The 257311-nt window shown below is 52.1% G+C and overlaps 12 protein-coding genes and 1 pseudogene across 13 annotated transcripts; 6 read left to right on the top strand and 7 right to left on the bottom strand.

Annotated features, from left to right (window-relative positions):
- Positions 1-19941: 19941 nt before the first annotated feature.
- LOC309684316 (olfactory receptor 14C36-like) lies at positions 19942-224493 on the bottom strand (the record flags this gene model as incomplete). The annotated part of the gene is made up of 2 exons (XM_082500251.1): positions 19942-19947; positions 223648-224493. The coding sequence occupies 2 exons, from the start codon at positions 224491-224493 to the stop codon at positions 19942-19944; spliced, it is 852 nt and encodes a 283-aa protein (XP_082356377.1).
- LOC309684326 (olfactory receptor 14A16-like) lies at positions 57434-58363 on the top strand (the record flags this gene model as incomplete). The annotated part of the gene is made up of 1 exon (XM_082500259.1): positions 57434-58363. One exon carries the CDS (start codon positions 57434-57436, stop codon positions 58361-58363), a length of 930 nt encoding a protein of 309 aa, XP_082356385.1.
- On the top strand, positions 96372-97307 carry LOC309684325 (olfactory receptor 14J1-like; the record flags this gene model as incomplete). Its single annotated transcript, XM_082500258.1, has 1 exon — positions 96372-97307. The coding sequence occupies one exon, from the start codon at positions 96372-96374 to the stop codon at positions 97305-97307; it is 936 nt and encodes a 311-aa protein (XP_082356384.1).
- LOC309684324 (olfactory receptor 14A16-like) lies at positions 107580-108509 on the bottom strand (the record flags this gene model as incomplete). Its single annotated transcript, XM_082500257.1, has 1 exon — positions 107580-108509. One exon carries the CDS (start codon positions 108507-108509, stop codon positions 107580-107582), a length of 930 nt encoding a protein of 309 aa, XP_082356383.1.
- LOC309684323 (olfactory receptor 14A16-like) lies at positions 133346-134275 on the top strand (the record flags this gene model as incomplete). The annotated part of the gene is made up of 1 exon (XM_082500256.1): positions 133346-134275. The coding sequence occupies one exon, from the start codon at positions 133346-133348 to the stop codon at positions 134273-134275; it is 930 nt and encodes a 309-aa protein (XP_082356382.1).
- On the top strand, positions 138513-146503 carry LOC309684322 (olfactory receptor 14J1-like; annotated as a pseudogene). The gene is made up of 2 exons: positions 138513-138543; positions 145509-146503. The product of its transcript is annotated as an olfactory receptor 14J1-like (transcript).
- LOC309684320 (olfactory receptor 14I1-like) lies at positions 155358-156293 on the bottom strand (the record flags this gene model as incomplete). Its single annotated transcript, XM_082500255.1, has 1 exon — positions 155358-156293. One exon carries the CDS (start codon positions 156291-156293, stop codon positions 155358-155360), a length of 936 nt encoding a protein of 311 aa, XP_082356381.1.
- On the bottom strand, positions 176244-177179 carry LOC309684319 (olfactory receptor 14A16-like; the record flags this gene model as incomplete). The annotated part of the gene is made up of 1 exon (XM_082500254.1): positions 176244-177179. One exon carries the CDS (start codon positions 177177-177179, stop codon positions 176244-176246), a length of 936 nt encoding a protein of 311 aa, XP_082356380.1.
- On the top strand, positions 198810-199745 carry LOC309684313 (olfactory receptor 14A16-like; the record flags this gene model as incomplete). Its single annotated transcript, XM_082500248.1, has 1 exon — positions 198810-199745. One exon carries the CDS (start codon positions 198810-198812, stop codon positions 199743-199745), a length of 936 nt encoding a protein of 311 aa, XP_082356374.1.
- Positions 210191-210883, bottom strand: LOC309684312 (olfactory receptor 14A16-like; the record flags this gene model as incomplete). Its single annotated transcript, XM_082500247.1, has 1 exon — positions 210191-210883. The coding sequence occupies one exon, from the start codon at positions 210881-210883 to the stop codon at positions 210191-210193; it is 693 nt and encodes a 230-aa protein (XP_082356373.1).
- A 5715-nt stretch (positions 224494-230208) lies between the features above and the next one.
- Positions 230209-231169, bottom strand: LOC309684330 (olfactory receptor 8A1-like; the record flags this gene model as incomplete). Its single annotated transcript, XM_082500263.1, is given in 2 exon segments — positions 230209-231099; positions 231101-231169. Coding segments are annotated over 2 exon segments (960 nt in total).
- A 6979-nt stretch (positions 231170-238148) lies between these two features.
- LOC309684314 (olfactory receptor 6E1-like) lies at positions 238149-239084 on the top strand (the record flags this gene model as incomplete). The annotated part of the gene is made up of 1 exon (XM_082500249.1): positions 238149-239084. One exon carries the CDS (start codon positions 238149-238151, stop codon positions 239082-239084), a length of 936 nt encoding a protein of 311 aa, XP_082356375.1.
- Positions 239085-255180: 16096 nt separating this feature from the next.
- LOC309684329 (olfactory receptor 14A16-like) lies at positions 255181-256170 on the bottom strand (the record flags this gene model as incomplete). Its single annotated transcript, XM_082500262.1, has 1 exon — positions 255181-256170. One exon carries the CDS (start codon positions 256168-256170, stop codon positions 255181-255183), a length of 990 nt encoding a protein of 329 aa, XP_082356388.1.
- Between the last annotated feature and the right edge of the window lie 1141 nt (positions 256171-257311).

Below are 257311 nucleotides of genomic sequence, written 5' to 3'. Positions count from 1 at the left end.
TGTACCTGCCACATTTCGGAGCGGTTTGGGATGGCTGAAATACCTGACATTTCTAATGCACTCCAGGTGAAGTCTTGTGGGTCCTGAGAGGCAAAGGGAGAGTCCCTTATTGCAGAGAGAGGAGAGCAGCTCTGCCCATCAGTCCCCTTTACCACTGCCCTGTGCTGGCAGCTTGCAGCTGGAGGAGGATCCCTCTCAGGTGTTGCCATCAAAAGAAGCAGGACACTGCGGAGAAGAGAGTAATGCAGGTTCAAAGGGCAGATATACAGGCTTATTGCCTTTTCTCATCTCTCCCCTCCCAGACTGGGACCAGGAGGGATCATTGCAGCTGCCCACGTACAGCTGCCCAGCAGCATTTCCATGGCCTGAGCACCGAGATGTCTTCTCCATGTGGATCCGAGGGAGCACAGAGATACTATGGGAGAACTGTGCCCTTCTGGAGAGCACCCTGCAGCCCCACAGGACTCCTCAGGGAAATAGTTAATGTCCTGAAGTTGCCTGGAGGAGACCTGGGCACATTGCTCCCACAGACACGAGTGCAGAGCAGGACCCAAAGGGTCGGCATCTGAACGGGAGCTGAATCTGCCACCCGCAACCCCCACCCCCCGCACTGACTCAGTTTATCCTCAGTTTATCCAACGGTGAGAATAAGGGCAGCTCAGGCAGGAGGGGACGGCAGTGAAATGCCACAACACTCCTGACAAGGGAGGAGGGACATGCAAAGCAGATGGCAATCCAGGGTTCGTCCTTTGCTGGGCTCTGGCTGCTGCAGGGTCAATGCGTGCCCGAGACCCCGTGGGCTGGAGGGCAGAGATGTGCCCCAGCTGGGAATGGAGACCAGGCAGGAGCTGCCCAGGGGAAGGTGTCTGTGCTGCAGGGACAGCACGGATGGGCCCACATCCCCCTCGCCAGTGTTTCAGGCAGCAGCTCCCTCTCACTCCCTGCCCGGGTCTCTGCTGCCAGCAGCTGTCCCCGGGTCCCCGGCTCAACTCCCGCTCAGTGCTCACAAACACCATCCCACTGCTGTGCGCCCACCTCTGCCAGCCAACACCTCCAGGGACGGGGCACTGCCCAGGGGCATCTCTGAGTGTGTGGGGGCTAAAGACCAGTTCACAGCGAACCTGATGTGGCTGCTAACGGGAAGATGTTGCTGAGTTGGTGTGCTGCTGAAGAGGTCCTCTGAAAAATATCATGAGGTAGAGCTCACCTGTGCTGCTGCACTCTCTAGAGAGCAGAAGCACCATGCCCTGACCTAATCATCCCTACCCTACCATGCTGCGGTCACTCCTTCCACCCACAGCTTCTCCCTACAGCGCCGTGGGAGCTCGCGAGGCGGGCGCAGAGCTGACCCTGGCAGAGTCCCTGCCCCAGCACACAGCCCCTGGGGTGCAGGGACCCTGCTGGCAAGGACAGCCCTGCCCACCCCTGCCTGCAAACCGATCTGCAAACCCCGGAGCCATCCCTGGGAGAAGGCAGCTGTCCGTCATTGTCCCTCTGAAGGTGCAGCAGGACATCCATGCTCTGAAGCACATCCTCCTGCTCCACACCAGACAAGCAAGGAGAGCCGTCCTGACACCTCCTATCAGCCATGGCGTGTGCCAGCTCTAGGAGACACTGCCAGGAACTCATCTGCATTGCCCCACAGCCAGAGACTTACCATGTGAAAGGCTGTGAAGGTTTCTCCCCGGTGAGCTCTCTCCTGTCCTCCCACCCCAGACTGCCTTTACCCCTCCTCTTCTCTTCTCTTCTCTTCTCTTCTCTTCTCTTCTCTTCTCTTCTCTTCTCTTCTCTTCTCTTCTCTTCTCTTCTCTTTCTTCTCTTCTCTTCTCTTCTCTTCTCTTCTCTTCTCTTCTCTTCTCTTCTCTTCTCTTCTCTTCTCTCTTCTCTTCTCTTCTCTTCTCTTCTCTTCTCTTCTCTCTCTTCTCCTCTCTCTCTTCTCCTCTCTTCTCCTCTCTTCTCTTCTCCTCTCTTCTCCTCTCTTCTCTTCTCTTCTCTTCTCTTCTCTTCTCTTCTCTTCTCTTCTCTTCTCTTCTCTTCTCTTCTTCTTCTCTTCTCTTCTCTTCTCTTCTCTTCCTCGCTGCCTGCAGGCACTGCCCCCAGCCCTGCTTCTGGGCAGAGCTGTCTCTCTGCAGCGCTCCCCGCTTGCCAGGAGCTCCCTCCGGCCCAGCAGCCCGGCCCAGCTCAGCAGCAGAGGACCAGCCCACGGTGGCACTCTCTCTGTCCCCTCTGGGCTCCCTCAGAGATGTCCCTGGGGCTCCAGGGGAACCACCTGGGAAACAAGCTGAAGTCATCACTGATCTTTTCTCCCTCTGCTGGGCAGAGAAACTTCTTCCCTGCAGTGCCATTTCCCCTTTCAGAGACAGAGTTATGTCCAAGAATCCCCTCTTCTTGCCCCACTAGGAGACAGCACACCCAGGCAGTGAAAGGCAGGAGTCTCCTGTACCTCCTGTACCCATGCAAAGCACAGGTGACACACGAGGTGCCAGAGGTGGTCTAAGACACGTGCTCGTAACTGATGGAAATATTAAGAGGGACAGGGCAGTGTCTGGAGTCATCATTTTGAGGCTGGTGGGGCATGGTGGTGACACTCTCCCTCCTCCACCAGCTGTCTTTACCCCATCTCCTTTGGCACCCATGGCCCGTTTCTCACAGACACCCCTACAGTGCCCAACCTCATTCAGGGCAGCTGCTCCATTGGAAGGTGACCTACACCCTGTGGCACTACGGGAGGTGCCAGGGCTCTCCTGCACAGCCGCATGCAGCCAGCAGGGACAGCACAAGACCTGCAGGAACACGATCGTCATTCAGAGCAGCCATTTAACACACCCCAAGAGAACCTCTGGGACATTCAGTGCTTTTTTTGATGCAGCTGCAGTGAGGCAAGTCCTGTCCCATCTCCATCCAGTAGATGTCGGCCCTGCTCCTCCCACAGCCTTTAGTCACCCTTTTTTGATGCAATCAAGGAATAGAGCAATGATTTTCCCAGTGTTCTTGGATCACGGGATGCCCATCGCCGAGGACATTTTCCAAAGCACCGTGTCCTTCCTGGAGATCAGCTTCCCCTTGCACCACAGGCTCTGCAGGGCTTCAGAGACGTCCCAGAGAGCAAAGCCCTCTCCTACCAGGGCTGCACAGCACAGCCCTGCTTCTCTCTGGTCCTGAGGGTTTGCTCTCCTTCGGATCACCTCATTTCCTCTTTCCATTGCCATCTGCCATCCACTCCTGCATGCTCTGAACAAAACTTTTTCCTTGCATGGGACCTTGGGCACTTGGTACTGCCTTTCTTTGTTACACATCTGAGCGTGGTTCTGGTGCTTAGCTGAGGTCCAGTGTATCTGCTCTGATTTATTAATTAGGCAGGACATGATAGGATGAGGGGGAATGGCTTCACACTGGAAGAAGGTAGATTTAGATTAGTTTTTAGGGAGAAATTTTTCACTTTGAGAGTGATAAGGCACTGGAACAGGTTGCCCAGAGAAATTGTGGGAGGTCTTGCCAGCACATCCAGCAGCTCCTTCAATACCCTGGGATGAACCCCATCAGGCCCCATGGACTTGTGAACATTCAGCTGATACAGCTGTTCTCTGACAATTTCCGTCCCACAAATGGAAAGTCTTTGTTTCCACACTCGTGGTCCTCCGATTCAGGGGACCGGGCAGCCCAAGCTCTAGATGCATGATTAACGAGTGAGGCAAAAAAAAGCATTGCACACTGCTGCTTTTTCTTCATCCCTATCAGTCAGTTGACCACCTTCAACAACTATCGGTCCAGCGTTTTCTTTAGACCTCCTCTTGCTATTAATGTACTTAAAAAAGCACTTCTTGGTTTACAGAATGCTTTAGGTTGGAAGGGGCCTTGAAGATCATCAACTTTCAACCCCCCTGCCATAGGCAGGGACACCTCCCACTAGACCAATTTGCTCAAAGCCCCATCCAGCCCGGCCTTAAACACCTCCAGGGATGGGACCTCAACAACTTCTCTGGGCAACCTCCGCCAGTGCCTTACCACCCTTAAAGTCAAAAATTTCTTCCTAATATTTAACCTAAATCCACCCACTTCCAGTTAAAAGCCATTCCCCCTCATCCTATCACTACATGCCCTAGTATAAAGTCCTTCGTCAGTTCCCCTGTAGGCACCCTTTAGGTACTGGAAGGGGCTATAAGGTCTCCCCGGAGCCTTCTCTTCTCCAGGCTGAACAACCCCAACTCTCTTAGCCTGTCCTCATAGGAGAGCTGCTCCAGACCGTTGATCATCTTCAGGGCCTCCTCTGAACCTGCTCTAACACATCCATGTTCTTCTTATGTTGAGGGTATCAGAGCTGGATGCAATATTGCAGGCTTGGTCTCACGAAAGCAGAGTAGAGGGGCAGAATCACCTCCCTTGACCTGCTGGCCATGCTGCTTTTTATGGACACCAGGATCTGGTTGGCCTTCTGGGCTGCAGTCTCACATTGCTGGCTCATGTTGAGCTTCTCGTCAATCAGCACACCCAGGTCCTTCTCCTCAGGGCTGCTCTCCAGCCATTCCCCGCTGAGCCTGTATTTGTGCTTGGGATTGCCCCGACCCAGATATAGGACCTTGCACCGGCCTCGTGGAACTGCATGAGGTTGGCTTGGGCCCACCTCTCCAGCCTGTCCAGGTCCCTCTGGATGGCATCCCTCCCCTCCAGCATGTCAACCTCGCCAAACAGCTTGGTTTCATCAGCAAACTTGCTGAGGGTGCACTCGATCTCCCTCTCCGTGTCGCTGACAAAGATGTTGTACAGCACTTGAGGAATGCCACTCATCACTGCTCTCCATTTGGACACGGAGCAATTGACCACAACACTTTGAGTGCGACCGTCCAGCCAATTCTTTATCTACTGAGTGGTCCATCTGTCGAATCCATGTGTCTCCAATTTAGAGACCAGGATATTGTGTGGAACAGTGTCAAACACTTTGCATAAGTCCAGGTAGATGACATCAGTTGCTCTTCCCTTGTCCACTGCCGCTGCAAGGCCTTTCGTAGAAGGCCTCCAAATTTGTCAGGCATGACTTGCCCTGGCTGAAGCCATCTTAGTTGCTACCAATCACCTCCTTATTTTCCATCTGCCTCAGCAGAGTTTCCAGGAGGATCTGCTCCATGATCTTGCCAGGCACAGAGGTGAGACTGACTGGCCTGTAGTTCCCTGGGGTTTCATTTCTTTCCTCTTTGAAAACAGGGGTTATTCTTCCAAATTTTCCAGTCAGTGGGAACCTCACCAGACTGCCACGACTTCTCAAATATGAGGGACAGTGGCTTAGCAACTTCATCTGCCAGTTCCCTCAAGACCCGCGGATGTGTCTGATCAGGTCCCATGGACTTGTGCACCTTCAGGTTCCTCAGGTGGTCTTCTACTTGATCTTCACCTACAGTGGGCAGTTCTTCATTTTCCAGCTCCTTGCCTTTGCCTTATGTATCATGGGTAGTGTGGCTGCAGTCTTTGCCAGTGAAGACTGAGGCAAGTAAGTCACTGAGGACCTCAGCTTTGTCTCTGTCCTGGGTGACCAGTTCTTGCATTTCCTTCCGGAGAGGGCCCACATCTTCCCTAGTCTTTCTTTTCTCGCTGACATACTTAAAGAAGGATTTTTTGTTTGTCTTGATGCTCCTGGCCAGATTTAGTTCAATCTGGGCATTAGCTTGCCAAACCCAATCGCTGGCTGCTTGAACAATTTCTCTGTATTCCTCCCAGGCTTCCCGCCCCTGTTTCCACCCCCTATAGGCCTCCTTTTCACTTGTGAGCATGTCCAGGAGCTCTTTGTTCATCCATGCAGGCCTCCTGGCTTTTCTGCCTGCCTTCTTCTTTGTAGGGATGCATGACTCCTGAGCTTGGAGGAGGTGAACCTTGAATATTAACTGGCTTACTTGGGCCCTTCTTCCCTCCAGTGCTTCATCCAAGCTTGGCACTATACCAAGCAGATTCTTCAAGGAGCCACAGTCAGCTCTGCTAAAGCCCAGGGTGGTCAGCTTGCTGCGCACCTTCCTCGCTGCCTTGGGCATCTCAAATTCGATCATTGCATGGTTATGGCAGCCCAGGCTGCCCTTGAGCTTGAGACAATGCCTACCAACCCTTCCTTGTTGTAAGGACAAGGTCCAGCAGAGCTCCTCTCCTCGTTGGCTCCTCTACCACTGGGAGAAAAAAGTTGTCGTCAATACAATCCAAGAACCTCCTGGACTGCATATGCCCTGCTGTGTTACCCTTCCAACAGATGTCATCAAACTTGCTGAGGATACACTCTGTGCCCTCATCCAGGACGTTGATTAACATGTTGAACAAGACTGGCCAGTACTGACCCCTGGGGAGCACTGCTACTTACAGGCCTCCAACTAGACTCTGCGCCGAACACTATGCTATCAGCCTCATTCCCCACAGTATTCTTGTGTCCAGTTAGGACATTGTGGTCTGATTGGGTAGATAAGTAGATGGGTAGTAACTGAGATGAGTACTCGGGCCTGGAAGAACATGGTGAATGCATAGTGTTCTGCCCATACGGATGTATCTAGTTGGGTTCCACCATGTTTCAAGGGCTTTTAATTACCCAAAGGAGATGAGAAAATGCTTTTTTCATAACATTTGTAGCTGACACCTCAATGAGGAGAGCAGACACTATATTAGAGGGCAGGGGTGCCATCCCAAGGGACCTAGACAGGCTTGAAGGACAGGCCACTAGTAACATCATGTTATCCAACAAGGACAGATCTAAAGTTCTTTCGCTGAGGTTGACTAAGGGCCTGAAGTGACAGAGGGCAGGGACTGCCTAGGTTGGTATCAGGACTGCAGGAAAGGCTCTGGTGGTCCTTTGGTTTCATTAGGCAAAATATGGAGCCGTCAGCAAAGGCCAAAAGCATCCTGGGTGGTAGGAACAGGAGCACAGCCAGTGGGAGTGATTACCGCCCTGGGCTCAGAACATTTGAGAACAGATCCAGAACACTCCCCCAGGTTCTGACCACCTGCAATGCCTGAGAGACACTGGTAAACTGGAGCCCGTTCAGTGGAGGGCCACCAAGGTTGTCAGGGTTGGAGCACTTGTGCTGTGAGAAGAAGCTGAAAAAGCTGGGCTTGTCCAGCTGGAAGAAAGGAAGATCTTGGGGGAACATGCAGCAGCATGTCCCAGTGGACAACAGGATGCCCATGAGCCAGCAATGTGCCTTGGTGGCCGAGAAGGCCAATGGCATCCCTGGGGTGCATCAAGCAGAGTGTGGCCAGCAGGTCGAGGGAGGCCATCCTCCCCCTCTACTCTGCCCTGGTGAGACCTCATCTGGAGTACTGTGTCCAGATCTGGTCTCCCCAGTTCAAGAAGGACAGGGAACTGCTGGAGAGGGTCCAGCAAAGGGCTACGAAGATGATGAGGGGATTGGAACATCTCTCTTATGAGGAAAGGCTGAGGGACTTGGGGCTTTTTAGTCTGGAGAAAAGGAGACTGAGGGGGGACCCTATCTATGCTTATAAATACTTAAAGGGAGGGTGCCAGGGGGATGGGAACAGTCTTTTGTCAGTGGTGCCCAGTGATAGGACTATAGGGAACAGGCACAAACTTGAATGTAGGAAGTTCCATCTTAACATGAGGAGGAAGTTCTTTCCTTTGAGGGTGGCAGAGCACTGGCACAGGCTGCCCAGAGAGGTGGGGGAATCTCCCACTCTGGAGACATTCCAAACTCGTCTGGATGCTATCCTGTGCAACCTGCTGTAGGTGACCCTGCTCTGGGAGGGGGCTTGGACTAGATGATCTCCAGAAGTCCCTTCCAACCCTGACCACTCTGTGATTCTGTGAAACTGGAGAGACGTGGATTTGAAGGGTGGATTGTTCGGTGGATGAGGAACTGGTTGGATGGTCCCATCCAGTAGTGGTCAACGGCCTCACATCCAGATGGAGATTGGTGCTGATGACACCACGCTGAGTATTGCGATTGACACTCCCAGGGAACAGGATGTCATCCAGAGGGACTGGGAAAGGCTCAAGAAGTGGGCCCGTATGAACAGCATGAGGTTCAACAAGGCCAAGTGAAGGGTCCTGCACCTGGGTCGGGGCAATCCCTGATATCAATACAGCCTGGGGGATGACAGGATGGAGAGCAGCCCTGCCGAGAAGGACTTGGGTATACTGGGGGATGAAAAGCTGGACATGAGCTGGCAATTTGTGCTTGCAGCCCAGAAAGCCAAAAGAAGCATCACCAGCAGATCGAGGGAGGGGATTCTGCCCCTCTGCTCTGCTTTGGTGAGACCCCACCTGCAGTGCTGCTCCAGCTCTGGAGCCCTCAGCACAGGAGAGACATGGACCTGTTGGAGTGGGTCCAGAGGAGGCCACAAAGATGCTCCGGGGGCTGGAGCACCTCTGCTGTGAGGAAAGGCTGAGAGAGTTGGGGTTGTTCAGCCTGGAGAAGAGAATGCTCTGGGGAGACCTTATTGTGGCCTTCCAGTACCTAAAGGGGGCCTACAGGAGAGCTGGGGACAGAGTTTTTAGCAGGGCCTGTTGCGATAGGACAAAGGGTGAGGGCTTTAAACTAAAAGGGGGGAAATTTACACTCGATATAAAGACCTGTTAACAATGAGGATGGTGAGACACTGGCCCAGGTTGCCCAGAGAGACAGGAGATGCCCCATCCCTGGAAACATTCCAGGCCAGGTTGGCCGGGGCTTGGAGACAGCTCATCCAGTTGAAGGTGTCCCTGCTCATGGCAGGGGGGTTGCACTAGATGGCCTTTAATGGTCCCTTCCAACCCAAACCATTCCATGATTCTAAACAGAGCCTGTTTTTACTGGGAGGGGACCAAGTCTGTACTGGAAGGGTTTAATGAAATCCAGTTTGAAATGGCAGTGCCCAGTCGTACTGGGAGGGGATGAGAGGATCCAGTTTATACTGGGAGCGTGCTCAGCCTGTACTTGGAGGGGTTAAAGAGGACTAGTTTGTAGTGGGAGGGGCCAAGTTTGTACTGGCAGGGGTTAAAGCAACCCAGTTTGTACTGTGACAGAGCCCAGACTGTAGTGGGAAGGGGCCACGGGCTCCAGTTTGGACTGGGAGGGTGGCCCAGTGTACCCTGGGAGGGTCTAAAGGCATAAAGTTTGTACTGGGACAGGACCCAGTCTGTTTGTACTGAGACGAGACCCAGACTCTGCTGGGATTGGCTCAGAGGATCCCGTTTCTACGTGGAGAGGGCCCAGTCTGTACTGGGAGGAAACTGGGGGATCCAGTCTGTACTGAGATGAGGCCCAGTCTGTACAGGGCAGTGTTAAAGCGATCCATTTTGTACTGGTACACAGAGTAGTCTGCACTGGGAGCTGGGCTGGGATCCACTTTGGACTAGGAAGAGGCTCTTTCTCCGCTGGGAGGAATTAAAGGGATTCTCTTCATACTGGGACAAGGCCCCTTCTGTACTGGGAGGGAATCAGGGGATGCAGTTTGGACTGGGACAGGGCCCAGTCTGTCCTGACATAAGTTAGAGGATCCAGATTGTATTAGAGGTGGCCAGTTGGTAGTGGGTGGGGACCGGGGAGTCCATTTTGGACTCGGCATTGGCCCAGTCTGTACTGGGAGGGGTTAAAGGGATCCAGTTTCTATTTGGATGGAGCCCAGTCTTTACTGTCAGGTGTTTAAGGGATCCAGTTTATAAAGGGACAGAACCCAGTCTGTACTTGGAGGGGTAAAATGGAGTAATCTCTATTTGTTGACAGTCAGTTCTGTATTGGGAGGGGAGCAAGGGGTCCAGTTTGTACCAGGAGGGGACCCAGTCTGTACTGGGAGGGGGCCACAGCATCTAGTTCGTACTGCCACGGGGACCAGTCGGTAGTGGGAGGGGTTAAGGGATTTGGAGTGTACTGGGAAGGGCGCAGTGTATACCAGGAGGGTTTAAAGGGATAAAATTTCTAGTGGAATGGGGCCCAGGGGTTACAGGGAGGGGGCCATGGGATCCAGTTTGTACTGGCACCTGACCCAGTTTCTGTGTGGAGGGGGTGAGGTGGTGGAGTTTGTACTGGGACAGGAACTAGTTTTTACTAAGAGGGGATCGAGTGATCCAGTTTGTACTAGGAGAGGGCCCCATCTGTACTGGCAGAGGTTGAGGGGATCCACTTCATACTGGGTCAGGGCCCAGTCTCTACTGGGAGGGGTTGAGGAGATCCACTTTCTAGTGGGACAGGGGCCCAGTCTGTCTTGGGAGGGGTTAAAGGGGTGCAGTTTATACTGTGAGAAGGCTCAGTCTGTACTGGGAGGGGTTAAAGGGATCCAGTTTGTACAGAGACGAGGCCCAGTCTTCTTGGGCTTGGTTCAAAGGGCCCCATTTTGGACTTGAAAGGGCCCAGTCTGTGCTGGGAGCTTACCAGGAGATGCAGTTTGTACTTGGATGGTGCCCAGGCTTCATTCCGAGGGGATCAGGGGATCCCACTGATACTGGGATGGGGCCCAGTCTATACTGGGACACGTTAAAATAATCTACTTTGTACTGGACAGGACCCAGTCTGTACTGGGAGGTGTTAAATAAAGGCCAACACGGCAGATATCATGGTGGGAGTCTGCTATAGACCACCCAACCAGGATGAAGAGACAGATGAAATATTCTAGAAGCAGCTGGGACAAGTGTCACGATAGCCAGCCCTTGTCCTCGTGGGGGACTTCAACTTACTGGATGTCTGCTGGAAATGCAATACAGTGGAGAGGAAACAGCCCAGGAGGTTCCTGGAGTGTTTTGAGGGTAACTTCCTGACACAGGTGGGGAGGGAGCAGAGGAGGGAAGCACCCCGCCGGACCTGTTGTTTGCCAACAGAGAAGGGCTTGTGGGGGGTGTGAGGATTGGAGGCCGTCTTGGGCATAGTGATCATGAAATGACAGAATTTTCAATTCTTGGAGAAGTCAGGAGGAGGGTCAGCAGAACTGCCACCTGGGACTTCCGGAGGGTGGGCTTTGGCCTGTTTAGGGGTCTGGTTAACAGAGTCCCTTGGGAGGAAGTCCTGAAGGGCAAAGGAGTCCAGGAAGGCTGGACATTCATCAAGAAGGAACTTTTAAAGGCACGGGAGGAGGCTGTCATCATGTGCCAAAAGACGAGCCATGAGGGAAGAAGACCTGGCTGAACAGAGAGCTTTGGCTGGAATTGAGGGGACAAAAGGAGTTTATGACAGTTGGAAGAAGTGGCAGGCAACTCGGTTGGACAGCAAGGATGTCATGAGGTTATGCAGGGAGAAAAGTAGAAGGGCTAAAACCCAACTAGAAATTAATCTGGCCATGCCATAAAAGACAATGAAAAATGTTTCATAAATACATCAACAACAGGAGGGCTAAGAAGAATCTCCATCCTTTATTGGATGTGGAGGGAAACACAGTGACCAGGGATGAGGAAGAGGCTGACGTACTTAATGCCTTCTTTGCCTCAGTCTTTAAGAGTAAGACCAGTTGCTCTCTGGGTACCCAGCCCCCTGAGCTGGAAGACAGGGTTGGGGAGCAGAATGAAGCCCCGCAATCCAAGGGGAAATGGTGAGGAACCTGCTACATCACTTAGAAATACACAAGTCTATGGCGCCGCTTGAGATCCACCCAAGGGTACTGAGGGAACTGGCGGGAGTGCTCACCAAGCCACTTTCAATCATCTATCAGCATTCCTGGCTAACTGGGGTGGTCCCAGTTGACTGGAAGATAACAAATGCGGGACCCATCTACAAGAAGAACCAGAAGGAGGACCTGGGGAATTACAGGCCTATCAGTCCGACCTCGGTGCTGGGGAAGGTTACGGAGGAGATCATCCTGAGTTCCATCATGCAGCACATACAGGACAACCAGGCGATCAGACCCAGCCAGCACGAGTTTATGAAAGGCAAGAGCTGCCTCAGAAACCTGACCTCCTTCTATGACAAGGTGACCAGCTTAGTGGATTAGGAAAAGGCTGTGGGTGTTGTTTACCTGCGCTTCATTAAAGCCTTTGACACCTTTTCCCACAGCATCCTCCTGGAGAAACTGGCTGCTCATGGCTTGGACAGGTGTACACTCTGCTGGGTAAAACACTGGCTGGACGGCCGGGACCAAAGAGTGGTGCTGAATGGAGTTCAATCCATTTGGCAGCCGGTCACAAGTGATGTTCCCCGGGGCTCAGTACTGGGACCGGTTGTCTTTAATATCTTTATCAACGATCTAGACAAAGGGGTGGAGTGCCCCCTCAGTAAGTTTGCAGATGACACCAATTAAGGTGGGAGTGTTGATCTGCCTGAGTGTCGGAAGGCCCTGCAGAGGGATCTGGACAAGCTGGATCCATGGGCCGAGGCAAATGGTATGGGGTTCAACAAGGCCAAGAGCCGGGTCCTGCCCTTGGGTCACAACAACCTCACGCAGCGCTACATGCTTGGGGCAGAGTGGCTTGAAAGATGCCCAGCAGAAAAGGACCTGGGGGTGTTGGTGGCTGAATATGAGCTGGCAGTGTGCTCAGGTGGCCATGAAGGCCCACAGCATCCGGGCTTGTACCAGTAAAAGTGTGGTGAGCAGGACTAGGAAAGTGATCGTCCCTCTGTACTCTGCACTGGTGAGGCCCCACCTCGAGTACTGTGTTCAGTTTTGGGCCCCATGACAAGAAGGACATTGAGGTGTTGGAGCGTGTCCAGAGAAAGGCAACGAAGCTGGTGAGGGGTCTGGAGGACAAGTCTTGTGGGGAGCAGCTGAGGGAACTGGGGTTGTTTAGCCTGGAGAAGAGGAGGCTGAGGGGAGACTTTCTCGCTCTCTACAGTTCCCTGAAAGGACGTTGTAGCAAGGTGGGGGTTGGTCTCTTCTCCCAAGTAATGAGAGAGAGGACTTGAGGAAATAGCCTCAAGTTTCTCCAGGGGAGATTTACATTGCGTATTAGGAAAAATTTCTTCAGCTAAAGGGCTTTCGAGCACTGGAACAGGCGGCCCAGGGAAGTGGTTGAGTCACCATCCCTGGAGGTATTTAATGGATGTGCAGATGTGGCACACAGGGACATGGTTTAGTGGTGGACTCGGCAGTGTTAGGTTTACAGTTGGACTCTATGATCTTAAAGGTCTTTTGCAATTCTCAATGATTCTATGATTCTTTTGGGACTCTGGATTTTGTTTTGTCGTTGCCCCTTTTTGGGAGGGCAGGAGGTGTCACAGAATTTTCCTACACTCGGCCTCGCTCACCCTCACACCCCACGGCCCCCAGGAAGAGCCCTGAGCCACCAGTGGGCAGGACTTGCCTTCCCAGGGCCTGGGGGTCAAGGTTTGGCCTTTCTGCTGCATCAACCAAGCCAAGGGGTTCCTCAGCATTACAGCCACCTGCACAGTGCCTTTGCCTACCTGCAGCCACAGCCTCCAGTTATCTCCTCTAACGAGTCCCTGGGGAGACTTTGGCAGTAACGACCCTCAATGGGGCCAATCAAGGCTTCAAGGTACTTTGCTTCTGACTTGGACTTCTGGAGCACTTTGTTCAATCTTCTCTCAGTGCCTGAGGCTCATGGACTCAGCACCAAATACACCGTGGGGCTCATTAAAAGACAGAAAGCCCTAACAAGGTGTTCATCGTTCTTGTAATTTTCTTCAAATCTTCAAGACTTGTACAGCCAATTAGAGAGGTTTCAGAGTGTAGTTAAGGAGGAGATTTCAAAGCGCACCTAAGAAAAAAGTCTTTTTCATTTTAAAGAATATATTACTCCTGATTATCACTTACGATTAGGATAGAAGCATTCTCTGATTGTTCTGGATACAGGGTGTCCCTTCAGGGGGTCTGGACAGGGAGGAGAAGCAGTCCCTGGAGGTCTGACACTGTAGGACAGCTTTGCTCCTCACCTCCCCACCCTCCCCATTTCTGACATTGGCCACCTGGGACTGACACCCCTGGTCCTTGCATCAGACTTCTCCACTGAAGTCTGCAGCTGGATGTCACAGCTCCATTGCCCCATCTCCCACCTGCGCTCCTCAGAGCCCTGGCTGCACCCAGGCGCAGGAGAACTTTTCCTGTTTGTAAGACAAGAAAAGTAAAGCATAATCAGATTTCCTAAACAATAACACACAGTCCGCAATCACACGCTCAGGACAAGCTACCTCTAATGAGGCTGCCTTTCTACAAGGGAGTTCTTATGAGAAAGAGTTTAGGAAGGTAGATAGACAAGACAGATATAAACACAATTAAGGAGTTGGCGGAGGAGACAATTAGATTGTTGAAAGACAGGCTAGCTTTGAACTCCTTGAAAGTCAAAGCAGCAGCACAGGTGAGAGGTATCTGAGTGAAGAAAGAGTAAGGGGAGGAGAAAACTGGCGAAGAATGGGAAGGGCCTTTGCCCAGAGAGTCTGCATCTGCAAAAATGACTTTAGAAATGAACATTGTCCCAGGAGAAGGGTAAGCATCTGAAAGATTAGAGAAAGTACACACAGCGTGTAACAGGGAGAAGAGTGGTAATGAGGTTACAGGGGAAGATCAATATTTCTTTGGAATATCCCTTTTGAAAGGTCATGGGATTGCAGAGGTCTCTGGTGAAAGAGGACAAGCAAGTGTAGCACCTGTCTTTGAAAGAGTCCAAATGTGCAACCCAGGGAGCCAGTGGCTGTACAAGCTCACTTTGGTGAGGAGTGTTGTGCCATCAGTCAGAGCCCTCCTTGGTGACATTTCTGGGCGCCGATAACAGAAGAACATGTCCAAGAAACATCAGCATGGATTTCATAGAATAGAATCATAGAATCATAGAATTGTTGAGGTTGGAAGGGACCTTTAAGATCATCAAGTCCAACCATTAACCTACCCTGGCAGAACCACTTCTAAACCATGTCCCCAAGTACTACATCTACCCTTTTTTTAAACACCTCCAGGCATGGCAAATCCACCACCTCCCTGGGCAGCCTATTCCAATGCTTGATAACCCTTTCAGTGAAACAAAAATTCCTAATATCCAATCTAAACCTGCCTGGCATAACTTGAACCCATTTCCTCTTGTCCTATCACTTGTCACCAGGGAGAAGAGGTCAGCCCCCACCTCTCTACAAGCTCCTTTCAGGGAACTGTAGAGAGCAATAAGGTCTCCCCTCAGCCTCCTCTTCTCCAGGCTAAACAACCCCAGTTCCCTCAGCCGCTCCTCATAAGATTTGTCCTCCAGACCCCTCACCAGCTTCGTTGCCTTTCTCTGGACATGCTCCAACACCTCAATGTCCTTCTTGTAGTGAGGGACCCAAACCTGAACACAGTACTCGAGGTGGGGCCTCACCAGTGCCCAGTACAGGGGTATGGCCAGTTCCCTAGTCCTTCTGGCCACACTATTCCTGATACAGGCCAGGATGCTGTTGGCCTTCTTGGCCACCTGGGCACACTGCCAGCTCATATTCAGGTGGCTGTCCACCAACATCCCCAGGTCCTTTTCAACCGGGCATCTTTCCAGCCCCTCTGCCCCAAGCCTGTAGTGTCCATGGGGCTGTCGTGACCCAAGGGCAGGACCTGGCACTTGGTCTTATTGAACCTGAAACCTTGTTGAACCTAAAGCCTTGTTGAACCTGTTCTTACGGAAATAAGAACAAATGAAGAGATGTCCTAAACCCAGAATTCAACAGACTACTGAAAGACAAATTTTAACTGCCTGAAGCTCAAAGCAGCAGTGGGATTGTTGAGAGGTGTTCCTAATGATGAAAGAGGAAGGGGAAGGGAAATGTAGAGAGCAATCACAAGTGCTTCTGTGCACGTGCACTGCTGGAAAGGTGCCTTCAGACATGGTCACTTCCTTTAGGATAGGTGGAAATACGTGAAAGGTGAGGGAGATTAAATTCAGAGGCTGAGAGAGAGAGTTCTGACAATGCAAAGAGACGGAAAGGTCAGTAGCTCTCGTCTTGCTGTCAATGGGCATCCTGAAAACTCCTCATCTACATCTCATGGGAGAACACCAAATGTTTATTAAAAGTATTCTCTTGTTTTAGCTGATGAGGTCATGCTCATACACATGTCAAAATGTCTCAGGCTTCCAGGCAGCGCTCCGCTGTCTGACCATCAGTACCCAGTGGTACCTCCAGAGGACCCCGTGTCTCTGAAGCACCTGCCTAGGCCTGGTCGCTGTCCCAGAGGAGCTGCTGGAGACCAGAGCCCCTGGGAAGCTGCAGCTGGAGCCTGGGCAGAGGGTCCCAGGCACCTACACTGGCACGTCGCTCCCGTGTCCCTGCCACTGCATCCCACCCCAATTTTATGATCACTTGCCTTTGCAAACAAAGGCAGCACACAAAATCACTGAGAAATCACTTATTAAAACAAGACAAAACCAAGCAAAGAGAATAACAACACCAAAAATGTTTGAAGTTTAGAGTTGCAAGAGGAAATCAACCAAAGCACAAATACAGGCTGGGTGCAGAATGGATAGAGAGAAGCCCTGAGGAGAAGGACTTGGAGGTGTTGGTGGATGAGAAGCTCAACATGAGCCAGAAATGTGTGCCTGCATCCCAGAAAGCCAAGCACATCCTGAGCTTCATTAAAAGCAGCATGGCCAGCAGGTCGAGGGAGGTGATTCTTCCCCTCTACTCTGCTCTTGTGAGACTCCACCTAGAGTACTGGATCCAGGTCTGGAGCCTCCAACAGAAAAAGGACATGGACCTGTTGGAGTGAGTCCAGAGGAGGGTCACAAAGATGATTAGAGGGCTGGAGCACCTCTCCTCTGAAGACAGGCTGAGAGAGTTGGGGTTGTTCAGCCTGCATAAGAAAAGGCTTCAAGGAGACGTTATAGACCCTTCCATTACCTAAAGGGGGCCTACAGGAGAGCTGGGGAGGCACTGTTTTCAGGGAGTGTAGCGATAGGATGAGGGGTAACGGTTTTAAACTGAAAGAGGGGAGATTGAGATTAGATATTAAGAACAAATTCATTACTCCAAGGGTGGTGAGACACTGGAACATGTTGCCCAGGGAAGTGGTGGATGCCCCGTCCCTGGAGGTGTTCAAGGCCAGGCTGGACGGGGCTTTCAGCAACCTGGTGTGGTGGGAGGTGTCCCTGACTATGGCAGTAGGGTTGGAAGTAGATGGTTTTTAAATTCCCCTCCAACCTAAACCATGCTATGATTCCATGAAATATGGAATAAGAAATATGAAATAAGAGATGACATAAGCTCTCTGAGAGATCTCCTCCAGTGCTTGACTATCTTGATGGGGAGAAAGATTTTCTTCATGTTTTTCAGCTGACGTCCATTGGCCTTCCTCCTCCCGTCATGCACAACAAGGAAGAGCCTGGCAGCCTTTTAATGCAAGAAGATACAGGGAACTCATGAAAGAGGATGAAGAGATTTGTCAAAGTCTTGGTGATGTTCCCCATTTGCAGGAGGGGAAACTGCATCAAGGAGGTTCGATTGTCCCCCTCCCCTTTCTTGGCCAGAAAGCCAAGGAGGGATAACATAGCAGACAGAGGAATTGGTAATGAGCCTGTCCAAGGCAGGTGAGATGAACCTCACTTGGATGGTGGGGGTTGTTCCTGGAGTCAGACACAAATGTCAGGGCTGTGAGGTGTCCCCACCTCATTTGGCCTCATGCACTCCTCATACATACAGGGGTGTTTGGAGACACGAGTCCTTCCCTTCCACAGGCAGAGGCAGAGCACTGCAGCAGTCGTAGTGTCTCCCTGGCCTCCTGTTGCCAGTGCCAGAAGCTGGCCGGCACCTCAGCCCTGTGGTGTGTCCTCCTGCTCTTCACTCATCATTCCAGTGCTGCATTATGGGGGTTTCCGAGAGGACCTTACTCTCCAGGTGGAGTGACCTCAGGACACCGTCTATCCCACAGTCCTTCATGGCACCCCTAAGAACAGGTGATGGCGTTTGTGCTCACTTGGGTTCATCTTACCACCCGCACGCAATGTGTATACTTCTGTCTCCTCTGTACAACGCAAACAGGGTCTTCACACCTCGTCTTTCAATGTCCCTCTGTGGAGGGAAGAACAACCTCTCTGAGCTGGGCGAGAGGGCAGTGATGGAAGCGGTGCTTGTTAGTGGCTGCCCTGTGACGATTGCCCCGGGGCAGCTTCCCTGGGGTGTCCCATGAACAAAGGCAGAGACATCACCCTGCTCTGCTGCTCCTGTGTGTCCCTCCCAGGAGCCCGGGCTGTGTGAGGACACTGCTGTGTGCCCCTACCCTGCACGCTCACACACTTTAGCTGTACATTGGTGTTTCTCCCTCCCCAGCGTTTCTGAGCCCAGCCGTCCCAGCCCCTTCCCAGCAATCCCCACTCCTCTACCTTCTCCCCAGCCGAGCAGAGCAGCCTGGTCTGGTTGGGCCCTGCAGCAAGGAGGAAACGGAGGTAAGTAGCAGTGTCTCTTCTGCTGTCTTGTCCTGGAGATCCCATCCCAGGAAGCGTGCAGCCCCCGTTACCAGCGGCGCTCCCCAGGAAATCACAGAGTCCTGGCCCCGGCGCTCCTCTAGCAGCTTCTGCTGTCCCAGCCGCAGGGCAGCCTGGCCCAAGCTGGCACTCACAGCCAAGTGTTTCTCTTTCCATGTCTCCCCTGCACACACACCGTTCCCTGCTCTTCTCCCAGGACATCCCACCTGCCCACAGAGCCTTTTCCCAAGGTCAGCACGTCTGTGCTGGCTCAGCCAGTCATTGCTGCGCCCTGTCCCCATGGTCCCCACAGCCCTCGAGCTGGTGATGCTGCTCTGCAGAGCAAGTGAGCTGTGGTGCCCAGGACCAATAGGGTGATTCTGCTGGGCTGTGCTGGTCAGGCTGGGAGGCAGACCCAGCTGATGGTGGTCACTGCCACTGAGCACCTCCCACACAGGCTCTTAGGTGGCCATGGAAGGTGCTCAGAGGTACCCTGCCTTACTCCAGTGCTGTGAGATGTGTTTGGGTGCTGAGCTGGATCCAGTCTGTGAAAGTTCACTGAGGGTAAAGTTAATCACTTGCCAGACTCCTTTCCCTGTGCCAGCTGTTTCCCTCGCGGCTGCAGAGCTCTCATTTGCAGGCTCATACACAGATTTGGTGTGTTGTCTGTGGGTGACACCACAATGGACAGGCTCGTGCTCACTCGGCACCATTAACTGCTGACTCCCTGGCACACGCTGTCCCTGCAGATCCCTTGTGCTCTTCTGGCAGCTCCCAAGTCCCTCCAGAAAAACGCTGCTCTGCCATCAGCCCTATGAACTGCTGCAGAGCCCCAGGCAGGTTCGTTGGAGACCATTCACTGTCTGCATGGGCCCTGGCCACCAACAAGCAACACCTGAACCAGCCCTAAGTCCCTAGAAGGCCATCCTGGGACCACAGTCTCATCGCACTGAGCCCACAGAGAACAAACAAAGCAACAAGGCTCTTTAGAGTCTATTCCTTGGGCATGTTCTTGAGAGCAACTTTGGAAGAAGACCGAAGCCTTCAAGCACTGTGCTGAGGACATCCCCTGTCATGATGGAGATGCCGTTATAGAGGTCAGCTGTGTCACAGAAGTGCTCATGGCCTGTCCCTGCCTGCAGTCACAGGACTACCACACAGCAGGACTGTGACCCCTGAGGCTTACACCTACACAAGGGCTCCAAAGGAGAGCGTGGGAGTGGCAAGAGAGCAGCTCTGGCAAGACCGAGGCTGGTGCGCCCTGGCAGTGGTGCTGTGCTGGGACTCGTTCCCCTCCACCTCTGCACACAGGCACTGCCCTGTGTCTTTACAGAGGTCTCAGAGGAAGGATCTAAGACAAACAAGTCACTGCAGGGTCCTTTCTTTTGTTTGAATACACAGAGAGCACTGCACCTGATTTACACAGTCTGTGGGTCAAATTCTACAGGTACACAATGAATTAGAAGTGGGAAGACTAATGAAATTTTGCTGAGCACAACATTATAACAAGAAAAACAAAGAAACACACACACACACAGCAAAAACCTGAGAAGACATTCTGGGCCTGTAAAGAGTTACACTCTGAATGCTGTGCAGAAGAAAACAGACACTCTATTGCTTCTGAAAAACATCCAACCATCATTTTTCTCAGAGCATCCTTGAGCTCCTGGTTCCTCATGCTGTAGATGAGGGGTTCACTGCTGGAGCCACCACAGAGTACAGCACTGACACCACCAGGTCAAGGGATAGGGAGGTGAGATAGACAGGGGCTTCAGTTGGGTAAACGCTGATGTGCTGACAAACAGAGGCCATGAGGAGGTGAGGGAGGAACATGGAAAAGACTTTGTGCTGCCCCTGCTCAGAGGGGATCCTCAGCACAGCCCTCAAGATCTGCACATAGGACACCACAACGAAAACAAAACCGCCAAATCCAAAAACGATACTAATCACAAGTACTGCATCTTCTCTGTGGTAGGTGTCTGAGCACGGGAGCTTGAGGATGTGGGGGATTTCACAGAAGAACTGGTGCAGGGCATTGCCCTGGCAGAGGGGAAGTGAAAATGTATTTGCCGTGTGCAGGAGGGAATAGAGAAACCCACTGCCCCAGGCAACTGCTGCCATACAGACACAAGCTCTGCTGCCCAGGAGGGTCCCGTAGTGCAGGGGACGGCAGATGGCAATGTAGTGTTTGTAAGCCATGACAGTGAGAAGAGAAAGCTCTGCTGCAACACAGAAAAAAAAAAAAAAAACAACAAACAACCAAACACCTGAACAGCACATCCTGAGTAAGAGATGGCCCTTGTGTCCCACAGAGAATTGGCCATGGCTTTGGGGAGAGTGGTGATGGAGCCCAGGTCAAGAACAGAGAGGTTGAGGAAGAAGAAGTACGTGGGGGTGTGGAGGCGGTGGTCGCAGGCAATGGCGGTGATGATGAGGACGTCTCCCAGGAGGGCAGCCAGGTAGATGGCCAGGAAGAGCCCGAAGGTCAAGAGCTGCAGCTCCCGAGTGTTTGCACATGCCAGAAGGAGGAACTGGGTATTGGAGCTGCTATTGAACAGCTACTCTGGGCATGGCGCACTGCTGAAAGAGAAGACATTGACAAGTTAAGGGAGACATCTTTGAGCCCATCCTGTGCTGTTTCCCAACAAATCCCCCGATAATGACTTCTTTTTTCTTTGGCATAATTTCCTCCATTTCTGGGAGGACATGTGTTGAAGGACATGTGTCTGAACAACGTGTGTTGGGCACAAGGACTGAAGGACAGCAGTAAAATGATGAGGCTTCTGGGTCAATACTTCCTTCAGTGAAAACCCTGACACAGGGTCCCAGCCTTCCTTTCCACAAAACCCTTCCGGAGGGGATGATGGCCACAGGGCCATGGTCTCATTGCAATTACAGAGACATGGTGGGATAGCTCTCAGGACTGGAATGCTGTCACGGACGGCTATGTACTGTTTCGGAAAGACAGGCCAGCAGGGTGAGGTGGTGGAGTTGCTTTCTACAAGACAGAGCAACTGGAATGTCTTGAGCTCTGCCTGCAGCTGGATGAAGAACGTGTTGAGAGCTTATCGTTAAGAATTAAGGGACAGGCGATGTGGGAGACACTGCTGTGGGTGTTTACTACAGACCACCAGATCAGGAAGAGGAAGTTGATGAGGCCTTCTACAGACAGCTGGAAATAGCCTCATCGTCACAGGCCCTGGTTCTCACGGGGGACCTCAGCCACCCCGATATTTGCTGGAAAAGGAACATAGCCAGGCACACAGAGTCCTGGAGGTTTCTGCAGAGCATTGATGAGAACTTTTTGACACAGTTGGTAGAGAAACCAACGAGGAGAGGTGCGCTGCTGGACGTATTACTGACAAATAAAGGAGGACTAGTTGGGGATGTGTAGGCTGGGGGTAGCCTTGGCTGCAGTGACCATGAGATGGTGGAGTTCCGGATCCTGCTTGGAAGAAGCAGGGCAAAAAGTAGAATTACAAGCCTGGATTTCAGGAGAGCTGACTTTGGCCTCTTCAAAGACATACTTGGAGGAATCCCATGGGCAAAGGCTTTGGCAGGAAGGGGGGTGGAGGAGAGCTGATTAATAGAAAAGCTCCACTTCCTCCAAGCTCAAGATGAGTGCATGCCTATGAGTAATAAATCAGGCAGAGGAGGCAGGAAATCTGCATGGACAAGCAAGGACCTTCTGGAAAAACTCAGGTGCGAGAGGGAAGTTTAGAGAATGTGGAAAAAGGGAGTGGCGACTTGGGAGGAGTATATAAACATTGCGAGAGTATGTAGGGATGCAACGAGGAAGGCTGAAGCGCATGTGGAAATAAACCTGGCCAGGGATGTCAAGGACAATAAGAAGGGCTTCTCCAAGTACATCAGTAGTAAAAGGCAGACCAGGGAAAATGTGGGCCTGCTACTGAATGAGGTGGGTGCCCTGGTGATGGAAGATGCAAAGAAGTTGCAGTTACTGAATGCCTTCTTTGCTTCAGGCTTTACTGCTAAGGCCGGCCCTCAGCAATCCCAGACCCAGGAGCGAAGAGAAAGAGTCTGGAAAAAGGAGGACTTTCCCTTGGTTGAGGAGGATCGGGTTAGAGATCATTTAGGCAAACTTGACACCCACCGCCCTGATGGGATGAACCCAGGGGTGTTGAGGGACCTGGCAGATGTTATTGCAAAGGTGCTCTCCATCATCTTTGAATGGTCACGAGGGACAGGAGAGGTGCCTGAGGACTGGAGGAGAGCCAAAGTCATGCCATTCTTCAAAAAGGGCAGGAAGGAGGACCGAGGAAACGGCAGGCCAATCAGCGAGACCTGGAAAGGCTGGAGAGCTGGGTGGAGAGGAACATCATGAAATTCAACGAGGGCAAATGTAGAGTCCTGCACTCTGGGAGGAAAAATGCCATGCACCAGTAAAGGTTGGGTGTTCACCTGCTGCAAAGCAGCTTTGCTAAGAGGGACCTGGGAGGCCTAGTGGACAATAAGTTGACCATAAGCCAGCAATGTGCCCTGGTGGCGAAGAAGGCCTATGGTCTCCTGGGGTGCATTATAAAAGAGTGTGGCCAGCAGGTGGAGGGAGGCTATCCTTCCCCTCTGCTCTGCCCTGGTGAAAACACATCTGGAGTACTGTGTCCAGTTCAAGAAACACAGGGAACCACTGGAAAGAGTCCAGTAGAGGGCTACAAAGATGTTCAGGGGACTGGAGAACTTCTCTTATGAGAAACAGCTGAGAGAGCTGCGTCTGTTGAGCCTGGAGAAGAGAAGGCTGAGAGGGGATCTCCTCAATGCTTATCAATATCTAAAGGACGGGTGTCAAGAGGATGGGGCCAGACTCTTTTCTGTGCTGCCCAGCAACAGGACAAGGGGAAACGGGCACAAACTGGAACACAGGAAATTCCATTTGAACACAAGGAAAAATGCATTTACTTTGAAGGCACCAAAGCACTGGAAAAGGCTGTCCAGAGAGGCTGTGGAGTCTCCTTCCGTGGAGATATTCAAAAGCAGCCCGGCTGCATTCCTGTCCAACCTGCTGTAGGTGACCCTACTTTGGCACGGGGGTTGCACTAGACGATCTACGAGGGTTCCTTCCAACCCCTACCATTCTGTGATCCTGTGATTCTGTGATCTTCTATGTTTTCTGTTGGCCAAAGGGATTCCCCACCAGTGCCCACGGATGCTGCCCTGTCTCTCAAAATTGCTCCATTAGAGCTTGCAGTTCCCTGCACGTGTCCTGAACCACCTCTGGCACCTCAAATGTCACCTGGTGTTTGCATCGGAAAAGCTCCCTCCTGGCCTCTGTCTCCATTGCTCACAGGGCAGCTCAGAGAAGGAGCTCACTCCGATTTTGGGCAGCTGAGCTGAGGCAAGAGGAATCCTCCCTCTGGTGGGTCTGTGGGGTGCACTAGAGAAGATGAATGTCCCTCCGGCCTCAGAAACACTGCTGAGAGCTGAGGTGCCTCATTGACTTGGCTCAATCCCTGCCCTGCACCGGTGGGAATGATCCCTGGCCTGTCACTCCCTCTGTGCCATGCCTGCATTTCCCCTCTGGAAACTCCCACTACTGCACTTTGCTCAGTTTCATCAAAGTTCATTCTTCATTAATTTAGGTCACTTTCACTGCAATGCCATAGATAGAGCATATAGTGGTAATTTAGCAATAAATATCATATCATTTGATTCATTTGCCATTCTCACCAAAATCAAATCCCCTTGAGGAACACATTGGTCATCCCCATCGTCCCGCATCACCCACCAAGTGCACTCAGGGCCTTAAAATAAAGAAATCCAACAGATAATTTTGCCTTTGCCTGTGTCAGGAATATCCCAGACTGTCTTCCTGAACATATTCAGATCCTCAAATGTTCCCTAACCAGGTGGCCTTTGCCAAATGTGTATCCCGACTTTTGAAGGTCCCACCACCCATGGCTCTCAGTGTAGTTTATAGCAGTCCGTTGTATTGTTTCATTTTCCCAGAGGCTCGTGCATGGTAGGGGATGTGATACACCCGCCCAATGCCATGCTCTTTGGCCCAGGTGTCTATGAGGCTGTTTGGAAATGAGTCCCACTGTCTGACTCAATTCTCTCTGGGGTGCCATGTTGCCATCAGACTTGCTTTTCAAGGCTCAGGATAGTTGTTCTGGGCGGTGGCATGGGTCACAGGGTGTGTTTCCAGCCGTCCGGTGCTTGCTTCCACCGTTGTGAGCACGTGGCGCTTGTCTTGGCGGGTTTGATGGAATGTGATAGAACCAATCTGCCAGGCCTCCCCGTATTGATATTTCAGCCAACGTCCTCCATATCAAAGAAGCTTTAACGGCTTGGCTTGCTTAAATGCAGCACACGTTTCACATTCGTGGATAACCTGTGAAATAGTGAACGTGATCAAGTCCACCCCCTGGTCACGAGCCCATCTATATGTCTCATCTCTTCCTTGATGGCTTGAGGCGTCATGGGCCCACCAAGCTATGAATAGTTCACCCTTACGTTGCCAGTCCATGTCCACCTGAGCCACTTCAATCTTAGCAGCCTGATCCACCTGCTGGTTGTTTTGATGTTCCTCAGTGGCCTGACCCTTGGGTACGTGGTCATCTACATGATGTACTTTCACAACCAGATTCTCTATCTGGGCAGCAATGTCTTGCCACAGTTCAGCCGCCCAGATGGGTCTACCTCTGCACTGCCAGTTGCTCTGCTCCCACTGCTGTAACCACCCCCACAGAGCATTTTCCACCACCCATGAATCAATATAGAGGTAAAGCACCAGCTGCGAGGGGGCTCACAGCCGGTCCCGGGTCACCCCTGCGCCTGTGATTTCACTTTGGGGCACATTCCAGAGCCACCAGACAGGCAGGGGTTGGGAGACGGTGTTGGAGTGAGGGCACGGACAAAGCGCTGTAGCACCTCCAGGAGAAGCACTTTCCACTGCCACAGGCTGTGATGTGGGCGATAGCTTGGCTCCCAGCGACACTCATCCTCACCCAGGGAGAGGAAGATGAGTGCTGTGCTTTGCACCATCTTTAGTGAGCTTTGCCTGGAGGAGAGACTCTGTGATGTGGTTATCAGTGTGGGTGGCATTGAGTTCAGTGGTCACAAGAACATCCTCTGTAGCTGCAGTCAATAGTTCAGGTCAGTGCTTGGAACAAGAGGGGATGGGGACACACAGCATTTCCCAGGCTGTGTCACGCTGCCTTAGTGTCCCTCCAGTGCTTCCCTCGGCATGAAAACTCTCCTCCAGCACTTCCCCACAGTCCTGGTGCCTCCCTGGACACTGGAATTCATCCCCAACCCAAGATCTCACAGCAGCACTGGAAGCGGTGTCTGACGAACCCCCCGATGCGGTGCAGGGCTGGAGCGTGGCCAGCCGGGCTTGTCTGCCGTGGGGCGGGAGGTGTTCCTTCCCCACACAGCGCCATTCTCTGGTGGTCTCGTTGAAGCAACGGGGGCACTGGCCCTGTGGCTCTCTGTGCACAGCCGGAGGCGGTGACTCCTTGTTAAAACAACCGGCTCGTAACACATGAATTAATAAGCCCCACGGCCTCCCAGCGTGGCTACTGCTCGTGACCAAATTGGTGCCCCAGGTAGGAGGCACAGGGGATAACGGGGTCCGGGTTTAATGCAGAAAGATGCTTTTCCCCCAGCACTGCTTTGCTTTGAAAAAAGCCCTGAAAAGGGCTTTGTTTTCCACCCGCTGGAGCAATGCCGGGAAGGTCGTCTATAAAATCCCCGGCACTTCACCTGAAATGATGCGGCTCATTATCGACTACGCCTACACCGGCACAGTACCGGTCACGGCCGACAACATTGAACGTTTGCTGATAGCGGCCGACCAGTTCAACGTCATGGGCATCGTCAGACTGTGCTGCGAGTTCTTAAAGTCCCAGCTGTGCTTGGAGAACTGCGTCGGCATCTGGAGATTCACCGAGTATTACTACTGCCTTTATTATTGACTTTATTATTGACCTGCGAGAAGACGCCCATGCTTTCATCCTCCATCACTTGGAGGGGGTGACCAGGGTGTCGAGAGAGTTTCTGCAGCATTCCGTCAAAGACCTCCTGTGTGTCCTGCAGAAGGAGGAGCTCAGTGGGAAAGAAGAGGCCGTGTTCAAGGCTGTTCTGCAATGGATGGCTCACGACCTGCAGAACAGGAGGCAGCAGGTTGCAGTCTTGCTGGGCAAGGAAGAGTGGAGTGGGGGACAGAGGGCATTTATTTAAAACAAAAAAAGTCTAGGTTATTCTTAGCTTAGAAAAAATAAACTCAGCATTTTCGACAGTAAGGACTTTGCTTGAAACTTTTGAAATCCTGCCTTCACAAGGGTATAAATTTGAAGTTCATATTCACTGTACATACACGCCACTCACCCAAATCCCATTGCTTGTTAGCACGTGCATGGTTTCCGAAGGCACACACACTGACACTGACACTATGGAAATGATCAGGTATGTGTTGTCTATGAGTGCCCAGGCCACAGTTGTGTGAGGCATTGCACAAGCATCGGAAATCCTTGCCCAAAAGAGTTTGCAAACCACCCGTTCCTTTCGACTGGGCTCGAAAGGGGGACCATCTTGCATAGGGGAGGATGGCACATCGCTCTCATGTTCTTGAGGCAGTCCTATTCGAGTCATGGTTTCAGTCAGAGTCCTTCCTGAATGATCATTGCCTGGGAGGACAATTTGATTTCTTCCTCTAAGGCTGTCATACTGCCTGCCCTCATTAATGGCTTTTTCTAATTCTCTTGGCACATTTGCAGTATCCCTGATCATTGCCTGGGAGGACAGCACCATAAAGGCAGTCAAGTGCCTTCTGGGCCACCCCTGGGGACAATTCTCGGCCTTCGAGGATAACATCATGAAAACTGCAAATGGGATTGGGTCAAGGGCAGCTTTGGCTGCAGTGACCTTGAGGTGGCAGAGTCTGGGATCTTTAAGGTGGCTAGGAGAGCGCACAGTAAGCTCGCTATCCTGGACTTCAGGAGATAGACATTGGCCTCTTCAGGGATCTGCTTGGTGAACTACATTGGGACAAAGCCCTGGAAAGAAGAGGGGGCCATGAAAGTTGGCTAATATCCAAGCGCTACCTCTGCCAAGCTCAGGAGCAACACATCCCGGCAAAGAGGAAGTCAGGCAAAGACAGCAGGAGGCCTGCGTGGATGACCAAGGAGGTCCTGGTCAATCTCAAAAAGGAAAAGGAAGCCTACAGAGGGTGGAAGCAAGGACAGGTAGCCTGGGAGGAATTGTCCGAGCAGCGAGAGATCAGGTTAGGAAAGCTAAAGCCCAGGTAGAGGTAAATCTGGCCAGGGACATGAGGGGCAACAAGAAAGCCTTCTATAGGTATGTGGGTGACAAAAGGAAGACTAGGGAACACGTGGGCCCACTCGGGAAGGAACCAGGAGACATGGTAACCCAGGACATGGAGAAGGCTGAGATACTCAGTGACTTCTTTGCCTCAGTCTTCCCTGGAAAGGGCTCTAGTACTGGAATAGTCCTCTCCCAGTCACTTCCCAGCACTCCCCAGCCCCTGCACAGCTCTGCCCACCTCCCCTGCTCTCTCCCCAGGACAACCCAGCCCAGCAGCCCAGTCTGGACTGGCCCCACAGCACTGCCCACCGCAGGCTGATGCAGAGCTCTGGGCACTCACCGCACAGCCCCAGCTCCTCCCAAGGGCACAGCAGCTCCTGGGGGCAGACAAGGAGGTCAGCCTGCCCATCAGCACCGGGGCTCGTGCTGGTGCTGAGGGAATGAGAAAAAAGAGGCTGGTCACTCTCTGCTTCTCTGGAATTCATATTGTGCCTCATTCCAAGCCCTGACTGAATTTGCCCCCTTCTCTCCCCAGTCAGCCCCATGCCCCAGGACAGCACAGCAGACCTGGCCCTGGGGTTCCCTCAGGCACCTCCTGCGTCTCCCCACTCTCCCCTCCCTGTGCCTGATGAGTCCCTGCTGACTCCCTCGGCACTGCAGCGTCCTTGTGCGTGGACACATTGATTCAGTGCTTTATATTGGTGGACTTCACCTTGGAGGGTGTTTCACCTTCGGAGTCTCCATCCATTCTCGTCCAAGGGCAAGTGTTGAGTCCCTAATCCTGCACCTCCTCCCCCCTAAAAGATTCATTTCCAGAATGTCCTTTATATGCCATCAGTCCTGTCATACATGAAGAAGACTGAGGAGAGAATGGGAGCTCATGGACCGTCTCCCCTGCCATTGGGCACCAAGAAGAGCGCTTTTAAATCCAGAATATTTGGTGCAGTGGAACCCAATAGTACCATCAGCTTAGCTCCAGAAACATTGAAAAGACAAGAAGAGACTCATTAAAATATTGATTCCTTGAACGTGTTCTTGGAAGGAACTTTGGAGGAACACCCCATCCTTCAGGCACTGCACTTGGGAGATGCCCTTTTATTGAAGAGCTGTTATCTCTCAGGCCACACCTGACTCTGTGTTGTGCAAGGGTCAGACACAGTAGGATCAAGCCTAAAGACAAGCAGTGTAAACTCAGAAAAATATCTATAATCAGGATTATCACAAGAGAAAAAAGCAGACTCACAGCCTAAGATAAGCCTTGGGCAATGTGCGTGGAAGGGGCAGCAGGTTATTGTCAGTGAAACAGCGTCCATTGGGCCTGTTTCCGCAGGGCATCCTTGAGCTCCTGGTTCCTCATGCTGTAGATGAAGGGGTTCATTGCTGGAGGCACCACCGAGTACAGAAATGACACAACCAGGTCCAGAGATGGGGAGGAAATGGAGGGGGGCTTCAGGTGGGCAAACACTCCAGTACTGATAAAGAGGGAGACCACGGCCAGGTGAGGGAGGCACGTGGAAAAGGCTTTGTGCCGTCCCTGCTCAGAGGGGATCCTCAGCACCGCCTTCAAGATCTGCACATAGGACACCACAATTAAAACAAAACACCCAAAGGCTAAACAGGCACTAACCACAATCAGCCCAACTTCCCTGTCGTAGGAGTGTGAGCAGGCGAGCTTGAGGATGTGGGGGATTTCACAGAAGAACTGGTGCAGGGCATTGCCCTGGCAGAGGGGAAGTGAAAATGTATTGGCCGTGTGCAGGAGAGAATTGAGAAACCCACTGCCCCAGGCAGCTGCTGCCATGCGGACACAAGCTCTGCTGCCCAGGAGGGTCCCGTAGTGCAGGGGATGGCAGATGGCAATGTAGCGGTCATAGGCCATGACGGTGAGAAGAGAATATTCTGTTGACATAAAAAGGAGTACAAAAAAGAGCTGGACAGCACAGCCAGAGTAAGAGATATCCTGGGTGTTCCAGAGGGAATTGGCCATGGCTTTGGGGAGAGTGGTGGAGATGCAGCCCAGGTCTATGAGGGAGAGGTTGAGGAGGAAGAAGTACATGGGGGTGTGGAGGCGGTGGTCACAAGCGATGGCAGTGATGATGAGTCCGTTTCCCAGGACGGCAGCCAGGTAGATGCCCAGAAAGAGCCCAAAGGTCAAGAGCTGCAGCTCCCGTGTGTCTGCAAACTCTGTGAGGAGGAAGTGGGTGATGGAGCTGCTGTTGGACATTTTCTGCCTCTGGGCAGGGGCACCTCTCCAAGGAGGAAAACAGAGTAAGTCAATGCAGACTTCTGTAAGAAAAATGAAAGCCATTTCCCGTAGGCTCTGTCTCTGTTGCATACACTCCCTTTTCCTTTTCCAGGAGACCTTCCTCACGTCCATGGCTGGAGCTCTGGTTGGCGTTGGCTGCCTGTGCCGTGAGGAGCAGGGTGCTGCCCAGTGGCTGCCGAGGAGTCAGCCCTGCTCTGCAGCAGGGAGTTCATAGGGAGGGTGGTGGCAGGAGCCAGTCCTGGTGTTCTGCTTTGGCTGAGGAACCCACACCTAATGCAGATGGGCTTTTCAACATCTGAACACTCACTGCTATGGAACAGGGATGGCCGAAGGCAGTTGGAGAGGTTTGGGGTATTTTACAGCTCCCCCACCTCCCCTGGGCACTGTTCTTGGATGTCAGAAACCCTCAGCATTTGTGCTGCACTCCAGGAGAACAGAGTGAGTGCTGTGAGACATGAGGATTGCCTGGGGCAGAGAGCAGAGTCAGGGGAGATGGTTTGTCCCTCCATCTTGCACCGTCATGAGATGGAGGGGGATTACCCTCTTCTATTATGCAATCAGACACTGCTGAGAGCAGAAGGATCAATCTCAGACCATGAAATGTCTCACCCTTTCTCAAGGTCTCAGCAGCCCACCTCTAGCCAAGGACACCCACAGCTCATTTCACCCACCCAACAGCATTTCCTCAGTCACAGAGTCTCTGTGTTTCTCTGTGGGGCTTTCCGATAACACAAAGGTGCTATGGGACAGGTTGGCATCCTGGAGGGCAGCTCAGAGCTTCCATGGACACCCAAAGGACTTACCCAATTTTGGGGATCTCAGTGAGAGATTTAGCAGGGGCTAAAGAGCAGGTGCCACAGATCCCGCTGAGACTGGAACAGGGATGCTGATGCTGTCTGTAGCCCCCAGAGCTGGAAACCAAAGACACAGACTCAGGAAAGCTCCTTATCTCTACAGGGTCCCTCCTTTGATCTTTCATTTGAAAGTCCTCTTGGTCATGTGCCACTGCCCACCCAGCAACCAAGAGAAGAAACAGCAAAAGAAATTTACCTTCACATTAAGGGAACTCATTAAGGGAACATCTTGAAAAGTCCCTCCAGGAATGACCAGAGGTCATCTGGAGGTGTAAAGAGCCCTGACCCACACAGCACCCTCTTCAAAGCAGAAGGACATTGCCCAGCCTGCCCGGCACACGGCCCCCAGGCTGCAGGGACCCTGCTGGCAAGGACAGCCCTGCCCACCCCTGCCTGCACACCCACCTTCACAGCCCTTCGACCGTTCCTGGGAGAAGGCAGCCGTCATGCCCTGTGCCTCTGATGGTGAAGCAGGGAAGCCCCAATGTAGAGAATGTCCTCTTCTTCCACAGTAGAGAAGTTGTGAGCGTCCTCCTGAAAGATCCCACGGGCTGTGGGAGGTGCCAGCTTTTGGAGATCTCTCCAGCTACTGCAGCTGCTCTGCTTTGGGAAGAGTTCTCCCCCCACTCACCCTCAGCATCCTCCCTCTCCAGACTGCCTTCAACCTCTCTCTGCCTCCCTGCTCTGCCCTCGCTGCCTGCAGGCAGTGCCCTCAGCCCTGCTGCGCTGTGCAGAGGAGCTGCTCCTGGGCAGAGCTGTCTCTCTGCAGCGCTGCCCGCTTGCCAGGAGCTCCCTCCGTCCCAGCAGCCCGGCCCAGCTCAGCAGCAGAGGACCAGCTGTGGCTTTCTCTGCCTCCTCCCCGCACTGCCCCAATCCCTCGAGGTGTCCCTGCGCCTCCAGGGCTGACAGCTCCTCCAACGCAGCGGGGTCTCTCCTGGGGAGCAGAGTTTGAAGCACAATGAAGTCATCACTGACTGTCTCTTTCTGAACCCTGAATGGACTGATTCCTGCAGGTGGAATTGTCTGCCAGGTTGTGCGGACCTACAGGAGGTGTCCATGTTCCCCTCTGGAAACCCCCATTCCTGCCCCATTGCCAGGCAGGGCACTGAGGCAGTGATGGGCCAGGGATCATTCCCACCGGTGCAGGGCAGGGATTGAGCCAAGTCCATGAGGCATCTCAGCTCTCAGCAGTGTTCCTGAGGCCGGAGGGACATTCATCTTCCCCGGTGCACCCCACAGACCCACCAGAGGGGGAATTCCTCTTGCCTCAGCTCAGCTGCCCTAAATCGGAGTGAGCTCCTTCTCTGAGCTGCCCTGTGAGCAATGGAGACATAGGCCAGGAGGGAGCTTTTCCAATGCAAACACCAGGTTACATTTGAGGTGCCAGAGGTGGTTCAGGACATGTACAGAGAACTGCAAGCTCTAATGGAGCACTTTTGAGAGACAGGGCAGCATGTGTGTGCACTGGTGGGGAATCCCTTTGGCCAACAGAAAACATAGAAGATCACAGAATCACAGGATCACAGAATCACAGAATTGTAGGTGTTGGAAGGAACCCTCGGAGATCATTTAGTGCAACCCCCCCGCCAAAGTAGGGTCACCTAAAGCAGGTTGGACAGGAATGCAGCTGGGCGGCTTTTGAATATCTCCACAGAAGGAGAATCCACAGCCTCTCTGGACAGCCTGTTCCAGTGCTTTGGTGCCCTCAAAGTAAAGACATTTTTCCTTGTGTTCAGATTGAATTTCCTGTGTTCAGATGGAATTTCCCGTGTTCCAGTTTGTGCCCGTTTCCCCTTGTTCTGTCACTGGGCAGCACAGTCTGGCCCCATCCTCTTGACACCCGTCCTTTAGAAACTGATAAGCATTGAGGAGATCCCCTCTCAGCCTTCTCTTCTCCAGGCTCAACAGACGCAGCTCTCTCAGCTGTTTCTCATAAGATAGGTGCTCCAGACCCCTGAACATCTTTGTAGCCCTCTACTGGACTCTCTCCAGTAGTTCCCTGTGTTTCTTTCACTGGGGTACCTAGAACTGGCCACACTACTCCAGATTCGGCCTCAGCAGGGCAGAGCAGAGGGGAAGGATGAGTTCCCTTCACCTGCTGCCCACACTCTTTTGTAATGCACCCCAGGAGACCATAGGCCTTCTGGCCCACCAGGGCACATTGCTGGCTTATGGTCAACTTATTGTCTACCAGGACTCCCAGGTCCCTCTCAGCAAAGCTGCTTTGCAGCAAGTGAACCCCCAACCTTTACTGGTGCATGGGGTTTTTCCTCACCAGGTGCAGGACCCTAAACTTGCCCTCGTTGAACTTCATGATGTTCCTCTCCACCCAACTCTCCAGCCTTTCCAGGTCTCACTGACCAGCCTACCGTTTCCTCGGTCATCCTTCTTGCCCTTTTTGAAGACTCGCGTGACGTTGGATTTCCTCCAGTCCTCAGGCACCTCTCCTGTCCCCCTGTGACCTTTCAAAGATGGTGGAGAGCGCTATCGTAATAACATCTGTCAGGTCCCTCAACACTCCTGGGAGTGACCCATCAGGGCGGTGGGTGTCAAGTTTGCCTAAATGATCTCTAACCCGATCCTCCTCAACCAAGGGAATGTCCTCCTTTTTCCAGACTGTTTCTCTTCGCTCCTGGGTCTGGGATTGCTGAGGGCCGGCCTTAGCAGTAAAGACTGAAGCAAAGAAGGCATTCAGTAACTGCACCTTCTCTGCATCCTCCGTCACCAGGGCACCCACCTCATTCAGTAGCAGGCCCACATTTTCCCTGCTCTGCCTTTTACTACTGATGCACTTGGAGAAGCCCTTCTTATTGTCTTTGACATCCCTTGCCAGGTTTAATTCCAAGTGGGCTTCAGCCTTCCTCGTTGCATCCCTACGTACTCTCGCAATGTTTATATACTCCTCCCAAGTCGCCACTCCCTTTTTCCACATTCTCTAAACTTCCCTCTCACACCTGAGTTTCTCCAGAACGTCCTTGCTTGTCCATGAAGATTTCCCGCCTCCTCTGCCTGATTTATTACTCATAGGCATGCATCCATCTTGAGCTTGGAGGAAGTGGAGCTTTTCTATTAATCAGCTCTCCTGCACCCCCCTTCCTGTAACAGCCTTTTCCCGTGGGATTCCTCCAAGTATGTCTTTGAAGAGGTCAAAGTCAGCTCTCCTGAAGTCCGGGCTTGTAATTCTACTTTTTGCCCTGCTTCTTCCACTCAGGATCCGGAACTCCACCATCTCATGGTCACTGCAGCCAAGGCTACCCCCAGCCTTCACATCCCCAACTAGTCCTCCTTTATTTGTCAGTAATACGTCCAGCAGTGCACCTCTCCTTGTTGGTTTCCCCACCAACTGTGTCAGAAAGTTCTCATCAATGCTCTGCAGAAACCTCCGGGACTGTGTGTGCCTGGCTGTGTTGTTTCCAGCAAATATCGGGGTGGCTGAGGTCCCCCGAGAGAACCAGGGCCTGTGACCATGAGGCTATTTCCAGCTGTCTGTAGAAGGCCTCATCAACTTCCTCTTCCTGATCTGGTGGTCTGTAGTAAACACCCACAGCAGTGTCTCCCACATAGCCTGTCCCTTAATTCTTAACGATAAGCTCCCAACACGTTCTTCATCCAGCTGCAGGCAGAGCTCAAGACATTCCAGTTGCTCTGTCTTGTAGAAAGAAACTCCACCACCTCACCCTGCTGGCCTGTCTTTCCGAAACAGTACATAGCCGTCCGTGACAGCATTCCAGTCCTGCGAGCTATCCCACCATGTCTCTGTAATTGCAATGAGACCATGGCCCTGTGGCCATCATCCCCTCTGGAAGGGTTTTGTGGAAAGGAAGGCTGGGACACTGTGTCAGGGTTTTCACTGAAGGAAGTATTGACCCAGAAGCCTCATCATTTTACTGCTGTCCTTCAGTCCTTGTGCCCAACACATATTGTTCAGACACATGTCCTTCAACACATCTCCTCCCAGAAATGGAGGAAAGTATGCCAAAGAAAAAATTATCAGGGGATTTGTTGGGAAAGAGCACAGGATGGGCTCAAAGATGTCTCCCTTAACTTGTCAATGTCTTCTCTTTCAGCAGTGCGCCATGCCCAGAGTAGCTGTTCAATAGCAGCTCCAATACCCAGTTCCTCTTTCTGGCATGTGCAGACACTCGGGAGCTGCAGCTCTTGAGCTTCTGTGGATCTTCCTGGGCATCTACCTGGCTGCCCTCCTGGGAGACGTCCTCATCATCACCGCCATTGCCTGCGACCACCACCTCCACACCCCCATGTACTTCTTCTTCCTCAACCTCTCTGTTCTTGACCTGGGCTCCATCACCACTCTCCCTAAAGCCATGGCCAATTCTCTGTGGGACACAAGGGCCATCTCTTACTCAGGATGTGCTCTTCAGGTGTTTGGTTGTTTGTTGTTTTTTTTTTTTTTTTTTTTTTCTGTGTTGCAGCAGAGCTTTCTCTTCTCACTGTCATGGCTTACAAACACTACATTGCCATCTGCCATCCCCTGCACTACGGGACCCTCCTGGGCAGCAGAGCTTGTGTCCACATGGCAGCAGTTGCCTGGGGCAGTGGGTTTCTCTATTCCCTCCTGCACACCGCCAATACATTTTCACTGCCCCTCTGCCAGGGCAATGCCCTGCACCAGTTCTTCTGTGAAATCCCCCACATCCTCAAGCTCCCGTGCTCAGACACCTACCACAGAGAAGATGCAGTACTTGTGATTAGTATCGTTTTTGGATTCGGCGATTTTGTTTTCGTTGTGGTGTCCTATGTGCAGATCTTGAGGGCTGTGCTGAGGATCCCCTCGGAGCAGGGGCAGCATAAAGTCTTTCCCATGTTCCTCTCTCACCTCCTCATGGCCTCTGTTTGTCAGCACATCAGCGTTTACCCAACTGAAGCCCCTGTCTATCTCACCTCCCTATCCCTTGACCTGGTGGTGTCCTTTCTGTACTCGGTGGTGCCTCCAGCAGTGAACCCCTCATCTACAGCATGACGAACCAGGAGCTCAAGGATGCTCTGAGAAAAATGATGATTGGATGTTTTTCAGAAGCAACAGAGTGCCTGTTTTCTTCTGCACAGCATTCAGAGTGTAACTCTTTACAGGCCCAGCCTGTCTTCTCAGGTTTTTGCTGTGTGTGTGTGTTTCTTTGTTTTTCTTGTTATAATGTTTTGCTCAGCAAAATTTTATTATTCTTCCCACTTCTAATTCATTGTGTACCTGTAGAATTTGACCCACAGACTGTGTAAATCAGGTGCAGTGCTCTCTGTGTATTCAAACAAAAGAAAGGACCCTGCAGCGACTTGTTTGTCTTAGATCCTTCCTCTGAGACCTCTGTAAAGACACAGGGCAGTGCCTGTGTGCAGAGGTGGAGGGGAATGAGTCCCAGCACAGCAGCACTGCCAGGGCGCACCAGCCTCGGTCTTGCCAGAGCTGCTCTCTTGCCACTGCCACGCTCTCATTTGGAGCCCTTGTGTAGGTGTAAGGCCTCAGGGGTCACAGTGCTGCTGTGTGGTAGTCCTGTGACTGCAGGCAGGGACAGGCCATGAGCACTTCTGTGACACAGCTGACCTCTATAACGGCATCTCCATTATGACAGGGGATGTCCTCAACACAGTGCTTGAAAGCTTCGGTCTTCTTCCAAAGTTGCTCTCAAGAACATGCCCAAGGAATAGACTCTAAAGAGCCTTGTTGCTTTGTTTGTTCTCTGTGGGCTCAGTGCGATGAGATTGTGGTCCCAGGATGGCCTTCTAGGGACTTAGGGCTGGTTCATGTGTTGCTTGTTGGTGGCCAGGGCCCATGCAGACAGTGAATGGTCTCCAACGAACCTGCCTGGGGCTCTGCAGCAGTTCATAGGGCTGATGGCAGAGCAGCGTTTTTTCTGGTGGGACTTGGGAGCTGCCAGAAGAGCACAAGGGATCTGCAGGGACAGCGTGTGCCAGGGAGTCAGCAGTGAATGGTCCCAACTGAGCACGAGCCTGTCCATTGTGGTGTCACCCACAGACAACACACCAAATCTGTGTATGAGCCTGCAAATGAGAGCTCTGCAGCCGCGAGGGAGACAGCTGGCACAGGGAAAGGAGTCTGGCAAGTGATTCATTTTACCCTCAGTGAACTTTCACAGACTGGATCCAGCGCAGCACCCAAACACATCTCACCGCACTGGAGTAAGGCAGGGTACCTCTCAGCACATTCCATGGCCACATAAGAGCTTGTGTGGGAGGTGCTCAGTGGCAGTGACCACCATCAGCTGGGTCTGCCTCCCAGCCTGACCAGCACAGCCCAGCAGAATCACCCCATTGGTCCTGGGCACCACAGCCCACTTGCTCTGCAGAGCAGCATCACCAGCTCGAGGGCTGTGGGGACCATGGGGACAGGGCGCAGCAATGACTGGCTGAGCCAGCACAGACGTGCTGACCTTGGGAAAAGGCTCTGTGGGCAGGTGGGATGTCCTGGGAGAAGAGCAGGGAACGGTGTGTGTGCAGGGGAGACATGGAAAGAGAAACACTTGGCTGTGAGTGCCAGCTTGGGCCAGGTTGCCCTGCGGCTGGGACAGCAGAAGCTGCCAGAGGAGCGCCGGGGCCAGGACTCTGTGCTTTCCTGGGGAGCGCCGCTGGTAACGGGGGCTGCACGCTTCCTGGGATGGGATCTCCAGGACAAGACAGCAGAAGAGACACTGCTACTTACTTCCGTTTCCTCCTTGCTGCAGGGCCCAACCAGACCGGGCTGCTCTGCTCGGCTGGGGAGAAGGTAGAGGAGTGGGGATTGCTGGGAAGGGGCTGGGACGGCTGGGCTCAGAAATGCTGGGGAAGGAGAAACACCAATGTACAGCTAAAGTGTGTGAGCGTGCAGGGTAGGGGCATACAGCAGTGTCCTCACACAGCCCGGGCTCCTGGGAGAGACACACAGGAGCAGCAGAGCAGGGTGATGTCTCTGCCTTTGTTCATGGGACACCCCAGGGAAGCTGCCCCGGGGCAATCGTCACAGGGCAGCCACTAACAAGCACCGCTTCCATCACTGCCCTCTCGCCCAGCTCAGAGAGGTTGTTCTTCCCTCCACAGAGGGACATTGAAAGACGAGGTGTGAAGACCGTGTTTGCGTTGTACAGAGGAGACAGAAGTATACACATTGCGTGCGGGTGGTAAGATGAACCCAAGTGAGCACAAACGCCATCAGCTGTTCTTAGGGGTGCCATGAAGGACTGTGGGACAGACGGTGTTTTTAGGTTTTTAGGTCAATTCACCTGGAGAGTAAGGTCCCCTGGGAAACCCTCTTAATGAAGCACTGGAACTGAGGTCCCCCTGTTCATTCTTCACGATTTGGGGCATCTCAGATGACTGAAGAGCAGGGGGACACACCACAGGGCTGAGGTGCCGGCCAGCCTCTGGCACTTGCAACAGGAGGCCAGGGAGACACTATGACTGCTGCAGTGCTCTGCCTCTGCCTATGGAAGGGAAGGACTCGTGTCTCCAAACACCCCTGTGTGTATGAGGAGTGCATGAGGCCAAATGAGGTGGGGACACCTCACAGCCCTGACATTTGTGTGACTGACTCCAGGAACAACCCACACTGTCCCAGTGAGGTTCATCTCACCTGCCTTGGACAGGCTCAGTACCAATTCCTCTGTCTGCTATGTTATCCCTCCTTGGCTTTCTGGCCAAGAAAGGGGAGGGGGACAATCAAACCTCCTTGATTCAGTTTCCCCTCCTGCAAATGGGGAACATCACCAACACTTTGACAAATCTCTTCATCCTCTCTTGTGACTTGCCCCGTATCTTCTTGCCTTAAAAGGCTGCCAGGCTCTTCCTTGTTGTGCATGATGGGAGGAGGAAGGCCAATGGGCATCAGCTGAAAAACATGAAGAAAATCTTTCTCCCCATCAAGATAGTCAAGCACTGGAGGAGATCTCTCAGAGAGCTTATGTCATCTCTATATTTCATGGAATCATAGAATGGTTTAGGTTGGAGGGGAATTTAAAAACCATCTACTTCCAACCCTACTGCCATAGGCAGGGACACCTCCCACTAGACCAGCTTGCTCAAAGCCCTTGAACACCTCCAGGGACGGGGCATCCACCACTTCCCTGGGCAACATGTTCCAGTGTCTCACCACCCTTGGAGTAATGAATTTGTTCTTAATATCTAATCTCTATCTCCCCTCTTTCAGTTTAAAACCATTACCCCTCATCCTATTGCTACACTCCCTGAAAACAGTGCCTCCCCAGCTCTCCTGTAGGCCCCCTTTAGGTACTGGAAGGGTCTATAACGTCTCCTTGAAGCCTTTTCTTATGCAGGCTGAACAACCCCAACTCTCTCAGCCTGTCTTCAGAGGAGAGGTGCTCCAGCCCTCTAATCATCTTTGTGAGCCTCCTCTGGACTCACGCCAACAGGTCCATGTCCTTTTTCTGTTGGAGGCTCCAGAGCTGGATGCAGTACTCCAGGTGGAGTCTCACAAGAGTAGAGTAGAGGGAAAGAATCACCTCCCTCGACCTGCTGGCCATGCTGCTTTTAATGAAGCTCAGGATGTGCTTGGCTTTCTGGGATGCAGGCACACATTTCTGGCTCATGTTGAGCTTCTCATCCACCAACACCTCCAAGTCCTTCTCCTCAGGGCTTCTCTCTATCCATTCTGCACTCAGCCTATATTTGTGCTTTGGTTGATTTCCTCTTGCAACTCTAAACTTCAAACATTTTTGGTGTTGTTATTCTCTTTGCTTGGTTTTGTCTTGTTTTAATAAGTGATTTCTCAGTGATTTTGTGCGCTGCCTTTGTTTGCAAAGGCAAGTGATCATAAAATTGGGGTGGGATGCAGTGGCAGGGACACGGGAGCGAGGTGCGAGTGTAGGTGCCTGGGACCCTCTGCCCAGGCTCCAGCTGCAGCTTCCCAGGGGCTCTGGTCTCCAGCAGCTCCTCTGGGACAGCGGCCAGGCCCAGGCAGGTGCTTCGGAGACACAGGGCCCTCTGGAGGTACCACTGGGTACTGATGGTCAGACAGCGGAGCGCTGCCTGGAAGCCTGAGACATTTTGACATGTGTATAAGCCCAACCTCATCAGCTAAAACAAGAGAATACTTTTAATAAACATTTGGTGTTCTCCCATGAGATGTAGATGAGGAGTTTTCAGGATGTCCATTGACAGAAAGACGAGAGCTACTGACCTTTCCCTTTCTTTGCATTGTCAGGACTCTCTCTCAGCCTCTGAATTTAATCTCCCTCACCTTTCACGTATTTCCACCTATCCTAAAGGAAGTGACCATGTCTGAAGGCACCTTTCCAGCAGTGCACGTGCACAGAAGCACTTGTGATTGCTCTCTACAATTCCCTTCCCCTTCCTCTTTCATCATTCAGACACCTCTCAACAATCCCACTGCTGCTTTGAGCTTCAGGCAGTTAAAATTTGACTGTCAGTAGTCTGTTGAATTCTGGGTTTAGGACATCTCTTCATTTGTTCTTATTTCCATAAGAACAGGCTCAAGAAGACTTTAGGTTCAACAAGGTTTCAGGTTCAACAAGGCCAAGTGCCAGGTCCTGCCCTTGGGTCACGACAACCCCATGGACACTACAGGCTTGGGGCAGAGGGGTTGAAAAGATGCCCGGCAGAAAAGGACCTGGGGGTGTTGGTGGACAGCCGCCTGAATATGAGCTGGCAGTGTGCCCAGGTGGCCAAGAAGGCCAACAGCATCCTGGCCTGTATCAGGAATAGTGTGGCCAGCAGGACTAGGGAACTGACCATACCCCTGTACTGGGCACTGGTGAGGCCCCACCACGAGTACTGTGTTCAGGTTTGGGCCCCTCACTACAAGAAGGACATTGAGGTGTTGGAGCGTGTCCAGAGAAAGGCAACGAAGCTGGTGAGGGGTCTGGAGGACAAATCTTATGAGGAGCGGCTGAGGGAACTGGGGTTGTTTAGCCTGGAGAAGAGGAGGCTGAGGGGAGACCTTATTGCTCTCTATAGTTCCCTGAAAGGAGCTTGTAGAGAGGTGGGGGCTGACCTCTTCTCCCTGGTGACAAGTGATAGGACAAGAGGAAATGGGTTCAAGTTATGCCAGGCAAGGTTTAGATTGGATATTAGGAATTTTTGTTTCACTGAAAGGGTTATCAAGCATTGGAATAGGCTGCCCAGGGAGGTGGTGGATTCGCCATGCCTGGAGGTGTTTAAAAGGGGGTAGATGTGGTACTTGGGGACATGGTTTAGAAGTGGTTCTGCCAGGGGAGGTTAATGGTTGGATTTGATGATCTTAAAGGTCCCTTCCAACCTCAACAATTCTATGATTCTATGATTCTATTCTATGAAATCCATGCTGATGTTTCTTGGACGTGTTCTTCTGTTATCGGTGCCCAGAAATATCACCAAGAAGGGCTCTGACTGATGGCACAACACTCCTCACCAAAGTGAGCTTGGACAGCCACTGGCTCCCTGGGTCGCACATTTGGACTCTTTCAAAGACAGGTGCTACACTTGCTTGTCCTCTCTCACCAGAGACCTCTGCCAATCCCATGACCTTTCAAAAGGGATATTCCAAAGAAATATTGATCTTCCCCTGTAACCTCATTACCACTCTTCTCCCTGTTACACACTGTGTGTACTTTCTCTAATCTTTCAGATTCTTACCCTTCTCCTGAGACAATGCTCATTTCTAAAGTCATCTTTGCAGATGCAGACTCTCTGGGCAAAGGCCCTTTCCATTCTTCGCCAGTTTTCTCCTCCCCTTACTCTTTCTTCACTCAGATACCTCTCACCTGTGCTGCTGCTTTGACTTTCAAGGAGTTCAAAGCTTGCCTGTCTTTCAACAATCTAATTGTCTCCTCAGCCAACTCCTTAATTGTGTTTATATGTCTTGTCTATCTACCTTCCTAAACTCTTTCTCATAAGAACTCCCTTGTAGAAAGGCAGCCTCATTAGAGGTAGCTTGTCCTGAGCGTGTGATTGCGGACTGTGTGTTATTGTTTAGGAAATCTGATTATGCTTTACTTTTCTTGTCTTACAAACAGGAAAAGTTCTCCTGCGCCTGGGTGCAGCCAGGGCTCTGAGGAGCGCAGGTGGGAGATGGGGCAATGGAGCTGTGACATCCAGCTGCAGACTTCAGTGGAGAAGTCTGATGCAAGGACCAGGGGTGTCAGTCCCAGGTGGCCAATGTCAGAAATGGGGAGGGTGGGGAGGTGAGGAGCAAAGTTGTCCTACAGTGTCAGACCTCCAGGGACTGCTTCTCCTCCCTGTCCAGACCCCCTGAAGGGACACCCTGTATCCAGAACAATCAGAGAATGCTTCTATCCTAATCGTAAGTGATAATCAGGAGTAATACATTATACCCTTAAAAATAAAAAAAAAGACATTTTTCTTCGGTGCGCTTTGAAATCTCCTCCTTAACTACACTCTGAAACCTCTCTAATTGGCTGTACAAGTCTTGAAGATTTGAAGAAAATTACAAGAACGATGAACACCTTGTTAGGGCTTTCTGTCTTTTAATGAGCCCCACGGTGTATTTGGTGCTGAGTCCATGAGCCTCAGGCACTGAGAGAAGATTGAACAAAGTGCTCCAGAAGTCCAAGTCAGAAGCAAAGTACCTTGAAGCCTTGATTGGCCCCACGGAGGGTCGTTACTGCCAAAGCCTCCCCAGGGACTCGTTAGAGGAGATAACTGGAGGCTGTGGCTGCAGGTAGGCAAAGACACTGTGCAGGTGGCTGTAATGCTGAGGAACCCCTTGGCTTGGTTGATGCAGCAGAAAGGCCAAACCTTGACCCTCAGGCCCTGGGAAGGCAAGTCCTGCCCCTCACTGGTGGCTCAGGGCTCTTCCTGGTGGCCGTGGGGTGTGAGGGTGAGCGAGGCTGAGTGTAGGAAAATTCTGTGACACCTCCTGCCCTCCCAAAAAGGGGCAACGACAAAACAAAATCCAGAGTCCCAAAAGAATCACAGAATCATTGAGAATTGCAAAAGACCTTTAAGATCATAGAGTCCAACTGTAAACCTAACACTGCCGAGTCCACCACTAAACCATGTCCCTGTGTGCCACATCTGCACATCCATTAAATACCCCCAGTGATAGTGACTCAACCACTTCCCTGGGCCGCCTGTTCCAGTGCTCGAAAGCCCTTTAGCGGAAGAAATTTTTCCTAATACGCAATGTAAATCTCCCCTGGAGAAACTTGAGGCTATTTCCTCAAGTCCTCTCTCTCATTACTTGGGAGAAGAGACCAACCCCCACCTTGCTACAACGTCCTTTCAGGGAACTGTAGAGAGCGAGAAAGTCTCCCCTCAGCCTCCTCTTCTCCAGTCTGAACAACCCCAGTTCCCTCAGCTGCTCCCCACAAGACTTGTCCTCCAGACCCCTCACCAGCTTCGTTGCCTTTCTCTGGACACGCTCCAACACCTCAATGTCCTTCTTGTCATGGGGCCCAAAACTGAACACAGTACTCGAGGTGGGGCCTCACCAGTGCAGAGTACAGAGGGACGATCACTTTCCTAGTCCTGCTCACCACACTTTTACTGGTACAAGCCCGGATGCTGTGGGCCTTCATGGCCACCTGAGCACACTGCCAGCTCATATTCAGCCACCAACACCCCCAGGTACTTTTCTGCTGGGCATCTTTCCAGCCACTCTGCCCCAAGCATGTAGCGCTGCGTGAGGTTGTTGTGACCCAAGGGCAGGACCCGGCTCTTGGCCTTGTTGAACCCCACACCATTTGCCTCGGCCCATGGATCCAGCTTGTCCAGATTCCTCTGTAGAGCCTTCCAACACTCAGGCAGATCAACACTCCCACCTTAATTGGTGTCATCTGCGAACTTACTGAGGGGGCACTCCACCCCCTTGTCTAGATCGTTGATAAAGATATTAAAGAGAACCCGTCCCAGTACTGAGCCCCGGGGAACATCACTTGTGACTGGCCGCCAAATGGATTGAATTCCATTCAGCACCACTCTTTGGTCCCGGCCGTCCAGCCAGTGTTTTACCCAGCAGAGTGTACACCTGTCCAAGCCATGAGCAGCCAGTTTCTCCAGGAGAATGCCGTGGGAAAAAGTGTCAAAGGCTTTAATGAAGTGCAGGTAAACAACATCCACAGCCTTTTCCTCATCCACTAAGCTGGTCACCTTGTCATAGAAGGAGGTCAGGTTTCTCAGGCAGGACTTGCCTTTCATAAACCCATGCTGGCTGGGTCTGATCGCCTGATTGTCCTGTATGTGCTGCATGATGGAACACAGGATGATCTCCTCCGTAACCTTCCCCAGCACCGAGGTCAGACTGATAGGCCTGTAATTCCCCAGGTCCTCCTTCTGGTCCTTCTTGTAGATGAGCGCAACGTTTGTTATCTTCCAGTCAACTGGGACCACCCCAGTTAGCCAGGAATGCTGATAGATGATGGAAAGTGGCTTGCTGAGCGCTCCCGCCAGTTCCCTCAGTACCCTTGGGTGGATCTCAAGCGGCGCCATAGACTTGTGTATTTCTAAGTGATGTAGCAGGTTCCTCACCATTTCCCCTTGGATTGTGGGGGCTCCATTCTGCTCCCCAACCCTGTCTTCCAGCTCAGGGGGCTGGGTACCCAGAGAGCAACTGGTCTTACTCTTAAAGACTGAGGCAAAGAAGGCATTAAGTACGTCAGCCTTTTCCTCATCCCTGGTCACTGTGTTTCCCTCCACATCCAATAAAGGATAGAGATTCTTCTTAACCCTCCTTTTCTTGATGATGTATTTACAGAAACATTTTTCATTGTCTTTTATGGCATGGCCAGATTAATTTCTAGTTGGGTTTTAGCCCTTCTACTTTTCTCCCTGCATAACCTCATGACATCCTTGCAGTCCAACTGAGTTGCCTGCCACTTCTTCCAACTGTCATAAACCCCTTTTTTCCCCTCAGTTCCAGCCAAAGCTCTCTGTTCAGCCAGGTCTTCTTCCCTGATGGCTCGTCTTTCGGCACATGGTGACAGCCTGCTCCCGTGCCTTTACAAGTTCCTTCTTGATGAATGTCCAGCCTTCCTGGACTCCTTTGCCCTTCAGGACTTCCTCCCAAGGGACTCTGTTAACCACACCCCTAAACAGGCCAAAGCCCACCCTCCGGAAGTCCCAGGTGGCAGTTCTGCTGACCCCCCTCCTGACTTCTCCAAGAATTGAAAATTCTGTCATTTCATGATCGCTATGCCCAAGACGGCTTCCAATCCTCACATCCCCCACAAGCCCTTCTCTGTTGGCAAACAACAGGTCCAGCAGGGTGCTTCCCTCCTCTGCTCCCTCCCCAGCTGTGTCAGGAACTTATCCTCAACACACTCCAGGAACCTCCTGGGCTGTTTCCTCTCCACTGTATTGCATTTCCAGCAGACATCCAGTAAGCTGAAGTCCCCCACGAGGACAAGAGCTGGCTATCGTGACACTTGTCCCAGCTGCTTCTAGAATATTTCATCTGTCTCTTCATCCTGGTTGGGTGGTCTATAACAGACTCCCACCATGATATCTGCCTTGTCGGCCTTTATTTAACACCTCCCAGCACAGACTGGGTCCTGTATAGTACAAAGTGGGTTATTTTAACGTGTCCCAGTATAGACTGGGCCCCATCCCAGTAGCAGTGGGATCCCCTGATCCCCTCAGAATGCAGACTGGGCACCACCCAAGTACAAACTGCATCTCCTGGCAACCTCCCAGCACAGACTGGGCCCTTTCAAGTCCAAAATGGGGCCCTTTGAACCAAGCCCAAGAAGACTGGGCCCCGTCCCTGTACAAACTGGATCCCCAATCCCTTCCCAGTACAGACTGAGCCTTCTCCCAGTATAAACTGCATCCCTTTAACCCCTCCCATGACAGACTGGGCCCCTGTCCCACTAGAAAGTGGATCTCCTCAACCCCTCCCAGCAGAGACTGGGCCCTGACCCAGTATGAAGTGGATCCCCTCAACCTCTGCCAGTACAGATGGGGCCCTCTCCTAGTACAAACTGGATCACTCGATCCCCTCTTAGTAAAAACTAGTTCCTGTCCCAGTACAAACTCCACCACCTCATCCCCTCCACACAGAAACTGGGTCAGGTGCCAGTACAAACAGGATCCCATGGCCCCCTCCCTGTAACCACTGGGCCCCATTCCATTAGAAACTTTATCTCTTTAAACCCTCCCGGTATACACTGCGCCCTTCCCAGTACACACGAAATCCCTTAACCCCTCCCACTACAGACTGGTCCCCGTGGCAGTACAAACTAGATGCTGTGGCCCCCTCCCAGTACAGACTGGGTCCCCTCCTGGTACAAACTGGATCCCGTGCTCCCCTCCCAGTACAGAACTGACTGTCAACAAATAGAGATTACTCCATTTTACCCCTCCAAGTACAGACTGGGTTCTGTCCCTTTATAAACTGGATCCCTTAAACACCTGACAGTAAAGACTGGGCTCCATCCAAATAGAAACTGGATCCCTTTAACCCCTCCCAGTACAGACTGGGCCAATGCCGAGTCCAAAATGGACTCCCCGGTCCCCACCCAGTACCAACTGTCCACCTCCAATACAATCTGGATCCTCTAACTTATGCCAGGACAGACTGGGCCCTGTCCCAGTCCAAACTGCATCCCCTGATTCCCTCCCAGTACAGAAGGGGCCTTGTCCCAGTATGAAGAGAATCCCTTTAATTCCTCCCAGCGGAAAAAGAGCCTCTTCCTAGTCCAAAGTGGATCCCAGCCCAGCTCCCAGTGCAGACTGCTCTGTGTACCAGTACAAAATGGACCGCTTTAACACTGCCCTGTACAGACTGGGCCTCATCTCAGTACAGACTGGATCCCCCAATTTCCTCCCAGTACACTCTGAGCCCTCTCCACGTAGAAACGGGATCCTCCGAGCCAATCCCAGCAGAGTCTGGGCCTCGTCTCAGTACAAACAGACTGGGCCCTGTCCCAGTATAAACTTTATGCCTTTAGACCCTCCCAGGGTACACTGGGCCACCCTCCCAGTCCACACTGGAGCCCCTGGCCCCTTCCCACTACAGTCTGGGCTCTGTCACAGTACAAACTGGGTTGCTTTAACCCCTGCCAGTACAAACTTGGCCCCTCCCACTACAAACTAGTCCTCTTTAACTCCTCCAAGTACAGGCTGAGCACGCGCCCAGTATAAACTGCATCCTCTCATCCCCTCCCAGTACGACTGGGCACAGTGCCATTTGAAACTGGGTTTCATTAAACCCTTCCAGTACAGACTTGGTCCCCTCCCAGTAAAAACGGGCTCTGTTTAGAATCATGGTATGGTCTGGGTTGGAAGGGACCATTAAAGGCCATCTAGTGCAACCCCCCTGCCATGAGCAGGGACACCTTCAACTGGACGAGCTGTCTCCAAGCCCCGGCCAACCTGGCCTGGAATGTTTCCAGGGATGGGGCATCTCCTGTCTCTCTGGGCAACCTGGGCCAGTGTCTCACCATCCTCATTGTTAAAAGGTTCTTTATATCGAGTGTAAATTTCCCCCCTTTTAGTTTAAAGCCCTCACCCTCTGTCCTATCGCAACAGGTCCTGCTAAAAACTCTGTCCCCATCTCTCCTGTAGGCCCCCTTTAGGTACTGGAAGGCCACAATAAGGTCTCCCCAGAGCCTTCTCTTCTCCAGGCTGAACAACCCCAACTCTATCAGCCTTTCCTCACAGCAGAGGTGCTCCAGCCCTCGGAGCATCTTTGTGGCCTCCTCTGGACCCACTCCAACAGGTCCATGTCTCTCCTGTGCTGAGGGCTCCAGAGCTGGAGCAGCACTCCAGGTAGGGTCTCACCAAAGCAGAGCAGAAGGGCAGAATGCCCTCCCTCGACCTGTGGTGATGCTTCTTTTGATGCAGCCCAGGATACCGTTGGCTTTCTGGGCTGCGAGCACACATTGCCAGCTCATGTCCAGCTTTTCCCCTTCCCCAGTATACCCAAGTCCTTCTCGGCAGGGCTGCTCTCCATCCCTTCATCCCCCAGGCTGTATTGATATCAGAGATTGCCCTGACCCAGGTGCAGGACCCTTCACTTGGCCTAGTTGAACCTCATGCTGTTCATACGGGCCCACTTCTTGAGCCTGTCCAGGTCCCTCTGGATGACATCCTGTCCCCTGGGAGTGTCAATCACAATACTCAGCATGGTGTCATCAGCACCAGTCTCCATCTGGACATGAGGCCCTTGACCACTACTGGATGGGACCATCCAACCAGTTCCTCATCCACCGAACAATACACCCTTCAAATCCACGTCTCTCCAGTTTCACAGAATCAAAGAGTGGTCAGGGTTGGAAGGGACTTCTGGAGATCAGCTAGTCCAAGCCCACTCCAAGAGCAGGGTCACCTACAGCAGGTTGCACAGGATGGCAACCAGGCGGGTTTGGAATGTCTCCAGAGTGGGAGATTCCCCCACCTCTCTGGGCAGCCTGTGCCAGTGCTCTGCCACCCTCAAAGGAAAGAACTTCCTCCTCATGTTAAGATGGAACTTCCTACATTCAAGTTTGTGCCTGTCCCCTTGTCGTGGTTTGGCCTCAGCCAGCAACAGAGAACCACGCAGCCGCTCGCACGACTCCCACAGCCGTGGGAAAAATCAGCAGAAAAGGGCAAAACTCGTGGGTTGAAATATTATAATTTAGCAGAACAGACAAAGGGAAAAAGAAAGAAAAGAAAGAAAGAAAAACAATAACACCGGTAAAGGAATACAAGAACGCGATTACAGTACCGCCGCGAAGCGCACCGACCGGACCCGCACCGCCGCGACCCGCCCCCGAGTGGCGACTGACTCCCCCGCCCCGGCTAGCTCCTTTTATAGCGGGGCATGGGTCACGTGGTATGGAATACGTGCCTCCCCTGCCGGCTCCTTGGAAATTAACCCCATCCTTGCCGGAACCAGGACACCCCTATAGTCCTATCACTGGGCACCACTGACAAAAGACTGTTCCCATCCCCCTGGCACCCTCCCTTTAAGTATATATAAGCATAGATAGGGTCCCCCCTTAGTCTTCTATCCTCCAGACTAAAAAGGCCCAAGTCCCTCAGCCTTTCCTCATAAGACAGATGTTCCAATCCCCTCATCATCTTCGTAGCCCTTTGCTTGACCCTCTCCAGCAGCTCCCTGTCCTTCTTGAAGTGGGGAGCCAAGAACTGGACACAGTACTCCAGATGAGGCCTCACCAGGGCGGAGTAGAAGGGGAGGATGACCTCCCTCGACCTGCTGGCCACACTCTGCTTGATGCACCCCAGCATGCCATTGGCCTTCTCGGCCACCAAGACACATTGCTGGCTCATGGACATCCTGTTCTCCACTGAGACATGCTGCTGCATGTTCCCCCAAGATCTTCCTTTCTTCCAGCTGGACAAGCCCAGCTTTTTCAGCTTCTTCTCACAGCACAAGTGCTCCAACCATGACCACCTTGGTGGCCCTCCACTAAATGAGCTCCAGTTTACCAGTGTCTCTCACGCATTGAAGGGGGTCAGAACCTGGGGGAGTATTCTGGATCTGTTCTCAAATGTGCTGAGCCCAGGGCGGTAATCACTCCCACTGGCTGTGCTCCTGCTCATACCACCCAGGATGCTTTTGGCCTTTGCCGAAGGCTCCATGTTTTGCCTAATGAAACCAAAGGACCACCAGAGCCTTTCCTGCAGTGCTGATACCAACCTAGGCAGTCCCTGCCCTCTGTCACTTCAGACCCTTAGTCAAAGTCAGCAAAAGAACTTTAGATCTGTCTTTGTTGGATAACATGATGTTACTAGTGGCCTGTCCTTGTCTAGGTCCCTTGGGATGGCAACCCTGCCCTCTAATATAGTGTCTGCTCTCCTCAATGAGGTGTCAGCTACAAATGCTAGAAAAAAAGCATTTTCTCATCTCCTTTGGGTAATTAAAAGCCCTTGAAACATGGTGGAACCCGACTAGATACATCCCTCTGGGCAGAACACTTTGCGTTCACCACGTTCTTCCAAGCCCGACTACTGATCTCAGTTATTACCCATCTACTTATCCACCCAATCAGACCATAATGTCCTAACTGGACACAAGAATACTGTGGGGAATGAGGCTGATAGCATAGTGTTCGGCGCAAAGTCTAGTTGGAGGCCTGTAAGTAGCAGTGGTCCCCAGGGGTCAGTACTGGCCAGTCTTGTTCAACATGTTAATCAACGTCCTGGATGAGGGCACAGAGTGTACCCTCAGCAAGTTTGCTGACATCTGTTGGAAGGGTAACACAGCAGGGCATAGGCAGTCCAGGAGGTTCTTGGATTGTATTGACAACGTCTTTCTCCCAGTGGTAGAGGAGCAAACGAGGAGAGGAGCTCTGCTGGAACTTGTCCCTACCAACAAGGAGGGGCTGGTAGGCAGTGTCAAGCTCAAGGGCAGCCTGGACTGCCATGACCATGAAATGGTCGAGTTTGAGATCCTCAAGGCAGCGAGGAAGGTGCGCAGCAAGCTGATCACCCTGGGCTTTAGCAGAGCTGACTGTGGCTTCTTGAAGAAACTGCTTGGTATAGTGCCATGGGATGAAGCGCTGGAGGGAAGAAGGGCCCAAGTAAGCCAGTTAATATTCAAGGCTCACCTTCTCCAAGCTCAGGAGTGATGCATCCCTACAAAGAAGAAGGTAGGCAGAAAAGCCAGGAGGCCTGCATGGATGAACAAGGAGCTCCTGGACATGCTCACAAGTGAAAAGGAGGCCTATAGGGGGTGGAAACATGGGTGGGAAGCCTGGGAGGAATACAGAGAAATTGTTCAAGAAGCCCGGGATCAGGTTAGGAAAGCTAAAGCCCAGATAGAACTAAATCTGGCCAGGGGCATCAAGACAAACAAAAATCCTTCTTTAAGTATGTCAGCGAGAAAAGAAAGACTAGGGAAGATGTGGGCCCTCTCCAGTAGGAAATGCAAGAACTGGTCACTCGGGACAGAGACAAAGCTGAGGTCCTCAATGACTTTTTTGCCTCAGTCTTCACTGGCAAAGACTGCAGCCACACTGCCCATGATGCAGAGGGCAAAGGCAAGGAGTGGGAAAATGAAGAACTGCCCACTGTAGATGAAGATCAGGTATAAATCACCTGAGGAACCTGAAGGTGCACAAGTCCATGGGACCTGAAGAGACACATCTGCGGGTCCTGAGGGAACTGGCAGACGAAGTTGCTAAGCCACTGTCCCTCATATTTGAGAAGTCGTGGCACTCTGGTGAGCTTCCTGCTGACTGGCCAAGGGGAAACATAAACCCTGTTTTCAAAAAGGGAAATAAGGAAGACCTGGGGGACTACAGGCCAGTCAGTCTCACCCCTGTGCCTGGCCCGATCATGGAGCAGATCCTCCTGGAAACTCTGCTGAGGCACATAGAAAATAAGGAGGTGATAGGTAGCATCCAGCATGGCTTCACCAAGGGCAAGTCATGCCTGACAAAATTTGGTGCCCTTCTATGAACGCGATACAGTGGTACTGGACAAGGGAAAAGCAACTGATGTCACCTGCCTGGACTTGTGCAAAGCCTTTGACATTGTCCCACACGATATCCTGGTCTCTAAATTGAAGAGACATGGATTCAACAGATGGACCACTTGGTGGATAAAGAACTGGCTGGACGGTCACACACAAAGTGTTGTTGTCAACGGCTCGATGTCCAAGTGGCGAGCAGTGATGAGTTGCATTCCTCAGGGGTTGGTACTGGGACAATATCTTTGTTGGTGACATGGACAGTGTGATTGAGCGCACCCTCAGCAAGTTTGCTGATGATACCAAGCTGTGTGGTGAGGTAGACACACTGGAGGGAAGGGATACCATCCAGAGGGACCTGGACAGCCTGGAGAGGTGGGCCCATGCCAACCTCATGAAGTTCAACAAGGCCAAGTGCAAGGTCCTACATCTGGGTTGGGGCAATCCCAAGCACAAATCCACGCTGGCAGAGAATGGCTGGAAGCAGTCCTGAGGAGAAGGACCTGGGGGTGCTGATTGATGAGAAGATTGAAATGAGCTGGCAATGCGTGCTTGCAGCTCAGAAAAAGCCAACCGCATCCTGGGCTGCATCAGAAGCAGCGTGGCCAGCAGGTCAAGTAAACTGCTCTGGTGAGAGCGCACCTAGACTACTGCATCCAGCTCTGGAGCCCCCAACAGAGGAAAGACATGGACCTGTCAGAGCGGGTCCAGAGGAGGGACACAAAGTTGATCCAAGGGCTGGAGCACCTCTCCTCTGAGGACAGGCTGAAAGAGTTGGGGTTGTTCAGCCTGCAGAAGAGAAGGCTCCAGGGAGACCTCATTGTGACTTTGCAGTACTTAAAGGGGGTCTACAGGAAAGCAGGGGAGGGACTTTTTACAAGGGGGCACATAGTGATATGACCAGGAGGTATGGCTTTAAACTGGAAGAGGGGAAATTTAGATTAGATATTCAGAAGAAATTTTTCATTTCAATGGTGGTAAGGCACTGGCCCAGGTTCCCCGGAGAAGCTATGGTTACCGCATCCCTGGAGGTGTTTAAAGCCAGGCTGGATGGGACTTTGAGCAACCTGGTGTAGTGGGACATGTCCCTGCCAAGGGCAGGGGGGTTGGAACTGGATGATCTTCAAGGTCCCTTCCAGCCTAAGCCATTCTATGACTCTATGATTCGGCTTTCCAGGAGAGACAGGCAGGAAGGATCTGGGGTGGGGTTCACTGAAAGTGAAGAGGTTTACTGGATGTATGGAGCTACTCTGTGGACCAGGTGAAAAGTTTGACGAGCCCCTGTAAGGGAAGGTCAGAGGAGAGGCTAGCAGAAGTGGCCTCCCATAGTGGGAGTTCAGGAACCTGCAGGCAGGGTGAGGAAGTGGGCATAGCCTTTGCTCAGCATGCCAAGGAAGTCTCTGGCTGTAGAAGCCCGAGTCTCCCTGGGGACTGCAGTGCCCCGGGCATTTTCTGGAAGGGGAATACAGCAGCGTGCACACTGCAGGCAGTTTCTGGAATGTGTGAGGACAACACCTTAGCACAGCGACCAGATGGGTCAACAGGGGTAATACAAACCCGGATCTGATCCTTGCAAGCAAAGAAGAGCTGATGCGGGATGTGAAGATTGGCTGTCATGACCCCGAAACAGGGGGGTCCCAGGTCCCGAGGGGAGGGAGGGACAAGAATAGAAGACTGCAGATGCTGGGCATTAGAGAGCAGACTTGGGACTGTTCTGGGCAGTTTTAGTGGGGATCCAATCAGCAGCAGCACTGAAGGACAGCAGAGCTCACTACAGCTGGTCTTCAAGGACAGCATCTTCCAAGCATTTGTCTGTATCAAAACCCAGTTGAAACCTGAGGGCAAATTCAAGGGAATCATAATGATCTTTGCCTACCTCAGGAGCAATTAAAGAAGAAAACAAAGATATTGACTGGACACTGCTGAATTGAGTAGGAGCCAGCATAGATAGAACTGAGATACTCCCTGTGTGTCTTGCCTCTGATTTCACCAGCAAGGTCTCCCAGGCCTTGGTGCCTCAAGGCAAGACTCTGGAGGAGAAGAGCCAGGGCTGGATGGGAATCAAATCAAAGGTGATTTGGGCAAAGTCAACCAGTACCAGTATGTGGGAAAAGAGGTAGCATGCAAGGGTGCTGAGAAAGGAAGAGAATGTCACAGTGAGGCCACTCTCTATCATCTTGGAAAGGTCCTGGAGGCTGGGGGACTCCATGACAACTGCAAAAAGCAACGTGGCATGCATCTTTCCAAAAGATCCAGAGGATGAGCTGCGGAGCTGAGGCTGCTTAGCTTCACTTTAGATGAGGAACATGTCCCAGGTCATGTCCCCTTGGATTGCTTTTCTGTGTGCCTGGAAGACTGGATGAACTTGGGCAATATGTGGATCAGTCGCCATCTAGCACCGACTCTCTCAAAGAAAGGGATGTCAGGAGGGAAGCGCTAGCAGGTGGGGGCAATGTTGGATAGCAAAGAAATAAAAGCAGGATCTATCCAGTTTACCCAAACTTCATTGCTCCCGGCGCCATTTAGATGTGAAACGTCCTGATAGAAACATGTTCTCGGAACACACTTTCTACATTTAGTTTGTTGGAGGAAATGTGGTTTTGCAGATGGCTGCACAAATCTCTACGTACATAGGAGAAGAGAAAGTATCATCTTGCTGGTCTGTGTCTTATGAAAAATATAATGAGAATGTACAGACCAACATCAAAGTTCTCAAGAGGAGGACTTCTTACACACACCTTACACCAAGGCCTTTTCCGCACGTGTTTCCACTTCTCCATTTAGCTGTGAAATGGAGATGTAAATAAGAGAAGAGTTTGTGCCCTTCTTCTCCCTCATTATAGGTTCTATAGGTCAGAGCAGAGTTGTGCTGGACCTCAGCCAAGGTACGAGGACCACACTCAGATGTGTAACAAAGAAAGCCGGTGCCAAGTGCCCAAGGTCCCATGCAAGGCAAAGGTTTTGTTCAGAGCATGCAGGGGTGGATGGCAGATGGCAATGGAAAGAGGAAATGAGGTGACCCGAAGGAGAGCAAACCCTCAGGGCCAGAGAGAAGCAGGGCTGGGCTGTGCAGCCCTGGTAGGAGAGGGCTTTGCTCTCTGGGACGTCTCTGCAGGCCTGCAGGGCCTGTGGTGCAAGGGGAAGATGATCTCCAGGAAAGACAAGGTGCTTTGGAAAATGTCCTCAGCGATGGACATCCTGTGATCCAAGAACATGGGGTAAATCATTGCTCTGTTCCATGATTGCATCATCAAAGGGATGACTAAAGGCTGTGGGAGAAGCACTGCCTACATCTGCTGGATGGAGATGGGACAGGACTTGCCTCACTGCAGCTGCATGAACAAAGGCACTGAACGTCCCAGAGGTTCTCTTGGGGTGTGTTACACTGCTGCTCTGAATGGCAATCATGTTCCTGCAGGTCTTGTGTAGTCCCTGCTGGCTGCATGCGGCTGTGCAGGAGAGCCCTGGCACCTCCCGTAGCACCACAGGGTGTAGGTCACCTTCCAGTGGAGCAGCTGCCCTGAATGAGGTTGGGCACTGTAGGGGTGTCTGTGAGAAACGGGCCATGGGTGCCAAAGGAGATGAGGTAAAGACAGCTGGTGGAGGAGAGAGAGTGTCACCACCATGCCCCACCAGCCTCAAAATGATGACTCCAGACACTGCCCTGTCCCTCTTAATATTTCCATCAGTTACGAGCACATGTCTTAGACCACCTCTGGCACCTCATGTGTCACCTGTGCTTTGCATGGGTACAGGAGGTACAGGAGACTCCTGCCTTTCACTGCCTGGGTGTGCTGTCTCCTAGTGGGGCAAGAAGAGGGGATTCTTGGACATAACTCTGTCTCCGAAAGGGGAAATGGCACTGCAGGGAAGAAGTTTCTCTGCCCAGCAGAGGGAGAAAAGATCAGTGATGACTTCAGCTTGTTTCCCAGGTGGTTCCCCTGGAGCCCCAGGGACATCTCTGAGGGAGCCCAGAGGGGACAGAGAGAGTGCCACCATGGGCTGGTCCTCTGCTGCTGAGCTGGGCTGGGCTGCTGGGCCGGAGGGAGCTCCTGGCAAGTGGGCAGCACTGCAGAGAGACAGCTCTGCCCAGAAGCAGGACTGAGGGCAGTGCCTGCAGGCAGCGAGGGAAGAGAAGAGAAGAGAAGAGAAGAGAAGAGAAGAGAAGAGAAGAGAAGAGAAGAGAAGAGAAGAGAAGAGAAGAGAAGAGAAGAGAAGAGAAGAGAAGAGAAGAGAAGAGAAGAGAAGAGAAGAGAAGAGAAGAGAAGAGAAGAGAAGAGAAGAGAAGAGAAGAGAAGAGAAGAGAAGAGAAGGGAAGAGAAGAAGAGGAGAGAGAGGTAAAGGCAGTCTGGGGTGGGAGGACAGGAGAGAGCTCACCGGGGGACAAACCTTCACAGCCTTTCACATGGTAAGTCTCTGGCTGTGGGGCAATGCAGGTGAGTTCCTGGCAGTGTCTCCTAGAGCTGGCACATGCCATGGCTGATAGGAGCTGTCAGGATGGCTGTCCTGGCTTGTCTGGTGTGGAGCAGGAGGACGTGCTTCAGAGCATGGATGTCCTGCTGCACCTTCAGAGGGACAATGACGGACAGCTGCCTTCTCCCAGGGATGGCTCCGGGGTTTGCAGATCGGTGTGCAGGCAGGGGTGGGCAGGGCTGTCCTTGCCAGCAGGGTCCCCGCACCCCGGGGGCTGTGTGCTGGGGCAGGGACTCTGCCGCCTGCCAGGGTCAGCTCTGCGCCTGCCCGGGGAGCTCCCACGGCGCTGTAGGGAGAAGCTGTGGGTGGAAGGAGTGATCCCCAACATGGTAGGGTAGGGATGAGCAGGTCAGGGCATGGTGCTTCTGCTCTCAAGAGAGTGCAGCAGCACAGGTGAGCTCTACCTCATGATATTTTTCAGAGGACCTCTCGGGCAGCACACCAACTCAGCAGCATCTTCCTCTTAGCAGCCACATCAGGTTCGCTGTGAACTGGTCTTTAGCCCCCGCACACTCAGAGATGCCCTTGGGCGGCGCCCCGTCCCTGGAGGTGTTGGCAGGCAGAGGTGGGCGCACAGCAGTGGGACGGGATTTGTGAGCCCTGAGCAGGAGTTGAGCTGGGGACAGGGGGACGGCTGCTGGCAGCAGAGACACGGGCAGGGAATGAGAGGGAGCTGCTGCCTGAAACACTGGCGAGGGGGATGTGGGCCCGTCCGTGCTGTCCCTGAAGCACAGACACCTTCCCCTGGGCAGCTCCTGCCTGGTCTCCATTCCCAGCCAGGGCACATCTCTGCTCTCCAGCCCACGGGGTCTCGGGCACGCATTGACCCTGCAGCAGCCAGAGCCCAGCAAAGGACGAACCCCGGATTGCCATCTGCCTAGCATGTCCCTCCTCCCTTGTCAGGAGAGTTGTGGCAATTCACTGCCATCCCCTCCTGCCTGAGCTGCCCTTGTTCTCACCGTTGGATAAACTGAATCAGTGCGGGGGGTGGGGGTTGCGGGTGGCAGATTCAGCTCCCGTTCAGATGCCGACCCTTTGGGTCCTGCTCTGCAGTCGTGTCTCTGGGAGCAATGTGCCCAGGACTCCTCCAGGCAACTTCAGGACATCAACTATTTCCCTGAGGAGTCCTGCGGGACTTCAGGGTGCTCTCCAGAAGGGCACAGCTCTCCCATAGTATCTCTCTGCTCCCTCGGATCCACATGGAGAAGACATCTCGGTGCTCAGGCCATGGTAATGCTGCTGGGCAGCTGTACGTGGGCAGCTGCAAAGATCCCTCCTGGTCCCAGTCTGGGAGGGGAGAGATGAGAAAAGGCAATGAGCCTGTATATCTGCCCTTTGAACCTGGATTCCTTTCTTCTCCGCAGTGTCCTGCTTCTTTTGATGGCAACACCTCAGAGGGATACTCCTCCAGTTGCAAGCTGCCAGCACAGGGCAGCGGAGAAGAGGACTGATGGGCAGAGCTGCTCTCCTCTCTCTGCACTAAGGGACCATCCCTTTGCCTCTCAGGACCCACAAGACTTCACCTGGAGTGCATTAGAAATGTCAGGGATTTCAGCCATCCCAAACCGCTCCGAAATGTGGCAGGTACAACCAGAACAAAACAGAGAAAACAAAATCCCCTCTCCTCTGCTGTGCAGTTGGGCAAATTGCCGACAACAACGCTGAAAAGCTCTTTGATATAACACAATTACATTTAATTGGAGATAGCCCTGCCGTCCTAGTTCCCTCTTGCTGCACAGCAAGGAGGACTCCTCCGGAGCCCATTGCCCTGCTCCCAGTGGCAGCCTCAGCCAGCAAAAGCCGGAGCTCAAGTGAGGGAGCTGCAGAGAGGTGCTCCTGAAAAGAGGGTCTGAATGTGGGGCTGCAAAGACATATGCAATCCATTTTGCTGGGAGAAGTCTGCTCTGACTCAGTACTGTCTTTTCCTCCTTAACAGATAGTCACAGTTAAGAATAAGAGATAACCAGAGGCAGGAAATGTCCAACAGCAGCTCCATCACCCACTTCCTCCTCCTGGCATTCACAGACACACGAGAGCTGCAGCTCTTGACCTTCGGGCTCTTCCTGGGCGTCTACCTGGCTGCCCTCCTGGGAAACGGCCTCATCATCACCGCCATCGCCTGCGACCACCGCCTCCACACCCCCATGTACTTCTTCCTCCTCAACCTCTCTGTTCTTGATCTGGGCTCCATCTCCACCACGCTCCCCAAAGCCATGGCAAACTCCCTCTGGAACACCAGGGCCATCTCCTATGCAGGATGTGCTGTCCAGCTCTTTTTCTTTCTCATTTTTATTTCAGCTGAGTATTTTCTCCTCACCGTCATGGCCTATGACCGCTACATTGCCATCTGCCATCCCCTGCACTACGGGACCCTCCTGGGCAGCAGAGCTTGTGTCCGCATGGCAGCAGCTGCCTGGGGCAGTGGGTTTCTCTATTCTCTCCTGCACACGGCCAATACATTTTCACTGCCCCTCTGCCAGGGCAATTCCCTGCACCAGTTCTTCTGTGAAATCCCCCACATCCTCAAGCTCTCCTGCACACACTCCTACCTCAGGGAAGTTGGGCTGATTGTAGTTTGTGTCTGTTTAGTATTTTTGTGCTTTGTATTCATTGTGCTGTCCTATGTGCAAATCTTGAAGGCAGTGCTGAGGATCCCCTCTGAGCAGGGACGGCTCAAAGCCTTTTCCACATGCTTCCCTCACCTGGCCGTGGTCTCCCTCTTTATCAGTACTGGAGTGTTTGCCCACCTGAAGCCCCCCTCCATCTCCTCCCCATCTCTGGACCCGGTGGTGGCAGTGTTGTACTCAGTGGTGTCTCCAGCAGTGAACCCCCTCATCTACAGCATGAGGAACCAGGAGCTCAAGGATGCCGTACGGAAACAGGCCCAATGGACACTGTTTCGCTGACAATAACCTGCTGCCCCTTCCATGCACATTGCCCAAGGCTTATCTTAGGCTGTGAGTCTGCTTTTTTTCTCTCGTGATAATCCTGCTTATAGATAATTTTCTGAGTTTATGCTGCTTGTCTTAAGGCTTGATCCTACTGTGTCTGACCCTTGCACAACACTGAGTCAGGTGTGGCCTGACAGATAACAGCTCTTCAATAAAATGGCATCTCCCAAGTGCCGTGCCTGAAGGATGGGCTGTTCCTCCAAAGTTTCTTCCAAGAACATGTTCAAGGAATCAATATTTTAATGAATCTCTTCTCCTTGTGTTTTCAATGTTTCTGGAGCTAAGCTCATGGTACAATTGCTTTCCACTTCACCAAATATTCTGGATTTAAAAGCGCTCTTCTTAGTAGCCAATAGAAGGGGTGACGGTCCATGAGCTCCCATTATCTCCTCAGAATTCTTCATGTATGACAGGACTGATGGCATATACTGGACGTTCTGGAAATGTATCTCAGGCGGGAAGAGAGGCGGGATTAGGGACTCGACACTTGCCCTTGAGATGGAACGGATGGAGACTCTGAAGGTGAAACACCCTCAAAGTTGAAATCCACTAATATAAAGCACTGAATCAATGTGTCCATGCACAAGGACGCTGCAGTGCCGAGGGAGTCAGCAGGGACGCATCAGGCACAGGGAGGGGAGAGTGGGGAGACGCATGAGGTGCCTGAAGGGACCCCAGGGCCAGGTCTGCTGTGCTGTCCTGGGGCGTGGGGCTGACTGGGGAGAGAAGGGGGCAAATTCAGTCAGGGCTGGGGATGAGGCACAATATGAATTCCGGAGAGGCTGAGAGTGACTAGAGTCTTTCCTTGTTTCCTCGGTGCCAGCACGAGCCCCAGGGCTGATGGGCAGGCTGACCTCCTTGTCTGCCCCCCCGGAGCTGCTGTGCCCTTGGGAGGAGCTGGGGCTGTGCGGTGAGTGCCCAGAGCTCTGCATCAGCCTGCGGTGGGCAGTGCTGTGGGGCCAGCCCAGACTGGGCTGCTGGGCTGGGCTGTCCTGGGGAGAGGGCAGGGGAGGTGGGCAGAGCTGGGCAGGGGCTGGGGAGTGCTGGGAAGTGCCTGGGAGAGGACAATGGCAGTGTTAGAGCCCTTTCCAGGGAAGACTGAGGCAAAGAAGTCGTTGAGTACCTCAGCCTTCTCTATGTCCCAGGTGACCGTGTCTCACGGTTCCTTCCCGAGTGGGCCCATGTGTTCCCTAGTCTTCCTTTTGTCACCCACATACCTATAGAAGGCTTTCTTGTTGCCCCTCATGCCCCTGGGCAGATTCACCTCTACCTGGGCTTTAGCTTTCCTAACCTGATCCCTGGCTGCTCGGACAATTCCTCCCAGGCTACCTGTCCTTGTTTCCACCCTCTGTAGGCTTCCTTTTCCTTTTTGAGATTGACCAGGACCTCCTTGGTCATCCACGCAGGCCTCCTGCTGTCTTTGCCTGACTTCCTCTTTGCTGGGATGTGTTGCTCCTGAGCTTGGCAGAGGTAGCCCTTGGATATTAGCCAACTTTCATGGCCCCCTCTTCTTTCCAGGGCTCTGTCCCAATGTAGTTCACCAAGCAGATCCCTGAAGAGGCCAATGTCTATCTCCTGAAGTCCAGGATAGCGAGCTTACTGTGCGCTCTCCTAGCCACCTTAAAGATCCCAGACTCTGCCACCTCAAGGTCACTGCAGCCAAAACTGCCCTGGACCATGACATTCCCCATGGGCCCCTCTTTCTTGGTCAGGACAAAGTCCAGCATGGCACCTCTCCTCATTGGCTCTGCTGTCACCTGGAGAAGGATGTAATCGTTAATGTGTTCCAGAAACCTCCTGGATTGCCTATGCGCTGCTGTGCTTTCCTTCCAACAGCTATCAGGGTGGCTGAAGTTCCCTCTGAGGACCAGGGCTTGTGAACATGAGCCTACTCCAATCTGTCTATAGAGGACCTTATCCACTCGGTCTTCTTGGTACCCCCATGTACTTTTTCCTCATCAGCCTCTCTGTTTTTGACCTGGGCTCCATCTCCACCACTCTCCTCAAAGTCATGGCCAATTCCCTCTGGGACACGAGGGTCATCTCTTATGCAGGTTATGCTACACGGGCCTTGCTGTTTGTCTTTTTCATTTCAGCAGAGTATTCTCTCCTCACCGTCATGGCCTATGACCGCTACATTGCCATCTGCCAACCTCTGCACTATGGGACCCTCCTGGGCAGCAGAGCTTGTGTCCGCATGGCAGCAGCTGTCTGGGGCAGTGTTTTTCCCTATGCTGTGCTGCACACTGCCAATACATTTTCACTCCCCCTCTGCCAGGGCAATGCCCTGCACCAGTTCTTCTGTGAAATCCCCCACATCCTCAAGCTCTCCTGCTCACATTCAGACTACCTCAGGGAAGTTGGGCTTCTGGTGCTTAGTGTCTTACTAGCATTCGGGGCTTTTGCTTTCATTCTCTTTTCCTATGTGCAGATCTTGAGGGCTGTGCTGAGGATGCCCTCGGAGCAGGGACGGCACAAAGCCATTTCCACGGGCATCCATCACCTGGTTGTGATCTCCCTGTTTAACAGCACTGCCATGTTTGCCTACCTGAAGCCCCCCACCATTTCCTCCCCATCTCTGGACCTGTTGGTGTTATTTCTGTACTCGGTGGTGACTCCAGCAGTGAACCCTCTCATCTACAGCATGAGGAACCAGGAACTCAGGGATGCCCTGTGGAAACTGATGACTGGTATCTTGTCAGAAGCAGCAATGAACTGCCCATCTTCTACATATCATACATGATGTAACTCATTACAGGCCCAGATTGTCTTTAGTACTTTTTTTCCTTTCATTTGTTTGTTTTTTAGCTTTTCTGAGTTTTGTTAATGCTGTCAATAAAAGTGAAGAATCATCCTTTATCCTATTGCTATGTCAGGATCTGTGTTGTGGGAGCCACAGACTTTGTGTAAATAAGAAGCCCTTCTCTCTTTGTTTTTGAAAAACTGAAGGACCCTGCACTGACTTGTTTGTCTGACATCCTTTCTCCAAGAACTTCTCTGGAGCTACAGGGGCCACGTCTGTGTGCTGAGGTGAAGGGGGCAGGAGCCACCCGAGCTGGGTCTGCCTCCCAGCCTGACCAGCATGGCCCTGGGCACCACAGCCCCCGGCTCTGCAGAGCTGCACCACCAGCTCGGGGGCTGTGGGACGCCTGGGGAGGGGGTGCAGGAACGGCTGGCCAGGCCAGCACAGATGAGCTCTCTCAGGAAGAGGCTCTGAGGGGAGATGGGCTGTGGCGGGAGAAGAGCAGGGCACCACGTGTGTGCAGGGCAGACATGGCAAGAGGAACTCTTTGCTGCAGTGGGGCAGCTTGGGGCAGGCTGCCCTGTCCCTGGGGCCAAAGGACCTTCCTGAGGGTGCCCTGGGCCAATTCTCTCATGATATCCTGGGAAGTACATTTGGCAGGGGGGGCTCCAAGCTGCCTGGGGTGGATATCTCCTCAGCATGAAGGCTGGGTGGACCATTGCCGATGGGGCTGCTCTGCTGGTCTGTGCTGGGAGAGAGCAGGAGGTGTCCAGATTCAGGGAGGGTGTGGGCTGGCGGGGCTGGCAAGTGCCCCAGAGAGGAAAAACCTCAGGGAAGAGCTGAAGTGGGGGAGTGTGCAGGGTGGGGGCACATAGCAGTGTCCTGGCACAGCCGGGCTCCTGCGAGGGACATGAGGGACCAGCAGAGCAGGGTCTGGGCTGTGCCTGTGCTCACTGGACACCCCGGGGAAGTTGTCCCAGGGCCATCATCACAGAATCGCACTATCACAGAATTTCCTAGATTGGAGAAGACCTGTAAGATGACATAGTCCAATCATTAACCTAACACTGACAAGCCCACCACTAAACCATGTCCCTCAGCACTATAACTACACAACCCTTAAACACCTCCAGGGATGGGGACTCCACCACTGCCCTGGGTAACGCATTCCCAATGCCTGATGACCCTTTCAGTAAAGAAATTCTTCCTAATACCCAGTCAAAACTTCCCTTGGCTCAACTTGAACCATTTCTTCTTGTTCTAACACCTGTTACCTGACAGAACACGTCGACACCCACCTCTCTGCAACCTCATTTCAGATATGTTTAGAGAGCGATAAGGTCTCCAATCAGCCTCTTTTTCTCCAGGTTAAACCACCGCAGTTCCCTCAGCCACTCCTCATAAGACATGTGCTCCAGACCCCTCACCCGTTTCGTTGCCCTTCTCTGGACACGCTCCAGCGCCTCAACGTCCTTTTTGTGGTGAGGGGGCCGAAAGTGAACACAGTACTCAAGAAGCAGCCTCCCCAGTGCCCAGTACAGGGGGAAAATCACCTCCCTGGTCCTACTGGCTACACTAGTCCTGATACAGGCCAGGATGCCGGTGGGCTTCTTGGCCACCTGGGCACACTGCTGGCTCATGTTCAGCTGCTATCAACCAACAACAGAGGTCCCTCTCTGTGAGCAGCTTTCCAGACTCTCCTCCCCAAGCCTGTAGCATTGGCGGGGGTTGTTGTGGCCAAAGTGTGAGACGCAGCACTTGGCCTCATTGAAACTCCTACAGTCTGCCTTGGCCCAGGGGTCCAGTCTGTCCGAATCCCTCTGCAGAGCCTCCCTACCCTCAGGCAGATCAACACTCCCACCCAGCTTGGTGTCATCCGCAAACTGACTGAGGGAGCACTCCATCCCCTCATCCCGATCATTGATAAAGATGTTAAACAGGACTGGCCCCAGCACTGAGCCCTGGGGGACACCACTCCTGACCGCCCGCCAACTGCAATTAACTCCGTTTACCACCACTCTCTGGGCACGGCCTTCCAGACAGTTTTTTACCCAGCAAAGCGTGTGCCCATCCGAGCCATGAGCAGCCAGTTTCTCCAGGAGAATGCTGTGGGAAACAGTGTCAAAGGCATGGGCATGACCAATGTGTTCCTCAAGGGGATCTGATTTTGGTGAGAACAGCCGATGAATCAAACTATATACTTATTGCTAAATTACCACTATATGTCATCACTACTACAGTTGTCGTATGCTCTAGCCATGATATGACAATGAGAGTGACCTAAATTAATGAAGAATGAACTTTGATGAAACTGAGCAAAGTGCAGAAGTGATGGAACCAGAAGTGGCTGCAGCAACTGGCACTTGGGAATTGTCTTGAGATCGACATCTTCAACCCACAGATGATGGGTATGAGCCATGCCGGCTACACCAGCTGCGAGCTCCAGATGCAGCACGCAACAATTCAACATCACACACCACGTCTCCTGCCGGGAAAGACAGTTACAACAGATGGAACCCAAAGTCATGGACTAAATGAACTCAAGGGACATTTCAGTGGGATGGCCCATGGACTAAGGGAATGATATCTGTGTGCATATATACATATATGAAAGACAGGAAAATGGTGGTGATTTATGGAAAAGTGTAAGACCTGGGCATGAGGTAGATGGTATAGAATAAGGGGCGGACGCTGTCCTGGTTTTGCCTGGGATAGAGTTAATATCCTTCCTGGTAGCTGCTGTGTTTTGGATTGACTATGAGAATAACATTGCTAACACATATTGTTTTAGTTGTTGCTGAGTGATGCTTATATTAAGTCACAGACATTTTCAACGTCCCGTAGAAGGTGGGGGGCCACAGACAAGACAAGCAGGCCAAAGGAATGTTCCATCCCATAGATGTCATGCTCAGTATATAAATGGGAGTTAGCAGGGGGGGCAGGGATCGGTGATCACGTCTCCGGACAGGCTGGGGAGTCATTGGGAAGTGTCAGCAATTTGTGTTGCATCACTTTATTTTGTTTATTATTATTATTATTATTAGTAGTAGTAGTAGTAATAGCATCTTTTCTGTTACTGTTCTTTTAAACAATATTTATCTCAGCCCATGTCTTTTTTTTTCCCGTTTCTCCATTTTCTCACTATTCTACCTGGGACATCCCATTTCATTTAAGAGCTGTTATCTGACCAGCTACGTCTGACTCAGTGTTGTGCAAGGGTCAGACCCAGTAGGATCAAGCCTCAGAAAAAGTAGTATAAACCCAGAAAAATATCAATAAGCAGGATTATGACAAGAGAAAAATTCAGACTCATGGTCTAAGATAAACTCTGGGCAATGTGCGGAGAAGAGGCGGTAGGTTATTGTCGGTGAAACAGCGTCCATTGGGCCTGTTTCCACAGGGCATCCTTGAGCTCCTGGTTCCCCATGCTGTAGATGAGGGGGTTCACTGCTGGAGGCACCACCGAGTACAGAAATGACACCACCAGGTCCAGAGCTGCGGAGGAGATGGAGGGGGGCTTCAGGTGGGCAAACACTCCAGTGCTGAGAAAGAGGGAGACCACGGCCAGGTGAGGGAGGCACGTGGAAAAGGCTTTGTGCCGTCCGTGCTTTGAGGGCATGCTCAGCACCGCCCTCAGGATCTGCACATAGGACAGCAGAATGAAAACAAAACACACAAATGCTAAACAGGCACTAACCACAATCAGCCCAACTTCCCTGAGGTAAGAGTGTGAGCAGGAGAGCTTGAGGATGTGGGGGATTTCACAGAAGAACTGGTCCACGGCATTGCCCTGGCAGAGGGGTAGTGAGAATGTATTCGCCGTGTGCAGCACAGCATAAGGAAAAACACTGCCCCAGACGGCTGCTGCCATGCGGACACAAGCTCTGCTGCCCAGGAGGGTCCCGTAGTGCAGGGGTTGGCAGATGGCAACGTAGCGGTCATAGGCCATGATGGTTAGGAGAAAATATTCAGCTGAAATAAAAAAGAAAAAGAAAAAGAGCTGGACAGCACATCCTGCATAGGAGATGGCCCTGGTGTTCCAGAGGGAGTTGGCCATGGCTTTGGGGAGAGTGGTGGAGATGGAGCCCAGGTCTATGAGGGAGAGGTTGAGGAGGAAGAAGTACATGGGGGTGTGGAGGCGGTGGTTGCAGGTGATGGCAGTGATGATGAGGCCGTTTCCCAGGAGGGCAGCCAGGTAGATGCCCAGGAAGAGCCCGAAGGTCAAGAGCTTCAGCTCCCGAGTGTCTGAGAATGCCAAGAGGAGGAAGTGGGTAATGGAGCTGCTGTTGGACATTTGCTGCGTCTGGGCAGGGGGACCTGTCCAAGGAGGAAAAGGCAGTGACAAACTGGGAGAGACTTCTCTGAGGAAATCCCAATGCCATTCCTCACAGAAATCCCCCTCCCACAGCTGAATGAGGAATGACCCAGCTCATTCCCAACCCCACAAACTCAATGACACGTTCCCTTCAGGTAAAATACTACTTCGTCACCTACTTTCCATGAGGGCACCTCTGGGGCAGGACTCCCAGAGTCAGAGGCAGAAGAGAAGCTGACCCGCAACCCCTCCCAAACTCCTGAGATGCAGGGTTCAACAGAGGGGTGGGGAAACGAGGAGAAATGCCTCTGTGCTCTGAAAAAAGGAAGCGAGGAGAGGGAGTCAGACAGGCATGCAGTGAAGCCTTCTCCTCAGTGACAGTGTCTCCAGACAGAGACACTGCAGGGCACTTGTTTTTATGTTGTGCATCACTTGTAGGACACACTCACTTCTCCTGGACTGGAGGTGCAGCTGCCGAGAAGGCATCTCGGGCTCTGGACCCTGTGGCTGTGGGGCGGGCGGGAGAGGAGAGCAGAGGCTTGCTGCGGAGAAGTTGTCTGAAGTTCAGGGGGTGGGAGGAGGTGCCGGGATCAGGGCAGGGGGCCCGGGCATGTCTGGCAGCAGCTCCCTCTGTCCCTGCCTGTGTCTGGGCTGCCAGGAGCTGCCCCTGCCTGGAGCTGTTCTCTGCCCCCCGGGTCTCCTCCCTGCCAGTGCCCCAGAGCCCATCCCACCCGCTGTGTGCTCAGCTCTGCCCTGCAGACCCCTCCTGGCAGCACAGCGCTGCCCGGGGGCATCTCTGGGTGTGCGGGGGCTCAGGAGGGGTTCAGGGAAGTGCTATTGAGAACGGGGGTCTCTGTGCCTTCTCCACAAAGGAGAATTCCATTCCCACCTCCCACTGCCCACCCAGCAGATGAGAGGAGAAATCCCACAGTACAGACTTGTTCCCTTTCAGGGGAAAGGTGCCTCGATGTCCTTTTTCAAAAGGACTCTGTGCAAAAGTCCTGGGGGTGATGTGGATCTGGAGCAGCCCTGACCCACACAGGTCCATCTCAGCAACAGAAGGCATCTGCCTTGCTGGCAGTCACTCCTTCCACCCACTGCTTCTCCCCACAGAAGCTCCATGGGAGCTACCCGGGCAGGCGCAGAGCTGACCCTGGCAGAGTCCCTGCCCCGGCACACAGCCCCGGGGTGCAGGGACCCTGCTGGCAAGGACAGCCCTGCCCACCCCTGCCTGCACACCCCTATGCACACCTCCACAACCATCCCCGGCAGAAGGCAGCCCTTGGGCCCTGTCCCTCTCACAGGGCAGCAGGGAAGCCCTGCTCTGGAGCACATCCTCCTCCTCTACAGCACAGAAACTGAGAGAGTCCTCCTGACAGAGCCCAGCAGCTCTCAGATGGACCAGCTTGAGGAGATCCCTCCAGGAACTGGAGCTGCATTGCCCGGCACCCCGAGACTTACCACACAGTGGGCGGTGAAGATTTCTGCCCCAGTGAGCTCTCAGCACACCCCACTCCAGATTGCCTTTAAGCTCTCTCTGCCTCTCAGGTCTCCCCTCTCTGCTTGCAGGCAGTGCCCCCAGCCCTGCTCCTGGGCAGAGCTGTCTCTCTGCAGCGCTGCCCGCTTGTCAGGAGCTCCCTCCATCCCAGCAGCCCGGCCCAGCTCAGCAGCAGAGGACCAGCCCACGCTGGCACTGCCTCTGTCCCCTCTGGGCTCCCTGGAGGTGTCCCTGGGGCTCCAGGGGAACCGCTTGTGAAAAAGGCTGATGCAATCTCTCAGGTTCCCTCCCTCAGCTGCGCAGAGACACTTACTTCCAGCTGTGTCATTTCCCCAGCAGAAGAAGAGCTGGTCATGAGTAACCCCTCTTCTTGTCCCACCAGTAGCACACACGGGGTCTTGGACTCTTGGTACCAGGATTCCTTATGGCAAGTCACCGCTTGCCTGGTGCCACAGCTGGGGGGCTTCAGCCCAAACGTGCAGCAAGGATCTCAGACAGGGGCACAAAAAGGACAAGCTGGAGCTGTTCCTGTGGCAGACAGAGCTGTGACATGGTGGCAGAGCTCAGTCCAGCTGGTCTTCAAGGACAGCCTCCTCCAAGCTCTGCTATAGTCCAGATCGCAATTCAATCTAACCCCGAAAGGCAATTCAAGGGCACTAGAATGAGTGTTTACTCCTTCAGGAACAGTTTGAAGAGAAACAAAGCCACTGTGTGGCCACTGCTGAGTTTCAGAGAGCGGGTGGAGCTATATCTGAGATTCTCTACATCCTCTTTGCCTCATTCTGCCCCAGCAAGGTCTCCCAGGGCTCTGTGACTCGGGGCAGGAATCTGGAGGATTGCCACCAGCAGTGGATTGTTCCCAAGTCACCTTAACTAAGACAATCCTTACCAGTCTATGGGACAGGAGGGGTGGCAGCTGAGGGAGATGACAGGGTAAGGCAATGTCCCAGCATGTCCAATGACACTCCATAACCATTGAAAGGCCATGGAGGTTGAGGGAGGGAACGCTCTGATGACTGGCAGCATCCAAATATTGCATGGTCTTTTAAAAAAATGGCCAACGGATAAATAGGGGAAGTTGTGCCCCAGAGTGTGTCCGCTCAGAACCCATTTGTGGGTGTCTGAAACCCTGGATTTACCCAGGGCAGCTTGTGTCCCACCGTTCTCTGCTTCCTGTGATGGAAGAACAGGATTGCTCAGCGCAGGGAGAGCAGTGCTGGTCTTTTAAGTTGGAAGTCAGCAAAGTTTTCAGCATCTTCCCCCACAATATGCTTGTGCCCGAATTAGGATGTCATGGCTTGCATGGGTGCATAAGTAGATGGGTAACTAACCAGACGGCTGTTTGGGCTCAGAGGTGTGTGGTCAATGCGTGGTACTCTGCATTGAGGCATCTAGCTCTAAAGCTCCTGCGAGGGTCTGTCCTGCCACCTGCCCTGTTTATCATGTTTTTAAGGACCTGGAGAAGATTCAAGTGTTCTTTTTCATAGGATTTGTAGACACTACCCTGGCGGGAAGGGCTGCCATGCCAAAGGACATAGACGGGCCGGAGGGATGGGCCAAAAGGAATATCATGATGTCCGATAAAGAGAACTCTGAAGTCCTGCCCTTGAGGTGCACTAACCCCGTGCAATGACAGAGGGCAGGGGCAGTGTGGCTGGGTGGCAGCTTTGCAGGAAAGGCTCTGCTGGTCCTTCAGTTTCATTAGGCAAAACAGGAGCCAGGGGCAAAGAAGGCCAACAGCATCCTTTGCTTCTCTTTCCATTCCCTGAAATCCCGAGTGCTTCTCTTTTATTCTCCTAATACCCTCCCAAAAGAACAGCCCACCTGTGCTGGTTTGAGGTGAAACAGAACCCATTTTCTGTTCAGTAATTTGACTTTGCAGCCAAGCCTCCTCGAACTAACTGAACTCTCTGAAATTTAATGCATATTGTCCGTAAGTTGTTGGCTCTCAGAGTGACAAAACCTGATTATCTATAATTTATGCCAAGGCATGGTATGCAGAGAGGCTCTTGCTTAGACTTTTTGCTATAACAACCAAGGGCAGCTCACTTTGTTATATGCCCCGTTGGAGGGTCGGAAGCCGAAAAGTGTAGAGGGGTCGCACCTTTGGATAGGATCAGAGAGGAGAGGTGACCCAAAACTGACTAACTTATCTAAACTGACAAGTCCTTTCTCTCTCTCCCTCCTCTCTTTGGAAAGAGAGGTGAGGGAGAGCATCTGTCGTTTGTCGCAGTGGCCAGGCCGGCCCAAACCATGACAAGGGTGAAGGAACTGCACTGTTGGACTAAAGGCAGTCCTTGCTCCTGCACACAGAATTCCAGCCACAAATAGCTCTGTGCTCATTTAATATTTGGTTGGATGCCTTGAGGAATTGTCCCCGACACACCCTTGGCTGGGCTCAAACAGCATTTTGTCTGGGAAGCTCTCCTAACAAAGAGCCTCATCCCAACTTCATTGCGTGGTCTGTAAACGGAGAGGCAAGCTCTGCAGTCAAAGTGGAAGTTTTGTGGGTGATGGTGGTGACTGAAATCACCCACAATGCACCTTTGGTGTGGCTTTCTGGGTGCTCAAAACCAATGGACCTCTGAAGGAAAGTCAATCTGGAATTGGAGCTTACAGAAAACACATTTAAAACTCCTTTCTGCTGAGTCGCTTGGAGCAGCAAAATTCCTGTTAGTGTTTGCCTGTGTAGAGGCAGTATGGGAAGTGCACAGCATAAAACAGACCATGCAGCTTGAGCTAAAATATACGTTAAGGAGGAAAAGGATGTTACAAACTCAATAAGCAGGTGATTGAACCAGGGCAATGCCCTAGGAGATCCCACTGTCTTAAAGTAGCAGATCCCACTTCTCCAACCTGTCAAGTTTACATTAGTCATTGCAAAGTGAAAAAGGAAGCCGGTGCCATCGGAACCCTGTGGTGTGCCATGTATGATTCACAGGATCTCCTGAGAGAAATGGATGAGAAGGCAAAGAATTTCAAAAAAAACTATCTTTAAATTGAAGGAGGAGGAACTTCCCAAAATAAAGACAATCATCTTAATCAAAATTTGAGAGGAAGATCTCAGGGTAAACAGACATAGAACCTGGTTACAAATTAAACAGCTGGACTTAGAAGTTGGACAAGCGCACGATTTAGAAAGAGAACTAAAGGTTTTAGAAAATGAGCTACAGAAAGCTAGAACAGCAGCTCAGTTTCCAGCAGAGTAACATATAGCCACGAACAGAAGTCACAACCAATGCAGTGCACTCCCCTCAGTCTCGGAATTCAAGAGTATGTCTAGGACAAGATCCATAGGGTCTACTGGGAAGGCCCAGGTTCCTGTGGGCTGGCACCAGGGATCCTGGAGTGCTTGCCACCACATTCTTGGGGATAACCCACATCTGAAGTGGCCATTGGGAATAGGAGAAACTTGGCCCTATTATTAGAGGACGCATGAGCATGCACGGACCCTCTTCATGTATGGCAAACTCAGGCTGAATAACTCCAGAGTAGAGTCACTTTGTTATAGTCACTTGGAGTGGCTGTGAGAGAGCCCATCGTCTTGACCCAAGGTGGGAAAATGTCATTTTCTAACCAGGGCAATGAAAGGAATTAATGTGAAAAGACCCATCAGGTCAACCTGCATCGTAAGGGAAAGCAAATTTTCCTTTTCTAAAACAGACAGAAGCCCCCCCTTGCAAAACCAACATGGTTGGTCACCACTGCCAATCTGCTGCTTTAACTGCTCCACACCACAGAGTCTGATCTCAGTACTGACTTTATCACAATAATTATGCATGAGCACTGCAAAGCCTAAACGTAAGATGTACCGCCCTGTCTCTGGCAACCTGTGGGGCAGAGGAGAGGGAAAAGCCAGTAATGGGGTTTGGATGTTGAAGGTGGGGTCCAGCAGAGATGAGGAGTCAAGGGAGTGGATGGGGAGAGATAGGCAAAGGTGAGACAAGTTCTGATTTGATTGTGAGGCCACTACTGTTGTAGGAGCATGACTGTGCAGCAGCTGGCCCCAGCAGTTTGGGGACAAGAGGTTTATCACAAAACCGCTCTTCCCAGCAGAGCCAAGATAGGGGCAGAGGGAAAGGGGAGTGGCAGGCCAGGGGGAGATGGCTGGCATGGTGATGATTCTGAGGGCACTTCCACAGCAGCAGCCTGGTTGGCCCTCAGGAGACATGCTGGCCAGCAGGCATGCTGAGGTCATCCAGCGCATCAGAGACCCCACCCAAGAGGAATTCCGTCCTTGGGGAGGGGAGGGGGTGATGCAGGTGGAAGAGGCCCACCTGGCTTCTGATCCTGGGGGCACCTCTGTTACAGCAACCTGAAAAACCATGGCAGACAGAAGGGCAGGCGGGGCTCATGGCCACCTGGCTCAGGACAAGCCCTGACACTGGCAGAAAATCTTCTCCTTATCTCCAGGTTGAACATCCCCTCTTTCACCCAACACTTGTCTTTCATCCTCTTAATATGCAACAAATTGGAGAGCCTATCTCCGTATTTTTATGACCTCCTCCTAGGTTCTGACAGGCTGCAAGGAGGTCCCCGTAACCCTTCTTTCTGCTCTTGACCTTCCTTGCAACCACTGGCTCAAGGGGAGCTTTGCCTTCCTAGAAACAATGACGTCAATAGGGATAAGTTTCTTCCTTGTAATGTCCTTGCTGTCACCTCCGGGCAGCTGCTTCATGGCCCCTGTCAGAGCCAGCCTCGTCCCTCTACTCACCCAGCCTCCCTGCCCCCCCCCCAAATGCATTATCATCACTGGAGGACTTGTGGTACACAAAGAGGTTTCTAGGGCAATCAAAACCACGCCCAGTGGAGAGAGGGAAACAAGGGTGGGGTCTTTGTGTGCTGTATTATGTTAGTGTAAGATATCTACCCATATAGACACACAGCAAAAACGGATCCTTCCAAGAGCTGGTCTGACACTTTCCATCTATCCAGAACCTGTCCCCGGGATCCCCTCGTCCCCCTGATCCCCCCAGGCACAGACAAGCACATGCTCACACAAATGGCTCTCTCCAGCACAGAGTCAAAGAATCATTGAGGCCAGAAGCCAGTCAGCGTCCACCTTCTCTGGACTGCCCCTTCGTGCTTCATTTTAGTCAGGACCTCCTTTCTCACCCATGCCAGGCTCCTGCCAGCTTTGACAGATTTCCTGTATGATGGGGTGGACGGTTCTGGAGCTGCAAGAGTTGATTCTTGACTATCAAAGAGCTCTCTGCCCCCCTCTTCTCCGCAGGGCCCTATCCCATGGGATTCTTCTGATCAGGTCCCTCAGAAGGCCAAAGCCTGCTCTCCTGAAGTCCCCCTCTTGGCCTTGTTCCCTTCTTTCAGGAGCCTCAACTCTACCTTCTCACCCCTGACTGTGACATCCCTGTGACATCCCTGACAGTGGGAGATGGGAATTTTTTTTTCTCCACTCTGGAGCAGGCACGGAGACCCCAGTTCTTGTTAGCACTTGTCTGAGCCTCTTCTTAGCCCTTGGAACGCAGAGATGTCCCTGGGCAGTGCCCTGCTGCCAGGAGGGATCTGCAGGGCAGAGCTGAGCACACAGCGGGAGGGATGGGGTCAGTGAGCCCTGGCAGGGAGGAGATGTTGGGACAGAGAAACAGCTCCCGGCAGGGACAGCTCCAGGCAGCCCAGACGTGGGCAGGGAGTCGGAGGGACCTGCTCCCACAAACACCTTGGGAGAGGGCACTTGGGCACCCTCCCTGCCATCCCCTGCAGTGCAGACACCCACTCTGAAGGAACGCCCTGGTCTCCTCTTCCACCCAGCAGAGCCCAAAGTTACAGTTACTGCAGCGTACATATTATTCTCTTTAACTTTTAATACATGAAAAAGGAAGAGGAAAACACCCACGAGTACTCATTTTAAAGAAAAGATTGTTGTAAGAGTGTCACAGAACGACCGGCGGGAGGGGCGGGGATGGGGGGAATTTAATGTTTAAGGAATGAAAACACGTTACAGGCCTTTCTGTTTCTGAGAAGTCCCATCCCCAAGTCTTTAATCACATTCAAATTTATCAAGACGGCAGATTACCAAACTGAAATATCATACTGGGTAATACGAAACCATTATGATCACTGAGAAACAAGCACCTTTGACTAGATTTAAAAGAATTTAAGACTTCTCTAAGAACATTGCTTACATATATTCACCATAAATGTTCTACCATAAAACTTCAGTACTGCCCTGATATGGTTAACTCGTAGTACCAGGGAAAAAAATACAGTTAGAAATGAATGATGAAATGATGCTCAGTAGCACCTGAATGACAATTTCTTTGGTGTAGAAAAGAAGTCACGTTAAAAAGAGATTCCAAATTGTCATTTAGATAGGGAGAAAACTCGTGTGCAAGATGGCTTTCAAGGACCTGTGTAGATTATACCTCACAGATACACTCTTGATCCAAAATGTTGCTGGTGAGCAGTTTCTGCAACTGCCACAAAACCAGTTCTCCAATGCAGTGGAGTAAAACAAGTTGAAGGCAACATTAAGTCGCCCAAACCACTTTTTCCTCAAATTGCCCTTCCGTTCTGTTTCTGTCCCTTTCAGCGCTCTCCACCAGCTTTCAAAGACATCTGGCAAGTTTGCTCTTATAAGATATCCTCCCACATTTCCTCATCGTTTTACCTGGCTGAGCCCAGCGCGGCCTCTGCTCCCTCTCTGGCATGCAGCGCTGCCAGGCCTGACCGGTCACTATGGCCACGGGGACACGGCACGCCGCCCCCGCCCAGCCACGCCTCACATGCATTGTGACAAAAGGCCTGTCGCTGCCCCAGGCCGCTGCTGTCCCTGCTGTCCTGTGACCTGTCCCCGATGGGTCTCCTGTCCCCCCAAGTCTCTGGGTCCCTCCTGTCCCCCAGGGGCCTTCATCACCCGGAGTCACCTCCCGGCAGCCCCTGGGCCAGTGCTGGCTCTCCCCACAGCCCTGGGCCCATCCTGCCACCCCCTATGCCTCTCAGCACCTGCTGGCCCTCCTGTCACCCCCTGGACTGTCACCTCCCGGGCTGTCACCCCCGCTGTCCTCTCCTCTCTGCAGCCAGCCGGGGCAGATGCAGCGGGCTTTGCCCTGGGGCGCCCGACTGCCCACGCTGCAGGGCCAGCCAAGGCAGGGGACATCTCGGAACTCTGAGAGCACCTTGGGGCAGGGACGGAGAGTTCAGCCAAAGAGGCCAGCGACCACCTCTGTTTATTTCCATAAACCAATGCACGTCCCAACCGCGGCACACACACAGTAGCTGCTTGAACTCTGCGGAGGAGGACGAAGGAGTCAGGAATGAACCGTCAAAATCAGGATGTGCCCCAGGAGACCGTTTCTTGCTCTCTCAATCACCACAGCTGCTGCTGACACAGCCCTAGCGCATGGAATCCTGCCTTGAATGACGAGGTCTAGCTCTGCTGGTTGATACGCTGAAGCTTGCAGATGCTTCTGGGAACACTGCTGATTTCTCAGCCTTCCTTCCTAGGAAAGATGCTGCAGCCCCTTAAATCAGCTTTGGGGCCCTTTGCTGGAAGTCCTTTAGGAGGTCAAGAGCTTCCTTGCACTGGGGAGCCGAGCACTGGACACAGTACTGCGGATGTGACCTCACCAGTGCTGAGGAGAAGAGATAGGTCACATCCCTCCAGCTGAAGACAATGCTTTTCCTAACACAGCCCAGGAACCTCTTGGCCTTTGCTGCAGCAGTGCATTGATTTTGGATGCTTGTGCAATGCCTCACACAACTGTGGCCTGGGCACTCATAGACAACACATACCTCATCATTTCCATAGTGTCAGTGTCAGTGTGTGTGCCTTCTGAAACCATGCACGTGCTAACAAGCAATGGGATTTGGGTGAGTGACGTGTTTGTACAGTGAATATGAACTACAAATTCATAGAATCATAGAATGATAAAATCATAGAATTGTCTAGGTTGGAAGAGACCCTTGGGATCATCGAGTCCAACCATCTACCCTACTCTACAAAGTTCTCCCCTACACCATATTCCCCAACACCATATCTAAACATCCCTTAAACACACCCAGGGATGGTGACTCAACCACCTCCCTGGGCAGTCTATTCCAATGCCCGACCTTGTGACCTTCATACCCTTGGGAAGGCAGGATTTCAAAAGTTTCAAGCAAAGTCTTAACTGTCAACAATGTTGAGTTTATTTTTTTTTAACTAAGACAAAGCTAGACTTTCTTTTTTTTTAAATACATCCCCTGTGTCCCCCCTTCCACTCTTCCTCGCCCAGCAAGACTGCAACCTGCTGCCTCCTGTTCTGCGGGTCGTGAGCCATCCATTACAGAATGGCCTAGAACATGGCCCCTTCTTTCCCACTGAGATCCTCCTTCTGCAGGACGCGCTGGAGATGGTTGACAGAGAGCTCCAGAAACTCTCGATACCCTGGTCACCCTTTCCAAGTGATGGGGGATGAACGCGTGGGCTGCTTCTCGCAGGTCAGGACAGTAGTAATACTCGGTGAATCTCCAGTGGCCGACGCAGTTCTCCAAGCACAGCTGGGACTTTAAGAACTCGCAGCACAGTCTGACGATGCCCATGATGTTGAACTGCTCGGCCGCTATCAGCAAAAGTTCAACATTGTTGGCCGTGACCGGTACTGTGCCGGTGTAGGCGTACTAGATAATGAGCTGCATCATTTCAGGTGAAGTGCCGGGGATTTTATAGACGACCTTCCCGGCATTGCTCCAGCGGGTGGAAAACAAAGCACTGAAAAAAGAAAAGCAGCGCTGGGGGAAAAGCATCTTTGATGCGTTAAACCTAGACCCCGTTATCCCCTGTGCCTCCTTCCCGGGGCACCAATTTGGGCACACGCAGTAGCCATGCTGGGAGGCCGTGGGGTTTATTAATTCATGTGTTACGAGCCGGTTGTTTTAACAAGAAGTCACCGCCTCTGTTTTAGTTGTTGATGATTGATGCTTATACTAAGTCACGGACTTTTTCAACTTCCTGTAGAAGGTGGGGGGGCACAGACAAGACAAGCTGGCCAAAGGTATATTCCATCCCATAGATGTCATGCTCAGTATATAAATGGGAGTCAGCCTAGGGTCAGGGATCCATCATCGCTTCTCTGGACAGGCGGGGCAATTGATCATTGGGTGGTGACAGCAATTTGTGTTGCATCACTTTATTATCATCATCATCATCATCTTCATCATCTTTTCTGTTATTATTCTATTAAACAATATTTATCTCAGCCCATGTCTTTTTTTCCTTTTTCTTCCTTTTCTCCCTATTCTACCTGGGACATCCCTTTTTATTTAAGAGCTGTTATTTGTCAGGCCACATGTGGCATGGAGTTGTGCAAGGGTCACACAGTAGGATCAAGATTCAAGACAAGTAGTATAAACCCAAAAAATACAAATAAGCGGGATTATCACAAGATAAAAAAGCAGGCTCGTGGCCTAAAATAAACTCTGGGCAATGTGCGGAGAAGGGGCGGCAGGTTATTGTCGGTGAAACAGTGTCCATTGGGCCAATTTCCATAGGGCATCCTTGAGCTCCTGGTTCCTCATGCTGTAGATGAGGGGGTTCACTGCTGGAGGCACCACCGAGTACAACACTGCCACCACCAGGTCCAGAGGTGGGGAGGAGATGGAGTGGGGCTTCAGGTGTGCAAACACGGCAGTGCTGACAAACAGGGAGACCACGGCCAGGTGAGGGAGGCACGTGGAAAAGGCTTTGTGCCGTCCCCGCTGTGAGGGGATCCTCAGCACAGCCCTAAAGATCTGCATGTAGGACACCACAATGAAAACAAAACACGCAAATACTAAACAGACACTAACTACAATAAGCCCAACTTCCCTGAGGTAGGAGTGTGTGCAGGAGAGCTTGAGGATGTGGGGGATTTCACAGAAGAACTGGTGCAGGGCATTGCCCTGGCAGAGGGGCAGTGAGAATGTATTGGCCGTGTGCAGGAGAGAATTGAGAAACCCACTGCCCCAGGCAGCTGCTGCCATGCGGACACAAGCTCTGCTGCCCAGGAGGGTCCCGTAGTGCAGGGGATGGCAGATGGCAACGTAGCGGTCATAGGCCATGACTGTGAGGAGAGAACACTCTGTTGACATAAAAAAGAGTACAAAAAAGAGCTGGACAGCACAGCCAAAGTAAGAGATATCCAGGGTGTTCCAGAGGGAATTGGCCATGGCTTTGGGGAGAGTGGTGGAGATGCAGCCCAGGTCTATGAGGGAGAGGTTGAGGAGGAAGACGTACATGGGGGTGTGGAGGTGGTTGTTGCAGGTCATGGCAGTGATGATGAGGCTGTTTCCCAGGAGGGCAGCCAGGTAGATGCCCAGGAAGAGCCAGAAGGTCAAGAGCTGCAGCTCCCGTGTGTCTGCAAACTCCATGAGGAGGAAGTAGGTGATGGAGCTGCTGTTGGACATTTGCTGCCTCTGGGCAGGGGCACCTGTCCAAGGAGGGAAACAGAGTAAGTCAATGCAGACTTCTGTAAGAAAAATGAAAGCCATTTCCCGTAGGCTCTGTCTCTGTTGAATACACTCCCTTTTCATTTTCCAGGAGACCTTCCTCACGTCCATGGCTGGAGCTCTATTTGGCGTTGGCTGCCTGTGCCGTGAGGAGCAGGGCGCTGCCCAGTGGCTGGCGAGGGGTCAGCCCTGCTCTGCAGCAGGGAGTTCATAGGGAGGGTGGTGGCAGGAGCCAGTCCTGGTGTTCTGCTTTGGCTGAGGAACCCACACCTAATGCAGATGGGCTTTTCAACATCTGAACTCTCACTGCTATGGAACAGGAAAAGCAGAAGGCAGTTGGAGAGGTTTGGGGTATTTTAAAGCTCCCCCATCTCACCTGGGCAGTGTTCTTGGATGTCAGAAACCCTCAGCATTTGTGCTGCACTTCAGGAGAACAGAGTGAGTGCTGTGAGACATGAGGATTGCCTGGGGCAGAGAGCAGAGTCAGGGGAGATGGTTTTTCCCTCCATCTTGCACCGTCATGAGATGAAGGGGGATTCCCCTCTTCTATTACGCAATCAGACAGTGCTGAGAGCAGAAGGATCCATCTCAGACTATGAAATGTCTCACCCTTTCTCAAGGTCTCAGCACCCCACCTCTAGCCAAGGACACCCACGGCTCATTTCACCCACCCAACAGCATTTCCTCAGTCACAGAGTCTCTGTGTTTCTCTGTGGGGCTTTGCGATAACACAAAGATGCTATGGGACAGGTTGGCATCCTGGAGGGCAGCTCACAGCTTCCATGGACACCCAAAGGACTTACCCAATTTATGGGATCTCAGTGAGAAAAAATGGACTCCTTCCCCACTCCCACAGACTGCATTGCCCACAGCCCCACAGGTCAGAGGAAAGCTGGGACACTGGTTCCCATGGACACACTGGCAGGAGTGGAAGAAGATCAGTGTGGGACTCTGCAGCTGAAATTCCCATCCCCAAGTATGCTGACAGCAATAAAAAGGTAACTTTAAAGGAGACACATGAAGAAACCAGGAGACATCCCATGAGGGTCTGACTGGGCGAGGCACGGGGAGAGGCAGCCGGGCACTCAGGACAGCGTTACCCTCACCCTGCTGGGAACGCCACTGCCCAGAGACTGATCATGCAGGGCAGGTGCCCTCAGCCCCACCGCTGGGCAGCAGCAATGGGGCACGTGGCAGGAGGGATGCCCTTCGCCTCTCCTGCTGCTCTGCCGGGCACAGAGCTGACTCCCACCCCAGAGCCCATGGCCGTGAGGACTGAGGGCTGTGTTGGGTGGCTCAGGGAAGGCATCTGCACTGCAGGGGTGGCTGGAGGTGCCCCTATCTCCCCTGCAGCAGGGCTTCCAGGAGCAGCTCCCTCCTTCCCTGCCCATCTCCACTGCCTGCAGCTCTCCCTGCCAGCAGCTTTTTCCCTGCCCCCACGTCTCTTCTCTGCCAGTGCTCACAGACCCCATGGCAGCCCCCGTGTGCCCAGCTCTGCCCTGCAGCCTCTGCGTGTGTGCAGGGGCTAAAGAGCAGGTGCCACAGACCCTGGTGAGACTGGAAAGGGGATGCTGGTGCTGTCTGTAGCCCCCAGAGCTGGAAACCAAAGACAAAGCCTCAGGAAAGCTCCTTATCTCTACAGGGATCCCTCCTTTGAGCTTTCTTTTAAAGTCCCATTGTACATCTGCCACTGCCCACATAGCCAACCAAGATGGGAAACATCAAAAGACAGACCCTCTACTGTTCAGGGAATTCAAACATGAAATGTGCCCTCAGGAATGCCCAGAGGTGATCTGGAGGTGTAAACAGTCCTGACCCACACATGTCCCTCTAAAAAACAGAATGACCCCTCCCCACCAGCGGTTGCTACTCCCACCCACAGCTTCTCCCCACAGAACCTACGTGGGAGCTCCCCGGGCAGGCGGAGAGCTGACCCTGGCAGGCGGCAAAGTCCCTGCCCCAGCACATAGCCCCCAGACTGCAGGGACCCTGCTGGCAAGGACAGCCCTGCCCACCCCTGCCTGCACACCCACCTTCACAGCCCTTTGGCCATTCCTGGGAGAAGGCAGCTGTCATGCCCTGATCCTCTGATGGTGAAGCAGGGAAGCCCCAATCTAGAGAATGTCCTCTTCTTCCACAGCAGAGAAATTATGAGCGTCCTCCTGAAAGATCCCACGGGCTGTGGGAGGTGCCAGCTGTTGGAGATCTCTCCAGCTACTGCAGCTGCTCTGCTTTGGGAAGAGCTCTCCCCCCACTCACCCTCAGCATCCTCCCTCTCCAGACTGCCTTCAACCTCTCTCTGCCTCCCTGCTCTGCCCTCGCTGCCTGCAGGCAGTGCCCTCAGCCCTGCTGCGCTGTGCAGAGGAGCTGCTCCTGGGCAGAGCTGTCTCTCTCTCGCTGCGCTGCCCGCTTGCCAGGAGCTCCCTCTGGCCCAGCAGCCCGGCCCAGCTCAGCAGCAGAGGACCAGCTGTGGCTTTCTCTGCCTCCTCCCCGCACTGCCCCAATCCCTCAAGGTGTCCCTGCGCCTCCAGGGCTGACAGCTCCTCCAAGGCAGCGGGATCTCTCCTGGGGAGCAGAGTTTGAAACAGAATGAAGTCATCACTGACTGTCCCTCTCTGAACCCTGGACGGACTGATTCCTGCAGTGGGAAGGAATTTCTGCTCTGCCAGGGTGTGTGGACCTACAGGAGGCATCAATGTTCAGAGTTCCTCAGCAGTATTCTTGAGGCCGGAGGGACATTCAGCTTCTCCAGTGCACCCCACAGACCCACCAGAGGGGGGATTCCTCTTGCCTCAGCTCAGCTGCTCTAAATTGCTGTGAGCTCCTCCTCTGAGGTGCCCTGTGAGCAATGGAGACAGAGGCCAGGAGGGAGCTTTTCCAATGCAAACACCGGGTGACATCTGAGGTGCCAGAGGTGGTTCAGGACACCTGCAGGGAACTGCAAGCTCTAATGGAGCAATTGTGAGAGACAGGGCAGCATCTGCGGGCATTGTCCTGGATGCTGGTGGGGAATCCCTTTGGCCAACAGAAAACATAGAAGACCACGGAATGACAGGATCACAGAATGGTAGGGGTTGGAAGGAACCGTTGGAGATCATCTAGTGCAACCCCCCTGCCAAAGTAGGGTCACCTTCAGCAGGTTAGACAGGAATGAAGCCAGGTGGCTTTTGAATATCTCCACAGAAGGAGACTCCACAGCCTCTCTGGACAGCCTGTTCCAGTGCTTTGGTGCCTTCAAAGTAAATGCATTTTTCCTTGTGTTCAAATGGAATTTCCTGTGTTCCAGTTTGTGCCCATTTCCCCTGATTCTGTTGCTGGGCAGCAGAGAAAAGAGTCTGGCCCCATCTTCTTGACACCCTCCCTTTAGATATTGATAAGCATTGAGGACATCCCCTCTCAGCCTTCTCTTCTCCAGGCTCAACAGACGCAGCTCTCTCAGCTGTTTCTCATAAGAGAGGTGCTCCAGTCCCCTGAACATCTTTGTAGCCCTCTACTGGACTCTCTCCAGTAGTTCCCTGTGTTTCTTTCACTGGGGTACCTAGGACTGGCCACACTACTCCAGATTCGGCCTCAGCAGGGCAGAGCAGAGGGGAAGGATGACCTTCCTCCACCTGCTGGCCACGCTCTTTTGTAATCCACCCCAGGAGACCATAGGCCTTCTTGGCCACCAGGGCACATTGCTGGCTTATGGTCAACTTATTGTCTACCAGGACTCCCAGGTCCCTCTCAGCAAAGCTGCTTTGCAGCAAGTGAACCCCCAACCTTTACTGGTGCATGGGTTTTTTCCTCCACAGGTGTAGGACCCTACACTTGCCCTCGTTAAACTTCATTATGTTCCTCTCCACCCAACTCTCCAGCCTTTCCAGGTCTCACTGACCGGCCTGCTGTTTCCTCGGTCCACCTTCTTGCCCTTTTTGAAGACTCGCGTGACTTTGGCTTTCCTCCAGTCGTCAGGCACCTCTCCTGTCCCCCTGACCTTTCAAAGATGATGGAGAGCGCCTTTGTAATAACATCTGCCAGGTCCCTCAACACTCCTGGGAGTGACCCATCAGGGCGCTGGGTGTCAAGTTTGCCTAAATGATCTCTAACCCGATCTTCCTCAACCAAGGGAAAGTCTTCATTTTCTCAGATTCTTTCTCTTCGCTCCTGGGTCTGGGTTTGCTGAGGGCCGGCCTTAGCAGTAAAGACTGAAATAAAGAAGGTATCAGTAATTCTGCCTTCTCTGCATCCTCCGTCACCAGGGCACCCACCTCATTCAGTAGCAGGCCCACATTTTCCCTGGTCTGCCTTTTACTACTGATGCACTTGGAGAAGCCCTTCTTATTGTCCTTGACATCCCTGGCCAGGTTTAATTCCAAGTGGGCTTCAGCCTTCCTCGTTGCATCCCTACGTACTCTCGCAATGTTTATATACTCCTCCCAAGTCGCCACTCCCTTTTTCCACATTCTGTAAACTTCTCTCTCGCACCTGAGTTTTTCCAGAAGGTCCTTGCTTGTCCATGCAGATTTCCTGCCTCCTCTGCCTGATTTATTACTCATAGGCATGCACTGATGTTGAGCTTGGAGGAAGTGGACCTTTTCTATTAATCAACTCTCCTGCACCCCCCTTCCTGCCAAAGCCTTTGCCCATGGGATTCCTCCAAGTATGTCTTTGAAGAGGCCAAAGTCAGCTCTCCTGAAATCCAGGCTTGTAATTCTACTTTTTGCCCTGCTTCATCCACACAGGATCCAGAACTCCACCATCTCATGGTCACTGCAGCCAAGGCTACCCCCAGCCTTCACATCCCCAACTAGTCCTTCTTTATTTGTCAGTAAAATGCCCAGCAGTGCACCTCTCCTTGTTGGTTTCCCCACCAACTGTGTCAGAAAGTTCTCGTCAATGCTCTGCAGAAACCTCCAGGACTGTGTGTGCCTGGCTGTGTTGTTTCCAGCAAATATCGGGGTGGCTGAGGTCCCCCGTGAGAACCAGGGCCTGTGACCATGAGGCTATTTCCAGCTGTCTGTAGAAGGCCTCATCAACTTCCTCTTCCTGATCTGGTGGTCTGTAGTAAACACCCACAGCAGTGTCTCCCACATTTCCCTGTCCCTTAATTCTTAACGATAAGCTCTCAACACGTTCTTCATCCAGCTGCAGGCAGAGCTCAAGACATTCCAGTTGCTCTGTCCCGTAGAAAGAAACTCCACCACCTCACCCTGCTGGCCTGTCTTTCCGAAACAGTACATAGCCGTCCATGACAGCATTCCAGTCCTGCGAGCTATCCCACCATGTCTCTGTAATTGCAATGAGACCATGGCCCTGTGGCCATCATCCCCTCTGGAAGGGTTTTGTTGAAAGGAAGGCTGGGACACTGTGTCAGGGTTTTCACTGAAGGAAGTATTGACCCAGAAGCCTCATCATTTTACTGCTGTCCTTTAGTCCTTGTGCCCAACACCTGTCCTTCAGACACATGTCCTTCAACACATGTCCTGCCAGAAATGGAGGAAAGTATGCCAAAGAAAAAGAAGTCATTATCAGGGGATCTGTTGGGAAACAGCACAGGATGGGCTCAAAGATGTCTCCCTTAACTTGTCAATGTCTTCTCTTTCAGCAGTGCGCCATGCCCAGAGTAGCTGTTGAATAGCAGCTCCAATACCCAGTTCCTCCTTCTGGCATGTGCTGACACTCGGGAGCTGCAGCTCTTGACCTTCGGGCTCTTCCTGGGCATCTACCTGGCTGCCCTCCTGGGAAATGGCCTCATCATCACGGCCATCGCCTGCGACCACCTCCTCCACACCCCCATGTACTTCTTCCTCCTCAGCCAATCTGTTCTTGACCTGGGCTCCATCACCACTCTCCCCAAAGCCATGGCCAGTTCTCTCTGGGACACAAGGGCCATCTCTTACTCAGGATGTGCTCTTCAGGTGTTTGGTTGTTTTTTTTTTTTTTTTCTTTTTCTGTGTTGCAGCAGATTTTTCTCTTCTCACTGTCATGGCTTACAAACACTACATTGACATCTGCCATCCCCTGCACTACGGGACCCTCCTGGGCAGCAGAGCTTGTGTCCGCATGGCAGCAGCTGTCTGGGGCAGTGTTTTTCCCTATGCTGTGCTGCACACGGCCAATACATTTTCACTCCCCCTCTGCCAGGGCAATGCCCTGCACCAGTTCTTCTGTGAAATCCCCAACATCCTCAAGCTCCCGTGCTCAGACACCTACCACAGAGAAGATGCAGTACTTGTGATTAGTATTATTTTTGGATTTGGTGGTTTTGTTTTCATTGTGGTGTCCTATGTGCAGATCTTCAGGGCTGTGCTGAGGATCCCCTCTGAGCAGGGGCAGCACAAAGTCTTTTCCATGTTCCTCTCTCACCTCCTCATGGCCTCTGTTTGTCAGCACATCAGCGTTTACCCACCTGAAGCCCCTGTCTATCTCGCCTCCCTATCCCTTGACCTGGTGGTGTCAGTGCTGTACTCGGTGGTTCCTCCAGCAGAGAACCCCTCATCTTTTGTTTTTCAGAAGCAATAGAGCGTCTGTTTTCTTCTGCACAGCATTAAGAGTGTAACTCATTACAGGCCCAGAATGTCTTCTCAGGTTTTTGCTGTGTGTGTGTTTCTTTGTTTTTCTTGTTATAATGTTGTGCTCAGCAAAATTTTATTATTCTTCCCACTTCTAATTCATTTTGTACCTATAGAATTTGACCCACAGACTGTGTAAATCAGGTGCAGTGCTCTCTGTGTATTCAAACAAAAGAAAGGACCCTGCAGTGACTTGTTTGTCTTAGATCCTTCCTCTGAGACCTCTGTAAAGACACAGGGCAGTGCCTGTGTGCAGAGGTGGAGGGGAACGAGTCCCAGCACAGCAGCACTGCCAGGGCGCACCAGCCTCGGTCTTGCCAGAGCTGCTCTCTTGCCACTCCCACGCTCTCCTTTGGAGCCCTTGTGTAGGTGTAAGGCCTCAGGGGTCACAGTCCTGCTGTGTGGTAGTCCTGTGACTGCAGGCAGGGACAGGCCATGAGCACTTCTGTGACACAGCTGACCTTTATAACGGCATCTCCATCATGACAGGGGATGTCCTCAGCACAGTGCTTGAAGGCTTCGGTCTTCTTCCAAAGTTGCTCTCAAGAACATGCCCAAGGAATAGACTCTAAAGAGCCTTGTTGCTTTGTTTGTTCTCTGTGGGCTCAGTGCGATGAGACTGTGGTCCCAGGATGGCCTTCTAGGGACTTAGGGCTGGTTCAGGTGTTGCTTGTTGGTGGCCAGGGCCCATGCAGACAGTGAATGGTCTCCAACAAACCTGCCTGGGGCTCTGCAGCAGTTCATAGGGCTGATGGCAGAGCAGCGTTTTTCTGGAGGGACTTGGGAGCTGCCAGAAGAGCACAAGGGATCTGCAGGGACAGCGTGTGCCAGGGAGTCAGCAGTGAATGGTGCCGACTGAGCACGAGCCTGTCCATTGTGGTGTCACCCACAGACAACACACCAAATCTGTGTATGAGCCTGCAAATGAGAGCTCTGCAGCCGCGAGGGAGACAGATGGCACAGGGAAAGGAGTCTGGCAAGTGATTCATTTTACCCTCAGTGAACTTTCACAGACTGGATCCAGCGCAGCACCCAAACACATCTCACAGCACTGGAGTAAGGCAGGGTACCTCTGAGCACCTTCCATGGCCACATAAGAGCTTGTGTGGGAGGTGCTCAGTGGCAGTGACCACCATCAGCTGGGTCTGCCTCCCAGCCTGACCAGCACAGCCCAGCAGAATCAGCCCATTGGTCCTGGGCACCACAGCTCACTTGCTCTGCAGAGCAGCATCACCAGCTCGAGGGCTGTGGGGACCATGGGGACAGGGCGCAGCAATGACTGGCTGAGCCAGCACAGACGTGCTGACCTTGGGAAAAGGCTCTGTGGGCAGGTGGGATGTCCTGGGAGAAGAGCAGGGAACGGTGTGTGTGCAGGGGAGACATGGAAAGAGAAACACTTGGCTGTGAGTGCCAGCTTGGGCCAGGTTGCCCTGCGGCTGGGACAGCAGAAGCTGCCAGAGGAGCGCCGGGGCCAGGACTCTGTGCTTTCCTGGGGAGCGCCGCTGGTAACGGGGGCTGCACGCTTCCTGGGATGGGATCTCCAGGACATGACAGCAGAAGAGACACTGCTACTTACCTCCGTTTCCTCCTTGTTGCAGGGCCCAACCAGACCGGGCTGCTCTGCTCAGCTGGGGAGAAGGTAGAGGAGTGGGGATTGCTGGGAAGAGGCTGGGACGGCTGGGCTCAGAAATGCTGGGGAAGGAGAAACACCAATGTACAGCTAAAGTGTGTGAGCGTGCAGGGTAGGGGCACACAGCAGTGTCCTCACACAGCCTGGGCTCCTGGGAGAGACACACAGGAGCAGCAGAGCAGGGTGATATCTCTGCCTTTGTTCATGGGACACCCCAGGGAAGCTGCCCCGGGGCAATCGTCACAGGGAAGCCACTAACAAGCACCGTTTCCAGCACTGCCCTCTCACCCAGCTCAGAGAGGTTGTTCTTCCCTCCACAGAGGGACATTGAAAGACGAGGTGTGAAGACCATGTTTGCGTTGTACAGAGGAGACAGAAGCATACACATTGGTTGTGGGTGGTAAGATGAACCCAAGTGAGCACAAACGCCATCAGCTGTTCTTAGGGGTGCCATGAAGGACTGTGGGACAGATGGTGTCTTGAGGTCACTCGACCTGGAGAGTAAGGTCCCCTGGGAAACCCCCTTAATGAAGCACTGGAATGTGCTTCCTTGAACTGACGTCCCCCTGTTCATTCTTCACGATTTGGGGCTTCTCAGATGACTGAAGAGCAGGAGGACACACCACAGGGCTGAGGTGCCGGCCAGCCTCTGGCACTGGCAACAGGAGGCCAGGGAGACACTACGACTGCTGCAATGCTCTGCCTCTGCCTGTTGAAGGGAAGGACTCGTGTCTCCAAACACCCCTGTGTGTATGAGGAGTGCATGAGGCCAAATGAGGTGGGGACACCTCACAGCCCTGACATTTGTGTCTGACTCCAGGAACAACCCACACTATCCCAGTGAGGTTCATCTCACCTGCCTTGGACAGGCTCATTACCAATTCCTCTGTCTGCTATGTTATCCCTCCTTGGCTTTCTGGCCAAGAAAGGGGAGGGGGACAATCAAACCTCCTTAATGCAGTTTCCCCTCCTGCAAATGGGGAACATCACCAACACTTTGACAAATCTCTTCATCCTCTTTCATGAGTTCCCTGTATCTTCTTGCATTAAAAGGCTACCAAGCTCTTCCTTGTTGTGCATGATGGGAGGAGGAAGGCCAATGGACGTCAGCTGAAAAACATGAAGAAAATCTTTCTCCCCATCAAGATAGTCAAGCACTGGAGGAGATCTCTCAGAGAGCTTATGTCATCTCTTATTTCATATTTCTTATTCCATATTTCATGGAATCATAGAATGGTTTAGGTTGGAGGGGAATTTAAAAACCATCTACTTCCAACCCTACTGCCATAGGCAGGGACACCTCCCACTAGACCAGCTTGCTCAAAGCCCCATCCAGCCTTCCAGGGACGGGGCATCCACCACTTCCCTGGGCAACATGTTCCAGTGTCTCACCACCCTTGGAGTAATGAATTTGTTCTTAATATCTAATCTCAGTCTCCCCTCTTTCAGTTTCAAACCGTTATCCCTCATCCTATCGCTACACTCCCTGAAAACAGTGCCTCCCCAGATCTCCTGTAGGCCCCCTTTAGGTACTGGAAGGCTAAAATAAGGTCTCCCCAGAGCCTTTTCTTATACAGGCTGAACAACCCCAACTCTCTCAGCCTGTCTTCAGAGGAGAGGTGCTCCAGCCCTTTAATCATCTTTGTGAGCCTCCTCTTGACTCACTCCAACAGGTCCATGTCCTTTTTCTGTTGGAGGCTCCAGACCTGGATCCAGTACTCCAGGTGGAGTCTCACAAGAGTAGAGTAGAGGGGAAGAATCACCTCCCTCGACCTGCTGGCTATGCTGCTTTTAATGAAGCTCAGGATGTGCTTGGCTTTCTGGGATGCAGGCACACATTTCTGGCTCATGTTGAGCTTCTCATTCACCAACACCTCCAAGTCCTTCTCCTCAGGGCTTCTCTCTATCCATTCTGCACCCAGCCTGTATTTGTGCTTTGGTTGATTTCCTCTTGCAACTCTAAACTTCAAACATTTTTGGTGTTTTTATTGTCTTTGCTTGATTTTGTCTTGTTTTAATAAGTGATTTCTCAGCGATTTTGTGTGCTGCCTTTGTTTGCAAAGGCAAGTGATCATAAAATTGGGGTGGGATGCATTGGCAGGGACACGGGAGCGAGGTGCCAGTGTAGGTGCCTGGGACCCTCTGCCCAGGCTCCAGCTGCAGCTTCCCAGGGGCTCTGGTCTCCAGCAGCTCCTCTGGGACAGCAGCCAGGCCCAGGCAGGTGCTTCAGAGACACAGGGTCCTCTGGAGGTACCACTGGGTACTGATGGTCAGACAGCGGAGCGCTGCCTGGAAGCCTGAGACATTTTGACGTGTGTATGAGCACGACCTCATAAGCTAAAACAAGAGAATAATTTTAATAAACATTTGGTGTTCTCCCATGAGATGTAGATGAGGAGTTTTCAGGATGTCCATTGACAGAAAGACGAGAGCTACTGACCTTTCCCTCTCTTTGCATTCTCAGGACTCTCTCTCAGCCTCTGAATTTAATCCCCCTCATCTTTCACGTATTTCCACCTCTCCTAAACGAAGTGGCCATGTCTGAAGGCACCTTTCCAGCAATGCACGTGAACAGAAGCACTTGCGACTGCTCTCTACATTCCCCTTCCCCTTCCTCTTTCATCATTCAGACACCTCTCAACAATCCCACTGCTGCTTTGAGCTTCAGGCAGTTAAAATTTGACTGTCAGTAGTCTGTTGAATTCTGGTTTTAGGAAACTCTTCATTTGTGCTTATTTCCATAAGAACAGGTTCAACAAGCCTTTAGGTTCAACAAGGTTTCAGGTTCAACAAGGCCAAGTGCCAGGTCCTGCCCTTGGGTCACAACAACCCCATGGACACTACAAGCTTGGGGCAGAGGGGCTGGAAAGCTGCCCAGGGGAGAAGGACCTGGGGGTGTTGGTTGACAGCTGCCTGAATATGAGCCAGCAGTGTGCCCAGGTGGCCAAGAAGGCCAATGACATCCTGATTTGTATCAGAAATAGTGTGGTGAGCAGGACTGGGGCAGTGATCATCCCTCTGTACTCAGCACTGGTAAGGACCCACCTCGAGTACTGTGTTCCGTTTTGGGCACCTCACTACAAGAAGGACATTGAGGTGTTGGAGCGTGTCCAGAGAAAGGCAACGAAGCTGGTGAGGGGTATGGAGGACAAGCCTTATGAGGAGCGGCTGAGGGAACTGGAGTTGTTTAGCCTGGAGAAGAGGAGGCTGAGGGGAGACCTTATTGCTCTCTACAGTTTCCTGAAAGGAGCTTGTAGAGAGGTGGGGCTGATCTCTTCTCCCTGGTGACAAGTGATAGGACAAGAGAAAATGGGTTCAAGTTATGCCAGGCAAGGTTTAGATTGGATATTAGGATTTTTTTTTTTTTTTTTCACTGAAAGGGTTATCAAGCATTGGAATAGGCTGCCCAGGGAGGTGATGGATTTGCCATGCCTGGAGGTGTTTAAAAAAAGGGTAGATGTGGTACTTGGGGACATGGTTTAGAAGTGGTTCTGCCAGGGTAGGTTAATGGTTGGATTTGATGATCTTAAAGGTCCCTTCCAACCTCAACAATTCTATGATTCTGTGATTCTATTCTATGAAATCCATGCTGATGGTTCTTGGACACATTCTTCTGCTGCTGGTGCCCAGAAATGTCACCACGGAGGACTCTGACTGATGGCACAACACTCCTCACCAAAGTGAGCTTGTACAGCCAGTGGCTCCCCGGGTCGCACATTTGGACTCTTTCAAAGACAGGTGCTACACTTGCTTGTCCTCTCTCACCAGAGACCTCTGCCAATCCCATGACCTTTCAAAAGGGATATTCCAAAGAAATATTGATCTTCCCCTGTAACCTCATTACCACTCTTCTCCCTGGTACACACTGTGTGTACTTTCTCTAATCTTTCAGATGCTTACCCTTCTCCTGGGACAATGCTCATTTCTAAAGTCATCTTTGCAGATGCAGACTCTCTGGGCAAAGGCCCTTTCCATTCTTCGCCAGTTTTCTCCTCCCCTTACCCTTTCTTCACTCAGATACCTCTCACCTGTGCTGCTGCTTTGACTTTCAAGGAGTTCAAAGCTTGCCTGTCTTTCAACAATCTAATTGTCTCCTCAGCCAACTCCTTAATTGTGTTTATATGTCTTGTCTATCTACCTTCCTAAACTCTTTCTCATAAGAACTCCCTTGTAGAAAGGCAGCCTCATTAGAGGTAGCTCGTCCTGAGCGTGTGATTGCGGACTGTGTGTTATTGTTTAGGAAATCTGATTATGCTTTACTTTTCTTGTCTTACAAACAGGAAAAGTTCTCCTGCGCCTGGGTGCAGCCAGGGCTCTGAGGAGCGCAGGTGGGAGATGGGGCAATGGAGATGTGACATCCAGCTGCAGACTTCAGTGGAGAAGTCTGATGCAAGGACCAGTGGTGTCAGTCCCAGGTGGCCAATGTCAGAAATGGGGAGGGTGGGGAGGTGAGGAGCAAAGCTGTCCTACAGTGTCAGACCTCCAGGGACTGCTTCTCCTCCCTGTCCAGACCCCCTGAAGGGACACCCTGTATCCAGAACAATCAGAGAATTCTTCTATCCTAATCATAAGTGATAATCAGGAGTAATATAGTATATCCTTTAAAATGAAAAAGACATTTTTCTTAGGTGCGCTTTGAAATCTCCTCCTTAACTACACTCTGAAACCTCTCTAATTGGCTGTACAAGTCTTGAAGATTTGAAGAAAATTACAAGAACGAAGAACACATTGTTAGGGCTTTCTGTCTTTTAATGAGCCCCACGGTGTATTTGGTGCTGAGTCCATGAGCCTCAGGCACTGAGAGAAGATTGAACAAAGTGCTCCAGAAGTCCAAGTCAGAAGCAAAGTACCTTGAAGCCTTGATTGGCCCCACTGAGGGTCGTTACTGCCAAAGCCTCCCCATGGGCTCGTTAGAGGAGATAACTGGAGGCTGTGGCTGCAGGTAGGCAAAGGCACTGTGCAGGTGGCTGTAACGCTGAGGAACCCCTTGGCTTGGTTGATGCAGCAGAAAGGCCAACCCCTGACCCCCAGGCCCTGGGAAGGCAGGTCCTGCCCCTCACTGGTGGCTCAGGGCTCTTCCTGGGGGCCGTGGGGTGTGAGGGTGAGCGAGGCTGAGTGTAAGAAAATTCTGTGACACCTCCTGCCCTCCCAAAAAGGGGCAAGGACAAAACAAAATCCAGAGTCCCAAAAGAATCACAGAATCATTGAGAATTGCAAAAGACCTTTAGGATCATAGAGTCCAACTGTAAACCTAACACTGCCGAGTCCACCACTAAACCATGTCCCTATGTGCCACGTCTACACATCCGTTAAATACCTCCAGGGATGGTGACTCAACCACTTCCCTGGGCCGCCTGTTCCAGTGCTCGAAAGCCCTTTAGCTGAAGAAATTTTTCCTAATACGCAATGTAAATCTCCCCTGGAGAAACTTGAGGCTATTTCCTCAAGTCCTCTCTCTCATTACTTGGGAGAAGAGACCAACCCCCACCTCGCTACAACGTCCTTTCAGGGAACCGTAGAGAGCGAGAAAGTCTCCCCTCAGCCTCCTCTTCTCCAGTCTGAACAACCCCAGTTCCCTCAGCCGCTCCTCACAAGACTTGTCCTCCAGACCCCTCACCAGCTTCATTGCCTTTCTCTGGACACGCTCAAACACCTCAATGTCCTTCTTGTCATGAGGGGCCCAAAACTGAACACAGTACTCGAGGTGGGGCCTCACCAGTGCAGAGTACAGGGGGACGACCACTTTCCTAGTCCTGCTCACCACACTCTTACTGGTACAAGCCCGGATGCTGTGGGCCTTCATGGCCACCTGGGCACACTGCCAGCTCATATTCAGCCACCAACACCCCCAGGTCCTTTTCTTCTGCACAGCTTTCCAGCCACTCTGCCCCAAGCATGTAGCACTGCGTGAGGTTGTTGTGACCCAAGGGCAGGACCCGGCTCTTGGCCTTGTTAAACCCCACACCATTTGCCTCGGCCCATGGATCCAGCTTGTCCAGATCCCTCTGTAGAGCCTTCTGACACTCAGGGAGATCAACACTCCCACCTTAATTGGTGTCATCTGCAAACTTACTGAGGGGGCACTCCACCCCCTTGTCTAGATTGTTGATAAAGTTGATAAAATGTTATGAAAAAAGCATTTTCTCATCTCTTTTGGGTAATTAAAAGCCCTTTAAACATGGTGGAACCCGACTAGATACATCCCTCTGGGCAGAACACTATGCGTTCACCAAGTTCCTTCAAGCCCAACTACTCATCTCAGTTATTACCCATCTACTTATCCACCCAATCAGACCATAATGTCCTAACTGGACACAAGAATACTGTGGGGAATGAGGCTGATAGCATAGTGTTCGGCGCAGAGTCTAGTTGGAGGCCTGTAGTAGCAGTGCTCCCCAGGGGTCAGTACTGGCCAGTCTTGTTCAACATGTTAATCAACGTCCTGCATGAGGGCACAGAGTGTACCCTCAGCAAGTTTGCTGACATCTGTTGGAAGGGTAACACAGCAGGGCATAGGCAGTCCAGGAGGTTCTTGGATTGTATTGACAACGTCTTTCTCCCAGTGGTAGGGGAGCCAACGAGGAGAGGAGCTCTGCTGGACCTTGTCCTTACCAACAAGGAGGGGCTGGTAGGCAGTGTCAAGCTCAAGGGCAGCCTGGCCTGCCGTGACCATGAAATGGTTGAGTTTGAGATCCTCAAGGCAGTGAGGAAGGTGTGCAGCAAGCTGACCACCCTGGGCTTTAGCAGAGCTGACTGTGGCTCCTTGATGTAACTGCTCAGTATAGTGCCATGGGATGAAGCGCTGGAGCGAAGAAGGGCCCAAGTAAGCCAGTTAATATTCAAGGCTCACCTCCTCCAAACTCAGGAGTCATGCATCCCTACAAAGAAGAAGGCAGGCAGAAAAGCCAGGAGTCCTACATGGATGAACAAGTTGCTCCTGGACATGCTCACAAGTGAAAAGGAGGCCTATAGGGGGTGGAAACAGGGGCGGGAAGCCTGGGAGCAATACAGAGAAATTGTTCAAGCATCCCCGGATCAGGTGAGGCAAGCTAAAGCCCAGATTGAACTAAATCTGTCCAGGGGCATCAAGACAAACAAAAAATCCGTCTTTAAGTATGTCGGTGAGAAAAGAAAGACTAGGGAAGATGTGGGCCCTCTCCAGAAGGAAATGCAAGAACTGGTCACCCGGGATAGAGACAAAGCTGAGGTCCTCAATGACTTTCTTGCCTCAGTCTTCACTGGCAAAGACCGCAGCCGCACTGCCCATGATGCAGAGGGCAAAGGCAAGGAGTGGGAAAATGAAGAACCGCCCACTGTAGGTGAAGATCATGTATAAACCACCTGAGGAACCTGAAGGTGCACAAGTCCATGGGACCTGATGAGACACATCCACGGGTCCTGAGGGAACTGGCAGATGAAGTTGCTAAGCCACTGTCCCTCATATTTGAGAAGTCGTGGCAGTCTGGTGAGCTTCCTGCTGACTGGCCAAGGGGAAACATAAGCCCTGTTTTCAAAAAGGGAAATAAGGAAGACCTGGGGGACTACAGGACAGTCAGTCTCACCCCTGTGCCTGGCCCTATCATGGAGCGGATCCTCCTGGAAACTCTGCTGAGGCACATAGAAAATAAGGAGGTGATAGGTAGCATCCAGCATGGCTTCACCAAGGGCAAGTCATGTCTGACAAAATTTGATGCCCTTCTATGAACGGGTTACATAGTCTATGTTACATGTCTATGTCCTTTTGCATGCCAGCCTTTCCTACCAGGGTAGTGTTTTCAAAGCCTATGAAAAAGAACACTTGCATCTTCTCCAGGTCCTTAAAAACATGATAAACAGGGCAGGTGGCAGGACAAACCCTTGCAGGAGGTTCCAAGCTAGATGCCTCAAGGCAGAGTACCACGCATTGACCACAGACCTCTGAGCCCAATCAGCCATCTGGTTAGTTACCCATCTACTTATCCACCCATGCAAGCCATGACATCCTAATTCGGGCACAAGCATACTGTGGGGGAAGATGCTGAAAACTTTGCTAACTTCCAACTTAAAAGACCAGCACTGCTCTCCCTGCGCTGAGCAATCCTGTTCTTCCATCACAGGAAGTAGAGAACGGTGGGACACAAGCTGCCCTGGGTAAATCCAGGGTTTCAGACACCCACAAATGGGTTCTGAGCGGACACACTCTGGGGCACAGCCTTGACTTCCCCTGCTTATCCGTGGGCCATTTTTCTAAAAGAGCATGCAATATTTGGATGCTGCCAGTCATCAGGGAGTTCCCTCCCTCAACCTCCATGGCCTTTCAATGATTACGGAGTGTCATTGAATACGCTGGGACATTGGCTTACCCTGTCATCTCCCTCAGCTGCCACCCCTCCTGTCCCATAGACTGGTAAGGATTGTCTTAGTTAAGGTGACTTGGGAACAATCCACTGCTGGTGGCGTTCCTCCAGATTCCTGCCCTGAGTCTCAGAGCTCTGGGAGACCTTGCTGGGGCAGAATGAGGCAAAGAGGATGTAGAGAATCTCCGATATAGCTCCACCTGTTCTATGAAACTCAGCAGTGGCCACACAGTGGCTTTGTTTCTCCTTGAACTCTTCCTGAAGGAGTAAACACTCATTCTGGTGCCCTTGAATTGCCTTTCAGGGTTAGATTGAATTGCGATGTGGACTATAGCAGAGCTTGGAGGAGGCTGTCCTTGAAGACCAGCTGGACTGAGCTCTGCCACCATGTCACAGCCCTGTCTGCCACAGGAACGGCTCCAGCTTGTCCTGTCTGTGCCCCTGGCTGAGATCATTGCTGCACGTTTGGGCTGAAGCCCCCCAGCTGTGGCACAAGGCAAGCAGTGATTTGCCATAAGGAATCCTGGTACTAACAGTCCAACACCCTGTGTGTGCTACTGATGGGACAAGAAGAGGGGGTACTCATGCCCAGCTCTTCTTCTGCTGGGAGAAATAACACTGCTGCAAGTAAGTGTCTTTGCGCAGCTGAGGGAGGGAACATGAGAGATTGCATCAGTTTTTTTCACAGGCGGTTCCCCTGGAGCCCCAGGGACACCTCCAGGGACCCCAGAGGGGATAGAGAGAGTGCCACCATGGGCTGGTCCTCTGCTGCTGAGCTGGGCCGGGCTGCTGGGACGGAGGGAGCTCCTGGCAAGCGGGCAGCGCTGCAGAGAGACAGCTCTGCCCAGGAGCAGGGCTGGGGGCACTGCCTGCAGGCAGCGAGAGGAGACCTGTGAGGCAGAGAGACCTTAAAGGCAGTTGGGAGTGGGAGGTGCTGAGAGCTCACTGGGGCAGAAATCTTCACCGCCCTCTGCGTGGTAAGTCTCGGGGTGCCGGGCAATGCAGCTCCAGTTCCTGGAGGGATCTCCTCAAGCTGGTCTATCTGAGAGCTGCTGGGCTCTGTCAGGAGGACTCTCTCAGTTTCTGTGCTGTAGAGGAGGAGGATGTGCTCCAGAGCAGGGCTTCCCTGCTGCCCGGTGAGAGGGACAGGGCCCGAGGGCTGCCATCTGCCGGGGATGCTTGTGGAGGTGTGCGTAGGGGTGTGCAGGCAGGGGTGGCCAGGGCTGTCCTTGCCAGCAGGGTCCCTGCACCCCGGGGCTGTGTGCCGGGGCAGGGACTCTGCCAGGGTCAGCTCTCCACCTGCCCGGGGAGCTCCCACGGAGCTTCTGTGGGGAGAAGCAGTGGGTGGAAGGAGTGACTGCCAGCAAGGCAGATGCCTTCTGTTGCTGAGATGGACCTGTGTGGGTCAGGGCTGCTCCAGATCCCCATCACCCCCAGGACATTTGCAGAGGGCCCTTTTGAAGAAGGATATCGAGGCACCTTTCCCCTGAAAGAGAACAAGTCTGTGCTGTGGGATTTCTCCTCTTGGCTGCTGGGTGGGCAGTGGGTGGTGGGAATGGATTTCTCCTTTGTGGAGAAGGCACAAAGACCCCCGTTCTCGATAGCACTTCCCTGAACCCCTCCTGAGCCCCCACACACACAGAGATGCCCCCGGGCAGCGCTGTGCTGCCAGGAGGGGTCTGCAGGGCAGAGCTGAGCACACAGCAGGTGGGATGGGCTCTGGGGCACTGGCAGGGAGGAGATCCGGGGGCAGAGAAGCAGCTCCAGGCAGGGGCAGCTCCTGGCAGCCCAGACATAGGCAGGGACAGAGAGGGAGCTGCTGCAAGAAGTGCCCAGGCAGGATGATCCTGGCACCTCCGGCCACCCCCTGAACTTCAGACAACTTCTCGGCAGCAAGCCTCTGCTCTTCTCTCCCGCCTGCCCCACAGCCAAAGGGTCCAGAGCCCAAGATGCCTTCTCAGCAGCTGCACCTCCAGTAAAGGAGATGTGTTTGTGTCCTACAAGTGATGCACAACATAAAAGCAAGTGCCATGCAGTGTCTCTGTCTGGAGACAATGTCACTGAGGAGAAGGCTTCACTGCACGCCTGCCTGACTCCCTCTCCTCGCTTCATTTTTTCAGAGCACAGACGCATTTCTCCTCGTTTCCCCACCCCTCTGTTGAACTCTGCATCTAAGGAGTTTGGGAGTGGGTGCGGGTCAGCTTCTCTTCTGCCTCTGACTCTGCCTCTGACTCGTGCCCCACAGGTGCCCTCATGGAAAGTAGGTGATGAAGTAGTATTTTACCCGATAAGGGAGAGTGTCACTGAGTTTGTGGGGTTGGGAATGAGCTGGATCATTCCTCATTCAGCTGTGGGAGGGGGATTTCTGTGAGGAATGGCATTGGGATTTCCTCAGAGAAGTCTCTCCCAGTTTATGACTGCCTTTTCCTTCTTGGACAGGTCCCCCTGCCCAGAGGCAGCAAATGTCCAACAGCAGCTCCATCACCCACTTCCTTCTCCTGGCATTGGCAGACACACGGGAGCTCCAGGTCTTGACCTTCGGGCTCTTGCTGGGCATCTACCTGGCTGCCCTCCTGGGAAACGGCCTCATCATCACCGCCATCACCTGCGACCACCGCCTCCACACCCCCATGTACTTCTTCCTCCTCAACCTCTCTGTTCTTGACCTGGGCTCCATCTCTACCACTCTACCCAAAGCCATGGCAAACTCCCTCTGGAACACCAGGGCCATCTCCTATGCAGGATGTGCTGTCCAGCTCTTATTCTTTCTCATTTTTATTTCAGCTGAGTATTTTCTCCTCACCATCATGGCCTATGACCGCTACGTTGCCATCTGCCATCCCCTGCACTACGGGACCCTCTTGGGCAGCAGAGCTTGTGTCCGCATGGCAGCAGCTGCCTGGGGCAGTGGGTTTCTCAATTCTCTCCTGCACACGGCCAATACATTCTCACTGCCCCTCTGCCAGGGCAATGCCATGGACCAGTTTTTCTGTGAAGTCCCCCACATCCTCAAGCTCTCCTGCTCACACTCCTACCTCAGGGAAGTTGGGCTTCTTGTGGTTAGTGCCTGTTTAGCATTTGTGTGTTTTGTTTTCATTCTGCTGTCCTATGTGCAGATCCTGAGGGTGGTGCTGAGGATCCCCTCAGAGCAGGGACGGCACAAAGCCTTTTCCACGTGCCTCCCTCACCTGGCCGTGGTTTCCCTCTTTCTCAGCACTGGAGTGTTTGCCCACCTGAAGCCTCCCTCCATCTCCTCCCCATCTCTGGACCTGGTGGTGGCAGTGTTGTACTCGGTGGTGCCTCCAGCAGTGAACCCCTTCATCTACAGCATAAGGAACCAGGAGCTCAAGGATGCCCTGTGGAAACAGGCCCAATGGACATTGTTTCACCGACAATAACCTACCGCCTCTTCTCCGCACATTGCCCAGAATTTATCTTAGACCACGAGCCTGAATTTTTCTCTTGTGATAATCCTGCTTATTGATATTTTTCTGGGTTTATACTACTTTTTTTGAGGCTTGATCCTACTGTGTCTGACCCTTGCACAACACTGAGTCAGATGTAGCCAGTCAGATAACAGCTCTTAAATGAAATGGGATGTCCCAGGTAGAATAGGGAGAAAAGGGAGAAACAGAAAAAAAAAGATATGGGCTTAGATAAATATTGTTTTAAAGAACAGTAACAGAAAAGATATTAATATTAATATTAATAATAATAATAGTAATAATAATAATAATAATAATAATAATAATAATAATAATAATAATAATAATAATAATAACAATAATAATAATAATAATAATAAACAAAGTAAAGTGATGCAACACAAATTGCTGACACTTCCCAATGATTAACTCCCCAGCCTGTCCGGAGATGTGATCACCGATCCCTGCCCCCCTGCTAACTCCCATTTATATACTGAGCATGACATCTATGGGATGGAATATTCCTTTGGCCAGCTTGTCTTGTCTGTCGCCCCCCACCTTCCACAGGAAGTTGAAAAAGTCCGTGACAATATAAGCATCACTCAGCAACAACTAAAACAATATGAGTTAGCAATGTTATTCTCATAGTCAATCCAAAACAGAACAGCTACCAGGAAGGATATTAACTCTATCCCAGGCAAAACCAGGACAGCGTCCGCCCCTTATTCTATACCATCTACCTCATGCCCAGGTCTTACACTTTTCCATAAATCACCACCATTTTCCTGTCTTTGATATATGTGTATATGCACACAGATATCATTCCCTTAGTCCATGGCCCATCCCACTGAAATGTCCCTTGAGTTCATTTAGTCCATGACTTTGGGCTCCATCTGTTGTAACTGTCTTTCCCGGCAGGAGACGTGGTGTGTGGTGTTGAATTGTTGCGTGCTGCATCTGGAGCTCGCAGCTGGTGTAGCCGGCATGCCCCATGCCCATCATCTGTGGGTTGAAGATGTCGATCTCAAGACAATTCCCGGGTGCCAGTTGCTGCAGCCACTTCTGGTTCCATCACTTCTGCACTTTGCTCAGTTTCATCAAAGTTCATTCTTCATTAATTTAGGTCACTTTCACTGCAATGCCATAGATAGAGCATATAGCCACTGTAGTAGTGATGACATAGAGTGGTAATTAAGCAATAAATATCATATCATTTGATTCATTGGCCATTCTCACCAAAATCAAATCCCCTTGAGGAACAAATCGATCATCCCCATCCTCCAGCATTACCCAACAAGTGCACTCAGGGCCTTAAAATAAAGCAATCCCACGGATAGTTTTGCCTTTGCTTGTGTCAGGAATAACCCAGAATCTCTTCCCAAACATATTCAGATCCTCAAATGTTACCTAACCAGGTGGCCTTTGCCAAATGTGTACCCCAACTTTTGAAGGTCTCACCACCCATGGCTCTCAGTGTAGTTTATAGCAGTCCGTTGTATTGTTTCATTTTCCCAGAGGCTCGTGCATGGTAGGGGATGTGATACACCCGCCCAATGCCATGCTCTTTGGCCCAGGTGTCTATGAGGCTGTTTGGAAATGAGTCCCACTGTCTGACTCAATTCTCTCTGGGGTGCCATGTCGCCATCAGACTTGCTTTTCAAGGCCCAGGATAGTTGTTCAGGGCGGTGGCATGGGGCAGAGGGTGTGTTTCCAGCCGTCCGGTGTTTGCTTCCACCGTTGTGAGCACGTGGCGCTTGTCTTGGTGGGTTTGAGGGAGTGTGATAGAACCAATCTGCCAGGCCTCCCCATATTGATATTTCAGCCAACGTCCTCCATATCAAAGAAGCTTTAACAGCTTGGCTTGCTTAAATGCAGCACACGTTTCACATTCGTGGATAACCTGTGCAATAGTGAACGTGGCCAAGTCCACCCCCTGGTCACGAGCCCATCTATATGTCGCATCTCTTCCTTGATGGCTTGAGGCGTCATGGGCCCACCAAGCTATGAATAGTTCACCCTTACGTTGCCAGTCCATGTCCACCTGAGCCACTTCAACCTTAGCAGCCTGATCCACCTGCTGGTTGTTTTGATGTTCCTCAGTGGCCCGACCCTTGGGTACGTGGTCATCTACACGATGTACTTTCACAACCAGATTCTCTATCTGGGCAGCAATGTCTTGCCACAGTTCAGCAGCCCAGATGGGTCTACCTCTGCACTGCCAGTTGCTCTGCTCCCACTGCTGTAACCACCCCCACAGAGCATTTGCCACCACCCATGAATCAATATAGAGGTAAAGCACCAGCTGCTCACAGCCGGTCCCGGGTCACCCCTGCGCCTGTGATTTCACTTTGGGGCACATTCCAGAGCCACCAGACAGGCAGGGGTTGGGAGACGGTGTTGGAGGGAGGGCACGACAAAGCACTGTAACACCTCCGGGAGAAGCACCTTCCACTGCCACAGGCTGTGACGTGGGCGATAGCTTGGCTCCCAGCGACACTCATTCTCACCCAGGGAGAGGAAGAGGAGTGCTGTGCTTTGCACCGTCTTCAGTGAGCTTTGCCTGGAGGAGAGACTCATTGATGGGTGGCATTGAGTTCAGTGCTCACAAGAAAATCCTCTGTAGCTGCAGTCAATAGTTCAGGTCAGTGCTTGGAACAAGAGGGGATGGGGACACACAGCATTTCCCAGGCTGTGTCACGCTGCCTTAGTGTCTCTCCAGCGCTTCCCTTGGCACTGAACCTCTTTTCCAGCACTTCCCCACAGTCCTGGTGCCTCCCTGGACACTGGAATTCATCCCCAACCCAAGATCTCACAGCAGCGCTGGAAGCGGTGTCTGACGAACCCCCCGATGCGGTGCAGGGCTGGAGCATGGCCAGCCGGGCTTGTCTGCCGTGGGGCGGGAGGTGTTCCTTCCCCACACAGCGCCATTCTCTGGTGGTCTTGTTGAAGCAAGGAGGGCACTGGCCCTGTGGCTCTCTGTGCACAGCCGGAGGCGGTGACTCCTTGTTAAAACAACCGGCTCGTAACACATGAATTAATAAACCCCACGGCCTCCCAGCGTGGCTACTGCGTGTGCCCAAATTGGTGCCCCAGGTAGGAGGCACAGGGGATAACGGGGTCCGGGTTTAATGCAGAAAGATGCTTTTCCCCCAGCACTGCTTTACTTTGAAAAAAGCCCTGAAAAGGGCTTTGTTTTCCACCCACTGGAGCAATGCCGGGAACGATGTCTATAAAATCCTCGGCACTTCACCTGAAATGATGCGGCTCATTATCGAGTACGCCTACACCGGCACAGTACCGGTCACGGCCAACAACGTTGAACGTTTGCTGATAGCGGCCGACCAGTTCAACGACATGGGCATCGTCAGACTGTGCTGCGAGTTCTTAAAGTCCCAGCTGTGCTTGGAGAACTGCGTCGGCATCTGGAGATTCACCGAGTATTACTACTGCCTTTATTATTGACTTTATTATTGACCTGCGAGAAGACGCCCATGCTTTCATCCTCCATCACTTGGAGGGGGTGACCAGGGTGTCGAGAGAGTTTCTGGAGCTCTCCGTCAAAGAGCTCCAGCGCGTCCTGCAGAAGGAGCAGCTCTGTGGGAAAGAAGAGGACATGTTCAAGGCCGTTCTGCAATGGATGGCTCACGACCCGCAGAACAGGAGGCAGCAGGTTGCAGTCTTGCTGGGCAAGGCAGAGTGGAATGGGGGACAAAGGGCATTTATTTAAAACAAAGAAAGTCTAGGTTATTCTTAGCTTAGAAAAAATAAACTCAGCATTTTTGACAGTAAGGACTTTGTTTGGGACTTTTGAAATCCTGCCTTCACAAGGGTATAAATTTGAAGTTCATATTCACTGTACATACACGCCACTCACCCAAATCCCATTGCTTGTTGGCACGTGCATGGTTTCAGAAGGCACACACACTGACACTGACACTATGGAAATGATCAGGTGTCTGTTGTCTATGAGTGCCCAGGCCACAGTTGTGTGAGGCATTGCACAAGCATCGGAAATCCTTGCCCAAAAGAGTTTGCAAACCACCCGTTCCTTTCGACTGGGCTCGAAAGGGGGACCATCTTGCATAGGGGAGGATGGCACATCGCTCTCATGTTCTTGAGGCAGTCGTATTCGAGTCATGGTTTCAGTCAGAGTCCTTCCTGAACGATCATTGCCTGGGAGGACAGCACCATAAAGGCAGTCAAGTGCCTTCTGGGCCACCCCTGGGGACAATTCTCGGCCTTCGAGGATAACATCATGAAAACTTTCCAACTGCCCATGCTGTCCCAGGAGAGAGACTGGGACACAAAGTATGGAATTACACGAGTGATTCTCTGTTCACGAGCACGAGTGGTCCCAGTCAAATTGGGACACCCCAAATGCAGTTTCACACATGGTTCTTATACCTTTAGAGCATTCAGGTACAATACAATTTGAGTGATCGCTACTTAACACGCACACACAGGCTGCTGTTTGGCAAAGCAACTCTCATGCTGTGGCATCATCATCCACCTGCTGCTCTCCTAATGGAGACGTCCCTGGAGTCGGTCTTGCTGCAGTTCCTTATCTCTGATGCCAGATCAGGGGAGGGTTTCACAGGGGTGTCAGAGGGGCTGGGAGGCTGGCGTCATCCGGGCAGTGCTGGAGTATCCTTTCTTCTTCAGGCTGGGGGCTGTCTTCTCCTCCCGACAATGAGCTGGGTCCTGTAGTCATGCTGACTGAACCATGGCTATGCAGTACGCAATAGAAATGCTGTATATCTTAAGAAAGTTCATACAGTTTCGTACTCTAAAAAGTAATTGTTACAATAGTTCTGGAATGAGATTTTCCTAACAGTCCCTCCTTTTCCTTTCACCGTCAGGGTCACACTATACTCTTCATTATTTAAGTCGTAAGTCAAGTTCATAAGGTAATACTACACTGTAAACACACCCATCTAACTAGAAAGCAAAACAAGAGAGTGAATACAACCACCCAAATCCTTTCAGTTCACAGTCCTGTTCTTAAGTCTGGGTTCCAAGAGGTTAGCCACCCAAAGAGATTTAGGGGAGATCCCTACCTTATTTTGTGTAATATTTTTAAATGAGTCTTTCACTTGTTTCTCTCAGTTTTGTTTTTCTGGTCTTGACTGACATAAAAACCCCAGCAGCTGTTCTTCAAGAACGCACCTACTCTGTCCTGTACTTCTAAAAGGTGCTCTAGAGCTAAGCCATTCTATATTACCATTTTTGATAAAAATTTGATTTCTTCCTCTAAGGCTGTCATACTGCCTGCCCTCATTAATGGCTTTTTCTAATTCTCTTGGCACATTTGCAGTAGCCCTTTCTAGTTTTGCAGTCCCTCACTGTGGGATAAAATCTCATACAGACAAGTGGAACTCACTGCCACATTATCAAAGATATTTGTGAAAGGCAGGTCCTGCTTGACTAACCTGATCTCCTTCTACAACGTGGTCACGCGCTCAGTGGATGAGGGAAAAGCTGTGGATGTTGTCTATCTGGACTTTAGTAAAGCCTTTGACACTGTTTCCCACAGCATTCTCCTGGAGAAACTGGCTGCTCATGGCTCGGATGGGCACACGCTTTGCTGGGTAAAAAACTGTCTGGAAGGTCGTGCCCAGAGAGTGGTGGTGAATGGAGTTAATTACAGTTGGCGGGCGGTCAGGAGTGGTGTCCCCCAGGGCTCAGTGCTGGGGCCAGTCCTGTTTAACGTCTTTATCAATGATCGGGATGAGGGGATGGAGTGCTCCCTCAGTCAGTTTGCGGATGACACTAAGCTGGGGGGGAGTGTTGATCTGCCTGAGGGTAGGGAGGCTCTGCAGAGGGATTCGGACAGAATGGACCCATGGGCCAAAGCAGACTGTAGGAGTTTCAATGAGGCCAAGTGCTGCGTCTCACACTTTGGCCACAACAACCCCCGCCAATGCTACAGGCTTGGGAAGGAGTGTCTGGAAAGCTGCTCAGCAGAGAAGCACCTCTGTTGTTGGTTGATAGCAGGTGAACATGAGCCAGCAGTGTGCCCAGGTGGCCAAGAATCCCAGCGGCATCGTGGCCTGTATCAGGACTAGTGTAGCCAGTAGGACCACGGAGGTGATTTTCCCCCTGTACTGGGCACTGGGGAGGCTGCTTCTTGAGTACTGTGTTCACTTTCGGCCCCCTCACCACAAGAAGGACATTGAGGCACCAGAGCGTGTCCAGAGAAGGGCAACGAAATGGGTGAGCGGTCTGGAGCACATGTCTTATGAGGAGCGGCTGGGGAAACTGGGGTTGTTTAGCCTGGAGAAAAGGAGGCAGAGGGGAGACCTTATCGCTCTCTAAACATATCTGAAAGGAGGTTGCAGAGAGGTGGGGGTGCAGGTAACGGGTGTTAGAACAAGAGGAAATGGTTCAAGTTGCACCAAGGGAAGTTTCGACAGTGTATTAGGAAGAATTTCTTTACTGAAAGGGTCATCAGGCATTGGAATACGTTACCCAGGGCAGTGGTGGAGTCCCCATCCCTGGAGGTGTTCAAGGGTCATGTAGATATAGTGCTGAGGGACATGGTTTGGTGGTGGGCTTGTCAGTGTCAGGGTAATGATTGGACTATGTGATCTTACAGGTCTTCTCCAATCTAGGAAATTCTGTGATACTGTGATTCTGTGATGATGGCCCTGGGACAACTTCCCCGGGGTGTCCAGTGAGCACAGGCACAGCCCAGACCCTGCTCTGCTGGTCCATCATGTCCCTTGTAGGAGCCCGGCTGTGCCAGGACACTGCTGTGTGCCCCCACCCTGCACATTCCCACACTTCAGCTCTTCCCTGGGGTTCTCTTCTCTAGCGCACTTGCCAGCCCTGCCAGCCCAGACCCTCCCTGAATCTGGCCACCTCCTGCCCTCTCCCAGCACAGACCAGCAGAGCAGCCCCATTGGGACTGGTCCCACAGCAGGACACAGAGGCCAGTGAGAATTTCCACCCATCCGGCATGATGATGAGATCTCTGCCCCAGGCAGCTTGCAGCCCCACCTGCCAAACGTCCTTCCCAGGATGGCATGAGAGAATTGGCCCAGGGCACCCTCAGGAAGGTCCTTTGGCCCCACGGACAGGGCAGCCTGCCCCCAGCTGTCCCACCAGAGCAAAGGGTTCCTCTTGCCATGGCTGCCCTGCACACACACAGTGCCCTGCTCTTCTCCCGCCACAGCCCATCTCCCCTCAGAGCCTCTTCCCGAGAGAGCTCATCCGTGCTGGCCTGGCCAGCCGTTCCTGCACCCCCTCCCCAGGCGTCCCACAGCCCCCGAGCTGGTGGTGCAGCTCTGCAGAGCCGGGGGCTGTGGTGCCCAGGGCCATGCTGGTCAGGCTGGGAGGCAGACCCAGCTCGGGTGGTTCCTGCCCCCTCCAACTCAGCACACAGATGAGGCTCCTGCAGCTCCAGAGAAGTTCTCGGAGAAAGGATCTCAGACAAACAAGTCAGTGCAGGGCCCTTCAGTTTTTTAAAAACAAAGAGAGAACAGTTTCTTATTTACACAAAGTCTGTGGTTCCGACAACACAGACAGATCCTGACATAGCAATAGGATAAAGGATGATTCTTCACTTTTATTGACAGCATTAACAAAACCCAGAAAAGCTAAAAAACAAACAAATGAAAGGAAAAAAAGTACTAAAGACAATCTGGGCCTGTAATGAGTTACATCATGTGTGATATGCAGAAGATGGGCAGTTCATTGCTGCTTCTGACAAGATACCAGTCATCAGTTTCCACAGGGCATCCTTGAGTTCCTGGTTCCTCTTGCTGTAGATGAGGGGGTTCACTGCTGGAGTCACCACTGAGTACAGAAATGACACCAACAGGTCCAGAGATGGGGAGGAAATGGTGGGGGGGTTCAGGTAGGCCAACATGGCAGTGCTGATAAACAGGGAGATCACGACCACGTGAGGGAGGCCCGTGGAAAAGGCTTTGTGCCGTCCCTGCTCAGAGGGGATCCTCAACACAGCCCTCAAGATCTGCACATAGGAAAAAAGAATGAAAGCCAAAGTCCTGAATGCTAGTAAGACACTAAGCACCAGAAGCCCAACTTCCCTGAGGTAGTCTGAATGTGAGCAGGAGAGCTTGAGGATGTGGGGGATTTCACAGAAGAAGACAAACAGCAAGGCCCGTGTAGCATATCCTGCATAAGAGATGACCCTGGTGTCCCAGAGGGAATTGGCCATGACTTTGGGGAGAGTTGTGGAGATTGAACCCAGGTCAAGAACAGAGAGGTTGAGGAGGAAGAAGTACATGGGGGTACCAAGAAGACCGAGTGGATAAGGTCCTCTATAGACAGATTGGAGTAGGCTCACATTCACAAGCCCTGGTCCTCAGAGGGAACTTCAGCCACCTGAAGCATCTGTTGGAGGGAAAGCACAGCAGCGCATAGGCAATCCAGGAGGTTCCTGGAACACATTAACAATTACATCCTTCTCCAAGTGACAGCAGAGCCAATGAGGAGAGGTGCCATGCTGGACTTTGTCCTGACCAAGAAAGAGGGGCCCATGGGGAATGTCATGGTCCAGGGCAGCCTTGGCTTCAGTGACCTTGAGGTGGCAGAGTCTGGGATCTTTAAGGTGGCTAGGAGAGCGCACAGTAAGCTCTCTATCCTGGACTTCAGGAGAGAAGACTTTGGCCTCTTCAGGGATCTGCTTGGTGAATTACATTGGGACAAAGCCCTGGAAGGAAGAGGGGCCCATGAATGTTGGCTAATATCCAAGCGCTACCTCTGCCAAGCTCAGGAGCAACACATCCCGGCAAAGAGGAACTCAGGGAAAGACACCAGGAGGCCTGCGTGGATGACCAAGGAGCTCCTGGTCAATCTCAAAGAGACAAAGGAAGCCTAGAGAAGGTGGAAGCAAGGACAGGTAGCCTGGGAGGTATTTTCTGAGCAGCCAAGTATCAGGTTAGGAAAGCTAAAGCCCAGGTAGAGGTGAATCAGTCCAGGAGCATGAGGGGCAACAAGAAAGCCTTCTATAGGTATGTGGGTGACAAAAAGAAGACTAGGGAACACGTGGGCGCACCCAGGAAGGAACCGGGAGACATGGTCACCCGGGACATGGAGAAGGCTGAGATACTCAACGACTTCTTTGCCTCAGTCTTCCCTGGAAAGGGCTCTAACACTGCCGTTGTCCTCTCCAAGGCACTTCCCAGCACTCCCCAGCCCCTGCCCAGCTCTGCCCACCTCCCCTGCCCTCTCCCCAGGACAGCCCAGCCCAGCAGCCCAGTCTGGGCTGGCCCCACAGCACTGCCCGCCGCAGGCTGATGCAGAGCTCTGGGCACTCACCGCACAGCCCCAGATCCTCCCAAGGGCACAGCAGCTCCTGGGGGGCAGACAAGGAGGTCAGCCTGCCCATCAGCCCCAGGGCTCGTGCTGGTGCTGAGGGAACGAGGAAAAAGAGGCTGGTCACTCTCGGCCTCTCCGGAATTCAGATTGTGCGTGATCCCCAGCCCTGACTGAATTTGCCCCCTTCTCTCCCCAGTCAGCCCCACGCCCCAGGACAGCACAGCAGTCCTGGCCCTGGGGTTCCGTCAAGCACCTCCTGCATCTCCCCACTCTCCCCTCCCTGTGCCTGATGAGTCCCTGCTGACTCCCTCGGCACTGCAGCGTCCTTGTGCGTGGACACATTGATTCAGTGCTTTATATTAGTGGACTTCACCTTTGAGGGTGTTTCACCTTCGGAGTCTCCATCCGTTCCAGTCCAAGGGCAAGTGTTGAGTCCCTAATACCGCCTCTCTCCTCCCGCCTAAAAGATGCATTTCAGGAACGTCCAGTATATGCCATCAGTCCTGTCATACATGAAGAAGACTGAGGAGATAATGGGAGCTTATGGATCGTCTCCCCTTCTATTGGCTACTAAGAAGAGCGCTTTTAAATCCAGAATATTTGGTGAAGTGGAAACCAATTGTACCATGAGCTTAGCTCCAGAAACATTGAAAACACAAGGAGAAGAGACTCATTAAAATATTGATTCCTTGAACATGTTCTTGGAAGGAACTTTGGAGGAACAGCCCATCCTTCAGGCACGGCACTTGGGAGATGCCCTTTTATTGAAGAGCTGTTATCTGTCAGGCCACACCTGACTCTGTGTTGTGCAAGGGTCAGACACAGTAGGATCAAGCCTCAGGACAAGCAGCATAAACTCAGAAAATTATCTATAAGCAGGATTATCACGAGAGAAAAAAGCAGACTCACAGTCTAAGATAAGCCTTGGGCAATGTGCATGGAAGGGGCAGCAGGTTATTGTCAGCGAAACAGTGTCCATTGGGCCTGTTTCCGTACGGCATCCTTGAGCTCCTGGTTCCTCATGCTGTAGATGAAGGGGTTCATTGCTGGAGGCACCACCGAGTACAGAAATGACACAAGCAGGTCCAGAGATGGGGAGGAGATGGAGGGGGGCTTCAGGTGGGCAAACACTCCAGTGCTGATAAAGAGGGAGACCACGGCCAGGTGAGGGAAGCATGTGGAAAAGGCTTTGTGCCGTCCCTGCTCCGAGGGGATCCTCAGCACCGCCCTCAAAATCTGCACATAGGACAGCACAATGAAAACAAAACACCCCAATGCTAAACAGACACTAACTACAATCAGTCCAACTTCCCTGAGGTAGGAGTGTGAGCAGGAGAGCTTGAGGATGTGGGGGATTTCACAGAAGAACTGGTGCAGGGCATTGCCCTGGCAGAGGGGCAGTGAAAATGTATTGGCCGTGTGCAGCACAGCATTGAGGAACCCACTGGCCCAGGCAGCTGCTGCCATGCGGACACAAGCTCTGCGGCCCGGGAGGGTCCCGTAGTGCAGGGGTTGGCAGATGGCAACGTAGCGGTCATAGGCCATGACGGTGAGGAGAAAATACTCAGCTGAAATAAAAAAGAAAAAGAAAAATACCTGGACAGCACATTCTGCATAGGAGATGGCCCTGGTGTTCCAGAGGGAATTGCCCATGGTTTTGGGGAGAGTGGTGGAGATACAGCCCAGGTCCAGAACAGAGAGGTTGAGGAGGAAGAAGTACATGGGGGTGTGGAGGTGGTGGTCGCAGGCGATGGTGGTGATGATGAGGCCGTTTCCCAGGAGGGCAGCCAGGTAGATGCCCAGGAAGAGCCCAAAGGTCAAGAGCTGCAGCTCCCGTGTGTCTGCAAATGCCAGGAGGAGGAAGTGGGTGATGGAGCTGCCATTGGGCATTTTCTTCTTTTGGGCACAGGGACCTTTTCAAAATGTAAAGACAGTGACAAGTTAGGGTAGAATTCATAGAATCATAGAATGGTTTAGGTTACAAGGGACCTTGAAGATCACTGAGTTGCAACCCCCTTGCCATGGGCAGGGACACCTCCAACCACACCAGGTTGCTCAAAGCTCCATCCAGCCTGGCCTTGAACACCTCCAGGGTTGGAGCTTCCGCAACTTCTTTGGGACACCTATTCCAGTGCCTTAACACCATAAAAGTGAAAAATTTCTTCCTAATATAAATCTACCTTCTTCCAGTTGAAAGCCATTCCCCCTCAGCCTGTCACTACATGCCCCTGTAAAATGTCCTTCCCCAGCTCTCCTGTAGCCCCTTTAGTTACTGGAGGGCCGCAGTAAGTTCTCCATGGAACCGTCTCTTCTCCAGGCTGAGAAACTCTAACTGTCCCAGCCTGTCCTCATCGGAGAGGGCCTCCAGCCCTCTGATCATCTTTGTGGCCATCCTCTGGACCCACTCCAACAGGCCCATGCCCTTCTTTTGTTTGGGGCTCCAGAGCTGGAATTCTCTGAGTATAATCTATTCAATTTCTCATAAAACACCCCCAAACCACTTTTACCTTTCCAGGAAGACCTTTTGTGAGCTGAGATTGGTGCTGTCTGAGGGTGCCCCAGAGAACAGGAGGTTCTGCTGTTGGCTCTGCAGGACTCAGACCTGCCCTACAGCAAAAGGAAAATAGGAACTTGGGGTGATCTCAGATTAAATCCACTTTTGATAGCAAAGAGCTGTTCAGCATTGTGGCTCCCAATGCACCCGGCTGCAGAGCAGAGCTGTGGGGATGTTGTTGTGTTCGTACTGTTTTAGTTGCCCCAACACACCTTAGGAGTGTTTTTAAGACAGAAATCCTGCTGCGCCTTGTGGGTCCTGAGACACAAACGGGCTGTCATTGCAGGGGGTTGACTAGGTGACCCGTAAAGGCCTCTTCCAAACACACCATTCTAGGAGTCTACGATTCTGTGGCACTGGTGAGAGCAGAGGAATGCGCCTTCCAAGTGCATCTCTCTAAAGCCCTCAGCCCCTCTAATCATACCTGAGGAAGACCTCAGCTCTGCCCTCCCAGCCAGGGCCACAGAGGGCTCATTACAGCTGCCCACAGACAGCTGCCCAGCAGCGTTTCCATGGCTTTAGCACCACGATGTCTTCTCTGTGGGACTGCTAGATAACACAGAGATGCCATGGGAGAACTGTGTCCTTCTGGAGGGCAGCCTGCAGCCCAGCAGGACCCCTCAAAGAAGGAATCACGTATCTTAAATTTGCTCATCCTGAAGGCACGATCAGGTCATTTCCAGCCACATACACTGTGATTCCCAGAGCGCCAAAGGCAGACAGGATGGAAGTTGGCTGCTTTTCCTCCATGGACATACGTGCACGAAAGTACGTGCAGTGTTGGTGTCTCAGCTGCTCTTCAATCCTTAGCCCCTCCCACCAGGGAGTGTAACAGTAAGAACAAGGGCAGACGGGAGAAGAGGGGATGCCAAAGTACCTCTGCCAGGGCAGGCAGGAGAGGGAGACACAGTCGGACACTTGAGCATATATCTCCTCTGTGGTGGTCAGGTTGCTGGAAAGGCAACTCATGACCAAACCCGCATGACACGAAGGGCAGAGGCTCTGCTGTGTGAGCGAGGGGACCAGGGGTTGCTCCAGGGAAGGCATCTGCACTGTCGGGGAGGGCAGGGAGATGCCTGTATCCCCCTTCCCACAGCATTTCTGGGAGCCCGCCTCTCTTCCTCCCTGCCCATGACTCTCTTACCTGGAGCTTGTCTTGGCCAGGACCTGTTTCTCTGTCCCCATATCTCCTCCCTCTTCATGCTCACAGACCCCATTCCACCTGCTGCGTGCACAGCTCTGCCCTGCAGACCCCTCCTGGCATCAGGGCACTGCCCAGGGACATCTTCGTGTGCAGGGGTTAACGAGAACCTCAGACAAGTCCTATCAACAAATGGGGTCTCAGAGCCTTGTGCACGGTGGAGAAATCCATTCCCATCTCTCCCTGCCCATCCAGCCGACCAAGAGGAGAAAACTCACAGCATAGACTTGTTCCCTTGCAGGTGAATAGTTCCTTGACATTGTTTTTCAAAAGAACCCTCTGCAAATGTCCTTGGGGTGACCTGGAGCTGGGAGCAGTCCTCAACCCTGCAGTTCCCTTGCACAAGCAGAAGTAATCTGCCTCACTGGCGGTCACTCCTTCCACCCACAGCTTCTCCACACAGCGCCATGGGAGCTCCCCGGGCAGGCTGAGAGCATACCCTAGCAGGCGGCAGAGCCCCTGCCCCGGCACACAGCCCCCCGGGGTGCAGGGACCCTGCTGGCAAGGACAGCCCTGCCCACCCCTGCCTGCACACCCAGTGTCACCTCCTGCAGACGTCTCCAGGAGCAGGCAGCCATCGTGCCCTGTGCCTCTGATGGTGGGGCAGGGAAGCCCTGCTCTGGAGTACGTCCTTCTCCTTTGCCCCAGCCATGGAAGGTGCCAGCTGTAGATGGTGCCAGGAGCTGCAGCTGCACTGCCCCGCAGCCAGAGACTTACTGTGCCGAGGGCTGTGGAGATGCCTCCCCTGGTGAACACTCTGCTCTGCCCTCGCTGCCTGCAGGCAGTGCCCTCAGCCCTGCTGCGCTGTGCAGAGGAGCTGCTCCTGGGCAGAGCTGTCTCTCTGCAGCGCTGCCCGCTTGCCAGGAGCTCCCTCCGTCCCAGCAGACCGGCCCAGCTCAGCAGCAGAGGACCAGCCCACGCTGGCACTCTCTCTGTCCCCTCTGGGCTCCTCCTTGGAGGTGTCCCTGGGGCTCCAGGGGAACCGCCTGTGAAAAAGGCTGAGGCAATCTCTCATGTTCCCTCCCTCAGCTGCGCAGAGACACTTACTTCCAGCAGTGTTATTTCTCCCAGCAGAAGAAGAGCTGGCCATGAGTACCCCCTCTTCTTGTCCCATCAGTAGCACACACGGGGTCTTGGACTCTTGGTAACAGGATTCCTTATGGCAAGTCACCGCTTGCCTGGTGCCACAGCTGGGGGGCTGCAGCCCAAACGTGCAGCAATGACCTCAGCCAGGGGCACAGACAGGACGAGCTGGAGCCGTTCCTGTGGCAGACAGGGCTGTGACATGGTGGCAGAGCTCAGTCCAGCTGGTCTTCAAGGACAGCCTCCTCCAAGCTCTGCTATAGTCCAGATTGCAATTCAATCTAACCCCGAAAGGCAATTCAAGGGCACCAGAATGAGTGTTTACTCCTTCAGGAACAGTTTGAGGAGAAACAAAGCCACTGTGTGGCCACTGCTGAGTTTCAGAGAGTGGGTGGAGCTATATCGGAGATTCTCTACATCCTCTTTGCCTCAGTCTGCCCCAGCAAGGTCTCCCAGAGCTCTGAGACTCGGGGCAGGAATCTGGTGGAACACCACCACCAGTGGATTGTTCCCAAGTCACCTTAACTAAGACAATCCTTACCAGTCTATGGGACAGGAGGGGTGGCAGCTGAGGGAGATGACAGGGTAAGCCAATGTCCCAGCATGTCCAATGACACTCCATAATCATTGAAAGGCCATGGAGGTTGAGGGAGGGAACTCCCTGATGACTGGCAGCATCCAAATATTGCATGCTCTTTTAAAAAAATGGCCAACGGATAAGCAGGGGAACTCAAGGCTGTGCCCCAGAGTGTGTCCGCTCAGAACCCATTTGTGGGTGTCTGAAACCCTGGATTTACCCAGGGCAGTTTGTGTCTCACCGTTCTCTACTTTCGGTGATGGAGGAACACAATTGCTCAGCGCAGGGAGAGAAGCGCTCGTTTTTAAGTTGGAAGTCAGCAAAGTTTTCAACATCTTCCCCCACAATATGCTTGTGCCTGAATTAGGATGTCATGGCTTGCATGGGTGCATAAGTAGATGGGTAACTAACCAGACGGCTGATTGGGCTCAGAGGTCTGTGGTCAATGCGTGGTACTCTGCCTTGAGGCATCTAGCTTGAAAGCTCCTGCAAGGGTCTGTCCTGCCACCTGCCCTGTTTAACATGTTTTTAAGGACCTGGAGAAGATGCAAGTGTTCTTTTTCATAGGATTTGCAGACACTACCCTGGTAGGAAAGGCTGGCATGCCAAAGGACATAGACATGTAACATAGACTATGTAACCTGTTCATAGAAGGGTATCAAATTTTGTCAGGCATGACTTGCCCTTGGTGAAGCCATGCTGGATGCTACCTATCACCTCCTTATTTTCTATGTGCCTCAGCAGAGTTTCCAGGAGGATCCGCTCCATGATTGGGCCAGGCACAGGGGTAAGACTGGCTGGCCTGTAGTCCCCCAGGTCTTCCTTATTTCCCTTTTTGAAAACAGGGCTTATGTTTCCCCTTGGCCAGTCAGCAGGAAGCTCACCAGACTGCCACGACTTCTCAAATATGACGGACAGTGGCTTAGCAACTTCGTCTGCCAGTTCCCTCAGGACCCCTGGATGTGTCTCATCCGGTCTCATGGACTTGTGCACCTTCAGGTTCCTCAGGTGGTTTATACATGATCTTTGCCTACAGTTGGCAGTTCTTCATTTTCCAGCTCCTTGCCTTTGCCCTCTGCATCATGGGCAGTGCGGCTGCAGTCTTTGCCAGTGAAGACTGAGGCAAAATAGTCATTGAGGACCTCAGCTTTGTCTCTGTCCCGGGTGACCAGTTCTTGCATTTCCTTCTGGAGAGGGCCCACATCTTCCCTAGTCTTTCTTTTCTCGCTGACATACTTAAAGACGGATTTTTTGTTTGTCTTGATGCCCCTGGCCAGATTTAGTTCTATCTGGGCTTTAGCTTGCCTCACCTGATCCGGGGCTGCTTGAACAATTTCTCTGTATTCCTCCCAGGCTTCCCGCCCCTGTTTCCACCCCCTATAGGCCTCCTTTTCACTTGTGAGCATGTCCAGGAGCTCCTTGTTCATCCATGCAGGCCTCCTGGCTTTTCTGCCTGCCTTCTTCTTTGTAGGGATGCATGACTCCTGAGCTTGGAGGAGGTGAGCCTTGAATATTAACTGGCTTACTTGGGCCCTTCTTCCCTCCAGCGCTTCATCCCATGGCACTATACCAAACAGATTCTTCAAGGAGCCACAGCCAGCTCTGCTAAAGCCCAGGGTGGTCAGCTTGCTGCGCACCTTCCTCGCTGCCTTGAGGATCTCAAACTTGATCATTTCATGGTCACGGCAGCCCAGACTGCCCTTGAGCTTGACACCGCCTACCAGCCTCTCCTTGTTGGTAGGGACAAGGTTCAGCAGAGCTCCTCTCCTTGTTTGCTCCTCTACCACTGAGAGAAAGACGTTGGCAATACAATCCAAGAACCTCCTGGACTGCCTATGCCCTGCTGTGTTACCCTTCCAACAGATGTCAGCAAACTTGCTGAGGGTACACTCTGTGCCCTCATCCAGGACGTTGATTAACATGTTGAACAAGACTGGCCAGTACTGACCCCTGGGGAGCACTTCTATTTACAGGCCTCCAATTAGACTCTGCGTCGAACACTATGCTATCAGCCTCATTCCCCACAGTATTCTTGTGTCCAGTTAGGACATTATGGTCTGATTGGGTGGATAAGTAGATGGGTAATAACTGAGATGAATAGTCGGGCTTGGAGGAACTTGGTGAACGCATAGTGTTCTGCCCAGAGGGATGTATCTAGTCGGGTTCCACCATGTTTCAAGGGCTTTTAATTACCCAAAGGAGATGAGAAAATGCTTTTTTTATAGCATTTGTAGATGACACCTCATTGAGGAGAGCAGACACTATATTAGAGGGCAGGGTTGCCATCCCAAGGGACCTAGACAAGGACAGGCCACTAGTAACATCATGTTATCCAACAAAGACAGATCTAAAGTTCTTTTGCTGACTTTGACTAAGGGTCTGAAGTGACAGATGGCAGGGACTGCCTAGGTTGGTATCAGCACTGCAGGAAAGGCTCTGGTGGTCCTTTGGTTTCATTAGGCAAAACATGGAGCCGTCGGCAAAGGCCAAAAGCATCCTGGGTGGTATGAGCAGGAGCACAGCCAGTGGGAGTGATTATCGCCCTGGGCTCAGCACATTTGAGAACAGATCCAGAATACTCCCCCAGGTTCTGACCCCCTTCAATGCGTGAGAGACACTGGTAAACTGGAGCTCATTTAGTGGAGGGCCACCAAGGTGGTCATGGTTGGAGCACTTGTGCTGTGAGAAGAAGCTGAAAAAGCTGGGCTTGTCCAGCTGGAAGAAAGGAAGATCTTGGGGGAACATGCAGCAGCATGTCCCAGTGGAGAACAGGATGCCCATGAGCCAGCAATGTGTCTTGGTGGCCGAGAAGGCCAATGGCATGCTGGGGTGCATCAAGCAGAGTGTGGCCAGCAGGTCGAGGGAGGTCATCCTCCCCTCTACTCTGCCCTGGTGAGGCCTCATCTGGAGTACTGTGTCCAGATCTGGGCTCCCCAGTTCAAGAAGGACAGGGAACTGCTGGAGAGGTTCCAGCAAAGGGCTACGAAGATGATGAGGGGATTGGAACATCTCTCTTATGAGGAAAAGCTGAGGGACTTGGGGCTTTTTAGTCTGGAGAAAAAGAGACTAAGGGGGGACCCTATCTATGCTTATAAATACTTAAAGGGAGGGTGCCAGGGGGATGGGAATAGTCTTTTTTCAGTGGTGCCCAGTGATAGGACAAGAGATAACAGGCGCTAACTTGAACATAGGAAGTTTCATCTTAACATGAGGAGGAACTTCTTTCCTTTGAGGGTGGCAGAGCACTGGCACAGGCTGCCCAGAGAGGTGGGGGAGTCTCCCACTCTGGAGACATTCCAAACCCACCTGGACGTGTCCTGTGCAACTGCTGTAGGTGACCCTGCTCTGGGAGGGGGCTTGGACTAGATGATCTCCAGAAGTCCCTTCCAACCCTGACCACTCTGTGATTCTGTGAAACTGGAGAGACATGGATTTGAAGGGTGGATTGTTCGGTGGATGAGGAACTGGTTTGATGGTCCCATCCAGTAGTGGTCAACGGCCTCACATCCAGATGGAGACTGGTGACAAGTGGTGAACCTCAGCGGTCTGTACTGGGACCAGTACTGTTCAATATCTTCATCAATGACAAAGGCAGTGGGATCGAGTGCACCTTCATCAAGTATGCTGATGATACCATGCTGAGTGGTGCGGTTGACACTCCCAAGGGACAAGATGTCATCCAGAGGGACCGGGAAAGGCTCAAGAAGTGAGCCCATATGAACAGCATGAGGTTCAACAAAGCCAAGTGAAGGGTCCTGCACCTGGGCCGGGGCAATCTCTGATATCAATACAGCCTGGGGGATGAAGGGATGGAGAGCAGCCCTGCCGAGAAGGACTTGGGTATACTGGGGGATGAAAAGCTGGACATGAGCTGGCAATGTGCGCTCGCAGATCACAAAGCCAACGGTATCCTGGGCTGCATCAAAAGAAGCATTACCAGCAGGTTGAGGGAGGGGATTCTGTCCCTCTGCTCTGCTTTGGTGAGACCCCACCTGGAGTGCTGCTCCAGCTCTGGAGCCCTCAGCACAGGACAGACATGGACCTATTGGAGTGGGTCCAGAGGAGGCCACAAAGATGCTCTGAGGGCTGGAGCACCTCTGCTGTGAGGAAAGGTTGAGAGAGTTGGGGTTGTTCAGCCTGGAGAAGAGAAGGCTCTGGGGAGACCTTATTGTGGCGTTCCAGTACCTAAAGGGGGACTACAGGAGAGCTGGGGACAGAGTTTTTAGCAGGGCCTGTTGCGATAGGACAAAGGGTGAGGGCTTTAAAGTAAAAGGGGGGAAATTTACACTCGATATAAAGAACCTTTTAACAATGAGGATGGTGAGACACTGGCCCAGGTTGCCCAGAGAGACAGGAGATGCCCCATCCCTGGAAACATTCCAGGCCAGGTTGGCCGGGGCTTGGAGACAGCTCATCCAGTTGAAGGTGTCCCTGCTCATGGCAGGGGGTTTGCACTAGATGGCCTTTAATGGTCCCTTCCAACCCAGACCATTCCATGATTCTAAACAGAGCCCGTTTTTACTGGGAGGGGACCAAGTCTGTACTGGAAGGGTTTAATGAAATCCAGTTTCAAATGGCACAATGCTCAGTCTTACTGGGAGGGGATGAGAGGATGCAGTTTATACTGGGAGCGTGCTCAGCCTGTACTTGGAGGGGTTAAAGAGGACTAGTTTGTAGTGGGAGGGGCCAAGTTTGTACTGGCAGGGGTTAAAGCAACCCAGTTTGTATTGTGACAGAGCCCAGATTGTAGTGGGAAGGGGCCAAGTTTGTACTGGCAGGGGTTAAAGCAACCCAGTTTGTACTGTGACAGAGCCCAGACTGTAGTGGGAAGGGGCCACGGGCTCCAGTTTGGACTGGGAGGGTGGCCCAGTGTACCCTGGGAGGGTCTAAAGGGATAAAGTTTGTACTGGCACAGGGCCCAGTCTGTTTGTACTGAGACGAGGCCCAGACTCTGCTGGGATTGGCTCAGAGGATCCCGTTTCTATGTGGAGAGGGCCCAGTCTGTACTGGGAGGAAACTGGGAGATCCAGTCTGTACTGAGATGAGGCCCAGTCTGTACAGGGCAGTGTTAAAGCGATCCATTTTGTACTGGTACACAGAGCAGTCTGCACTGGGAGCTGGGCTGGGATCCACTTTGGACTAGGAAGAGGCTCTTTCTCCACTGGGAGGAATTAAAGGGATTCTCTTCATACTGGGACAAGGCCCCTTCTGTACTGGGAGGGAATCAGGGGATGCAGTTTGGACTGGGACAGGGCCCAGTCTGTCCTGGCATAAGTTAGAGGATCCAGATTGTATTGGAGGTGGCCAGTTGGTACTGGGTGGGGACCGGGGAGTCCATTTTGGACTCGGCATAGCCCAGTCTGTACTGGGAGGGGTTAAAGGGATCCAGTTTCTATTTGGACGGAGCCCAGTCTTTACTGTCAGGTGTTTAAGGGATCCAGTTTATAAAGGGACAGAACCCAGTCTGTACTTGGAGGGGTAAAATGGAGTAATCTCTATTTGTTGACAGTCAGTTCTGTACTGGGAGGGGACCACGGGATCCAGTTTGTACCAGGAGGGGACCCAGTCTGTACTGGGAGGGGGCCACGGCATCTAGTTTGTACTGCCACGGGGACCAGTCTGTAGTGGGAGGGGTTAAGGGATTTGGTGTGTACTGGGAAGGGCGCAGTGTATACCGGGAGGGTTTAAAGAGGTAAAGTTTCTCATGGAATGGGGCCCAGGGGTTACAGGGAGGGGGCCATGGGATCCAGTTTGTACTGGCACCTGACCCAGTTTCTGTGTGGAGGGGATGAGGTGGTGGAGTTTGTACTGGGACAGGAACTAGTTTTTACTAAGAGGGGATCGAGTGATCCAGTTTGTACTAGGAGAGGGCCCCATCTGTACTGGCAGAGGTTGAGGGGATCCACTTCATACTGGGTCAGGGCCCAGTCTCTACTGGGAGGGGTTGAGGAGATCCACTTTCTAGTGGGACAGGGGCCCAGTCTGTCATGGAAGGGGTTAAAGGGATGCAGTTTATACTGGGAGAAGGCTCAGTCTGTACTGGGAGGGGATTGGGGATCCAGTTTGTACAGGGACGGGGCCCAGTCTTCTTGGGCTTGGTTCAAAGGGCCCCATTTTGGACTTGAAAGGGCCCAGTCTGTGCTGGGAGGTTGCCAGGAGATGCAGTTTGTACTTGGATGGTGCCCAGTCTGCATTCCGAGGGGATCAGGGGATCCCACTGACACTGGGATTTGGCGCAGTCTATACTGGAACACGTTAAAATGATCCACTTTGTACTGGACAAGACCCAGTCTGTACTGGGAGGTGTTAAATAAAGTCCGACAAGGCAGATGTCATGGTGGGAGTCTGCTATAGACCACCCAACCAGGATGAAGAGACAGATGAAATATTCTAGAAGCAGCTGGGACAAGTGTCACGATAGCCAGCCCTTGTCCTCGTGGGGGACTTCAACTTACTGGATGTCTGCTGGAAATGCAATAGAGTGGAGAGGAAGCAGCCCAGGAGGTTCCTGGAGTGTGTTGAGGGTAACTTCCTGACACAGGTGGGGAGGGAGCAGAGGAGGGAAGCACCCCGCTGGACCTGTTGTTTGCCAACAGAGAAGGGCTTGTGGGGGGTGTGAGGATTGGAGGCCGTCTTGGGCATAGTGATCATGAAATGACAGAATTTTCAATTCTTGGTGAAGTCAGGAGCGGGGTCAGCAGAACTGCCACCTGGGACTTCCGGAGGGTGGGCTTTGGCCTGTTTAGGGGTGTGGTTAACAGAGTCCCTTGGGAGGAAGTCCTGAAGGGCAAAGGAGTCCAGGAAGGCTGGACATTCATCAAGAAGGAACTTTTAAAGGCACGGGAGCAGGCTGTCACCATGTGCCGAAAGACGAGCCATCAGGGAAGAAGACCTGGCTGAACAGAGAGCTTTGGCTGGAACTGAGGGGAAAAAGGGGTTTATGCCAGTTGGAAGAAGTGGCAGGCAACTCAGTTGGACTGCAAGGATGTCATGAGGTTATGCAGGGAGAAAAGTAGAAGGGCTAAAACCCAACTAGAAATTAATCTGGCCATGCCATAAAAGACAATGAAAAATGTTTCATAAATACATCATCAACAAAAGGAGGGTTAAGAAGAATCTCCATCCTTTATTGGATGTGGAGGGAAAGATGGTGACCAGGGATGAGGAAGAGGCTGACGTACTTATTGCCTTCTTTGCCTCAGTCTTTAAGAGTAAGACCAGTTGCTCTCTGGGTACCCAGCCCCCTGAGCTGGAAGACAGGGTTGGGGAGCATAATGAAGCCCCGCAATCCAAGGGGAAATGGTGAGGAACCTGCTACATCACTTAGAAATACACAAGTCTATGGCGCCGCTTGAGATCCACCCAAGGGTACTGAGGGAACTGGCGGGAGTACTCACCAAGCCACTTTCCATCATTTATCAGCATTCCTGGCTAACTGGGGTGGTCCCAGTTGACTGGAAGATAACAAACGTGGCGCCCATCTACAAGAAGGACCAGAAGGAGGACCTGGGGAATTACAGGCCTATCAGTCCGACCTCGGTGCTGGGAAAGGTTACGGAGGAGATCATCCTGAGTTCCATCATGCAGCACATACAGGACAACCAGGCGATCAGACCCAGCCAGCATGAGTTTATGAAAGGCAAGTCCTGCCTGAGAAACCCGACCTCCTTCTATGACAAGGTGACCAGCTTAGTGGATGAGGAAAAGGCTGTGGATGTTGTTTACCTGCGCTTCATTAAAGCCTTTGACACTTTTTCCCACAGCGTTCTCCTGGAGAAACTGGCTGCTCATGGCTTGGACAGGTGTACACTCTGCTGGGTAAAACACTGGCTGGACGGCCGGGACCAAAGAGTGGTGCTGAATGGAGTTCAATCCATTTGGCGGCCGGTCACAAGTGACGTTCCCCGGGGCTCAGTACTGAGACGGGTTGTCTTCAATATCTTTATCAACGATCTAGACAAGGGGGTGGAGTGCCCCCTCAGTAAGTTCGCAGATGACACCAATTAAGGTGGGAGTGTTGATCTGCCTGAGTGTCGGAAGGCTCTGCAGAGGGATCTGGACAAGCTGGATCCATGGGCTGAGGCAAATGGTATGGGGTTCAACAAGGCCAAGAGCCGGGTCCTGCCCTTGGGTCACAACAACCTCACGCAGCGCTACATGCTTGGGGCAGAGTGGCTGGAAAGATGCCCAGCAGAAAAGGACCTGGGGGTGTTGGTGGCTGAATATGAGCTGGCAGTGTGCCCAGGTGGCCATGAAGGCCCACAGCATCCTGGCTTGTACCAGTAAGAGTGTGGTGAGCAGGACTAGGAAAGTAATCGTCCCCCTGTACTCTGCATTGGTGAGGCCCCACCTCGAGTACTGTGTTCAGTTTTGGGCCCCTCAGTATAAGGAAGACATTGAGGTGTTGGAGCGTGTCCACATAAGGGCAACAAAGCTGGTGAGGGGTCTGGAGGACAAGTCTTGTGAGGAGCGGCTGAGGGAACTGGGGTTGTTCAGACTGGAGAAGAGGAGGCTGAGGGGAGACTTTCTCGCTCGCTACGGTTCCCTGAAAGGACGTTGTAGCGAGGTGGGGGTTGGTCTCTTCTCCCAAGTAATGAGAGAGAGGACTTGAGGAAATGGCCTCAAGTTTCTCCAGGGGAGATTTACATTGCGTATTAGGAAAAATTTCTTCAGCTAAAGGGCTTTTGAGCACTGGAACAGGCGGCCCAGGGAAGTGGTTGAGTCACCATCCCTGGGGGTATTTAATGGATGTGTAGATGTGGCACACAGGGACATGGTTTAGTGGTGGACTTGGCAGTGTTAGGTTTACAGTTGGACTCTATGATCTTAAAGGTCTTTTGCAATTCTCAATGATTCTATGATTCTTTTGGGACTCTGGATTTTGTTCTGTCCTTGACCCTTTTTGGGAGGGCAGGAGTTGTCACAGAATTTTCCTACACTCAGCCTCGCTCACCCTCACACCCCACTGCCCCCAGGAAGAGCCCTGAGTCACCAGTGAGGGGCAGGACCTGCCTTCCCAGGGCCTGGGGGTCAGGGGTTGGCCTTTCTGCTGCATCAACCAAGCCAAGGGGTTCCTCAGCATTACAGCCACCTGCACAGTGCCTTTGCCTACCTGCAGCCACAGCCTCCAGTTATCTTCTCTAACGAGTCCCTGGGGAGACTTTGGCAGTAACGACCCTCAGTGGGGCCAATCAAGGCTTCAAGGTACTTTGCTTCTGACTTGGACTTCTGGAGCACTTTGTTCAATCTTCTCTCAGTGCCTGAGGCTCATGGACTCAGCACCAAATACACCGTGGGGCTCATTAAAAGACAGAAAGCCCTAACAAGGTGTTCATCGTTCTTGTAATTTTCTTCAAATCTTCAAGACTTGTACAGCCAATTAGAGAGGTTTCAGAGTGTAGTTAAGGAGGAGATTTCAAAGTGCACCGAAGAAAAATGTCTTTTTTATTATAAAGGATATAATGTATTACTCCTGATTATCACTTACGATTAGGATAGAAGCATTCTCGGATTGTTCTGGATACAGGGTGTCCCTTCAGGGGGTCTGGACAAGGAGGAGAAGCAGTCCCTGGAGGTCTGACACTGTAGGACAGCTTTGCTCCTCACCTCCCCGCCCTCCCCATTTCTGACATTGGCCACCTGGGACTGACACCCCTGGTCCTTGCATCAGACTTCTCCACTGAAGTCTGCAGCTGGATGTCACAGCTCCATTGCCCCATCTCCCACCTGCGCTCCTCAGAGCCCTGGCTGCACCCAGGCGCAGGAGAACTTTTCCTGTTTGTAAGAAAAGAAAAGTAAAGCATAATCAGATTTCCTAAACAATAACACACAGTCCGCAATCACACGCTCAGGACAAGCTACCTCTAATGAGGCTGCCTTTCTACAAGGGAGTTCTTATGAGAAAGAGTTTAGGAAGGTAGATAGACAAGACAGATATAAACACAATTAAGGAGTTGGCTGAGGAGACAATTAGATTGTTGAAAGACAGGCAAGCTTTGAACTCCTTGAAAGTCAAAGCAGCAGCACAGGTGAGAGGTATCTGAGTGAAGAAAGAGTAAGGGGAGGAGAAAACTGGCGAAGAATGGAAAGGGCCTTTGCCCAGAGAGTCTGCATCTGCAAAGATGACTTTAGAAATGAGCATTGTCTCAGGAGAAGGGTAAGCATCTGAAAGATTAGAGAAAGTACACACAGTGTGTAACAGGGAGAAGAGTGGTAATGAGGTTACAGGGGAAGATCAATATTTCTTTGGAATATCCCTTTTGAAAGGTCATGGGATTGGCAGAGGTCTCTGGTGAGAGAGGACAAGCAAGTGTAGCACCTGTCTTTGAAAGAGTCCAAATGTGCGACCCAGGGAGCCACTGGCTGTCCAAGCTCACTTTGGTGAGGAGTGTTCTGCCATCAGTCAGAGCCCTCCTTGGTGATATTTCTGGGCACCGATAACAGAAGAACATGTCCAAGAAACATCAGCATGGATTTCATAGAATAGAATCATAGAATCATAGAATTGTTGAGGTTGGAAGGGACCTTTAAGATCGTCAAATCCAACCATTAACCTCCCCTGGCAGAACCACTTCTAAACCATGTCCCCAAGTACCACATCTACCCTTTCTTTAAACACCTCCAGGCATGGCGAATCCACCACCTCCCTGGGCAGCCTATTCCAATGCTTGATAACCCTTTCAGTGAAACAAAAATTCCTAATATACAATCTAAACCTTGCCTGGCATAACTTGAACCCATTTCCTCTTGTCCTATCACTTGTCACCAGGGAGAAGAGGTCAGCCCCCACCTCTCTACAACCTCCTTTCAGGTAGTTGTAGAGGGTGATAAGGTCTCCCCTCAGCCTCCTCTTCTCCAGGCTAAACAACCCCAGTTCCCTCAGCCGCTCCTCATAAGATTTGTCCTCCAGACCCCTCACCAGCTTCGTTGCCTTTCTCTGGACACGCTCCAACACCTCAATGTCCTTCTTGTAGTGAGGGGCCCAAACCTGAACACAGTACTCGTAGTGGGGCCTCACCAGTGCCCAGTACAGGGGTATGGTCAGTTCCCTAGTCCTGCTGGCCACACTATTCCTGATACAGGCCAGGATGCTGTTGGCCTTCTTGGCCACCTGGGCACACTGCCGGCTCATATCTGCCGGTCCTTTTCTGCCGGTCATCTTTTCAACCCCTCTACCCCAAGCTTGTAGTGTCCGTGGGGTTGTTGTGACCCAAGTGCAGGACCCGGCACTTGGCCTTGTTGAACCTGAAACCTTGTTGAACCTAAAGTCTTCTTGAGCCTGTTCTTATGGAAATAAGAACAAATGAAGAGATGTCCTAAACCCAGAATTCAACAGACTACTGAAAGACAAATTTTAACTGCCTGAAGCTCAAAGCAGCAGTGGGATTGTTGAGAGGTGTCTGAATGATGAAAGAGGAAGGGGAAGGGAATTGTAGAGAGCAATCACAAGTGCTTCTGTGCACATGCACTGCTGGAAAGGTGCCTTCAGACATGGTCACTTCCTTTAGGATAGGTGGAAATACGTGAAAGGTGAGGGAGATTAAATTCAGAGGCTGAGAGAGAGTCCTGACAATGCAAAGAGAGGGAAAGGTCAGTAGCTCTCATCTTTCTGTCAATGGGCATCCTGAAAACTCCTCATCTACATCTCATGGGAGAACACCAAATGTTTATTAAAAGTATTCTCTTGTTTTAGCTGATGAGGTCGTGCTCATACACATGTCAAAATGTCTCAGGCTTCCAGGCAGCGCTCCGCTGTCTGACCATCAGTACCCAGTGGTACCTCCAGAGGGCCCCGTGTCTCCGAAGCACCTGCCTGGGCCTGGCTGCTGTCCCAGAGGAGCTGCTGGAGACCAGAGCCCCTGGGAAGCTGCAGCTGGAGCCTGGGCAGAGGGTCCCAGGCACCTACACTCGCACCTCGCTCCCGTGTCCCTGCCACTGCATCCCACCCCAATTTTATGATCACTTGCCTTTGCAAACAAAGGCAGCACACAAAATCACTGAGAAATCACTTATTAAAACAAGACAAAACCAAGCAAAGAGAATAACAACACCAAAAATGTTTGAAGTTTAGAGTTGCAAGAGGGAGTCAACCAAAGCACAAATACAGGCTGAGTGCAGAATGGATAGAGAGAAGCCCTGAGGAGAAGGACTTGGAGGTGTTGGTGGATGAGAAGCTCAACATGAGCCAGAAATGTGTGCCTGCATCCCAGAGAGCCAACCACATCCTGAGGTTCATTAAAAGCAGCATGGCCAGCAGGTCGAGGGAGGTGATTCTTTCCCTCTACTCTACTCTTGTGAGACTCCACCTGGAGTACTGCATCCAGCTCTGGAGCCTCCAACAGATAAAGGACATGGACCTGTTGGCGTGAGTCCAGAGGAGGCTCACAAAGATGATTAGAGGGCTGGAGCACCTCTCCTCTGAAGACAGGCTGAGAGAGTTGGGGTTGTTCAGCCTGTATAAGAAAAGGCTCCAAGGAGACCTTACTGTGGCCTTCCATTACCTAAAGGGGGCCTACAGGAGAGCTGGGGAGGCACTGTTTTCAGGGAGTGTAGCGCTAGGATGAGGGTAACGGTTTGAAACGGAAAGAGGGGAGACTGAGATTAGATATTAAGAACAAATTCATTACTCCAAGGGTGGTGAGACACTGGAACATGTTGCCCAGGGAAGTGGTGGATGCCCCGTCCCTGGAGGTGTTCACGGCCAGGCTGGATGGGGCTTTGAGCAAGCTGGTCTAGTGGGAGGTGTCCCTGCCTATGGCAGTAGGGTTGGAAGTAGATGGTTTTTAAATTCCCCTCCAAACTAAACCATTCTATGATTCCATGAAATATAGAGATGACATAAGCTCTCTGAGAGATCTCCTCCAGTGCTTGACTATCTTGATGGGGAGAAAGATTTTCTTCATGTTTTTCAGCTGATGCCCATTGGCCTTCCTGCTCCCATCATGCACAACAAGGAAGAGCCTGGCAGCCTTTTAAGGCAAGAAGATACGGGGCAAGTCACAAGAGAGGATGAAGAGATTTGTCAAAGTGTTGGTGATGTTCCCCATTTGCAGGAGGGGAAACTGAATCAAGGAGGTTTGATTGTCCCCCTCCCCTTTCTTGGCCAGAAAGCCAAGGAGGGATAACATAGCAGACAGAGGAATTGGTAATGAGCCTGTCCAAGGCAGGTGAGATGAACCTCACTGGGACAGTGTGGGTTGTTCCTGGAGTCAGTCACACAAATGTCAGGGCTGTGAGGTGTCCCCACCTCATTTGGCCTCGTGCACTCCTCGTACACACAGGGGTGTTTGGAGACACGAGTCCTTCCCTTCCATAGGCAGAGGCAGAGCACTGCAGCAGTCGTAGTGTCTCCCTGGCCTCCTGTTGCCAGTCCCAGAGGCTGGCCGGCACCTCAGCCCTGTGGTGTGTCCTCCTGCTCTTCACTCATCTGAGATGCCCCAAATCATGAAGAATGAACAGGGGTACCTCAGTTCAAGGATGCACATTCCAGTGCTGCATTAAGGGGGTTTGCCAGGGGACCTTACTCTCCAGGTGAATTGACCTAAAAACACCGTCTGTCCCACAGTCCTTCATGGCACCCCTAAGAACAGCTGATGGCGTTTGTGCTCACTTGGGTTCATCTTACCACCCGCACGCAATGTGTATACTTCTGTCTCCTCTGTACAACGCAAACGTGGTCTTCACACCTCGTCTTTCAATGTGCCTCTGTGGAGCGAAGAAGAACCTCTCTGAGCTGGGCGAGAGGGCAGTGATGGAAGCGGTGCTTGTTAGTGGCTGCCCTGTGACGATTGCCCCGGGGCAGCTTCCCTGGGGTGTCCCATGAACAAAGGCAGAGACATCACCCTGCTCTGCTGCTCCTGTGTGTCTCTCCCAGGAGCCCGGGCTGTGTGAGGACACTGCTGTGTGCCCCTACCCTGCACGCTCACACACTTTAGCTGTACATTGGTGTTTCTCCTTCCCCAGCATTTCTGAGCCCAGCCGTCCCAGCCCCTTCCCAGCAATCCCCACTCCTCTACCTTCTCCCCAGCCGAGCAGAGCAGCCCGGTCTGGTTGGGCCCTGCAGCAAGGAGGAAACAGAGGTAAGTAGCAGTGTCTCTTCTGCTGTCATGTCCTGGAGATCCCATCCCAGGAAGCGTGCAGCCCCCGTTACCAGCGGCGCTCCCCAGGAAAGCACGGAGTCCTGGCCCCGGCGCTCCTCTGGCAGCTTCTGCTGTCCCAGCCTCAGGGCAACCTGGCCCAAGCTGGCACTCACAGCCAAGTGTTTCTCTTTCCATGTCTCCCCTGCACACACACCGTTCCCTGCTTTTCTCCCAGGACATCCCACCTGCCCACAGAGCCTTTTCCCAAGGTCAGCACGTCTGTGCTGGCTCAGCCAGTCATTGCTGTGCCCTGTCCCCATGGTCCCCACAGCCCCCGAGCTGGTGATGCTGTTCTGCAAAGCAAGTGGGCTGTGGTGCCCAGGACCAATGGGGTGATTCTGCTGGGCTGTGCTGGTCAGGCTGGGAGGCAGACCCAGCTGATGGTGGTCACTGCCACTGAGCACCTCCCACACAAGCTCTTATGTGGCCATGGAAGGTGCTCAGAGGTACCCTGCCTTACTCCAGTGCTGTGAGATGTGTTTGGGTGCTGTGCTGGATCCAGTCTGTGAAAGTTCACTGAGGGTAAAATGAATCACTTGCCAGACTCCTTTCCCTGTGCCAGCTGTCTCCCTCGCAACTGCAGAGCTCTCATTTGCAGGCTCATACACAGATTTGGTGTGTTGTCTGTGGGTGACACCACAGTGGACAGGCTCGTGCTCAGTTGGAACCATTCACTGCTGACTCCCTGGCACACGCTGTCCCTGCAGATCCCTTGTGCTCTTCTGGCAGCTCCCAAGTCCCTCCAGAAAAACGCTGCTCTGCCATCAGCCCTATGAACTGCTGCAGAGCCCCAGGCAGGTTTGTTGGAGACCATTCACTGTCTGCATGGGCCCTGGCCACCAACAAGCAACACATGAACCAGCCCTAAGTCCCTAGAAGGCCATCCTGGGACCACAATCTCATCGCACTGAGCCCACAGAGAACAAACAAAGCAACAAGGCTCTTTAGAGTCTATTCCTTGGGCATGTTCTTGAGAGCAACTTTGGAAGAAGACCGAAGCCTTCAAGCACTGTGCTGAGGACATCCCCTGTCATGATGGAGATGCCGTTATAGAGGTCAGCTGTGTCACAGAAGTGCTCATGGCCTGTCCCTGTCTGCAGTCACAGGACTACCACACAGCAGGACTGTGACCCCTGAGGCCTTACACCTACACAAGGGCTCCAAATGAGAGCGTGGAAGTGGCAAGAGAGCAGCTCTGGCAAGACCGAGGCTGGTGCGCCCTGGCAGTGCTGCTGTGCTGGGACTCGTTCCCCTCCACCTCTGCACACAGGCACTGCCCTGTGTCTTTACAGAGGTCTCAGAGGAAGGATCTAAGACAAACAAGTCACTGCAGGGTCCTTTCTTTTGTTTGAATACACAGAGAGCACTGCACCTGATTTACACATTCTGTGGGTCAAATTCTACAGGTACACAATGAATTAGAAGTGGGAAGAATAATACACTTTTGCTGAGCACAACATTAAAACAAGAAAAACAAAGAAACAAACACACACAGCAAAAACCTGAGAAGACAGGCTGGGCCTGTAAAGAGTTACACTCTGAATGCTGTGCAGAAGAAAACAGGCACTCTGTTGCTTCTGAAAAACATCCAATCATCATTTTTCTCAGAGCATCCTTGAGCTCCTGGTTCCTCATGCTGTAGATGAGGGGTTCACTGCTGGAGGCACCACCGAGTACAGAAAGGACACCACCAGGTCAAGGGATAGGGAGGTGAGATAGACAGGGGCTTCAGTTGGGTAAACGCTGATGTGCTGACAAACAGAGGCCATGAGGAGGTGAGAGAGGAACATGGGAAAGACTTTATGCTGCCCCTGCTCCGAGGGGATCCTCAGCACAGCCCTGAAGATCTGCACATAGGACACCACAACGAAAACAAAACCGCCAAATCCAAAAACGATACTAATCACAAGTACTGCATCTTCTCTGTGGTAGGTGTCTGAGCACGGGAGCTTGAGGATGTGGGGGATTTCACAGAAGAACTGGTGCAGGGCATTGCCCTGGCAGAGGGGCAGTGAAAATGTATTGGCCGTGTGCAGGAGGGAATAGAGAAACCCACTGCCCCAGGCAACTGCTGCCATGTGGACACAATCTCTGCTGCCCAGGAGGGTCCCGTAGTGCAGGGGTTGGCAGATGGCAATGTAGTGTTTGTAAGCCATGACAGTGAGAAGAGAAAGCTCTGCTGCAACACAGAAAAAGAAAACAAAAACAACCAAACACCTGAAGAGCACATCCTGAGTAAGAGATGGCCCTTGTGTCCCAGAGAGAATTGGCCATGGCTTTGGGGAGAGTGGTAGAGATGGAGCCCAGGTCAAGAACAGAGAGGTTGAGGAGGAAGAAGTACATGGGGGCGTGGAGGCGGTGGTCGCAGGTGATGGAGGTGATGATGAGGTCATCTCCCAGGAGGGCAGCCAGGTAGATGCCCAGGAAGAGCCAGAAGGTCAAGAGCTGCAGCTCCCGAGTGTCAGCACATGCCAGAAGGAGGAACTGGGTATTGGAGCTGCTATTCAACAGCTACTCTGGGCATGGCGCACTGCTGAAAGAGAAGAAGACATTTGCAAGTTAAGGGAGAGATCTTTGAGCCCATCCTGTGCTGTTTCCCAACAAATCCCCCGATACTGACTTCTTTTTCTTTGGCATACTTTCCTCCATTTCTGGCAGGACATGTTTTGAAGGACATGTGTCTGAAGGACATGTGTTGGGCACAAGGACTGAAGGACAGCAGTAAAATGATGAGGCTTCTGGGTCAATACTTCCTTCAGTGAAAACCCTGACACAGTGTCCCAGACTTCCTTTCCACAAAACCCTTCCAGAGGGGATGATGGCCACAGGGCCATGGTCTCATTGCAATTACAGAGACATGGTGGGATAGCTCGCAGGACTGGAATGCTGTCACAGACGGCTATGTACTGTTTCGGAAAGACAGGCCAGCGGGGTGAGGTGGTGGAGTTGCTTTCTATGGGACAGAGCAACTGGAATGTCTTGAGCTCTGCCTGCAGCTGGATGAAGAACGTGTTGAGAGCTTATCGTTAAGAATTAGGGGACAGGCTAATGTGGGAGACACTGCTGTGGGTGTTTACTACAGACCACCAGATCAGGAAGAGGAAGTTGATGAGGCCTTCTACAGACTGCTGGAAATAGCCTCATGGTCACAGGCCCTGGTTCTCACGGGGGACCTCAGCCACCCTGATATTTGCTGGAAACAACACAGCCAGGCACACACAGTCCTGGAGATTTCTGCAGAGCATTGATGAGAACTTTCTGACACAGTTGGTGGGGAAAACAATGAGGAGAGGTGCACTGCAGGACGTCTTACTCACAAATAAAGAAGGACTAGTTGGGGATGTGAAGGCTGGGGGTAGCCTTAGCTGCAGTGACCATGAGATGGTGGAGTTCTGGACCCTGTGTGGAAGAAGCAGGGCAAAAAGTAGAATTACAAGCCCGGACTTCAGGAGAGCTGACTTTGGCCTCTTCAAAGACATACTTGGAGGAATCCCATGGGCAAAGGCTTTGGCAGGAAGGGGGGTGCAGGAGAGCTGATTAATAGAAAAGGTCCACTTCCTCCAAGCTCAACATCAGTGCATGCCTATGAGTAATAAATCAGGCAGAGGAGGCAGGAAATCTGCATGGACAAGCAAGGACCTTCTGAAAAAACTCAGGTGCGAGAGGGAAGTTTAGAGAATGTGGAAAAAGGGAGTGGCGACTTGGGAGGAGTATATAAACATTGCGAGAGTAAGTAGGGATGTAACGAGGAAGGCTGAAGCACACGTGGAAATAAACCTGGCCAGGGATGTCAAGGACAATAAGAAGGGCTTCTCCAAGTACATCAGTAGTAAAAGGCAGACCGGGGAAAATGTGGGCCTGCTACTGAATGAGGTGGGTGCCCTGGTGACGGAAGATGCAAAGAAGGTGCAGTTACTGAATGCCTTCTTTGTTTCAGGCTTTACTGCTAAGGCCGGCCCTCAGCAATCCCAGGCCCAGGAGCGAAGAGAAAGAGTCTGGAAAAAGGAGGACATTCCCTTGGTTGAGGAGGATCGAGTTAGAGATCATTTAGGCAAACTTGACACCCACCGCCCTGATGGGATGAACCCAGGGGTGTTGAGGGACCAGGCAGATGTTATTGCAAAGGTGCTCTCCATCATCTTTGAATGGTCACGAGGGACAGGAGAGGTGCCTGAGGACTGGTGGAGAGCCAAAGTCATGACAGTCTTCAAAAATGGCAGGAAGGAGGACCCAGGAAACAGCAGGCCTGTCAGCGAGACCTGGAAAGGCTGGAGAGCTGGGTGGAGAGGAACATAACGAAATTCAACAAGGGCAAATGTAGAGTCCTGCACCCTGGAAGGAAAAATGCCATGCACCAGTAAAGGTTGGGGGTTCACCTGCTGCAAAGCAGCTTTGCTAAGAGGGACCTGGGAGTCCTTGTGGACAATAAGTTGACCATAAGCCAGCAATGTGCCCTGGTGGCCAAGAAGGCCTATGGTCTCCTGGGGTGCATTACAAAAGAGTGTGGCCAGCAGGTGGAGGGAGGCCATCCTTCCCCTCTGCTATTCCCTGGTGAAGCCACATCTGGAGTACTGTGTCCAGTTCAAGAAAGAGAGGGAACTACTGGAAAGAGTCCAGTAGAGCGCTACAAAGATGTTCAGGGGACTGGAGCACTTCTCTTATGAGAATCAGCTGAGAGAGGTGGGTACATATAGCCTGGAGAAGAGAAGGCTGAGAGGGGATCTCCTCAATGCTTATCAATATCTAAAGGGAGAGTGTCAAGAGGATGGGGCCAGACTGTGCTGCCCAGTGACAGGACAAGGGGAAACGGGCACAAACTGGAACACAGGAAATTCCATCTGAACACAAGGAAAACCGTCTTTACTTTGAGGGCACCAAAGCACTGGAAGAGGCTGTCCAGAGAGGCTGTGGAGTCTCCTTCTGTGGAGATATTCAAAAGCCGCCTGGCTGCATTGCTGTCCAGCCTGCTGTAGGGGACCCTGCTTTCGCAGGGGGGTTGCACTAGACAATCTCCAAGGGTTCCTTCCAACCCCTACCATTCTGTGATTCTGTGATCCTGTGATTCTGTGATCTTCTATGATTACCGTTTGCCAAAGGGATTCCCCACCAGTGCCCCCAGATGCTGCCCTGTCTCTCAAAAGTGCTCCATTAGAGCTTGCAGTTCTCTGTACATGTCCTGAACCACCTCTGGCACCTCAAATGCCACCAGGTGTTTGCATCAGAAAAGCTCCCTCCTGGCCTCTGTCTCCATTACTCACAGGGCAGCTCAGAGAAGGAGCTCACACTGATTTAGGGCAGCTGAGCTGAGGCAGGAGGAATCCTCCCTCCAGTGGTTCTGTGGGGTGCACCGGGGAAGATGAATGTCCCTCCAGCCTCAGGAACACTGCTGAGAGCAGAGATGCCTCATTGAATTGGCTCAATCCCTGCCCTGCACTGGTGGGAATGATGCCCAGCCTGTCACTGCCTCCGTGCCCTGCCTGGCAATGGGGCAGGAATGGGGGTTTCCAGAGGGGGACACAGAAACCTCCTGTAGGTCCGTACAACCTGGCAGAGCAATTCCCACCACAGGGATCAGTCTGTCCAGGGTTCAGAGAGGGACAGTCGGTGATGACTTCATTGTGCTTCAAACTCTGCTCCCCAGGAGAGACCCCGCTGCCTTGGAGGAGCTGTCAGCCCTGGAGGCGCAGGGACACCTCGAGGGATTGGGGCAGTGCGGGGAGGAGGCAGAGAAAGGCCCAGCGGGTCCTCTGCTGCTGAGCTGGGCCGGGCTGCTGGGACGGAGGGAGCTCCTGGCAAGCGGGCAGCGCTGCAGAGAGACAGCTCTGCCCAGGAGCAGCTCCTCTGCACAGCGCAGCAGGGCTGAGGGCACTGCCTGCAGGCAGCGAGGGCAGAGCAGGGAGGCAGAGAGAGGTTGAAGGCAGTCTGGAGAGGGAGGATGCTGAGGGCGAATGGGGGGAGAACTCTTCCCAAAGCAGAGCAGCTGCAGTAGCTGGAGAGATCTCCAACAGCTGGCACCTCCCACAGCCCGTGGGATCTTTCAGGAGGATGCTCACACTTCTCTGCTGTGGAAGAAGAGGACATTCTCTAGATTGGGGCTTCCCTGCTTCACCATCAGAGGCACAGGGCATGACGGCTGCCCTCTCCCAGGAACGGTCGAAAGGCTGTGAAGGTGGGTGTGCAGGCAGGGGTGGTCAGGGCTGTCCTTGCCAGCAGGGTCCCTGCACTCCGGGGGCTGTGTGCTGGGGCAGGGACTCTGCCACCTGCCAGGGTCAGCTCTCCACCTGCCCAGGGAGCTCCCACGGCGCTGTGGGGAGAAGCTGTGGGTGGAAGGAGTGACCCCAGCATGGTAGGGTAGGGATGAGCAGGTCAGGGCATGGTGCTTGTGCTCTCAAGAGAGCACAGCACGGGTGAGCTCTACCTCATGATATTTTTCAGAGAACCTCTCGGGCAGCACACCAACTCAGCAGCATCTTCCCCTTTGCAGCCACATCAGGTTTACTGTGAACTGGTCTTTAGCCCCCCCACACTCAGAGGTGCCCCTGGGCAGCGCCCCGTCCCTGGATGTGTTGGCAGGCAGAGGTGGGCGGGGGATCCTCCTCCAGCTGCAAGCTGCCAGCACAGGGCAGCGGAGAAGAGGACTCATGGGCAGAGCTGCTCTCCTCTCTCTGCACTAAGGGACTCTCCCTTTGCCTCTCAGGACCCACAAGACTTCACCTGGAGTGCATTAGAAATGTCAGGGATTTCGGCCATCCCAAACCGCTCCGAAATGCGGCAGGTACAACCAGAACAAAACAGAGAAAACAAAATCCCCTCTCCTCTGCTGTGCAGTTGGGCAAATTGCCGACAACAACACTGAAAAGCTCTTTGATATAACACAATTACATTTAATTGGAGACAGCCCTGCTGTCCTAGTTCCCTCTTGCTGCACAGCAAGGAGGACTCCTCGGGAGCCCATTGCAGAGTCCCTGCTCCCAGTGGCAGCCTCAGCCAGCAAAAGCCGGAGCTCAAGTGAGGGAGCTGCAGAGAGGTGCTCCTGAAAAGAGGGTCTGAATGTGGGGCTGCAAAGACATATGCAATCCATTTTGCCAGGAGAAGTCTGCTCTGACTCAGTACTGTCTTTTCCTCCTTTACAGATAACCACAAGTAACAATAACAGATACCCAGAGGCAAGAAATGTCCAACAGCAGCTCCATCACCCACTTCCTCCTCCTGGCATTCGCAGACACACAGGAGCTGCAGCTCTTGACCTTCGGGCTCTTCCTGGGCATCTACCTGGCTGCCCTCCTGGGAAACGGCCTCATCATCACCGCCATCGCCTGTGACCACCGCCTCCACACCCCCATGTACTTCTTCCTCCTCAACCTCTCTGTTCTTGATCTGGGCTGCATCTCCACCACCGTCCCCAAAGCTATGGCCAATTCCCTCTGGGACACCAGGGACATTTCCTATGCAGGATGTGCTGCACAGGTCTTTTTTTTTTTCTTCTTGTTTGGTGCAGATTTTTCTCTTCTCACCATCATGGCCTATGACCGCTACATTGCCATCTGCCAACCCCTGCACTACGGGACCCTCCTGGGCAGCACAGCTTGTGTCCACATGGCAGCAGCTGCCTGGGGCAGTGGGATTCTCAACGCTGTGCTGCACACAGCCAATACATTTTCACTGCCCCTCTGCCAGGGCAATGCCCTGCACCAGTTCTTCTGTGAAATCCCCCACATCCTCAGGCTCTCCTGCTCACAATCCTACCTCAGGGAAGTTGGGCTGATTGTGGTTAGTGCCTGTCTCTTCTTTGCATGTTTTGTTTTCATTGTGGTGTCCTACGTGCACATATTGAGGGCTGTGCTGAGGATCCCCTCGGAGCAGGGACGGCACAAAGCCTTTTCCACATGCCTCCCTCACCTGGCCGTGGTCTCCCTCTTTATCAGTACTGGAGTGTTTGCCCACCTGAAGCCCCCCAACATCTCCTCCCCATCTCTGGACCTGGTGGTGGCAGTGCTGTACTCGGTGGTGCCCCCAGCAGTGAACCCCCTCATCTACAGCATGAGGAACCAGGAGCTCAAAGAAGCATTGAAGAAAGGGATTCGATGGGTTCACCTTCAGTAGCAGTAAGCTGCCCATGTCTCCTCACAGGCTGTCCCTACTGTGCTGGATAATAGTGAGGCCTTCGGTAAATATGTCATCACAGCATCAGAACTGCCTTCCTGAGGAGCATCTCCGTAATAACAGGGCAGCTCTCTCTGTTGCAGGAAAATTGACATAAACTAGGAAAATGAAATATAAAATGTCATTGTAATTGAAGCAACCAAGGAAACTTGCTGCTGCTCAAGTCCTCTGTACTGCCCCAACTCTATTTAATAATTTACCTAATATGAAAATAGAGAAAGAGTAACTAGACATGATTTATCTATGATTCAATTAAGGAACTACCACCAGACAATGTAGCATTGTTGAGAAGCAGGGGATTCCTGTCAAGAGAGTGATGAACTGTAGGGCGGGTCAGCGAACCAGAAAACCTCTTGGAACTGCCAAGATCAGAGAAGTGGTAAAAGGTAATTCTGCCAGGGGGAGATCGCGACCACTGACTCACTGACCACCTACCTAAATGATACCACCTACTCAAAAGAGAACAATGGAAGAAGAAGACAGAGTCTGTGCAGTAATTTACATGGGAAGCAAAGAAATCTCAACCAATCCTTGAAGAGAATAACAATGAGTAACTGTGAATATATATATGAATTGTTTGAATATGTAAACATCAATGCATAGAAGTGGAGTCTTTTGAAGCTAAGTTGTGCTCCCGTTTTGGGCTGAGCACCCCATTTCCGCGCATTAATGGAATAAACTTGGAAATACCTCTGCTCTGTGTGTTATTGGCTTGCACACCGTGTAACAAACCCAGATTTGGGATATCAGGAGGGTGTCATACTGAAGTGAAATAGATCTAGTTTTGTCTTTGAGGCAGCAGCAGAAGGAGGATGTGCAGTTCCGTGTGGTGACATGAAGCTAAATAGAGGATTCAAATGAGTCTTTGGGCTGAGACATCTTTGGCATCTGAGGAGCATTAGGAGGGCTTTGGAAGAAGCTGCACAGGTTATGGGGAACTCACAGCCCTTAGGAAAACCTCAGAAAATGACAGCCTTGTGTTTGAAGAAATAGTGAAGACAGAGTCATCAGTAGAGCTTGGGACAGCATGGGGTCAGAGTGGGGTGGGGAAGCAGGGGTGGTGGTTGACATCTGCAGAGAAACAGCCACCAGCATAGGGAAGTGTCGAACAGCCTGTGGGGGGTATGACCCCTTTGTTGGGGCTGGGACCCCCCAACAGAACTGAAATCCTTGTCCTTTTGACTATGGTTGTGGTCTTTTCCACTGAGGCCCCTGAGAGCACTCCAGTTACTTACATCAACGGGGCCTTGTTGCCTCCACCCCACCCTCCAGAGGGCTTGAGAGGTGTCTTGCCCTTGGCATCACACACCCCTTCATCTCACTGCTCCCAGGAAGAGCCCTGAGCTTCCTGTGTGGGAAAGGATCCCCATTCCCAGGGTATGGGGGTCAGTGCTTGGACATCCCGCTTGATGAGACAGTTCAAGGGCTTTCACAACCACTTCCATGTTTGATTTTCAACCTGTAAGCAGTGCCTCTGACTTCCTGCTTCACCAGCCTCCAGGGACAGTCCCTTTTCTGGTCATTCCCTCCAAGGTCTTTTCAGGGGTGGCCCTCAGTGCAGCCCACTGACATGCTCAGAAACTTGAAGCTTTGTTGCTGCCTTTTACTTCTCAAGAGGCCAGTTCATTAACATGCAAAATGCCCTAACAAGCCAAGGCTCTGAGCATAACTTTCTTCACTTTACAATTCTTATTCGAGAGATTTCAGAAGTGAAATGATTTTAAAAATGAAAGAAAAGAAAAGAAAAAAAGATTCCTTTTTCTTCCACTTGTCTTTGTTTATCTGCTTACGCATTAAGTGATATCAGCAATTTCCAAATGATATTGAAACTGGACCTCTCCAAATGGAGGGTGAATGTGTAGGTATTGAGGTTTGGGCTGGACTGGCCACTCAGGCAGAACGGCAGATGCTCTCCCCTACCGAGGAGAGGCAGGAGAGAGAGAAAGGGACTTACGAGTTTAGAAGGACCTAATCTATGTTAATGAAATATTAAAAATAAAATAAAAAGTCCATAATGAAATATATACAAAACCATATCAAGCTCCCAGGATGATGATCACGTCACTGGCTGGCGCTGGGGCAGTCCCAGACTGGACTCAGTGATGGATGGGAACTGGATTCCAGATAAGGATTCAAGATCAGGATCAAAGGCAGACGAACATACAGAGTCCTCCTCAGACGTTGGCCATTGAAGAAAGAGAGCTGACCCTTTGATCCCTCAGCTTTTATACTGAGCATGAGGCAGAGGGGATGGAATACCCCATTGGTCACCTGTCCTGTCCACTCCTCCCCGCAGGTGGGACCCCACTATGCTTTTCCACTTCCAACCGTCCAAGGGGGAAACCACAAAGTCGGTTGGCCGTGGGTGTTATAGCAATAAGTATAAGCAAGAGCCTCTCTGCACACCGTGCCTGGGCATCCGCTGTGACCATAGGTCTGATCACTCTGAGAGAGTGAACACTGTCTGCACAATATACTGTTAATTTCAGTAGTTAGAAGAGGCCCGGCTAAGAAGCGAAGTTACTGAACAAAATTGGTTCTGTTTTACCTCACACCAGGACAGGTGTGTATTGTTTCTCTCAAACAGGTTTATTAGGAAAGCATTTTTCTTCAATTGCCGAAACGCTGGTCGGTACAGGTTGGGAGTCCACACTATTTACCAGCTGGGATATTTTGTTGAGCACTCTATGAAATGATTATCAGGTTATCAAGTTATCAGGTGCGTTTCGCACAGCTGAGACATCAGCCTGCAGAGAAACACTCCGCAGTTTCTGCAACATCTCATCAAGTTCCCACCTAGCTTTTTCAGACGATTTTTCCATGGCTGAGGTGTTGACCTGCCGAGGGACATCATCTAACCAGTTGTCCAATACACTGCCACATGCTACCGCAGATTTATGGTTTTTCCTCAGCTGAGACAGCGGCCTGGTCACGTGACCTGTCCAATGTTGAAACACTGTCCTGCGCGGCAGAAAAAGATTATGTGCATAATGCTGCATGTCAGTATCCACATGACCCACTGTCGGTGCCTCATCCTCTTTCCAGCAAAATAATACCAATCCATGAGCATGTGCCGCTGGTGCTCTCCGTACCCACATGCGCCAAGTGGGTCCGGTAATTTTGAGTGCATCTGGATCTAATGGTGTCTTCAGGTTGTCCAAATCAGTAAAAATCATCTGCCGCACAGCTATTTCCCTCAGATTCTGAACATCTCTCTCAATAGTTGTCCACTTGGATGGGTGGTATGGGATAGCGTCCCTATAGGGATACTTGTTCCTCACGCTTTACAGGAGTCATCTCCAGAGGCTAAGGGATTGTGGTGGTCTTCCAAAAACCCTGTCAATACCCAATTCTCTAGTCAATGGTCCCAACCGCTTGGCTTCTCTACCATCTAAGTCCAAACTATCGGCTCCAGTGTCCCAGCAATCGAGTAGCGGAGGAATCACTTGCTCGCCTTCCTGACAGCCGTAATGCTTACATATGTCTCGCAGCTCACTTAGGGATAACGATGGAGTGGTTTCCTCTGTTTCCTCATTGTGTGATGTCCCTGACTGACTGTTGCTATCTGGTCCTATTGCACGTCTCGTCTTATGCACAGGGTTGACTGATACCGGCACTGACTGGGTCTGTAGTTCAGCTGCATCATCCATCACCAAGGTCGGAGTAGGTGTAATACTCGTTGCAGCTGCGGGTCCTGTCATGGTAGCCAGCGGGGACTGGAGAGGTGCAATGTCCGTCATGGGGGCTGGCGGGTGCTGTGCAGGAGAAATACCGTGCAGTGCCTGACATAGGAGCCGGCGGGATCTAAGCCAGCGGAGTCTGGATCGGATGGATGCCTGCCATGGGGGCTGGCAGGGTCTGAGTGTCGCAGGGGACGGCAGGGTCTGTGCAGGCGCAATGTCTGTCACAGGGACAGGAGGGGGCTGTGCGGGTATGATGTCGGCTGTGGGGGCCGGGGAGTTGCCGCTGGACACTTCCCTATACTCCAGATCCACCAATGAAGAAGAAAGAGCCCGCAAAATTTAATAACCCAAGCACAATAACCAAAACATTCCAAGGGTACTCCAGACTTTCAAAAACTGTTGCTATTGATGCCACCGGCACATACAAAGACTCAAGAGACATCCCCCCTCTTGCTAAATGGCCCATAATATAACCCAAGGTGTAATTATGCACAATGTCCAACAGAGGCCTCCCGCCGTCCCAAGGTGAGTCTGACCGCGGCAATTCGCAAGGTGCCATTAGGTAAGGGACAGAAAACGGAAACATTAAAAAAGACCTGATAACATAGCAAAATACTGCCACCCAAAATAAAAAGGCAATGTTTTTAAGTCCCCATCTAGAAACGATAAGCTGCCCTAAACCAGCAGAAAGAGGAAATGTGGAGAAATGCCAGGAGTGTTGCTGTGAGGAGGCAAGAGAGGGACAGAGGGTTGGGCTCTGCTGGGTGGAAGAGGAGACCAGGGCGTTCCCTCAGAGTGGGTGTCTGCACTGCAGGGGATGGCAGGGAGGGTGCCCAAGTCCCCTCTCCCAAGGTGTTTGTGGGAGCAGGTCCCTCCGACTCCCTGCCCACGTCTGGGCTGCCTGGAGCTGTCCCTGCCGGGAGCTGTTTCTCTGTCCCAACATCTCCTCCCTGCCAGGGCTCACTGACCCCATCCCTCCCGCTGTGTGCTCAGCTCTGCCCTGCAGATCCCTCCTGGCAGCAGGGCACTGCCCAGGGACATCTCTGCATGCCAAGGGCTAAGAAGAGGCTCAGACAAATGCTAACAAGAACTGGGATATCCGTGGCTGCTCCAGAGTGGAGAAAAAAAATTTCCCATCTCCCACTGTCAGGGATGTCACAGTCGGGGTGAGAAGGTAGAGTTGAGGCTCCTGAAAAAAGGGAACAAGGCCAAGAGCAGGACTTCAGGAGAGCAGGCCTTGGCCTTCTGAGGGACCTGATCAGAAGAATCCCATGGGATAGGGCCCTGTGGAGAAGAGGGTGTCAGAAAGCTCTTTGCTAGTCAAGGATGGACTCTTGCAGCTCCAGAACAGTCCACCCCATCATACAGGAAGTCTGTCAAAGCTGGCCTGGCATGGGTGAGAAAGGAGGTCCTGAGTAAAATGAAGCATGAAGGGGGCAGCCCAGAGAAGGTGGACGCTGGCTGGCTCTCGGCCTCAATGATTCTTTGACTCTGTGGTGGAGAGAGCCATTTGTGTGAGCGTGTGCTTGTCTGTGCCTGGGGGGGATCAGGGGGACGAGGGGATCCTGGGGACAGGTTCTGGATAGATGGAAGGTGTCAGACCAGCTCTTGGAAGGATCCGTTTTTGCTGTGTGTCTATATGGGTAGATATCTTACACTAACATAATACAGCACACAAAGACCCCACCCTTGTTTCCCTCTCTCCACTGAGCATGGTTTTGATTGCCCTAGAAACCTCTTTGTGTACCACAAGTCTTCCCATGATGATAATGCATTTGGGGGCGGGGGGGGGGGGGGGGGGGGGTGTTGGGCAGGGAGGCTGGGTGAGTGTAGAGGGACGAGGCTGGCTCTGACAGGGGCCATGAAGCAGCTGCCCGGAGGTGACAGCAAGGACATGACAAGGAAGAAACTTATCTCTGTTGACGTCATTGTTTTTAGGAAGGCAAAGCTCCCCTTGAGCCAGTGGTTGCAAGGAAGGTCAAGAGCAGAAAGAAGGCTTAGGGGGACCTCCTTGCAGCCTGTCAGAACCTAGGAGGAGGTCATAAAAATACAGAGATAGGCTCTCCACCATGCTGCATAATAGGAGGATGAAAGACAAGTGTTGGGTGAAAGAGGGGATGTTCAACCTGGAGATAAGGAGAAGATTTTCCGCCAGTGTCAGGGCTCGCCCTGAGCCGGGTGGCCATGAGCCCCACCTGCCCTTCTGTCTGCCATGGTTGGTCAGGTTGCTGTAACAGAGGTGCCCCCAGGATCAGAACCCAGGTGGGCCTCTTCCACCTGCCTCACCCCCTCCCCTCCCCAAGGACAGAATTCCTCTTGGGTGGGGTCTCTGATGTGCTGGATGATCTCAGCATGCCTGCTGGCCAGCATGTCTCCTGAGGGCCAACCAGGCTGCTGCTGTGGAAGTGCCCTCAGAATCATCACCATGCCAGCCATCTCCCCTTGGCCTGCCACTCCCCTTTTCCTCTGCCCCTATCTTGGCTCTGCTGGGAAGAGCGGTTTTGTGATAAACCTCTTGTCCCCAAACTGCTGGGGCCATCTGCGGGCCAGTCATGCTCCTATAACAGTAGTGGCCTCACAATCAAATCAGAACTTGTCTCACCTTTGTCTATCTCTCCCCATCCACTCCCTTGACTCCTCATCTCTACTGGACCCCACCTTCAACATCCAAACCCCGTTACTGGCTTTTCCCTCTCCTCTGCCCCACGGGTTGCCAGAGACAGGGTGGCACATCTTACGTTTAAGCTTTGCAGTGCTCATGCATAATTCTTGTGATAAAGTCAGTGCTGAGATCAGACTCTATGGTGTGGAGCAGTTAAAACAGCAGATTGGCAGTGGTGGCCATCATGTTGGTTTCAAAAGGAGGGGGGCTTCTGTCCGTTTTCAAAAAGGAAAATTTGCTTTCTCTTACGATGCAGGTTGACCTGATGGGTCTTTTCACATTAATCCCTTTCATTGCCCAGGTTGGAAGATGACATTTTCCCACCTTGGGTCAAGACGATGGGCTCTCTCACAGCCACTCCAAGTGTCTTACTCTGGAGTTATTCAGCCTGAGTTTGCCATACATGAAGAGTGTTTGTGCATGCTCATGTGTCCGCTAATAAGAGGGCCAAGTTTCTCCTATTCCCAATGGCTACTTCCGATGTGTGAGAATCTGCTGGCAAGCATTCCAGGATCCCTGGTGCCAGCCCACAAGAACCTGGGCCTTCCCAGTAGACCCTATGGATCTTGTCCAAGACATACTCTTGAATTCCCAGACTGATGGGAGTGCGCTGCATTGATTGTGACTTCTGTTCATGACTATATGTTACTCTGCCGAAAGCTGAGCTGCTGTTCCAGCTTTCTGTAGCTCAGTTTCTAAAACCTTTAGTTCTGTTTCTAAATCTTGTGCTTGTCCAACTTCTAAGTCCAGATGTTTGATTTGTAACCAGGGTCTATGTCTGTTTACCCTGAGATCTTCCTATCAAACTTTGATTAAGATGATTGTCTTTATTTTGGGAAATTCCTCCTCCTTCAATTTATGGGTGTCTTTTTTTCACATTCTTTACCTCGTCATCCATTTCTCTCAGGAGATCCTGTGAATCATACATGGCACACCACAGGGTTCCAATGGCACCGGCTTCCTTTTTCACTTTGCAATGACTAACGTAAACTTCACAGGCTGGAGAAGTGGGATCTGCTACTTTAAGACAGTGGGATCTCGTAGGGCATTTCTCTAGTTCAATCACCTGCTTATTGAGTTTCTAACATCCTTTTCCTCCTTAACATATATTTTAGCTCAAGCTGCATGGTCTGTTTTATGCTGTGCACTTCCCATACAGCCTCTACACAGGCAAACACTAACAGGAATTTTGCTGCTCCAAGCGACTCAGTAGAAAAGAGTTTTAAATGTGTTTTCTGTAAGCTCCAATTCCAGACTGACTTTCCTTCAGAGGTCCATTGGTTCTGAGCATCCAGAAAGCCACACCAAAGATGCATTGTGGGTCATTTCAGTCACCACCATCACCCACAAACCTTCCACTTTGACTGCAGGGCTTGCCTCTCCGTTTACAGACCACGCAGTGAAGTTGGGATGAGGCTGTTTGTTAGGAGAGCTTCCCAGACAAAATGCTGTTTGAGCCCAGCCAAGGGTGTGTCGGGGACAATTCCTCGAGGCAGCCAACCAAATATTAAATGAGCACAGAGCTACTTGTGGCTGGAATTCTGTGTGCAGGAGCAAGGACTGCCTTCAGTCCAACAGTGCAGTTCCTTCACCCTTGTCGTGGTTTGGGCCGGCCTGGCCACTGCGACAAACGACAGATGGTCTCCCTCACCTCTCTTTCCAAGGAGAGGAGGGAGAGAAAGGACTTGTCAGTTTAGATAAGTTAGTCGGTTTTGGGTCACCTGTCCTCTCTGATCCTATCCAAAGGTGCAACCCCTCTACACTTTACCGCTTCCGACCCTCCAACGGGGCATATAACAAAGTGAGCTGCCCTTGGTTGTTATAGCAAAAAGTCTAAGCAAGAGCCTCTCTGCATACCATGCCTTGGCATCAATTATAGATAATCAGGTTTTGTCACTCTGAGAGCCAACAGCTTATGGACAATATGCATTAAATTTCAGAGAAGTCAGTTAGTTCGGGGAGGCTTGGCTGCAAAGTCAAATTACTGAACAGAAAATGGGTTCTCTTTCACCTCAAACCAGCACAGGTGGGCTGTTCTTTTGGGAGGGTATTAGTAGAATAAAAGAGAAGCACTCGAGATTTCAGGGAATGGAAAGAGAAGCAAAAGATGCTGTTGGCCTTCTTTGCCCCTGGCTCCTGTTTTGCCTAATGAAACTGAAGGACCAGCAGAGCCTTTCCCGCAAAGCTTCCACCCAGCCACACTGCCCCTGCCCTCTGTCATTGTATGGGGTTAGTGCACCTCAAGGGCAGGACTTCAGAATTCTCTTTATCGGACATCATGATATTCCTTTTGGCCCATCCCTCTGGCCTGTCTATGTACCTCTATGTTCCCTCCCTCAACCTCCATGGCCTTTCAATGATTACGGAGTATCATTGGACACGTTGGGACATTGGCTTACCCTGTCATCTCCCTCAGCTGCCACCCCTCCTGTCCCATAGACTGGTAAGGATTGTCTTAGTTAAGGTGACTTGGGAACAATCCACTGCTGGTGGTGTTCCTCCGGATTTCTGCCCCGAGTCTCAGAGCTCTGGGAGACCTTGCTGGGGCAGACTGAGGCAAAGAGGATGTAGAGAATCTCCGATATAGCTCCACCTGTTCTATGAAACTCAGCAGTGGCCACACAGTGGCTTTGTTTCTCCTTGAACTCTTCCTGAAGGAGTAAACACTCATTCTGGTGCCCTTGAATTGCCTTTCAGGGTTAGATTGAATTGCGATGTGGACTATAGCAGAGCTTGGAGGAGGCTGTCCTTGAAGACCAGCTGGACTGAGCTCTGCCACTGTGTCACAGCTCTGTCTGCCACAGGAACGGCTCCAGCACGTCCTGTCTGTGCCCCTGGCTGAGATCATTGCTGCACGTTTGGGCTGAAGCCCCCCAGCTGTGGCACCAGGCAAGCGGTGACTTGCCATAAGGAATCCTGGTACTAACAGTCCAACACCCTGTGTGTGCTACTGATGGGACAAGAAGAGCGGTTACTCATGGCCAGCTCTTCTTCTGCTGGGAGAAATACCACTGGTGGAAGTAAGTGTCTCTGCGCAGCTGAGGGAGGGAACATGAGAGATTGCATCAGCCTTTTTCACAGGCGGTTCCCCTGGAGCCCCAGGGACACCTCCAAGGAGCCCAGAGGGGACAGAGGCAGTGCCAGCGTGGGCTGGTCCTCTGCTGCTGAGCTGGGCCAGGGTTCTGGGCCGGAGGGAGCTCCTGGCAAGCGGGCAGCGCTGCAGAGAGACAGCTCTGCCCAGGAGCAGGGCTGGGGGCACTGCCTGCAGGCAGCGAGAGGAGACCTGCGAGGCAGAGTGAGCTTAAAGGCAGTTGGGAGTGGGGGGTGCTGAGAGCTCAATGGGGCAGAAATCTTCACCAGCCTCTGTGTGGTAAGTCTCAGGGTGCCGGGCAATGCAGCTCCAGTTCCTGGAGGGATCTCCTCAAGCTGGTCCATCTGAGAGCTGCTGGGCTCTGTCAGGAGGACTCTCTCAGTTTCAGTGCTGTAGAGGAGGAGGATGTGCTCCAGAGCAGGGCTTCCCTGCGGCCCGGTGAGAGGGACTGGGCCCGAGGGCTGCCTTCTGCTGGGGATGGTTGTGGAGGTGTGCGTAGGGGTGTGCAGGCAGGTGTGGCCAGGGCTGTCCTTGCCAGTAGGGTCCCTGCACCCTGGGGCTCTGTGCCGGGGCAGGGACTCTGCCAGGGTCAGCTCTCCGACTGCCCAGGGTGTTCCCACGGAGCTTCTGTGGGGAGAAACTGTGGGTGGAAAGAGTGATTGCCAGCAAGGCAGATGCCTTCTGTTGCTGAGATGGACCTGTGTGGGTCAGGGCTGCTCCCGGATCCCCATCACCCCCAGGACTTTTGCACAGAGTCCTTTTGAAAAAGGACATCGAGGCACCTTTCCCCTGAAAGGGAACAAGTCTGTGATGTGGGATTTCTCCTCTTGGCTGCTGGGTGGGCAGTGGGTGGTGGGAATGGATTTCTCCTTTATGGAGAAGGCACAGAAACCCCCGTTCTCGATAGCACTTCCCTGAAGCCCTCCTGAGCCCCCGCACACCCAGAGATGCCCCCGGACAGCGCTGTGCTGCCAGGAGGGGTCTGCAGGGCAGAGCTGAGCACACAGCGGGTGGGATGGGCTCTGGGGCACTGGCAGGGAGGAGACCCGGGGGCAGAGAAGCAGCTCCAGGCAGGGGCAGCTCCTGGCAGCCCAGACACAGGCAGGGACAGAGGGAGCTCCTGCCAGACATGCCCAGGCAGGGGGGATCCCGGCACCTCCCGCCATCCCCTGACCTTCAGACAACTTCTCCGCAGGAAGCCTCTGCTCTCCTCTCCCGCCCGCCCCACAGCCACAGGGTCCAGAGCTCGAGATGCCTTCTCGGCAGCTGCACCTCCAGTCCAGGAGAAGTGAGTGTGTCCTACAAGTGATGCACAACATAAAAGCAAGTGTCCTTCAGTGTCTCTGTCTGGAGACACTGTCACTGAGGAGAAGGCTTCACTGCACGCCTGTCTGACTCCCTCTCCTCGCTTCCTTTTTTCAGAGCACAGGCGCATTTCTCCTCGTTTCCCCACCCCTCTATTGAACTCTGCATCTCAGGAATTGGGGAGGGGGTGCGGGTCAGCTTCTCTTCTGACTCTGACTCTGGGAGTCCTGCCCCAGACGTGTCCTCATGGAAAGTAGGTGTCGAAGCAGTATTTTGCCTGATAAGGGAGGGTGTCTTTGAGTTTGTGGGGTTGGGAATGAGCTGGGTCATTCCTCATTCAGCTGTGGGAGGGGGATTTCTGTGAGGAATGGCATTGGGATTTCCTCAGAGAGGTCTCTCCCAGTTTGTCACTGCCTTTTCCTCCTTGGACAGGTCCCCCTGCCCAGACACAGCAAATATCCAACAGCAGCTCCATCACCCACTTCCTCCTCCTGGCATTGGCAGAAACACGGGAGCTGCAGCTCTTGACCTTCGGGCTCTTCCTGGGCATCTACCTGGCTGCCCTCCTGGGAAACGGCCTCATCATCACCACCATCCCCTGCGACCACCGCCTCCACACCCCCATGTACTTCTTCCTCCTCAACCTCTCTGTTCTGGACCTGGGCTCCATCTCTACCACTGTTCCCAAAGCCATGGCCAATTCCCTCTGGGGCACCAGGGTCATCTCCTATGCAGGATGTGCTGTCCAGCTCTTTTTCTTTGTCTTTTTCATTTCAGCAGAGTTTTATCTTCTCACCATCATGGCCTATGACCGCTACGTTGCCATCTGCCATCCCCTGCACTAGGGGACCCTCCTGGGCAGCAGAGCTTGTGTCCGCATGGCAGCAGCTGCCTGGGGCAGTGGGTTTCTCTATTCTCTCCTGCACACGGCCAATACATTTTCACTGCCCCTCTGCCAGGGCAATGCCCTGGCACAGTTCTTCTGTGAAATCCCCCACATCCTCAAGCTCTCCTGCTCTCATTCAGACTACCTCAGGGAAGCTGGGCTTCTGGTAGTTAGCATCTTACTAGGATTCATTTGTTTTGCTTTCATTCTTTTTTCGTATGTGAAGATCTTGAGGGCTGTGCTGAGGATGCCCTCTGAGCAGGGACGGCACAAAGCCTTTTCCACGTGCCTCCCTCACCTGGCTGTGGTCTCCCTCTTTGTCAGCACTGCCATATTTGCCTATCTGAAGCCCCCATCTGTCTCCTCCCCATCCCTGAACCTGTTGGTGTCAATTCTGTACTCAGTGGTGCCTCCAGTAGTGAACCCTCTCATCTACAGCATGAGGAACCAGGAGCTCAAGGATGCCCTAAGGAAATGGATGACTGGTTTCTTCTCAGAAGCAGCAATGAACTGCCCATCTTGTTCTGCATATCACTCATAATGTAACTCATTACAGGCCCAGACTCTCTTTGGTAGAGTTTTTCCTTTTGTGTCTTTGGTGTTTGGATTTCATGGTTGTATGAATGCTGTCAACAAAAGAACAGAGCCATCCTTTATCCTTTTTCGATGTCAGCATCTGCCTGTCTTGTGTGAGGCAGAGACTTTCTGTAAATAAGGAGCTGCTCTCTCTGTGTGTTTAAACAAAATAAAGGGCCCTGCACTGACTTGTTTGTCTGAGACCCATTCTCCAAGATGTTCTCTATAGCTGCAGGGGCCTCATCTGTGTGCTGAGGTGGAGGGGGCAGGAGCCATCTGAGCTGGGTCTGCCTCCCAGCCTGACCAGCATGGCCCTGGGCACCACAGCCCCCGGCTCTGCAGAGCCGCACCACCAGCTCAGGGGCTGTGGGACGCCTGGGGAGGGGGTGCAGGAACGGCTGGCCAGGCCAGCACGGATGAGCTCTCTCGGGAGAAGGCTCTGAGGGCAGATGGGCTGTGGCGGGAGAAGAGCAGGGCACCGAGTGTGTGCAGGGCAGCCATGGCAAGAGGAACCCTTATCTGCGGTGGGGCAGCTCGGGGCAGGCTGCCTGTCCCTGGGACCAAAGGACCTTCCTGAGGGTGCCCTGGGCCAATTCTCTCATGCCATCCTGGGAGGACATTTGGCAGCTGGGGCTGCAAGCTGCCTGGGGTGGAGATCTCCTCAGCATGCCGGCTGGGTGGACAGTCTCACTGGCCTGCACATCCTGCTGTTGGACCAGTCCCAATGGGGCTGCTTTGCTGGTCTGTGCTGGGGAGAGGGCAGGAGATAGCCAGGTTCAGGGAGTGTCTGGGCTGGTGGGGATGGGAAGTGCCCCAGAGAGGAAAACCCCAGGGAAGAGCTGAAGTGTGGGAGTGTGCAGGGTGGGGACACACAGCAGTGTCCTGGCACAGCCGGGCTCCTGCGAGAGACATGATGGACCAGCAGAGCAGGGTCTGGGCTGTGCCTGTGCCCACTGGACACCCAGGCGAGGTTGCCCCAGGGCCATCATCACAGAATCACAGTATCACAGAAACTCCTATATTGGAGAAGACCTGTAAGATCACATAGTCCAATCATTAAAACCTGTCAAACCTGATCTCCTTCTATGACAAGGTGACCCACTTAGTGGTGGAGGGAAAAGCTGTGGATGTTATCTACCTGGATTTTTGCAAGGCTTTTGACACCGTTTCCCATAGCATTCTCGTTGAGAAACTGGCTGCTCATGGCCTGGATAGGTGTACTCTTCGCTGGGTAAAAAACTGGCTGGATGGCCGTGTCCAGAGAGTGGTGGTAAATGGAATTAAATCCAGTTGCTGTCCAGTGACAAGTGGTGTCCCCCATGGATCGGTGCTGGGGCCTGTTCTCTTTAATATCTTTATCAATGATCTGGATGAGGGGATCGAATGCACCTTCAGTAAGTTCGCAGACGACACTAAGCTAGATGGGCGTGTTGATCTGCTTGAGGGTAGATTGGCTCTGCAGAGGGATCTGGACAGGCTGGACAGATGGGCAGAGGCCAATGGTATGAGGTTCAACAAGGCCAAGTGTCGGGTCCTGCACTTGGGTCACAACAGCCCCATGCAGCGCTACAGACTGGGGGCGGAGTGGCTCGAAAGCTGCCTGGCAGAAAAGGACCCGGGGGTGTTGGTGGACAACCGGCTGAGCATGAGCCAGCAGTGTGCCCAGGCAGCCAAGAAGGCCAACACCATCCTGGCCTGCATCAGGAATAGTGTGGTGAGCCGGACTAGGGAAGTCATCATCCCCCTGTACTCGGCACTGGTGAGGCCTCACCTCGAGTACTGTGTTCAGTTTTGGGCCCCTCACTACAAGAAGGACATTGAGGTGTTGGAGCGTGTCCAGAGAAGGGCTACAAAGCTGGTGAAGGGTCTGGAGGACAAACCTTATGAGGAACGACTGAGGGATCTGGGGTTGTTTAGCCTGGAGAAGAGGAGGCTGAGGGGAGACCTTATCACCCTCTACAACTACCTGAAAGGAGGTTTTAGAGAGATGGGAGCTGACCTCTTCTCCCTGGTGACAAGTGATAGGACAAGAGGAAATGGGTTCAAGTTATGTCAGAGCAGGTTTAGATTGGATATTAGGAAGCATTTTTTCCCTGAAAGGGTTATTAAAGATTGGAATAAGCTGCCCAGAGAGGTGGTGGATTCACCATCCCTGGAGGTGTTTATGAAAAGGGTAGATGAGGTGCTTAGGGACATGGTTTAGAAGTGGTGGTGTTTTTATCAGGGTAGGTTAACGTTTGGACTTGATGATCTTAAAGGTCCCTTCCAACCTCACTGATTCTATGATTCTATGATTACCCTAACACAGACAAGCCCATCACTAAACCATGTCCCTCAGCACCATATCTACACAACCCTTAAACACCTCCAGGGATGGGGAATCCACCACCGCCCTGAGTAACGCATTCCAATGCCTGATGACCCTTTCAATAAAGAAATTATTCCTAATATCCAGTTGAAACTTTCCTTGGTGCAAATTGAACCATTTCCTCTTGTTCTAACACCTGTTACCTGACAGAACAGGTGGACCCCCACCTCTCTGCAACCTCCTTTCAGATCGTTTTAGAGAGCGATAAGGTCTCCCCTCAACCACCTTTTCTCCAGGCTAAACAACCCCAGTTCCCTCAGCCGCTCCTCATAAGACATGTGCTCCAGACCCCTCACCGGTTTCGATGCCCTTCTCCGGACACGCTCCAGTGCCTCAATGTCCTTCTTGTGGTGAGGGCCCCAAAACTGAACACAGCACTCAAGATGCGCCCTCCCCAGTGCCCAGTACAGGGGGAAAATCAGGACTACACTAGTCCTGATACAGGCCAGGATGATGGTGGCCGCCTTGGCCACCTGGGCACACTGCTGGCTCACGTTCAGCTACTGTCAACCAACAGAGGTCCCTCTCTGTGAGCAGCTTTCCAGACACTCCTTCCCAAGCCTGTAGCATTGGCGGGGGTTGTTGTAGCCAAAGTGTGAGACGCAGCACTTGGCCTCATTGAAACTCCTACAGTCTGCCTTGGCCCATGGGTCCAGTCTGTCCGAATCCCTCTGCAGAGCCTCCCTACCCTCAGGCAGATCAACACTCCCCCCCAGCTTGGTGTCATCCGCAAACTGACTGAGGGTACACTCCATCCCCTCATCCCGATCATTGATAAAGACGTTAAACAGGACTGGCCCCAGCACTGAGCCCTGGGGGACACCACTCCTGACCGCCCGCCAACTGCAATTAACTCCGTTTACCACCACTCTCTGGGCACGGCCTTCCAGACATTTTTTTACCCAGCAAAGCGTGTGCCCATCCGAGCCATGAGCAGCCAGTTTCTCCAGGAGAATGCTGTGGGAAACAGTGTCAAAGGCTTTACTAAAGTCCAGATAGACAACATCCACAGTTTTTCCCTCATCCACTGAGCGGGTGACCACGTTGTAGAAGGAGATCAGGTTAGTCAAGCAGGACCTGCCTTTCACAAATATCTTTGATAATGTGGCACTGAGTTCCACCTGTCTATATCAGATTTTATCCCACAGCGAAGGACCGCAAAACTAGAAAGGGCTACTGCGAATGTGTCAAGAGAATTAGAAAAAGCCATTAATGAGGGCAGGCAGTATGACAGCCTTAGAGGAAGAAATCAAATTTTTATCAAAAATGGTAATATAGAATGGCTTAGCTCTAGAGCACCCTTTAGAAGTACAGAACAGAGTAGGTGCGTTCTTGAATAAGAGCTGCTGGGGTTTTTATGTCAGTCAAGATCAGAAAAACAAAACTGAGAGAAAAAAGAGAAAGACTCATTTAAAAATATTACACGAAATAGGGCAGGGATCTCCCCTAAATCTCTTTGGGTGGCTAACCTCTTGGCTCCCAGACTTAAGAACAGGACTGTGAACTGAAAGGATTTGGGTTGTTGTATTCACTCTCTTGTTTTGCTTTCTAATTAGATGGGTGTGTTTACAGTGTAATATTACCTTATGAACTTGACTTACGACTTAAATAATGAAGAGTATAGTGTGACCCTGACGGTGAAAGGAAAAGGAGGGACTGTTAGGAAAATCTCATTCCAGAACTATTGTAACAATTACTTTTTAGAGTACGAAACTGTATGAACTTTCTTAAGATATACAGCATTTCTATTGCGTACTGCATAGCCATGGTTCAGTCAGCATGACTACAGGACCCAGCTCATTGTCGGGAGGAGAAGAGAGCCCCCAGCCTGAAGAAGAAAGGATGCTCCAGCACTGCGCGGATGACGCCAGCCTCCCAGCCCCTCTGACACCCCTGTGAAACCCTCCCCTCATCTGGCATCAGAGATAAGGAACTGCAGCAAGACCGACTCCAGGGACGTCTCCATTAGGAGAGCAGCAGGTGGATGATGATGCCACAGCATGAGAGTTGCTTTGCCAAACAGCAGCCTGTGTGTGCGTGTTAAGTAGCGATCACTCAAATTGTGTTGTACCTGGATGCTCTAAAGGTATAAGAACCATGTGTGAAACAGCATTTGGGGTGTCCCAATTTGACTGGGACCACTCGTGCTCGTGAACAGAGAATCACTCGTGTAATTCCATACTTTGTGTCCCAGTCTCTCTCCTGGGACAGCATGGGCAGTTGGAAAGTTTTCATGATGTTATCCTCGAAGGCCGAGAATTGTCCCCAGAGGTGGCCCAGAAGGCACTTGAGTGCCTTTATGGTGCTGTCCTCCCAGGCAATGATCGTTCAGGAAGGACTCTGACTGAAACCATGACTCGAATAGGACTGCCTCAAGAACATGAGAGAGATGTGCCATCCTCCCCTGTGCAAGATGGTCCCCCTTTCGAGCCCAGTCGAAAGGAACAGGTGGTTTGCAAACTCTTTTGGGCAAGGATTTCAGATGCTTGTGCAATGCCTCACACAACTGTGGCCTGGGCACTCATAGACAACACATACCTGATCATTTCCATAGTGTCAGTGTCAGTGCGTGTGCCTTCGGAAACCATGCACGTGCTAACAAGCAATGGGATTTGGGTGAGTGGCGTGTATGTACAGTGAATATGAACTACAAATTTATACCCTTGTGAAGGCAGGATTTCAAAAGTTTCAAGCAAAGTCCTTACTGTCAAAAATGCTGAGTTTATTTTTTCTAAGGTAAGAATAACCTAGACTTTCTTTGTTTTAAATAAATGCCCTCTGTCCCCCCTTCCCCTCTTCCTTGCCCAGCAAGACTGCAACCTGCTGCCTCCTGTTCTGCGGGTCGTGAGCCATCCATTGCAGAACGGCCTTGAACACGGCGTCTTCTTTCCCACTGAGCTCCTCCTTCTGCAGGACACACAGGAGGTCTTTGACAGAATGCTGCAGAAACTCTCTCGACACCCTGGTCACCCCCTCCAAGTGATGGGGGATGAAAGCATGGGTGTCTTCTCGCAGGTCAATAATAAAGTCAATAATAAAGGCAGCAGTAATACTCGGTGAATCTCCAGATGCCGACGCAGTTCTCCAAGCACAGCTGGGACTGTAAGAACTCGCAGCACAGTCTGACGATGCCCATGACGTTGAACTGGTCGGCCGCTATCAGCAAACGTTCAACGTTGTCGGCCGTGACCGGTACTGTGCTGGTGTAGGCGTACTCGATAATGAGCCGCATCATTTCAGGTGAAGTGCCGAGGATTTTATAGACATCGTTCCCGGCATTGCTCCAGCGGGTGGAAAACAAAGCCCTGAAAAAAGCAAAGCAGTGCTGGGGGAAAAGCATCTTTGCTGCATTAAACCCAGACCCTCTTATCCTCTGTGCCTCCTTCCTGGGGCACCAATTTGGGCACACGCAGTAGCCATGCTGGGAGGCCGTGAGGTTTATTAATTCATGTGTTACGAGCCGGTTGTTTTAACAAGGAGTCACCGCCTCCGGCTTTGCACAGACAGCCACAGGGCCAGTGCCCCCGTTGCTTCAACAAGACCACCAGAGAATGGCGCTGTGTGGGGAAGGAACACCTCCCGCCCCACGGCAGACAAGCCCGGCTGGCCACGCTCCAGCCCTGCACCGCATCGGGGGGTTCGTCAGACACCGCTTCCAGTGCTGCTGTGAGATCTTGGGTTGGGGATGAATTCCAGTGTCCAGGGAGGCACCAGGACTGTGGGGAAGTGCTGGAGGAGAGTTTTCATGCCGAGGGAAGCACTGGAGGGACACTAAGGCAGCGTGACACAGCCTGGGAAATGCTGTGTGTCCCCATCCCCTCTTGTTCCAAGCACTGACCTGAACTATTGACTGCAGCTACAGAGGATGTTCTTGTGAGCACTGAACTCAATGCCACCCATCATAGAGTCTCTCCTCCAGGCAAAGCTCACTGAAGACGGTGCAAAGCACAGCACTCATCTTCCTCTCCCTGGGTGAGGATGAGTGTCGCTGGGAGCCAAGCTATCGCCCACGTCACAGCCTGTGGCAGTGGAAGGTGCTTCTCCTGGAGGTGCTACAGCGCTTTGTCTGTGCTCTCCCTCCAACACCGTCTCCCAATCCCTGCCTGTCTGGTGGCTCTGGAATGTGCCCCAAAGGGAAATCACAGGCACAGGGGTGACCCGGGACCGGCTGTGAGCCCCTGCGCAGCTGGTGCTTTACCTCCATATTGATTCATGGGTGGTGGCAAATGCTCTGTGGGGGTGGTTACAGCAGTGGGAGCAGAGCAACTGGCAGTGCAGAGGTAGACCCATCTGGGCTGCTGAACTGTGGCAAGACATTGCTGCCCAGATAGAGAATCTGGTTGTGAAAGTACATCATGTAGATGACCACGTACCCAAGGGTCAGGCCACTGAGGAACACCAAAACAACCAGCAGGTGGATCAGGCTGCTAAGATTGAAGTGGCTCAGGTGGACATGGACTGGCAACGTAAGGGTGAACTATTCATAGCTTGGTGGGCCCATGACGCCTCAAGCCATCAAGGAAGAGATGAGACATATAGATGGGCTCGTGACCAGGGGGTGGACTTGACCACGTTCACTATTGCACAGGTTATCCACGAATGTGAAACGTGTGCTGCATTTAAGCAAGCCAAGCGGTTAATGCTTCTTTGATATGGAGGACGTTGGCTGAAATATCAATACGGGGAGGCCTGGCAGATTGGTTCTATCACACACCCTCAAACCCGCCAAGACAAGCACCACATGCTCACAACGGTGGAAGCAAACACCTGATGGCTGGAAACACACCCTGTGACCCATGCCACCACCCTGAACAACTATCGTGGGCCTTGAACAGCAAGTCTGATGGCGACATGGCACCCCAGAGAGAATTGAGTCAGACAGTGGGACTCATTTCCAAACAGCCTCATAGACACCTGGGCCAAAGAGCATGGCATTGGGCGGGTGTATCACATCCCCTACCATGCACGAGCCTCTGGGAAAATGAAACAGTACACCGGACTGCTATAAACTACACTGAGAGCCATGGGTGGTGGGACCTTCTAAAGACAGGATACACATTTGGCAAAGGCCACCTGGTTAGGTAACATTTGAGGATCTGAATACGTTTGGGAAGAGAGTCTGGGTTATTCCTGACACAAGCAAAGGCAAAACTATCTGTGGGATTGCTTTATTTTAAGGCCCTGAGTGCACTTGGTGGGTGATGCGGGAGGATGGGGATGATCGATTTGTTCCTCAAGGGGATTTGATTTTGGTGAGAATGTCCAATGAATCAAATGATATGATATTTATTGTTAAATTACCACTATATGTCATCACTGATACAGTTGCTATATGCTCTATCTATGGCATTGCAGTGAAAGTGACCTAAATTAATGAAGAATGAACTTTGATGAAACTGAGCAAAGTGCAGAAGTGATGGAACCAGAAGTGGCTGCAGCAACTGGCACCCGGGAATTGTCTTGAGATCGACATCTTCAACCCACAGATGATGGGCATGGGGCATGCCGGCTACACCAGCTGTGAGCTCCAGATGCAGCACGCAACAATTCAACACCACACACCACGTCTCCTGCCGGGAAAGACAGTTAGAACAAATGGAGCCCAAAGTCATGGACTAAATGAACTCAATGGACATTTCAGTGGGATGGGCCATGGACTAAGGGAAAGTTATCTCTGTGCATATATACATATATGAAAGACAGGAAAATGGTGGTGATTTATGGAAAAGTGTAAGACCTGGGCATGAGGTAAATGGTATAGAATAAGGGGCGGATGCTGTCCTGGTTTTGCCTGGGATAGAGTTAATATCCTTCCTGGTAGCTGCTGTGTTTTGGATTGACTATGAGAATAACATTGCTAACATATATTGTTTTAGTTGTTGCTGAGTGATGCTTATATTAAGTCACGGACATTTTCAACTTCCCGTAGAAGGTGGGGGGGCACAGACAAGACAAGCTGGCCAAAGGAATGTTCCATCCCATAGACGTCATGCTCAGTAAGTAAATGTGAGTCAGCTTGGGGAAGGAATCGGTGATCACTTCTCCAGACAGGCGGGGCAAATGATCATTGGGTGGTGACAGTAATATATTTTGCATCACTTTATTCTATATATACTTATTATTATTGTTGTTGTTGTTACTGCTACTGCTACTGCTTTTATTTTCTGTTACTGTTCTATTAAAAAATATTTATCTCCGCCAATGTTTTGTTTTTACCTGTTTTTCCCTTTTCTTGCTATTCTACCTGAGACATCCTGTTTCATATAAGAGCTGTTACCTGACCGGCCACATCTGACTCAGTGTTGTGCAAGGGTCAGACCCAGTAGGATCAAGCCCAAACACAAGTAGTATAAACCCAGAAAAATATCAATCAGCAGGGTTATGACAAGAGAAAAATTAGGCTCATGATCTAAGATAAGCCCTGGGCAATGTGCAGCGAAGGGGTGGCAGGTTATTGTCGGTGAAACAGCGTCCATTGGGCCAGTTTCCATAGGGCATCCTTGAGCTCCTCGTTCCTCATGCTGTAGATGAGGGGGTTCACTGCTGGAGGCACCACCGAGTACAACAGTGCCACCACCAGGTCCAGAGATGGGGAGGAGATGGAGGGGGGCTTCAGGTGGGCAAACATGGCAGTGCTGATAAAGAGGGAGACCACAGCCAGGTGAGGGACACACGTGGAAAAGGCTTTGTGCCGTCCCTGCTCAGAGGGGATCCTCAGCACTGCCCTCAAGATCTGCACATAGGACAGTATAATGAAAACAAAACACCCTAAGACTAAACAGGCACTAACCACAATCAGCCCAACTTCCCTGAGGTAGGAGTGTGAGCAGGAGAGCTTGAGGATGTGGGGGACTTCACAGAAGAACTGGTGCAGGGCATTGCCCTGGCAGAGGGGGAGTGAAAATGTATTGGCCGTGTGCAGGAGAGAATTGAGGAACCCACTGCCCCAGGCAGCTGCTGCCATGCGGACACAAGCTCTGCTGCCCAGGAGGGTCCCGTAGTGCAGGGGTTGGCAGATGGCAATGTAGCGGTCATAGGCCATGACTGTGAGGAGAGAACACTCTGTTGACATAAAAAAGAGCATGAAAAAGAGCTGGACAGCACAGCCAAAGTAAGACATATCCTGGGTGTTCCAGAGGGAATTGGCCATGGCTTTGGGGAGAGTGGTGGAGATGGAGCCCATGTCTATGAGGGAGAGGTTGAGGAGGAAGAAGTACATGGGGGTGTGGAGGCAGTGGTCGCAGGCGATGGCGGTGATGATGAGGCCGTTTCCCAGGAGGGCAGCCAGGTAGATGCCCAGGAAGAGCCCGAAGGTCAAGAGCTGCAGCTCCCGAGTGTCTGAGAATGCCAGGAGGAGGAACTGTGTGATGGAGCTGCTGTTGGACATTTGCTGCTTCTGGGCAGGGGGACGTGGTCGAGGTCTGTTACCAGAGATTTCCCTAAGGAAAATGAAAGCCATTTCGCATAGACTTTGCCCCTCCTGTAATACGCCCTTTTCCTTTTCCAGGAGACATTCCTCAGCTTCCTGACTCGAGGTCTGGTTTACTCTTGCTGATTGTGCTGTGAGGAGGGAAGAGTCCCTGGGAAGAGTGAGGACCGGGGTCCGTGACGATGTTCTACCTGTTCTGATGGAACCACCTACAATGCAGAAGGGCTTGTCAGCATCTGCACATGCACTGCTAAGGAACCAGGATGGCAGAAGGCAGTTGGAGAGGTTTTGGGTATTTTACAGCTCCCCCACCTCCCCTGAGCATTGTTCTGGGATGTCAGAAACCCTCAGCATTTCTGCTGCCCTCCAGGGGAACAGAGTGAGTGCTGTGAGACATGAGGATTGCCTGGGGCAGAGAGCAGAGTCAGGGGAGATGGTTTGTCCCTCCATCTTGCACTGTCATGAGATGGAGGGGGATTCCCTCTTCTCTTATGCAATCAGACAGTGCTGAGAGCAGAAGGATCCATCTCAGACTATGAAATGTCTCACCCTTTCTCAAGTCTCAGCAGCCCACCTCTAGCCAAGGACACCCACGGCTCATTTCACCCACCCAACAGCATTTCCTCAGTCACAGAGTCTCTGTGTTTCTCTGTGGGGCTTTCCGATAACACAAAGGTGCTATGGGACAGGTTGGCATCCTGGAGGGCAGCTCACAGCTTCCGGACACCCAAAGGACTTACCCAATTTATGGGATCTCAGTGAGAGAAAATGGACTCCTTCCCCACCCCCACGGCCTGCATTGCCCACAGCCCCACAGGTCAGAGGAAAGCTGGGACACTGGTTCCCATGGACACACCGGCAGGAGTGGAAGAAGATCAGTGTGGGACTCTGCAGCTGAAATTCCCATCCCAGGGAGGCTGACAGCAATAAAAAGACAACTTTAAAGGAGACGTGGAGAAACCAGGAGAAATCCCATGAGAGTCTGGCTGGGAGAGGCACGGGGAGAGGCAGCCGGGCACTCAGGGCAGCATTACCCTCACCCTGCTGGGCACACCACCACCCAGACACTGATCATGCAGGGCAGGTGCCCTCAGCCCCACCGCTGGGCAGCAGCAATGGGGCAGGTGGCAGGAGGGATGCCCCTCGCCTCTCCTGCTGCTCTGCCGGGCACAGAGCTGACTCCCACCCCAGAGCCCATGGCCGTGAGGGCTGAGGGCTGTGATGGGTGACTCAGGGAAAGCATCTGCACTGCAGGGCTGGCTGGAGGTGCCCCTATCTCCCCTGCAGCAGGGCTTCCAGGAGCAGTCTCCCTCCTTCCCTGCCCATCTCCACTGCCTGGAGCTCGCCCTGCCAGCAGCTCTTTCCCTGCCCCCACGTCTCTTCCTTGCCAGTGCTCACAGACGCCATGGCAGCCCCCGTGTGCCCAGCTCTGCCCTGCAGCCTCTGTGTGTGTGCAGGGGCTAAAGAGCAGGTGCCACAGACCCTGGTGAGACTGGAAAGGGGATGCTGGTGCTGCCTGTAGCCCCCAGAGCTGGAAACCAAAGACACAGACTCAGGAAAGCTCCTTATCTCTACAGGGTCCCTCCTTTGATCTTTCATTTGAAAGTCCTCTTGGACATGTGCCACTGCCCACCCAGCCAACGTAGAGAAGAAACAGCAAAAGAAATTTACCTTCATATTAAGGGAACTCCATCTTGAAAAGTCCCTCCAGGAATGACCAGAGGTCATCTGGAGGTGTAAAGAGCCCTGACCCACACAGCGCCCTCTTCAAGGTGAAGGACATTGCCCAGCCAGGGGTCACTCCTTCCACCCACAGCTTCTCCCCACAGAAGCTACGTGGGAGCTCCCCGGGCAGGCGGAGAGCTGACCCTGGCAGGCGGCAGAGTCCCTGCCCTGGCACACAGCCCCTGAGGTGCAGGGACCCTGCTGGCAAGGACAGCCCTGCCCACCCTTGCCTGCACACCCACCTTCACAGCCTTTCGACCGTTCCTGGGAGAGGGCAGCCGTCATGCCCTGATCCTCTGATGGTGAAGCAGGGAAGCCCCAATCTAGAGAATGTCCTCTTCTTCCACAGCAGAGAAATTATGAGCGTCCTTCTGAAAGATCCCACGGGCTGTGGGAGGTGCCAGCTTTTGGAGATCTCTCCAGCTACTGCAGCTGCTCTGCTTTGGGAAGAGTTCTCCCCCCATTCGCCCTCAGCATCCTCCCTCTCCAGACTGCCTTCAACCTCTCTCTGCCTCCCTGCTCTGCCCTCGCTGCCTGCAGGCAGTGCCCTCAGCCCTGCTGCGCTGTGCAGAGGAGCTGCTCCTGGGCAGAGCTGTCTCTCTGCAGCGCTGCCCGCTTGCCAGGAGCTCCCTCCGTCCCAGCAGCCCGGCCCAGCTCAGCAGCAGAGGACCTGCTGTGGCTTTCTCTGCCTCCTCCCTTCACTGCCCCAATCCCTCGAGGTGTCCCTGCGCCTCCAGGGCTGACAGCTCCTCCAAGGCAGCGGGGTCTCTCCTGGGGAGCAGAGTTTGAAGCACAATGAAGTCATCACCGACTGTCCCTCTCTGAACCCTGGACGGATCGATCCCTGTGGTGGGAAGGAATCTCTGCTCTGCCAGGGTATGTGTACCTACAGGAGGCATCAATATTCAGTGTTCCTCAGCAGTATTCTTGAGGCCGGAGGGACATTCAGCTTCTCCAGTGCACCCCACAGACCCACCAGAGGGGGGATTCCTCTTGCCTCAGCTCAGCTGCCCTAAATCGGTGTGAGCTCCTCCTCTGAGGTGCCCTGTGAGTAACGGAGACAGAGGCCAGGAGGGAGCTTTTCCAATGCAAACACCGGGTGACATCTGAGGTGCCAGAGGTGGTTCAGGACATGTGCAGGGAACTGCAAGCTCTAATGGAGCAATTGTGAGAGGCAGGGCAGCATCTGGGGGCATTGTCCTGGATACTGGTGGGAAATCCCTTTGGCCAACAGAAAACATAGAAGATCACAGAATCACAGGATCACAGAATGGTAGGGGTTGGAAGGAACCCTCAGAGATCGTCTAGTGCAACCCCCCTGCCAAAGTAGGGTCACCTTCAGCAGGCTGGACAGGAATGAAGCCAGGCGGCTTTTGAATATCTCCACAGAAGGACATTCCTTAGCCTTTCTGAACAGCCTCTTCCAGTGCTTTGGTGCCTTCAAAGTAAATGCATTTTTCCTTGTGTTCAGATGGAATTTCCTGTGTTCCAGTTTGTGCCCATTTCCCCTTGTTCTGTTGTTGGGCAGCACAGAAAAGAGTCTGGCCCCATCTTCTTGACACCCGTCTTTTAGATATTGATAAGCATTGAGGAGATCCCCTCTCAGCCTTCTCTTCTCCAGGCTCAACAGACACAGCGCTCTCAGCTGTTTCTCATAAGAGAGGTGCTCCAGTCCCCTGAACATCTTTGTAGCCCTCTACTGGACTCTTTCCAGCAGATCCCTGTGTTTCTTGCACTGGTGTACCTAGAACTGGCCACACTACTCCAGATTCGGCCTCAGCAGGGCAGAGTAGAGGGGAAGGATGACCCCCCTTCACCTGCTGGCCATGCTCTTTTGTAATTCACCCCAGGAGACTATAGGCCTTCTTGGCCAACAGGGCACATTGCTGGCTTATGGTCAACTTATTGTCTACCAGGACTCCCAGGTCCCTCTCGGCAAAGCTGCTTTGCAGGAGGTGAACCCCCAACCTTTACTGGTGCATGGGGTTTTTCCTCCACAGGTGCAGGACCCTACACTTGCCCTGGTTGAACTTCATTATGTTCCTCTCCACCCAACTCTCCAGCCTTTCCAGGTCTCACTGATCGGCCTGCCATTTCCTGGGTCCTCCTTCTTGCCCTTTTTGAAGACTGGCGTGACTTTGGCTTTCCTCCAGTCCTCAGGCACCTCTCCTGTCCCCCTGACCTTTCAAAGATGATGGAGAGCGCCTTTGTAATAACATCTGCCAGGTCCCTCAACACCCCTGGGTTCATCCCATCAGGGCGCTGGGTGTCAAGTTTGCCTAAATGATCTCTAACCTGATCTTCCTCGACCAAGGGAAAGTCTTCATTTTCTCAGATTCTTTCTCTTCGCTCCTGGGTTTGGGATTGCTGAGGGCCGGCCTTACCAGTAAAGACTGAAGCAAAGAAGGTATCAGTAATTCTGCCTTCTCTGCATCTTCCGTCACCAGGGCACCCACCTCATTCAGTAGCAGGCCCACGGTTTCCCTGGTCTGCCTTTTACTACTGATGTACTTGGAGAAGCCTTTCTTATTGTCCTTGACATCCCTGGCCAGGTTTAATTCCAAGTGGGCTTCAGCCTTCCTCGTTGCATCCCTACGTACTCTCGCAATGTTTATATACTCCTCCTCTCCCTGAAAAAAGTGCCTCCCCAGCTCTCCTGTAGGCCCCCTTTAGGTAATGGAAGGGTCTATAACGTCTCCTTGAAGCCTTTTCTTGTGCAGGCTGAACAACCCCAACTCTCTCAGCCTGTCTTCAGAAGAGAGGCGCTCCAGCCCTCTAATCATCTTTGTGACCCTCCTCTGGACTCACTCCAACAGTTCCGTGTCCTTTTTCTGTTGGAGGCTCCAGAGCTGGATGCAGTACTCCAGGTGGAGTCTCACAAGAGTAGAGTAGAGGGGAAGAATCACCTCCCTCGACATGCTGGCCATGCTGCTTTTAATGAAGCTAAGGATGTGGTTGGCTTTCTGGGATGCAGGCACACATTTGTGGCTCATGTTGGGCTTATCCACCAACACCTCCAAGTCCTTCTCCTCAGGGCTTCTCTCTATCCATTCTGCACCCAGCCTGTATTTGTGCTTTGGTTGATTTCCTCTTGCAACTCTAAACTTCAAACATTTTTGGTGTTGTTATTCTCTTTGCTTGGTTTTGTCTTGTTTTAATAAGTGATTTCTCAGCGATTTTTTGTGCTCTGTTTGCAAAGGCAAGTGATCATAAAATTGGGGTGGGATGCAGTGAGAGGGACACAGGAGCGCGGTGCCAGTGTAGGTGCCTGGGGCCCTCTGCCCAGGCTCCAGCTGCAGCTTCCCAGGGGCTCTGGTCTCCAGCAGCTCCTCTGGGACAGCGGCCAGGCCCAGGCATGTGCTTCAGAGACACAGGGCCCTCTGGAGGCACCACTGGGTACTGATGGTCAGGCAGCAGAGCGCTGCCTGGAAGCCTGAGAAATATTAACATGCATATGAGCATGACCTCATCACCTTAACAAGTGAATATTTGTAATAAATATCAGTCTTTTCCCATAAGATCAAATGAGTTTATTTTATAGGAAGAGGAGAGCTATTGATCTTCCCCTGTACTTGCATTGTCAGGACTCCCTCTCTCAGGCTCCGCATTTAATCTTCCTCATCTTTCTCATATTTCCCAACTAAACTGACCATGTCTGAAGGCACCTTTCCAGCAGTGCATCTGCACAGAAGCACTTGCGATTGCTCTCTACATTTCCCTTCCCCTTCCTCTTTCACCATTCAGACACCTCTCAACAATCCAGTTGTGGCTTTGAGCTTCAGGCACTTAAAAGCTGGCCTATCTTTCAGTAGTCTAATTCTGTTATTACCAAACACTTTAATTGTGCTTATTTTGTAATTTCCCATCTGTCTGAAACATGTATTGCATTTCTTCATCTGTGGAAATATCCAAACCCACCTAGACAAGCCCTGAAAAAGCTGATCTAGCTGAGCCTGTCTCAGCTGGAAGGCTGGACTAGGTGATATCTAGAGGTCTCTTCCAAACTCCATATTTCTGTGATTTTGTGAGTATAAAGGAGAGAAGTAAGACTGAAGGAAATTAACAACACGTAGCCTGTACCAGAAATAGGGTGAGATCCTGTGGAGAGGACCCATGCCGGGAAGGGTAAAAGTGTAAAGAGGAAGGAGATGCAGAGGTTCTGTGCTGACCATAACCCCCCATTCACCACCCCCACCCCCCACATGTCTCAGAGTCAGGGTGGGTAGAAGAATGGGGAATGATGGAGTAATCTGAGCCTGGGAAAAAGGAGTGGGGAAGGAGAATGGTCTTTAATATTTTATTATATTATATTTTATCACTATCAAAATCTATTTTAATTGGCAATGAATTAAACTGATCACCCCCAAGTCAACTCTTCTTTGCCCCTGACAGTAATTCGTAAGTCATCTCCTTGTCTTTATCTTGACTCGTGAGCTATTGCATCTTATTTTCTCCTTTTCTCCTTTTGAGTCTGGGGTGTGAAGGAGCAGCTGGGTGGGTGTCTGGCAGCTGGTCAAGGCTGACCCACCACAGGACCACCACATCAGGACGGCTGTGTCCAATCTGGGGCTCCCCAGCACAAGACAGACCCTGACAGGCGGGAGCAAGTCCTGAAAGGCCAGAAAGATGGGCGAGGCCTGGAGCACATTATATACAAGGAAAGGCTGAGAGAAATGTTTTGTTTGTTGTTTTATCTTTCCAGAAATCTCTCAGAGCCATACACTGGAGCACAGACCCAGGCAACTTGGCGGAGTCTACAACAATGTAGATTTGCAATATCTCTCGAGACAAGGCCATGAGCACCTGATGGAGCCAGAGCTGTCTCACAACAGGCTTGGCTGAGGGACCAAGACTTGACTGTGGCAAGAGCTTCTGGGATTTGGTGTGTGATGAGTGTCAGTAGGAAACTGGTTTCCTTTTTATTAATAATTGCAGTGTATTTGGGTATCACGAAGCTGCAAAGGATGGGGATGACCATGAAGCAAAGGTCCCTCCTCAGAGCTGGGCTGTACGGCCAGAGATGGAAAGCCCGGTGTGTGGAGTGGTCAGAAAGAATGCCTCTTGTGCAGCTTTCCCGGGGTGTCCAGGGAACATGGCGTAGACCGGGCCCCTCTCTTCTGCACCTTTGCTGACTTGTTTGCCTCACCGTGTCACCTGGCTCTGCCCTGTGGGCACCCTGTTAGGTGCCCTCCCCCTGCACACCCAACCAGGTGAGCTCTACACGGGTGTTGTCCTCTCCCAGACACTTTCCTGCCCAGACCAGCCCAGGAGAGAAGTCCAGCCTGGGCCGGCCCTACAGAAATCCCCACCACAGGGTGCTGCAGAGCTCTGGGCGCTCACCCCGCAGCCACAGCCCCTCTGAAGAGCACAGCAGGTCCCGGGGAGCAGAGAGAGGTGGTCTCAGCCTTCCTCATCAGCCCCAGGGCTGAGGGCCAGCCATAGCATGAGGAGACAGAGGCCAGTGACTCCCACTGTGCCCTGCATTTGTCTCCAAGAGACCCTTATCACCAACTGCTGGCAGCCCCACTGAGCCAGCCCCTCTCCCCACCACAAGACTCCTGACCCAGGGGCTCCTCAGGCTTCTCCTGCGGCCCCAGCAACAGTGCAAAATGCCCTGAGCTGCTGTGTGCAGAAACGGGTCTCTTTTTCATTTACCTCCCCTGTGGAAGCATGGAGGTGCTCCTTTGCTCGTGTCCAGGGGTGTCCCTGTCCCCAGAGACCCTTTTCCTGGGGGACTGCGTCCGTGTTGGCCTGGCTGGCCACTCCAGCTCCATCCCCATGGTCCCCACAAGACCCTGAGCTGGCAGTGCTCTTCTGCAGGGTGAGTGGGCTGCGGTGCCCAAAAGCCACAAGGAGACAGTCCCAGGCAGGTCCCTGTTGGTCATTCACCATTACCATTGGAACTGGGCGCCCACATGTAAAGCCTCAGGACAGACTCATTCCCCAACACATCGCCCCGTGCCATCCACCCCTGAGGCCATGACGAACCCCAGCTCAGCAGCATGGTCTCATGGCTGCAGTCTCTTCAGCCTATTCCTGACCTCAGCTTTGGAAGAAGAGCTCAAACTCCAGACACTGGGACTGAAAAAATCTACTTTTATTAGAAAGCTGTGGCGTGGGAGAAAAACTCTACCATCATGAAAGACACACGTACAAGGCCTTTGAGTCAGACTGGTCAGGCTGGGTTCATGCCTCTGGAGAAGTGGAGTGGATGTAGACACTCCTGGGCAAACAGGACTATCACAGGTAAAATGCCCAAAGCACAGGAGGTTGCTGATAGGAATTCAAAATCACTTTTGAAGAGACATGGGCTGCTTATCACTGCTGAAAGACAAGTGATTGAAGAAGTTTCTTCAGTGCGTCATTGAGCTCCTGGTTCTTCATGCCATAGATGAGGGGGTTCACTGCTGGAGGCACCACCGAATAGAGGAATGCCACCACTAGGTGCAGGGATGGGGAAGAGATGGAGGGGGGCTTCAGGTAGGCAAATGTGGCAGTGCTGATAACCATGGAGACCACAGCCAGGTGTGGGAGCCACGTGGAAAAGGCTTTGTGCCGTCCCTGCTCTGAGGGCATCCTCAGCACAGCCCTGAAGATTTGCATGTAGGACAGCACAATGAAAACAAAACAGACTGAAGATAATGAAAAACCAAACACAAGCAGCCCAGCGTTCCGGAGGTAGGAGTGTGAGCAGGAGAGCTTGAGGATGTGGGGGATTTCACAGAAGAACTGGTCCACGGCATTGCCCTGGCAGAGGGGCAGTGAAAATGTATTGGCCGTGTGCAGGAGAGAATAGAGAAACCCACTGGCCCAGGCAGCTGCTGCCATGCGGACACAAGCTCTGCTGCCCAGGAGGGTCCCGTAGTGCAGGGGATGGCAGATGGCAATGTAGCGGTCATAGGCCATGACGGTGAGAAGGCAATACTCCCCTACAATCAAGAAGACAAAGAAAAAGAACTGGACAACACATCCCCAGTAGGAGATGGCCCTGGTGTCCCAGAGGGAATTGGCCATGGCTTTGGGGAGAGTGGTGGAGATGCAGCCCAGGTCCAGAAGAGAGAGGTTGAGGAGGAAGAAGTACATGGGGGTGTGGAGGTGGTGGTCGCAGGTGATGGCGGTGATGATGAGGCTGTTTCCCAGGAGGGCAGCCAGGTAGATGGCCAGGAAGAGACAGAAGGTCAAGAGCTGCAGCTCCCGTGTGTCTGCCAATGCCAGGAGGATGAAGTAGGTGATGGAGCTGCTGTTGGACATTTGCTGCCTCTGGGCATGTGGTCCTGTCCTTAGAGGAAGGGGCAATGAAGAGTTAGGGGAGATTTTTTTGATGAAAATCAAAGCCTTTTTCCTTAGACCCTTGACGGCTACACACAAACCCCATTCTTTTTCCAGGTGACCTTCCTTCATCACTGGTCCTGCAGCTCTGGTTGGTGCTGGTTGAGTGTGCTGTGAGGAGCAGGGCCTCTGCCTCTTGGCTGCTGAGGAGTCAGCCCTGCCTTGCAGCAGTGGGTGTGTGGGCATGGTGGGGGCAGGAGCCAGTCCTGGCTCTTGTCTTAGAGGAACCTACTTCTAACGCAGAAGGGCTTTTCAGTTTCTGCACTCCCAGTGCTAAGGAACCAGGATGGTAGAATGGATGTTGCAAGGTTTGGGTATTTTACTGCTTCCCTCATCCCACATGGGGAGTGTTATTGGACGGCAGAAAGCCCCAGCATTTTTGCTGTGCTCAGGGAGAACAGAGCGAGTCCTGTGAGGCAAGAGGATTGCCTCTGGCTCAGTGCAGGGTGAGAGGAGCGTGTCTGCCTCTCCATCTTGTTCCCAGAGCCTTGGGCTTCCACCTTTCTCACATGGAGGTTGATCACACTCCCACCTTACCCTGGAAGTCAACCAGACACTGGTGTCACCAGTGGTGACACTGGTCACTGCAGACCGCTAAATGTCTCACCCTTTCTCAAGGTCTAAGCCCCCCACTTCTAGCCAAGGACACACATGGATCATCTCACCAACCCAACAGCATTTCCTCCATCATAACATCTCAGTGCTTCTATCTGGGGCTTTCAGATAAAACAGAAGTGCTCTGAGGACAGGTTTGCATCCTGAGGGAAGGTCACAGCTTGGAAGGACACCTCAGGGAGGAAGCCTGTTGTCCTTATGATGATATTTCATTAAGTAAGACCCGGCTCATATCCCAGCCCTACAGACTGCGTTGAACACATCTCCACGTGTGCCAGGAAATCTGGGACACTTGTTCCCATGGACACAGCTGAGTTAAAGGACACACAAGATCAGTGTGTGTCCGCAGCGGAAACTCCACCTCCCCAGAGAGCCTGACAGCCAGAACAAGATAGCAATAGCAATAGCACAGACCCGTAGAGGAAGAAGGAAAACCACAGTGAGCTCAGAGAGGCCGTGGGAGAGGCAGCCGGGCACTCAGGATAGCCTTACCCTTACCCAGCCGGGCACGTCACCTCCCGGACACCAGCACTGCCTGGCAGTCGCTCTCAGCCCCTGTGCTCTGCAGAGGGCAGCGGGCACACGGCTGGAGAGCTGCACCGCGCTCTGCTGGAGCTCTGGCTGCAGAGGAGGTGTTTCACGCCTTGGACCCCACAGCTCTGAGGGCAGAGGCTTTGCTGGGTGGGAGAGGAGGCAAGGGGGCTTGCTCAGAGGAAGGGGTCTGCACTGGAGGGGATCACATGGAGATTTCTGAATTCTCCCTCCCACCACCTTTCTGGTTTTAGTTTCCTCTCATTCCCTGATCATATCCCTGCTGCCTGGAGATTTTCCTCCTGGAAGGTGTTTCCCTGTCCCATGTCTTTTCCCTGTGAGTGCTCACAAATCCCATCCCAACCTCTGTGCGCTCACCTGGGCTGGGCAGAAACCTGCCTGTTTGCATGTTCCTCTTTGCAGGTGGAAAAGGGCAGGTCAGGACAACCCTGACAGGTCCAGCAGAGGGGATGTTGGTGCTGTCGTTAGGCAGAGGAGTGGCTGAAGGCACCTTAGGAGGCTTGTGGCAGATCTACTGACCTCTCAGAGTTGAATTTCAGGAGTCTCAGTGACTTGTTAAAACTTGAAAGCTCCTTTTCCAGGTACACTTTTCTCTTCCCCCATGCCCTTCCCAGAATAGGAAACTGAAAAGACAGACTCAGGAAAGCTCCTTATCTTCATAGTGATTCCTGCTTTGATCTTCTTTTTGAGACAAACCCTTGGAAATATCCTGGGGGTGATTTGCATCTTTGAGCAGCCCTGACCTGTGAGCAGCAACCCTCAAAAGCAGGAGGACCCTACCCTGCTGGGGGATGCTCCTTCCACCCACAGCTTCTCCCCACAGAAGCGCCGTGGGGAGCTCCCCAGGAAGGTGGAGAGCTGACCCTGGCAGGCGGCAGAGTCCCTGCCCTGCACACAGCCCCTGGGGTGCAGGGACCCTGCTGGCAAGGACAGCCCTGGGATACCACACAAGCACATCCACCTTTACACTCCTGCAGACATTAGGAGAAGGCAGTCATCGTGTTCTTGTCCCTCTGACGGTGCAGTGGAATGTCCCTGACCTGCAGCACATCCTCCTCTACAACAGAGAAACTGTCAGAGTTGTCCTTACTGATGCCACAAGCTGCGGGATGTGCCAGTTTTAGGAGATCCTTGCAGGAACTGGAGCTGCATTGCCCTGCAGCCAGAGATGTACTGTGTCAAAGTCTGTGAAGATTTCTCCCTCAGTGATCTCTCAGCGTCCTCCTGCTCCCAGTTGCCTTTAAGTTCCCTCTGCCTTGCTCCTCTCCTCTCGCTGCCTGCAGGCAGTGCCCCCAGCCCTGCTCCGGGGCAGAGCTGTCTCTCTGCAGCGCTGCCCGCTTGCCAGGAGCTCCCTCCGTCCCAGCAGCCCGGCCCAGCTCAGCAGCAGAGGACCAGCCCATGGTGGCACTCTCTCTGTCCCCTCTGGGCTCCCTGGAGGTGTCCCTGGGGCTCCAGGGGAACCTGGTGGGAAACAGCCTGAAGGAGTCCCTGATGTCACCTCCCTCAGCTGGGCAGAAGTACTTCTTTCCTGCACTGTCATTTCTCCTATTAGGAAAAGATTTTTGCGTTTGAGAATCACCTTTCCTGGTCCCATCATTTGACAGGACACCCAGTCAGCTACTGGGAGGGATCTCCTTTACCCCTGCTGAGGGAAGGGATGCACATGAGTCTATAGGCGCATCTCATTTGTCCGTTTGTAGTCCTGGGGCCAGAAGGGCGCTCAGCTCCCTCCCACGCACAGCACAAACCCACAGGAGGTGGGATTCCTCTTGCCTCAGGTCTTCAGGTGTGCACAAAATCGACAGCTACACGTGAGCTCCTTGCCTCAGCTCCCTTGCCGGTTAATGGAGGTGGAGGGCAGGGTTGGGCTGTTCAGACACAACGCCTGGTGACATTTAAGGTGTCGGGGGTGGACGAAGATATGTGCAGGCAACTGCAAGCCCTACTGGAGCAGTTCATAGCGACAGGGCAACTTCTCTTAAAGGCTGCTGGGAATTTCCTTTGGCCAGCTGGAAGGAGAGCTGATGCCCAAATTGTGGCCACTGAACATGTCCCCACTCATTATTTTCAGGGCAGCTTTTAGAGTTATTCGTTTGAACAACTGGAGTCATGTGCCACAGGGAGAGCTCTGGCTCTCTGTCTCTCTCTCCATCAGTTGTGTTCACCAGGTCTCCACTCACTAGATTGGCAGTTGCTTCATGCTCATCTCCACGTTGCCTGTCAAAACTAAATGCTCAATTTAATTTTTAAATGGAGGCCCACAGAGATACTTGAGATGCCAACTCTGGCAGGGACAGCACAGAACCAAGAGGAGAGCAATTCCCATTCAGGGTGGGTGTGCGACAGACACCCCAGATGGCATTGCCAGGAATGCGATTTGGAGCCTGCGTGCCATTGACTGATACCTTCAGTCAGAGGCATCCTTGTCAGACGCCATCAGTGAGGCAAGGTCTGTCCCTTCTCTACCCAACAGCTGTGGGCATTGCATGGACACAAAGCACATCACACCGGGGTCTTTGCTCACACCAATGATGACAGAGCCGAGGAACAGACAAATCATTTTCATGGTGTGCCTGGAGGCATCTTGTTTTCAAAGAAAGTATCCTCCAAGCACGGGAATGGTTCATGCCAAAACTCAACTGAAACTGAAAGGAGACTCAAAGGCAAAAAGATGAGCTGTTTCTACTTCAGGAACAGCTAAAGAAGAATCAGAAATATTGTGGGACAACAGTTCAATTTAGTAAGCGTAGGTGCAGGTAGATCGAGATATTTGACATCCTCTTTGCCTCAGTTACCGCCAGCAAGGTCTCCCAGGCCTTTGTGCTTGGAGGCAGGTCTCTGGAGGAGAACAACCAGCGGTAGATGAGGATCAGACCAGGGGTTGCTTGAGCAAACTGCACCCTTACCAGTCCATGGGACCGGAGGGTTTGCATCCAAAAGTTCTGAGAGAGTGTGAGCCTTACAAGAAACCAACCCTGCTCGATGTACAATGGTTCTTCTGGTCAGGAGGAGGGCTTAGGCTTTCCTGTGAGGAGTCTGTGCTCCACCCTTGTGCCACAGCTGAGCTGCTGCAGCCAAAACGTGCCCAGCCAGGAGGAGGTGGATGGCAGGCAGGAGGAGCTGGAGCCCTGCGGCTTGTCATACCACTGTGATGGGTTCTGACTCAACGAGATGTGGTGGGACAGCTTGCTCACGTGGGGCTCTGCAGGGGAGGAATACAGGCCCTGCTGGAGAGACTGGCAGGGAGGATGAGTACAGGGGATGTCCCCTGTGTTGAGGGGATGCCCCCTGTGATCCCCTCCCATGGAGGAGGACAACCAGCAGTGGATGGGGATCAGCTCAGGGGTTACTTGAGCAAACTCAACCACCATTACAGAAATGGAGCTGGGTCATTTGACCAGATCCCTGACCACAAGTGTTCATACGCCATGACCCCAGAGATTCCATTTTTCGGTCCAGAAGAGTGTGATGCCCCTTGAGGTGTCCTGGAATATCTCCTGCCCCGTGTAGTGTTTTCGGCTGTGATGAGAATCAAAACACCACCTTTGAGTGGAATAATTTCACCTTCAATGCTGATACGAAGGGCAGATGGAGGGACTTCAGCCCTTCCAGGCGCTCTGCTGAAGGGACAGGTCTGCAGAGATCCAAAATGAATATAATGGTGGTGTACTGGGCTCCACCACATAAAAATTTGGCCTGCTTTGTGCTTTCCACCAGTTGGGGGTCTGTCCCTTGACATTGCTTGGTAAAACAATAAACTCCTCTCAAATTTGAAATATGGAGGAAAGAGAGACCGCCAAAATAAATTAGGGGCAACATCCGTGGAGAGGTCTTACCATGAAATGATAGGAAGGAGTTTGCAATGAGAGAAAAAGGCTGTTTTAAAAACTTCGTGCCTGAATCTAAATGCTCTTAAGTTACAGCTGTCTTATGAACTAAGAATGAAGGACAAGAATAAAATGAATGATATTTAATTTGTCGTCATCAAGATGGAAAAGAAATTTTAGCGCACAGAACTGTTACAGCACTGAGTGGAAAGGGAAACACGTCTGCTGAGCCCCGACCCGGCAGCTCGCTCACTCTCCTCTCCTGAGGGATGGGGAGAGAACTGGAAGGGTAAAGTGAGGACTATCAAGATATAACAAAGCTACGTAGGGGGAAAATGAGAAGGGCCAAAGCTCAATCAGAACTCAGCTTGGCCACTGCAGTTAAAGACAATAAGAAGAGATTCTTTCAGTATATCAATAGAAAAAGGAAGACTAGGGAAAATGTAGCCCCACTGGTGAATGAGACAGGAGCCCTAGCAGTGGAAGACACAGAGAAGGCAGAGTTACTGAATGCCTTCTTTTCTTCGGTCTTCACTGCTAAAGCTGTCCCTCACGAATCCCATACTCTGAAGGCAAAGGGGAAGGTCTGGAGAGAGGAAGATTTTCCCTCAGTTGAGGAGGACCCTGTCAGAGACCACTTGGCCAAGCTGGACATTCACAAGTCCATGGGCCCTGATGGCATGCATCCGCGAGTGCTGAGAGAGCTGGCAGATGTTATTGCTAGACCACTCTCCATCGTCTTTGAATGGTCATGGAGAACAGGAGAGGTGCCTGAGGACTGGAGGAAGGCCGACATCACTCCGATCTTCAAAAAAGGCAAGAAGGAGGACCCAGGGAACTACAGACCAGTTAGTCTCACCTCTGTCCCTGGGAAGGTAATGGAGCGACTCATTCTGGATGTCATCTCCAAACACGTTGAGGAATAGGAAGTTATTGGAAGTGGTCAACATGGATTTACCAAGGGTAAATCATGCTTGACCAATCTGATAGCTTTCTATGATGTTATAAATGGTTGGCTGGATGAGGGGAAAGTCGTGGATGTCATCTACCTTGACTTTAGCAAGGCTTTTGACACTGTCTCCCATGACATCCTCATTAAGAAGCTGAGGAAGTATGGGCTAGATGAGGTGACAGTGAGGTGGATTGAGAGTTGGCTGCGGGACAGAACTCAGAGGGTTGTGATCAGCAGCACAGAGTTTACTTGGAGGCCTGTAACCAGTGGTGTCCCCCAGGGGTCAATACTCGGTCCAATTTTGTTTAATATATTCATTAATGACCTGGATGAGGGGACAGAGTGTATCCTCAGCAAGTTTGCTGATGATACCAAACTGGGTGGGGTGGCTGACACCCCAGAGGGCCGTGCTGCCATCCAGCGTGACCTGGACAGGCTGGAGAGCTTGGGCAGAGAAGAACCTAATGAGGTTCAACAAAAGCAAGTGCAAGGTCCTGCACCTGGGGAGGAAGAATGCTGGGCACCAGTATAGGTTAGGGGCTGACCTGCTGGGAAGTAGCTCTGAGGAGAAGGATCTGGGGGTTGTGGTAGACAGTAAATTATCCATGGCCCAGCAATGTGCCCTTGTTGCCAAAAAGGCCAATGGAATCCTGGGCTGCATAGGGAAGAGTGTGGACAATAGGTCGAGGGAGGTCATTCTCCCCCTCTACTCTGCACTGGTGAGGCCACAACTGGAATACTGTGTCCAGTTTTGGGCTCCCCAGTTCAAGAGGGACAGGGAACTGCTGGAGAGGGTCCAGCGAAGGGCAACTAAGATGATTAAGGGCTTGGAGCATCTGCCTTATGAGGAAAGGCTGAGAGCGCTGGGAGTCTTTAGCCTGGAGAAGAGAAGGCTGAGGGGAGACCTTATTATGGCATACAAGTATCTAAAGGGTGGGTTGAAGGAGGATGGAGCCAGGCTCTTTCCAGGGGTCCCCAGTGACAGGATGAGGGGTAATGGGCACAAGTTAGAACATAGGAAATTCTGTTCAAATACACGGAAAAACTTCTTTACGGTGAGGGTGACAGAGCACTGGAACAGGCTGCCCAGGGAGGTTGTGGAGTCCCCTTCTCTGCAGATTTTCAAGACCCGCCTGGATGCAGACCTGAGTAATGCGCTCTGGGCAATCCTGCTTTAGCAGGGGAGTTGGACTAGATGATCTCTAGAGGTCCCTTCCAACTCTGAAAACTCCGTGATTCCGTGATTCCTGTTTCGTCACAGTTGGTGACATGGACAGTGGGATTGATTGCACCCTCAGCAAGTTGTCCAACACCACCAAGCTGTGTGGTGCGGTTGACATGCTGGAGGGGAGTGATGCCATCCAGAGCGACCTGGACAGTCTGGAGAGGTAGGCCCATGCCAACCTCATGAAGTTCAACAAGGCCAAGGGCAAGGTCCTGCACGTGGGTCACGGTGATCCCAAGCACAAATCCTGGCCAGGTGGAGAATGGATTGAGGACAGCCCTGAGGAGGACTTAGGGCTGTTGGTAGTTGAGAAGCTCAACAAGAGACAGCAATGTGCACTTGCAGCCCAGAAACCTAACCATATCCTGGGCTGTATCAAAAGAAGTATGGGCAGTAGGTCGAGGGAGGTGACTCTTCCCCTCTTCTCCCCTCTCGGGAGACCCCACCTGTCCATAAGAAGAAGCGGGTCCCGAGGAGGCTGACTAAGATGATCAGAGGATTAGAGCATCTCTGCTATGAAGATAGGCTGAGAGAGTTGGGGTCGTTCAGCCTGGAGAAGAGAAGGATCCAGGGAGAGCTTATAGCAGCTTTCCAGTACCTGAAAGGTACCTACAGGAAAGCTGGAGAGGGCTTTTTTACGGGGATATGTAGTGATCAGACGAGGGGTAAAGGCTTCAAACTCGAAGACAGGAGATTTAGATTAGATATTAGGAAGAAATTTTTGACTCTGAGGGTGGTGAGGCAATGGAGCAAGTGTCCCAGTGAAGTTGTGGAGGCTCCATCCCTGGAGGTGTTCAAGGCCAGGTTGGATGGGGCTTTGAGAGACCAGGTCCAGTGGAAGGTGTCCTTGCCCATGGCAGGGGGCTTGGAAGTAGATGATCTTTAAGGTCCCTTGAACCCAAACCATTCCGTGATTGTAAGAACAATGTTTGAATGGACTGTCCATGCCCCCTCTAACACTTGGCACAGAGTGAGTCGCACTCGGAGGTGTTGACCACTCTTGTGGTGTGTCTCCCCTGCTCTGCATGTGTCTGAGACGTCCCACAGCATGAGGAATGGACACCATCTCCTGGTTTGAGGTAAAACAGGACCAATTTTGTTCAGTACCTTTACTTCTTAGCCGGGCCTCTTCTAACTACTGAAATTAACTGCATATTGTGCAGACAGTGTTTGCTCTCTCAGAGTGATCAGACCTATGTTTACAGCTGATGCCCAGGCACGGTGTGCAGAGAGGCTCTTGCTTATACTTATTGCTATAACACCCACGGGCAGTGAACTTTGGTAATTGCCCCGTTGGAGGGTTGGAAGTGGAAAAGCACAGAGGGGTCACACCTGTGAGGCTGAGCGGACAGGACAGGTGACCCAAAACTGACCAATGGGGTATTCCATCCCATCTGCGTCATGCTCAGTATAAAAGCTGAGGGATCAAAGGGTCAGCTCGCTTCCTTCAATGACCGGTGTCTGAGGAGGACTCTGTCTGTTCGTCTGCCTGTGATCCCGATCCTGAATCCTTATCTGGAATCCAGTTCCCATCCATCACTGAGTCCAGTCTGGGACTGCCCCAGTGCCAGCCAGTGACGTGATCATCATCCTGGGAGCTTGATATGGTTTTGTATATATTTCATTATGGACTTTTTATTTTATTATTAATATTTCATTAACAGAGTTTAGGTCCTTCCAAACTCATAAGTCCCTTTCTCTCTCTCCTGCCTCTCCTCGGTAGGGGAGAGCATCTGCCGTTCTGCCTGAGTGGCCAGTCCAGCCCAAACCTCAATACCTACACATTCACCCTCCATTTGGAGAGGTCCAGTTTCAATATCATTTGGAAATTGCTGATATCACTTAATGCGTAAGCAGATAAACAAAGACAGGTGGAAGAAAAAGGAAACTTTTTTCTTTTCTTTTCTTTCATTTTTAAAATCATTTCACTTCTGAAATCTCTCAAATACGAATGGTAAAGTGAAGAAAATTATGCTCAGAGCCTTGGCTTGTTAGGGCATTTTGCATGTTAATGAACTGGCCTCTTGAGAAGTAAAAGGCAGCAGCAAAGCTCCAAGTTTCTGAGCATGTCAGTGGGCTGCACTGAGGGCCACCCCTGAAAAGACCTTGGAGGGAATGACCAGAAAAGGGACTGTCCCTGGAGGCTGGTGAAGCAGGAAGTCAGAGGCACTGCTTACAGGTTGAAAATCAAACATGGAAGTGGTTGTGAAAGCCCTTGACCTGTCTCATCAAGCGGGATGTCCAAGCACTGACCCCCACACCCTGGGAATGGGGATCCTTTCCCACACGGGAAGCTCAGGGCTCTTCCTGGGAGCACTGAGATGAAGGGGTGTGTGATGCCAAGGGCAAGACAGTGGTAGGACACCTCTCAGGCTCTCTGGAGGGTGGGGTGGAGGCAACAAGGCCCCGTTGATGTAAGGAACTGGAGTGGTCTCGGGGGCCTCAGTGGAAGAGACCGCAGCCATAGTCAAAAGGACAAGGATTTCAGTTCTGTTGGGGGGTCCAAGCCCCAACAAAGGGGCCATACCCCCCACAGGCTGTGGCTGTTTCTCTGCAGATGCCAACCACCACCCCTGCTTCCCCACCCCACTCTGACCCCATGCTGTCCCAAGCTCTACTGATGACTCTGTCTTCACTATTTCTTCAAACACAAGGCTGTCATTTTCTGAGGTTTTCCTAAGGGCTGTGAGTTCCCCATAACCTGTGCAGCTTCTTCCAAAGCCCTCCTAATGCTCCTCAGATGCCAAAGATGTCTCAGCCCATAAACTCATTTGAATCCTCTATTTAGCTCCATGTCACCGCACGGAACTGCACATCTTCCTTCTGCTGCTGCCTCAAAGAAAAAACTAGATCTATTTCACTTCAGTATGACACCCTCCTGATATCCCAAATCTGGGTTTGTTACACGGTGTGCAAGCCAATAACACACAGAGCAGAGGTATTTCCAAGTTTATTCCATTAATGCGCGGAAATGGGGTGCTCAGCCCAAAACGGGAGCACAACTTAGCTTCAAAAGACTCCACTTCTATGCATTGATGTTTACATATTCAAGCAATTCATATATATATTCACAGTTACTCATTGTTATTCTCTTCAAGGATTGGTTGAGATTTCTTTGCTTCCCATATAAATTAGTGCACAGACTCTGTCTTCTTCTTCCATTGTTCTCTTTTGAGTAGGTGGTATCATTTGGGTAGGTGGTCAGTGAGTCAGTGGTCGTGATCTCCCCCTGGCAGAATTACCTTTAACCACTTCTCTGATCTTGGCAGTTCCAAGAGGTTTTCTGGGTTCGCTGACCCGCCCTACGGTTCATCACTCTCTTGACAGGAATCCCCTGCTTCTCAACAATGCTACATTGTCTGGTGGTAGTTCCTTAACTGAGTCATAGATAAATCATGTCTAGTTACTCTTTCTCTATTTTCATATTAGGAAAATTATTAAATAGGGTTGGGGCAGTACAGGGGACTTGAAAAGCAGCAGGTGTCCTTGGTTGCTTCAATTACAATGACATTTTATATTTCGTTTTCTTAGTTTATGTCAATTTTCCTGCAACAGAGAGAGCTGCCCTGTTATTACAGAGATGCTCCTCAGGAAGGCAGTTCTGATGCTGTGATGACACATTTACCGAAGGCCTCACTATTATCCAGCACAGTAGGGACAGCCTGTGAGGAGACATGGGCAGCTTACTGCTGCTGAAGGTGAACCCATTGAACCCCTTTCTTCAATGCTTCTTTGAGCTCCTGGTTCCTCATGCTGTAGATGAGGGGGTTCACTGCTGGGGGCACCACCGAGTACAGCACTGCCACCACCAGGTCCAGGGATGATGAGGAGATGGAGGGGGGCTTCATGTAGGCAAACATGCCAGTGCTGATAAAGAGGGAGACAACCATCAGATGAGGGAGGCACGTGGAAAAGGCTTTGTGCCGTCCCTGCTCAGAGGGGATCCTCAGCACAGCCCTCAATATGTGCACGTAGGACATCACAATAAAAACAAAACATGCAAAGAAGAGACAGGCACTAACCACAATTAGCCCAACTTCCCTGAGGTACGAGTCTGAGCAAGAGAGCCTGAGGATGTGGGGGACTTCACAGAAGAACTGGTGCAGGGCATTGCCCTGGCAGAGGGGGAGTGAAAATGTATTGGCCGTGTGCAGGAGAGAATTGAGGAACCCACTGGCCCAGGCAGCTGCTGCCATGTGGACACAAACTCTGCTGCCCAGGAGGATCCCATAGTGCAGGGGTTGGCAGATGGCAACGTAGCGGTCATAGGCCATGACGGTGAGGAGAGAATACTCAGCTGAAATAAAAATGAGAAAGAAAAAGAGCTGGACAGCACATTCTGCATAGGAGATGGCCCTGGTGTTCCAGAGGGAATTGGCCATGGCTTTGGGGAGAGTGGTGGAGATGCAGCCCAGGTCCAGAACAGAGAGGTTGAGGAGGAAGAAGTACATGGGGGTGTGGAGGTGGTGGTCGCAGGCGATGGCGGTGATGATGAGGCCGTTTCCCAGGAGGGCAGCCAGGTAGATGCCCAGGAAGAGCCCGAAGGTCAAGAGCTGCAGCTCTCGTGTGTCTGCGAATGCCAGGAGGAGGAAGTGGGTGATGGAGCTGCTGTTGGACATTTCCTGCCTCTGGGTATCTCTTATTCTTATCTGTGACTATCTGTTAAGGAGGAAAAGACAGTACTGAGTCAGAGCAGACTTCTCCTGGCAAAATGGATTGCATATGTCTTTGCAGCCCCACATTCAGACCCTCTTTTCAGGAGCACCTCTCTGCAGCTCCCTCACTTGAGCTCCAGCTTTTGCTGACTGAGGCTGCCACTGGGAGCAGGGACTTCGCAATGGGCTCCCGAGGAGTCCTCCTTGCTGTGCAGCAAGGGGGAACTAGGACAGCAGGGCTGTCTCCAATTAAATGTAATCGTGTTATATCAAAGAGCTTTTCAGTGTTGTTGTCGGCAATTTGCCCAACTGCACAGCAGAGGAGAGGGGATTTTGTTTTCTCTGTTTTGTTCTGGTTGTACCTGCCACATTTCGGAGCGGTTTGGGATGGCTGAAATCCCTGACATTTCTAATGCACTCCAGGTGAAGTCTTGTGGGTCCTGAGAGGCAAAGGGAGAGTCCCTTAGTGCAGAGAGAGGAGAGCAGCTCTGCCCATCAGTCCTCTTCTCCACTGCCCTGTGCTGGCAGCTTGCAGCTGGAGGAGGATCCCTCTGAGGTGTTGCCATCAAAAGAAGCAGGACACTGCGGAGAAGAGAGGAATGCAGGTTCAAAGGGCAGATATACAGGCTCATTGCCTTTTCTCATCTCTCCCCTCCCGGACTGGGACTAGGAGGGATCATTGCAGCCACCCACGTACAGCTGCCCAGCAGCATTTCCATGGCCTGAGCACCGAGATGTCTTCTCCATGTGGATCCGAGGGAGCACAGAGATACTATGGGAGAGCTGTGCCCTTCTGGAGAGCACCCTGCAGCCCCACAGGACTCCTCAGGCAAATAGTTGATGTCCTGAAGTTGCCTGGAGGAGTCCTGGGCACATTGCTCCCACAGACACGACTGCAGAGCAGGACCCAAAGGGTCGGCATCTGAACGGGAGCTGAATCTGCCACCCGCAACCCCCACCCCCCGCACTGACTCAGTTTATCCTCAGTTTATCCAACGGTGAGAACAAGGGCAGCTCAGGCAGGAGGGGACGGCAGTGAAATGCCACAACTCTCCTGACAAGGGAGGAGGGACATGCTAGGCAGATGGCAATCCGGGGTTCGTCCTTTGCTGGGCTCTGGCTGCTGCAGGGTCAATGCGTGCCCGAGACCCCGTGGGCTGGAGGGCAGAGCTGTGCCCCGGCTGGGAACGGAGACCAGGCAGGAGCTGCCCAGGAGAAGGTGTCTGTGCTTCAGGGACAGCATGGACGGGCCCACATCCCCCTCGCCAGTGTTTCAGGCAGCAGCTCCCTCTCACTCCCTGCCCGTGTCTCTGCTGCCGGCAGCCATCTCCCTGTCCCCAGCTCAGCTCCCGTCAGTGCTCACAAACCCCATCGCACTGCTGTGCGCCCACCTCTGCCTGCCAACACCTCCAGGGATGGGGCGCTGCCCAGGGGCATCTCTGAGTGTGTGGGGGCTAAAGACCAGTTCACAACGAACCTGATGTGGCTGCAAAGGGGAAGATGCTGCTGAGTTGGTGTGCTGCCCGAGAGGTCCTCTAAAAAGTATCATGAGGCAGAGCTCAGCCGGGCTGCACTCTCTTGAGAGCACAAGCACCATGCCCTGACCTGCTCATCCCTATCCTACCATGCTGGGGTCACTCCTTCCACCCACAGCTTCTCCCCACAGAATCTCCGTGGGGAGCTCCCCGGGAAGGCGGAGAGCTGACCCTGGCAGGCGGCAGAGTCCCTGCCCCAGCACACAGCCCCCAGGGTGCAGGGACCCTGCTGGCAAGGACAGCCCTGCCCACCCCTGCCTGCACATCAATCTGCAAACCCCGGAGCCATCCCTGGGAGAAGGCAGCTGTCCGTCATTGTCCCTCTGAAGGTGCAGCAGGACATCCATGCTCTGAAGCACGTCCTCCTGCTCCACACCAGACAAGCCAGGACAGCCATCCTGACAGCTCCTGTCAGCCATGGCATGTGCCAGCTCTAGGAGACACTGCCAGGAACTCATCTGCATTGCCCCACAGCCAGAGACTTACCATGTGAACGGCTGTGAAGGTTTGTCCCCCGGTGAGCTCTCTCCTGTCCTCCCACCCCAGACTGCCTTTACGTCTCCTCTTCTCTTCTCTTCTCTTCTCTTCTCTTCTCTTCTCTTCTCTTCTCTTCTCTTCTCTTCTCTTCTCTTCTCTTCTCTTCTCTTCTCTTCTCTTCTCTTCTCTTCTCTTCTCTTCTCTTCTCTTCTCTTCTCTTCCCTTGCTGCCTGCAGGCACTGCCCTCAGTCCTGCTTCTGGGCAGACCTGTCTCTCTGCAGCGCTGCCCGCTTGCCAGGAGCTCCCTCCGGCCCAGCAGCCCGGCCCAGCTCGGCAGCAGAGGACCAGCCCACGGTGGCACTCTCTCTGTCCCCTCTGGGCTCCCTCAGAGATGTCCCTGGGGCTCCAGGGGAACCACCTGGGAAACAAGCTGAAGTCATCACTGATCTTTTCTCCCTCTGCTGGGCAGAGAAACTTCCTCCCTGCAGTGCCATTTCCCCTTTTGGAGACAGAGTTATGTCCAAGAATCCCCTCTTCTTGCCCCACTAGGAGACAGCACACCCAGGCAGTGAAAGGCAGGAGTCTCCTGTACCTCCTGTACCCATGCAAAGCACAGGTGACACATGAGGTGCCAGAGGTGGTCTAAGACACGTGCTCGTAACTGATGGAAATATTAAGAGGGACAGGGCAGTGTCTGGAGTCATCATTTTGAGGCTGGTGGGGCATGGTGGTGACACTCTCTCTCCTCCACCAGCTGTCTTTACCTCATCTCCTTTGGCACCCATGGCCCGTTTCTCACAGACACCCCTACAGTGCCCAACCTCATTCAGGGCAGCTGCTCCATTGGAAGGTGACCTACACCCTGTGGTGCCACGGGAGGTGCCAGGGCTCTCCTGCACAGCCGCATGCAGCCAGCAGGGACTACACAAGACCTGCAGCAACACGATCGCCATTCAGAGCAGCCGTGTAACACACCCCAAGAGAACCTCTGGGACGTTCAGTGCCTTTGTTCATGCAGCTGCAGTGAGGCAAGTCCTGTCCCATCTCCATCCAGCAGATGTAGGCAGTGCTTCTCCCACAGCCTTTAGTCATCCCTTTGATGATGCAATCATGGAACAGAGCAATGATTTACCCCATGTTCTTGGATCACAGGATGTCCATCGCCGAGGACATTTTCCAAAGCACCTTGTCTTTCCTGGAGATCAGCTTCCCCTTGCACCACAGGCCCTGCAGGCCTGCAGAGACGTCCCAGAGAGCAAAGCCCTCTCCTACCAGGGCTGCACAGCCCAGCCCTGCTTCTCTCTGGTCCTGAGGGTTTGCTCTCCTTCGGGTCACCTCATTTCCTCTTTCCATTGCCATCTGCCATCCACCCCTGCATGCTCTGAACAAAACCTTTGCCTTGCATGGGGCCTTGGGCACTTGGCACCGGCTTTCTTTGTTACACATCTGAGTGTGGTCCTCGTACCTTGGCTGAGGTCCAGCACAACTCTGCTCTGACCTAAAGAACCTATAATGAGGGAGAAGAAGGGGAGAAATTCTTATTTACATCTCCATTTCACAGCTAAATGGGGAAGTTGAAACACATGCGGAAAAGGCCTTGATCTAAGGTGTGTGTAAGAAGTCCTCCTCTTGAGAACTTTGATGTTGGTCTGTACATTCTCATTATATTTTTCATAAGACACAGACCAGCAAGATGATACTTTCTCTGCTCCTATATACGTGGAGGTTTGTGCAGCCATCTGCAAAACCACATTTCCTCCAACAAACGGAATGTAGAGTGTTCCGAGAACATGTTTCTATCAGGACGTTTCACATCTAAATGGCGCCGGGAGCAATGACGTTTGGGTAAACTGGATAGATCCTGCTTTTATTTCTTTGCTATCCAACATTGCCCCCACCTGCTAGCGCTTCCCTCCTGACATCCCTTTCTTTGAGAGGGTCAGTGCTAGATGGCAACTGATCCACATATTGCCCGAGTTCATCCAGTCACCTTCTCTTCCAGGCACACAGAAAAGCAATCCAAGGGGACATGACCTGGGACATGTTCCTCATCTAAAGTGAAGCTAAGCAGCCTCAGCTCCGCAGCTCATCCTCTGGATCTTTTGGAAAGATGCATGCCACGTTGCTTTTTGCAGTTGTCATGGAGTCCCCCAGCCTCCAGGACCTTTCCAAGATGATAGAGAGTGGCCTCACTGTGACATTCTCTTCCTTTCTCAGCACCCTTGCATACTACCTCTTTTCCCACATACTGGTACTGGTTGACTTTGCCCAAATCACCTTTGATTTGATTCCCATCCAGCCCTGGCTCTTCTCCTCCAGAGTCTTGCCTTGAGGCACCAAGGCCTGGGAGACCTTGCTGGTGAAATCTGAGGCAAGACACACATGGAGTATCTCAGTTCTATCTACGCTGGCTCCTACTCAATTCAGCAGTGTCCAGTCAGTATCTTTGTTTTCTTCTTTAATTGCTCCTGAGGTAGGCAAAGATCATTATGATTCCCTTGAATTTGCCCTCAGGTTTCAACTGGGTTTTGATACAGACAAATGCTTGGAAGATGCTGTCCTTGAAGACCAGCTGTAGTGAGCTCTGCTGTCCTTCAGTGCTGCTGCTGATTGGATCCCCACTAAAACTGCCCAGAACAGTCCCAAGTCTGCTCTCTAATGCCCAGCATCTGCAGTCTTCTATTCTTGTCCCTCCCTCCCCTCGGGACCTGGGACCCCCCTGTTTCGGGGTCATGACAGCCAATCTTCACATCCCGCACCAGCTCTTCTTTGCTTGCAAGGATGAGATCCGGGTTTGTATTACCCCTGTTGACCCATCTGGTCGCTGTGCTAAGGTGTTGTCCTCAGACATTCCAGAAACTGCCTGCAGTGTGCACGCTGCCGTATTCCCCTTGCAGAAAATGCCCGGGGCACTGCAGTCCCCAGGGAGACTCAGACTTCTACAGCCAGAGACTTCCTTGGCATGCTGAGCAAAGGCTATGCCCACTTCCTCACCCTGCCTGCAGGTTCCTGAACTCCCACTATGGGAGGCCACTTCTGCTAGCCTCTCCTCTGACCTTCCCTTACAGGGGCTCGTCAAACTTTTCACCTGGTCCACAGAGTAGCTCCATACATCCAGCAAACCTCTTCACTTTCAGTGAACCCCACCCCAGATCCTTCCTGCCTGTCTCTCCTGGAAAGCCGAATCATAGAGTCATAGAATGGCTTAGGCTGGAAGGGACCTTGAAGATCATCCAGTTCCAACCCCCCTGCCCTTGGCAGGGACATGTCCCACTACACCAGGTTGCTCAAAGTCCCATCCAGCCTGGCTTTAAACACCTCCAGGGATGGGGTAACCATAGCTTCTCCGGGGAACCTGGGCCAGTGCCTTACCACCATTGAAATGAAAAATTTCTTCTGAATATCTAATCTAAATTTCCCCTCTTCCAGTTTAAAGCCATACCTCCTGGTCATATCACTACATGCCCTTGTAAAAAGTCCCTCCCTGGCTTTCCCGTAGACCCCCTTTAAGTACTGCAAAGTCACAATGAGGTCTCCCTGGAGCCTTCTCTTCTGCAGGCTGAACAACCCCAACTCTTTCAGCCTGTCCTCAGAGGAGAGGTGCTCCAGCCCTTGGATCAACTTTGTGTCCCTCCTCTGGACCCGCTCTGACAGGTCCATGTCTTTCCTCTGTTGGGGGCTCCAGAGCTGGATGCAGTAGTCTAGGTGGGCTCTCACCAGAGCAGTTCCCTTGACCTGCTGGCCACGCTGCTTCTGATGCAGCCCAGGATGCGGTTGGTTTTCTGAGCTGCAAGCACGCATTGACAGCTCATTTCGATCTTCTCATCAATCAGCACCCCCAGGTCCTTCTCCTCAGGACTGCTTCCAGCCATTCTCTGCCCAGCTTGGATTTGTGCTTGGGATTGCCCCAACCCAGATGTAGGACCTTGCACTTGGCCTTGTTGAACTTCATGAGGTTGGCATGGGCCCACCTCTCCAGGCTGTCCAGGTCCCTCTGGATGGTATCCCTTCCCTCCAGTGTGTCTACCTCACCACACAGCTTGGTATCATGACGAAACTTGCTGAGGGTGCGCTCGATCACACTGTCCATGTCACCAACAAAGATATTGTCCCAGTACCAACCCCTGAGGAATGCAACTCATCACTGCTCGCCACTTGGACATCGAGCCGTTGACCACAACACTTTGCGTGTGACCGTCCAGCCAGTTCTTTATCCACCAAGTGGTCCATCTGTCGAATCCATGTCTCTTCAATTTAGAGACCAGGATATCGTGTGGGACAATGTCAAAGGCTTTGCACAAGTCCAGGCAGGTGACATCAGTTGCTTTTCCCTTGTCCAGTACCACTGTAACGCGTTCATAGAAGGGCACCAAATTTTGTCAGGCATGACTTGCCCTTGGTGAAGCCATGCTGGATGCTACCTATCACCTCCTTATTTTCTATGTGCCTCAGCAGAGTTTCCAGGAGGATCTGCTCCATGATCGGGCCAGGCACAGGGGTGAGACCGACTGGCCTGTAGTCCCCCAGGTCTTCCTTATTTCCCTTTTTGAAAACAGGGCTTATGTTTCCCCTTGGCCAGTCATCAGGAAGCTCACCAGACTGCCACGACTTCTCAAATATGAGGGTCAGTGGCTTAGCAACTTCATCTGCCAGTTCCCTCAGGACCCGCGGATGTGTCTCATCAGGTCCCATGGGCTTGTGCACCTTCAGGTTCCTCAGGTGGTTTATACATGATCTTCACCTACAGTGGGCGGTTCTTCATTTTCCCACTCCTTGCCTTTGCCCTCTGCATCATGGGCAGTGCGGCTGCAGTCTTTGCCAGTGAAGACTGAGGCAAAAAAGTCATTGAGGACCTCAGCTTTGTCTCTGTCCCGGGTGACCAGTTCTTGCATTTCCTTCCGGAGAGGGTCCACATCTTCCCTAGTCTTTCTTTTCTCGCTGACATACTTAAAGAAGGTTTTTTGTTTGTCTTGATGCCCCTGGCCAGATTTAGTTCTATCTGGGCTTTAGCTTGCCTAACCTGATCCGGGGCTGCTTGAACAATTTCTCTGTATTCCTCCCAGGCTTCCCGCCCCTGTTTCCACCCCCTATAGGCCTCCTTTTCACTTGTGAGCATGTCCAGGAGCATCTTGTTCATCCATGCAAGCCTCCCTGCTTTTCTGCCTGCCTTCTTCTTTGTAGGGATGCATGACTCCTGAGCTTGGAGAAGGTGAGCCTTGAATATTAACTGGCTTACTTGGGCCCCTCTTCCCTCCAGCGCTTCATCCCATGGCACTATATTGAGCAGTTTCATCAAGGAGCCACAGTCAGCTCTGCTAAAGCCCAGGGTGGTCAGCTTGCTGCGCACCTTCCTCGCTGCCTTGATGATCTCAAACTCAACCATTTCATGGTCATGGCAGCCCAGGCTGCCCTTGAGCTTGACACTGCCTACCAGCCCCTCCTTGTTGGTAAGGACAAGGTCCGGCAGAGCTCCTCTCCTCGTTTGCTCCTCTACCACTGGGAGAAAGACGTTGGCAATACAATCCAAGAACCTCCTGGACTGCCTATGCCCTGCTGTGTTACCCTTCCAACAGATGTCATCAAACTTGCTGAGGGTACACTCTGTGCCCTCATCCAGGACGTTGATTAACATGTTGAACAAGACTGGCCAGTACTGACCCCTGGGGAGCACTGCTGCTGACAGGCCTCCAACTAGACTCTGCGCCAAACACTATGCTATCAGCCTCATTCCCCACAGTATTCTTGTGTTCAGTTAGGACATTGTGGTCTGATTGGGTGGATAAGTAGATGGGTAATAACTGAGACCAGTACTCGGGCTTGGAAGAACGTGGTGAACGCATAGTGTTCTGCCCAGAGGGATGTATCTAGTCGGGTTCCACCATGTTTCAAGGGCTTTTAATTACACAAAGGAGATGACAAAATCCTTTTTTTATAGCATTTGTAGCTGACACCTCATTGAGGAGAGCAGACACTATATTAGAGGGCAGGGTTGCCATCCCAAGGGACCTAGACAGGCTTGAAGGACAGGCCAACAGTAATATCATGTTATCCAACAAGGACAGATCTAAAGTTCTTTCGCTGAGGTTGACTAAGGGCCTGAAATGACAGAGGGCAGGGACTGCCTAGGTTGGTATCAGCACTGCAGGAAAGGCTCTGGTGGTCCTTTGGTTTCATTAGGCAAAACATGGAGCCGTCAGCAAAGGCCAAAAGCATCCTGGGTGGTATGAGCAGGAGCACAGCCAGTGGGAGTGATTATCGCCCTGGGCTCCGCACATTTGAGAACAGATCCAGAATACTCCCCCAGGTTCTGACCCCCTGCAATGCGTGAGAGACACTGGTAAACTGGAGCCCGTTCAGTGGAGGGCCACCAAGGTGGTCAGGGTTGGAGCACTTGTGCTGTGAGAAGAAGCTGAAAAAGCTGGGCTTGTCCAGCTGGAAGACAGGAAGATCTTGGGGGAACATGCAGCAGCATGTCCCAGTGGACAACAGGATGACGATGAGCCAGCAATGTGCCTTGGTAGCCAAGAAGGCCAATGGCATCCTAGGGTGCATCAAGCAGAGCGTGGCCGGCAGGTCGAGGGAGGTCATCCTCCCCCTCTACTCTGCCCTGGTGAGACCTCATCTGGAGTACTGTGTCCAGATCTGGGCTCCCCAGTTCAAGAAGGACAGGGAACTGCTGGAGAGGTTCCAGCAAAGGGCTACGAAGATGATGAGGGGATTGGAACATCTCTCTTATGAGGAAAAGCTGAGGGACTTGGGGCTTTTTAGTCTGGAGAAAAAGAGACTAAGGGGGGACCCTATCTATGCTTATAAATACTTAAAGGGAGGGTGCCAGGGGGATGGGAACAGTCTTTTGTCAGTGGTGCCCAGTGATAGGACAAGAGATAACAGGCGCTAACTTGAACATAGGAAGTTCCATCTTAACATGAGGAGGAACTTCTTTCCTTTGAGGGTGGCAGAGCACTGGCACAGGCTGCCCAGAGAGGTGGGGGAGTCTCCCACTCTGGAGACATTCCAAACCCGCCTGGACGTGTCCTGTGCAACTGCTGTAGGTGACTGCCCAGAGAGACAGTAGATGCCCCATCCCTGGAAACATTCCAGGCCAGGTTGGCCGGGGCTTGGAGACAGCTCATCCAGTTGAAGGTGTCCCTGCTCATGGCAGGGGGGTTGCACTAGATGGCCTTTAATGGTCCCTTCCAACCCAGACCATTCCATGATGCTAAACAGAGCCCGTTTTTAGTGGGAGGGGACCAAGTCTGTACTGGAAGGGTTTAATGGAATCCAGTTTCAAATGGCACAATGCCCAGTCATACTGGGAGGGGATGAGAGGATCCAGTTTATACTGGAAGCATGCTCAGCCTGTACTTGGAGGGGTTGAAGAGGACTAGTTTGTAGTGGGAGGGGCCAAGTTTGTACTGGCAGGGGTTAAAGCAACCCAGTTTGTACTGTGACAGAGCCCAGACTGTAGTGGGAAGGGGCCACGGGCTCCAGTTTGGACTGGGAGGGTGGCCCATTGTACCCTGGGAGGGTCTAACGGGATAAAGTTTGTACTGGGACAGGGCCCAGTCTGTTTGTACTGAGACGAGGCCCAGACTCTGCTGGGATTGGCTCAGAGGATCCCGTTTCTACGTGGAGAGGGCCCAGTCTGTACTGGGAGGAAACTGGGAGATCCAGTCTGTACTGAGATGACGCCCAGTCTGTACAGGGCAGTGTTAAAGCGATCCATTTTGTACTGGTACACAGAGCAGTCTGCACTGGGAGCTGGGCTGGGATCCACTTTGGACTAGGAAGAGGGTCTTTCTCCACTGGGAGGAATTAAAGGGATTCTCTTCATATTGGGACAAGGCCGCTTCTGTACTGGGAGGGAATCAGGGGATGCAGTTTGGACTGGGACAGGGCCCAGTCTGTCCTGGCATAAGTTAGAGGATCCAGATTGTATTGGAGGTGGCCGGTTGGTAGTGGGTGGGGACCGGGGAGTCCATTTTGGACTTGGCATTGGCCCAGTCTGTACTGGGAGGGGTTAAAGGGATCCAGTTTCTATTTGGATGGAGCCCAGTCTTTACTGGCAGGTGTTTAAGGGATCCAGTTTATAAAGGGACAGAACCCAGTCTGTACTTGGAGGGGTTAAATGGAATAATCTCTATTTGTTGACAGTCAGTTCTGTACTGGGAGGAGAGCACGGGATCCAGTTTGTACCAGGAGGGGACCCAGTCTGTACTGGGAGGGGGCCACAGCATCTAGTTCGTACTGCCACAGGGACCATTCTGTAGTGGGAGGGGTTAAGGGATTTGGTGTGTACTGAGAAGGGCGCAGTGTATACCGGGAGGTTTTAAAGAGATAAAGTTTCTCATGGAATGGGGCCCAGTGGTTACAGGGAGGGGGCCATGGGATCCAGTTTGTACTGGCACCTGACCCAGTTTCTGTGAGGAGGGGATGAGGTGGTGGAATTTGTACTGGGACAGGAACTAGTTTTTACTAAGAGGGGATGAGTGATCCAGTTTGTACTAGGAGAGGGCCCCATCTGTACTGGCAGAGGTTGAGGGGATCCACTTCATACTGGGTCAGGGCCCAGTCTCTACTGGGAGGGGTTGAGGAGATCCACTTTCTAGTGGGACAGGGGCCCAGTCTGTCATGGGAGGGGTTAAAGGGATGCAGTTTATACTGGGAGAAGGCTCAGTCTGTACTGGGACAGAGTTGGGGGTCCAGTTTGTACAGGGACGGGGCCCAGTCTTCTTGGGCTTGGTTCAAAGGGATCCAATTTGTACTTGAAAGGGCCCAGTCTGTGCTGGGAGGTTGCCAGGAGATGCAGTTTGTACTTGGATGGTGCCCAGTCTGCATTCTGAGGGGATCAGGGGATCCCACTGCTACTGGGATGGGGCCCAGTCTATACTGGGACACGTTAAAATAATCTACTTTGTACTGGACAGGACCCAGTCTGTACTGGGAGGTGTTAAATAAAGGCCAACAAGGCAGATATCATGGTGGGAGTCTGCTACAGAACACCCAACCAGGATGAAGAGACAGATGAAATATTCTAGAAGCAGCTGGGACAAGTGTCAAGATAGTCAGCCCTTGTCCTCGTGGGGGACTTCAACTTACTGGATGTCTGCTGGAAATGCAATACAGTGGAGAGGAAGCAGCCCAGGAGGTTCCTGGAGTGTGTTGAGGATAACTTCCTGACACAGGTGGGGAGGGAGCAGAGGAGGGAAGCACCCCACTGGACCTGTTGTTTGCCAACAGAGAAGGGCTTGTGGGGGGTGTGAGGATTGGAGGCCGTCTTGGGCATAGTGATCATGAAATGACAGAATTTTCAATTCTTGGAGAAGTCAGGAGGGGGGTCAGCAGAACTGCCACCTGGGACTTCCGGAGGGTGGGCTTTGGCCTGTTTAGGGGTGTGGTTAACAGAGTCCCTTGGGAGGAAGTCCTGAAGGGCAAAGGAGTCCAGGAAGGCTGGACATTCATCAAGAAGGAACTTGTAAAGGCACGGGAGGAGGCTGTCACCATGTGCCGAAAGACGAGCCATCAGGGAAGAAGACCTGGCTGAACAGAGAGCTTTGGCTGGAACTGAGGGGAAAAAAGGGGTTTATGACAGTTGGAAGAAGTGGCAGGCAACTCAGTTGGACTGCAAGGATGTCATGAGGTTATGCAGGGAGAAAAGTAGAAGGGCTAAAACCTACTAGAAATTAATCTGGCCATGCCATAAAAGACAATGAAAAATGTTTCTGTAAATACATCATCAAGAAAAGGAGGGTTAAGAAGAATCTCCATCCTTTATTGGATGTGGAGGGAAACATAGTGACCAGGGATGAGGAAAAGGCTGACGTACTTAATGCCTTCTTTGCCTCAGTCTTTAAGAGTAAGAGCAGTTGCTCTCTGGGTACCCAGCCCCCTGAGCTGGAAGACAGGGTTGGGCAGCAGAATGAAGCCCCACAATCCAAGGGGAAATGGTGAGGAACCTGCTACATCACTTAGAAATACACAAGTCTATGGCGCCGCTTGAGATCCACCCAAGGGTACTGAGGGAACTGGCGGGAGTGCTCACCAAGCCACTTTCCATCATCTATCAGCATTCCTGGCTAACTGGGGTGGTCCCAGTTGACTGGAAGATAACAAACGTGGCGCCCATCTACAAGAAGGACCAGAAGGAGGACCTGGGGCATTACAGGCCTATCAGTCCGACCTCGGTGCTGGGGCAGGTTATGGAGGAGATCATCCTGAGTTCCATCATGCAGCACATACAGGACAACCAGGCGATCAGACCCAGCCAGCATGGGTTTATGAAAGGCAAGTCCTGCCTGAGAAACCTGACCTCCTATGACAAGGTGACCGGCTTAGTGGATGAGGAAAAAGATGTGGGTGTTGTTTACCTGCGCTTCATTAAAGCCTTTGACACTTTTTCCCACAGCGTTCTCCTGGAGAAACTGGCTGCTCATGGCCTGGACAGGTGTACGCTCTGCTGGGTAAAACACTGGCTGGACGGCCGGGACCAAAGAGTGGTGCTAAATGGAGTCCAATGCATTTGGCGGCCGGTCACAAGTGACATTCCCTGGGGCTCAGTACTGGGACCGGTTCTCTTTAATATCTTTATCAACGATCTAGACAAGGGGGTGGAGTGCCCCCTCAGTAAGTTTGCAGATGACACCAATTAAGGTGGGAGTGTTGATCTGCCTGAGTGTCGGAAGGCTCTACAGAGGGATCTGGACAAGCTGGATCCATGGGCCGAGGCAAATGGTGTGGGGTTCAACAAGGCCAAGTGCCGGGTCCTGCCCTTGGGTCACAACAACCTCACGCAGCGCTACATGCTTGGGGCAGAGTGGCTGGAAACCTGTGCAGAAGAAAAGGACCTGGGGGTGTTGGTGGCTGAATATGAGCTGGCAGTGTGCCCAGGTGGCCATGAAGGCCCACAGCATCCGGGCTTGTACCAGTAAAAGTGTGGTGAGCAGGACTAGGAAAGTGATCGTCCCCCTGTACTCGGCTCTGGTGAGGCCCCACCTCGAGTACTGTGTTCAGTTTTGGGCCCCTCATGACAAGAAGGACATTGAGGTGTTTGAGCGTGTCCAGAGAAAGGCAATGAAGCTGGTGAGGGGTCTGGAGGACAAGTCTTGTGGGGAGCGGCTGAGGGAACTGGGGTTGTTTAGCCTGGAGAAGAGGAGGCTGAGGGGAGACTTTCTCGCTCTCTACGGTTCCCTGAAAGGACGTTTTAGCAAGGAGAGGGTTGGTCTCTTCTCCCAAGTAATGAGAGAGAGGACTTGAGGGAAATGGCCTCAAGTTTCTCCAGGGGAGATTTACATTGCGTATTAGGAAAAATTTCTTCAGCTAAAGGGCTTTCGAGCACTGGAACAGGCGGCCCAGGGAAGTGGTTGAGTCACCATCCCTGGGGGTATTTAATGGATGTGCAGATGTGGCACACAGGGACATGGTTTAGTGGTGGACTCGGCAGTGTTAGGTTTACAGTTGGACTCTATGATCCTAAAGGTCTTTTGCAATTCTCAATGATTCTGTGATTCTTTTGGGACTCTGGATTTTGTTTAGTCCTTGCCCCTTTTTGGGAGGCCAGGAGGTGTCACAGAATTTTCCTACACTCAGCCTCGCTCACCCTCACACCCCACGGCCACCAGGAAGAGCCCTGAGCCACCAGTGGGCAGGACTTGCCTTCCCAGGGCCTGAGGGTCAAGGTTTGGCCTTTCTGCTGCATCAACCAAACCAAGGGGTTCCTCAGCATTACAGCCACCTGCCCAGTGCCTTTGCCTACCTGCAGCCACAGCCTCCAGTTATCTCCTCTAACGAGTCCATGGGGAGGCTTTGGCAGTAACGACCCTCAGTGGGGCCAATCAAGGCTTCAAGGTACTTTGCTTCTGACTTGGACTTCTGGAGCACTTTGTTCAATCTTCTCTCAGTGCCTGAGGCTCATGGACTCAGCACCAAATACACCGTGGGGCTCATTAAAAGACAGAAAGCCCTAACAAGATGTTCATCGTTCTTGTAATTTTCTTCAAATCTTCAAGACTTGTACAGCCAATTAGAGAGGTTTCAGAGTGTAGTTAAGGAGGAGATTTCAAAGTGCACCTAAGAAAAATGTCTTTTTCATTTTAAAGGATATACTATATTACTCCTGATTATCACTTATGATTAGGATAGAAGCATTCTCTGATTGTTCTGGATACAGGGTGTCCCTTCAGGGGGTCTGGACAGGGAGGAGAAGCAGTCCCTGGAGGTCTGACACTGTAGGACAGCTTTGCTCCTCACCTCCCCACCCTCCCCATTTCTGACATTGGCCACCTGGGACTGACACCCCTGGTCCTTGCATCAGACTTCTCCACTGAAGTCTGCAGCTGGATGTCACAGCTCCATTGCCCCATCTCCCACCTGCGCTCCTCAGAGCCCTGGCTGCACCCAGGCGCAGGAGAACTTTTCCTGTTTGTAAGAAAAGAAAAGTAAAGCATAATCAGATTTCCTAAACAATAACACACAGTCCGCAATCACGCGCTCAGGACAAGCTACCTCTAATGAGGCTGCCTTTCTACAAGGGAGTTCTTATGAGAAAGAGTTTAGGAAGGTAGATAGACAAGACATATAAACACAATTAAGGAGTTGGCTGAGGAGACAATTAGATTGTTGAAAGACAGGCAAGCTCTGAACTCCTTGAAAGTCAAAGCAGCAGCACAGGTGAGAGGTATCTGAGTGAAGAAAGAGTAAGGGGAGGAGAAAACTGGCGAAGAATGGAAAGGGCCTTTGCCCAGAGAGTCTGCATCTGCAAAGATGACTTTAGAAATGAACATTGTCTCAGGAGAAGGGTAAGAATCTGAAAGATTAGAGGAAGTACACACAGTGTGTAACAGGGAGAAGAGTGGTAATAAGGTTACAGGGGAAGATCAATATTTCTTTGGAATATCCCTTTTGAAAGGTCATAGGATTGGCAGAGGTCTGTGGTGAGAGAGGACAAGCAAATGTAGCACCCGTCTTTGAAAGAGTCCAAATGTGCAACCCAGGGAGCCACAGGCTGTACAAGCTCACTTTGGTGAGGAGTGTTGTGCCATCAGTCAGAGCCCTCCTTGGTGGCATTTCTGGGCACCGATAACAGAAGAACATGTCCAAGAACCATCAGCATGGATTTCATAGAATAGAATCACAGAATCATAGAATTGTTGAGGTTGGAAGGGACCTTTAAGATCATCAAATCCAACCATTAACCTACCCTGGCAGAACCACTTCTAAACCATGTCCCCAAGTACCACATCTACCCCCTTTTAAACACCTCCAGGCATGGCGAATCCACCACCTCCCTGGGCAGCCTATTCCAATGCTTGATAACCCTTTCAGTGAAACAAAAATTCCTAATATCCAATCTAAACCTTGCCTGGCATAACTTGAACCCATTTCCTCTTGTCCTATCACTTGTCACTAGGGAGAAGAGGTCAGCCCCCACCTCTCTACAAGCTCCTTTCAGGGAACTGTAGAGAGCAATAAGGTCTCCCCTCAGCCTCCTCTTCTCCAGGCTAAACAACCCCAGTTCCCTCAGCCGCTCCTCATAAGATTTGTCCTCCAGACCCCTCACCAGCTTCGTTGCCCTTCTCTGGACACTGTCCAACACCTCAAGGTCCTTCTTGTAGTGAGGGGCCCAAAACTGAACACAGTACTCGAGGTGGGGCCTCACCAGTGCCCAGTACAGGGGTATGGCCAGTTCCCTAGTCCTGCTGGCGACACTATTCCTGATACAGGCCAGGATGCTGTTGGCCTTCTTGGCCACCTGGGCACACTGCCGGCTCATATCTGCCGGTCCTTTTCTGCCGGGCATCTTTCCAACCCCTCTGCCCAAGGCCTGTATTGTCCATGGGGTTGTTGTGACCCAAGTGCAGGACCTGGCACTTGGCCTTGTTGAACCTGAAACCTTGTTGAACCTAAAGTCTTGTTGAACCTGTTATTACGGAAATAAGAACAAATGAAGCGATGTCCTAAACCCAGAATTCAACAGACTACTGAAAGACAAATTTTAACTGCCTGAAGCTCAAAGCAGCAGTGGGATTGTTGAGAGGTGTTCCTAATGATGAAAGAGGAAGGGGAAGGGAAATGTAGAGAGCAATCACAAGTTCTTCTGTGCACGTGCACTGCTGGAAAGGTGCCTTCAGACATGGCCACTTCGTTTAGGAGAGGTGGAAATACGTGAAAGATGAGGGAGATTAAATTCAGAGCCTGAGAGAGAGAGTCCTGACAATGCAAAGAGAGGGAAAGGTCAGTAGCTCTTGTCTTTCTGTCAATGGACATCCTGAAAACTCCTCATCTACATCTCATGGGAGAAGACCGAATGTTTATTAAAAGTATTCTCTTGTTTTAGCTGATGAGGTCATGCTCATACACATGTCAAAATGTCTCAGGCTTCCAGGCAGCGCTCCGCTGTCTGACCATCAGTACCCAGTGGTGCCTCCAGAGGACCCCGTGTCTCCGAAGCACCTGCCTGGGCCTGGCTGCTGTCCCAGAGGAGCTGCTGGAGACCAGAGCCCCTGGGAAGCTGCAGCTGGAGCCTGGGCAGAGGGTCCCAGGCACCTACACTGGCACCGCACTCCCGTGTCCCTCTCACTGCATTCCACCCCAATTTTATGATCACTTGCCTTTGCAAACAAAGGCAGCACACAAAATCGCTGAGAAATCACTTATTAAAACAAGACAAAACCAAGCAAAGAGAATAACAACACCAAAAATGTTTGAAGTTTAGAGTTGCAAGAGGAAGTCAACCAAAGCACAAATACAGGCTGGGTGCAGAATGGATAGAGAGAAGCCCTGAGGAGAAGGACTTGGAGGTGTTGGTGGATAAGCTCAACATGAACCAGAAATGTGTGCCTGCATCCCAGAAAGCCAAGCACATCCCGAGCTTCATTAAAAGCAGCATGGCCAGCAGGTCGAGGGAGGTGATTCTTCCCCTCTACTCTACTCTTGTGAGACTCCACCTGGAGTACTGCATCCAGCTCTGGAGCCTCCAACAGAAAAAGGACACGGAACTGTTGGAGTGAGTCCAGAGGAGGGTCACAAAGATGATTAGAGGGCTGGAGCGCCTCTCCTCTGAAGACAGGCTGAGAGAGTTGGGGTTGTTCAGCCTGCATAAGAAAAGGCTTCAAGGAGACGTTATAGACCCTTCCAGTACCTAAAGGGGGCCTACAGGGGAGCTGGGGAGGCATTTTTTTCAGGGAGAGGAGGAGTATATAAACATTGCGAGAGTACGTAGGGATGCAACGAGGAAGGCTGAAGCCCACTTGGAATTAAACCTGGCCAGGGATGTCAAGGACAATAAGAAGGGCTTCTCCAAGTACCTCAGTAGTAAAAGGTAGACCAGGGAAAATGTGGGCCTGCTACTGAATGAGGTGGGTGCCCGCCCTGGTGACGGAAGATGCAGAGAAGGCAGAATTACTGATACCTTCTTTGCTTCAGTCTTTACTGGTAAGGCCGGCCCTCAGCAATCCCAGACCCAGGAGCGAAGAGAAAGAATCTGAGAAAATGAAGACTTTCCCTTGGTCGAGGAAGATCAGGTTAGAGATCATTTAGGCAAACTTGACACCCACCGCCCTGATGGGTCACTCCCAGGAGTGTTGAGGGACCTGGCAGATGTTATTACAAAGGCGCTCTCCATCATCTTTGAAAGGTCAGGGGGACAGGAGAGGTGCCTGACGACTGGAGGAAAGCCAAAGTCACGCCAGTCTTCAAAAAGGGCAAGAAGGAGGACCCAGGAAATGGCAGGCCGATCAGTGAGACCTGGAAAGGCTGGAGAGTTGGGTGGAGAGGAACATAATGAAGTTCAGCCAGGGCAAGTGTAGGGTCCTGCACCTGGGGAGGAAAAACCCCATGCACCAGTAAAGGTTGGGGGTTCACCTGCTGCAAAGCAGTTTGCTGAGAGGGACCTGGGATTCCTGGTGGACAATAAGTTGACCATAAGCCAGCAATGTGCCCTGTTGGCCAAGAAGGCCTATAGTCTCCTGGGGTGCATTACAAAAGAGCATGACCAGCAGGTGAAGGGGGGTCATCCTTCCCCTCTGCTCTGCCCTTCTGAGGCCGAATCTAGAGTAGTGTGGCCAGTTCCAGGTACACCAGTGCAAGAAACACAGGGAACTGCTGGAGAGAGTCCAGTAGAGGGCTACAAAGATGTTCAGGGGACTGGAGCACCTCTCTTATGAGAAACAGCTGAGAGAGCTGCGTCTGTTGAGCCTGGAGAAGAGAAGGCTGAGAGGGGATCTCCTCAATGCTTATCAATATCTAAAAGACGGGTGTCAAGAGGATGGGGCCAGACTCTTTTCTGTGCTGCCCAGCAAAAGGACAAGGGGAAATGGGCACAAACTGGAACACAGGAAATTCCATCTGAACACAAGGAAAAATGTCTTTACTTTGAGGGCAACAAAGCACTGGAACAGGCTGTCCAGAGAGGCTGTGGAGTCTCCTTCTGTGGAGATATTCAAAAGCCGCCTGGCTTCATTCCTGTCCAACCTGCTGAAGGTGACCCTACATTGGCAGGGGTGTTGCACTAGACTATCTCTGAGGGTTCCTTCCAACCCCTACCGTTCTGTGATCCTGTGATTCTGTGGTCTTCTATGTTTTTGTTGGCCAAAGGGATTCCCCACCAGCATCCAGGACAATGCCCCCAGATGCTGCCCTGTCTCTCACAATTGCTCCATTAGAGCTTGCAGTTCCCTGCACGTGTCCTGAACCACCTCTGGCACCTCAGATGTCACCCGGTGTTTGCATTGGAAAAGCTCCCTCCTGGCCTCTGTCTCCATTACTCACAGGGCACCTCAGAGGAGGAGCTCACACTGATTTAGGGCAGCTGAGCTGAGGCAAGAGGAATCCCCCCTCTGGTGGGTCTGTGGGGTGCACTGGAGAAACTGAATGCCCCTCCGGCCTCAAGAATACTGCTGAGGAACACTGAACATTGATGCCTCCTGTAGGTCCACACACCCTGGCAGAGCAGAGATTCCTTCCCACCACAGGGATCGATCCGTCCAGGGTTCAGAGAGGGACAGTCAGTGATGACTTCATTGTCCTTCAAACTCTGCTCCCCAGGAGAGACCCCGCTGCCTTGGAGGAGCTGTCAGCCCTGGAGGCGCAGGGACACCTCGAGGGATTGGGGCAGCGCGGGGAGGAGGCAGAGAAAGTCCCAGCAGGTCCTCTGCTGCTGAGCTGGGCCGGGCTGCTGAGCCGGAGGGAGGTCCTGGCAAGCGGGCAGCGCTGCAGAGAGACAGCTCTGCCCAGGAGCAGCTCCTCTGCACAGCGCAGCAGGGCTGAGGGCACTGCCTGCAGGCAGCGAGGGCAGAGCAGGGAGGCAGAGAGAGGTTGAAGGCAGTCTGGAGAGGGAGGATGCTGAGGGCGAGTTGGGGGAGAACTCTTCCCAAAGCAGAGCAGCTGCAGTAGATGGAGAGATCTCCAACAGCTGGCACCTCCCACAGCCCGTGGGATCTTTCAGGAGGACGCTCAGAACTTCTCTGCTGTGGAATAAGAGGACATTCTCTAGATTGGGGCTTCCCTGCTTCACCAACAGAGGCACGAGCATGACGGCTGCCTTCTCCCAGGAATGGTCAAAGGGCTGTGAAGGTGGGTGTGCAGGCAGGGGTGGGCAGGGCTTTCCTTGCCAGCAGGGTCCCTGCACCCCGGGGGCGTTGTGCTGGGCAGGGACTCTGCTGCCTGCCAGGGTCAGCTCTCCGCCTGCCCAGAGAGGTCCCACGTAGCTTCTGTGGGGAGAAGCTGTGGGTGGAAGGAGCAACCCCTGGCAGGGCAGGGTCATTCTGCTTTGAAGAGGGTGCTGTGTGGGTCAGGGCTGTTTACACCTCCAGATGACCTCTGGTCATTCCTGGAGGGACTTTTCAAGATGGAGTTCCCTTAATATGAAGGTAAATTTCTTTTGCTGTTTCTTCTCTTGGTTGGCTGGGTGGGCAGTAGCACATGTCCAAGAGGACTTTCAAATGAAAGATCAAAGGAGGGCTCATGTAGAGATAGGGAGCTTTCCTGAGTCTGTGTCTTCGGTTTCCAGCTCTGGGGGCTACAGACAGCACCAGCATCCCCTTTCCAGTCTCACCAGGGTCTGTGGCACCTGCCCTTTAGCCCCTGCACACACGCAGAGGCTGCAGGGCAGAGCTGGGCACACGGGGGCTGCCATGGGGTCTGCGAGCACTGGCAGGGAAGAGATGTGGGGGCAGGGAAAAGGCTGCTGGCAGGGAGAGCTCCAGGCAGTGGAGATGGGCAGGGAAGGAGGGAGCTGCTCCTGGAAGCCCTGCTGCAGGGGAGATAGGGGCACCTCCAGCCACCCCTGCAGTGCAGGTGCCTTCCCTGAGCCACCCAGCACAGCCCTCAGCCCTCACGGCCATGGGCTCTGGGGTGGGAGTCAGCTCTGTGCCCGGCAGAGCAGCAGGAGAGGCGAGGGGCATCCCTCCTGCCACGTGCCCCATTGCTGCTGCCCAGCGGTGGGGCTGAGGGCACCTGCCCTGCATGATCAGTGTCTGGGTGGTGGCGTGCCCAGCAGGGTGAGGGTAATGCTGTCCTGAGTGCCCGGCTGCCTCTCCCCGTGCCTCGCCCAGTCAGACCCTCATGGGATGTCTCCTGGTTTCTTCATGTGTCTCCTTTAAAGTTATCTTTTTATTGCTGTCAGCGTACTTGGGGATGGGAATTTCAGCTGCAGAGTCCCACACTGATCTTCTTCCACTCCTGCCGGTGTGTCCATGGGAACCAGTGTCCCAGCTTTCCTCTGACCTGTGGGGCTGTGGGCAATGCAGGCTGTGGGGGTGGGGAAGGAGTCCATTTTCTCTCAGTGAGATCCCATAAATTGGGTATGTCCTTTGGGTGTCCATGGAAGCTGTGAGCTGCCCTCCAGGATGCCAACCTGTCCCATAGCATCTTTGTGTTATCGCAAAGCCCCACAGAGAAACACAGAGACTCTGTGACTGAGGAAATGCTGTTGGGTGGGTGAAATGAGCCGTGGGTGTCCTTGGCTAGAGGTGGGCTGCTGAGACCTTGAGAAAGGGTGAGACATTTCATAGTCTGAGATGGATCCTTCTGCTCTCAGCACTGTCTGATGGCATAATAGAAGAGGGAATCCCCCTCCATCTCATGAAGGTGCAAGATGGAGGGACAAACCATCTCCCTTGACTCTGCTCTCTGCCCCAGGCAATCCTCACGTCGCACAGCACTAACTCTGTTCTCCTGGAGTGCAGCAGAAATGCTGAGGGTTTCTGACATCCCAGAACAGTGCCCAGGGGAGGTGGGGGAGCTGTAAAATACCCAAAGCCTCTCCAACTGCCTTCTGCCATCCTGGTTCCTTAGCAATGCATGTGCAGATGCTGACAAGCCCTTCTGCATTTTAGGTGGTTCCATCAGAACAGGCAGAACATCGGCACGGACCCCGGTCCTCACTCTTCCCAGGAACTCTTCCCTCCTCACAGCACAATCAGCAAGAGTAAACCAGAGCTCGAGTCAGGAAGCTGTGGAATGTCTCCTGGAAAAGGAAAAGGGCGTATTACAGGAGGGGTAAAGTCTATGGGAAATGGCTTTCATTTTCCTTAGGAAAATCTCTGGTAACAGACCTCGACCATGTCCCCCTGCCCAGAAGCAGCAAATGTCCAACAGCAGCTCCATCACACAGTTCCTCCTCCTGGCATGTGCAAACACTCGGGAGCTGCAGCTCTTGACCTTCGGGCTCTTCCTGGGCATCTACCTGGCTGCTTTCCTGGGAAACGGCCTCATCATCACCGCTATCGCCTGTGACCACCGCCTTCACACCCCCATGTACTTCTTCCTTCTCAACCTCTCTGTTCTGGACCTGGGTTGCATCTCCACCACTCTCCCCAAAGCCATGGCCAATTCCCTCTGGAACACCAGGGCCATCTCCTATGCAGGGTGTGCTGCTCAAGTCTTTCTGTTTGGCTTCTTCATTTCAGCAGAGTTTTATCTTCTCACCGTCATGGCCTATGACCGCTACATTGCCATCTGCCATCCCCTGCACTACGGGACCCTCCTGGGCAGCAGAGCTTGTGTCCGCATGGCAGCAGCTGCCTGGGGCAGTGGGTTCCTCAATTCTCTCCTGCACACGGCCAATACATTTTCACTCCCCCTCTGCCAGGGCAATGCCCTCGACCAGTTCTTCTGTGAAATCCCCCACATCCTCAAGCTCTCCTGCTCACACTCCTACCTCAGGGAAGCTGGGCTTCTGGTGGTTAGTGTCTGTTTAGCCTTTGGGTGTTCTGTTTTCATTGTGGTGTCTTATGTGCAGATCTTGAGGGCGGTGCTGAGGATCCCCTCTGAGCAGGGACGGCACAAAGCCTTTTCCACGTGCCTCCCTCATCTGGCCGTGGTCTCCCTCTTTATCAGCACTGGTATGTTTGCCTACCTGAAGCCCCCCTCCATCTCCTCCCCATCCCTGGACCTGGTGGTATCATTTCTGTACTCGGTGGTGCCTCCAGCAGTGAACCCCCTCATCTACAGCATGAGGAACCAGGAGCTCAAGCATGCCCTATCGAAACTGACCCAATGGAGGCTGTTTCACCGACAATAACCTGCTGCCCCTTCTCAGCACATTGCCCAGAGTTTATCTTAGATCATGAGCCTAATTTTTCTCTTGTCATAACCCTGCTGATTGATATTTTTCTGGGTTTATACTACTTATTCTGAGGCTTGATCCTACTGTGTCTGACCCTTGCACAACACTGAGTCAGATCTGGCCGGTCTGGTAACAGCTCTTAAATGAAACGGGATGTCTCAAGTAGAATAGCGAGAAAAGGCAAAAACAGGGAGAAACAAAACATGGGCGGAGATAAATATTTTTTAATAGAAGAGTAACAGAAAATAAAAGCAGTAGCAGTAACAACAACAACAACAACAACAACAACAACAACAATAATAATAATAATAATAATAATAATAATAATAATAAGCATATATAGAATAAAGTGATGCAAAATATATTACTGTCAACACCCAATGATCATTTGCCCCGCCTGTCCAGAGAAGTGATCACCGATTCCTTCCCCCAAGCCAACTCCCATTTATATACTGAGCATGACGTCTATGGGATGGAATATTCCTTTGGCCAGCTTGTCTTGTCTGTGGCCCCCCACCTTCTACGGGAAGTTGAAAATGTCCGTGACTTAATATAAGCATCACTCAGCAACAACTAAAAGAATATGAGTTAACAATGTTATTCTCATAGTCAATCAAAAACACGGCAGCTACCAGGAAGGATATTAACTCTATCCCAGGCAAAACCAGGACAGCGTCTGCCCCTTATTCTATACCATCTACCTCATGCCCAGGTCTTACACTTTTCCATAAATCACCACCATTTTCCTGTCTTTCATATATGTGTATATGCACACAGATATCATTCCCTTAGTCCATGGGCCATCCCACTGAAATGTCCCTTGAGTTCATTTAGTCCATGACTTTGGGCTCCATTTGTTGTAACTGTCTTTCCCGGCAGGAGACGTGGTGTGTGGTGTTGAATTGTTGCGTGCTGCATCTGGAGCTCGCAGCTGGTGTAGCCGGCAGGGCCCATGCCCATCATCTGTGGGTTGAAGATGTCGATCTCAAGACAATTCCCAAGTGCCAGTTGCTGCAGCCACTTCTGTTTTCATCACTTCTGCACTTTGCTCAGTTTCATCAAAGTTCATTCTTCATTAATTTAGGTCACTTTCACTGCAATGCCATAGATAGAGCATATAGCAACTGTATCAGTGATGACATATAGTGGTAATTTAACAATAAATATCATATCATTTGATTCATTGGACATTCTCACCAAAATCAAATCCCCTTGAGGAACAAATCGATCATCCCCATCCTCCTGCATCACCCACCAAGTGCACTCAGGGCCTTAAAATAAAGCAATCCCACAGATAGTTTTGCCTTTGCTTGTGTCAGGAATAACCCAGACTGTCTTCCCGAACATATTCAGATCCTCAAATGTTACCTAACCAGGTGGCCTTTGCCAAATGTGTATCCCGACTTTTGAAGGTCCCACCACCCATGGCTCTCAGTGTAGTTTATAGCAGTCCGTTGTATTGTTTCATTTTCCCAGAGGCTCGTGCATGGTAGGGGATGTGATACACCCGCCCAATGCCATGCTCTTTGGCCCAGGTGTCTATGAGGCTGTTTGGAAATGAGTCCCACTGTCTGACTCAATTCTCTCTGGGGTGCCATGTCGCCATCAGACTTGCTTTTCAAGGGCCAGGATAGTTGTTCAGGGCGGTGGCATGGGGTAGAGGGTGTGTTTCCAGCCGTCCGGTGTTTGCTTCCACCGTTGTGAGCACGTGGCGCTTGCCTTGGCGGGTTTGAGGGAGTGTGATAGAACCAATCTGCCAGGCCTCCCCGTATTGATATTTCAGCCAACGTCCTCCAGATCAAAGAAGCTTTAACCGCTTGGCTTGCTTAAATGCAGCACACGTTTCACATTCATGGATAACCTGTGATATAGTGAACGTGATCAAGTCCACCCCCTGGTCACAAGCCCATCTATATGTCGCAATCTCTTCCTTGATGGCTTGAGGCGTCATGGGCCCACCAAGCTATGAATAGTTCACCCTTACGTTGCCAGTCCATGTCCACCTGAGCCACTTCAATCTTAGCAGCCTGATCCACCTGCTGGTTGTTTTGATGATCCTCAGTGGCCTGACCCTTGGGTACGTGGTCATCTACACGATGTACTTTCACAACCAGATTCTCTATCTGGGCAGCAATGTCTTGCCACAGTTCAGCAGCCCAGATGGGTCTACCTCTGCACTGCCAGTTGCTCTGCTCCCACTGCTGTAACCACCCCCACAGAGCATTTGCCACCACCCATGAATCAATATGGAGGTAAAGCGCCAGCTGCACGGGGGCTCACAGCCGGTCCCGGGTCACCCCTGCGCCTGTGATTTCACTTTGGGGCACATTCCAGAGCCACCAGACAGGCAGGGGTTGGGAGACGATATTGGAGGGAGGGCACGGACAAAGCGCTGTAGCACCTCCAGGAGAAGCACTTTCCACTGCCACAGGCTGTGACGTGGGCGATAGCTTGGCTCCCAGCGACACTCATCCTCACCCAGGGAGAGGAAGATGAGTGCTGTGCTTAGCACCGCCTTCAGTGAACTTTGCCTGGAGGAGAGACTCTGCGATGTGGTTCTCAGCGTGGGTGGCATTGAGTTCAGTGCTCACAACAACATCCTCTGTAGCTGCAGTCAATACTTCAGGTCAGTGCTTGGAACAAGAGGGGATGGGGACACACAGCATTTCCCAGGCTGTGTCACGCTGCCTTAGTGTCTCTCCAGTGCTTCCCTCGGCACTGAACCTCTTTTCCAGCACTTCCCCATAGTCCTGGTGCCTCCTTGGACACTGGAATTCATCCCCAACCCAAGATATCACAGCAGCACTGGAAGCGGTGCCTGACGAACCCCCAGATGCGGTGCAGGGCTGGAGCGTGGCCACCCGGGCTTGTCTGCCGTGGGGCGGGAGGTGTTCCTTCCCCACACAGCGCCATTCTCTGTTGGTCTTGTTGAAGCAAGGAGGGCACTGGCCCTGTGGCTCTCTGTGCACAGCCGGAGGCGGTGACTCCTTGTTAAAACAACCGGCTCGTAACACATGAATTAATAAACCCCACGGCCTCCCAGCGTGGCTACTGCGTGTGCCCAAATTGGTGCCCCAGGAAGGAGGCACAGGGGATAATAGGGTACGGGTTTAATGCAGCAAAGATGCTTTTTCCCCCAGCACTGCTTTGCTTTTTTCAGGGCTTTGTTTTCCACCCGCTGGAGCAATACCGGGAACGTCGTCCATAAAATCCCCGGCACTTCACCTGAAATGATGCGGCTCATTATCGAGTACGCCTACACCGGCACAGTACCGGTCACGGCCGACAACGTTGAACGTTTGCTGATAGTGGCCGACCAGTTCAACGACATGGGCATCGTCAGACTGTGCTGCGAGTTCTTAAAGTCCCAGCTGTGCTTGGAGAACTGCGTCGGCATCTGGAGATTCACCGAGTATTACTACTGCCTTTATTATTGACTTTATTATTGACCTGCGAGAAGACGCCCATGCTTTCATCCTCCATCACTTGGAGGGGGTGACCAGGGTGTCGAGAGAGTTTCTGGAGCTCTCCGTCAAAGAGCTCCAGCGCGTCCTGCAGAAGGAGCAGCTCTGTGGGAAAGAAGAGGACATGTTCAAGGCCGTTCTGCAATGGATGGCTCACGACCCGCAGAACAGGAGGCAGCAGGTTGCAGTCTTGCTGGGCAAGGCAGAGTGGAATGGGGGACAAAGGGCATTTATTTAAAACAAAGAAAGTCTAGGTTATTCTTAGCTTAGAAAAAATAAACTCAGCATTTTTGACAGTAAGGACTTTGTTTGGGACTTTTGAAATCCTGTCTTCACAAGGGTATAAATTTGAAGTTCATATTCACTGTACATACACGCCACTCACCCAAATCCCATTGCTTGTTGGCACGTGCATGGTTTCAGAAGGCACACACACTGACACTGACACTATGGAAATGATCAGGTGTCTGTTGTCTATGAGTGCCCAGGCCACAGTTGTGTGAGGCATTGCACAAGCATCGGAAATCCTTGCCCAAAAGAGTTTGCAAACCACCCGTTCCTTTCGACTGGGCTCGAAAGGGGGACCATCTTGCATAGGGGAGGATGGCACATCGCTCTCATGTTCTTGAGGCAGTCGTATTCGAGTCATGGTTTCAGTCAGAGTCCTTCCTGAACGATCATTGCCTGGGAGGACAGCACCATAAAGGCAGTCAAGTGCCTTCTGGGCCACCCCTGGGGACAATTCTCGGCCTTCGAGGATAACATCATGAAAACTTTCCAACTGCCCATGCTGTCCCAGGAGAGAGACTGGGACACAAAGTATGGAATTACACGAGTGATTCTCTGTTCACGAGCACGAGTGGTCCCAGTCAAATTGGGACACCCCAAATGCAGTTTCACACATGGTTCTTATACCTTTAGAGCATTCAGGTACAATACAATTTGAGTGATCGCTACTTAACACGTACACACAGGCTGCTGTTTGGCAAAGCAACAATCATGCTGTGGCATCATCATCCACCTGCTGCTCTCCTAATGGAGACGTCCCTGGAGTCGGTCTTGCTGCAGTTCCTTATCTCTGATGCCAGATCAGGGGAGGGTTTCACAGGGGTGTCAGAGGGGCTGGGAGGCTGGCGTCATCCGCGCAGTGCTGGAGTATCCTTTCTTCTTCAGGCTGGGGGCTGTCTTCTCCTCCCGACAATGAGCTGGGTCCTGTAGTCATGCTGACTGAACCATGGCTATGCAGTACGCAATAGAAACGCTGTATATCTTAAGAAAGTTCATACAGTTTCGTACTCTAAAAAGTAATTGTTACAATAGTTCTGGAATGAGATTTTCCTAACAGTCCCTCCTTTTCCTTTCACCGTCAGGGTCACACTATACTCTTCATTATTTAAGTCGTAAGTCATGTTCATAAGGTAATACTACACTGTAAACACACCCATCTAATTAGAAAGCAAAACAAGAGAGTGAATACAACAACCCAAATCCTTTCAGTTCACAGTCCTGTTCTTAAGTCTGGGAGCCAAGAGGTTAGCTACCCAAAGAGATTTAGGGGAGATCCCTGCCCTATTTTGTGTAATATTTTTAAATGAGTCTTTCTCTTGTTTCTCTCAGTTTTGTTTTTCTGGTCTTGACTGACATAAAAACCCCAGCAGCTGTTCTTCAAGAACGCACCTACTCTGTCCTGTATTTCTAAAGGGTGCTCTAGAGCTAAGCCATTCTATATAACCATTTTTGATAATAATTTGATTTCTTCCTCTAAGGCTGTCATACTGCCTGCCCTCATTAATGGCTTTTTCTAATTCTCTTGGCACATTCGCAGTAGCCCTTTCTAGTTTTGCGGTCCTTCGCTGTGGGATAAAATCTGATATAGACAGGTGGAACTCAGTGCCACATTATCAAAGGCATTTGTGAAAGGCAGGTCCTGCTTGACTAACCTGATCTCCTTCTACAACGTGGTCACGCGCTCAGTGGATGAGGGAAAAGCTGCGGATGTTGTCTATCTGGACTTTAGTAAAGCCTTTGACACTGTTTCCCACAGCATTCTCCTGGAGAAACTGGCTGCTCATGGCTCGGATGGGCACACGCTTTGCTGGGTAAAAAAATGTCTGGAAGGCCGTGCCCAGAGAGTGGTGGTAAATGGAGTTAATTGCAGTTGGCGGGCGGTCAGGAGTGGTGTCCCCCAGGGCTCAGTGCTGGGGCCAGTCCTGTTTAACATCTTTATCAATGATCGGGATGAGGGGATGGAGCGCACCCTCAGTCAGTTTGTGGATGACACTAAGCTGGGAGGGAGTGTTGATCTGCCTGAGGGTAGGGAGGCTCTGCAGAGGGATTCGGACAGACTGGACCCATGGGCCAAGGCAGACTGTAGGAGTTTCAATGAGGCCAAGTGCTGCGTCTCACACTTTGGCTACAACAACCCCCGCCAATGCTACAGGCTTGGGGAGGAGTGTCTGGAAAGCTGCTCAGCAGAGAAGCACCTCTGTTGTTGGTTGATAGCAGCTGAACATGAGCCAGCAGTGTGCCCAGGTGGCCAAGAAGCCCAGCGGCATCGTGGCCTGCATCAGGACTAGTGTAGCCAGTAGGACCAGGGAGGTGATTTTCCCCCTGTACTGGGCACTGGGGAGGCTGCTTCTTGAGTACTGTGTTCACTTTCGGCCCCCTCACCACAAGAAGGACATTGAGGCACCAGAGCGTGTCCAGAGAAGGGCAACGAAATGGGTGAGCGGTCTGGAGCACATGTCTTATGAGGAGCGGCTGGGGAAACTGGGGTTTTTTAGCCTGGAGAAAAGGAGGCAGAGAGGAGACCTTATCGCTCTCTAAACATATCTAAAAGGAGGTTGCAGAGAGGTGGGGGTCCACCTGTTCTGTCAGGTAACGGGTGTTAGAACAAGAGGAAATGGCTTCAAGTTGCGCCAAGGGAAGTTTCGACTGGATATTAAGAATAATTTCTTTACTGAAAGGGTCATCAGGCATTGGAATGCGTTACCCAGGGCAGTGGTGGAGTCCCCATCCCTGGAGGTGTTTAAGGGTCGTGTAGATATAGTGCTGAGGGATATGGTTTAGTGATGGGCTTGTCAGTGTTAGGTTAATGATTGGACTATGTCATCTTACAGGTCTTCTCCAATCTAGGAAATTCCATGATACTGTGATTCTGTGATGATGGCCCTGGGACAACTTCCCTGGGGTATCCACTGAGCACAGGCACAGCCCAGACCCTGCTTGTCTGGTCTGTCATGTCTCTCGCAGGAGCCCGGCTGTGCCAGGACATTGCTGTGTGCCCCAACCCTGCACACTCCCCCACTTCAGCTCTTCCCTGGGATTTTCCTCTCTGGGGCACTTGCCAGCCCCGCCAGCCCACACCCTCCCTGAATCTGGACACCTCCTGCTCTCTCCCAGCACAGACCAGCAGAGCAGCCCCATTGGCAATGGTCCACCCAGCCTTCATGCTGAGGAGATATCCACCCCAGGCAGCTTGGAGCCCCCCCTGCCAAACGTCCTTCCCAGGATATCATGAGAGAATTGGCCCAGGGCACCCTCAGGAAGGTCCTTTGGCCCCAGGGACAGGGCAGCCTGCCCCGAGCTGTCCCACCGCAGCAAAGAGTTCCTCTTGCCATGGCTGCCCTGCACACACGTGGTGCCCTGCTCTTCTCCCGCCGCAGCCCATCTCCCCTCAGAACCTCTTCCCCAGAGAGCTCATCCGTGCTGGCCTGGCCAGCCGTTCCTGCACCCCCTCCACAGGCGTCCCACAGCCCCCGAGCTGGTGGTGCAGCTCTGCAGAGCCGGGGGCTGTGGTGCCCAGGGCCATGCTGGTCAGGCTGGGAGGCAGACCCAGCTCGGGTGGCTCCTGCCCCCTCCACCTCAGCACACAGACACGGCACCTGCATCTATAGAGAAGTTCTCGGAGAAAGGATCTCAGACAAACAAGTCAGTGCAGGGTCCTTCAGTTTTTTAAAAACAAAGAGAGAAGAGCTTCTTATTTACACAAAGTCTGTGGCTCCCACAACACAGACAGATCCTGACATAGCAATAGGATGATTCTTCACTTTTATTGACAGCATTAACAAAACCCAGAAAAGCTAAAAAACAAACAAATGAAAGGAAAAAAAGTACTAAAGACAATTTGGGCCTGTAATGAGTTACATCATGTGTGATATGTAGAAGATGGGCAGTTCATTGCTGCTTCTGCCAAGATACCAGTCATCAGTTTCCACAGGGCATCCTTGAGCTCCTGGTTCGTCATGCTGTAGATGAGGGGGTTCACTGCTGGAGTCACCACTGAGTACAGAAATGACGCCAACAGGTCCAGAGATGGGGAATAAATGGAGGGGGGCTTCAGGTAGGCAAACATGGCAGTGCTGTTAAACAGGGAGATCACAACCAGGTGAGGGAGGCACGTGGAAAAGGCTTTGTGCCGTCCCTGCTCCGATGGGATCCTCAGCACAGCCCTCAAGATCTGCGCATAGGAAAAGAGAATGAAAGCAAAAGCCCCTAATGCTAGTAAGACACTAAGCACCAGAAGCCCAACTTCCCTGAGGTAGGAGTGTGAGCAGGAGAGCTTGAGGATGTGGGGGATTTCACAGAAGAACTGGTGCAGGGCATTGCCCTGGCAGAGGGGCAGTGAAAATGTATTGGCTGTGTGCAGGAGAGAATTGACGAACCCACTGCCCCAGGCAGCTGCTGCCATGCGGACACAAGCTCTGCTGCCCAGGAGGGTCCCGTAGTGCAGAGGTTGGCAGATGGCAACGTAGCGGTCATAGGCCATGATGGTGAGAAAAGAAAACTCTGCTGAAATGAAAAAGACAAACAGCAAGGCCCGTGTAGCCTGTCCTGCATAAGAGATGACCCTGGTGTCCCAGAGGGAATTGGCCATGACTTTGGGGAGAGTGGTGGAGATGGAGCCCAGGTCAAGAACAGAGAGGCTGAGGAGGAAGAAGTACATGGGGGTACCAAGAAGACCGAGTGGATAAGGTCCTCTATAGACAGATTGGAGTAGGCTCACATTCACAAGCCCTGGTCCTCAGAGGGAACTTCAGCCACCCTGATAGCTGTTGGAAGGAAAGCACAGCAGCGCATAGGCAATCCAGGAGGTTCCTGGAACACATTAACGATTACATCCTTCTCCAAGTGACAGCAGAGCCAATGAGGAGAGGTACCATGCTGGACTTTGTCCTGACCAAGAAAAAGGTGCCCATGGGGAATGTCATGGTCCAGGGCAGCCTTGGCTGCAGTGACCTTGAGATGGCAGATTCTGAGATCTTTAAGGTGGCTAGGAGAGCACACAGTAAGCTCTCTGTCCTGGACTTCAGGAGAGCAGACTTCGGCCTCTTCAGGGATCTGCTTGGTGAATTACATTGGGACAAAGCCCTGGAAGGAAGAGGGGCCCATGAAAGTTGGCTAATATCCAAGCGCTACCTCTGCCAAGCTCAGGAGCAACACATCCCGGCAAAGAGGAAGTCAGGCAAAGACAGCAGGAGGCCTGTGTGGATGACCAAGGAGCTCCTGGTCAATCTCAAAGAGACAAAGGAAGCCTAGAGAAGGTGGAAGCAAGGACAGGTAGCCTGGGTGGTATTTTCTGAGTAGCCAAGTATCAGGTTAGGAAAGCTAAAGCCCAGGTAGAGGTGAATCAGTCCAGGAGCATGAGGGGCAATAAGAAAGCCTTCTATAGGTATGTGGGTGACAAAACGAAGACTAGGGAACACGTGGGCGCACCCAGGAAGGAACCGGGAGACCTGGTCACCCGGGACATGGAGAAGGCTGAGATACTCAACGACTTTTTGCCTCAGTCTTCCCTGGAAAGGGCTCTAACACTGCCGTTGTCCTCTCCCAGGCACTTCCCAGCACTCCCAAGCCCTCCCCAGCTCTGCCCACCTCCCAGCCCTCTCCCCAGGACAGCCCAGCCCAGCAGCCCAGTCTGGGCTGGCCCCACAGCAGTGCCCGCCGCAGGCTGATGCAGAGCTCTGGGCACTCACCGCACAGCCCCAGCTCCTCCCAAGGGCACAGCAGCTCCTGGGGGGCAGACAAGGAGGTCAGCCTGCCCATCAGCCCCAGGGCTCGTGCTGGTGCCGAGGGAATGAGGAAAAAGAGGCAGGTCACTCTCTGCCTCTCCGGAATTCATATTGTGCCTCATCCCCAGTCCTGACTGAATTTGCCCCCTTCTCTCCCCAGTCAGCCCCACGCCCCAGGACAGCACAGCAGACCTGGCCCTGGGGTTCCCTCAGGCACCTCCTGCGTCTCCCCACTCTCCCCTCCCTGTGCCTGATGAGTCCCTGCTGACTCCCTCGGCACTGCAGCGTCCTTGTGCGTGGACACATTGATTCAGTGCTTTATATTAGTGGACTTCACCTTTGAGGGTGTTTCACCTTCGGAGTCTCCATCCGTTCCAGTCCAAGGGCAACTGTTGAGTCCCTAATACCGCCTCTCTCCTCCCGCCTAAAAGATGCATTTCAGGAACGTCCAGTATATGCCATCAGTCCTCTCATACATGAAGAAGACTGAGGAGATAATGGGAGCTCATGGACCGTCTCCCCTTCTATTGGGCACCAAGAAGAGCGCCTTTAAATCCAGAATACTTGGTGAAGTGGAAACTAATTATACCATGAGCTTAGCTCCAGAAACTTTGAAAACACAAGGAGAAGAGACTCCTTACAATATTGATTCCTTGAACATGTTCTTGGAAGGAACTTTGGAGGAACAGCCTATCTTTCAGGCACTGCAATTCGGAGATGCCCTTTTATTGAAGAGCTGTTATCTGTCAGGCCACACCTGACACAGTGTTGTGCAAGGGTCAGACACAGTAGGATCAAGCCTAAAGACAAGCAGCGTAAACTCAGAAAATTATCTATAAGCAGGATTATCACGAGAGAAAAAAAGCAGACTCACAGCCTAAGATAAGCCCTGGGCAATGTGCAGAGAAGGGGTGGCAGGTTATTGTCAATGAAACAGTGTCCATTGGGCCTGTTTCTGCAGGGCATCCTTGAGCTCCTGGTTCCTCATGCTGTAGATGAGGGGGTTCACTGCTGGAGGCACCACCAAGTACAACACTGCCACCACTGGGTCCAGAGATGGGGAAGAGATGGAGGGGGGCTTCAGGTGGGCAAACACTCCAGTGATGATGAATAGGGAGACCACAGCCAGGTGAGGGAGGCACGTGGAAAAGGCTTTGTGCCGTCCCTGCTCAGACGGGATCCTCAGCACCGCCCTCAGGATCTGCACATAGGACACCACAATGAAAACAAAACATCCCAATGCTAAACAGATACTAACTAGAAGAAGCCCAACTTCCCTTAGGTAGGAGTGTGAGCAGGAGAGCTTGAGGATGTGGGGGATTTCACAGAAGAACTGGTTGAGGGCATTGCCCTGGCAGAGGGGCAGTGAAAATGTATTGGCCGTGTGCAGGAGAGAATTGAGAAACCCACTGCCCCAGGCAGCTGCTGCCATGCGGACACAAGCTCTGCTGCCCAGGAGGGTCCCATAGAGCAGGGGTTGGCAGATGGCAATGTAGCGGTCATAGGCCATGACAGTGAGGAGAAAATACTCTGTTGACATAAAAAAGAGCAAGAAAAAGAGCTGGACAGCACAGCCAAAGTAAGAGATATCCTGGGTGTTCCAGAGGGAATTGGCCATGGCTTTGAGGAGAGTGGTGGAGATGGAGCCCAGGTCTATGAGGGAGAGGTTGAGGAGGAAGAAGTACATGGGGGTGTGGAGGCGGTGGTCACAGGCGATGGCGGTGATGATGAGGCCGTTTCCCAGGAGGGCAGCCAGGTAGATGCCCAGGAAGAGCCAGAAGGTCAAGAGCTGCAGCTCCCGTCTGTCTGCGAATGCCAGGAGGAGGAAGTAGGTGATGGAGCTGCTGTTGGATATTTGCTGCCTCTGGGCAGGGGCACCTGTCCAAGGAGGGAAACAGAGTAAGTCAATGCAGACTTCTGTAAGAAAAATGAAAGCCATTTCCCGTAGGCTCTGTCTCTGTTGCATACACTCCCTTTTCATTTTCCAGGAGACCTTCCTCACGTCCATAGCTCGAGCTCTGATTGGCGTTGGCTGCCTGTGCCGTGAGGAGCAGGGCGCTGCCCAGTGGCTGCCGAGGGGTCAGCCCTGCTCTGCAGCAGGGAGTTCATAGGGAGGGTGGCGGCAGGAGCCAGTCCTGGTGTTCTGCTTTGGCTGAGGAACCCACACCTAATGCAGATGGGCTTTTCAACATCTCAGCACTTCTGCTGCCTCCAGGGGAACAGAGTGAGTGCTGTGAGACATGAGGATTGCCTGGGGCAGAGAGCAGAGTCAAGGGAAATGGTTTGTCCCTCCATCTTGCACCGTCATGAGATGGAGGGGGATTACCCTCTTGTATTATGCAATCAGACACTGCTGAGAGCAGAAGGATCCATCCCAGACCATGAAATGTCTCACCCTTTCTCAAGGTCTCAGCAGCCCACCTCTAGCCAAGGACACCCACGGCTCATTTCACCCACCCAACAGCATTTCCTCAGTCACAGAATCTCTGTGTTTCTCTGTGGGGCTTTCCGATATCACAAAGGTGCTATGGGACAGGTTGGCATCCTGGAGGGCAGCTCACAGCTTCCATGGACACCCAAAGGACTTACCCAATTTATGGGATCTCAGTGAGAGAAAATGGACTCCTTCCCCACTCCCACAGACTGCATTGCCCACAGCCCCACAGGTCAGAGGAAAGCTGGGACACTGGTTCCCATGGACACACCGGCAGGAGTGGAAGAAGATCAGTGTGGGACTCTGCAGCTGAAATTCCCATCCCCAAGTACGCTGACAGCAATAAAAAGATAACTTTAAAGGAGACACATGAAGAAACCAGGAGACATCCCATGAGGGTCTGACTGGGAGAGGCACGGGGAGAGGCAGCCGGGCACTCAGGGCAGCATTACCCTCACCCTGCTGGGCACGCCACCACCCAGACACTGATCATGCAGGGCAGGTGCCCTCAGCCCCACCGCTGGGCAGCAGCAATGGGGCAGGTGGCAGGAGGGATGCCCCTCGCCTCTCCTGCTGCTCTGCCGGGCACAGAGCTGACTCCCACCTGAGCCCATGCCCGTGAGGGCTGAGAGCTGTGCTGGGTGGCTCAGGGAATGCATCTGCACTGCAGGGGTGGCTGGAGGTGCCCCTATCTCCCCTGCAGCAGGGCTTCCAGGAGCAGCTCCCTCCTTCCCTGCCCATCCACTGCCTGGAGCTCTCCCTGCCAGCAGCTCTTTCCCTGCCCCCACATCTCTTCTCTGCCAGTGCTCACAGACCCCATGGCAGCCCCCGTGTGCCCAGCTCTGCCCTGCAGCCTCTGCGTGTGTGCAGGGGCTAAAGAGCAGGTGCCACAGACCCTGGTGAGACTGGAAAGGGGATGCTGGTGCTGTCTGTAGCCCACAAAGCTGGAAACCAAAGACACAGACTCAGCAAAGCTCCTTATCTCTACATGAACCCTCCTTTGATCTTTCATTTGAGTCTTCTTGGTCATGTGCCACTGCCCACCCAGTCAACCAAGAGAAGAAACAGCAAAAGAAATTTACCTTCATATTAAGGGAACTCCACCTTGAAAAGTCCCTCCAGGAATGACCAGAGGTCATCTGGAGGTGTAAAGAGCCCTGACCCACACAGCACCCTCTTCAAAGCAGAAGGACATTGCCCAGCCAGGGGTCACTCCTTCCACCCACAGCTTCTCCCCACAGAAGCTACGTGGGAGCTCCCCGGGCAGGCGGAGAGCTGACCCTGGCAGGCGGCAGAGTCCCTGCACCGGCACACAGCCCCTGGGCTGCAGGGACCCTGCTGGCAAGGACAGCCCTGCACACCCCTGCCTGCACACCCACCTTCACAGCCCTTTGACCATTCCTGGGAGAAGGCAGCCGTCATGCTCGTGCCTCTGATGGTGCAGCAGGGAAGCCCCAATCTAGAGAATGTCCTCTTCTTCCACAGCAGAGAAGTTGTGAGTGTCCTCCTGAAAGATCCCACGGGCTGTGGGAGGTGCCAGCTGTTGGAGATCTCTCCAGCTACTGCAGCTGCTCTGCTTTGGGAAGAGTTCTCCCCCCACTCACCCTCAGCATCCTCCCTCTCCAGACTGCCTTCAACCTCTCTCTGCCTTCCTGCTCTGCCCTCGCTGCCTGCAGGCAGTGCCCTCAGCCCTGCTGCGCTGTGCAGAGGAGCTGCTCCTGGGCAGAGCTGTCTCTCTGCAGCGCTGCCCGCTTGCCAGGAGCTCCCTCCGGCCCAGCAGCCCGGCCCAGCTCGGCAGCAGAGGACCCGCTGTGGCTTTCTCTGCCCCAATCCCTCGAGGTGTCCCTGCGCCTCCAGGGCTGACAGCTCCTCCAAGGCAGCGGGGTCTCTCCTGGGGAGCAGAGTTTGAAACAGAATGAAGTCATCACTGACTGTCCGTCTCTGAACCCTGGATGGACTGATTCCTGCAGTGGGAAGGAATTTCTGCTCTGCCAGGGTGTGTGGACCTACAGGAGGCATCAATGTTCAGTCTTCCTCAGCAGTGTTCCTGAGGCCGGAGGGACAGTCTGCTTCTCCAGTGCACCCCACAGACCCACCAGAGGGGGGATTCCTCTTGCCTCACTTCAGCTGCCCTAAATCGGTGTGAGCTCCTTCTCTGAGCTGCCGTGTGAGTAATGGAGACAGAGGCCAGGAGGGAGCTTTTCCAATGCAAACACCGGGTGACATCTGAGGTGCCAGAGGTGGTTCAGGACACGTGCAGATAACTGCAAGCTCTAATGGAGCAATTCTGAGAGACAGGGCAGCATCTGCGGGCATTGTCCTGTATGCTGGTGGGGAATCCCTTTGGCCAACAGAAAACATAGAAGACCACAGAATCTCAGGATCACAGAACGGTAGGGGTTTGAAGGAACCATTGGAGATCGTCTAGTGCAACCCCCGTGCCGAAGTAGAGTCACCTTCAACAGGTTGGACAGGAATGAAGCCAGGTGGCTTTTGAATATCTCCACAGAAGGAGACTCCATAGCCTTTCTGAACAGCCTGTTCCAGTGCTTTGGTGCCTTCAAAGTAAATGCATTTTTCCTTGTGTTCAAATGGAATTTCCTGTGTTCCAGTTTGTGCCCGTTTCCCCTGATTCTGTTGCTGGGCAGCACAGAAAAGGGTCTGGCCCCATCTTCTTGACACCCTTCCTTTAGATATTGATAAGCATTGAGGAGATCCCCTCTCAGCCTTCTCTTCTCCAGGCTCAACAGACGCAGCTCTCTCAGCTGTTTCTCATAAGAGAGGTGCTCCAGTCCCCTGATCATCTTTGTAGCTCTCTACTGGACTCTATCCAGCAGATCCCTGTGTTTCTTGCACTGGTGTACCTAGAACTGGCCACAGTACTCCAGATTCGGCCTCAGCAGGGCAGAGCAGAGGGGAAGGATGACCTTCCTCCACCTGCTGTCCATGCTCTTTTGTAATGCACCCCAGGAGACCATAGGCCTTCTTGGCCACCAGGGCACATTGCTGGCTTATGGTCAACTTATTGTCTACCAGGACTCCCAGGTCCCTCTCAGCAAAGCTGCTTTGCAGCAGGTGAACCCCCAACCTTTACTGGTGCATTAGGTTTTTCCTCCCCTGGTGCAAGACCCTACACTTGCCTTTGCTGAACTTCATTATGTTCCTCTCCATCCAACTCTCCAGCCTTTCCAGGTCTCACTGACCGGCCTGCTGTTTCCTGGGTCCTCCTTCTTGCCCTTTTTGAAGATAGGCATGACTTTGGATTTCCTCCAGTCCTCAGGCACCTCTCCTGTCCCCCTGACCTTTCAAAGATGATGGAGACCGCCTTCGTAATAACATCTGCTAGGTCCCTCAACACTCCTGGGAGTGACCCATCAGGGCGGTGGGTGTCGAGTTTGCCTAAATGATCTCTAGCCCGATCTTCCTCGACCAAGGGAAAGTCTTCATTTTCTCAGATTCTTTTTCTTCGCTCCTGGGTCTGGGATTGCTGAGGGCTGGCCTTACCAGTAAAGACTGAAATAAAGAAGGTATCAGTAATTCTGCCTTCTCTGCATCCTCCGTCACCAGGGCACCCACCTCATTCAATAGCAGGCCCACATTTTCCCTGGTCTGCCTTTTACTACTGATGTACTTGGAGAAGCCCTTCTTATTGTCCTTGACATCCCTGGCCAGGTTTAATTCCAAGTGCGCTTCAGCCTTCCTCGTTGCATCCCTACGTATTCTCGCAATGTTTATATACTCCTCCCAAGTTGCCACTCCCTTTTTCCACATTCTGTAAACTTCTCTCTCGCACCTGAGTTTTTCCAGAAGGTCCTTGCTTGTCCATGCAGATTTCCTGCCTCCTCTGCCTGATTTATTACTCATAGGCATGCACTGATGTTGAGCTTGGAGGAAGTGGAGCTTTTCTATTAACCAGCTCTCCTGCACCTCCCTTCCTGCCAAAGCCTTTGCCCATGGGATTCCTCCAAGTATGTCTTTGAAGAGGCCAAAGTCAGCTCTCCTGAAGTCCGGGCTTTTGATTCTACTTTTTGCCCTGCTTCTTCCACACAGGATCCAGAACTCCGCCGTCTCATGGTCACTGCAGCCAAGGCTACCCCAGCCTTCACATCCCCAACTAGTCCTTCTTTATTTGTCAGTAAAATGCCCAGCAGTACACCTCTCCTTGTTGGTTTCCCCACCAACTGTGTCAGAAAGTTCTCATCAATGCTCTGCAGAAACCTCCGGGACTGTGTGTGACTGGCTGTGTTATTTCTCCAGCAAATACCAGGGTGGCTGAGGTCCCCCGTGAGAACCAGGGCCTGTGACCAGGAGGCTATTTCCAGCTGTCTGTAGAAGGCCTCATCAACTTCCTCTTCCTGATCTGGTGGTCTGTAGTAAACACCCACAGCAGTGCCTACCACATCGCCTGTCCCTTAATTCTTAATGATAAGCTCTCAACACGTTCTTCATCCAGCCGCAGGCAGAGCTCAAGACATTCCAGTTGTGCTCTCTTGTAGAAAGCAACTCCACCACCTCACCCTGCTGGCCATCTTCCCGAAAAAGTGCATAGCCATCTGTGACAGCATTCCAGTCCTGCGAGCTATCCCACCATGTCTCTGTAATTGCAATGAGACCATGGCCCTGTGACCGCACACAGATCTGTGGTTCTTCCTGTTCATTCCCCACGCTGCGTGTGTACAGGCATTTCAGAGAGGTCATCGAGCATGCAGGGTTCCCTGGAGGAGAGCGAGAGGATCCATCACAGTCATGCACACCCTGCAGGTGGCTGGCTTTCTGGATATCACCTTGGGAGTCCGCTAAGGAATATTTGTCACTGCTCTGGTTGGCCGTGGTTATTGCCCAGCTGGATGTGACAGTTTCAAGCCCGCCTCACCAAGCTGGCCAGCCTGCTGCCAAAGACTCCCTTGCCTCTTCTAGACGGGTGGATCCCATCCCTCTCTAAAAGGCCATATTCATATTTTATTGTCATAAAAGCAAAAACCCTCATAACGGCACCAGCCATGTAGCCCAGATTTGACATGCATTATGCGTCCGTTTCTGGCTGCTCCCTTCTCTACCTGGTAAAACAGAGGAAAAGACTTCTATGTAGTATAAATCAAACCTCTTTTGCCTTAAAACCTCTACCCATTGCCCTGTCACAGCAGGCACTGCCCAAAGGGCAATGATGCTACGCTTGGTTTGTTTCTGCGAGCTGTCAGCAGGCAGTGCTCGGAGCCAGGCGCTGCTGCCTGCCACAGGGCCTGCACACCCTCATCCCACAGGCAGAGCATTCAGCGGGGTCTCTCGGGGGTGTCCCATGCCAGCTTCTGCCTCCTCTCCTGCTTGGAACCCCCCAGGCTGCCCCTTCTTCCCCCCAAGAGGCCACCATGCCCACCACCCAGAACCAGCGACTGTGTGACATCAGCCCCGGGAACAAGGGCACCGCAGGCACCGTGAGGACTGTGGGCACTACGTCAGCTGCTGCACTGATGGTGACGACCCCTCGGCTCTTACAGCTGTAACGTGCCACCGCTGGCAGTGATGAATGTGCTCCTTGGCCTCGTCCTGCCGGCCCTGTGCTGGGCCGTGAACAGCACATGGGACAGCAGTGGGTAAGGTGCCCGAGGTTCTGGGAGGGAGTTTGAGCAACCCTTATGGGCTTCACTGGACGGTCTGCTTGTCCCCTGTGGCCGTGCCACAGCTTCCGAAACCCAATGTGGGAGCCTCAGACCCTTGCCAGCACCCAGGATGCTGGCCCATCTCACCTGTGGGGCTCAAGCAGAAACAGAGGTGGGTGTACACACGCCCCACAGGGTTCCCTGGCCCTGCAGCACCTTGTGGGGATGGGAGATGGCTGACCTTCAACCTGAACTGCAGCAAGCCATCGAGAAGGGCAGTCCTGAGTTTCTGGTGACAGAGGGACCTGCAGGCTCCAGCCCATGGATTCCGACTACGAAACAGCACATATGGTGGGTGGCACAGATGTCCAGCCAGGCATCTGGCCCTGGATCATCAGCATCCAGCCTGGAGAAGAGAAAGCTCTTTGGGAGACCTTATAGCGGCCTTCCAGTATCTGAAGGGGGGCAACAGGAAAGCTGGGGAGGTACTTTTTACAAGGGCAAGTAGGGATGGGACAAGGGGATTGCTTTCAAACTGGAAGAGGGGAGATTTAGAATAGATATTTGGAAAAAAATATCACTGTGAGGGTGGTAGACCCCTGGCGCAGGTTGCCCAGGGAAGCTGTGGCTGCCCCATCCCTAGAGGTGTTCAAGGCCAGGTTGGACAGGGCTTGGAGAAACCTGGTCTAGTGGGATGTGTCCCTGCCCAGGGCAGGGGGGCTGGGACTTGGTGATCTTTAATTTCCTTTCCAATCTAAACTATTCTATGAGTCTATGATTCTACAATTCTACTCACACCACTCAAGCTGCACCGTCTATTTGATGCTGTGCACTTCCCATACTGCCTCTACAGGGGCAAACACTCACAGAATTTTGCTGCCTCAACCAGACTAAACATTTTCATGGTGTTTTCCGTATGCTCCAAATCCAGATTTACTGCACTTCAGTGTTCCATTGGTTCGGAGTGTCCAGAGAGCCAGACCAAAAGCTGCGTGGTGGGTCATTGTGGTCACCACCATCACCCACGAACCTTCCACTTCAACTGCAGCGCGTGGCCCTAAGTTTACAGACCACGGAATGAAGTTGATATGAGGCAGTTCCTCCAGACAGCTTCCCAGAGAAAACACTGTTTGAGTCCAGCCAAGGGAGTGTCAGGGACAATTCCCTGAGTCAGCCAACCAAATATTAAATGAACACAAGTTATTTGTTGACGGAATTCCATGTGCAGGATCAAGGACTGCCTTCAGTCCAACAGTACAGTTCCCTTATTCTTACTGTGGTTTGGAGCACCCTGGCCATTGCAGCAAACAATAGACGCTCTCCCCTACCTCTCTCTCCATGGACAGGAAGGAGAGAAAAATACTTATGAACTTAGAAGAAAGTCTGGTACTTTAACACAATATTAATAACAAAATAAAAAAGAAATAATGACATACATACTGAACTGGATCAAACTCCCAGGATGATAATCACGTCACCAGCAGGCCTGGGGAAAGTCCCAGGCTCAACTCAGGGACAGATGGGAACTGCATTCAGGAATGCACAGATAGGCATCAAAGGCAGAAAAACAGCCAGAAACCTCCCAAGACAACAGCCATTGAAGGAAAAGAGGGGACCCTTTGATCCCTCAGCTTTTATACTGAGCATGAAACAGATGGGATGAATTACCCTGATGGTCAGTTTGGGGTCACCTGTCCTGGCCCCTCCTCCCGACAGGTGCAACTCCTCTATGCTCTTCTGCTTCTGACCCTCCAATGGGGCAAAGAACCAAATCAGCTGGCCTTGGGGGTTATACCAATAAGTATGAGAAAGAGAATTCTGCATACCATTCCTCGGCATACATTACAACTAATCAGGTTTTATCACTCTGAACAGTGTCACCACAATATGTTGTTAATTTCAGAGAGTTCAGTTAGTTCAAAGAGGCTCAGCTGCAAAGTAAAGTTGCTGAACAGAAGAGGGGTTCTGTTTCACCTCAAACCAGCACAGGTGGGCTGTTCTTTTGGGAGGGTATAAGGAGAATAAAAGAGAAGCACTTGTGATTTCAGGGAATGACAAGAGAACCAAAGGATGCTGTTGGCTGTCTTTGCTGAGGGCTCCTGTTTTGCCAAATGAAACCCCAGGACCAGCAGAGCTTTTCCTGTGGAGCTGCTACCCAGCCGCACAGCCCCTGCCATTGACAGCGATGGAGTCACTGCGAAGGTGCAGTAGAAGAAATGAAACAGTTTGTGGTGCTGCAATGGATGGGCACATAGTTCTCAGTACAGACAGGATGGAAGGCTCAGGGGTGGGGTTCCCTCTTGTGGCTGCATCTCTAGAGACAGAGGAGCATTAGGAGGGCTTTGGAAGAAGCTGCACAGGTTATGGGGAACTCATTGGCAAAAGCTCAGAAAAACACAGCTTTGTGTTTGAAGAAATAGTGAAGACAGAGAGTCATGGGTAAAGCTTGGGCCAGCACGGGGTGGGAGTGAGGTGGGGAAGCACGGGTGGTGGTTGAAAGCTGCAGAGAAACAGGCACAGGCAGAGGAAAGTGTAGGACAGCCTGTGGTCAGGATGCATGACATCCCCCCCACCCTGCCCCAGCAGAACTGAAATCCTTGTCCTTTCCACGATGGCTGTGGACTCTTCCACTGGAGCCCCTGAGAGCACTCCAGTTCCTCACAGACACACTGCTTCGCTGCCTCCTCCCCCACCCTCCAGACAGCCCGAGAGGTTTCCTACACACACCCCCTCATCTCACTGCTCCAAGGAAGAGCCCTGAGCATCCCTTGAAGGAAGAAGTCCCCATTGCCAGGGTGTGGGGGTCAGCGCTTGAATATCCTGCTTGATGAGACACGGCAAGGGCTTTCACAGACACTTTCACATTTCATTTCCAACTGGAAGCAGTGCCTCTGGCTTTCTGCTTCAGGGACAGTCAGGGATGGCCCTCAGTGGGGACCGCTGACGCCCTCAGAACCTTGGAGGCTGACTTGCACTGCTCTAGAGACCACTTCAATCCACCCTCAGTACCTGCAGTTCAGGAACTGGGCACCAGAGGGCTCATTAACATGCAAAATGCCATAACGAGCCACAGCTCTGGGCATAATTTTCTTATTATACAATTCTGCTGTGGTTAATTAGAGAGATTTCAGAAGTGAAAAGGTTTCAATAGTAAATAACAAGAAGAAAGGATTTATTTTTCTTACTTTTTTTTTATTTGTCTGCTTAATTTCTCTGTCTATTGATATCAGCAATTTCCAAATGACACTGAAACTGGACCTCTCCAAACAGAGTCTGACTGAGTAGGGCAGTCAAGACCCTGTATGTCAGACACTCTATGGGCAGCCTTTGTCCCCACCTCCAACCCCGCCTTTCTCTCATCAGCCACCTGGGACTTACAGCACCTTTCCTCAAATCTGAGCTTTCTCTGCTACACTCTGGAGTTGCAGGTTTCAGCCCTTTGGAAACAGTTTCCACCTGTTTCACTTGGGGAATGAACTGCACCCAGACACAGAATTTTCTTTGCAACCCAAAAACAAGCCCAAAGGAAGGCATGGTTGAATAGAAAAATACAATATACAAAATGCAAAATACACTCCTCTGCTGTACATTAAGTCCACCTTACCTCTGCTGAAGTCCACTCTCCACAGTGGATAGCCTTAGACCAAAGGAAAACACATTTTTGTGCCAAACTGGGATCCCACGAACACTAAAGCACTCCCTGCCCTGGACTCGGTTCACATGGGCTCACAGCGAGTCACACACTAAGGTCACGAGCTCCCTCCATTCACAGAGGGAAGCAAAGAGAGAAAGTGAACGGCATGCTCTTTTGAAGGGGTCTGGGTTACGGGAACATCTTCAAGCAGACTCTGCAACATCCGCACCCACTCCTTGCCCATCCTCCTCCAGTGATGGACAGCTTGGGTGCAATTGTCCAGGCTGCCTTTTCTCCCGGAGGGAGAGAAATCAGTAGTCTCAGCTGAGATGCTTTGGCCTACCTTGACTGTCCACCAGCTCCAGCTCCACAACTACCATATTTAAAAAGTCCCTCTCCAGCTTTCCTTTAGGCCCCCTTCAGCTACTCGGTCTGCTATAAGGTCTCCCGGAGTCTTCTCTTCTCCAGGCTCAACAACCCCAACTCTCTCAGCCTGTCCTCACAGCAGAGGTGCTCCACCCCTCTGATCACCTTCGTGGCCTCCTCTTTTCCCACTCCAACAGATCCATGTCCTCCTTATGCTGGGGCCCAGCAGCTGGATGAAGCACTGCGGGGTCTCCCCAGAGAGAGTAGAGAGGCAGAACCACCTCCCTCGCCCTGCTCACCATGCTGCTGGTGATGCAGCCCAGGATGCGGTTGGCTTTTTGGGCTGCCAGCACACATTGCAAGCTCATCTTGAGCTTCTCATCCACCAGCACCTCCAAGTCCTTTTTCTCAGGGCTGCTCTCAAGCCATTCTTCACCCAGCCTGGATTTGTTCACAGGATTGCCCTGACCCACATGCAGGACCTTGCCCTTGGCATAATAGAACTTCACGAGGTTTGCACAGGCCCACCTCTCAAGCCTGTCCGGGTCCCTCTGGATGGCATCCCTCCCCTCCAGAATGTCGACCGCTCCACACAGCTTGGTGCCATTGGCAAACTTGCTGAGGGTGCACTCCATCACAACATCCATGTCACCAACAATGATGTTAAACAGCACCAGACCCAGTACGGACCTCTGAGGAACGCCACTCGTCACTGCCCACCATTTGGACAGGGAGACCTTGACCACAACTCTAATTTTCTTTCCAGTGGCTGCTGTGTTTCAGATTTGGTAGGAAAAGAATGTTAGTAATGCATATTGGTTTAGTTGTTGCTAGGTGTTGTTCATATTTTTCAAGGACTTTTCTTTCAGCTTTCCGTAGAAGCTCAAAGGGGCTGAGAGAGAATGATGGAATGGGCAATGAAATATTCCATTCCACAGAAGTCATGCTCGGTATTTGGATGGGTTTAACCAGGGGGCGGGTACGTGCAAACGCTGCTCGGGAAGGCACCAATTCACTGAGTGGTGACAGTGACTTGTATTGTCATTAGTAGCAGTAGTAATATTGTTGTTGCTGTTGTTGTTGTTTTCCTTTTCTGTTATTGTTCTATTAAACTCTCTTTACCTCAACGCATGACTTTGGGGGATTTTGTTTGTTTGCTTGTTCGTTTTCTTTCCCTTTCCACTCTTTTTCACCCTCTTCTCCCTTTCCACCTGGGGGAAGGGGGAGAACTGCACCGGTGGGTGCATGGTCCTAGCTGCTGGCTGGGGTTAAACCACGACACCTGTGCTGAGGCCTCCAGAGCTGGAGGCAGCACTCCATGTTGGGTCCCACGAGAGCAGAATAGAGGGGCAGAACCACCTCCCTTTCCCTGCTGGCCATGCTTCTTTTGATGGAACCCAGGACACAGCTGGATTTCTGGGCTGTGAGTGCACATTGTCGGCTCATGTCCAGCTTTTCATTGCCCCATACCCCCGGGTCCTCCTCAGTGGGGCTGCTCTCAATCCCTTCATCCCCCCGACCTATACTGATATGGGAGGTTGCCCCAACCCATGTGCAGGACCCCGCACTTGGCCTTGTTGAACTTCATGAGGTTCAAATGGGCCCACTTCTCCATCTTGTCCAGGTCCCTCTGGATGCCATCCCATCCCTCAGGCATGTCAACAGCACCACTCAGCTTGGTGACTCCATCTTGGGTGATTTCTCACTTTGTGGGGCTCCATTCCGTGCCCACCCCAGGCAAATGCTGCTTGTGGAGAGCCCAGGGGATCTCCAGGAAACTCCATTTCCCCCTTGAGAATAAAGTTGTCTGTCACGGCTTGTATGTGACAGCCTTGGCTGTTGTGACCAGCCATTGCTTCCACTGTCACTACATGCTGACGAGTGAGTCCTAAATCCAATCCTCGAGCTCTAAAAGAACACAAAAGCAACAGTCCTTTTGGGGATGCCATTGCTCAGGCCTTCTCCTGAGACCAACTTTTAGAAGAAAGGACCAGTGTTTCTGCATAGCACAAAGTAGATCCCATTTTGTTATAGGGATGCTGTGAGAGTTTCAGTTCTGACCTGGTGTTAGACACTGTTATAGAGGCACCAGTGGAGAGATAGTGGGTTAAAGCCTCTTTTGAAGTGGAAGGAATCGAAAGCTTTCTGCAGGAAAAATCTAAAAAAAAAAGTAAGAATGAAAGTAAGAATGAAGAGAAGAAAGAGAGCTCAGGACTGGCGTAGAACATCCTATGAGTCATCTGTGGAGAGAGATGGTAATTTTATTGCTGTTTAGAAGGTGACCATGAAATCAGTTTCTGAATGGAATCTTTGAGCTCCTGGTTCCTCATGCTGTAGAGGAGGGGGTTCACTGCTGGAGTCACCACCGAGTACAGAAATGACACAACCAGGTCCAGAGATGGGGAGGAGATGCTGGGGGGCTTCAGGTGGGCAAACACTCCAGTGCTGATAAAGAGGGAGACCACGGCCAGGTGAGGGAGGCACGTGGAAAAGGCTTTGTGCCGTCCCTGCTGTGAGGGGATCCTCAGCACCGCCCTGAAGATCTGCACATAGGACACCACAATGAAAACAAAACACCCCAATGCTAAACAGGAACTAACCACAAGAAGCCCAACTTCCCTGAGGTAGGAGTGTGAGCAGGAGAGCTTGAGGATGTGGGGGATTTCACAGAAGAACTGGTCGATGGCATTGCCATGGCAGAGGGGGAGTGAAAATGTATTGGCCGTGTGCAGGAGAGAACTGAGGAACCCACTGCCCCAGGCAGCTGCTGCCATGCGGACACAAGCTGTGCTGCCCAGGAGGGTCCCGTAGTGCAGAGGTTGGCAGATGGCAACGTAGCGGTCATAGGCCATGACTGTGAGAAGAGAAAACTCTGCTCCGAGCAAGAAGAAAAGCAGAAATACCTGTGCAGCACATCCTGCGTAGGAGATAGCCCTGATGTCCCAGAGGGAATTGGCCACAGCTTTGGGAACAGTGGTGGAGATGGAGCCCAGATCAAGAACAGAGAGGTTGAGGAGGAAGAAGTACATGGGGGTGTGGAGGCAGTGGTCGCAGGCGATGGTGGTGATGATGAGGCCGTTTCCCAGGAGGGCAGCCAGGTAGATGCCCAGGAAGAGCCAGAAGGTCAAGAGCTGCAGCTCCCGTGTGTCTGCAAATGCCAGGAGGAGGAACTGGGTGATGGAGCTGCCATTGGGCATTTTCCTCTTTGGGGCACAGGGACCTTTTCAAAATGTAAAGACAGTGACAAGTTAGGGTAGAATTCATAGAATCATAGAATGGTTTAGGTTGGAAGGGACCTTGAAGATCACTGAGTTGCAACCCCCTTGCCATGGGCAGGGACACCTCCAACCACACCAGGTTGCTCAAAGCTCCATCCAGCCTGGCCTTGAACACCTCCAGGGTTGGAGCTTCCGCAACTTCTTTGGGACACCTGCTCCAGTGCCTTAACACCATAAAAGTGAAAAATTTCTTCCTAATATAAATCTACCTTCTTCCAGTTGAAAGCCATTCCCCCTCAGCCTGTCACTACGTGCCCTTGTAAAATGTCCTTCCCCAGCTCTCCTGTAGCCCCTTTAGTTACTGGAGGGCCGCAGTAAGTTCTCCATGGAACCGTCTCTTCTCCAGGCTGAGAAACTCTAACTCTCCCAGCCTGTCCTCATCGGAGAGGGCCTCCAGCCCTCTGATCATCTTTGTGGCCATCCTCTGGACCCACTCCAACAGGTCCATGCCCTTCTTTTGCTTGGGGCTCCAGAGCTGGAATTCTCTGAGTATAATCTATTCAATTTCTCATAAAACCCCCCCAAACCACTTTTACCTTTCCAGGAAGACCTTTTGTGAGCTGAGATTGGTGCTGTCTGAGGGTGCCCCAGAGAACAGAAGGTTCTGCTGTTGGCTCTGCAGGACTCAGACCTGTCCTACAGCAAAAGGAAAATAGGAACTTGGGGTGATCTCAGATTAAATCCACTTTTGATAGCAAAGAGCTGTTCAGCATTGTGGCTCCCAATGCACCCGACTGCAGAGCAGAGCTGTGGGGATGTTGTTGTGTTCATACTGTTTTAGTTGCCCCAACACACCTTAGGAGTGTTTTTAAGACAGAAATCCTGCTGCGCCTTGTGGGTCCTGAGACACAAACGGGCTGTCATTGCAAGGGGTTGACTAGGTGACCCATAAAGGCCCCTTCCAACCACACCATTCTAGGAGTCTACGATTCTGTGGCACTGGTGCGAGCAGAGGAATGCGCCTTCCAAGTGCATCTCTCTAAAGCCCTCAGCCCCTCTAATCATACCTGAGGAAGACCTCAGCTCTGCCCTCCCAGCCAGGGACACAGAGGGCTCATTACAGCTGCCCACAGACAGCTGCCCAGCAGCGTTTCCATGGCTTTAGCACCACGATGTCTTCTCTGTGGGACTGCTAGATAACACAGAGATGCCGTGGGAGAACTGTGTCCTTCTGGAGGGCAGCCTGCAGCCCAGCAGGACCCCTCAAACAAGGAATCACTTATCTTAAATTTGCTTATCCTGAAGGCACGATCAGGTCATTTCCAGCCGCATACACTGTGATTCCAAGAGCGCCAAAGGCAGACAGGATGCAAGTTGGCTGCTTTTCCTCCATGGACATACGTGCACGAAAGGATGTGCAGTGTTGGTGTCTCAGCTGCGCTTCAATCCTTAGCCCCCCCCACCAGGGAGTGTAACAGTAAGAACAAGGGCAGACGGGAGAAGAGGGAATGCCAAAGTACCTCTGCCAGGGCAGGCAGGAGAGGGAGACACAGTCGGACACTTGAGCAAATCTCCTCTGTGGTGGTCAGGTTGCTGGAAAGGCAACTCATGACCAAACCCGCATGACACGAAGGGCAGAGGCTCTGCTGTGTGAGCGAGGGGACCAGGGGTTGCTCCAGGGAAGGCATCTGCACTGTCGGGGAGGGCAGGGAGATGCCTGTATCCCCCTTCCCACAGCATTTCTGGGAGCCCGCCTCTCTTCCTCCCTGCCCATGACTCTCTTACCTGGAGCTTGTCTTGGCCAGGACCTGTTTCTCTGTCCCCATATCTCCTCCCTCTTCATGCTCACAGACCCCATTCCGCCTGCTGCGTGCACAGCTCTGCCCTGCAGACCCCTCCTGGCAGCAGGGCACTGCCCAGGGACATCTTCGTGTGCAGGGGTTAACGAGAACCTCAGACAAGTCCTATCAACAAATGGGGTCTCAGAGCCTTGTGCACGGTGGAGAAATCCATTCCCATCTCTCCCTGCCCATCCAGCCGACCAAGAGGAGAAAACTCACAGCACAGACTTGTTCCCCTGCAGGTGAATAGTTCCTTGACATCATTTTTCAAAAGAACCCTCTGCAAATGTCCTTGGGGTGATCTGGAGCTGGGAGCAGTCCTCAGCCCTGCAGCTCCCTTGCAAAAGCAGAAGTAATCTGCCTCACTGGCGGTCACTCCTTCCACCCACAGCTTCTCCACACAGCGCCATGGGAGCTCCCCGGGCAGGCTGAGAGCATACCCTAGCAGGCGGCAGAGCCCCTGCCCCGGCATACAGCCCCCGGGGGGCAGGGACCCTGCTGGCAAGGACAGCTCTGCCCACCCCTGCCTGCACACCCAGTGTCACCTCCTGCAGACGTCCCCAGGAGCAGGCAGCCATCGTGCCCTGTGCCTCTGATGGTGGGGCAGGGAAGCCCTGCTCTGGAGCACGTCCTTCTCCTTTGCCCCAGCCATGGAAGGTGCCAGCTGTAGATGGTGCCAGGAGCTGCAGCTGCACTGCCCCGCAGCCAGAGACTTACTGTGCCGAGGGCTGTGGAGATGCCTCCCCTGGTGAACACTCTGCTCTGCCCTCGCTGCCTGCAGACAGTGCCCTCAGCCCTGCTGCGCTGTGCAGAGGAGCTGCTCCTGGGCAGAGCTGTCTCTCTGCAGCGCTGCCCACTTGCCAGGAGCTCCCTCCGGCCCAGCAGCCCGGCCCAGCTCAGCAGCAGAGGACCAGCCCGCGGTGGCACTCTCTCTGTCCGCTCTGGGCTCCCTGGAGGTGTCCCTGGGGCTCCAGGGGAACCGCCTGTGAAAAAGGCTGATGCAATCTCTGATGTTCCCTCCCTCTGGTGGGCAGAGACACTTACTTCCAGCAGTGGTATTTCTCCCAGCAGAAGAAGAGCTGGCCATGAGTACCCCCTCTTCTTGTCCCATCAGTAGCACACATGGGGTCTTGGACTCTTGGTACCAGGATTCCTTGTGGCAAGTCACCGCTTGCCTGGTGCCACAGCTGGGGGGCTTCAGCCCAAATGTGCAACAATGATCTCAGCCAGTGTCTGAAGGAACTGGGCTTTTTTAGCCTGGAGAAAAGCAGGCTGAGGGGAGACCTTATTGCTCTCTACAACTACCTGAAAGGAGGTTGTAGCCAGGTGAGGCTTGGTCTCTTCTACTAAGTAACAAGCAATAGGACAAGAGGAATTGGGCTCGAGTTGCACCGGGGGAGGTTTACATTAGACATTAGGAAAAACGTCTTGACTGAGAGGATTATCAAGCATTAGACCAGGCTACCCGGGAAGGGGTTGAGACACCATCCCTGGAGGTATTGAAAAGACATGTTGGGGTGGTGCTGAGGGACATGGTTTAGTGGTGGACTTGGTTAACAGTTGGAGTCAATGAACCTAAAGGTCCCTTCCAACCTAAACGATTCCATGATTTTATGATTCTATGATTCCATGATTCTATGATTCCATGATTCTATGATTCCATGATTCTATTCTACATAAATTCTGAGAGCCACGTTACAAAGAGAGAGGGAAAAATAGCTGAAGCTGTATTTTCCAGACTCACTAATTCTCTGTCAGTAAAGAGAAGGTCCCACAACCTGTGGGAAGTTTTCATTAGTTGGCCCTATGGGAAGTTTTGTTTCTTGGGTCTCTTGGCTCGAGCCTGCTGCGTTCCTATTTCCAGCAAGGGCAAAAGTTCCCGTTCAGGTATCAAACTTTTGCCCATCCTTCCCGGAGAGCCAGGACAGTTGTGTCACACAACTTTCAGTGTCAGAGTGAAGATGGAAAAGAAGTGTGAATTGAAATGATTTGTCCTCCAATGGAAACTCAAATCCTGAGCTGGCTGGACCACATTGGCTGCAGTTAGACATAAGTTACCTGAGACAAATGTGAGTTCAGACCTGGTTGGCAGAGTTTTTCACAGCCCTCACTGAGGAGAGCAGGGTGTTGCGAGAGGGGAGCGAGTATCTGTTCCCCAAATCCCAAGGTAGTGCCCAAACCATCTTTCCCTTGGCCTCTGGCATCTCATGTCTTGAGATGCAAGAAATGCTGGGCCTTCTGTCAGTAATCCTCCAACAATCCTTCAGGCGGTTGTGTGAGTTCCCTATCAGTATCTAAAAAAAGTAACACCCTCCCCCAAAACTAAACAAACAAAAGCCCCACCAATCACAAAAGAACAATCCAAAGTCACCCACAAACATTAATCTGCCTAAATCTAAATGCAGCAGTTTGCATCTTGGACAGCCGCTCTGGGCAGTGCCAGTGAAATCAGTATTTGCAGCGTGAGCCGTGATACCCCATCCTCAAGAACAAATCCAAAGCAGTTCAGAGGAAGGGTGGTCTTTCAAAAGTCACTGTATGTGTCCCCAGGTGGCATGGACACTGCTGATTCCCCACTCCAGAGCGGCAGAGGCTGGATCCCCTTCGCAGGATGGGCTTCTTGCCAGGAAGCCACAGCTATGGGGGTATCTCACCTGGTTCTTACTGTCCCTTAGCTCAGCATCCATTTCCGTGTATTTCACTCTTTTCTATGTCTACTCTTTCTATATGTCGGAATGACAGAAAAGCAAACATTTCCTAAAAGTTTGTCATAATGTCCTTGCTATAGACAAGAAGCCCATCAACCCTGGAGGCAGCCAAGAACATTGCCATGAGCACCAAGAAGATCCAAGAAGCTCAAGGCCTCTTCTGAAGGGCAGCAAATTCTTGCAACTGTGATTTGAGCCTGGAAGTGGGAAGGAATTTTCGTCTGTGCTTGGAGGAGGAATAAGCGTGTTGTGGCAGTATGTCAGGGCCGAAGGCCCTTGCGCAAATCAGGGATGATGGAGACATTTCCATCTTGTGTGCGTGCCTCAGGGCAGGAAATGGGGCATGCCCGCTGCTGGGGGTATCTTCACTCAGTCATGCCTCATGAGCTGACCTTGTTCTCTCATGCAAGAAAGAAGAAAACAGGAGGACTGAGTTTGCCATACCTCAGTCAGCCAGTGGGAAACAAAAAAGTAAAGACATTGGGAGAGGAGGGTCGGAGAGGGGGAAACAGATTAGGAGGAGGAAAGAAAGGGGAAAGTGATGATTGCTGTGTTAAAACATCAGGAAGCCAAGACCCAGCTTGTTTGCCTGTCTTCTGAAGATGGATCTTGGTTTTTCTTTTCGGGGGGGTGACCCTGTCAGACTAGCTTTCACAGTTGTCCTCTGCTAGGAAGCCCAGAGAACACGAGGGCTGGCATGCATCTACTGGAATTTAGACGTGTCCACTAGTGGGTCTTGATTCAGCTGCCCACTTCTCACTGCCAATAGGGAGGTGCCCTGAGGAGTCCCAGGCATGCAAGAATGGCAGCCCTCAGCTTGGCTGGGTAACGGAAGAGGAAACAGCATGTTTAGCGTAAGTTTTCTCCCACTCCTGGGCAGGTGTGGCATTTCACAGCTCCCACCTGCAGGATCACAATCGTGTTTACTTTAAAGAAGGAAGCAAGCCAGGGAAGATTTGACACTCTTCAACACCAGACCTGTATTTCTTTAAGACACAAATTCCCCTCTCCCACTTCTCATTCCACAACCAGTCCACAGATTCTGCACTTCTAAAGATAGACCTGGGACACAAAATATGCACTTACGAATTGTCCATGCTTGGTCAAAGGAGACCCACAACCTGTGTCTTCCTGGTGGATCTCAACTAGTATGAGCTCTCGACGCAGGCCACAGTTTTTCTGAGTGCATTTCCTAGAGCCCCCTTGACCTCCCTGTTCCGCAGGCTGTAGAGGAGAGGATTGACCATGGGCGTGAGGATGGTGTAGAAAAAGGAGAGCACTTGATTGAGCTGCCTCAGTGAGGCTGTCCTGGGTATCATATAGACAACGACGAGGGTGCCATAGAAAACAGTGACCACCATGAGGTGAGAGGAGCAGGTGGAGAAGGCCTTCTGCCTCCCCATGGTGGTGGGGATCCTCAGGATCGCAGCTATGATGCAGATGTAGGATACCAAAGTGACTACAAACGGGACGACTACATCCAGAAAACAGATTATGAAAGTCACCAGTCTAAGCACGGTGGTGTCACTGCAGGCGAGCTCTAGCAACGGGGCAAAATCACAGAAGAAGTGATCAATTGCATTGGGACCACAGAAGTGTAACTTGGAAAATTGTCCAGTGACTCTGGTAGACATCAGTAATCCTGCTAGCCAGGACCCAGCCGCCAGCTGGAGACAGAGCTTCCAGTTCATGAGGCTTGCATAGAGCAGGGGTTGACATATGGCCAAGTACCGATCATAGGACATGGTGGCCAGCAGGTAGCACTCGGCACCTGCAAAACAGCAAAAGAAAAAGAACTGCGTCATGCAGCCTTGAGCAGAAATGGTTCTGTCCCTGGTTAGGAAGCTGGCCAGCAGCCTGGGCAGGATAGTGGAGGTATAGCAGATTTCTACACTGGATAAATTCCCCAGGAAGAAGTACATGGGAGTGTGAAGATGCCGATCTGCCACCACCAGCACAACAACGAGGATGTTGCCAAACATGGTCACCGTGTAGAACATGAGAGAGAGGATGAAGAGAGGCACCTGAAGCTTGGGGAACGTTACTCAATCCCAGCAGGAGGAACACCACTGCTGAGGTCTGGTTGTCCCATTCTTCTTTCTCCATGAAGTGCCGTAGGACCTTGTTTTCCCCATGAGGCAGGAAGGGAACCTGGGGAAGGGCATGCGTTTCTGTGTTTTTTGTGAAAATGAACTGGGAAGAAGTCACTGCCAGAGACAACATGGAGGTTTTCCCCCATTTGACTGAATTCCGACTTGGTTTAGGGGCACTATGGGCAAGAAAAGGTTCTTTGAGAGGGCCAAACTGCTCTTCTTTGAAGAATCTCCTCTGATTAGAGAGGTGAGTTGCCGCATCGAGGTGCCTATTTCTGTGGAATGAAAGAGAAAGTTCATTTGATCACATTAGATGATGATGCGTGAAGTTATTGCCAGGACTAGCCAGCATAGGTTTAACCAAATCCTGCTTTCAAGCAACAGAAAGATGGGCCAGGGAGGAAAACTCCATCATGCAAAAAAGCCTTTAGGGGAATAATACATCATTGACCTCAGCATTGCCACCTGAGTGCTCAGGGCTCCCTGTTCAGCACTGCAATGAAGACACAAGAGTGTCCCGGGGGTGAGTGGGGGCTGAGGCGGTGCAGGATCCTCATGAACCACACGTTTCCAGTAAATGCCTGATACACACCTGGTTGCCTGCCCAGGGAACGCCTGTGGCTGAAAGAGAAAGCCCACACCACCTCTCTGGGCTTCCATAACACTCGGGTCAGACAAAACACTGTCCCTGATGATGCTCTGCCTCAAACTTTACACATTTGACAGAGAGTTGGAGATGGCCAAGGCAGGCACCTGGAGAGCCCAGAGAGTTCCTGGGACGGAGGAGCCCTTTGACTCAGTGATTCAGCGCACCTACACTGGGATGCATTGTTCCAGAAGGTGCTTCCATGGGGAGGGTGCCCCAGAGTCAGTGCTCTCAGTAAATCACACCCCATGTGGATGGCTGAGAGACAGCTGTGAGAGAGCTGAGGCATTGAGGTGAAGCCCTAAGACACAAGCAAGATGGAGAAAGAGACAGAGAGAGAATAAGAGTTGAGACATTAAAGGACGTGTGTTGGCACGCTGGCCCCATACCCTCCTCTCCAACCTCTTCATGTCCACGGAGGTGTCCGAGTGCCCATCAGCTGATGCCCCGCAGCTCTGTCTCTGCACTGACAACCACGCTGCCTGTATCTGTTCAGTGGCGTCAAGGACCCAGGGAGGGTATCCAGAGGAAAGAGTGAGCTGGAATAAGAAGACGTGCAGGACAGGGCTGTACCAAGACACATGGCCCCACTTCCTAGTGGCCGCTGTGCAAAGAGCCACTGGCACATTAATGACACCCACCTCAGCAAACCCAGCACCTACCTGTAGTCCCCAGCAGGATGTCACAGCCCTTCCTCTGAGGGGAATGGAGCATGAAAGGCAAGGTCTGGGGGCTATCTCCTGCCTCTTCCGCATTCCACCCTCCCCTTTCCAATTCTGCCTGCAGACCCTGACCCATGGCTTAGTCGCTGCTCTTGTCCTTGCACTCACCTGTCACCATCTCCTTCTGAGAGTCTTCAGCAGCACCTGAATATCCCCTTCTCTGCAGTGCCTCCCAGGTTTATAGAAAAGGCTCCTGAAGGTTTCTGCTGCAGCTCAACTCTCTGTGTCACAGAAAGTGAGCCCTGTGCAAGTGAAGCCCCGGGGGGATGAAAGCCCTGAGCTGCCCTCCCTTGGACCTCTGTGCTCTTTGGAGGCGGGGAAACGAGCTGGGGAATGAGCCGTGATCTCTTCCAGCTCATGGAGCAGAACTGTAATGAGATGCTCCTCACATCTTGTCCTTCTAGACTCCACGAATGGTTGTTGGGGAGGAAGGAGTGATTTCCTCCAAGCTGAGGAGACTGGGAATGTGGGACAGGATAAGTCCCCCACAGGGGTGCCAGGCTCTGCCCTTTAAGGAGAGAGGAAACCCAAACCTTCCCCAGAGGCCAAGGTGCTTCACTTGCTGGGGACTAAAGTGAGCTCAGCTGCTGATCTAGAGTGACAGTTAGGACTCCACCCTCCTAGAGGAATGGTGCACAGGGTTCTGCTTGGCTCCAGCTTTAGGTTGAGGGAGCTGACTTAGGTTCAGCTCTGCTGACTTGCTCCTCATGACAGGTGGACCCCTCAGGTCTCTCCTCTGAGTGCAAAGGGAGAGAAGGACCCTGGGACATCATTTAGGGTAGCAACTGCACAGAGCATTGTCTCCAGTGAAGTCAGACTTGGTGGTCAGGGCTGTGTCCCAGTAGGGTCTTGAAAACTGCAAAGGGTAGACATTCCATAGCCTGTCTGGACAACTTGTTCCAGTGTCTGTTTGTCTGATGTTCTTCCTGTTCCAGGTCAGAATCTCCCGTTTCAGGTTATAGAATCATAGACTCCTAGGATGGTTAGAGTTGGAAGGGACCTTAAAAATCATCTTGTTCCAACCCCCTGTCATGGGCACCTTCCATCAGTCCAGGTTGCTCAAGGCCCCATCCAGCCTGGCCTTGAACACCTCAAGGGATGGAACAGCCACAGCTTCTCTGGGAAACCTGTGCCAGTGTCTCACCACCCTCAGAGCGAAGAATTTCTTTTCCCATATCCAATCTAAATCTCCCCTTTTCCAGTTTGAAGCCATTCCCCCTCGTCCTATCACTACATGCCCTTGTAAAAAGTCCCTCTCCAGCTTTCTTGTAGGCCCCCTTTAAGTACTGGAAGGCCACTGTAAGGTCTCCCTGGAGCCTTCTCTTCTGCAGACTGAAGAACCCCAACTCTCTCAGCCTCTCTTCATAAGAGAGGTCTCCATCCACTTGCATCATAAGAATGAAACCATGTAGTTACCAAGGCTAATGGTTTCTTCACAAGCAGAGTCCTTTTGTAACTGTAAGGTTGTAGCCGTTCCTGGTGGGGGTCTCTGCAGATCCATCTCTGATCACACATGAAGCCTTGCTCCAGATGTGCCCCAGCTGTTGGTGGCTTTCGATGTGTGTGAGGCCAGAGCGGGGGGACGAGGGGCCCATGAGCAGCCTTCCCTGAGCAGATCCCACCACCCTTCAGGCACACTAGCTGAAGGGGGGTTTAGCAGGTGGGTGGGACAAGACAATCTCCAGAGACCCCCTCCAAAACCCTACCGGTGTGATCCTGGGATTCTGTGAGTGATCTGGTTTGAGCCAGTGCACGTGAAGGAATTTTTTCCTGGATGATATTTATGTTCACTCTTGGCTCTAGTTAAGGTCTGACCCATGCTTTAACTCCAGATGAGATTTTCTGTCAAAAACAAGAGCATTTTTCCTTTCCCACTTGGGTTCTGATAGTGACTCCCAGACACCTTGGCCCCCTTTTTCTTCCACAAGACAACTTGCTTACAGACACTGCTCCCCTGACTGAAGGGAGCTGAGGGTCCTCACTGGTGCCTACCTGATGCTGGTGGCGGCTGAAGAACCGTGTCCTGATCAAGCTGTGCAGGTACAGTCTGGAGAGCCAGGACCGGCAAGGACTCAAAGCCCATTTTGCCAATTTGTACCATGCTGTTCCTCCAGGAGTTCCTCAGCTCTTGCAACGTTGAGGTCTATGGTCAGCAGGGCCCTGTGAGCCATGCGCAGAGGGCAGGAGAGAGCCAGTCAGCCTTCTCCAGCCCATGAGTCTCTCTAGGAGAAGACCCAGGTCTGCCTTAGGCACTGGTTCTATCCAGCTGCTGGACCCTGGTCTTCATGGTCTCCTCATTGCCTGCACCCGGGCATTGGAGTCCAGGATGTTTGCAGCCCTGCTCCAGTTGCTGGAAGACAGACCTCGTATCCTCCTCACCGGTGATTCCAGCTTGAAGTTCACTGCCATTCACACATGCCCACTAAGAACAGAGGATGCGCCCGCACAGAAGGTAGTTGGAAATCGGCTCCAATGAGAACACGGGACACAGGCTACTGCAGGGCTCCATCAGAGAAGCCTGCTGACTAGAAACCTGTTTCCACTCACACGGTCCCTTTTTCCCCCTTTGCTCTGTTTTCCTATTTTGTTGCCAAACCACTTTCCTGCTGGTTCTGTTTTCCTTTACACTCAAAAGGAGTTTTCCAGGGCTACACACAACAGGGACTTATCCGAGAGTGCCGATTTCAGTATGTATATAGCAATACATGGATTATGGTGCTGTAGGCATCCTAGTCAAGGGAAGGCTTAAAGGGAAATTGCAAGGAGACTTTTGCAATGGCTGCGTGGGTCTGTAGAAGAGATGCTTCTGAAATGATCATAGAATCATAGAGTGATTGAGGTTGGAAAAAGCCTTTAAGATCATCGAGTCCAACTGTTAACCTAACACTGCCAAGTCCAGCAGTTAATTTTGAAGGTGACTCATTTTGGCTCATTTTGGAGCTGGTTAATTTTGAAGGGGGTGACTCAACTCAATCCTTTGGTTCCATGTCAATCCCCTCTCTCAGACCAGTGTCTCCTCTTGTCGATGTAGATGATGAGTTGGGAGGGTCCCTGGACCACCCAGGGGATTAATGACTGAAGTGCTCTGGCTGCACACTTGCACAGGCTTGATGCCCAGCTACACCACCATGAGAAATGTAACAGAATTCATACAGCTTTTGCCAGAAATATCAGTTCCTAGCTGGCAGTCCAGAATACCCATGCAAACCAGCAAGGCTGGAGAGGCATTTCCTGAGTCTGAAGACAAGTGGGCTGGATCAATATTTGTTTCATGCCACTGGGTAAAAACACAGAGAAAAGCAGAATCCTTACAGAGGGCAGTTCTGGTGTCCCATTTCAAGAAGGAAGAGGAAGCCCAAGAAAAGGGAAGGAAGGGTCAAAAACACAACATGGTATTAGTTACCCTTGTCATGCGTTCAACTGACTGGGTACAGAAATGGATCCTCACAACCATACCACATCTTTCCTGAAGACCTTTCCAGTCATTCCAGAGTGGAAAGTCCTCCTTTTCACACTGCTGCTGGTGATTTATCTGCTCACTGTCACGGGGAATGCAGTCACCATTGCCATCATTTGACTCTGCCGCTATACCACACCCCCATGGATCCCTTCCTCAGCATCTTGTCCTTCTTGGCCATTTAATTCACTTTGGTCATTCCCCTAACATGTTTGGCAGTCTCTGTGGCTGCTTACAAGTCACAGACCTTCTCCTCTGTCTTCCTGGGCCCAGGTGAGTTTAACCTATGTGCTGGGATGTGTTTCCTTTGCTGCAGTGCCATTTGCAACCCCTCATACTACTCTGTCCTTACGAACTCCTGGTTGTGCTCCATGCTTATCTTTAGCTGCTGGGGAATGACAACTCTATCCATGCTCAGCCCCACCAACTTGTATGCCATCGGACCCTCTGTGCCCAGTGTAGAGACTGCTTCTTCTGCGGCATTGTCCCTTTGCCGGGAGCAGCCCGCGTGGGCACCAGCTACTATGAAACATTAGCGTTGCTCTCTCCTCTTATTTTCAGATAATTTAGGTGTCACCCAACAGAGTAAGAACACACAACCCTTTGGGTGTTTGAACTGACCCAGAAAATGGAAACTGGGACTGTGACCTCTGTTGCACTGACTCACTATGCTCATCCTGCTGTAGGTGACTGAGCCTGAGCCGCATCCAGCCAGTGGTTTAACCTCAGAAAGTTTTCCAGGCAAAGCCAGTGCAGAAATTCCCCTGTGCCAGACTAGAGGCAAAGAACAAGCCGGGCGATTGGGTTCTAAGAGAAGCCTGAGCCCCAAGCTCAAATGTCCATGCAAGCATGGGGCACCGCCCTATACTGAACTTCCCATTTTACTCCTTGGGTAAGTGCTACCCATTCTGCCCTGGACAGAGCCTGCGGGGACAACACAGGCTGTGGAGAAGCTTTGCATCCCTGATTCAAACCCACCGTCTCCTCCCCTCCCTCTCCTCCCCTTCCATTTTGAATCATCCTAATTTGGGGGGGTCATCTGCTCTGCTTCTTTCTATGTCTAAAAGCAAATGCAAAGATGAAGGGAAAAACATCAGTCTTTATTGCATGTATTTTTTCTTGTGCTTCCTTCTGTTAAATGTGTATTTTGATGAAAAAAAAAACAAACAGTATGTTAATGAGTCAGAGATTTGAGACTCGAATAATGAGTTCCATGTACTTTGTTGCAGGTGCCTATGAGAACTTGTTTCCCCAAGGCTCCCTCTACAGTCAATGGAGACACGAGAAAATGCTAGAGACTGGGTCCTCCCAACCCATAACTGGCATGCCAAAGAAAGATTACAAATCTCTTCCAGACACTCTTCTCTTGCCCTGCATTTAGGTCAGGACATTTGGTAGTAATAGCAATGAGCCGCTGTTTGGAAACCACTGCATTTCGGCCCAGACGAATGTCAGAGGAGACCGTGTGACAGAGTGTGTGGAACCATGGTAAATTTCAATCATTATTTAGAATACTGAAGAAGACAAGTTCTATGTGGTCCCTATTCCACCCCCTCCCCCTTTCCTGAAGAAACAGAGAGCCAGAATCTGTGGAAGAGAGCAGGGGATTACAAAAGAGGTGCTTGATATTACTTGGTTTGAAATCAACAAATCCTCAGGGATTCCTAGCCCAAAAAGGCAAGTACTGAAAAGTACAAAAAAGAGCTTTCAACATACACATTTGATTTGATTTGATTTGATTTGATTTGATTTGATTTGATTTGATTTGATTTGATTTGATGGTTTAGCATTTGTGCAATAGAAGAGATGAGTTTGGCACATAGGTATGACAGATGTTTGCAATAGGTCTGAGTGAATTTGGAATTTCCCAGGAATGGGCTGAAATGGCTAAAAGCCTCTTTAAAATCTTCTGTTCTGCAGAAAGAACCCTTTGTGAGTGTTTGAAAAAGGTAGAAAGAAGATGACAAATACTCTGGGGACTGAAATGTAAAACATAAAAGCCAGGGTGTGAGAAATGCTTGGAGGACTATCTCTGTGTTCTATAGGAAGACTGCAGGAAAGGAAAGGCGTAGAAGAGGAAGGATAGACCTTGTCATCCAGACCATGAAATTATCACACTTGGCTTTGTGCCGTGTTCCTGCCTCGGCAGGATGAACTGAAATTCAGCATGGGACCAGAAAATGAAACTGCAGTTACTGAGTTCATCCTCGAGGGTTTCTCGGGGCTTGATCAAAGACTACAGCTATTTCTCTCTCTGGTCCTTCTGCTCATATACCTGACAACAGTGATGGGGAACACAACCATCATTTTCCTCGTGTGTGTGGATCACCGCCTGCAAACCCCCATGTACTTTTTCATCAGCAACCTGTCCTTCCTGGAAATCTGCTTTACGTCCTCCACGAGCATCAAATTGTTTGTGATCCTGGGTTCTGGTAGGAGAACAATCTCACTAAGCAGCTGCTTTGCCCAATCCTATTTCTATTTTGCCCTGGGCTGTACAGAGTTTGTTCTACTTGTTGTCATGTCCTTTGACTGCTATGTTGCCATCTGCCAGCCTTTGCGTTACACTGCCATCATGAAGCCTCAGCTCTGCGTCCACCTGGTTCTTGCTGCTTGGGTCATGGGCATCACACTGTTGACTTACCGTCCAGTCCTCCTCTACAAGCTGACTTTCTGTGGTTCGAACAAGATCCATCATTTTTTTTGTGACAACTCCCCCTTATTCAAATTGTCCTGCTCTGACACCAGCCTGATTTGGAAAATAGACTCAGTTTTATTTTCGTTTGTCATTCTCGGTTCCTTATGTTTAACTCTGACATTTTACATAGGCATCCTTCCCTGTATTCTACACCTCCCAGCAGCCTCCGGCAGGAAAAAAGCCTTTGCTACATGTTCTTCTCATCTCACCACCTTGGCCATTGTATACGGGAGCTGCATTGCTCTCTATGTGCATCCTTCAGGAGATGTTTCCTTGGAGGCAAACAGAATGGTAGCTTTGCTGAACACTGTCCTGTACCCATTCTTAAATCCATTCATCTACAGTCTTAGAAACAAGGCTGTGACACTGGCCCTGAATGAAGCCATTGCCCGTGCAACACGATAGCTTTTCCCTCAGTCACGATGCCTTTCTGGACAGCAACTCCAATGATCTGCTCTCCTATGTTAAATAATACCAATGAATATGCATGTAACCGCCAAACACAGATGTCTCAGGAGATTTATGTTCTCATTGGATTGTTTTAGGTTGAGTGATAAGAAGCTCATCTGCAACTGAAGAAGGCACAAGCAATGTCAGGGGTGTAACTCACTTAATGTCCTGCTCCCCAACCCACCACAGCAGAGCCAGCAGCTCATCAAGAGCCCATCTCCAGAAATCAAGAAGAGCACAGAGGCACAGTGGCAGATGGAAACCCCAATTACAGACTCCTGAGGAAGGAACATCTCAGCTCACCTCCTTCCAGAGCTGCCCTGGAACAGCCATCAGCCCCAGGAGTGAAACCCAACAAGATGAATCAAAGAGAGCAGCTCTCTGGATCACCATTTGGACTACGGGGATTGTTGCCTAGGGCAGTAGGACACATTATGGGTACGCTTCTTTTGATGCAACCCAGGATGTGGTTGGCTTTCTGGGCTGAAAGTGCACATGCCCCACTATGTCCCAGTATGTAGCCTCAGCAAGTCCATGCTGACTGCATTTGGACACATTCTTCTCTTTTTGGTGCCCAGAAATGTCACAAAAGAGGACAATGACTCATGGCACACTCCTCAGCAATCTGAGTTTGAACAGCCAGTGGTTCCCTGAGTTGCACTTTTGGCCTTGGTCAAATTTGGGTCCAACACTTGATTGTCCTCTCTTACAAGAGACCTCTGCAAATCCAATGGCCTTTCAAAAATTATATTCCACAGAAGTATAGATCTTCCCCTGTGACTTCATTGCCACTATTCTGCCTGTTAATAAAGTGGTTTTAATGTTTCTCGTCTTTCAGACCTGTATCACCTGTTTATATACATGCTCTCTATGTGCATCCTTGTTGCCTAGGGCTGTAGGACACATTATGGGTACGCTCCTTTTGATGCAGCCCAGGATGTGGTTGGCTTTCTGGGCCAGTAGTTCCCTGAGCTGCACTTTTGGCCTCCTTCAAAGTTGGGTCCAACACTTGATTGTCCTCTCTCACAAGAGACCTCTGCAAATCCAATGACCTTTCAAAGATGATATTCCACAGAAGTATTGATCTTCCCCTGTGACTTCATTGCCACTATTCTGCCTGTTAATAAAGTGGTTTTAATTTCCCTCAACTTTCAGACCTGTATCACCTGTTTATATACAATGACCATTTCTAAAGTCAGCTTTTCAGATGCAGACTGTCTCGACAAAGGCCTTTTCTATTGCACTCCACTTTTCTCCTGCCCTTCCTCTTTGGTCATTCAGATTCCTGTCACCTATCCAGCTGCTGCTTTGAGCTTCAGGGAGTTACAAGTTTGCCTGTCTTTCAGTTGTCTAATTATCTCCTTTAGCCAAGTCTGTAACTACGTTTATATCTCTCTTTTTGTACGTGTCCATCTAAAGCATTTCTGATAAGATCATCCCTTGTAGCAAAGCAACCTCATTAGAGGCAGCTTGCCCTGAGCATCTGGTTGCAGAGGGTGTTTTATTGTTTATCAAACTTGATCATGCTTTACTTTTCTCTGCTTGCAAAGAGGAAAACTCCTCCTGTGCCTGGGTGCAGCCAGGTCTCTGAGGAGCGCAGGAGGGAGATGGTGCAATGGAGCTGTAACACCCAGCTGCAGACTTCAGTGGAGAAGTCTGAGGTAAGGAAAAGTGATGCAAACCCCAGTTGGCCAATGACAGGGATGGGGAGGACAGGGAGGTGAGGAGCAAGGCTGTCCATACAGTCTCAGACCTCAGGGGACTGCTTTTCCTGGCTGTCCAGACCTCCTGAGGAGACCCTCTGCATCAATATCAACTGCTGACTGCTTCTATCGCATCTTTCTCACTGAAAAGTTAATAAAAAGAAACTTTGAAATAAATAAAAAAATATTTTCTATTAGGTTCTCTGTAAAATCTTCTTTCTAAATTACACTATGAAACATCTCCAATTAGCTTTATTGAAGACTTGAAGCAAATGACAGGGAGAGAAATAGCTCATTAGGACTTTCTGTACCTTAACGAGCCCCATGATGTATTTGGCCCTGACTCCATCAACCTCAGACACTGAGAGGAGACTGAACAAAGTGCTCCAGAAGTCCAAGTCAGAAGCAAAGTACCTTGAAGCCTTGATTGGCCCCACTGAGGGTCGTTACTGCCAAAGCCTCCCCATGGGCTCGTTAGAGGAGATAACTGGAGGCTGTGGCTGCAGGTAGGCAAAGGCACTGTGCAGGTGGCTGTAATGCTGAGGAACCCCTTGGCTTGGTTGATGCAGCAGAAAGGCCAACCCCTGACCCCCAGGCCCTGGGAAGGCAGGTCCTGCCCCTCACTGGTAGCTCAGGGCTCTTCCTGGGGGCCATGGGGTGTGAGGGTGAGCGAGGCTGAGTGTAGGAAAACCGCACACCACCTCCCGGCTTCCCCGAGCAATGGGGAAGAAGAAACCAAGTCCAGAGCCTCACCATAAAGTTGTGCCTGTGTTATGGTTTGAGAAACCCCTCACAATTTATTGTCATTTAGACAATCACTCTGTCACCCGATGACCCCTGCCCACCCAGGAAAGGGAATCAGGCAAAAAACAAGCAAACACATGGGTGGAAATGTCAACAGATTTAATAGACAAAGATTGGATAATTTACATTATAACACCAAAGAACCAATATGGATCCAGATACCAATACAAAATATACAAAGACTACACTCAGCCAACGATATCAGTCGGAAGCTGTGCACTCCCAGCAGTGGACAGTAAATGTGGGACACTGCGAGCGCTACAGCTTCAGGAGGAGGGGGAGGGCTGGGGGATCTGGCACTGGGGAAGAAGTTCTCAGGATGGCAGCTGTCCTGGTTCCGGCAAGGATGGGGTTAATTTCCAAGGAGCCGGCAGGGGAGGCACGTATTCCATACCACGTGACCCATGCCCCGCTATAAAAGGAGCTAGCCGGGGCGGGGGAGTCAGTCGCCACTCGGGGGCGGGTCGCGGCGGTGCGGGTCCGGTCGGTGCGCTTCGCGGCGGTACTGTAATCGCGTTCTTGTATTCCTTCACCGGTGTTATTGTTTTTCTTTCTTTCTTTTCTTTCTTTTTCCCTTTGTCTGTTCTGCTAAATTATAATATTTCAACCCACGAGTTTTGCCCTTTTCTGCTGATTTTTCCCACGGCTGTGGGAGTCGTGCGAGCGGCTGCGTGGTTCTCTGTTGCTGGCTGAGGCCAAACCACGACAGCAGCCATCAAGGGAGAGAATGAACTTTGCAGCAAACTTTCTAATCTATATTGAATGTGACGACGCTCATGGTATGAAATAACCGTGGTGGCAGCTTGGGTCGAGTGCTGAGGTCTCCTCCTGAGGTCCCCGCACCGGGTGAGCTCGAAAACGCTGAGACCTCGAAACCCACACACCACAGCTGGCTATAAAGTAAATATAGTCACAAATTCAGACACTAGAGTCCTCTAAAAGTGCAGTCTCACTCAAATTACTGTTATATTTGTCTTCTAAAGTATATATACACACACACGCAAAAATATAATTCTCTAAAGTGATGAACTATTCCTTTAAGAGGTCTGTTGAATTTCTGTAGTTCAAAACGAGGAGTCCCATCTATCGTAATTGTCAGCAGAACTGCTACCCTGGACTTCCGGGGGGCAGACTTGGGGCTTTTCAGGAGCCTGGTTGACAAAGTCCCCTGGGAGGCAGTCCTCCAGGGTAAAGGAGCCCAGGAAGCCTGCATGATTTTCAAGAAGGAAGTCTTAAAGGCGCAGGAGCAGGCTGTCCCCCTGTGCCGAAACACAAGCCGTTTGGGAAAAAGACCGGCCTGGCTGAACGGGGAGCTAGGGTTGCAACCTAGTGAGAAAAAGAGGATTTATGGCCTTTGGAAGGGCAGGCCACCCAGGAGGACTACAAAGAGGTAGTGAGGCTATGTAGGGAGAAAATTAGAAGGACCAAAGCCCAGCTAGAACTATACCTGGCTTCTGTTGTCAAGGGCAAAAAAAAAAGTTTCTATAAATGTATTAGCAATAAAAAAACACTGAGGATATTCTCTATCCTCTAGTAGATGGGACCGGTAACATCGTGACCAAGGATGAGGAAAAGGCTGAGGTACTTAATGACATCTTTGCCTCAGTCTTCAGCAGTAGAACCAGTTGTTCTCTGAGTGCCCAGACCCTTGAGATGGAAGACAGGGATGGGGAGCAGAATGCATCCCCTGTAATCCAAGGGGAAATGGTGAGGGACCTGCTTCAGCACCTGGAGGTACACAAATCTATGGGGCTGGATGGGATCCACCTGAGGGTACTGAGGGAGCTGGTGGAAGTGCTCACCAGCCCACTTTGCATCATTTATGAGAAGTCCTGGCTAACCAGGGAGGTCCCAGCTGACTGGAGGTTGGCAAACGTGACACCCATCCACAAGAAGGGCAGGAAGGAGGATCCAGGGAAGTACAGGCCGGTCAGTCTGACCTCGGTGCCTGGGAAGGTCATGGAACAGATCATCCTCAGGGCCATTATATGGCACATGCAGGAGAATAGGGTGATCAGGCCCAGTCAGCATGGGTTTGTGGAAGGCAGGTCATGCCTGACAAACCTCATCTCCTTCTATGACAAGGTGACCCACTTAGTGGATGAGGGAAAAGCTGTGGATGTAATCTACCTGGATTGTAGCAAAGCTTTTGACACCGTTTCCCACAGCATTCTCCTGGAGAAACTGGCTGCTCATGGCCTGGACCACGTGTACTCTTCGCTGGGTAAAAAACCATCTGGATGGCCGTGCCCAGAGAGTGGTGGTGAATGGAGTTCAATCCAGTTGGTGTCCAGTCACAAGTGTTGTATCCCAGGGCTTGGTGCTGGGGCCGGTTCTCTTTAATATCTTTATCAATGGTCTGGATGAGGGGATCGAATGCACCCTCAGTAAGTTCGCAGATGACATTAAACTAGATGGGCGTGCTGATCTGCTTGAGGGTAGGTTGGCTCTGCAGAGGGATCTGGACAGGCTGGACTAATGGGCCGAGGTCAATGGTGTGAGGTTCAACAAGTCCAAGTGCCGGGTCCTGCACTTGGGTCACAACAGCCCCCTGCAGCACTACAGGATGGGGGCGGAGTGTCTGGAAAGCTTCCCGGCAGAAAATTACCTGGGGGTGTTGGTGGACAGACGGCTGAATGTGAGCCAGCAGTGTGCCCAGGTGGCCAAGAAGGCCAACAGCATCCTGGCCTGTATCAGGAATGGTTTGGTGAGCAGGACTGGGGCAGTGATCGCTCCCCTGTACTCGGCACTGGTGAGACCCCACCTTGAGTACTGTGTTCAGTTTTGGGCCCCTCACTACAAGGACATTGAGGTGTTGGAGCGTGTCCAGAGAAGGGCAACAAAACTGGTGAGGGGTCTGGAGGACAAATCTTATGAGGAAGGACTGAGGGAACTGGGGTTGTTTAGCCTGGAGAAGAGGAGGCTGAGGGGAGACTTTATCACCCTCTACAGCTACCTGAAAGGAGGTTGTAGAGAGGTGGGGGCTGACCTCCCTGCTGACAAATGATAGGAGGAGAGGAAATGGCTTTAAGTTATGTCAGGGGAGGTTTAGACTGAATATTAGGAAACACGTTTTCACTGAACGGGTTATTAAACATTGGAATAGGCTGCCCAGGAAGGTGGTGGATTCACCATCCCTGGAGGTGTTTAAAAACAGGGTAGATGTGGTACTTAGGGACATGGTTTAGAAGTGGTTTTTGTCAGGGTATGTTAATGGTTTGACTTGATGATCTTAAAGGTCCCTTCCAACCTCAGCTATTCTATGATTCTATAACATATACTGCTGAATGGTGTTACTGCTGCCTGGGTATTTCCCCTTGTTGAACTCGGTGAAGTTCCCCTCTGCTCCTTTCTCCAGCCTGCTGAGGTCCTTCAGAAGGGCAGCACAACCATCTTGTGTAGCAGCAACTCCTCTCAGTTTCATATCGTCTGCAACCCGCTGAGGGTGAACTCTGCCCCACCATCCAGGCCATTAACCAAGTTGTTAAAGAGCGTTGGTCCCAGTGTCGACTCCCCACGTACAGACGTAGTAAATGACCTCTAGCTGGATTGCGCACCTCTGGTCACAACCTTCTGACCCCAGGTGTTCAGCAAGCTTCCAATCGACCGCCCTTTCACTGAACCACAGAATCATAGAACCTATGATAGAGAACTCCTATATTATTTTCTGTGTTCTCTCTCTAATCATAGAGATCTCCAGTGACAATAATGGCATTGTTCCCCTGTTCAGCCCCACATTGCCTGACAGAATTCAGGGCAGCTACTCAATTTCATGTTCAAACCTTGGCCCAGAGAGCTACATGAGATGCCAAGGCTGGCATGGGCCACACGGGACCTACGAGAAAACAGTTACCATTCAGGGTGGATGCATCACAGATGCCCCAGACAGCATCACAGAGAGTGCTATTTGGTGTCTGTTCTGTTGTCTGATGCCATCATTCAGAGGCATCAGTCAGAGGCATCAGTCACCAGGTCTGTTCAGGGGCAAGGTCTGACCCCTCTCTATCCCACAGTGACACGCGTTGCATGGACATGAAGCACACTACACAGGCATCCTCACTCACTCCCTTGGTGATACAGTCAATGAAAAGACCAATAACTTGAACAGTGTGCCTGGATAAATCTTGTCCTAAAGGAGAGCACTGTCCAGGCCCAGCAATGGTCCATATCAAAACTCAATTGAAACTCAAAAGGAATTCCAGGGCACCAAGATGAGCTTTTGCTACTTCTGGAACAGTTAAAGAAGCCCAAGGGATAATGTAGCAGCACTGCTGAATTTAGTAGGAGTATGTGTAGATAGATCTGAGATACTTGATATCCTCTTTTCCTCTGTTACCACCAGCAAGGTCTCCCAGGCCTTTGTGCTTTGAGGCAGGATTCCAGAGGAGAACAACCTGCAGTGGATGGGGAACAAGCCATGAGCCAACTACACACTTACCAGTGCGTAGGACCAGAGAGTTTGCATCCAAGGGTGTTTGTTTTTTTTTTTTTCACCAGGAGGTGCTGGTCTGTGATGATCCCAGTAAGAAAGGCACTCAGCCTCCATAAGGGACCTTTGAAACTCTTCTGACATCTACCCAGAGAAGCCTCCAGGTGCATGAGCAGGTTCCCATGAAGAACCGTAAGTATCCTGGCATTCAGTGGCCAGGCAAAGCAACAGGGTGCCAACAGTCTGGAGGAATCTGGGATGACTTCTTAACACAGCTGCCAGGTGGGCCAGGAAGGGTGATGCTCACCTAGCCCAGGTACTGGCCAACATGGAAGAGCTGGTCAGGGTGTGATCATCAGCGTGAGCCTTGGCTGTCGTGGCCAGGAAATAGTGGTGTCCCAGGTGTCAAAGAGGAGTGAGGAAGGCCAGCAGCTGAGCACAGATGGGGAGAAGACGACTTTGACGTGTGTGGGAGACTGATACAAGCGGTGCCCTGGGAAGCAGCTCTGAAGGGTGAAGGAGCTCAGGGAATCTCATAGGCCTTACAGGACAGCCTCCTCCAAGGGCAGGAAGGATCTCTCTGAATAGCCATGAAGAGAAACATCCCTCTGAGGAGGCTGCTGGTGTAAAGTGAGTGAGCGCCAGGGCCAAAAGGCAGCAGGCAGGAGGTGGAAGCAGGGGCAGCTGCCAAGGAGGAACTGGGAACCCTTGGCCCAGCATGGAGGGAGGGTGTCAAAGCCAAAGCTGCCATGGGCTGGAGCGTTGCAGTGCTGGGGAGCAAAAGCCCAATGAGCTGATGCAGGCTTGGAGGGTCATGGGGAATGAGTCAGCCTCTGCCGGGAGGCCTGTGACAAGTGGGCACTGCAGAGGTTTGCATCTTGAATGCACGCCTCAGCCTAGGAGAGGGGGGTGTCTCCTGCAAGGGATGGTGCGGGGGCTGTGACAGTCCATCCATATGGCTCTGGATGGTGCCGACTCTACTTGAAGTCATTCCTCTAAGCCAAACGCATTGGCATTAATGCAAAACTGGCTAGTTAAAATCAAACCTTTTCTTCCCTTTGTCTCTCTGCTTTGACATCTTTTCACTTTGGCTACACTCCCAAAATCTCTTAAATGAGCCACATCAGACCTGAAGACTAAAGGAAAATTAGGCCCCGACTTGGTTCCTTCGGGTGTTTTTTTTGTGGGAATGAGCCCTCTGGTGCCGAGTTCCTGAACTGCAGCTCCTGAAAGGCTGACCAAGCTTCTGGAGAAGCAGCAAACCTGTAGGTTTCTGAGGGTGTTGGCAGGCCCTGCTGACGTCCCTCACTGAAGAGACCATGGAGGGAATGAGCAGATAATTTGCCATCCCTGGGAGCTGGTGAAGTGGGAAGTTGGAGGAAAATGAAATGTGAAGATCATTGTTAAAGCCCTCAATGTGCTTCGTCAAGCAGGATGACCAAGCCCAGATCCCAACCATCGTGTAAGAGCATAAGCTCATCAGCTGAATCAAGTGAATACTTTTGATAAAGTGTCAATGTTTTCCCATGAGATCGAATTCAGGAGTTTTCAGAATGTGTATTGATAGCAAGAGGAGACCTATGGACCTTCCCCTCTATTTGCTTTGTCAGGACTCCCTCTCTCAGGCTCTGAATTTCATCTCCCTCATCTTTCACTTATTTCCACCTCTCTTAACTAAACTGACCATGTCTGAAGGCACCTTTCCAGCAGTGCATCTGCACAGAAGCACTTGTGATTGCTCTCTAGATCTCTCTTCCCCTTTTTCTTTCATCATTCAGACACCTCTCAACAATCCAGTTGCAGCTTTGAGCTTCAGGCAGTTAAAAGCTTGTGGGTCTTTCCAAAATCTATGGCTATCAGTCTTCAGGAACCTCTTTAGTTTTGTTGATTTTATAATTTCCATCTGTCTAAATCATTTTTTGCATGGTTATGCACTGTGGAAGGTGAACTCCATTGGGGACAGCTTGTACTTGACATAGAGTTTTTGAGTGTGTTTTGTGAGGCAAATCTTATAACTTATTTGGTTTGTTAGAAATAAGAACAAGTCCCTCTTTGCCTTTGTGCCTCCAGGTCTCTAAGGAAAGCAGTGGGCGCTGGTGCAAAGGAGCTGTAACCTCCAGCTGCAGACTGCGGTGGAGAAGTGTGATGTGAGGCAAAGCGAGGCACGTCCCAGGTGGCTGAGGAGAGACGTGGTGGGGTTGGGGAGATGCGGAGCAAGGTTGTCCATGCTGTGTCAGACCTCAAGGGACAGCTTCTCTGACTAGTCCAGATGTCCTCAGCAGAGACCCTGGATCAACATCGATCAGAGAGTGCAGCTATAGCCTCTCCTCTATTTTGAAAATAAACAGTCTTTTTTCTTAGAAGCTCTTTGATACTTTTCTCCATAAGTACACTGGGAAACTGTCCAATTAACTGTACAACAGTAGAAGAAAATGGCAGGAAGAGACATGGTTTTTTAGGGCTTTCTTCACTGTAACAAGCCCCATGGCATTTTTGCTGCTGAGCCCTTGAACCTCAGGTACTGAGAGGAGATTGCACAAACCTCTCATGAAGAAGTCACAGTCAGCAGAGAAAAAGCACCTTCAAGTATGACTGAGCCCCACTGAGGGTGGTTACTGACCAAGCCCCCCCAGGGACTCGTTCGAGCAGACAACAGGAGGCCATGATTGCGGGTAGGCAAAGGCCCTGTGGGGGCAGCTGCGCAGCTGAGAAAACCCTGCCTTGGCTTTCTGAAGCACAAAGGCCGAGCCCTGAGCCCCAGGCCCTGGGAAGGCAAATCCTGAGCCAAGGGTTTGGGTGCACCCTTGAAACATCTTTGCCGATGTGGTGGTCACACTGCTCCCACATTTATGCACCCTTGCGTGTTCATCTGACGTCCAGGTTGTGGTGTGCATGGGTGGGGACTAAAGAGAAAGGAGCCCCTGTGTCCCAGTGTAGATCTCGGGCAGGGCTTGGAGCCTGACAGAACCATCTAAGGGGCAATGGGAAAGGGCTCCTGCTGCTGCAGGAAATACAATGGCTTCCAGAGGATGGGGGATACAAGCCCACCAGGCAGTGATGGGGACCACACAGTATGCTGAGTGCCACACCTCCCATCATGATCCCCATCCAGGACAGGGGTTAGGGGACCAGGCATCTTGGCTCTGCTGGGCGTCTTTCCAGTGAGTCCAGGAATCCCAACCCAGGGGAGAGAAAAGTAGAGACATTTCACTGCTGAGAAGGCAAAAGCTGTCTGAAGCCTTGGGAACACTACTGCAGGCATCCCACCACCTAGGGAAGAGTCCAGGAAAGTTTCCGAGAAGAAGAGACCTCACAGGCACCTAACACAGCTACAAACCTGATCCTTGCTTAAAAAGATATTCACAAAGAAATGACTTCACAAACACAGATCCCGGTCACGGGCCTTCTACTGGCCAGTCCAGTGTCCAAGCAGTGGTGACCTCACAAGCAACCTCTTGCTGCTGGCATGTTCCATACATGCTGTCATGCACATATTGTATGTTACATACACACTCCTGCTGCTGACATGTTCCATAGTTGGGACCTCACAAGTACCAAGCCAGGTCATCAACCCTCTGCTGCCCTAAGAGGTGCTCTGAAACACACTACGTCCAACACCTCTGAGCTTGCTCATGGTCTCTCATGTTCTCCGGCAGCAGCACCCTCACAGTTGGCATCCTGGCCATACCTGCTGCTGACCTGTTAAGGACTCAGGCAGAAAGGACCTGCAAACACCAACCTCACCCGTGATGCTGGTGCTGGCCTCTCAGGCACTCAGAGAGCGCTGACCTCCAATTCCATATCCAGGTGATCTGCCTGCTTCTGGCCTGTCAGAGATTGTGGCAGCACTGACCTCAGAATTAACATCCAAACCATGGGCCTGCTGCTGGGCTGTCTGGTACTCATGAAGGAAGGCCGTCATGGGCACTGAACCCAGCCTTGAGCCTGGGGTTGGCCTGCCACCTGCAGAGACAGCAATGGCCCCAAAATGAGCATCCAAAGCAGATGTCAGCTGTTCAGGTATCTGGGACTCTGGCAGAGGTGACCTCACAATAACATGCCAGGCCTTGGGCTGCTGCTGGCCTGTTGCCTTCTCAGGCAGAAGGGACCTCAGAAGCATCTACCCTAGACATAAAGCTTTCACTGGACTTTCATGTCCTCACAGTACCATGTAGATTGAGAGAGGTCTTTGGAGATCATCTACTTCAATCCCCTGCCTAAAGGGAGTCGGCCAGAGCAGGTTGCTCAATAGCATGCCCAGGTCTGTTTTGAATATCTCCATGAATGGACACTCCACAGCCTCTCAGGGCAGCCTGGGCCAGTGTCCTGCACCCTTGGTGCCACAACCTGTTTTCTTAATTCCGGTGGAATTTCCTGGTTTTGAGCCCTGGGGCCTAGAGCACGTGCCCTGTGTTGGAACGCTGAGGCAGGTGGGCTTCTTCAACCTGGTGAAACTCCTCCAGCGAGGGTCATCATTGTCACTAGAAGTATTGGAGAGAGACTGATGGGAAATGATAGGTATAAAGACACGGAAGGATTTGGCTGAAGAGCCCATTAGACTGCTGAAAGACAAGGGCGGGCTTCTAACTCTCAAGCAGCACCTGGGTAGTTGAGAGGGATCAGACTGAGCGAGCAGTAAGGGCAAGGGGAAACTGGAGAGCAATGGGAAGGGCATCGGTCCGGCTGGTCTGCTGAGAAGGTGCCTTTAGACCCGGTCATTTTGTCAGGACAGGTGGAAAGCGTCAGGAGATTAAATACACAGGATCATGGGCAAAGTCCTGCAAGGCAAGTCCAGGGGAAGGCCAAGATTTCTTCTCCTGCGATTAAAACACTTCCTGGAAATTCCCATTCTGGCACAGTGGGAAAGAATTGCCATTTTACAAAAAAGATACCATCATCGCAGCTGGTGAAAAGGTGCTCATGTGTTTTGAGAAGTTGCAAGCTGTTCCTGGCAGAGTTCAGCTCTCTGACCGCAGACATCCAGGACCACCTGTAGAGGCCCCGGCGTAGCTGAGGTGTTGGTCTGGGACAGGCCAATGTCACACGGGACCTGCAGGAGACCAGAGCACCTTGGGAGCTGCTGATAGAGGGTGTCAGGGCACCTGCACGGGCACCAGGCATCTGTGTCCCTGTGACTGAAGACATCTGTGTTTGTGTAGCTGCACCCACCCAGGCTCTGAAGATCCCTGTCTGTCCTAGTTTGAGGTAAAACAGAACCATTTTTCTGTTCAGTAATTATACTTCCCAGTGAAGTCTCTTCTAACTAGCTGCACTCGCTGAAATTAACGGCTCCTTCTTCAGACTGTGTCTGTTTCCAGAGTCACAATACCGCAATGGTGTGCAGAGAGGCTCTCGCTTACGCTCATTGCTATAACAGCCAAGGGCAGCTCACTTGGTTATGTGCCACGTTGGAGGGTCAAAAGCAGAAGAGCGTAGAGGGGTCCCACCTGCGCGGAGGAGCGGACAGGACAGGTGACCCCAAAGTGACCAACAGGATCTTCCACCCCATCTGCCCCATGCTCACTGTAAAAGCTGAGTGGTCAGAGGGTCAGCCCTCTTTCTGCAATGGCCGACGTCTGAGGAGGACTCTGTCCATCTGCCTTTGACCCCGATCCATGTGTTCCTGAATCCAGATCCGGAATCCAGTTCCCGTCCAGCACTGAGTCCATTCTGGGCCTTTCCCAGTGCCTGACGATAATGTCATCATCATCCAGAGAGCTCAATACACTTTACATACAGTGTATCTATAACAGTATTTCCTTTTTAATTATTATTATATTCTTAATATTTTCACTAAAGTAGTTTAGTTTTCAAACCCAAGTGTCTCTTTCTCTGTCTCCCTCCTCTCCTTGGAGACAGAGGTGGTGGAGAGCGTCTCTCTTTCATTTCAGTGCCCAGTGTGGCCCAAACCACAACACACCCTCACAACTGGCATTCAGGCCATGTGCCTTCTGCTGGCCTATCAAGGACTCAGGCAGGAGATGGCCACAGAGCAAACCTCCCCCATGAACAGGGGCGAGTGGCCAGTGCTGGAAGGAGCCGAGGAGAGAGGCTGAGGGTGACGAATGCCCTGGGCACCTTCCCAGTCTGCCCATGGCACCGAGGGCACAGACCGGCCTCCTCTCTCCTGCACCCGCATGTCTCAGCTCCCTGCCACGAGACCGGGCTCTGCACCACACACTCCAGTGGGTGTGTGTCCTCTCCCGGGCACGTCCAAGGCCAGCCCAGCCCCTCCCAGGCTCTCCCCAACTCCCCTGCCCTCTCCCCAGCCCAGCCCCGCAAAGCAGTCCCCTCTGGGCTGGCCCCATGGCCATGCCCACCACAGGGTGCTGCAGAGCTCTGGCTGCTCCCCCACAGCCACAGCCCCTCTGAAGGGCACAGCAGCTGCTGGGGAACAGAGAGGGCTCTCAGCCTCCCCATCAGCCCCGTGGCTGGAGGCTACACGTGGCAGGAGGACACGGAGGTCCGTGAACCTGCAGGAGCCCTGATCTCGGGCCAAGGAGGTGCCCACAACAGGCGGCCTCTGCCCCCTCAGTGCCAGCCCCTCTCCCCAGGCCGGCACAAGAGTCCTGCTCCAGAGACGGAGCAGCCTGCCCCGAGTGGGTGCTGCAGAAAGAGCTTTCTCCTTCTCATGGGTTCCTCCCTGCAGGCACAGAAATGCTCCCTTGCTCTTCCCCCTGGACACCCCTTCTCCCCAGAGATCCTTTCCCCAGGTTGACGTTCCTGGTTCCCACCCTGTGATCCCTGCATGGCCCTGAGCTGGTGGTGCTGCTGTGCAGAGGGAGGGGGCTGTGGTGCCCTGGGGCCATGAGGTGAGCCTGCACTGGCCATGCTGGTCAGGGTGGGCAGCAGACCCAGCCAGAAAGGGATGACTGCTGCTGAGCCCCGTTCCACCTCCCCTCCTGGCTCAGGAAGAGAGGACAGGGCTGAGCAGGACCAAAGGGTGTCTCCAATGGCACAAAGGACAGGACAGGGCTGCACTAGATCCAGCCTTTGAGGCTTTCCGAGAGGGTGTCCTGAACTGCTCTCCAGTCTTATGTCCCTTTTCCTACTGGGTCCTCACAACCTGTCATTGCTTTCAAGTTTCCTTCTTAGCCCATGGGCTCCACAGGTTGACATTTTCAACCTTGGATGGTCACTCATTTTATGAGGTGCCGCTCACTGCCCACCCAGACTCACGCACTGTCCCGGAAGATCCCCTGAGCTCTCCTGGTAGTGCCTGATTCCTCATCTTTCATCAGCCCCACTGCAGGTGGGACAGCACCGGGCAAATAAGTCAAAGACCAGTTGCTGTCTGAGTGGACATGTGCAAGCATGAAGGGAGGTCTTCACCCAGTCCTTGGTCCCTCACAGATCCCCCTGGCACTCTGAGCCTGTCCCCCTAAATCCATCAAGGTCTCAAGAAGAGAAACGGTCCTTTGAGGGAGCAGTTCCCTGGGTGCATTCCTGACACCAGCTTTGGAAGAGGCATTCAGCCTTTGGGCCCTCCCTTAAGAAACCATTTTGATTATGGTGGTTCCTGCACAGAGACCAGCTCTGGTAAACAGGTTCACGTGACCTGCTCCTGCCTGCAGCCACAGGGATGCCACTGTCTGGACAACAGGACTGTCACAAGTTCCACAAGACCTTTTGGGTAACACAAAGGCAAGAGCACAGAAGACTGTGGATGTGAGGAGATACCAGCACTGAAAAGACGACCTCATCCTGCTGTCCTTGGCCATGGCTCAAGGGGAGCAACAGCTCAGACTCACAGGCAGCAGAGACAGAGTGCCCAGCGAGGCAGCCAGGGGTAGCCCCAAGGGCCCCCGAGGCTGATCCTCCATGGGACAGCTGGGCATTTGCCTCTTGAACCCCTCTTGCATGCTGGGGCCCAGCTCCAGGGGAGATGTGAAGATGCAGAAGTTGATACAACTAATTTTCTGCTGGATTCTTTATTAAGCTAGTCTAAACAAGGAGCTTTGATCTAGCTCAGGTGCAGTCCTGTTCAATATATTCATCAATGACATGGGTGAAGGGATAGAGTGTACCATTAGCACGTTTGCTGATGACACAAAACTGGAAGATGTAGCTGACATGCCAGAAGGTGGTGCCGCCATACAGTGTGACCTGGCCAGGCTGGAGAGTTGGGCAGAGAGAAACCTTATGAAGTTCAACAAGGGCAAGTGTAGGGTACTGAGCCTGGAGAGGAATAACCTCATGCACCAGTACAGGTTAGGGGCAGACCTGCTGGAGAGGAAAGGGACCTGGGATCCTGGGGGACAACAGGATGACCTTGAGCCAGCAATGTGCCCTGGGGACAAGAAGGCCAATGGCATCCTGGGGGGCATCAAGCAGAGTGTGGCCAGCAGGTCGAGGGAGGTCTTCCTTCCGCTCTACTCTGCCCTGGTGAGGCTGCATCTGGAGTACTGTGTCCAGTGCTGGGCTCCCCAGTTCAAGAAGGACAGGGAACTACTGGAGACAGTCCAGCAAAGGGCTACAAAGATGATCAGGGGACTGGAGCAACTTTCTGATGAGGAAAAGCTGAGGGACTTGGGGCTTTTTTTGTGTGGAGAAAAGAAGACTGAGGGGGGATCTTATTAATGCGTATAAATAGTTAAATGGAGTGTGCCAGGGAGATGGGAACAGTCTTTGTTCAGTGGTGCCCAGTGACAGGACAAAAGGTAACGGGCACAAACATGAACGTAGGAAGCTCCATCTTAACATGAGGAGAAACTTCTTTCCTTTGAGGGTGGCAGAGCACTGGCACAGGCTGCCCAGAGAGGTGGGGGAGTCTCCCACTCTGGAGACATTCCAAACCCGCCTGGAAGCCGTCCTGTGCCACTGCTGTAGGTGCCCCTGCTCTGGTAGTGGAGTTAGACTAGATGCTCTCCAGAGGTCCCTTCCAACCCTGACCATTCTGTGATTCTGTGATCCTTATGCACATGAGGTCTTTGGGTCCAGGAAAAGAAAAAAAAAAAAAAACAAACAAAAAAAAACCCCCCAAAAAAACAAGCATGAGAAGAAGAACAGTAACATCACAGGTATATAATAAAAAAACAGAATGAAAAAAAAAAAGAAAACAAAACAACAAAACAACAAGAAAAGCAGTAAGGTAAAATGCACAATTGAAGAAAAGTTAGTCCTGGTCTTTGCTGTAATACTGTGGGAGCCCTTGTGGGATAATGGGCACCATATTAATTGTAAGTAGATTGTATTGCAATAATTTGTACAGGGCATCCTTGATTTCCTTGTTCCTCATGCTGTAGATGAGGGGATTCACTGCTGGAGGCACCACCGAGTACAGAAATGACACAAGAAGATCCAGGGGTGGGGAGGAGATGGAGGTGGGCTTCAGGTGAGCAAATACAGCAGTGCTGATAAACAGGGAGACCACGGCCAAGTGAGGGAGGCACGTGGAAAAGGCTTTGTGCCGTCCCTGCTCAGAGGGCATCCTCAGCACGGCCCTGAAGATCTGCACATAGGACACCACAATGAAAACAAAACACCCAAAACCTAAGAAAGAACTTAATACAAGAAGCCCAACTTCCCTGAGGTAGGAGTGTGAGCAGGAGAGCTTGAAGATGTGGGGGATTTCACAGAAGAACTGGTGCAGGGCATTGCCCTGGCAGAGGGGGAGTGAAAATGTATTGGCCGTGTGCAGGAGAGAATTGATAAACCCACTGCCCCAGGCAGCTGCTGCCATGCGGACACAAGCTCTGCTGCCCAGGAGGGTCCCATAGTGCAGGGGATGGCAGATGGCAACGTAGCGGTCATAGGCCATGATGGTGAGGAGAAAATACTCAGCTGAAATAAAAATGAGAAAGAAAAAGAGTTGGACAGCACACCCTCCATAGGAGATGGCCCTGGTGTTCCAGAGGGAATTAGCCATGGCTTTGGGGAGAGTGGTGGAGATGCAGCCCAGGTCCAGAACAGAGAGGTTGAGGAGGAAGAAGTACATGGGGCTGTGGAGGCGGTGGTCGCAGGCGATGGCGGTGATGATGAGGCCATTTCCCAGGAGGGCAGCCAGGTAGATGCCCAGGAAGAGCCCGAAGGTCAAGAGCTGCAGCTCCCGTGTGTCTGCGAACTCCATGAGGAGGAAGTGGGTGATGGAGCTGCTGTTGGACATTAGTTATTTCTTTTATGGGGGCTCTGTTAAAGGAAGGAAAAGACAGGAAAAAATCAGGACAGAATTCTATGAGCCCATATACTCCATTTTTCATAGATATCACCCCCAGTTGAAATGCATTTTTTATCTCTGGGTGGTGCTGGCTGAGTGTGGTGTGAGGAGCAGCACCTCTGCCCCTGTGCTGCTGAGGAGTCAGCCCTGCTGTGCTGCAGTGGGTACAAGGGAGCTGCTCTGTGACAGCTCCAACCGTCACAAGGGGTGTCAGATATAATCCACCTGTAATGGAAAAGTTCAATATTTGCACTCATGGCTCTCCAGAGCGTGGGCTGCAGAGCAGAGGGTTAGCATGTCCTTATAAATTTTTGCCTGTGCTTTTTATTTTCCATGATAACATCTCATGAATGTAGAAATCCTCATTTTGATGACTAATCATGTTACGATTCTTCAGACGGGACAGACGAGTTCAGCTCTCTTTGGCTTAAAGCAGAGTCAGCAGAGCTGCACTGTCCATCGGGGTTTTGCCCATCTGCCCTCTGCTTTTGTTTCATCTGCCTTCGAGATGACTCCACACACAAACTACTTTTTAAAAAATACCAAACAGCTGAACTCATATGGGATGAGGGGAGCACTGGTTGAGAGGGCAGATCTGCAATCTCTTCCCTGTCCCAGCGCAGAGATGGAGCTGTGATGGAGAGAGCAGGACACCACCCCTCCCCGAGAGAAGCAAAGCTCTCTGAGAGGAGACTGCCCACCCCCGAGGAAAGGCTCAGCACTCCCCAGGACCCGACGGCAGCGCTGTGCCTTGCTGGGGGCAGCTCGCAAGCCCCACAGGACCGGCAGAGCAGGCAGTCGGGGTGCCGCAGAGGAGATGATGTGAAGAGAGAGTGCGCTCAGGTCCCAGCAGACAGCGCCCAGCAGACACCTCCATGGAGGAGCCCAGGAGAGCTGGCTGAAGGCAGCCTCCCCTCGGGCGTGTTGGCAGTTTCCCCCCGGCCCTTGCCCCTGTCTCTGCTGCCTGGGGCTGTCCCTGCCAGGAGCTGTTGCTCTGTGCCCAGGTCTCCCCCTGCCAGTGCCCCAGAGCCCATCCCACCCGCTGTGTGCTCAGCTCTGCCCTGCAGCCCCCTCCCAGCAGCAGGGCACT

This window comes from Vanellus vanellus (genome assembly GCF_965231255.1).
Source record: "Vanellus vanellus genome assembly, contig: HAP1_SCAFFOLD_53, whole genome shotgun sequence".
NCBI classification, from domain to species: Eukaryota; Metazoa; Chordata; class Aves; order Charadriiformes; family Charadriidae; genus Vanellus; species Vanellus vanellus.
Note: the sequence above shows the minus strand (reverse complement) of the source record. Positions and strands in the feature narration are given on the sequence as shown.